Source organism: Callospermophilus lateralis, chromosome 8 (assembly GCF_048772815.1).
Source record: "Callospermophilus lateralis isolate mCalLat2 chromosome 8, mCalLat2.hap1, whole genome shotgun sequence".
Lineage (NCBI taxonomy): Eukaryota > Metazoa > Chordata > Mammalia > Rodentia > Sciuridae > Callospermophilus > Callospermophilus lateralis.
Window position 1 is genome coordinate 126,754,873 of NC_135312.1, and position 288,358 is coordinate 127,043,230.

Consider the following 288,358-nt stretch of genomic DNA (forward strand, 5'->3'; position numbering starts at 1 on the left):
CTGTGATTCTCTATGTTATGCTCTTATCTCCATCAGTGAGTTGTAATAATGTTGACAGTGACAGTGTTTCTATATGCCAGCCATTCATTCTCTTTCGGTCTCTAGCACTGTGCTTGTTCTTGTTTTCATAGTACTTATTTAATAAATACAAACCGATTTGTCTCGTGAATAGTATGCCTACCTCCCTTAGAAGGCAGTAGAAGTTTTTATATTTTGTTTGTTTGCTTTTGTCTTTTTGGAGTTGTTTCTTTAAACCAAATTTTCTATTGCCAACAAATCACATGGTTGTCACCATCTCCTCTATCAATACACTGAGTTACATTTGTTCAAGATGGTATTAGTTATGTTGATGTTAAAATATATTTGCTGGCCTAAGTTTGAGTGCATGCTACTTAAGGGAATCTGAGGTGTATAAACCAACACCTAAAGTTACCTTTTTATTGCAGAAAATGTCACCCCTGATAAAATAGATGGGAAATATTTGATTTTGACTTTGTGGTAGTTATCAACTGGCATATTCAAAACATCAGAATCTTGGAATAGTCAAACTTACACATATAAAGTACTAAAAAATAATGAAATTACCAAATCATTATCTTAAACAATTCTGAACAAAAGTATAAACTCAGCTGTATCCATCTAACTCGATTAGTATTTTCTTAAGTACCTCATTGTGTCATAAGAGATCAGGCAATTTTTAAAAATGTAATTATGGACAAACGTGATTGAGTGTCCCTTAAGACTGTCCTATCTGTCAAAGTATTAAAATGCCTCAATCTATGAGACAGATGGTATTTTAGTTTGAATATAAGCCAACTTTGAATAGTAGATCAAAGAGGGAATCTTTATAAAGTTTTTATCTGAATTACACCTTCATTATAAAAGGTCTGTAATGGCTTGCTATTTAGAAATATGGCAGGAATGCTGTTAATATTTATAACTACATCTATATAATCATTGTGATAGGGCTATAGATGTGTGTATTTTATAATAACAGTCATAACAAGGTTATAAACACATACATGTATATTTTATGGTAACTGTAATACTTGGGATTCACATGGCTATGGGGTGGAACTCCGGTTTCATATTCAGGTTCATGTTTTCTCTTTATCTTGGACATTTTCACCATGAAGTTTTAGTCACTATAATCATATGCAAGAACAATGGTGCTAATGAGCTTATTAGAAATTCCCAAAGGTAACCAGTAAGTGTTGAAAATTATGTAAATGAAATAATATTTAATTTATCTTTAAAATCACATGAATCAATTTTTTGGCTAGACTAGAATTGTATAACCCTAATGTCATAGCATTTTTATACTTTAATAATTGAGTTTCATGGATTTTATTTGTATTGCTTAAGTGAGAAAATTCACTTATCTTTGTGAACTTATGTAAGTTATGTTTAAATTCAACTGAATTTTAGCACATCATTTTGGAATGAAAATTTGGTGATGTGGAAGACCAACACATTTACATAATTAAAATCATATCATTATGATAATATGCCACTTATTTGCATCTTTATTAAATATTTTCTTATAACACAATGGCATAAATATGGTATAATTCAATATGTGTACTAAAGTACACACATATGTATTTATGTGGCTGTTAAGAATGACAAGACATATTTCATATATCTTAATATATCTTGAAAATATTGACAATGTTACTAAGAGCTCTGCCATTCAAAACAGTTTTAATTCCAAGAGCCATTGATTACTTTGTTATCATTCTCTGCAAACTGCTGTTGAAATTTACTAGTGGGATATTATTCTCTAATCTACAAAATCTATACACAGGGATCAAGTTATACATTTATGAATCAAAGTAATTGAGAAATATTTATACAGAAAATATTAGCTAAGACAAACTGAAAGGACATCACAGACAAAATCCTAAGGAAAACAACCTCCTTTCTTTACTGTGGAAAACTAAAACATAATGTGACAAAGTGCACAGCTAAAAGGTGTGGATTATGAAATGAGGTCATTGCAATCCATGCCATACCTTGGTTACAGGATTGCTAAGATTTTTTTCTAAGTCTCTTGATGTTCTTATGTAGGTTTCTGTGTGTTTTGATTGATGGGTTCACATGGCCAATTCTAAGCAAGTAGCTTGAGATTTTATAATGACAACCACAGACACTTGGCTACTTGTCAGATCACCCATAGAATAAAGACTTAAATGACAGTTGTTTTGTACCTTATAAAGCTCTGACTTTAGGACCCTCTGGTTTTAATATGATGGTTAGCAGTTTCTCAAGTTTGTAAATTGTATCACTTGTTTCCTAGGTGGAGATTCCTGTGACCTGAAAGAAAAATTTCGTAGCATTATATTTCAGAAGAACAAAACCAATTTTAAGAATTTTATTGGTCAGTCAAAATAGTTCTTAGTAATTTGAGGTACTAGTTAGATTGGGCAAAAGTTTTCATACGTAGCCTGGGCGAGTGTTTCTTAACCAAAGTAGTTCAGGGCCACTGGAGCCTTGAAACTGATTCAAAGGCATGTCGTCCAAAACCTTGCAGTTGTGGACAGAGTCCTCAGGCAGCTTATGTAATTCTGTTTAGTATTGTGTCAGTTCCTGTTGTCAGAAACATCAGGTTTGGTAGCATACAGCAAGAGTTTAGAACACTCATGTCTGAAGCCCAGTAGATATTGACGAGGCTCTGATGACACTGGTCGGGCTTGCTCACACATCCTGAGTTCAGTGGTCTTTTGCTAGTCTAGGCTAGCCTCAGATTCAGCTCCACCTGTCATTCATCTTCAGGAAGGCTAGCCTGCCCAGTGGCCATAGTGAAGGTGGAGGCACAGACCATGCAGGAAAACTCACAGTGCCTCTTGAGGCCTGGGTGTGGAACTGACACTCTAACATTTCTGCCTCAGTCCTTTATCCAAGACTAACCAAAAGCTTAGCGAAATAACCTCCCACCTTTACTGTGAAATACTGCAACATAACATGACAAAGAGCTAAAGGTAAGGATCATGAATGGAGGTTGACGTACCACAGATACCCAGATAGCTTCCACCATTGCTCCCTGGGACTCATTATGAGCAACCTTGTTTTGTTTTGATGCAATGACCTATGATTCTAGTAAACTCAAATGTGAAGTAATAATTCCCAGATAAATCTAGGTAAATTTTCAGTGTAGTCATATAATTCTGTTTTATAAGCATAGTTAGTATGAATCCACATCTGAGAGACAGATTCTACTTTTAAATGTTGAAAAAAAAAAAGTAGTTGTCTATTCCTAAGAGTCTGGAAAACAATGTTTAATGGTAAAATAAAGGTGACCATTGTGATATTGTGGGGTGCTTGGTGCTGTTGGGTAGGTGGCCTTTCATACAAGCACACCCACTCTACTCAAGCTTTTGAATGACTGGGGAATAAATTTACCATGATATTTAAATTTTTGTGGCTTATTAAAATTGTAAGATTATTCTCACTACAGAAAATTTTATGTGGAAACTTCAGCACTATCCTGTATTAGTCTTAGCTTCAAAATGACAATCACAGATTAAAAATTAAAAAAAAATATATATCAGCAATGTTGTCTGCCATTTTAGCAAGTCTTCTTTACCCATGATCTCTGGTCTGATTCATCGCTTTTTTGCTTATTAGATTGCAACAATGTGCCTTTTCTCTCACTCATGCTTATTTTTCAAATGGCTCATTAGACAGATGTTTCTAAGTGTACAGTAGCATTTTTCTAAATAAATAACATCTGTTTAGTGGAAATTCTGTATATCAAATTGAGTTTTATTACCACTAGGCCTTTTATCTATTTTTCTTTTAGAAAAAAAAACATGTACATAATATATGTCACTTAATGTCACATTTGGTCAACTCGGGATTAATTAAATGATGATAAGATATTTTAACTACAGAACTAATCATCGAGAATGGGTTTTTAAGAGCATGTGAATTTTTTCTCAAATAAAATAAAATACAAATATTGAAAAACAGTTTCCAACTTAAACCTCTTTAACTTTCAGTTCCTTAAAAAGGAATTCTTCTTGTCATATATAAATTAAACAAAAACAAAAACAATAAACAATAAATCCCTTAAGGGAAAGAACAAAAAAAAAGAAAGAAAAAACGGTTCTTTTTTTAAAATTTTGTTCCAGTACTGAGAATTCAATCCAGGGCCTTGTGGATACTAGAGAAGAGCTTATCCTCTGAGCAGGCATATGTAACCACTAAAAAATTCTTCGTAGCACCATTGATTCACTTACTAAAACACTGTATTGTGATTCCCACTCTATGCTATTTACTCCATATTCTATAATTATAGGCACACACATCTTTTTTCTTTCTTACTAGCCTCTGCATAGGCAGTTAGTCATGATTTCAGAAATGACCGACATGATTTCCTGAGTTTGTGGCCTGCAATCTTTGAATTATCTGTTTTCCTATATCAAAACTTTCTGCTCTTTTTGTTCAAAGAACATCTATGTATTTAGTTGTGTTTCTTCTTCATCTCATCAACTCATGGTGAAATGCTTGAAACATAGTCCTTAAAAAATGAATGCACCTTACCCTGTGTTTGTAAGTAAATGTTCACGTGTCAGTCTTCTTTATAAAGATGTTGACAGCAAAACTTTGTCTTTTTAAATTCTGTAAAAGTCTCCAGTTGTCAGCAAAGTACCTCACACACAATCATCATTTAATAAAAGCTTGTCGAATAACCGAATATAGGAATTTCAGAGAAGCAAGGGAGATAAAACATACTAGAGTAATTGGGGTAGAATTTCTGAATTGAAGTATATATTGTTTCAAAAAATAATAAGAGAAAAGCAAAAAGGAAATGTATTTCTTTTGGTTGAAATCCACAGCATTATATGGTTGAAATTGCAGATTCTCGAATAAAACTGCACAGAATATGAAGAGTATTTTCTTACTTTATTCATTTACATGATTTTAAAAAAATGACTGAGTTTGGCCTTGTTCATTATTTTAGGTATTAAATGCACTAACAGAAAAAAAATGAAAACGAGAATTAAAATTGTCCTCAGGAAGATTCTATTAGTTTAGAAAACAATACAATCTATGTCATATTTTTGGCTAGTATTAGTTTAATAATATATGTGAAAATACTTAGTAATTTTAGTAGTAATATTTGCTGGAAATTAAATACACCCTTGAAAGATAGGTATGATAGGTAAATTTCATAAATTCAGTAGCTGGGTTAAAAAGTAAATATTTTCACTGCAGCTTGTCTGCCACATCTGGAATTTCAAGCCTCACTAATGAGGCTTCCTTTATGTCAATTTCAGGTTGGTGGTTCTGTCCTAACCCACCTGTTATGGTATGTGCCCTTTTATGCTCTGCACTTCTTATTTAAACTTTAAGGAGTTCTGATTGGAGGAAATTTTTTTTAGGTTTTATAATCTCAGTTTTCTAAATATATGTGACTTTTCCTCCACTGATAGCAGTTCAATAATTTTCAGCACTTATTTGAGGTGTTGTCCATAAAATACTTATGGCATTGGGTTCCTGGCAGGCGTCAAGTGCTCAGGTTCTTCTCCTGCATTCCCTGGAGCACACCTCTCTGACATGCTTTGTGAGAAGCAATGGAAATAATTCTTAAAAATCAACTTTGGGCTTTTTCCCTATATGGTATTTTATTTGTCAACATATACTAGGTATTCTCTGGAAGGATATACACAATGACGTATGATATCTAGCATGGAGGAACTCTGTTGCTGGGGCCATGTCCTTGGCACCCTCACAGTCTCCCACCTCCATCTCTTTCCCTACTCTTGTTTCCCGGCTGCCATATCCTGAACAACTTTCTGCCATGGTGTTCTGCCTCACGTTGGGCCCAGAATAATACTGATAATGAACCAAACCAGGTACTTTGATCACAGTGACACAAAGCTAACAAACATATGACAAAAATACATGTATAATATGCTTTTGTGTCTAGAAGTCAACTCGTAATATTATCCCATTATTAGGATAAGTTCTTGGGATAAGAGGGTAAGAATTATCAGTAAAGTTATTGTGCAGTAAGAAAGCTATGGACAGTTGATGTCCAAGCAAGAAGAACAGGTAATGTCCATCATTACCATGAAAGTCCCCTACTTCTGATAGGAAGCTAATGAGTTGCAGATGCACTACAATTATACTGTTAGACAGAAAGGAGAACTAGAACTCATTCTAAAAGTCAGCTGAGATTAAGTTCTCAACTTCAGTGTTTATCTCAATGGTCAAGTGGAGTAAAACTATTACTCAAGAACATGCTAACAATATTCATTGATTTTATTGTTTCCCATACAAAAGCTCTAAAGCTTGGAAAATTGTGTGGAACGTTATATCAATTCCTATTTATTTCTTTTGAAAAGATAGTCATTGAGGTTAGTTAATGCCAAGATAAGTTTGTTTAGCCCTATAATTTGCAAAGATCATTCTAGAATGCTGTAATCTTTTCATATAATTGTTTCTCTATTTCTTTGGTTTTCAATGAAAGATTGATAGTGCTCTATATTTGTTAGTTTAACTTGACAAAATTCCCATTTGAGTTGCTATAACAGTCTTTCGGATAACTTTGTCTAAGTGGGAATATAATGAAAATTTACATTCTTACAAATCTAGAAAACAATTCATTATGCAATTAGAGGTGATATAGTTCAACAATATGATCAAAAAGGAAATCAAAAATAGTATTCTAATTCTTAACAAAGAACTCTTGTGATAGAAATGTCTGTGAGGGTACAATAAAGCATTGACAAGAGATATCTGGGATAACATCAAGTTAAAAATTACATACTTGCTTGTAGTGTAAATATGAGAATTACTCTGCAAGGAGATATGTTTGATTTTAATATAAATATTTCTCTAAATATTCCTAAATAGTCATTTCAAGTAATTGTAGGACAGTCAGTAAAAGAGAATCTTTAAATACATAATATTTTTTTGAACCAGATTACCCTTAATAACATCAATTCAAGTATCTAAAGACAGTAAATTTTGTCTCTCAGTTTGGGTCCTTTAGTTCTTTCCATGTACATCACAAGTTTATTCTGATGACAATTGACTGGGCAATGGCTTTATGTACTGTAAAGTTTGTTATGATTTATTCACTTTTAATGTTCTGACGGTTTAATAACTAGGTGGCATTTCTTTGTGGTTACATAATGCTGAACAATAACTATTGCTGAAAGTTTGCATTTGAGACTTGGTATTAAAAGGAAAAATATGCCTCAGGGCAATTTGTAATAATGCCACAGTCAAAGGGAGAAATCAGAAAGAAGGAATTGATCTGACACCTTTTCAAATAATGTGAAAAACTAAATATATTCATGTTACTTCAGTGATAAGGTAGATCCAATTTGGGATTAAAATACATAGCATGTTTAATGTGAATTTTCTTTTTAGTAATTGGCGTGCTTGTTGTGAAAACATGGAGAAATAACTTGTAAGAGTGTGAAAGACCTCTAGAGACAGCATTGAGTTAGGCAAGAAAACACCTCCATTCAGATTATAGATGAGTTTTGCTTTTTGTTGTTGTTGGACTTAGTTGGTGTCATGAAGCCTAAGAGTGAAGTCTCTGAGAATGATATTTTACAAATTGTTTTTTTTTTCCTAGAAAGGAATGAAAAACTCCTTCTTTCTTCCTTCCTGCATTTATTTATTTATATGAAAACACTGGCAAATCAGCATGGAGCCCTGGTGGCTATAAGTAAAAGCAAGAAAACAGAATTTCAGCCGACAGAAATTCTTGTACAACAAGCAGGAAAATATTTCCTAATTCCTGGTACACTTCCTTTCAAACTATATTTTGTATCACTTTTAGGGCTTCATTTTCCTTCCCACAAAAAGCAGAATATGTGCAGTCATTTTACATGAATTGTGCACTGTAAGTACCAAAGAACAACTGTTTTCCCTATCAATATAGTCAATTGATTTATTAAGCTTTTTATCTCCTATTAAACATTTAAGATACTTTATATGTGTTAGATACCAATTTTCAAATATTATCCCCATTTCCTGCTGCCTATATAATGTACTCTCTTTTCTGAAAAGAAAAGAAAAGAAAAGAAAACTTCAGGGAATTCCTTGGTTAATTTATTCAAGTTCTTCTCTACCATGCCAATGAGATTTGTTTTGACTCTAATTTTTCCCCTTAACCTTAAGTATTTAAAAGTTTATAATTTAAAATTTTCATGTCATTTTAAAAATTGCTATACTCACTCTGTGGCACTTTATTTTTTATTCGAAAGTGTATTGAGATAAATAATTTTGTGCAAAGAATCTATGCAGTAATCTACGTTTCATTTAATGAAAGGGGAAATAAAAAGCATTGAATATATACTATAAAAGAAATATACTCATAGAAAAGATTATCATCACCCAGTTTTGTATTATATTTAGTGTTTTGTTTTTGTTTTTCGAGTCTGGAGTAGCAATTTTGATTGCTTTATTGGCATTCCAGACTGAAGAAATCAGTGAATATAAAGTAAATAATGAAATTCAGTATCTCACTGGCAGAAAACTGTCAGAGAAAGGAGCTAGGAACAAGAAAGGAGGAAAGGCTTGAACCCTGTGGTGTCAGATGGAGATCATCAGTGTCAGTATAAATTCATGGCATCTGGTCAGTGTACCAACTGAAAAAGAGAGCTATGGGTGCACATGAGTATTTTCCAGCTACCATCCCCTTATGTCTTTACCCTGCACAGTAAGAAGGCAAGATGCAATGATACCCAAAGCTCATCTTTGCTTGCTTTATATACCTATTGCCCCATAAGGGGTAATCAGTCTCCTCAGGGGAAAAGGAGACTGCCTGTTACTGTGCTTATCCAGTTGGTTTTAATATGTCTAGGGAGAATAAAGGGCCACAGATTGACACAGATTTCTGAAAAATGGAAGTGTGTAAATATGAAGGCATTATAAATGACAGTAATTAAATCTGCAGTTAATAAAGACACAATGACACCAATTGGAAAGCCAAGAAAGAGACTACACAAGTAAATAAACTTCCAATCTATATGCACATATGTTTAGGCCTTGAGTATGTATAGACAGATGCATGATATACATGTATATATGTATATGTGCATATACATATGTATAATGTATGTATACCTGCATATCTGGTATGTATCTAGTATGGTAGACTCTCTGAGAAGGAACTAATTTAATCATTTAATCTCTTGTTAATAATATTTGTATGTTAGCTCTTCCTATATTACAGAGTTGAAAATTAACTGGAATTATATTTTAAACTATTTCTTGAATATGCATACACACCTAGGGGCACTATAATTGAAACAGTCAACGGTAAAGCTAATTTTTACTGAGGGTCAAAATTTTTACTGGGCTATGTATCGTCAAACACTTTTCTTTCAGAGTGGCATCCTATCAGAAGATGAGAGCAGATGGTTTGAGAGCAGATTTACTGAACTTTGTGAGAAAGCAACATATTTATCAGGCTCAGAATGTAGAAAGCAAAAAAATTCTAGTGACCTACTTTATCGCAAAAACTGGACTTGTGGGATGTAAAGCAAAAACACAATTGCAATTTAAAAAAATACTGTCTTTCATCTCTTCGTTCCTGCAAAAATATCAAATTCCAAAGTATTTTCATTTACTTTTGCATCTCATTTTCTAGGCTTAAAAACACGCGGGGTGATCTAACAACCTTTTCTATATGATACAAACTAGAACTTCAGATTTACTTCCCTATGTGAAAAGGTCTGCAGTGGGACTGTGGAGCCACAGAGGCAGTCCAGCGTGGGACTATTGGTTGGCTTTGGCATTTGTCTTCCTCTTTCTACCTAGTTCCCTTCCCCCTGCTCCTCCTTCTTATTCTGTGTACTTCCTCCAGCTCCTTTAAGCTTTTACCAGTGAGAGGCTAGATGGGTAGGTAGTGTGATAAAGTTGGCAAGGCCCATGTTGTTGGTGATGTCAATTCAGTTATTTCACTTTTAAGAGTTCTGCAAGGGCCTCAGGCCTCTTTTCTTTGCAGTGTCAATTTAGGGGATGCCTCTGCTCACTGGCTACTTGCAGCTCCCTTGGTGAGACCCTTGCTTCCGGAGGTCCACTCCATCCTGAGTCTCTCTGTTAGTATAACTTGACCTCTCATCCGGCCTTCTGCCCACAACTCATTTCAGAAGAAGTCAAGGTCTGTCCCTCTATGAGGCTCACATGTGGAAAGCAGGACAAACACCTTTCTCCCACCACCTCAGGGAAGCTCTCTCCTTTGCTTCTCTCTGTTCATTCCATCATCAGGGTCCATTGACGCTATTGTGTCCCTTCGAGTTTTTCACAGGAAAGTAAGACGTGATTCTTATTCCTATCCCAACAAACTCCAGGTAATACAAGATCTCTCAATATACCTCCGCTCTTTTCCCCTGGAAGCAACTGAGCCAGTCAAATAATGCAGCTCAAATAAAACTTAGCAAGAATTGAGAAATCAATCTCACCTCCCTGCAAGTATTCTCATGCCCTACATACAGTTTCTTGGAGCCAAACAGGATTAAATAGAAGTCCTACTTTCACATCATTTATACATAGGTGTTTGACAATGTTAACAACAGGAACTTGGAAGTTTTGAACAAAACAGTGATGTAATCAGAAGTTTGTTTTGAAAAACAATGTTAAGTGTCTTTAGTGTTGCCACCTACACTTTTCTTAATCAATACATTCAATCTGTTTTGACTGAAAGGTAATAGTTGTGGTCTTCTGTTGTTTGTTAGGCTGCTTTGAACCTGAAGGTATAAAAATAGCAAAAGCAGTGTAACATAGAATTCTGTGATTCCTCATCTTGCTTTCTGTAAAGCACTAAAGTATTTTATATTTAGATATGCATGTTTAAATTCTGGTTTGAGAAAAACAAATTTATTGAAATGATGTGACTTCCTACATTTTTTTCTTTTGTATAGCCATTGTAATCTGCTCATGTCCACCATCAGAGGCTAGACTCCCAACATTGAAATTATATTTGCTAAAAAATATTCGAATTCATATGAATATTATTGATTTGATTGGTTTTCAAGACATTATTAGCTTTATCTGTATTCTTGCATAAAATCCACTTGGTTCTATTCTCTAGAAGGTTTTAGAAATAATCAATAAAAGTAAGAATTATTATAGCATGAATTTTATTATAATTGAAATCGTACACCCTATCTTGGCCTAGAGAAGCCTTTGTAATTTTTTTTGTTAAGCTTTGAAAAGTGGTTTGCTTTATGTAATCAAAAAGAAAAGAAATAAAATAGACCCTTTACTTAACAATATTATTTTTTAAAGGCGCCATGAGTTATTCTATAATACATTGTTGACAAAATAAATTAATAACAATGAAAAATTCTGGTTTGAAATGACTGATTGCTCATCTTTCATTTGAATTTAAATTGAGACAAAATAGCTAAAGTACTCTTGTGGCTTAAAATTACCTTGTTCAAATCTTTCCCATTAAAGAGAATGATATTTGCAAATCAAACAGATGAGTTTGCTGCTCACATAGCTGAGTACTCTTCTTCAAAAACTTCTCATTATTATAACAAGATGATACTCTATTTAAACATAGCAATAAAATTCCACTTTTCATTCTGTTCTTTACTTGATAAGGGATATTTCACTGTTATATATGTCCTCAGACTTCAAAAATTGGTAGGAGAACTAAATCTCTCTGGGGAAAATCAGTTTGAAAGTGATATTGTTACTTCTGTTTCTGCTCTGTAGGAAACTCTGCGTCAAGTTGGATTCAAACTGGACATTGTAATTTTCACTGAGTTTTCTTTAGCTTCCCAATTAACTTTATTGTCACAATTTCTTGGAGGAACTTCTACTGTTAGGATGCAGAAGGATGCATACTTTATGTCCTAGTCAAAGGGTTGGTATTGATGGGATAAGAATGACACCTAAAATTATCACAAATTTTCACAAATACTTTCTTAGAAAAAAATTACAACTCTTCCTTTGATAAGAAAAATTTCCTTGGAAAAATTTCATTTTCAAGTTCACGCAATTTGCTCATCAACTGATACAGACTATGCCCCTATATTTGTTTTTTTAAAAAAATCTAAAGGCAATTTAATTTTAATTTGCACTAACTACCAAATGCCCATCAAACTGACTTAATGTGGTCAGATAAACTCATTTCAATATTAAAGAGTGGAGTAAGGCAATGAAGGAGAGAAGGGTTTGGCAAGAGAGAGTCAAGTTGGGTGGAACTATAGGTATGTGTAAGTTCCCTAAAATAGAAAAGGAATAACATGTCCAGAGGGCACCGAAGACATCATGATTCAGGGAAAATCATTTACATCATGGAAGTGTGGCCAGTGTAAATAGGTCAAATGGGAAAAACACTCAGAAGCCTTGAAAGTCATGACCAATATAGTAGGAATCCCAGCACCAATATCAAGGAACACATGTGAGTCTCTTCAGTAAGTCAACAATTGTAGGAAATGGAATGTGAACTAGCTCATTTGAATTTCATAACTACCTAGATAGTATGCATAGGGCTCCAGACTTAACAATGGCTTGATTTACGATTTTTCAACCTTACCATGGTGAAGAAGTGATTCAAAATCAATAGGAATCAAACGGAATTTTGATCATTTTCAGGCTATAGATATGCAGTGTGATATTCTCTAATGATACAGCTGGATACAGCTCCCAGCACAGCCAGGCCACCAGCAATGTGAACCATTGATACTCTTCAGAGCATGGCTTGCTGAGCTCTGATGTTCAGTAGCTTAGGTGTGTTGAACACATTTCAAGTTTGCAATATTCTTAATTTACCATGGGTTTATCAAGATATAGCCCCATAATAAATCAAGGGTCATCTGTATTTTTATTATTTTAGTTTTAGATATTCTGAAGGTACAATGTTAATAAATGTACTGCTGTGAAATCAAACACTTGTCTAATTGTGAGACCTAGTAGCAATACAAGAAAACATGTTTCTAGAATCTTCCTCAAGGACTTCAATGAATAATTTTCTACCCCAACAACAAAGACTTTCTTAAATTTGACAAGGTCAACAAGTCTGATTTTTTTTTTTTACTTTTCTTTTACTATAAGTATATAAATTGCATAGAAATTATATTTAATATAACATTTTAATTATATGACATAATTTAATATAGTTAATATAACTAAGTAAATTATATGTTATAATAGTATATAATTATTGTAGTAATTGTGTTAGAGTAGTACCTCCATTAAAAAAAAGTATAGTCTTTTTTATGCTGAGTACTTTATATGCATTGCTTAATTTACTGTCCAAACAATAACATTATTCTATTCTTGTTAAAATGATGCATAGGAGGATTTTAAATTCTATCTAGGGTCACATTGCTAATAAAGGAGTGAATTGAGGCCTCAAATCACATGCATTGCTTAATGGTACACAGCCATTAAGTGAATCAACTCAGTATAGTATAGAGATGAAATGCCATTCTAGGGTGGAGAGAGTGAAGAGAATGTAGATCTGGGCCCCAAATCATATATTAACTAAGCTTGAGCAAGTAGAATTATTGGGAGAATAACAACAACAATAATAAAGATCAAGGAAATAGCTCTGTGCTCATGAAATTGACAGGTTAGTTTTGGGGACAGCTTTGATTATAATAATCACACATTTAACTGTAAATTACTTCTCAAAAGCAGAAAGAAAAAACCCATGGATCACTGAAATATTGCAGTGGGGTCATACACCTAATTGGGGAGGCGAGGGAAGGAAGATTTGGTTGCTAGAGTATGATTAATTTTGAGGGAAAGAGTAAAACAAGCAAGGGGTGGGGAATCATTTGATGTTTCAAGTTTCTCTGTAGAAATGATTGGAGAATTTAAAGGATACATATCTCTGTTTTATTCCACAATGACATGTGTTGTTTTTAAAATCAAAAAAGGAAAAGAATTCAGATTATTCAAGCAATGGGTTGCCAATGGGAGTTGAAGACAAAGAGCATTTCTTCTTTCAGCATGATCTATCTTGATCTATCTGGTTTCCAGTAGAGCTCTACTGGACAGATAGAGCTTTGTCAGACTCTAGAGTCTGTGTCCTTTTACTAAAACATGTATTTTAAAATTTGTTGCCAGAAATCTTATACCTACTGTGTTAGTTGACAAAACACCTGCATTAAACAAATTATAAAGATCAAATATTTATTTTCACTCATGTTTTCAGAGATTTCAGTCCAAGGTCACTGGATTCTGTTGCGTTGGGCTTGTGGCAGCATAGTATATCCCATGTACCTCATGGCACAAGTGCATGATGGAGGAGGCCTGTTCACCTCCTAGTGCTAAGGAAGATAAAAAGAGGAAGGAGAGAGAGAGAGAGAGAGAGAGAGAGAGAGAGAGAGAGAGAGAGAGAGAGGAGGGTGGGCCAGGGACCTAACATTTCTGTTCCTTTCAAACCCACACCCCCACTTCCCTCACTTCCTTCCACTTGGCCATGCCTCCTGAGGGCTCTATCACCTTCCAATATTTCCACAGGCTATGAAACAAGCCTTCAAATTGTGTTCCCTTGAGTGACGTTAAACATTCAAACTACAACATTCGGCCCAGCTCCAAAAGGGTCATGTTCATTTCACAATCAAAAATGCATTGTCTGTTTCTAAGCATCCCCTCAAATCTTAACATTTCTACCACTGTTCACAAATCCAAGTCCAAACTCTCCTTGAGCCCCTGTGTGAATTGAAAGAACAAGTTGCGTGCTTTCAAGATAGAGTAGCACAGGGTGACCATTCCATAAAGGAGGAATAGGGGGAAAAAAGTCATAGAAAAGAAGAATCAACTCAAAGCAAGACTGATGTCCAGAAGGGCAGATATTGCATCCATGTTCAACTTGTAGGTAAGACTTGGCATGATTTGCGCTTCCAAGGGCTTGTGTAGTTCCACCCCTATGGTCTTGCTGGACACAGCCCATAAAACCACTCTTATGGACTGTCTCTGATCAAGGTCTAGAGATTCCCTCCGCAGATATTCCACATTCCTTGATATCTCTTCTTTCTGGGAGCTCCACTGCAACTTCAGTGCTTCACTCTCACAACTTCACTGTCTCTCACCCGATCAGAGGCTCTTTGCAGGACCCCTGACACTGCTATCCACTGACTGGTCTCCTTAGCTTTCCTTTGAAATTTTGGTAGAAGACCCCAAGGCCTTTCCTTCTGACATTCTGTATGCCTGCAAAACTGTCATTATGTGGATGACATCAAGGTCTGCTGCTGGTATGAGCTGTCCCTGAGCCCACATAAACCATGGCTACGCCTTCATACCCTTGAGCTTGAGATGGGTATGCTGATATCTATTACTGAAATTTCTAGAAACCACCTTTCCAATGGTAACAGTGCAAAGTACTTGCATTATTGTTTTTTGTTTGTTTGTTTGTTTTGTGTGTGTGTGTGTGTGTGTGTGTGTGTGCGCACGCTAATCTCTTTAGTACCTGCACCCTCTCTGGTAGCATTTTTAAATGCACCACGTATCTCACTAAATTCCATGTTTTCCAAAGAACTTTCTGCTCTTTTCCTCTTTGCTACTGATTCTCATGGTGAATTTGGCTAAAAGGAAACAGTTAATACCCATAATGCTTCCTGAATACGGTGTTGCCTTGAAGTTTCCTCTGCCAGATAAAATAATGTAAGTCCTATAAGAGCAACTTCATACAAAGTCTCAGAGCCTGGACAAAATATCTCCAAGTTCTTTGCCAAGAGTATAACATGGGTGGCCTCTAATCCAAATCCCAATTCAGTCCTTTCTTCATCTGATTCCTTATGACTAAAATCTTTTTTTCTAATTTTTTTTTATTCTGACTTGTTATACATGGTGGCAGAATGCAATTCATTTCATATTACACACACAGAGCACAATTTTTCAAGTCACTGATTGCACACAAAGTATTGTCACACCATTTGTGTCTTATACATGTACTTAGGGTAATGATGTCTAACTCATTCCACCATCAGTCTTACTCCCTTGCTCCCTCCTTTTCTCTCTCTCCCCTTTGCCCTATCTAAAGTTCCTCCATTCCTCCCATTCCACCCTCCCCATCACCATTATGCATCTGCATCCTCATATCAAAAAAATATTTGGCCTTTGGTGTTCTGTAGATACGCTTGCTTCACTTAACATTATATTCTCCAACTTCATCCATTTACCTGCAAATGCCATGATTTTATTATCTTTTAATGCAAAATAATGTTCCATTGTGTATATATACCAAAGTTTTCCTATCCATTCATCTAGGTTGGTTCCACAGTTTAGCTATTGTGAATTGTGCTGCTACAAACATTGATATGACTGTGTCCCTGTAGTATGCTGTTTTTAAGTCCTTTGGGTATAAATCAAGGAGGAGGTTAGCTGAGTCAAATGGCGGTTCCATTCCTAGTTTTCCAAGAAATCTCCATACTGCTTTCCAAATTGGTTGTACCAATTTGCAGTCCCACCAGCAGTGTATGAGTGTGCCTTTTCCCCCACAGCCTCGCCAACACTTACAGTTGTTTTTATTCTTAATAGATGCCATTCTGACTGAAGTGAGATGAAATCTTAGAGTGGTTTTGATTTGCATTTCTCTAATTGCTAGAGATGTTGAACATTTTTTCATATGTTTGTTGATTGATTGTATATCCTCTTCTGAGAAGTGTCTGTTCAATTCCTTGGCCCATTTATTGATTGGGTTTTTTGTGGTGTTAAGGTTTTTGAGTGCTTTATATACACCCTAGAGATTAGTGCTCTATCTGTTGTGCTTGTGGTATAGATTTGCTCCCATTATGTAGACTGTCTATTCACCTCACTGATTGTTTATTTTGCTGAAAAGACTCTTTTTAGTTTGAATCTATCCCATTTATTGATTCTTGGTTTTAATTCTTGTGCTACAGGAGTCTTATTAAGAAAGTTGGGGCCTAATCCAACATGATGGAGATTTGGGTCTACTTTTTCTTCCAGGTATAAACCTACTTTAAGAAACCATTTTTCTCATGGTTTCAATTCATAATCACTTGCCTGTATTGCCTTGAGATTCGAGCCTCTGACTATATATACAGTATATCATGACAAGACTTCAAGTTGGAGGAGCCATGTTTGCCTTATAGTTGTCAGAGTAGAAAGAAAGAAAGAACACAAGCAAAAAAGAAATGAGAGGGGCCAGAGAACCAAGATTTCGTTCAGGAATGTGCCTCCAATGACCTAGCTTCCTTCCATGAGGCCTCACCTACTAAAGGTTTCACCACAAACAATGGCACTACAGTCTCTGGTACCACCCCTGGGCCTTTGGGAAACATGCAAGATCCAAAGCATATCACCTTCCCTCAAAATTTGATATGGTCAATTCTTCAAACTAGATTTTAGTGGGCCTTTTAATATTCAGAAATTTTCAGTCAAACCTTTTAAATACTTTTTTGACAATTTATGAAAGAAATTTAATTCAACGGATTTGAGGACAACATTGTATAGTGTTTTTGATAGTATGGTCATTTTGATAATATTATATTTGTGAAAGAAGCCTCATACAAAACAACACATACTCTATGATTCCATTTCTATGAAAAGACAAAACTCTCCATTAAAAAGTGGGTTAGTTTTGGCATAGAACTGGTGTAGGGAAAATTAAAAAATGCAAATAGAAGTCTTGAGTGTTTTTATTGAAAGACCAGAAAATACTGGACAGAAAGACTGAATTCTATCTTGGGAAACCTGGTCATCTACAACTATGTTGCTCTTGGTTGCTGCAGGAATCCCATAGTTAACCAGAAATGAGCCAAAGCATCCCTGAATTACAACAGTTAAGTCACTGAAGGTTTTAATGGGAGATTGTCTTTTGCTGCTGCAGCCCTTAGATTGTGAACCACTGACTCCCATTGGCATATCCAACAAGGTGGCCCCTGGCAAAGTATTCTGTTCCTTTCTCTGTCTCTGTTAACTTAAATTAGCTGTAGCACTGATTGCCAAAATTCTCGGTGAAAACATCTATACTCCAAATTGGAAATGCTTTTAAGGAATAGAACTTACCTTTCATGATGTTATGCTTTATGCAATCCAATATTCTTTTGATAAGTCAACAACAAAGAAGATTTTATGTGACATAATGCTATTTAAAATTAGATTTGTATGCATATATTTACTCATAATGCTCTAAATTTTACTGGGCTGAACTTTTTTTTCCTGTGTTGCAATTATAGGCATCTGAAGAAATGATTGGTGCTGAAAAGGTTCAGATGGCCTCATTCACATTTCCAAAGGTTAATAGAGTCATTAGGTGGGGCTTGTAGATTGTTTTTCTTTCAATTTTTCCAGCAGATAGTCCTGGAAATTTCCTATATTATATTTGAGATTATGTGGCAATACAGCCAGGTAGGCATAGTATTTGACAGTTTATTAAAATGATAAATGCAAATTTAAAATAGTATCCAGCAACTCCATTTTAAGAATTCATCCAAAGGGAATGAAAACATATGTTCATGCTATAATGTTTATAACAGCATTATTCATTAAAACACCAAATTGGATATAATACAACCATGTAACATGGAATTAAAAATGTGGTTTATCCAAACAATATAATGCTATTAAGCAATAAGAAGAAATGAAATGCATTTCACAACACTGATGAACTTAAAAAATTATATTTGTGAAAGAAACCTCATAGGAAACAACATGTACTCTATGATTCCATTTCTAAGAAAAGGCAAAACTCTCCATTAAAAAGTGGGTTAGTTCTGGCATAGAACTGGTGTAGGGAAAATTTATAAAAAATGCAAATTGACATGAAAGAACTATTTTTGGTATTAATTGACACATAAAAATTGCACTTATTTTTGAAGTGGCATGGTATTTTAATGTATGTATATGTGGTGCCCTTTTCAAATTAGGATAAACATATATATCTTTCCAAACATTTATCATTGCATTATGGTGAATGAATTCAAAGTTTTCCATGTTTTCTGGGTTTTAAAAATGTGTGATACGTTATCATTACCTGTAGCTGCTCCACATCAGAGCTTATTTCTCTTACCTGACTATAACTTAACATGCACCCATCAACTTTGCCAGACCTGCTCCCTCTACTGTGCCCAGCCTCTGGCAATCATTGAATGTCTGAGATCAACTTGTTCAAATTACACATTTTATATTATGTGGTATTAATGTCTTTGCACCTGGCTTACTTTATTTTACAGTATGTCCCTCAGTCCCATCCATATTGTCACGAATGACAGGATTTCACTATTTTATGACTAAACATCATTTCACCGTATATTAATACAGCATTTTCTTTATCCATCCTTTAGTTGCTGAACCTTTTGTTTATTTCCACTTCTTGGTTATTGTAAAAGGTATTACAATAAATATGGGCATGTCCCTATGCCTCTTTGACATACTGATTTCATTTCTTTTGGATATATACCCAGTGATGGAATTGCTTCATTGTTCAGTAGTTTATTTTCAATTTTGTTTGAGGAACCCCCCAGACTATTTTTATTCTTAGAAAGGCTAGTTTACATTGCAAACAACAGTGTGTAAGGTTTCTAATTCTTCACCTTTTCCAGCAGAGTGTTTTGTTTTGATAGTAGCCATTCTTACTGGAAACAGTCCCTATCTCATTATGATTTTGATTTGCATTTACCTGCTGATTAGTAATGCTGAATATTTTTTTCATATCCCTGATGGGATAAGAAAGGTTCAAAAAAAAAAAATTAAAATTGGCTCATAATGATGGATGTACACCACAGTGAATTTACCAAAATTAATCAAATGACATACATTAAACAAGTGAATTTTATGAGCTATAAATTGTAGTTCAATAACACTATTTAAAAATGTGATTTTCAAGAATACTTTTACAATATCAAAGTTCATGAACAGATGTTTTATATAAATAAATAATGTATTAAATAGAATTCATTGATTTTCTTTAGTCAAGCTTATGGAAGTATAATTTGTCTTAAAATTTCAATTTTCTATAATCCAAAAGTTAAATATTTTCAATGAAAGATAATTTGGATTGTGATTATCAATATTTATTATGTAATACATATAGAAACTTAAGATACACTATTGATTTACTGAGGTATGAAGTATGAAATTAATAAATGAATTGACATTCTTTATTATGTTTATGATACTTCTTAATTCATTTTAGTTAATTTTATCACATAAAAGCATATTCAGAATAAATATCAATTTCAATGTTATTTTATCAGTAACTTCAATAATATCATGCTAGCATTAAGATCTGGTAGTATCATCTTTTTTCTCCTCTATCTTCATACACACATACGCACCCACACACGCGCGCACACACACACACACACACACACACACACACACATATATATGTATACACACTTAGTAAGTAAAATTACTCTTCTGATTTCCTAAATTTTAAGTAGAATACTTATTGCTACCATGAAATCTGATATTAAAATTAATTTTGCTATTACTTTACAAGTAAGAATAGACTTGAAACTTGGATATCAGGCAGTCCAAACTGGCACATCTCATCACATGAGGGAGCCCTGCTGCGGTGGGTGGCGGGGTGGGGGGTATATTTCTTAGGAAATGTTAAGCCTCCATGGTGCACAGGGACTTGGGAAGCCTGGCTTGGACTTAAAGCAGCTCTTCTCGCCTTCCAAGAGAGCAGCCCTCCAGGGACCAAGGTTAGCAGGTGTGAGCAGTGTCTATTCTTTGGTGGAGAATAGAAGCGATCAATAATTGAAGCCAAAGTAGATGGGTAAGATAAATGTAAAACAAGAGCCAGAAAAACAGATCTGAGCTGACTGGAACAACTTTCTTGCACTGCGTAGATTAGGGACTGCATGCACATGCTGTATGATGCCCCAAGTGGTACACACTACATGGTGCCCAACTTCACTCACTACCTGAAGCCCATACACATGATATGTGACGCCCACACCCCCACAAACGCACATGGCACCCCCAATCCGCACACTGCGTAAAGTCCATCATCCCCCACAGATGTATTTCATGACACCCATCTTCATACACAATCTACATGAGGGCCACATCCACACACACTATGTGACACCCTGCGTGTACACAAATACTTGTATGTGCATTCAAGCAAGCAAAATGTGTCAGCCTGGGAGAAAATTCCTTCCATACTTTTGTATAGCACTCATTTAGAGAAGCTCTCTCCAGTAAATATTGAGTCACTCTGTGCAACTCCAAATAACCATTGATGTATCAATGCTATTTATGAACTGTTATTACTTATAATAATGCCAATTTTTTAAAAAAGAGATTTTAGTACAATTTTGAAACCTCTTAGTATGCTGTTCTGATGGATTTTAAGCAACATGTTAATATGAATTTAGAGTTTTTCATGTTGATTTGAAACTATTGTACCTCTTGTAAGCCTCAGTTTGCTTTCTAGCAAGGGTTTCAATCTTAATATAAGTGTAATAGCATTAGCCCTAACTCCTAAGGCCTTTTAAACTGTGGCTCTTCCGGGAATGGTGGGAAACGTTATAGAATACAAGAAAAGTTTTAAATGGTAATCTGAAAGTCAGTCCATATAAGTTCTATGATACTCTCACCCTAAAAAATATAACCAACTCTAAAACAGGTGAAGTAATATATATTAAAAAATAAACTAAGAAATGATTGTTCTATTGTTACTTTATATCATTATAATTATATTAACTTAGAATGCTCCAATATTCTCTAATTTGTATAATTCAAAGAAAACATGCTCTAATATAATGTATAGATTAATTATATTTCTCTATTTTCCAAATGACCTATTTTCAAATAGTTTACTTAGTATATTTTTGTAAATTACAGACAGAATTCAGACCACTGGAAAATTTAGACTAATTTATGTAACATTTCAATTTAAGGCCAATTGTAATAATTTATGCATTGAACAAATAATAAACATGATATTCAAGAATTTCCTCCTCAAACACAAATGCAAATTTTCTGGGATAGTCAAATGTGGGGGATGAGAGAAATATTCATATCTAACTTTATTCAAAATTGAAAACTTTGAATTTAAGCTTACATTGCATAGAACTGGTAAGACCAGATGAAGACAGTGACAATGGTGATGAAATGATTAAATCAGGACACTTTATAAAAGGTGTGCAATGAAAGGAAATTGAGGACACAGGAGCAGTTGGTTTAGGTATGAGTGAAAAAGACAGTTAGTTCTATGTTTTGAGGTTTGGGGGATTCTAGTTTCTATTCCAAGTCCAAGAGGGAAGGAAATTCATACTGAAACTTGAGAGGGATAAACTTCATGATTTAAATATGTGAATTTTTCTTAAAACAAGTATATGGTGTAGAAAAACAGATACATGAATGTTATTCTTCTCATAGACTGGAAACAGGAAGAATAAGAGAAATATTTTAAGAAAATAAAGAATAGTCCAAGAGGGAACAGGGAACCAGATGGCAAAGAGGAAAAGATTTTGGGAAAGGCATGATGTATAGACTCAAATGCACCATTGAACCTGCTTTGTTGTCCTTAATAGTTTATTGTATATAAATATAAAATTATAAATAGGATAACCCATTATCCATTTGATAACAATGCCTATGATATTCTATGATTACTACTATTTTAAAACAGTATTTGAAATTAATTCTTAATTTATTTTATTCAACTTACTTTTATTTTGTTTTACCTAAGGATACACCATTACTGAGTTATAGTCCCATCTCACTTTATATTTTATTTTGAGACCGGGTCTCATTTAGTCTCTCAGTTTGACCTTGAGCTTGGAAGGTGCTGGGATTATAGTCATGTGTCACCACTCCTGGCTTACTTATTTCTTTTAAAGAAGTAAGAAATTACAAACTTAATTTGATAAATATTTCCAAGAAAGAAAACACATTCAGTGAGAGAACAAGTAAATTTACAACTTTTATACTTTCATTTCCTCTTTTTTTTAAAAAAAAAATTACTGCAAGGTATTTTAACTCTGTATTTGCAAATGTTATCAAGATTTGTGCCACTTCACCATTGCATATAAGAAACCAGTAATTCTCATATTGTACAGAAAATGATTAAATGTGAATAAATACTCAAGAAGTAGTTCATTATCTCACAAGAATTTTTTTTAAATCTAATTAACAAAGTTGCTGTCACCACTTGGAAAAAAATATCTCTGTATTTAACAGCTGGGAAAATGGAGACTCAGCAGTGGTATCAATTTTAATTGCCAAGAATAAAAAGTCTGTTTTAATTTTATCTAAGTCAATTATTAATGGCACAATATAATACAAAATAAATTTCTTTCCTCCACCCTTTTTTGGCTTGACTATAGATATGAATTACATATAAACCAAAGTGGAATTACAGCCTGAATTTCTATTTCAATAATTTTATAAACTTCTTTCAAAATAATAAACCCCATCTATGACAGAATTACTGGTTAAATGACAGCAAACCAGTGTCTAATTATGTGCAGTGTCACTGGAGTAATGAAAGCCATAACTAGCAAAAGAATTCAGTGAACGGTCTATTTCCAAAATAAGTCCAATTCTAAAAATTTACTGTTCTTTCAGTTACAAATGCAAAAGCACTTTTGAGAGTTGAAAAGTAATATTTGATTAATATATAACCTGAAAAAAAATCCATTCATTCCTTCAACAAACATTTATTAATGGGCTTTTCATAGTTTTCTATTACTGTAACACATGTGAGATAAGCAATTTTAAAAGGAACAAAAGTTTAGTTTTACTCAGATTTTCGGGTTTGAGTAAGGCCAATGGGCCAATTGGTCCTTAACTTGGGATTTGTGGTGAGCCAGTACATTGCAGTGTGAACATGTGGCAGAGGAACATGCTTACCTCATTGCAAGTCAGGAAATTAAAAAAACAATTTTTAAAAAAGGAAGAGTCTTTGATTCCAGTATAGCCTTCAGTGGCACACACCTAACTTCTTTCCACAAGGCCGCCCTTGCAGAGGATTCACCATAGGACCATAAGCTAGTGATAAAATTTTTGCCACCTATGACCAAACTTTTGGGGGACATGGACCCAACAAACCATAACAAGACTGTTATTTGCTATGAACTGCTCTTATCTTTAGAGATAAAGGCAGGGAAAAAATAAGAAGAATCAGAATCTTCCTTCTGGAGTTCAATTTATAATGTCTCTTCTCAATTTATAATGCACCTTGTGCTCAGAGACTGAAATGACCACCTGACTTCCAGCCATTGTATCTTTGTCCCTCGTAACTAAACAGAAAGAAAGGAGAAGAGGATTGTGTCTTCTTTTTAAAGAAAATTTTAAAGAAGTTTGAAGAATTGCAATGACATTTTCTCAAGTATATTTGGACAATACTTAGGCACAAGGTTTCAACACTTTCATGGAAATAGGAAAACAGTGTCCATACACAACAGAGAGACAGAGAGAGAGAGAGAGAGAGAGAGAGAGAGAGAGAGAGAGAGAGAGAGCACGTTAATGATGCATCATGTCCAGAAAATGAGAATACAGGTACTCACAGCTACATGTCTATATGAATCTATCTTTTCCCAGGCGAAATATATTGAATAATTCTATCTTCCCGAAGAACTACAATATACATTTAAATGAATAATATGCTAAAAAATAACTAATTTATGAAGAATAGAAGTGGCTCTATTCACAGTGTAGAACTTAAATCAGGTATCAGTTTTCCAAAAGCTTCTGAACATATTTCTCACCTCTCACAGCAAGCTCATAATAGATATTGAGCCATGCAAAGGCTGAACCTGAAGGGCTCCTAGAATACTGAATGATGGTATAGTAGTCATTAAGCATTTCTACAACATACTTCTTTGCTTCCAGAGGTGCTGTTTCACAGAGATGCAAGTGAAACCATTTGTCTTAAAGGGCTGCAGTGATACAGCATTATTGCCTTTTAAGATAGGCCACACTGGACACCTTGAAGCTGTTGGTGGAAACATGTGAGCATTCTGGGTGCCTTTGTTCCTTTTCCCATGTAAACAGGAGAGGTTTTTCTCATTCGCACTTGCATGTAAAACCCTTTAGACTAGTTCATAACAATTGTGAACAGGCAGGTATTTGTGAAATACTGTTGACAATATTTAAATATAATTTATCTCTTCTCACAGATGACTGCAATCCTGCTGAAGCCTTTTTATTCTTTGCTTTTTGATATAGCTTTTTATTCAATTCATTCCTCTAGCTAAACTAGGTTTCTTGAATAGTCATTTCAAATTCCATTTAGGGAATATCACCAAGGGGCATGACCAAGATGAATAAGATTTCCCTTCTGTATTCTGAACAGCTACTGTATGGATGTGACTGAGAAAGAATACATTTCCAGAAAGTTAATAAGGCACACACTTCATTTACAATGAAACTATATTATGAAGTTTAAAAGTAAAACCAAATTTTTTTTTAAATATAAAACAATTACTGTTTAATGGTCTCTTTTACTTTTAAGGGAATATGGTTCTCTCTGCAGAGTGACTGAGGACCAACCTTTTTCCTGTACAACTGGTTCTTCATATCCAAGGATTGAATAATCCTTGATCTGCCAGTTCAGTCAAACTCAAATGAAAAACACTCAAAAAACAATTTCTTCTATATTGAACATGCAAACCATTTTTTCTTGGTACCCTTCCCTAAACAATATAGGATTAAAATTATTTATATAGTATTAACTTGTATTAAATATTATAGTAATCTATTGATGATTTAAAATAAATCAGAGTGTTTGGTCCTTTGTCTTACATCTGGATGATGAGACAAGTAATGAGAATTCTGTGAGCAAAAAGTTTCATAAAACCAGCAGACTAGTTAAGTCTTCTACTTATGTTAGAGCTCATGTAAAGCAAATTATTGAAAATATAAAGAAACAAGACTTTCAACTTTTTCCAGTACTGATTTCCAATTTTGTTTAAATCTGTTAAGACTTTAGAAACATTCATTGATTTCATCATACCAATAGATTATCACTAAGTAAATTTTTAGCCTTTAAATAAAACTCATGATATATTTATGAGCTAATGAAACAATACAGAGAAAAGTGTTTTGTTTAATCTCCACATATTGCATTGTTTAATTATCTTATACCTGACTGTTAAAAACATAATTTGTATAAGAAATCATAAGCAGATAATGGAGAAGTTATTTACTGCATTATGAAATTTTGAAAAGCCAGAAGAATTAATGGGTTGGAATATTGGAGTTATTTTATTTGTATAATGTGTAAAATGTATGTATAAATGTATAAAAAATAAACAAAATAATATTTTTCTTTTTCTTTTCTTTTTATAAGACAGGATCTCCCTATATTGCCCAGGGTGAGCTTCCTTGGACTCAGAATCCTTCTGCCTCATCCTAGCAAGTTCCTTGGATCATACATGCATACAAATGTATTAAGCTAATCTTGTTCCTTATATGTAGAAATTAAATTAGAAAATTGTTTCAATGACACATAGAAATAGTGTGAAGACATTTTCAGAAATTATAATGATAAGGAATTATTATTAAGAAACTTCTAAAATTGCCTTTCCCATATCCTCCCATCCCCAATGAATAAAAATATGTGCACATACAAGCTTGATGTTAGTTTTACAGCAAATTCTACTCACACCATTATTCCAATTGAAATGGTGCTGATATCCCCACAATAGCATGGCATGCAGAGTCTTTGACAGGTGTGTCTATCCTAAGTTCCTTTCTTCAGTTCCCAATAATCCTCTCTCTGCATTTTTTTTTTTTTTTTTTTTTTGGTCTCATCTATCTCTCTACAATTTTAAAAAATTTCTAAGCATTTTCCAGTTTTTATTCCCTTGGTCTTCACCACATTCTTTCTCTTTGCTTGGGATCAGCATGGTTTTCAGTTTCATCACTCTTTTTCTACCTGGGAGGTACTTACTAGACCTGTGTATTTTTGCATTCTGTGTATTTCTTCAGCCTCATCGGTAAAAATCCTGCCACATTTGCAAGCTCTGAATTTCTGAAATCTCCTTTCTTGTAACATGTGAATTCTAGCATCTCTGTCTTGACTAATGCTCCATGGTTTTGCCAGTTATTTGGCTGCAAAATACTCCTTTTTTATTTTTATTGCCCATCAATTCCTTAACACTGAGCTTTTCCTGATCTCTCAGTCTTTTTCTTTCCATTCTTGGCTTTCTACAGTGTGTTTTAGTTATCTGTGTTTGTACCTGTTGCTCAGATGTCAGATGTCACATTCTGTAATTGTCCAAGACAAAATAAACTTCTCAGCAAAAAGTAATTGTTGAATGAAGGTTGAATGAATGAATTGGGTAGAAGTTAAAATAGATTTTTAAAAATCAGTGAAGTATTGAATGAATTCAAAATATACATATGACAAATTTACAGCTCAGTGAGTTTCCCCAAATTGAGTTAATTACTTTAATGAAGACCTAGAAAATTCCTCAGGGACTCTTCCAGAGCATAATCCCTAATGGACTTCTAACATCATTTTTTTTGGACTTTATGTAAATGAAAACAATAAGCATATTTTCTTTGTAAGTAACTGCTATTATTTATGATTATAGTTGTAATATTCACATTGTTTTATATAATTACAGCTTTTGTCATTGTGGGATTTTACCCAGGGCCTTGTGCATGCAAGGCAAGCACTCTACCAACTGAGCTATATTCCCAACCCCTTCCCATTATTTGAATATAATACAAATAATTTAACCATAATTGATTTGTTGCTAAACATTCAATATTTTCCAGATCAATGTTATTAAAAGAGTATTGAAATAAATATTCTAAAATTTTCTTTTTGTTAATATGAGTTAGATTTTAAGGAAAGATGGTGAATTAAAGTACAGGAGAATGTCTAATGCTAAGTTTTATGTATGATCTGTGAAAAGACAAGAATGCAAGGTAAGTTATTTCTGGTAATCAGGATCATAATTTTCAAGTTACATAAAACTTAGTGAAGGATTGCGTAGGAATATGAAGTTTAAATAATGAAGGCCTCAGACAATAAGCAGTCTGAAATGTTTTGTGTTGTTTCCTTAGGCAACAGTGATATAAATAGTGATTTTATCCTGATAATTATTTAAATAAACTTTTGAGAACTGTGAATACATTCAACATAAAGATAAGTTTTTGTTTATCTTAGCAGCCTTATACTAGAAGAATACAGTTTTCGAGTACATAGTCTATTTAATAGAATGATTCTTATGGCATTTATTGAATGATGAAAACCTTGGTAATAATTTCCTAAATATATCAGGTAATCTGTGTTGTAAAAGATTTTAATTTCTTCAGTTTCCACAATACTTTTATTTATATTAATTGAGCAATCTATGCCAAAAAACATAATTACAGAAAAATCATGGCATTATTTCTTATGAGAGACAAATTTTGGAGACAATGTATCAACATATTAAAAAATATATATATTTTAGTAGTTATGTAAAACTACTAGCCAGCCAATAAACCATGATAAATTACTAATTATATATGTATTTGTAGTATCTACATATAATATGGTATATAAATGAAACATAAAACAGGTGAATCACTTGATTGTGACAACTCTAAGGTTGTTAAAATATGAACATACCTAACATATATTTATACATATATGTGTGAATTATACACACATTTACTTTTGAAAACATGTTGAACACCTGATGTGTATTTCCTTAACCCTTCAGAAGGTTTTTCTTAAGAAGAATAATTTCTTATATAATCACATCATTATAAAAACAGGAACTTAACATTGATAATATTACTATGATATACTTATCTCACACACAGTTATATTTTTATAAACATTTTTTTGCAAGTTTCTAATTATGCCAGAAAACATCTGCCTATAAAATATTTTGAAAGAATGAGTGGACAACCATAGTTTTAGGATGATTTTGATTTTTTTTCTTTCACTTGTATTTTACTTTTAAAAAAATCTCCCCAAATATCATAGTAATAGCCATAAAATTTTCTTGACTGATATACTGGATGATATTTTTTTAATTTTTTTTATTGATTGTTCAAAACATTACAGAGCTCATGATATATCATCTTTCATACATTTGACTCGATTTATGAATTCCCATTTTTTCCCCAAATACAAATTGCAGAATCACATCGGTTATACACTCACATTTTTACATAATGGCATATTAGTGACTGTTGTGTTCTGCTACCATTCCTATCCCCTATTATCCCCCCTCCCCTCCCCTCCCATCTTCCCTCTCTACCTCCTCTGCTGTTGTTTAATTCTCTCCCTTTTTTCCCTCCTCCTTTCCCCTCACAACCTCTTATAATATTGTGTAACGTTGAAGGTCTCCTACTTTTTCCATATGCTTTCCCTTCTCTCTCCCTTTCTCTCCCCCCTCTCATCTTTGTTTAATGTTAGTCTTTTCCTCATGCTCATCCTTCCTGTTCTGTTCTTAGTTGCTCTCTTTATATCAAAGAAAACATTTGGCATTAGTTTTTTAAGGATTGGCTAGCTTCGCTTAGCATAATCTGCTCTAATGCCATCCATTTCCCTGCAAATTCTATGATTTTGTCATTTTTTAGTGCTGCATAATATTCCATTGTGTATAGATGCCACATTTTTTTTTTATCCATTCATCTATTGAAGGGCATCTAGGTTGGTTCCACAGTCTAGCTATTGTGAATTGTGCCGCTATAATCATTGATGTGGCAGTATCCCTATAGTACGAAGATGATTGATAGAAGGTGTTGTAAAGAACTAAAACAGGGCCAGCAAACATTCTGCCCCTATTTTTTAATGCCTCCCACCATGGTATCTGTGTACACTCAATGCATTTATCTCTGCTGTATGACTCAACCTTCCAGCCTTGATTTGATTTTAGAATATTTTCTAACACTGTCCTTCAATCATTTATTTCCACATGGCAAAGAAAATTATTTGCTATCTCAGAAGGGAAAAAAGTTTGAAAGATATTATAGAAGCAGCTAAGTAAAAAAATCATTGAAAATTTTGAAATGTCACTTATTCAAATGTTTTATATTTTTTAAAAAATCTATTCACCAAAAAAAATAAGAAATATACTGAACAACAGTTTAAAAATGACTGTTAATTATTTCTCTTCTCTTGCTAATAATATTCTTAGTTGCAAATAAAGCTGAATATTTTGGGTTTTTTTTGCTGTAAAAAAGTTTGTTTTCATTTTAACTATTGAAAAATTTCAATTAATATATTTATGATTATAGTAAAAATATTGTTCTTGACTGTTTGACAGATATAATATCAGTTTTTTATGCATAATATGATAGTACATTAACAATTTTTAGCATTAGGATAAGGATAAGCCACAATAACTGATATCAAGCTTCAGGATAAATCTTAAATAAACTAGTTATAAATAAATAGGTTTAATTTGCCTGTAAAACTCTCTCCACATACAATACACTTGCATACTCATTGTGTATAAAAAGAAAATATTTCAAATAATATAAAAATTCATACAAATTGATAGGTTCCTTTACATCTGTTTTGTTTTAATTTGTCATTCAAAAAAGTAGAATATACTTGACCTATTTGTAAGACAGTTATAATTTAATTCACGAGAAACTGAAATGCCTCTGAGAATAAAACTGATCATATAAGGTATAGAGATAAATTTATAACATTGAGTAAATATAAGTGAAGCTTTATTTTTTTCTTTTTCTTTTTCCTTTTAAAAAAGTGTTTTAAATAATCTTAGTGCCCAGGGTACTAATTTACAATTAAGGGACAAGTTCATTAATAGTATTCCATTTAAATAATAGTTTATAAATTTCCTAACGCCTAGAAGTTTCAACTTTCCTGTAGATATTTGTAAATAGATAAATAAAAAATGAGATTAGCATACTAAACTTGTTTCTATTTCAATGTCATCATGGAAACACATGTGGAAACTTCTAAGTAAGCAGAATCAGTAGATGAGCAGTCACTTTTTGTTTTTATGAGTGCATATACTAAGAAAACATAGAAACACATGAATTAGTACACAAATATGCACTAACACAGGAAAGAAAATAACAAGTATCTTTCAATGAAGAAGAATAAAGGACTTAGTGTTATCAGCATAGTGAAAACTGGATAGGTTATAGCACTTTTGAGGTCAAGGTGCCATATTTTGAGCAACATTGTGAGAACAATTACACTTTTGAGAAAAAGTTCTTATAAATCAAAATAACTCCTGGGTTTAGGTCTCTCCTCAATCGGCCACAGACTGAACTGCATTGTAATTTATTTATGTCACTTTATTTGAATTCAGGGATTAAAACTGCTGAACATACAGGGAAATGGTCCAGCGGGAGGCTTCCAAAGTAGGGCTATAGCCCAAGTCTAGTAGATGGTGCAGAAGCAATTGTATAATCTTAAAGGAGAACATCTAAAATAATTTTATAATAATAAAAAGTGCAAGTTTTTGTAAGGAGTGTTTGCATTCCCAATTGAACAACAACAGCAAGATGAGGTCACAGAATCATAACCTACACAATAGAACTCTATGTTGCTTTGTTGCCTAAATGTAAAAATATAAATAAGGAAACTACCAGGGAATGGAAAAAGGCAACTTCTTACAATCAAAGAAGCTATGTTGGATAAAAGTAAATATATAAAAAAAACTGATTGAAATATTTGACAATAAATGTATTAATGTTAATATAACTCTATTGTTTCTTCCCAAAGGTTTCAAATGAGCAAAAGGGACAATCACTTGAAAAGGGATAATATCGTTTTCAACATTAACAAAATATTTATCAATAATGGATAGCATTCCATGAAAACACACTCATAAACACTAGAAATGAAGGAGAGACCTGGAAATAGGACTAATGAACCCAAAGAACAGTGAACAGATACTTATACTAGATGACAAAATCACTAAAACAGGTAAGCAAAGATGTTAAAATTCAATAATTAATATGTTAAAATAAATGGAGGGAAAATTAACAAAAGAGAAAGGGCCTGAGATGTTCAATATTACCAAAATGTACAAAATACTTATGAAATCAGAATTTTGAATTGTGATAAGAAAGATGAACACTGCAAAAAACAAACAAACAAACAAAAAGAAAAACACTTCATCAGAAAACTGAACACAGATTAACACAACGTTTTCAATTGAAAGTATCCAAGTAACACAGTGGGTAAAATAACTGAAACATCAAGATAAGATTAAGTAATATAACTGCTAAAGGAACTAACATATATGGAGAGTAGGAAACCTAGAGGAATAAATACAGGGGAAGGAAGAATTATAGAAATAATCATATGAGCAGATAAAGAATGATAATTCTCTAAAATTACTGAATCATACTTATCAATCTACACAACCTGAAAATTCCATAAATTTCAGTAACTTAAACATAAGAAAAAATACTCGCGGGTGCATTATAATAAATCTGCACACAACCAAAGACAAAAATGAAAATTCTTCCAAATCAGAATTGGGCATATAAAATTAACCATCACAAGTCCACCCATAGTCAACTTGATACCCATAAATATCTCCTTAAATCATACTTAATCTCCAAGTAAAGACAATTAAAAAATCAGTTTTATCCAACATGAGACTATTATGTGGCATGTAACAGGGAATGCACTAAACACCTCCCAGATACATGGTTGAACTTGCATTGTAATCCGATCAGTTGTAAGATGAAGTTTTACATTTGCATTTGTGCAATTTGAACACAACCATTACAGATGATACAGATCTCCTTCAGGCCACATAGAGAAGTTATAAGGTTATTGATGTACTCCTCCAGCTAAGACTTTGCAGCCCAGAGCTTATTCTTTTCTTGAAAAACCTTTCCTAGCAACATTAGGATCTGCAATCAGTGTTATTCATTCATTCATTATTCAAAATAATTTTGAAAATGTCACAAACAGAGTTATACAGCTCTTTGTTACTTATAAACAGATGATTTGCCACATTGAAGGAAGATAATTTTCCTGTCTCTAGTACCAGATCACTCAGTAGTTGACCAGTACTCCCTTTTCTACTGGAAATAGATTTGCCTTTTTAATCTAATCAGATTAGAGAGGAAATTCCTGAAAATCTAGAACCTTAACGTACATTTCTATATAAACACTCTCAGTGCTAAAATCTGTACTAGTTAGGATTCTCCATAGAAACAGAACTAAGGGAGACTTTATATATAAAGATTTATTGTAAGGAAATGGCTCATATTTTTAGGAAGGTTGTAAAGTCCCATGACTTTCTGTATGAAAACAACTAGAAATCCAGGAAGGTAGGTGGGGTAATTCATCCAACCAGGAGAGTTGATGATAGAAACCCTCATCAGGAGGCAGAAGAAGATGAGCTGATATGGGATAGCCCAGCTCAAACAAGTAAGGCAGGAAAGAAAGGGGCAATTTTCTCCTTCTCTTCTATTTAAGCCCTCATGGGTTGTTTGATGCCAACCACCCAGGGTCTCACACATGCAGAACTCTACTGCTGAGGTCAATCTCCAGCCCCCCAAACAATGTCTAATCTGGACAACACGTGGCCCCCTAAATTGGGCCATAATAATCATCATACTTGCCTAATTATTTAAGAGTTATTTAAGAAGTATAGACTCTCTCTTTTTTCCTAATTTCAGAATGGAGACAACTTACAAACTAAGAAGCACAGGATTTTTGTTCATTTTGGAGATTCATGATTTGTGGGAATAGAAAACTTAGGAATACTTGCAGACAATCCCTGTACTAAAATGGCAAGGTTGTTCAGTAAGCACTGTTTATCAATGTAACAATCAAAATAGGAAGGCACTTTATCTCTTAATAAAAAATACGCCTGAACACAGAGTAATTAACAGCAAACATGAGACACAGGAGTGAGAGAACCTAATCATCCCTTGAAAATTACCTTGACTAATATAAAACTCTAATTGACCATCGTAGATGTTGTTTAGTTATTGAAAGAGTTAAAACTTCACTCAGCATAAGAGTCTTCAATTCCATTCATTTACCAGCAATCGCCATTTTGTCATTCTTCTTTATAGGTGAGTAATACTGTGTTGTGTACATATCCATATTGTCTTTATTCATGCACCTAGGTTTGTTCCATAGTTTGGCTACTGTGAATTGTGTTGCTATAAATATCAGTATATCTGCCTGTCTGTAATCTACTAATTTGAAATCTTTTGAGTATATAACAAGGAGTGAGGTAGCTGGGTCATACAGAAGCTAATCCAAAATGAGCGGAAGGAGGATAATAAGAAAGATAGATAAAATAAAAAAGGAGAGAGAATTTCATCAAAATAGAAGAAACATCAATAGAGAAACCAATAGATGCGGAATGAGGAGGGAGAAGAAGGGAAATGAGAAGGGAATGACCCTGAAATGAATCTGACTGAACTTTCACATGTGCATGCATGAATGTAGTATGGTGGGTCCCAACATTGGATGTATCCACAGGACAGTAATTTTTTTTTAAGAGAGCAAGAGAGAGAAAAGAGAGAGAGAGACAGAGAGAATTTTTTTTAATATTTATTTTCTAGTTTTCAGTGGATATAACATCTTTATTTTATTTTATGTGGTGCTGAGGATCAAACCCAGTGCCCTGCGCATGCCAGGTGAGCAGTTACTGCTTGAGCCACACCCCCAGCCCAAGGACGGTAATTAAAAAAAAAAAAAAAAAAGTGAACTGTAAATAGATTGAAGAGAGATCAGTGGAGTGAAGGAATTGAATTGGAATTGGGTGTGTTCCAACTTTTGTGATTATGTCAGGGTGTATTATGGTGTTGTATATAACTAAAAACAACAAATTTTTAAAAAGAGCTAAAACTATTGACAGATTATCTAATCATGTCCAGAGCAAAAAAAGAAAAAAGAAAAATCCTAGATTGAACGTCCTTAAATTGTATTACTTATAAATTTATATAAAAATCTGTCTCATTTATACTCTGAAGAGGTATTTAATAATTAAAGGGCCAATATTTGGGGCATTTTTTGTGACTATTATTATTGTTGTGTATCTGTCAATGTCTTCTAAATAACATAAAATTTTCTTGAGAATGAGCACACAATTTGAGGAGTCCTTCTATTCTTCCAATATTCTTATTATACTGTCAGTATAGCAAAGGTTTAAAATGTATGTTGAAATAAATTTATTTCATTTGATAAATTAAATTTACTAAGGTAAGTTTTTTGGAGTAAATATATTAAGGTAAATTTATTGAAGTTGTATGAATATTTTTTCAAAAGTCTGCCTTCTTATCTGTAAATAACTGTCAACTTCTTGGATTGCTATCCATTCATAGATTACTTACTTATGGTTCAAGTAATCTCAATTAACCTTTAAGACACATGTAATCAACAAAGTGAGTTAGAGATAGTATGTGATTTTTCAGCAAACTTTATCCAATAAATTTCAGAAATGTCTCATAAATAACATACAAATGTGTTTAGATGCATAGAATTAGAACTAAATACCACATTTTAGTATTAGTATAATGATGAATTTACATTTTCTAAAGCGATAGTAAAATAATTATTTTTGGTTGCAAGTGTGCAATTATGTCACCATTATCATAATAAGTCACTGTATCAGGCACACTGCCACGTCTTTGTGAATATTACAGTTCATGGTAGCTCATATTTACCTATCTGACATATCATCATAAGGTTATATTTCATACAGGAAAGAAATAAATATCAATTTATATATTTTAGAACACAATTATCTACTATGTTACCTGAACATCTGGTATTTAAACCATATGGATTATTTTAAATAAGCAACCAAAAAAATTGCATTTTGGTCATGCAGCAAAGGATTTAACTATGAATTATTTACAATTAAGACTTTCATAAACTTCACTTAAGACATAGAAAAAAATCCATAATTATTTTCCTGGTTACTTATTCTTGATATTTTCCAGTCCACATAACTAGAACAAGCTAACAGCCCTAGAGGTTTAGCTATATCCAAGATCCTGAAACAAATCCCTTTCTTAATCCTGGGAGATTTAATTTGTTCTACTTCAGATGATACACATTTTAGTATTCTGAACTTATGTTCTAATTTCTGGTGCTATATTGTTATGTAAGAAAAACAAAAATCATTTTATTTCTTTTAGAAATGCTTTGAATTGAATTGAATTAATGTTTATTTTAAGTTTTCCTGAGCTTACATTAGAGATCATATTGATTATTTTATAAAATATATTGGAAACCCTACTGTCTCCTATTATCCTTTACATTGATGTATCCTGAGGGACCTCATATAGGAATCACATAGTGTATTTTGTTGGTATTTATTCTTACAATTCTTGATGTGTTTTAACTAGTTGAGTTGTACCACCTATTTTATTAGAAAATGAAAACTACATATAATGTTTATGTCTTCCTACAAGAAAGAATTTATGTCACTGCATTCATTGATTGACTGTAAACAGTAGTTTGTGTCTTACTTGGTACCAGGAACTGTAATAGTCACTGGGAATAAAATAGTAAGAAAAAGGAAAGATGTAGACCCTTCTCTCATGAATGTTTTGGTATAGTGAGTACATAGAAAACAGTTTTACAATTTACATGAATGAAAGTACATAATGTGTGAATGCATGAAAACTAGAAATTCTTTATAGTTTTACTAGTTTGGAAAGTGCACTTTTTATTTTATTTTTTACAGTACTAGGAATTAAACCTGTTCATGCTAGACAAGTACTTTACCATTCAGTGACATCTCCAGCCTTTCAAAAAATGTATTTTGAGACAGAATCTCATTAAATTGTTGAAGCTGGTCTTGAATTTGTGGGACTCCTGGCTTAGTCTTCCTAGTAGTTGGGGTTACAGGTATGTGCTCCTGTTACTGCCAGAAAAGCTCTTAAGCAACTTACATAGAGAGAGAATCCCTCCACCAAAGAAAGATGAAAAGAGAAATAAAAAGAAAAAAGAAAGGAAAGAAAACGAGAAAATCAGTTTAGTACCAAAATGATTGCAAGTTTAAGCAGAAAATTAGAGAAGTGATGTCTTCCAAGGAGAAAAAAAAAAATAACAATAATATGTTATTTTTAGACCAGCTATAAAATGGGTCAATAGCAGACAATGGAAAAGTCTAGATCAATTCTTTAACAAGTGTGGTGACAGATGTAAGGAAGTAAAATTGATTTTAGTGGCATTTTGGAGAAAAACATGGCTTTGTAATTAGTGTGATCACCAGTATCTATCACGTTCATGAAGGTGGGTAATGGATAACTAAGCACTACATGAATAACTGAGCCAACCATTGGAGAAGACATGGTCATTTTCTGTGGCTGAAGGGTATATGGAAAAGATCCAGAGTCTGGACTGTGTTCAATTTGGATAATTTGGGGCTTTATTAAACACATAGGTTAGGTTTTACTATGTGCCAGGAAATGTTTTAGTTCTTTTTGGAATTAATAGACAGTTGGAGCTTAATGAAGAACTTTAAGTATAAATTTGAAATTCACTGACGTGTTGAGGATATATAGAAGACAGTGAAAGTGATTAACATAGATGAATTAAGATTGAGGAGAGAAGACAACACTGAATCTTGAGAAACTCCAGTGTTAAGAAACTGCTATGTATTGCATGTGTGTTGTCCCCCAAAAGTTCATGAGTGGGACAATCCAAGATCCGTAAGAGGGGAAATTACTAGATTATGAGAGTTGTGACCTAATCAGTCCGTTTATTTACTCATATGAATTAAGAAGATGATAATTATGGACAGGTAGGATGTGACTGAAGGAAGTAAATCACTGGGGGTTGGCGTCTGCCATTTATATTTTGTCCCCTGGTGCTCAGAGTTCTCTCTGCTTTATAGTATCATTTGCTGAGCTGCTTCCCTCTGCTTCATTTTGGTCCCAGAGCTGTGGAGTAGGCGGACCATGGTCTGAACCTCTAAAACTGTGAGCCCAAAGAAACTTTTTCTCCTCTAATTGTTTTTGTTGGATGTTCTGATGACAGTGATGGAAAGCTGACCAGAGAGAGAGAGAGAGAGAGAGAGAGAGAGAGAGATTTAGAACTCATGATTCAGAAAAATCAGATCAAGAAGTCAGAACACAAATAATATAATACAATAGGTGGGGCTTAGAATGCAAAATCCAAGAGAAATGTTTCAAAAAATGAATGATGCAGACAATGGCTAAGAAATTTAAAATATGCTTTTAAATTAGCATCCAGAAGGTCGTAAGTAAAGAACCTTAAAACAAGCACTGTTTTGATAATTGGAGAAGAAATCTTGAATTGAGATGAAGAGAAGAAAATGATGTGGTAGTTTATAGAGGATACATACAGTCCAATAGATTTTTTTAGACATGATATGACCCGAGCTTGCTTCATTGACTATTGTTGAAAGATTGTGCTAAATACAAGTAAATCTCAAATGAATTAGAATATATAGAACTCCTAATAAAGAAGGTGAACATGACCACCATCAAGGGTGCCAGACAGTATGAGTACTGATAATACTCTTATTTGTGAAGTAATTTTCCCCCAAGAGTATAGATAATCTCTTTAGAATTGAAAAGAGCAATTGTAATGTATTCTGCTGTCATCTATTTAAAAAATAAAATCAATTAACAAAAGAAATGGAAAGAGCATGATCAAGGGTTAGAATTTGTTTTATAAGGGCAATGAGAATGTAAAAAGGGAATGAGGTTATTAAAATAATGAACTATGGAACATGGTCATGTAGAATTATTTTAAAATTGATCTGATAGGTTGGTACCAATGAAAAATAGGGCAGATCAATATCCCACTTATAATGTGGGAAAGTGAAGAAAAAGAGAAAATCACTGGAAATGAAATTTTAAAAAAAAACAGTGCAGAGTGGAAAGTATGCTCAACTTTAGATGAAGGGCAATGAGATTGCAGAATTTTAAGATTGAAATTACAGTGTATGATAGATGGAAAGGGTAAGATAAAAGGATTTTGATTGCTGGAAAATATGATAAAAATGTTTTTAATTTTGTGCATACACATCCAGATTTTTGCAGAATATATAATCTTTAAACACAAGTAATCATCTTCTTTTCATTCTATCACTTTCTGTGACTCAAATCCTACAGATATAATACTCTTACATGTCTTACCTTATTCCTTGATGTTGACAAAATATTTACATGGTTAATAGACTCTTTTTACTTTTTTCTTTCCCCTTTTTTCTTTAGTCCACAGAGGTGTGGATAATTGATCATCGTGATGGCAATTCTTATCTACTGCCAGAAAGCCTAATTCTTCCTCTATTAATTAAAAAAAAAATGTTGACTAGTTTAGAAATACATCAGTGCTAGGGGACTACAAGGATGTTAAAGAACAGGTGGGTTCACTTGTGCATATTCATGATCATCTCTCATTACTGGAGGTTGCCCATCACTAAATTTTCAAACACATCAGCTTGAAACATTTGGTATTTGCATAAATATTGCTCATCCTCAAAGCATTAATGGTGTGTTAGAAGGTGAAATAGGTGCAATAAGTGTACTTGTTTTAATATTATCATCCTTCCACTTGTTTTAATTTCAAAACACATAAAACAGTATCTTATGCATCAGAAAAATCTGTATAAGGTTGTAATTTTAATTTTTCAGAGAGTGTTTCTACATTAATTAAAATGCACAGGTTTTTAAAATAGAGATTAAAATATGAAAGAGATCAAGCTATTTACAATCTAATTAGCTCAAAATTGGATGAGTAATACAAATGCATAATTAATCTGGTTTAACTATGACAAACTTGAAAGGGAGATTATGGAATTAGTAATGGAAGAAAAAAGTATCATTAGCAGGAAAAACTTTGTGATCAAAGCCAAAGCAAGAGAAAATTCTTCAAATATCTTTGAGGATACTCTTCTGCATCTTATTTTGTGGAAAAACCCATATTATATGTCAAGAGATAAACATGGGGTAAAACATGAAAATATTTCACTTCTTACAGAAATTCTAAAAACATACCAAAAAAAATCACACTGCAAAATACGTACAAAATAGATAAATTACAACAGACCCGATTTTCAGTTTTTACTTTCATTTGTATAAAGTTTCAACCCTATAAAAATTTAAAGAATAATACAAAAGATACTCATTAATTAACCTTTACTCATATTGAATAAAAAGCATACTCATTAACCTTTTAGCCATATTGAATTATTGCTAACATTTTAACTCAATTGATTTATCCTTCATCCTTGCTTTCTCTCTCTCATTCTCTACGTTGGACCTTGAATGTTCCCCCACAGACCCATGTGTTAGAGGTTTGATGGACGGTCTGTGACACTATTGGGAGGTATTTGAAACTTTAGGAAGTGGAGCCTAGGAAGGAGGTTTGGTCATGGGGAATCTGTCCTTGAAGGAGCTATAGAGACCTTACTTCTTCTTATCTTTCACTTTCTGGTTGTTATGAGGTGAACAGACCTCTCCACCCCACGTGTTCCCTGCCATGATGTACCATATTTCCACAAGCCCAAAAGCAACAGAGCTAACTGACAACAAATTGAAACCCCTGAAAATAAGAGCCTAAATAAACTTTTCTTCCTTTTAAATTGACTCTCTCAGATACTTGTCATAGTAATGGAAAAACAAGACATTAATTATCTTTATTTTCTGTATCTGAATTATCTAAGAACAAGTTGTTTACATCATTGCCCTGTATCCCTAAAGCCACAGTATGCATTTGCTGGTCATCGATTTATTCTTTTACATAGCCATAAGTGGAATGAATGAATGATGTCAGAAAATTTAGTTATATATATATATATATATCTATCTATAGATAGATATATATATATTGGAGTTCATATTCTAGTTTTTCAATTGACCCAATGATATGTGTAACAATTGCACTCTTCAGCAATGTGTCTAGTCTAGAATCAAGTACCTAATGAAGTTGTCAATTTTAGTCTACCTAAAAAATATTTTTTAGTTTTTCTTTACATTTTATGAATTGATGTTATTGACCATACTTCTGTTTTTGTTTTTATTCTCATTTTTATTTCAAATCAAAACTCTTTTGTGAATTTCTTTGATGCTTCTTCATGGCTAGATTCAGAAAAATTAATAAATAAATAAATGAAAGACACTGTGCTCATGGATTGAAGGAGTTAACATCATTAAGATCTTCACATGACCCAAAAGGAACAATAATTTCAACTGATTTCTATCAAAATATCATCAGAATTTTATTCATAAAAACATAAAAATTAATGTGTAATATCATATTGAGTGTCAGACATATAAAAATTCAATGGAATTTCAAAAATCCCTGAATAGCCAAAGCAATTAAAAAATGATATTGAATGATTAACTTTTCTCAAAGCATATTACAAAAATACAGTGATCACAAGAGAATGGTTCTGAAATATACAAACAAATTGAGATCTCAGAAACTGAGAGAATTCCAATAAAACGGATAATGAGATATAACCCCTCACCCATCAGGATGATTATTATAAAACAAACAAATGAACAGCAAAAACCACATAACACAACAGCAAAAACCATAGAAAGCAAGTATTGGTATAGATATGTAAAATTGGAACATCTCTGAACTATAGGAGCAAATACAGAATAGGGGGACTGCTCTGTATACCAATATTAATGTTCCTCAAAGAGTTGCCATAGAACCCAGTAGGATCAAGCAATCTCATTTATGGTATTTATTTTTAATTATTAAAAGCAAGATCTTGCTAGATCTGGTTTGCATGCTTATAATCCTAGTGACCCAGATGGCCAAGGCAGGAAGATTTTAAGTTCAGGACAACCTGGGCATATTCTTAACACACTGTCTCAAGCGAAAAATCAAAAAGGCTAGGGGTGTAGATCAGTAGTGGAAAGCCCAAATTCAATCCTGAACAGCTACAGATAAATTTTTAAAAAACAAATAAATAGAAAGGTCTTGAAGAGATATTTGTACACTTCTTCATAGCAGAAATATTCACCTGACGGTATAAAGAGTCCAAAAGTCTATCAATGGAAGAAAAAAATGATATGTGCATACAATGGCATATTATTAAGCCACAAATGAAAGAAGAAAGCACTGATGCATGCACAAACATGGGGGAATCTCAAAATCATTATGCTAAGTGAAATAAGCCAGAAAAAAAATTCACACATTCTGTGACTATATTAAATAAAATGTCCACAATTTATAGATACATAGAAATTGTCATTTCCTAGGGCTGGGGCATAGAAGAAATGGGAAGAAAATATTGTATAGGTACAGGTTTTATTTTGCAGTATATGCAATTGTCTGAAACTAGACTTAGTGGTTTTACTAAATTGTGAATGTACTAAATGCCATTGAATCATTCACAATGAAATGATTAATTTTATATCATGTAAATTTCACCACAATATATTATTTTTTAAATGGACAAGCAGTTTCCATTTAAAAATAAAGGAATTGTATGTTTATATTTTAGCATTTTCTACCAAATTATAAATAACCTGGTAAATATAAAGTTATACAAACTACTCAAGAGAGTAATTCTCAGTATATCTTGATAAGATGGTGTGACTGGTAAATGAAAGACATGAAAGGGAAAATAGATACATGTTAGGGGAATATTGTTGGAGCTCAGGCTAGTAAGAGTTATGACAACAGAAAAGTAGAGACGTCAATATATTTCATATATTTTGGACCCAGAATCAACAGGAATTGTTTACCAATGACACAAAACAGATAAAGAAAATATATTTTGAGTATATATCTCTTTGTGTATATTCTTTGGGGTGAAATTGATAACCTGCAGGGAATTGATAAAACTAAGTAAGCAACTACTAATTTCATCTTAAACTTGAGATCTGTAGTACATCGATGCTGTTATTACTGGTGCCACATATACGTTCAATATTCCCCCTAAAGCATTTATTTTTGTTGTTGTTGTTTTAAATTCAATTTCAAGCCAGAAGGCTAGGTGGGATACAAATATCCTTTATTTCCACTGGCTTCTTTTCAGTAGAAAATTAGTCATGGAAAAAAAAAATAAAGAGAACTGCTCAAAATGGAGATGAAATTAAATATTTATTTTACTGATGTTGAAATGAAATAATTTGGGAGTGTGAAATTCACTATAATCTATAGGTTTAATAGTTCTAGTTGGTATTTGATAAGCAGAAGCAGAGCAAACCCATTTGGGGGACTATATTTGTGCTTTTAGAAGAGTCTAAGTGACAGAGTTCATGCATCAGCAAACATGCCACATACAAAATAGGGTGAAAAGAGATAAAAATATGTTCATAAAAATATCAACTCAAAATAATAGTCATATGAATCAATATTGTTCAAATCAAGTTTATTTTTCAGGGATACAGTTATTCTGATTAACAAAATTATTCAGTTCTCTGTACTTGGTTGCTATAATCATCTTAATGAATACCTAAGATCTATGTTTTACCTACTGGTAATTAATTATACTGACAGCTACATGCATTCAGGAATGGTTTCCACATAGGCATTTTTTATTATAAGTTCATACATTCGTTTAACATATGTTTTCTGCTTTCTCCTTTAAAAGATTTTTAACAGTGGTCAAAATAAAAATCTTCAGTAGTTTCACTTCCCATAGGGGTTTAATAAGGTAAGTCTTTGAATTTCATCCATGCTGAAAGAGTCATTGCATTCCAACATCAAAGCCCCCTACGAGTAAGCAGGTGAAGTACTCTGGTTTATAACTTCTCTTTTAATCACTCAGAAACTGGGCAAGCCACTGAAGACAGCTGGCAGAAGCATAGCACTTCATTTTCATTGCAGGGTCTATTTTCTCTCTACTGCTCTTTGTTCTTTGATAAAAGAGCAACACAATTTTTGAGTTAAATTTCTCTCTTGTTGTCTTCATACCTCTGATATAGGGAAAAAAAACAGAGTAAACATCCATCTGTTCCTACGTTGTCTTTCTCTTCTTTTTCACTTCCCACATTCCCAGTTCAAATTGTCTATTCCTGGCTTAGAATTTATCAGAAGTAATTTGTTCTCTTTTGCACTCTCACTTTCCCTTTCTTTTTCTTTCAGAGTTCCTATTCAAGTTGCAAAAAGCTGCAATAACTAGCAACAATTAGTCTTCTACAGCAGCTGCTCCATCATTACAAAGCAGTAACTGTGCTTCTCTATGTCTGTGGGATGATCCAAATGGCCCCCTTCATTCTATCATCTATGCAAAAGCTGTTCAAGATACACTAGCCAGTTCTAAATGAACAGCAAATGTAACAACAAAATTCTTCACTGGGAAACTGATATCACTCTCCGAAGACTTAAGTGTTTCCCTTTATAACAATCTAAATCAAATTCTCCCATTTCTGGAGTAGGACAATTCAAGATTTAAAGAAAGAAATGGTATTCATTATTATTTTGAAACTTTAAAAATGTTTGGAAATTTGGAGTGGTCCTAATTTTGGCACCAGAACACTTCTTCACCCTCATTAATGATACCAAAAACAATACAATGTTTTCCAGGATGTGAATGGCTGAAAGATGTTAATTTATTCCCTAGATAGTGGCCATGTGGCAGACTCCATTGTAGGTACGAGATTTCAACACTGAACAAGATAAAGCTCAATTTTTAAAGAATGTTGCATTCTGATGCTGCTGAAATTAATGAAACTAAATAAATTAGTGCAGTTTCAATGATATGCCCTATAAAGAAAATAAATAGCACTTACTAGAAAATGAAAAAAAAAAAAGAATATCTAAAGTGTGAGGAGTATCAGGATAACTGGGAAAATCCCTTCTATACAGGTGATATTTGAATCAGGCAGCAAAAAAAAAAAAAAAAAAAAAAAAGAGTTTATTACTTCATTTTGAGAAAAGCATAAAAAAATGAAAATCAGTATTTATTCTTTAATACTCAGAGGAGTTTTGCAAGTTCAAGGGAAAGAAGGTCAATGTGGCTAAGCAACAGAGAAGAGAGAGAGCAGTGTCAAGTCAGCTTAGAAAAAGCAGGAGTCAGATATCATGGGTCCCATATTAGATGAAGGAGCTATTCTGTCGCTTCATAGTTTATGAAGGGGGTATTAGGAATAGTAAACAATTATTGTTACAGGCAATGAAACAAACAAATAACATAAATTTTTTTACCATATCATAGCCTAAACAGTATCATCTACAATCTCACGATAAATAATTCTATAAAATACATAAATTAAAACCACCAGAAAGCTACTTATTCTGTAAATAATTCTATACACATAAACAATCATGTATGTATTATACACAGGTAAACATAAAAATTAATTGAAACTGTTTTGTGTCCAGAAACAGCTTTATAACACATTTTCTATCATAGTGCATAGACACTTTGTGCCTACAAGTCTTTAGAACTTGTAAAGGCAGAATTCCAGTAGGCATCTTGCATAAATGCCTAAAACTTATAATAAGGTCAAAATCTTTTGTGTAATCATGTTTTTAAGAAGTGGTGATGGTGGGGCAGGGGTTGTGACTCAGTGGTGGAGCGCTCACCCAGTATGTGCGGGGTCCTGGGTTTGATCCATAGCACCACATAAAAATAAATAAAATAAAGCTATCCTGTCCAACTACAACTAAAAAATAAATATTAAAAAAGAAGTGCTAATGATGATACAATTTAATCTGCTATGTGTATTACTATAAGTCCATTGTTTTTATAAACAACAATAACATTTTACTTTGGTATAGCTCTGTAAGAACTAAAAGGAAAGCTGATGGATTTTTAGAGAATTCATTAAAATGATAAAAAAGGAGAAACTTCAGAATAATAAACTTTTATAAGTCAAAAAATATACAGAAGAGAATGTTAATATTTCCAGAATGAAAATAAGGAAATTTATTTATTAATTAATAAAATTATTCATACAGAGGCAAACAACAAAATATAGCACCTATAGAACACCTTAGATGTTCTTAAAATTTCAGATAAAATATGATGGTCTACTTTCAGAACTTATTGCAGTGAGAGTTTGGTCCAGAATAATGATTAGTCAAGAGAGGCTTTGTGACAGACACAAAGGTCAATTCAAAATGGATCATAGAGGTAGGAATTAGACCAGAAATTTCACAACTTCTAGAAGAAAATATAGAATCCACACTCCAAGACATTGGTTCAGGCACCAAGTTCCTGGAAGAGAACCCTAAAGCTCAAGAAATAAAATCAAGAACCAATATATGGGACAGCATCGAATTAAAATGCTTCTGCACATCAAAGGAAACAAGAGAATGACAACAGAGCTTACAGATTAAGGAAAAATTTTTGCCAACTATTACTGCAACAGGGAATTAATATAAAGAATATACAAAGCATTTTAAAACTTACACACACACACACACACACACACACTCTCAAACCAAATAACCCAATCAATAAATGGGCAAAAGAATTAAATTAAATTCTCAAAAGAAGAACTACAAATGGACAAAAAGGTATGAAAAAATGTACAATAACACTGGCAATCAGGGAAATGCAAGTCAAAACTACACCAAGAATTTATGTCATTCCACTCAGAATGACAATCATCAAAAACACAATAATGATAAATTCTGGTGAGGATTTATGGGAAATGATTCACCTGTGTATTACTGATGGGACTGCAAATTAGAATAACCACTTTGGAAAGCACTATGAAGTTTCCTCAAAAGATGAGGAATGGAGCCACCATAGGACCCACACATCCCACTCCTTGGTTTTTGTCCAAAAGAACTAAAATCAGCACATTGTTGTGATATAGGCATATCCATATTTATAATAGCCCAAATCCTATTAGTCAAGTTATGGAGCTAGCGTAGTTGCCTGTCAGCAGATAAATGGTTAAAGAAAATGTGGTATGTATACACAATGGAGTTTTGTTCAGCCCTAAAGAAGAATGAAATTTTGCCATTTGCTGGTAAATGAATGAAACTAGAGAACATCATGCTAAGTGAAATATGCCAGACTCAGAAAGTCAAAGATCAAATATTTTCTGTCATACAGAAGCTAGATGAAACTAAGAAAAATAAAGGGAAGCAGATCATGAAAACAGAAGAGAGTTTAATGGAGTAGAGAAAGAGAATAGAGGGAGAGGGAGGAGGGATGGGAAAAGGGAGGAGCTGCGGAGTTAAATTGGCAAAAGTATGCTATGTATATATATGAATATGTCACAGTGGATTTCTTTTACATCCACACACACCCACACACCCACACACACTAAATAGAGGAAAGACTGGTAGAATTGAGAAAAGGGAACAGAGGGAGAGAAACAGTAAGTACTGAGGACTGAAGTGGAACAAAGTTTATTGAATGTATGTATGATCATGCAACGTGAACCCACTGTTATGTATGAATATAATGCACTAATAAAAATATTGAAAAATAAAGACTTTGTGGGATGGGTAGCCCTCAAATTTGTCTTGCAAACCATGTAAGATGTATACGTATAAAGATTTTTTTTTTAGAAAGAAAATTTCTAGAGGGGAGAGCATGAACAACATCATGGAAACTGAAAATATTAAATCATGTACCAAGAAAATCACACGATCCAGTTCATTGGTTTATGAAATGCTTAGAAGTGTGGGTGGGAGATAAATTTAAAAAGCCATGTGAGAATCATATATTGAAGACTCTAAAAAGTAAAATTATCTATTCTTCCTTTCCACGTCCTCACCTCCTTTCTCCTTTCTTTTTTATTCCTCCTTCCACCATCTTTCTCTGATATTTTCCCACATGTTGCTTGCTTGCCGTTCTATTCACCTGTATGCATCACATTTAGTGATGTTGCTTTCCTGTAGTTAGAGGTGTTTCTTAAGTTGTGTTGTAAGCATTCTTTTACAAGCTCTTATGAATGCATATGCTAGGGTAATCAAGTATGTCTATTGGTTTATTCTGTTCTTTGGGGGAATGAGTACAGACTCCAGGCAAATTAAGGATGATCTATATTGCCAGGCACCCATTACCCAAATGTGAAATTAATCAGGAATTCCTCGTATCTGGGGAATCTAAGGCACAAGGGTTATATTTATGCTAATTTTGTTAATATGGCTGGAAGGCAACAGGGTATAGCCAAGACACAGAGCAGCATTGGTTTCCTAAGAATAGAATTCAATTCTCAGCTACACCAAAGGAAATCATTCATACTATATAATACCAAAAAAAGAAAATGATCCTTTGCCACTTAACAATATATTGAGAACATTTCCACAGGTTAGCAATTCTGTTTAAGTTGATTATTTTAATACTGCTTTGAATTTTGTTGTGTATTGGTACCAGGGTACACAAAACTTACACCATCTGTTGTGTACCCATAGATACTTTAAGTTATTTAAATATTTTACACCATTATCAATGATGTAATGACCATATGTTCATGTGCTTTTTTTTAGTAAATATCTGAATACAGGTATGTGCACATTAAAATTTTTATTGTTATTGATAAATTGTCCTAAAATAAACTGCAGCCATTTATCAACCCATCAAGAATGTGTGAAAGTGTTACCTGTTTACTCATTCAATTTTTTATTTTGTTAGTGTTCTAGAATAACATTTGAAATAAAAATTTAAAAAATCAGAAAATTGCACTGTATTGATTTTTCTGTCATTTCAATTGCTTTTCCATAATACCCTATTCAGTACCTACCTTCCATCCTCTATTTAAGAGAGGTAGATAGCAGTATAAAATAAAGTATAATTTTATCAACATATTTATCTACAAAGTAAACATATGTTCTTTTTGATATGAACATAAGTGTATACTTTGAAATTTCAGAAATAAGTGTTTCCATGTAGCATCCTATTATTTTATAATAATTTGTTAAAATATCTTAACTATAATAGGTCACCAAAGTCACATGTAAATTAATATGCTATTATCAATAAATACCTTTATCCTACATAAATTTCTCTTATCAAGAGATACTTTTATGCTAAAAATAATTATCTTACATATTTAATCTCTGGTATATATTTTATGTTTTTATAGTTCAGAATAAAACAAAATACTTCAGCATCTTTTCTTTTAAATACATATTTTCTGTATAAAGTAGAAAATATTTAAATATTTAATCCCTATCCATTTTTTTTCCAATGTTCTGTGGATGACAAAATATATTTTATTTGATCTTCACAAAAAAAAAAAAAAACTGACTATAAGGATAGAAACACTATAATTTTAAATTTTTTCACTTTTTTTTCAATTGAGGAAAATTTAGAAAACTATTTCCTGAAGGAAATAAGACCATATTACCATTCAGTAGAAAAATATGGCTCAGTATAAACAGTAGATTACCATCCGCCCATTCAATTAAGACAGAAAGATGCACTACACATTTTCTTCCTCCTTGTTTTAGCCACACTGATAATGAGCCAGGACTGACTGGTATAGCTATTGCCTATTCTGGTAGATCTGACATTCAATCTGATTGATTGGTACTTGATCTGTGTTGGCTTTTGAATACCTGAATATTATACGTGATTACATCTCACTCCCTATCAAATCAGTCTTCAGGAACTATAATTTCTACTTCATAATCCTCTCTACAATATGTCTATTTCTCAACATCATCACATAAATATTCACTGAGTATTTTAAAACAAGACAGTGTCCTCTCTTTCTGAATACTAAAATAAATTTCAAACTCCTATATCAAGACTATTGCAAAGATCCTTAAATGGTTTCAGAATTTTTAAGACAAAACACACACTCATTTGCATGATATGAAGGGTCTATGTGTTTGTGTGTGTGTGTGTGTGTGTGTGTGTGTGTGTGTGTATATATATATATATATATATATATATATATAAAACAATGAAGCAAACATATCTGGGTTAAAATTTTGGCTTCATTGTTTCTCATTTCCTTGATTTGGGAGAAAAGATTTAATGTCTCTTGGTTTGAAGTTTTCATCCATTAAATATTGTTCAATGAAACTATTTCATAGAGCGTGTAACAAGTCTAGAATATGTCAGATTTTCAATAATTATTATCTTTTCTCCATAAACACCACTACCATCATCATCAAATGTGGCCTCAACATTAAAAATATGTCCCGGCCAATTACAGCTTCATCTCTTGCTAATCTAAAAATTGAAATATAGACATTGATGCTAACATAAAACCACACAAATAATTTATTCTAGTTCTCATTTATATTGAGATTTATTTTATAATTAAAATTGTCAATACTTATATATGCACAACTTGAAATTTGATATACATATATATTCTGAAATAAATTTAAGTATTCAAATTTCAGAAGTCGTACTTTATCATAGGATGTCACTTAATGCTAAACATTCAATGTCCTTTGTCACTGTGCCACTCTCATGTAAATGTTCCTGCCTGATTTACAGAAAAGTCTGCTGTGGTAGCTGCAGGATCTTTATATGCCACTGTCTAACCTCTCCAACTTTCATAGCATGTCATAGGTGGGAGCTGGATGACTTGAACATATCATTCTCTATTTGGAAGGCTTCTACTGCAATTTATTCATCATAGTAAGATCTACACAATTTTTACCTTTGCTCTGTATCTTTCCAGTACTAGAGAGTCTATATAAACCATTGCTTGTTTCTACATGTGGCTCATTGTACACGTCACCATCTAGATGACAAATAAGCAATTATTTTCATCTGATTAATAAATGACCTTGTTTCAGAGTGTCATTCAAAATGTCTCTTTTGTGTGGTCACTCTTAAGGCCAAATACTTTGTATGGATTGAGTCAAAACATAGTGCCTGGACCAAGAATTTGAGAAGAATATTATGGAGAATAACCTCTAGGCAGAGTGAGATAATAGTATCAGTGAATCAGGGAATGAGGAAAAGCCAATTAGAGATGCATGAATGACAAAATTGGTAGAGACAATGAGGGCTTAACTAAGTTTGAACCTTGTAAACATTCCCTAGAATAATCCAATGGATGTGAAAATGGGACATTTATCCATCATTTCCATTTGGTGGTGGATGTTGGAATTGCAAATCCCAATGTTGTTGAACTGCATGGGTTTTGGGGCAGATGGGGGTGGGGAGGATGGCTCATAACTGAGGTGGGACATTGTAAATATGCAAGGAACTTTCTGTCAGTTACAAGAGAACAAGTTCATGAGGATAAAATATAGGTCCCTAAAATCTCCAAAGAAATTTATTTGTGAAATAATAATCAATATTTCAATGGAATGGTAAAAATAAGAATCTGGTTGCAATGAGTTGAAGAGAAAAGTGGGGTGAGGATATGGTGTATGATGTCTGTAAGAGTCATTCAAGAAATTTGGGTCAAAATAGGAAAAATAAGGTGATAAGAGATGGTATAATTCAATGCAAGCTACGTTTTTTTTTTTTCTCTTTCATTTTTTTAACACAAGAGATTTAAACATTACGCAAAGTATCATAACAAGGGTGATTCTGAGGAGAGAAGGATTTCAGTTGCAAAGTTCCCAGAGATGGTGTCGGGATGAGGTGCAGAGAAGAGATCAGAAATGTAATTTGTTTGAACAATTGGGGTGGGAAAGTGAAGCATTTCCTGTGGGAAGAGTTCTACAAGATGGTGTTGTTTGCATCTTTTCTCTCTTCCTTTTTCCACATTTCCTGACAACATTGCAGGTACTGGCTCTTCCAGATACTTTGGTCTTGGATTCTGTAAGAAGAGTAACGATGGTGTGGGAGCAGAGCAATCGGCACTTCTCTGATGGATATACCAGCAAGAGGAAGAAAGAAACTGTTGTGTTTAAGCCATGAAGAATATTTCTTAACTCCTATGGGACTGATCAGGAGGCATTTTTGATAAAGGCAAAAAAATTATTTGTAAATGATTATTTACATTTTCATAATAAATTAAGAGGCACAGCATCAGGCAAGTGTAGGAGAGGTTAAGTTTATTGAAGTATTGAAGATATTGAAGAGAATTGAAAGAGTTTTTAGGAAAGTGGGAAAATAAATACCCTAAGAAATAAAAATATCTTGCCTGAAGCATTGAGACATTTCTTTACCAATTTAAATGAGATTTATTAGTATTATTATCTTGAGAAACCAGTCAGAATTTCTGCACTTGCACAAAAAATGTTTTCAAAGCAATTCAAGAACCAGTGAAACTTTGTGTGTGTGTGTGTGTGTGTGTGTTTGTGTGTGTGTGTGTGTGTGTGTGTGTGTGTGTGAGAGAGAGAGAGAGAGAGAGAGAGATTTTTCAATTATTCTATGTGCTCCTTTGTAATGGGTTTAGTATTGTACCCATTTCTCTTTCTACTATACTATTTGTGATGTCGAAATATTTTACTTTTTAAGTGCACTGGTACAAAGTTAAACTGAGTTAAAATGTTCCATCTCTTGCTAATCTGACTCTAATATCATATTTTGCTAATCTAATATCAGGTTGTTGCTGGTCTAATGGGTGAGGTCACCATGACTCTTTCATGAGAAAGAAATAGAGACAGAGTGTATACACATTTTGTTTTTTTAAATAGTAAGTTAGGATTCTCCAGACTTTTAAAAGTTTACCTGATGAAATAATTGTCCAGAATTCCAAACTTCCACACATAGAGATTATTGGGAATCTTTTGCTTAAATTTTACTGCCACTGAATTTCTTTTTATCAAAATAATCACATTAGTTTAAGCTAATTAATTTTGTCTAATTTAGATATATTCATTAGTAAATTGAATAGACTTTCCTGAACAGTCATTATTTTAATTTTTAAATCATTAAGCTTTGGATCATATGGAGCAGTCTACAATATTTTGGAATTCTGATGGAAAATAATAAGATATTTTATAAGATAATGGCAAAAGTTGATAATTGTGGACACTTTCCTACAAATTTTTCATTTATCTCTATGTAAACTTAAAATTGGATAATTGTTCAAAAATATTAAATTCGATTTATTAAAATGAATCTTGTTTTTTTTTTAAATACAAAGATATCCTTTAAGAGTTTTTCCTGTGTAAAAGCTATTGACTAGACAGAGGAGCAGGAGAGTACATGAGGGTGTGATATATTTTAATACTCAGGGGTAGAACCACCAGTTTGTCTCCTTGTTCTTCCTCCACTGTACCACTGAGTCACTTAAAAAATTCTGACACAATTTACATAATGCCATCTTAGTCTTTTGTATCTTATAAAAATGCAGCATGCATATTGTCATTGCCATTACTACCAAATCTGAAAGAAATTAAAAATCTGTATATAATGGCATTAAGTAGATAACCAATTCAAACTGACAAGGAATTAATGAGGGAGACTCTTTGAAGGGGAGTTTTTGAATAAAGAGGTAAAGGAGATAGATGTCTTGCCATTATTTAAAACATTGTTAATCGATTCTATTAGGACCTTAAAATACACTTCACTAACATTGAAAGTTCTTTTTCAAATCATTATTTTAATATGCCAAAACTCTCTTTATGAACTTGTGCAGTGATCTTTGTCTCTGTGTCAGCATAAATGACAAAGTCAAGTGAAAAACATTAGGAAGACTCTATTGATTGGTATCCAGGACAGTGAGACTATTATTGGAACTTATATAAATCATCTGCTTCCAAACTAATGCATGTCTTGGAGCTATAGTCAGCTTGATGAAAGCTAATTTGGAGAAAAAATATATTTTCTATGCGTCCTTGATGGTATAACTATAGACTATGCATCCCAAATACTGGTGACAATGTTTAGAATATGTAAAAATTCATGAATAATGTATGTTGGTCTAAGCCTTTAATAGTATTTTAATAATAGTATCAGATAATTTATTTTCTGTGAAATTATTTAGGGAAATTTTCTTAAGAAATGAGAGCATCTTCTGTAGAATTCATGTATCCCATATTTTGAAGAACATTTTATTTGTTTCATATACAGTAAGAATGAGTGCTAATCTTTCATCAAAGCTATATTTTTCTTTATATTTACATTCTTTAGTTTTAATGATATAATTAATCATTATAGAGGTATTAACTTCAGCTCACAATTGAACATACCCATTTATTTTCTGATGAAATGATTAAATAGCAGGTTATTGTTTCTGAGTAGAGAAATTTCATTGGAGAAACGATGGTTCCTCAAATGTATTAAGTTTCTTGTAACAGAGACAGATGCATAACTATTATCCACTCTCGAAATCTTTTCACCTACTCATTCTGCCTATTTTCAGAAAAGTCTCCTGCTCATCCTATAGACAGACAATCCCAGCAATATATCAAAAGCAACATATATGACAGAGTGGAATGATTAAAAGAAATCACATCCTAACAATAATATTTGGCCAAATACAACATCTATATTCTGATGGCTAAACATTGAAATCCCTTGACAATCCACAATAGTGAGTATCTATTATTTCTAACTAAAATAATTCCTAACTGATACTATTTCAACTTTAGACCTGATGTCAAAGCCATAGGCAAAATATTCTTCATAATCTGACTTGATTCATAGAGATACAGGAAGTGAGATGATTTCTGACTGAACTATTCAGTTACTGAGTCACCTGCTGTCCTACAGGCATGGGAATCTGGATGGATTCCCCCAAATTGCCTGTGCACTACTCAATGAAGGGAATGAGATGAACATCATTATCCTAGGTACATGTATGACCACACATGTGGTATGACTCTACATCATGTACAACTGGAGAAATGAAAAGTTGTGCTCCATTTATGTACAATGAATTTAAATGCATTCTGCTACTATGTATAACTTATTAGAACAAATTTTAAAACTGAAAATAAATAAATAAAAATTAAAAAGAGATGGCCTTGTTAACTTAGATTAGATCAGATGGGGGTTACCTGAAATAGGAAAACTCAAGGGCTAAGAGATAGAGGGGTTGCATAGAAGGTGGAAGGAGACCCTCATTGTTATACAAAACACATATATGAAGATGTGAGGGGAAAAAAAGAATAGTGTTTCCCTAGATTAAGTAGAGAGAAGATGAGAGGGGAGGGGAGGTGAGGCATTGGGGAGATAAGAAGGAGAGTATAATGAAACATACATTATTATTACTGTGTGTATATATGTGACTGCATGACCAATGATATTCTGCAACCTGTATGTATACTCAGAAAAATGAGATATTGTATCCCATCTGATTCAAATGCTTGATATGTCAAGGTCATTGTACTGTCATGAGTAATTAAAACAAATAGAAAAAAATTAAAAAGGCAATAGAAGAACTATGAGAGAGAGAGAGAGAGAGAGAGAGAGAGAGAGTGAGAGTTGTGACTGATGCCTAAGAAAAGTCACACTGACCAGCAGGTAAAAATTATTCACCCTGTGAACAGATACATGAGTTACAGAGTCTCTGTGTTGGAGGGATTGGGTTCAAATCCATGAAGTGAACCTGAACAGAACTCCAGTGCTAATCTTGCTAACAATAGCAATCAAACAGGGTCCTTTTTGGTCCTTATTCACATTTTTGTCTACTTTAAACTTAGATGACTGACAGTAGTTAATAGTATGGATTTTCTAATGCCACCATAATAAAGTATTTACAAATTTAGACCTTTAAATGATGCAAATTTATTGTCTTATTGTTCACAGGTTGGAATTCTTAAAAGTACCTCATTGAGCTGAACTTAAGGTGTCAATAATATTACATTTCTTTCTGGTGGCTACAAAGTAGAATCCATTTCTTTTCAATTTTCAGTATCTAGATGCCCTCTTTTCTCCTGGGTTCATAACTCCCTTCTTCCAGAAAGAAGCCAGCAAGCAAGAATGCATCTCTTTGAACCTTCTTACATCTTCATCTCTTATCTTTATCTCCCACTCTCTCAGTGTGTCCTCATATTCAGAAGAGCATTTCCAGTTTTAAGACGACTATAATGGGGCTGGTATTACCCCAAATGATAAAGGCCCTGGGTTCAATCTCTGACACTGCAAAATTTTGTAAAAAATATTATTATAAGGTAATTACAAGTGAACTTCATAAAATATATATTAAGGCAAGAACTTGAACCTTAAAGGAAAAATGTGTTAAGGTAAGTATATTTTCTGAACATATAATTTCCTATTTAACTTAAATGGAAGGCTCTATGTATTTAACTCTGCCATTATTAAACGTGTTATTTAGTTACTAGTCACAGACTCAATTTTGCATGTTATTATAAGACCTACACTCATAAATAGGCTTACCTCTTGGCATAAAAATTCAGCCATTTATGCCAAAAAAATATATACTGAAGAAAAGATAGCCTCTTCAACAAATGGTGCAGTGAAAACTGGAAATCCATATACAGCAAAATGAAACTAAACCCCTATCCCTCATCATGCACAAAACTCAATTCAAAGTGGATCAAGAACTTAGGAATTAAACCTGAGACCCCGCACTTAATAGAAGGAAAAGTAGGCTCAAAATCTTCATTTGCATTTTTCTAATTGCTAGAGATGTTGACCCATGGCATGATTTCATTCTTTATCACTTCAGATTAGGCCCAACTTTCTTAATAAGACACCTATATCGAAAGAATGAAAATCAAGAATCAATAAATGGGATGGATTCAAACTCAAATGCTTCTTCTCAGAAGAAGAAACAATCAGTGAGGTGAATAGAGAGCCTACAGAATGGGAGTGAATTTTTACCACATGCACATCAGATAGAGCACTAATCTCTAGGATATACAAAGAACTCAAAAAATTTAATGCCAAAAAAACTAAATAACCCAATTAATAAATGGGTCAAGGGACTGAGCAGACACTTCTCAGAAGATGATATATAATCAACAAATATATGAAAAAAATGTTCAACATCTAGCAATTAGAGAATGCAAATCAAAACTACTCTAAGATTTTATCTTACTCCAGTCATAATGACAGCTATTACAAATACAAACAATAATAAGTGTTGGTGAGGTTGTGGGGGAAAGGGCACACTCTTACATTGATGATAGGACTGCAAATTGGTGCAGCCAATATGGAAAGCAGTATGGAGATTCCTTGGAAAACTTGAAATGGAACCATCATTTGATTCAGCTGTACCACTTCTTGATTTATATCCAAAGGACTTAAAAACAGCATACTACAGGGACACAGCCACATCAATGTTTATTGCAGCACAATTCACAATAGCTAAACTATGGAACAAACCTAGATGCCCGTCAGTAGATGAATGGATAAAGAAAATGTGGTATATATACACAATTGAATTTTACTCAGCAATAAAAGAGAATAAAAATCATGGCATTTTCAGGTAAATGGATGCAGTTGGAGAATATCATGGTAAGTGTAGAAAGCCAATCCCCCAAAACCAAATGCCAAATGTCTTCTTTGATATAAGGATGCTGATTCATAATGGGGATGGGGGGGCATGGGAGAAATAGACAAACTTTAGATATTTTGGAAAAGGAAAGGGCAGGAAAGAGAGGGGGTATGGGGGCAAGAAAGATGGTGGAATAAGATGGATATCATTGTCTAAGTACAAGTATGAAGAAACGAATGATGTGAATATACTTTGTGTTCAACCAGAGACATGAAAAATCATGCTCTACTTGTGTAATATGAATTGAATTGCATTCTGCTGCCATATGTAACTAATTAGAATAAATAAAATAAGAAAATTTAAACAAATAAAATTTAAAAAATAGGCATTTACAAAAACTTTTATTCTAATTCAATTTTTTTTAAATAAATGCCATTTAAAAGAGTACTTTAAGGATGTGGAGAAAAATGAATACTGTACACTGTACACTGCTGGTGGAAATGTAAAAAAAAATGTACACTCCATTGTGGAAAATAGTGTGGAGGTTCCTTAAAATAAACTAACTACCACATGATCCTGTTTCACACACCTGAGAATGAGGTCAGCATACAAAAGAGGTACCCACATACCTTTTTTATTGTGGCACTGTTCACTATAGGAAAGCTGGGAATCAGCCTAGATACCTGTCACAAAAGAACAGAAAAAGTAACTAAGGAAGTGGAGTGGAGGCATAGGCCTGTAATCCCAGTGAACAGCGAGGAACAGAAGATTGCAATTATGAGGCCAGCCTGGGAAATTTAGTGAAACCCTGTCTCAAAGATATAAAGGGATTGGAACATAGTTCAGAGGTAAAAAGCCTATCGTTTGCTTCCTATTACTGCAAAAAATAAATAAGTACATAAAATCCAAAATATTGCATATACACACCATGAAATATCATTCAGCTATGGAAGAATGAAATCATGCCATGCATGGATCAAAGTGAAGGTCATCATTTAAGTAAAATAAAATACTAGAAATCTAAAACAAACTAAAAGAAAATGACCTGAAATTAGGAGAGAGACTATTAGAAAAGAGGAAGGAGGAAGAGGACTTTGTTGAGAGAGTCAAGAGGGGTGAAGGGGAAAGTAAGGGAGTGCAGCAGTTGAATGTGCACAGGACTAAAATACAAAGTCTTCATGGGTGGAAATGCCTATCAATCAGTACCATTAATGTGAGTTAATATTTATAAGATCATCTGAACAATAAACTGTCAATGCTTTATGCTTATTAAGTAAGGCAACCTGGGTTTGGGATATATGGGGATTCGGAACTGTCTTCAAAATTTTTCTATAAACCTAAAACTATACTTACCATAAAAATCTCACTGACAAAAAAACTAAAAACAAATGTAATTGATGACAAAGTACTCAAATACCTTATCACAAGTGAGTTTAATAAAATATGGAGTAAAATTTTAGAGAAATTAATTTCTGATATTATATTGTGGCACATAACAAATGGATTGTAAAATCTAATTTCTGTCATCATTCAGGAAACTATGACTTGCTTTTCAGTAGAAATTGAGTTTGAATAGATTATTTCAATGCCTTCTTATAATTCTCATTGATTTCTAGTACATTTGATCATTGAACTGTTGTTCCATACACAGGTCAAATTTCAATGAGTTGGAATGGAAATATCTAGAGACAGGATAGTTATGAGTTCTTTTCCCTATTCACAAATGACTGCTATACAAATGATTCAAAACCAATGAAGAAATAAACATATAATGATTCAGAACATGGTATGAGTTTTATAAGTACAAAATTCCAAGTAAGATTTTCTTTCTGAATTGACTTTGATCCTTACAATGATTAAGTTTTTATTATTTATACGGGCACAGATTTCATTTCATGACATGATTAATTAAAATATTTATGTAGTTTTACTTTATAATTAACAATTGATTGTTAATTAATCATTGGCTATTAAACGGTACTGAATAGTGTAGCAGTTGTTTTAGGAAATTATGCACTTTAATGAAAACACATGCATTACCTGCTCTTAGAGCTTCTGATTCTGTGGGAGAAGGCAAGATTAACAAATCTACAATCAGGGAACATTGTCTCAAATTAGGTCATTAATTAGAAACTATGAATTACAGAACAATGCAATGCTACTCTGCCTGATAGAAGTGAGATGGATAAGAAATGCAATGATAGAGTAAAATTATGAAAGAGATTAATTTTTGATAAATCTCAAAAGAAAATAATATATAAAATTAGGTGGAAGTTTCATAATAAAAAGTTAGGAATAGAATGTGTCTTGGTATAAAGGTACAAACTAGGAATTATAAGGATATGTTTGGATTACAGAGGAAAATTTTCAATTAAAATTGTGATGTTATAGAGAGTAATTGTGAGAAAAAAATAATTAGGCAATATGAGACCATGAAATAGGTGGTCTTGAATTGATTCAACAAATAATGTGGCTGAAAAGAGCAACAGATTTGATTTTAAAATGTTGTCTCAGATGTGGCGATAGGTGTGGCGATAGGTTTATTGCATCAAAGTTGCAACATATTTGTGTTCACGTGGGATTCGTGAGAAAGGCGGGGAGCAGGGGAGCAGGTAATGTGAAAGATCTCTTTGGTGATGCAAGGGTGCAGGGGCGACTGGCTGCAGGTGAAGGGCAGGCAGAGTTGGAACTGCTAGGATACTTTTCTTAACAGGTAAAGAGAACTGAAACAGAACAAATAAGCACAGTACCACTCTACCCTGAGAAAACGAGGGAGCAGTCCTAGACTGAGGTTCCTGTGACAGTATCACCAATGCATCACAGGGGGCCCAAGCCATAACAAAGCCCATACCTATCTCCTATCTGATGAGATGAACTCTGTCCCCTTCAAGGGTAGAAGTCAAAATCCACATGACTGGTAAGCCATGCTTTGTGAGAAAGAAGTGAAAATCAGTAGGCTTGTCATACATAAATAGAAACTCATGGTTATTTATAATTTAATTAAAAAATGGTGCAGACAACCAAATATCTATTTGAATATTTTTTTTTTTTTTGCAATTATCACAGAACTTGGGATTAGACATTCTCACCAAAATCTTTTCACATCTTCATTTGGAGACTGTCTTTAAATAATCACTCTAGGAATTGCTAGATGATATTGACTCAGCCCAGCTAGGAGATTTTACACAGCATAGGAACAACCTGGTCATTAAGCATTTAGGAAATTTGTTCTATGTATGGTCATACCTTCCTAGATATGCCCCCAGATTAAAGATTTTATCCCCAAAGTGTGTGTATGTGTGTGTGTGTGTGTGTTTGTGTATGAAATTTTAAAAGCCCAAATTTATCAATTTTATCCTAAAGAACACTAGACTATTCTTATTTTCATAACAAACATACGCATGTTATTAAAAATTTGAAATAGTGATTTTCTAGGTTTAAGAAATGTCTGTGAGAGAAACGGTGCAATATACATTTGTAAAAGCAATTCTGTGGCATAGTTCCACTAACACATCATATTGCATGTCTGAGTTGCTCCATAGAGAAGCCCATTCAGCAAATACTACTCAGAGATTAATTGCTGAATTTTCCATCATTTGTTTACCAAGACAGTGTGACATTTATGAAGGAACTTACTATGTCCTTGATGTATCAGTTCCTTGTATTTCCTAAGGTGAGTATAACACCAAAACAAAAGGCCTGAGACAAGAGCAGGAGGTTTCCTCCTTTAATTACAATCAGTACTTAGTGGTGCTCATTTCAGAATAGGTACAATGTCTAATTTATTGGCAAGAGTGTAGGTGCTAATTTTGCTTGTAAATGAAAAGAACAAGTGTTTGCCAATTAAATCAAGCAGCTGCTTCACAGTCAGTAATACTAATAGCTACAACAAAACTCCAAGCCATTACTCTAAATTGTTTAATGAACTGTTTTTAATATGTAGTGAACTATAACTGTTATTCCTGAAAAATGCTGGGCTGGGCTTAGTTATTCAACTTTAATTGACCTCTCAGTGGCTTCCCTGCACTTATTATGGTAAGGTAGAGCTAAGCTTTAAAAACTACATTGAATAGAGATTGGCATAACAGTATGTTTAAATCCGGACATGCTTGATGTAATTTGTGATTGGCATTCATAGTTATGGGCTTTTATGTATTCAGGCATTTTCTCCTGTTGTGTTTAGAATGTTTTTAAGCTATGGGTTTTAGTTATAAAGGACACTACTAGCTTGTTCAGTTTTGTTTCTATCCATTGTTATCTACATCACAGCCTTATTTGATGAGATGATAGATGAAGACAGAAAACTGTAAGTTTAATCTCATTTTTTTTAGATAAATAACTGAACATGACATATATCGAAAACATCACAGAACTTTCCTTTAGAATTTAAAATTGTTAAATATTGAAAAGTTTTGTGTCAGCCTATATTCTGGTACTAGGGAGTTCTCATTCTTTTGGATATATGATAAAAGTCCACATATCCAGCCCATCATGATTATCAGTGTCTATCAAAATCTTGTGTCATTATCAGAACTATTAACCACCCTTTGCTTCATTACTTGCAAATATCATCAGTATGAAAATTCCATTTTCAAATAGAAACTCAGAAGCATGCTGAATTCATAGATACATAGTATAATGATAACATCTGTCATATAAAAATCATCTTTGGAAATTTATAATTGGTACTTGGAAACACCATCTTGTATGAGGTGACTGTCATAAATGTACTCTTTGTGGTATTTTGGATAAAGCAATAAATACAAAGCAAATTTAATTAACATCATCACTCTATTTAAATCGCATTTGGTAAATTAAGTATCACTAGTCATGAAACTGAATACCATCAAATTAAGTATTCTCTGTAACTCATACAGAATTATTGACAATTGTATCAGGTTAGCATAAGCATGTATTTCATAATTATTTCATAATAAGCATATAGTTTCATAATGTATAGTTAGTTTTAACTTGCTAAGGTGTTGTATGTTCAATGTTTTTCTCAGGGATGAAATTAGAAAATTTAAATACATTTCAGTTTCTGGCCACTTAAGAGTGTTATTTAAAAATTATCAAAGAAGATCAAAGCCATTATCTTACTAGCCAATCAGATCATTTGTATGTGAAAAAGATTTGGACCTTTTAAAAACACTTTTTCAAAGCTGGGGTAGAGTGCTTGCCTTGCATGCACAAGGCCCTGGGTTCAATCCCAGCACCAAAACAAAACCAAACCAAAACTTTCTTCAGTAGTTACAAATCTAAATGATTAAAGCAATGAAATATTTAAATGAACATTCAGCAATGGATATGAGGAAATTTTTACATGAGTTTGATCATTGTATGTTCACACTAAAATAGGATTCAATCAGTATATCTACAAAATATGTTAAACTATTTCATTCTTCAAAATTCCATTCTTGAATCAAGATGGAAATATTGCTTGAATATATATTGTATATACAGTAGGTGTTTCATGGGTAGAAATGTTTACAGATATGTTGTTTTTTCTGTTTCTAGTATAATAACTTACCACATATTAGCAGTTTAAAACAACAACACAAAGCATTACCTCCCAGTTCCTGTCGGTTAGAGGGCCACTGGTACCTGGCTGGGATGTGTACTCTGGGTGTTAAACACACTCCAAAGTTGGCCAGGCTGAATCATGATATGGGGATTCTTTAGAAAGCCCACTTTCAAGTTGAACTCCAAAGCAGTTGACTTCAATTCCACAATCCCATTGTGGGGCAAAGGTCTTCTTTTAGGACAATTAGCTGCGTCTCATCAGGCCTTGCAAGATACTCACATTACTTGTCACAAGACCCCTCAGTCTTTGGTCTAGAATAGATAATGTTGAATCTCTGCATTTTTCTGTCCCTGACCTCACCCTTCAGAACCAGGTCTAAAGAGTTTTTGTGATGGGGACAGGCCCACCCATACAACCTCTCTATTCTTAGGTCAACTAATTGAGGATCTTATTTGTATCTGCAAAATTACTACAAGAAAACATCAGTAACTAGATTACTATCTAATCGAATAATTCAGCAAAGGTTGTATAAGAAAACGAAAATATTGAGACCATCTTTGAATTCTCTCTATACGAAGACATCATTCCATTACTCCTGAACTAAACTCTTTCTCTGAAAAGTATTGTGGTATCAGGAAAAGGATAAAGAATAAAGAAATCTAGATGCCTATATAAAAATCCATTTTGTATATGTTAAAAGGTAGTAATTGAAGCAACAGAAGATAGCAGATGAAATGTTGTCTCTAGATTATGAATTTAGATCCTAGTTACTGTTTCGAGATATTTAAATCCCAGGATGACATTTATTTTTAATTATTTTTGTTTCCTTGAACATGACTATAGGACAAGACTGAACAATGTAGCTTCTGCATTAATTAGCTTACGAGAGTAATGAGTATGACCATTTCAAAGGGCAATTTCCACTCAACAGATTAAGTAGGAGGAAATAAATAGAGAGAACCTTGGCTGGGTTATCAGGAGTCAGTTTTCTACACATCTGACTCAAAACAATTTGTTTAGACAATTTTAAGCAAATTTCTGAAGATTATTTTGTAGACTTACTCCCAACTAGAGCTGAGGGATTTGGCTCAGTGACAGAGCACTTGTCTATCATGTGGAAAGTTTTGTGCTTAGTCCTTGACTCTTAAAAAGGAAGGAAGGAAGGAAGGAAGGAGGGAAGGAAGGAAGGAAGGAAGGAAGGAAGGAAGGAAGGAAGGAAATTTCCATCTGAAAATTTGCGATTTCATGTACTATTATTTTGCAGTTACAGTAGCCCCACCTCCCTTATCTCCTGGAGATAAATTCCAAGACCCCAATGGTGCCTGAAATCAAATGCAGTACCAAATTCTAGCCACATTGCTTTTTTCTTGACTTTTCTGAATGCCTTTCAGCCTTACCACATTGTACCAGAATTAACCTGTCCTTCCATGTTTGATGCCCTGGTGGTGACTCTTTGAATCTTTACTCTTGAACCTTGGGGGAATAATTAGAAAAAAAAAAAAAACAAGAGTTATTTGAACACACACGGTAACACCTCTACAGTCTCCCTGATAACTGAAAAGACTATGAAGTGATTAAGGGATGGCACTATATACAGCAGGATATACAGAATAAAGGGACAACTCATGCCCCCCCCACCCGAGGAATAGAGTGGGGCATATGGGATTTCACCATGCCACTCACAGTTGAAACTCATGCATTATTTATTTCTAGAATGTTCCATTTAATATTTTCAGACCTCAGTTGATCATGGGTAATTGTAACTGTGGAAAGTGACACTATGAACAAGGCAAGACTACTGATGTCTTATACATGTATATTTACCTGAGTGAGTTAAAGTGCTGTGGGGACAGTCTTCTCACCCACCGCAGGACCACATTGCATATCCACACCCAAAGGGAGAATAGCTGATTCACGAGAATAAAGAGTGAATCACAGATCTTGGTAAACTCCCACTGGATTTATATGATTGTATTACTGAGTCTTTCAGGATTTTTTTGTTTGAGAGGAAAGCATGTAGTTCAGGGTAATAGCTTCATGTTGATGCTGTATTTTAAGGTGATTTCTTCTAGGGGTGTATATCTGAAGTCATCTGGAATTAATCATTTTAAAACAACTATATTTGTAAATATCAAGAGTTCAAAAACTAAAAATCAAAACAAGATTAATCAGGTGGAGCCAGAGAAAAAAATAAAGAAGAAAAAACAAAGAAAAATGGATGAGAAACAACAGTTTCTACATTTTATATTAAACTGAGAGAAGATAAAAATATTTCTAGATATAAAAAATCATGATTTTGTCCTAAAGTCCATGAAAACTATTTTATTATTTTCAGAAAATAAACAAAAAATCCCTCCCAATAAGATATTTATAATTCAAATGTATGTAAGTATATGTGTATACACATAGTGTGTATATATATAAATGTGCATATGTGTATATAATATACATATATTTACACATAAACATGTACATAAATGTGAAAACAATGGTACTATCCATTTGTCATTGCTATGATGAAATACCCTAGCCAGGATAGCTATATAAAGTAAACAGGTTTATTCAGTTCACAGTTATATGAATTCAAGGGCATGGGAATGGCATCAGCTCAGCTCTGATTAGAATCTCATCATAGATTGTGTGAGTGTACATGAGGGAGAAATCACAACACCAGACAGGAGCCAGAAAGCAGTTCTGAAATTGGACTCACTCCTATAACAGCACACTCTCAACAGAACTTATTCCAGAAGACAATCATTTTCTCTGGCTTCTGAGGGCAACAACCTCAATGACCTAAAGACCTTCTCTAAAGCTACTCCTCCTCAGGGTTTCATACTGTCTCCCAAAAGTGCCAGGTGAGAACCAAACGTCCAACAAATGAATCTTGATGGACACATCCACACCAGAACCAAACCCTAGCAATAATGATCTATCTAGCAATATTCTATCTTTATATTTTTTATCATCAATCTATTCAATGAGATTCTAATGCATAATAGGTATTAGGAATTTTTAACATATATCAAATTATAAGAATATAGCTCTTTTCAAAGAATGGACAGATAAATTAGTCATCTAATAAAATGTTGATTTTCATCTCATAGAATATTATATCTCAGAAAATATTTTCCAGTGCTGGATAGGAATGTATTCCTGAAACTTAACTATAGGTTTGAACAAATTAATTTACTTTTAGGATTACATTTTTTTTTACTTACTATTACAGAAACTTGTAGACACTCAGTGAGCTTTTGTAATTTCTTTTTCACCTGCACATAGGTAGGTAAGCTCTGCACCACCTTCAAGCTCATCGTTAGTTTACAAAAATTATAGCCAATGAGAATTTAAAACTATTAGTCAAGGCTATGAAATTAATGTCATATATATTGCTTCTTTTCACTAAGCACTTTATTATGTAAATTTCAAATTTACAAGTGTAAACTGAATTGTATAGCTAGAATCAATTTACTTATGACCCAGACTTAATAACTACCTTTATTCTACATTCATATTTTGTCAATACCCCTGCTATCTCCTTGCTACTATTCAATGATGATGATGATGATGAAGAAGATGATGATGATAATTATAGATCTTTATTGAGGTAAAATTATAAATAATATTATGTTATAGATTATGGCTTATTGAAATGGCTAATACTATGACATGTATTATTCATTGAATATAGCTTTGGGGAGAATCTAGGCAACTTTTTTACAAAATTAAAAAATAAAGACCATATAAAAATATGAATAAACTACTAAATGTAGATACAGCTAAGAAGCAGTTTCTAATATACATGCACACACATTCTTTCCCTTCAAAGTACTAAAATTTTCCCACACATATGTTTTGCTTTGGGGTTAGTGATTTTCTTATGCTCTTTAGGAATGAAAATGAGAACTCACTTCCTAATCTCAAGAGACTATTTCTTAGAGTACATTTTTCATCCAGAAATGAATTCAATGACCTAAACTTATAAACATTGTACGGCCTTTAGTCTCTCTAGTCTGTGTCTACCTAGTTATATGTATGTCTAAACCTTGAAATAAACCTAAGTAGCCTTTTGGAAATTGCTTTTGGGCAAGTTAATATGAATTATTGGTACCAAATTACTCAGCAATCCTTTTTTTTTTTTTTTTTTGTACCAGGGATTGAATCCAGGGGGCACTTAACCAATGAGCCATATCCCCAGCCCTTTTAATTTCTTTTATTTAGAGACAGGGTCTTGCTAAGTTGCTTAGGGCCTCACCAAATTGCTCAGTCTGAAGAGCAGCTGGAATTACAAGTGTGTTCCACCTGCCCAATCATCAGTCTCCTCTAGATAGCTCAAGTCATCATTTCTCCAGTATCAAGTAAACTAGGATTGGTTTCTCTGGCCTTGCTCATATCTCAGGGTTAACTGTGTTAAAGAAAAAATACTCACATTTATTAAAATGTTAAGAAAGATGATTCAGAACTCCACTCCACTAAATAGGTGTCAAGGCTTTTTAATGGAGAAGAGTGATCAGGCAAAGAGAGCTGGATATTTACAAACAATTGATTAATCTGAATGAGGGAGTCAGTGGATGCAAAATTGGAAATAGATAGGGAAGACTGTTAGTAGACAGGAGTCTTGCTGAAGGCAGGCCAAGAGCTTAGGTGTCAAAGGTGGGGGATGAGGCTTGTGCTAAGATATTGAGGGTGATCAGATAACAAGGGCAGAAGCTTCTCCGTAAACTGAACTTGCAGGGTTTTTTCTGGGACTGCGCTAAGCAACCAGAGACAAGTTGGCACTGAATGCTTAGACATAGCTCTGAAGAGTGCTAGAGGAGCCTGGAGAACTTTAAGGGAGGCTTCTTTAGCAGTGATCAGCACGTGAATGTGTGAGAATTTCACCTCCTTCTCTTTAGGCTCCTGCCTGCCTGGGTGACCTGGCATAACAGGAGGCCCAAAGCACAGAGAATCCACTAGCTGAATCTTCTATAATTCTCTGAAACCATCACCTGGCACCCATCCAGGTTGCCTGAGAATATGGATTTAGTGTCTGGAAACTGTGTAGGTTGATAATCTTCAATGTTGTTTTGTTTTTTTTTTTTTTTTTTCTGAAGAAAATTGAAAAAGAAGGAGCTTTGCCTCTGTGACCATCTCTCTGGCTCTTGTTAACCCCCCGTGCTCATTACAGTGCCTGGTCTCTTTCTCCCAAGTCAGTGTACAGTGTGTGCTAAGGATATATCATCAACAATAAGTTGAAGGCAGATTTCAATTTGTAGACAGGACCCAGGATATCCTGTGGCAGTCTATATTTACAGAGTCATTAGAAGTCTTGCGTCCCAAAACTCTGCAAGTGACATTCCTGTGTGTTGACTGCTTTCTAGAATGTATTTTTATTCTCTTGCTATTGTGGCTTACCTTGCTGTTCAAAACAGAAAAGAAGTTTCTTTCTTTCTTTTTTCCCCAAGTTCCCTCATTATATTAAGGAAGTAGCCGCTTTCTCCCATGACTTCTCTTACTTTTATACTGAAATTTTATTGATTCAGTACTTAGAAGAATAATTCCAGATAGGGAATAAGCTTAGTCATTGCGAGTAAGTATTGGAACATATGAATTCATGGAGGAAATCGATAATTTACAAATTGAAAACTCCTTAGTCCCATGCTATAGGATCCTATTCTGTTGCTGAATGTCAAGTGCCAAGACTTTCCAGCCAGTGTTCTGTTAATCTATTGCAGTCCTAGTTGTCGTGTCACCTAGGATTCTTTCAAATACAAGAACACTAGAGCCAAATAAAAATCACAAAAGTTTTTGAGAATTGATCTTGTCACATAAAAAGAAGGCTACATATAGGGCAGTGTGACAAACTACAGAGTGGCCCCGGTGATCTCTTCCACCAGGTGCACATGCTTCTGTATGATCTCCTCCCCAGTAAGAAAGAAACCATGGCTTGTTTCTAGTCAATAGAGCACAGCAGAGACAATGGATGCATGTACTTAAGTGTACGTGATCACACAACATAAGATTATAAAGCACCCACCAGGGATATCTCCTGAATGCCTCTGAGAAGGGAAGCGTTCCTTTAGGTTAGGCCTATGTGAGAAGGAACTGAGGATGCCCTGTAGCTCATAGCAAGGAACTGAAGCCTCAGTCTGATGTCCCTCCAGGAACTTAAATATTGCCCAAACCATAGCAGTTTGAAAACAGATTCTTCCCTAGTCAAGCTGCATGAAAGACCACAGTCCTTATGAGATCCTGAAACACAGAACTACAGTTTTTATTACATAGAACCTGTAATAAACCACTAAGTCATGATTATGTTGTTATAACTAGTGTATAAAAGTGGTGTATAACTAGTGCAAGACGTTGATTGCTGGCTAATTCAGCAGTTCAGAGACAGCTTTAATTCCATATCGAGGTTATTGTTGCAAAATCAACCATCTCAAACTTAGTGGTTTAAAACAATCATTTTATTTCATTTTGCTCATGTTTGAGTCAGGAATTTTGACAAAGCTCAACCAGGTGAGTCTTTTGTTCCTCAGTGGTATTTAGCTCATGGTTGATTTAGTCTTGAAGGTCCAAAAAGATTCACTGGCAGGCCTGGTGCCTTGGCAAGGATGGTTAGAAGTCTGGAAGACTGGGGTCAGCAGAGACCCCTCCCCTCTCAATATATTCACAGGCTCCTTCCCTGTGGTCTCTCCAGTTGGATTACTCACATGGCAGACAAAGGTTACCTGAGCCAGTGATCAAGGAGAGAAAAAAGGAAATGGATCATTCTCTGGAAGGTCCGCCTACTGTCCAAAGCAATTACAGGTCCTTGTTAGATGCAAGAAGAAGATCATAGACTCTCAATGACAGGATCCTTCAAGAAATTTTGACTACCTTTATTCTACTATGGTAAGTATTTTGATTATTTTCTGAATGTTGAAAGCTGTTTTCCCAGTGCCAATATTTCTTATTTCACAGTTATGCCCAAAGGCAAAAAGGGAAGACATGTCCTCTCTCTTGTTCAAAGACCACGAGGAGTTTTCCTAGAAACCTTCTCTACCAGCTTGGGTAGTAGTCTTCGATCCATAGTAGTCATAGATATTGGCCATGCACAAGCTAATATTTCCATGTTGTACACAAGTACCACCCAACTCTCATAAGAGCTGTATTAGGGATGATTATTAAGCTGATTCTATAGACATTTTTCTCTTCCAGTACAGTATTCCATATTTAACCTCTGACAATTTTATAGTCTACCTGTTAAATGATAGGATAGTAACAAAACAGGTAAATATAAGTTACTTTCTCTCACATAACTTTCATCTTTAGAGTACGATATAAGTTAACATGGAAGTAACTAAGAAAAAATATTTTTAAATGGTGGAAACTGAAAAGTCAGGGAGCGGAACACAGTGAAGAACAGATCATGTATGTATGTTGTTGATGTTTGTCAGCACCAAAGACAAAACATAAATAAATTAATTCTTATTATTAGTTTCAGGATACTTCAATAGTGCAGATACAGCACAATCAATCGGAGCAATACACTTTAAAATATTTAAAATTACTGAATTTACTAGTCTTAAATATTTTTCAATGCTACTCATTTGATAAGTGTAAGAAATAAATTTCAAGATGACTATGTACTTATTTAGTTAAAGCAGCAAAGGATGGTGGCCACCTTTTTTTTCAAGATCAAACTCTAAAAATTGTGTAATTTGCAGTGTTCAAAATATACAACAGAAAAAGCATTGAATGCTGACATAGTCTATTAATATTCATTTACAGTGTTGTACTGAAATCATGCTGCTTTCTATGGGAGAATTTCAGCATTTTAAATGGGAGTGATGAGAAACCTTTATCATCATCAATCTTCTTCAGGAATAAGAACTTTCAGAAGCATAATAACACGCCCTACAGTCTGCCTCATAGCCACCACTGAGTTTATGACATGCCACTTGATGAGGGTTTATATAAGGATGTAAGACAAGCATGAAAAGCAATTGTTCACACTACTTCCCCATCAGCTTCATGGAAAACAATTGCTTACATCAAAGGAATTCTTTTATTACCACTTCCCATGATAGAAAATGTTGTCTCCTTTTTTTTTTTGTTTCTCTTCCTTCCCTTTCATTTCTTTGCTCCCTTCCTTCCATGTCCCTCCCTCCCTGGTATGGCTCTTTATAATAGAAAACAAACATACAAGTGTGAAAAGAAAACATGTCTCATTTTTTCATCTTTCAAATTCATGTTGTTCTTCTTTGCAGGTGTGTCTGAAATGTAAATCAACAAAAGAGACATTAAATTTTTAGAAGAATGTTATAAATATGGCTCCCAATTTTATACTAAGTGTAGTTAAGTCTTTTTTGAAAATTGTGTCTCTTTAATTTACCATGCCTCAGTCATGGAAGAGACTAGAAATGATAATTTAAAGAGGTTTTTTCCAAAGAAGGACATATTTTGAAGGGAAATAATCTTGGCACATATAAGGATTATCAGTACTTTCATTCTTCACAGGCTAAATGCAAATCTTCTTCTACAGAGTTTATAAATTTGCTTAAAGTAAAGTATGGATAACTAATAACTTTTGCTTTTACCCAGGGTAATAACACTAAAAGAGTCCAGAATTTAGTACAGGCTTATCCATAGAACAATGAAGTTTTGCTAAGTAGGGTGAACAGATTTATGGTAATTTCTTATGGATTACAAATATGAATGTTTCAGGAACTTTTGAAATCACACTAAGAATACCCAATACATTGATACTATTGACAGTGTCAGGAACAACTGCATTCCTGATGGAATTGGCATAGAGAAATACACAAATTATTAATATTTATCTTTTTATGTTAGTGTGTAATGTTTTCCAAGTAACCACATGGGAATTTATGTATCTTCTTTTTTTGTAAAGTGCATCTTTTTGTGATACTCCTTCCAATCATGCAGTAGACAAAACCAAAAAATGAATCAGTGTAAATAAGTTTTACTATTTTTGCAGATTTTTGTATTTGTAGTATCACGTTGCCTATCTAGTCTTAGATAAGACAGTAGGCATACTGACTGGTCTAAAGCAATCATATACACAGATAAATAAAGCAATATCAATCCATTAATTAATATTGACCACAATTATTATTGACTTATTACATCTCACGGAAATTGCAAAAATACTTCCCATTACTTTCTTTTTTTTTTTTTTTTTACTTTTTCAGTTGACTCTTTGGCTAACAGAAAAATAACTAAATGCAATAAATATCAATTTTATCTTATACCTTTCTTCTTTTAATTTTACATACATTGTGAAAGAGAAACTTGAAGATATTGCAGGCCTTTTTTTTTTTATTATTCCCTATATTTTGGGAAATTTGATAATTTATATCTTCCTTTAGATTAAAATTATCTAGGCAAGATTTCACTTTGATGCATTGAGATTTCCAAAATAGTAACTTTAGAGTAATTAGTCATGAATTTTATTTCTAAGGCATTATAAATTTGCATATCTCAGATATAACTCCAAATCTAGTGTTTTCAAATCAAACCTTAGAAGAATCTTCACAGGAGAACCAAGATGGTGGGCTAGAGTGAGGCTGAATTCTGTGTCGCTCCAGGACCTGGGATTCAAGTAGTGGAGATATAGTTTCTCTATGAGTTATTAGAGTACCACCAACATCTGCTCCAGTACAGGAATCTCAGCTTCTGTGACCATGCAGGTCCCCAGGCCTCAACCTCAGCACAGGACTCCCAGCCACTTGCTCACACAGTACCTCAGGCCACTGTGCCTGAATAGCACAGCACCCCTGGCACAAGCATATGCTCAGGACCCCTGGCCACCCACCTGCACTGGAATCCCGGCCACTGCTTCCACACAGGACACTCAGCCTCTGCCCATGCATAGCCGCCACTCCTGTGTGGACCCCCATCTGTCAATATGAGGCTCCCCTGGGTCACCCCCAACTTGGGAGACTGCAACCATAGCCATAGTTCACTACACACTGTAGCCTGCAACTGAGGACAGGGTCTGGAGACAGCTGGCAGCCACAGCATTGCATGGCACAGGGGTGCTTCTCTAAATATGCTGTTATGACATGTAGCTATCAGTTGTCACAAGGTGGAGTTTACTGCATGGGGAGGGCTATGGTCATGGCTGCAGTGTCCAAAAATTGAAGTGGGCTAGGCCTGGATCCCAGGTGGGACTAACCTCAGCCTGGGCTCACACAGGGGGTTGTGGAGGTGTTCCTGGGCCAAAATCTGAGCTCCAGCATTGATATACTGGTTGGGCAGGGAGGACCTCGGCCTATCCTAGGTCTGGGCTCTCATCGAGGGCAGCAGAGGTGGTCCTATGCCAGGGCCTGGGCTCCAGAGACGGTCTGCTGGTTGGTGGGACAAACCTGGGCCTTGAGTTGTATATATTTTTATCTCCTATTTTTATAATCTTTTATTTTTCTTAATTTTTATGTTTGTTTGTTTTTTTATAATCTCTCTATTGTCTTCCCAATTAACTTTTCTCCTCCAAATCACCTTCTCTCTTTTCTCCTGCTATTAGCCAACTTCTTTAGATTCCTCTTTCATGCTCCCTCATATCTAATAACTATATTCTCATCTCTGACCTCCTTAACATCTCATCCTACACCTCACCCCGGTTCTTTGTTCACCATCAGAAACTGTAGACCCTTTTGCAAACCTACTATTTTTACTGTAGATAATATTTGAACACAACATTTCTGTATATTGTGACAAAGCTGTAAATGTCTTAATAGTAGCTCTTTGGTTTAAGACTGTATATTGTTTGGGTTGGGATCTGTTAATATCATTCTCCCCCTTAAAGGAGAGGTATTGGAATCATACAGGGACCCTATAAGCCTATAGGGTAAAAACTGTAAAACCTCACATCTGCAGTGGGAGAAGGGAAGACACATGAACAACATGAAAAAACAAGGAAAGAAAGTCCCCAAACAAACCAAGATACTACATTATTAGAATCCATGGCCAGCACAGGAGAAGAAATGCACATAATTAAATATTCTGTGAATTAAAAGATAATATAAGAGTACAAATACAAGCAGCAAAATATTATTTCAATAAATAGCTACATAAGCAAATACAGGAAGCAAAAGATGACTTCAATAAGGAGATAGAAATTCTAGGGATAAAAAAACAGAAATCCTTGAAATGGAGGAAACAATAAACCAAACTTAAAACTCTATAGAAAGCACCACCAAAAGATTGGATCACTTGGAAGACAGAACCTCAGACAATGAAGAAAAAATATATAATCTTTAAAATAAAGTTGACCACACAGTGAAGATGGTAAAAAACCATGAACAGAACATTCAAGAAATATAGTATAACATTAAAAAAATTAAGAATTATTGGGATAGAGGAAGGCATGGAGTTCCAATCCAAAGGAATGAACAATCTATTCAATGAAATAGTATCAGAAAATTTTCCAAATATGAAGAATGAATTCTAATATCAGATGATATAAGACGCTTATATGATACCAAATGTACAAATTCACAACAGATCTACACAAAGACAAATTATAATGAAAATGCCTAGCATACAGAATAAGCAGAGAATTTTAAAAGCCAAAAGAGAAAGGAATCAGATTACATATAGCAGGAAATCAATTAAAATCTCTGCAGATTTTTCAACCCAGACTCTGAAATCTTGAAGATCCTTCAACAACATATATTAAAGTCTCAAAGAAAATGAATGCCAACCAAGAATCATATATGCAGAAATATTAAGCTCTAGATTCCATGACAAATAAAAACCTTTTATGAAAAAAAAACAATTTCAGAGAGATTTAAAAAGTAAAAAGAATTTATTACTAGGAAACAAATACAAAGAAGTAGAGATACTATCCTTTATTCTACCAGATCATAATGAAATAAAATAAGAAATCAAACAAAAAATAAAATATAGAAGATACTCCAACACCTGGAGAATAAATAATATGTTATTAAATGAACAATAGATTGCAAAAGAAATCAAGAGTGGCTGAGTTATGGCTCAGTGGAAAAGTGTCTGCCTAGCATGCATGGGGCACTGGGTATGATCCCAGGCACAACATGAAAAAAAATGAATAAATAAAATAAAGGCATTGTGTTCATCTACAACATATATATATATATATATATATATATATATATATATATATATATATATAAAAGATGAAAAATGCCAACAAATACATAACCTAACATTACATCTCAAAGCCCTAGAAAAAGAAGAACAAATTAACACCAAAAGCAGGAGAAGACAGCTTATAATTCAAATCAGAGCTGAAATCAATACAATTGAAACGAAAGAAACAATTAAGAAAATTGAAAAGGAAATTGATTATTTGAAAACATAAATAAAATTGACACTCCCTTAATGATGCTAATGAAAAGAAGAGAGAAAAAACTCAAAATACTGACATCCATGATGGAAAAGAAAATATTACCAGAGACACTACAGAAATACAGAAGATAATTAGAATTTATTTTGAAAATTTGTACTCTAGTGAAAAAGAAAATATTGAAGGCATTGACAAATTTCTAGTTATATGACTTGCCCAAACTAATCAGGAAGATATCCACAAGTTAAATACATCAATTACAAGCAATGAAATAGAAGACACCATCAGAAGCCTACCAACCAAGAAAAGCCCAGGACCAGATGGATACACAGCTGAGTTCTACAAGACCTTCAAAGAAAAACTAATACCACACCTGAAATTTTTCCATGAAATAGAAAAAGAGGGAACACTTCCAAACTCATGCTATGAGGCCAATATCATCCTGATTCCAAAAGCAGGCAAAGAAACATCAAAAAAAAGAAAACTTCAAACTAATATCTGTAATGAACATAGATTCAAAAATTCTGAATAACATTCTTGCAAATCAAATACAAAAACACATTAAAAAGATATCAAAAAAGGAAATAAGTAAATGTAATTAATCACATCAAGAACTAAATATAAGAATTCTATGATCATTGAAATAGATGTGGGAAAAGCATTTGAAAAAATACACCACTCCTTTATGTTCAAAGTACAAGAAAAATAGGGAAAATAGGAACATATCTCAACATGGTAAAAGCTATCTATGCTAAACCCAAGGCCAACCTCATTCTAAACAGAAAAAAAAAAATTGAAAGCACTTCCTCTAAAAACTGAAACAAGACAGGGATGCCCTTTTTCACCACTTCTATTTATCATAGCTTTGAAACTCTAGCCAGAGCAATTAGACAGACAAAAGAAAGTAAAGGGATCTGGATACGAAAATAACTCAAACTATCACTCTTTGCCGACAAAATGATTCTATACTTAGAGGATCCAAAAATTCCACAAGAAAACATGTAGAACTAATAAATGAATTCTGCAAAGTGGCAGAATATAAAACTAAAACCCATAAATCCAAGGCATTGCTGTACATCTATGAAAAATCCTCTGAAAGAGAAATTAAGATAACAATCCCAATAGACTCAAAACAACAACAACAACAACAAAAAACCCTTGAGAATCAACTTATGAAAGAGGTGAAAAACCTGCATAATGAAAACTACAGAACGCTAAAGAAACAAATTAATGATGACCTTAGAAGACAGAAAGATCTTTCATGTTCTTGGAGAGGCAGAATTAATATTGTCAAAATGACCATACTACCAAAAGCACTACATAGTTTTAATGCAATTTTAATAAAAATCCTAATGTCATTCCTCATAGTAATAGAAAAAGCAGTCAAGAAATTCATTTGGAAAACTAAGAGTGAGGTAGGTGATGTCACTATACCTGACCTTAAACTATACTACACAGCAATAGTAACACAAATGGCATGGTATTTGCACCAAAATAGACTTTTAAACCAATAGTACATAATAGAGAACACACAGATAAACCCACATGAATACAGTTATCTCATACTAGATAAAGGTGCCCAAAACATATATTGGAGAAAACATATCCTCTTCAACAACTGGTTCTGAGAGAACCATAAATCCATATGCAGCAAAATGAAAATAAACCCCTATCTCTCATGCATAAAACTTAACTGTATTGAAGACCTAGGAATTTGAGTAGAGACCATGCACCTAATAGATGAAAAAGTAGGTCCAACTCTTCATCAGCTCAGATTAGGTTCCAATTCCCTTCTCAAGACTCCTATAGCATAAGAAGTAAAATCAACAATCAATCAATGAGATGGATTCAAACTAAAAAGCTTCTTCTCAGCAAAAGAAACAATCAGTGATGTGAAGAGAAAACCTACAGAATGTGAGCAAATTTGTACCACACACATCAGATAGTAGAAGGAAACACATTATTACTTTTTGTATGTATGTGACTGTGTGACCAATGTGGTTCTACAATATGTATATGATATATAAAAATGAGAAATTATATCCCATCTATGTGTGATATATCAAAGCATATAAATGCAATCTACTGTGATGTATAATTGAGACAAACAAAAAATTAAAAAAAAAAACAAAGAGCAATAAAAATGCCTCACACTTTTGCATAGCACTTAAAAAAGAATACAAACAACAATAAGTGTTGGTGAGGCTCTGGGGGAAAGGCACACTCATACATTGCTGGTGGGACTGCAAATTGGTGTAACCAATCTGGAAAGCAGTATGGAGATTCCTTGGAAAACTTGGAATGGAGCCACCATTTGACTCAGCTGTACCACTCCTCGGTTTATACCCAAAGAACTTAAAAGCAGCCTTCTGGAATGACACAGCTACATCAATGTTTTTTGCAGCACAATTCACAATAACTTAATTGTGGAACCAACTTAGATGCCCTTCAATAGATGAATGGGTAAAGAAACTGTGGTATATATTCAGAATGGAATAATATAAAGCATTAAAAGAGAATAAAATCACGGCATTTGCAGGTAAACTAATGGAGTTGGAGAATATCATGCTAAGTGAAGTAAGGCAATCTCAGAAAACCCAAGGATGAATGTTCTCTCTGATATGAGGAGGCCGATCCACAATGCAGTCAGTGGGGGTGAGTGGGTGCGGAGAATGGGAGGAGTGCAAGAACTTTAGATAGGGATAAGGGGAGGGAGGAGTAGGGATGGGGTATCTGGGAGGAGTGATGGTGGAATGGGGTGGTCATCACACCCTAAGTACATGTGAAATAGAGAGAGAGAGAGAGAGAGAGAGAGAGAAGAGAGAGAAGGGAAGGAAGGAAAAGAAAGAATGAATCCTCACCTTTTACTTCTTCTACTTCACCCTTCATCTTCTACTTCATATAAGTCGTCAAAAAAAAAAAAAATCACGGTGGGCAGGGAGGCGATATTGAGAGGGCAGGGGGCTGTAACTTTACATTAGTTGTGATTTTGAAACCAATGTAAAAGGGGATATTATTATATTCCACCTACATGGACCCCCCACCTGGGAGGCTCTTGCTTGTCTGTGGGTGGTTAGAGTCACTCTCAGTCAGAGTCACTCACTCTCCTCCAGGATCATGACAAGTCCTTGGCTGTCTTTCTGGACTCTGGTTCATTCCCCACATAGTCATCAACTTGTTCTGGAGCTAGTCAGAAAATGTATACCCATATTTCTTGTGTTCACCATTTTATTCTCTAGTTACTAACTTTATGAATCATCCTGACTCTGATGTGATGAGCCTGACATTGTTGCGCAGCATTAATGCAAAGATGATCGTATGGGATTTCTATGCAGATCACTTAGTAATGAAGCTCATTTTCCAGTTGCAGTCATCTCTGAAGGACTAATTTATGCCTTAAAAATCTAATAGCAAATCACTCTTGCTTTTAGACAGACTCACAGACAGTGTAAACAATGTGAATTGACATTACATGCAAGGCCTCTGGTTTGTTAAAATAAAATGAGGTCCTCATTAGAATAAGTTATATTTCTTGCCTGTATAATTTTACCAAAAGGTATCCTGTTGTCATGTATAACTAAAAAGAATTAAAAAATAAAATAAACAATAAAATAGAACTTAAGATTCTGAGTGGTGTAAATCCAAGTGCTTTATATTTTGGTTTTATCATATAAGACTCTATGTGAAAGTTGTACGAACAGGTCTTCATCTATATAAAGAGATGAGTATAATGTGTGCCAATATTTTATCATGTTACAAGCAATAACCAGTACTCTTTAATGTATAAATTAAGGTACTTAGTTCATTTATTACTGTTAGAGTAACTGAGACTGGATAATTAATGAAGGAGATTTATCTCTTGTTTATTGGAGACTGGGAAGCTCAAGTTGAGGGGCCTGCATCTGGCAATGGCTTTGTTGTTAACGCATCTCATGGCAGAAGTCGGAAGGGCAAGAACAAACATGAAAGAAAGAGAAGGAAAGTGGGTCCAAGTCATTCTTCTATCAAGAATCCACTGTACAAAGGCTAACCCACTCATAATAATGGCATTTCCCCACCTGAGAACAGAGCCCTCATGACCTAATCACCTGGCAAAAGTCCCACCTTTCTACACTATTGGATTGGAGATTCAGTTTCACACACACGCACTTTCGGGGATACATTCAAACTATAATATTAGCTAATTAGAGAGCTTTATTTATAATTCAGATTGTATAATTTGAATTACTGTGTCAATTTGAAAAACCCAAAGTAGAATACTGTTTTCGAATTTAGATCAATAATATAATGCTCAGTTCAATGCCTTCTTGATGTTGACTTTTAAATCGCTGTTCGACTTCTAGTACATCAATGTTATTATATTTTGGTTGGCCAGATATCAACAATTATGTGGCTGATACATACGGTAACTAGTACATAGTATACAGACATTTCAAATGATATCGTATGTGCTTACAAACATTGCTTTAAATTCATTTCTCAAAATCAGTTGAGTGTGTGACATATACTTTAAAACAGTGTTTTCTAGAACTTCATTAATTTCTTTAAACTCTTTTTTGTCTAGAAGCCAAAATAATTATTTTCACAGCAATTCAATGACATTTTTGCCTTTGGCTATCTCGTTTTTTCACAACTGCCTCTTTTCAGATGCTACATGACATGTAATATCATAGTTCCTTCAATGAAAAAGGAGAGAAGACAATCCAGTTACTTTTAACTGAAAATTTATTTTTAAAATTTATTTTTTTAAATGTAGAGTACTTATTATTTTTCTAAATGGGATTTTTTATTGTCTAGGTTAATTTACTTTTTGATAACTATATTAACAGTATTACTTGATTAATAAACACAATTTAAACCTTTTAACTTTTCATTTTTGGTTTCATGAATATGAGACCAAAACTCCTAAGTGCAGCCAAAGTGGTTCTAAGTGGGCCGGGTAGAGCAATAAATTCATCTGTAATAAAAAATGATAAATATCAAATAAATAATCTAGCTTTTCATCTAAAAAGAAAACAGAAAATAAACTAAAGCAAAGACAGCAGAGGAAAGGCAATAATTAATATCAGAGTAAAAGTAAATGAAGATTAGAAAAGCACAAGAAAAAAAAACAATAAAGGGTTGGGTGAAACACAAAAATAAAGTTGAAAAGCCTTTAGCAAGATTAACTGAGAAGAAAAAAAGAGAAAAAAAGATGAAAGAGGAGAAATTTCACATGATATCTCAGAAATCTGAAAAAGCATTGTGAACAGTTAACCACATAACAAAAACTGGTTACTATTGAAGAAATGGACAAATTTCTGGAAACATACAAACCACCAAGATTGAGTCATGAAAAAAAAATAAAAAATGAGCAGACTAATGATAAACATGAGATTTAATCAGAAATGAAACTCTCTTCCCAAAGACAATTCCAGGACCTCATGAGTCAATTGGTGAATTCTACAAAAAGTGAAGGAAAAAATAATAATAATAATCCTTCTCAAAGACTCCCAAAATATTGATGAGAACACTTTAAATCACATTTTATAAGAGCAGCTTTATCCCAATAACAAAGTCTGATAAGGACACTATAGGAATAGAAAACTACAGGTCAATTTCACTAATGAATATACATGCAATAATTATCAACATAATACTAGTAATCTGAATTCAGTAGTCTTTTTTAATAGACCATGCACCATCACCAAATAGGCTTTATCAGTGATATAAGGATGGTTCAAAACACACACATCAAAAACTGTGAGATAGCACATGAACACAATGAAGGATAAAAATCATGATCATCTAAAAAGAGGCAAAAAAGGTACTTCAATAATTCAAAATACTTTCATGATAAAAATTCACAAATCAGTATAGAAGGTATGTGTATCAACATAACAAACACAATAAATAACAAACCCACAGCAAACAACATACCCATGGTGAAAAGCTGAAAACAGTTTCTCTAAGATCAAGAATAAGAATAGCCACCTTTGAGATTCCTATTCAATATGATAATGTATGTGCTAGCCAGAGAAATTAGGCAAGAAAAAGGAATGAAGAGACACAAATCAGAAAGAAGTTAAATTGCTCATTTTATACATGATATAGTCTTACTTTACAAAGGACATGATCTTATATACAGAAAACATTAAAGACTCCACTGAATACTATTAGAATCCATAAATAAATTTGCAAGATACAGAAATAAACATACAAAATTTAGAAGTCTCTATAGTCTAAAAATTATCCAAGACAGAGATCAAGAAACCAATATCACTTTCAAGACCAACAAAAATAATACTTAGAAATAAGTATAATAAACAATTTTATTAATCTTTCTATTATTATAGCAAAATGTCTAAAACCATATACTTTATAAAGAAAGGATGGTTCTGGGGGTTCGTTACCATGGCAACGTCATCAGTTTGGCTTTAGTGAAGACTTTGTGTTGGATGATACCAGAATGATAAAAGCCTATATGGAGAGATGGAATCCAGAGCAAAACTGTGAAGGGTTAGTAATGACCTCCAAGTACGCCTCACCTCTTAATATCCCACCACCTCTTAATAGCACTACACTAGAGACCAGTCTTCCAAAACATGACACACTCAAACCATGTCTAACCATAACAGAGGTAAAAAGTTGATATAGGGAATACAATAAAATAATTATGAAAAAAATTGAAAACACACAAATAAATGAAAATATGATCTATGTTCATGGCTTAGAAGTATTAATATTGTTAAAATATTCATAATACCCAAAGCAATCTACAGATTTAGTGGTATACCTATCAAAATTCCAATCTCATTTTTTCATAGAAATAGAAAAAGCAATTATTAAATTCATATGTAGATAAATTATGCAACCAAATAGGCAAATCAATATTACCTGATTTCAAAACATCCTTGAAGCTATAGTAATAAAACAGGATGTTATTGGCATAAAAAATAAGCAAAACAATGGAACAGAATTCAGACCACAAAATAAATTCATATTTGTACAGTCAACTGATCTTTCCCAAAATTTTCAATATCATGCAACAGAGGAAAGTCAATTCCCTTTAATAAATGCCATTTGGAAAATTGTATACCCACATGCATAAAATGAAATTGCACTAATTTCACACTATCCATAAAAATAAACTCAAGATAGATTAATGACTTAAATATAATACCTAAAAGTATAAAAATATTTGAAGAAAATAGAAAGTGTTGGGGGAAATTTTCTTGGCATTGGTGGTGTTGAATATATATATTGTATATATATTGTCTTGTGTTCTTCAAGGATAGATATATAGGTAGAGATAGAGATATAATCTCCCTGAAGTAGTCACAGCATCAAAATAAATAGATAAATGAGATACTATCAAACTAAAAATCTTCTGCACAGAAAAGGAAATACTCAACATAGTAAATAGAAAATCTTCTCAAATGAAAGTAAATGTTTGCAGACCACATATCTGATTAGGAGTTAATAATCAAAATGTATAAGGAACTCAATTATCTCGATAGCAAGAAAATAACAACAAAAATACAAATAATTGGAAAATGTCTTCTGAGACATTTTTGTAACCAAGAAGCATATGAAAAAATGTTCAACATCACTAATTATTAGGAAAACACAAATTAAACCCACAATTAAATATCACCTCACACTTTTGGAATGGTTAGTATCAAAAAGGCAAAATAAAAAGTGTTTGTGAGGATGTGGAGAATAAGGTACTCTTACGCAATAATGATTGGAACGTAAATTTGTACAGCTATTATGCACAAATATGTGTTAGGAAAACAATATGCTACTCTCTCAGAAAATTAAAAGTACAACTACCACAGATAAAGCAATCCCACTGCTGGATATATATCTAAAAGAAATGAAATCAGTACATCAAAAGGATACCTACATCCCCGTGTTTATTGCAGCATTATCCACACTAGCAAGTGATGGAAACAACCTAAGTGTTTACTGATGAATAAATGGTAAAGAAAACATCCCCTCTAGCCCCAACACACACACACACACACACACACACACACACACACACACACATGAATACTACTCTGCTATAAGAAAGAAAATTCTGTCTTGGATGAACTAGAAGGACATTATGAAGAGTGAAATAAGCTTGGCACAGCAAGACAATTACAGCATGATCACATTTACATATGGAATCTAAGAAACTCTAACTCACAAACACATAATAGAATTAAGGTTCCCAGGGCAGAGTCGAAGGAAAAGGGACTAGATAGAAGTTGGTCACGGGGTATAAAATTTCATTTAGACAGTTTGAATTTGTCTTTGATATCTATTATAGAGCATGGTGACTATAGTTAGCTATGAATACTATAGAATGAAAATTTCCAAAGGAGTTGATTTTAAATGTTCTCAACACACACAAAAATCATAACTATGTGAAGTAATGGGTATTTTAACTAGCTAAGTTTTGATAATCATTTCATAATACATAGAGGAATCAAAACATCATATTGTACACTGTAAAAAAATACAATCTTTATTTGAAAGATATACTCAAGTATAACTCAATAAAGCTGAAAAATATAATTCTAATACACATTGAGAGAGAAAAAGTGAGAAGAAAAATTCATTTTACAACTTTTTAACATATAATTTTATTGAAGTTTGTTTTAGTCTCCTTCCTTCCTTCCTTCCTTCCTTCCTTCCTTCCTTCCTTCCTTCCTTCCTTCCTTCCTTCCCTCCTTTTTTGCTGCAACCAAAAATCATAGCAAGAACATTTTAAACGAGGGAATGTTTATTTTTTTGCTCACAGTTTTGGATGTCTCAGTTCACAGAACTCTGAGTCCACAGGCAGCTGGCTCCATTCCTTGGGGCTCCAGGCGAGGCAGAATAGCATGGTGAAAGGATGTTTTGGAAAAAAGCAGTTTGGAACATGGCAACAAGAAGCAAACAGAGAGAGAGAGAGAGAGAAATTTCCACTCAACAAGGACAGGACGAAACATATACTCCAAAGGCACAACACCAGGGACCCACTATTTCAGCCATACCCTACCACCTAGTTAATCCCTATCAAGTATTACTGCACTGATTAGGTTAAGGTTCACATAACTCCATCAGTTTACCTCTGAACTCTTGTGTCGTCTCACACCTGAGCCTTTGGGGGACATTTCATACATAAATCATAGCAAAGTTCATACTTTTTTAAAATTTTGGTTACTCCAGAATTTGAAGATAAAAAAGACAAAGAGTATTTGTATATTAAGTAGTTTCCAAGACAGAAAAGAGCTTTTAATATCAAAATGTTTTAGAACACCTTATTTAGAAAGCATCCAGGAAAAGGAAGTTTTTGAGAGGGTAGTTTTCCCTCAATACATAAAATAACAACAATCACAACCCATTCTCACTTTTTTTGTGTGTGTGTTTTATTGAGGTGATTATTTCTTCTCTCTCATTGGAATTTACTTTTACATATTAAGCTTGTTTTGAGAAAATCCATTTTAAAACTTTTGCAAATATATAATTTGAGGCCCATACATTATTTTTCTTTTAGGAATACCACAAAAAGACTTGGGAAACACATGGGTTGCTGTTTCCTGGATTATTTGCAAATGGTGTAAAATCTAAGAATAGTTTCCTGTGAGTATAAGTCAGTGGTAGATTATTTGCATAGCATATGTGAGGCTCAGGGTTTGAATCCCCAACACCCCCCACCCCAGCACACACACAAGAATAGTTTGTGACAAATATTTTATAATCTGCTTCCACAAAAGCTGTCTTCATCTTAAACATGGAATTTCAGTGTTCTCCGTCATGTTAATATATCTGCTATTAAACACTTTATTTTTAAGGAAAAAAAAAAGTAGCTTTAAGTGTTTTAAAAATGCTTCCATGTAATAAATATAATGTATCACACAGAAAGAGATTTGACTAAATATTCTGGCTATATCAGTTTAATATATGGCAGAAATTCTTGCTGTTTATACATATATGTGTCATGTTACTAAAATCCTGAATTTCTTTATTTTTTGACTGACTAAAAGTAATCGGAAATTATTATATTATCAGTTTATTCTTCTGTCACTTGCCTAAGGAATTTCATATTTTCCTGGAAATTCTAAACCATAATAACATGTAACTAAGAATAATTAGTTATGAGAGATATAAGCCAAGTACTTTTGCTTTTTGCATTAATAACTTCAATTAAAATAGAATTTATGGGGTTTTTAAAGGGTTCAATACTTAAAAGTCCAAGAGAAAGAAAATTCAGCTGTGTTTATGATGATTAAATACCAAAAATACTAGGTTAGAGGACATCTGGAGTTGATAAGTGATGCATGAATTCTTGTACGTGACATCCTCCACCATTCTGGGAATTCACGACAGTATTTAATTCAAATGGGGAAAAAGCATGAAATTGCATTTATATAAACTATATTTTTATATGTTGCACTTATGTACAATAATTAACTGGCTCACAATTTGAGTTTGAACTTTATGATATAGGAATATTGCTTGAGTTAAATAATGCTGTTTAGAAAAAAATGGAATATAAGTAAATATTTTATATATAATTGTGGATTAGATAAATCTAAAAGTGAAGGTTAATATACCATAAAGTAATATTTATTAAAATCAAGCACCTTTATGTACCTATTAACATACAGATTGCACATTAAAATTATATTCTAATCATGCTATTTTTAAAGACTTGTTTGTATTCATTTTTTTTCCCCTATGTTAAGTATGTGTGATAGTTAGATTTAAGTGTTACCCTGAATGAAAAATAAGATACCCAAACATTTGGCCATCATTACTCTGTGTCTATGAGGTATGTGTGGATGAGATTAACGTTTTCATGGATAGATGGAGTAAAGTAGTTTTCCTCCTGCTGTGTGGTGGTGCTGTCCAATCTATTGAAGGTGTGAAGGAAACTATAGATTAACAAAGGCAATTCCTCCTGCCTGACTGCTTGAGCTGGAACCCTAGTCTATTTCAGCCTTTGGGTTCAGAATAAAATGTAGGCCATTCTCTGGTTCAAGCCAACAGGCTTTCAGACTGGAACTTATAACATTAGCTTTCCCTGTGTGTTTGTGCATCCATCTATCTATCTACCTATTTATCTATCTATCTATCTATCTATTTATCTATCTAAATATCTACCTATCTATCCTGCTGCATCATCATAATTATCTATCCATTCATCCTTCTACCTACCATCTATCTGAACATCCATTTGTCTTTATATCTTTCTCTTTTTCTGGAGCACTCTGACTAGCAAAATATGTAAAATGTTAAAGTGTCATAAATAGTTAAAACTTTATTATTTGACATATTCAAAAATTTTCATAACAATGTTTCATATTTGGAAAATTAATAATTTAAGAAGATTTTTTTAAATGTTCTTTTGGCTTTCCTTATTTCAGCCACATTTCCTCTACACTATCACATAAATGAAGGGATAAACAGAAAATGACAAATACAAAAAATACATCAGTTTCTATCATCTGTCTTGCTTTGTGTCTGATAATTCTCTTTCAAGTAAATCAGATTTCAGAAATTACATTTACATGTGGATCAGAAAAGAGACACAAACTTCTGACTTTACAGATGGTTGTTTTTCTTAATTATATGGATAACAGTTTAGAAATAACTAATTGGTCATGCCTGACAAGTAATAGCATTTTTTCCAAGATAAACAAATGTTCACATTTTTCATACTTAATCAGAGACTTTATGTGCAAAAATGACCAAATGTATCATCTATTCGAAGCCTCCTGTGTTGTTTTGTAATAAACGGCCATCTGTACTTTGATTTGACTGAGTTTGTCTGTGATGACCAGTGAATCTGATTACATGGCAGATGGTTTTGGGAGAAGAACTTGTCTTTTAAAAAGTAAATAGATAAGCATTTTTAAATATTTTGTCCCTGCTCTCCCCTGCCTCCCCTACTTTTTATGAAAAGGTAAGATTCAAAATATTATCATCTAGATACCATTATCTTTGTTTTTTTTTTAGATTATACAAAAAGTGAGGAGAGATAATAAGGAGCATTTTGATTGCCAGAGAAAGGTATATATATATATATATATATATATATATATATATATATATATATATATAGTTTATTATTCAACATATGAAAATATATTTCCAATTTTATTGGTTTGGTGCATAAATGCAAGACCTGTTTTTCTGAACCTCTGTTTCCAGTTCGCAGACAAAACTTTGCATTCTTAGTCACCTAAGGATTTTGTGTTGTGTGTCCTTGAAGTTGTCAGACTCTCTCCATTGTAAACTACATCAGAATCAGAATGATTTTAGTCAAATAAAATATGTATTTATTCAATGAAATAATATTGTATTGGTGCAGTATGTTGTCATTATTAAAACTGACTTTTATAATTCTTCTTTTTCCCCTCCTGATTATTCTGTATAAAACTTGTAAACTATACCACAATCTTACAAGAAACTAAATGGTTTTGAGAAATTGAGTTGCCTTTCAAAGGCCATCCATTTTTAACTAGCAGAGCTGCACCTCAAATTCAGTACTTAAAGATTATTCTTTATTGTTATGAACCCCCTCTCTACCATCTAGTCTCTTTCTTGATAAAATGCTTGGTGAGTGCCGTCTCTCTGATTGTTTCAACAAATAGCACATATTTTCCACAAATTAAATAAATAAATAAAACTGGGTGTAGTGGTTCATGCCTATAATCCCAGTGATGTGAAGGGGCTGAGATAGGAGTATCTCATAAACCAGCCTCCATGGCTTAGTGAGCTCTAAGCAATTTAGCCAGACACTGTCTTAAAATAAAAAGTAAAAAAGTCTGGGGATGTGTGTCAGTTGTTAAGTACCCTCGGGTCTAATCCTGGTAAAATAAATAAATAAATGTCCCCAATTTTATTAATTTTTAAAAGTGAAATTTTGATATCTTACAACAAAATTACATATTATACCACAAAGATTACAAAATTTTGTGTCAGTACAAAGATTTCTGGAGAATCTCCCTAGGGCAATTTTGGTCTAGTTAACTATTTTCCTTCTTGTGAGTTATATCGTAAATCTTGAGAAAATTATGCTGGCAACATGACCTAATTTATGAACATGTTTTTCAAATCAATAATCATATAGAAAAGAATGGTGTATCAATTGGATTTAATTTCAAATATTAAAAAATAATACATATAATAAATCCAGGTAATACATATTAGAATATTATAACAGTTATCCATATCTCAGATAATAGTAATTTGGGGTATGAAGACACCGTCTAGGTAGGTTACAAACATAAGTATTTTTCTGAATGTATAACATATTAAGATTCATTTAAATACTATGAAAGATTAATGATTAAGACTTCCAATGCAAAAGGTAAATTTTAAACTCTCATATTATCCTCCCTCAAAATGTGTTCTAAAACATAAATTAAGAAACATGAAAATATAAACCAATCCTTGAGATAATTATAGAGAAATAATTGTGCCAAACATGATGAGAAATTCTAAGTGAATTTGCTAGTTTTAGCTCAATTGTGACAAGATTGACAAAAAAAGAATGATTTTCCCTTAAAAACACCAAAAGTGTTTTTAAAAAAAAAAAAAAAAAAAAAAAAAACCAGCCTCCAAAAAAAGATAGCTGGAAAAAAAAGATAGCTTGGGAAAATCATACAGTACTTATAAGAGTGAGTTAAATACACAAAATATAGCCAGAACCTGTATGATGCGTTTAGAGAATGTGACTGTGTTTCTTACTTCAAACTGTTAACAGTAGTTATCTCTGTACATTAGTTTCCACCACATTAATGTCTAAAAAATGTTTTGTGTTATAAACTCCAGATAAGACTTGAGGCTGCTCACCATAATAGTCAGAAAAGAAAATATAAGTTCGAAATATGAGAGTAGAAAATTCCTATGTCATGATAACCTAATTATTCCCCTCTCAATTAAAGCCTAGTCCTACTTGAGCAGTCTATACTCAGATTGCAGAAAGAACATTAGGGCAAATCTCCATAGACAGAATGAAGCCCATCCAGAGGTAAGCAGACAATCTCAATGAACGTGGGTCGAGATTCGTGTTCTTCCTTGGCTCTGTCAAGCAAAGCATCTGTAATGTACTACAGGATAAGATTGAGAAATTGTAGAAAAAGAGAATAGAAACAAAAGAAAAAGGTAAATCATATCAAAAAGGGAAATACCTCTGAATTAAAGATATTTTCAATATCTATATCAAATAGTCCACTCACACCCAAGAAAAACTGTGATGTATAGATGCATATAAACGTTAAGTCATTTGAATATGCACATTTGTTAAAGTGACCATAAAAAATTTTAAAGGAAATTGACATTAGCAAAACTACTACATTCTAAAACACACTGACAAAAGAAATGACATCTATAACATGCATGCTCTCAAGTTCCAACATATTAATAATACCTGCTAATAGGACTCAATTTGAAGACCATTATGGTCAATTACATACTTATTAATTTTGAAATCTTGATGAAATGGACTTTGAAGGAATAAATTAAGTATGCAAAATATATTAAGCTTATCTTAGAAAAGTTATTTTGATCCCCCCATGTGTAGCAGCAAAAGCCCTTCTCCTAAACTTTTAACCCATGAACACGTCAGCCTGAAGAGTTTTTGTGAAAATTAAAGTAAAATCAAAAGTAAAATCTCCTTTACTATAAAAATCTCCAATGCAGAGTGCAAGGATAGAATTTCCTAATTTATTCTACTTTAGTATTAAATGAACAGACAGTTTATATGCAATGACAAATTGTAAGCCAATCTTGTTTACCAACATGAAAACAGCTCTAAATAACAGTGAATCATAATGAACATATTGCAATAATTCATACACTGTGATTTTATACTTAGATGATAACTGATTTTCACTATATTTTATTCCCTCTTTTAAAAGCTATATGGATCATCTTCACTGTTCTATTCCTCCTCTCACTTCTGTATAGAATACATCAATATTCACTCATTAGAATTTTTTCCTTGGCTGATCTATATTTTCTCCGGGGACTAAAAGTCTAATGTCTTTACTTCTTATATTTATCTCCAGACTTGGTATTCCTCTTCAAATCCATTCTCCAATATTTAATTTGCTCCCAGTGGCTTCCCCCCCAACAAAATCCATTCTACATATTACTAACAGATTAGTCATCCTAGAAACTTTCTTTGCCTGTGACATGTCTCTATATCAAAAGATTTTTGCATCTTTCATTTGTTTAAAAGCAAAAACAAAACCCAGACTTCTTAGCTTGGCACTCAGAATGTCAATGAAGCCTTCAGTAGCATAAGCACACTTATCTTTCCCTATTTTTTGACTTAAAAATATTTACTCATTTGATCTCATGTATTCCTATTCCTCAAATTGATGTTCTTCATCAATAGCTGTCCTGTGCTTACACCTTCCTCTTCATTGAATATCTATTGTCTTTTGCATTTTCATTGTATGACTTCAACTTCAGGATCCAGATAAAAGCTGATTCTCCCTGAAATCTTTGCAAGTCACCAACTTCTTTATTGTACTTTTTCCTTCATAATTAGTGTGCAGATAACATCTGAATCATAAAATGTTGTCTAATAAACAGGTTTTGAATGCATACATACAAGACTTTGGAGGAACAAAAGTTAACCTACATCTATTTAAAAAAAGACAGAAATAAAGAATTAAGGGAAACATTAGGCAAATGTAATGTGTAGAGATATATTTTGATTTTCATGTCAACATATACTTAGGAAGCAATGATTTACAAGATCCATCTAAGTATATCAATGGTATGCAAACATGGTAAAATGAGGATAGAACACAGTTATGAAAAATAACCACAGAATCTTTTGGAACACCTTTCATAATGTGCCTACATTGTTAATATTGCACAATGTTGAATATAATATTATAAATATGATAACAACTCTCAATTTTCCAAATATACAACAGTCACCTTTCTTTCAACCATTTAAAGAAGCTGTCTCAGTACTGCTGGCATTTCGGGTCGCAATTTGTTATTAGTAGAGGGTATTCCTCTTCACTATGGGACTCTGTGCACTATGCCTCACTTCTACCCACTGGATGTCAGTAGAATTATTTTCTTCTACACCTATGTTGGTATGACAACCAAAAATACCTCCCAATATGACTAAATTTTTCTTGGAGAAAAAAAAATTTTCTCTGTTTTAAAAGTGCAGCTTTAAAGGATCATTAAGAGTAAGATACACAAGAGGATTTCTTTCTAAAATTCCTTTGATTTGTTTGTCTAGATAATTACTCTCATGGTAACAAAAATATATTTTAGTATTTTTCACCATTTCAAAAGAATAATAGCAGAATTTTCCCTGCAAAAACATAAATTTAAAAAAAATATTTCAGTTTCTGTGAGAGTTCATGTAATGACTATAGAAATTCAAAGACTATTTTATACAAAAAAAATCCATGCTATGCCTTAGATATTGGTTATCAATGACTATTTTTGGCTTTTAAACTATTCTGTTTTAGATATAATACCCTTTGTATTTCTAGTTTTAACTCAAAACAAATTCATATTTATGTGAGTCAATTCTTGTGGCAAAAAAAGTATGTAGAGAATTAGGTTCCATACCATCTCACTGAAGAAGAAATTCAATACAAAAGTTAGGAATAACTATTGCACTAGTTGGGCTGAACAGAATAAATCTGCCCTTGACACTAAACAGAGAAGACTCTCTTTTCTCTGTTCTTATTTCCCAAGACCAAACAACCATTGCAGGAGACATCAAAAAGATATACTATTAGATAGTAGGGCTGTTTGGCCCTTTGGGCGTAATTTGGGTTAGATTAAGGTATACTGACTTCAGTTGAGAGTCCCACTTTTCCCTGTGGCAGGAAAAAAAAGAGAAAGAGAGAGATACTAAGAAGAAATCTTTAAATCTTTTATATTCATACCACAGGCTACTGAGAAGCATAATATGGAGAAAAGTCCCTGTTTTAAGATTCCATATTAATTCAATATACAGAACCTCACACTACTACCTAATCAGAGATAGCCAACCTGAGAGCTAACAGCAATGTCCTTAACTTTCATGGTATTTCAAGTCTAATTCTGTGCAAAGAATCCAGTCACTATACAGGAATTCTTCAACCCAGCAAAAAAAAAACCTGTATAAAGTTCCCCCTCATGAGCATGTATTTTTCTTTTACAATATCCTTTTACTTTTTCACTACAATTTCTATGAAAACTTCATTTTTTCCTCCTATTGAAGGAGATTTGATTTTCAAGTATGTTTTTTCAATAGCAAAACTGTCTAAAGCTTTATGCATTATGACTGACAAGCTCAAATTTCTTCTCCTTCTATTTGTTAAAAGCTCCCAAGTTTTATGCTTTCTTTTCTCAAAATACTGACAGATGACTAAATCATGAAGAAAGAAATTAGCTTAATCTGCCAATTGTTAAATGTTTTTATGGCACAAATAAGTACATGAACTCGATAAAACTTGCTTATTAATCTGCATTAGGAAACTAAGACTTAGATGAGCTATAAGACCTAAATAATATAATACAAAGAGACAAAATTTTGCACAACAAGACTTCTGTAATAGGGCCTCTAACCAAAATGCCTTATCTTTATTGACAGTGTCTGCCAAAAAACAGTTTTGTGATTTAGTAGAGCAGATGTGAAAACAATATCATATAAAAAAACATTCTGTGGGGCAAAATTGTTTGGAGTGTACAATCATCAAAATTATAACAAAATTTTCTACTTTTCTATTAGTGTTCTGAAAAGACATTTCAGACAATATACTAACCATATCTGTATCTCTATAATAATCTATATCCATATCTATTTCTATATGTAAATTTGTATCTGCATCCATATCTGACTTCAAGATGGAGGTGTAGGAGAGCTGATTCTGTACTTTCATTCCAGGTCCAAACTCTGAAGAACTGAGGTCTAGTGGAGCTGATGTTGTTCATATGAAACCCAAAGGACTCCATACCTGCAAGAGCTGATAATATAGTTCTGATTCAAAGGCAGAAAAATTAAATGTTCCAGCTTGAAGAAAGTCAAACAAAGAAATTCTCTTCATCTCCCAGAATGTTCAGCCTCTTTGTTCTATTCAGACTTTCAACTGAGTGAATGTGGCACACTCACATTGGGGAGGCAGCCAATCTCTTTTATTCAATTTACTGATTCCAATGTTGATCTAATTCAGAAAAATCTTAAAGACAAACTCAGAATAACATTGGCCAAATGTCTAGGTGTCTGAATAGCCTTGGCTCTGTTAAGTTCAAATTCAAATCACTTTCATAAATCTGTTCATTGTCATCTTGGTACACATACTCATCTGCTTAAACTATACTATCGCCAACATAAACAATAGCATGCTATATTTTTGTGCAACATGACATAACTATTTATTGTGCAATCAAAAATGTTCTAAACTCTCCCCCAGAAGAGAAAAATCCCTTGATATGTACTTTACTACTTGATAAACTGTAACTAAAATAATATTTTCTTAAAATTAACAATACTTGAATTAATTTGATGATATGAAATACAGTTCACGCTACATGATAAAGGAATGAGATAGGAAAAAAAGATATTGGCTGAATATATAAATGCACACAAACATACCCATAGCAAAATAAGGATAAAATAATCATATCAACTCAGTCTTCATTTTTGTAACTGGCCATGTGATTATAGCTGTGATTATACTTATTCCTCCTATGCATTTTGCTTTATCTTTGCCTTCTGCTAGCACCTCAACCAGTCATAATTTCTCATCTGGTTTGGTGACCCAACTCTTCATTTCTGAAGGATCTGGATCATTCATGGTCCTGCCTGGATTGGTTTGTCATGGATTTCCATTTCCTTAATTTCAGGACACAGTAATCCAAAGAGATGCCCTAGGGATCTACTGTATTCCAGACTGAATTCGTAAATGCACTGGGAATCCTTAGACAGAATCACTCAGCTCAATCAACATAGTAACTCCTTCCTTTACCTGTGGATTATAGATCTGAGAAGTCAAACTGCCAAATTGACCTTCTTAATTTCCAGAGTCATAATTTTATCTCCTTCCTTAACCATTCTTCCCTTTGGAATTAGCTCCATAATGACAGAGTATAACATTGTGTAAGTAGAGAGCAAAGGTTGTGCTAGTGGGTCATATGAATAATAGTTAGTGGTGTCACTCCCATTTCTACCCCTGGATTTCTGGACCCATGAATCCTGGCCATGGTAGAAACAGTGTCATGCATGCAGCTGATTCAAGGTATGTGAACTTTCTGGAGAACATGTTATCCAAGTTTTTACACCTGGATGACACCTTCAAAGACCATTTCATTGCTCTGTGAAGCCAACACCTTCATGATGGTGGGAAACATGGTAAGACCAGTAAACTCCATGAGCATAAGCCCTTTGTCACATTTGGTTTACTCTGAAGTGAGTTCTTAATCAGAAGCATTTCTGTATAGAATAACATGACAAGGCATAAGGCATTTCATAAGTCCAGGAATAGAAATTTTGTTGGAAACATTGCATTCATGGAAGACAAATTCATTTCCAGAATAAGGACCTATTCCACTAAAGCAGAATGTTGCCCCTATGAGAATAAAAATATTTCAATATAATCAACTGGCCAACATAGGACACCTGTGACTGATCATATGGGAGAATTGGTGTCACATAAGAGTTTCAGTGTTTGTCTTTTCTGCTGGTAGACTGAGCTCTCAGTAAAGGCAATAGTCACATCAGCCTCGATGAGTTAAAGTACATGTAACTAAGCCCACATATAACTTCCATCCCTGCCACCATACCACCTTGTTCATAAGCCCATTTGATCATTTGAGAAATTTGACCATTTCTTCTTTCAAGAAAATTAAATGATTAGGTGCACTGTTTGAAGTGCCATCAACTTGGAAAATGTCTCCCTTTACCATGTTTCTTTGGGAATTTCCCAGGAATGGTCCATTAATCTCAAGCTGTCTACTTTTCTTATGGTCACTGCATGTACTGCAGAACACCTATAAACCAGGACTGAATTTTTTCCCTTCCTTTTTCAATAGATTATGGAGAATTCCTCATGAGACTATAGACGTCAGATAAAAGCAAGGAGACAGTCTATCCTTTCTAATGCCAATAAGGTAAATAAGGAAAGTGAATCATAGTACTCCTTTTGGAACATTGCAGGAGATGTCAGATAAAGAAATTATGTTTCAACTTAGAAGGGGTATCTTTACTTATCCCACACCACTAAACTTCCAGAAATTTCACTAAGGAAAATGAAAAGAAGACAAAGAGACAAGATGCAGAGGCAGGAAAGATGGATGACAGAATGGCAGAGAGCCAAGCTGCCAAGCTTTATTTATATCAACAGGTTCCTTTAGGTCATTGTCATCATTAGTACATATTGTTCATTGTCTTATAGGGCAGGTTACAGACTTAGCAACATTATGCAGTTTATTCTTCCCTTACATACTAAGTTGCAATGTGAAATGTCAGGAGCTTTGTGTAGCTCTCAAGACAGTACACTGTATAAAGTTATTGTTATGTGGGCAGGTTTAGGCTCAGTGAAAAGTTGTGGTTATCTAACAAGAGAGTTTCTTTATTCCCAGGAGCTGTGTGCCTGAGATCAAGGTTGAGGCTGACTCCAACACGGAGCCTCCTCTTGAAGGACATTGCTACAGCAGCCAGGCATCCTGTGTCTCTGCACAGAAGTTTTCTCAGCAGCCAGGTATTCTGTGTCTTTGCACAGAAACTTCCTAGCTACCAACATGCCACAGTCATAAATCTATCAGACACCTCAATCCCAAACACAGAACCCCTACAGAGGTAGAGGTTCTCTGAGTTTCTGTCACATTTATTTCACTTCCTCTGAAATGCAAATGTCTTACCTGTAAGTTTAGAGTACTTGTCATTGCTTGCTCTTACATCCAGTAAGCATGTTTTAACCCATGTAATAGACCACTGTGACATCTTGTGTAAGGGAAAGTTGATTGAGTTCCTTGCAAACTAAACTATGACATGGGGTTGGGGTGTGGTTTACTCCTGAGGCAGGACAGTGAAAGTGCACTGCTGAAAGCAGACTGCTTCTAGACATATTTACTAGCAAATATTGATAAAAGATCATAGCTCAATAACTGTACATCAGGTAGCAGGGTATATGTTAATTTGCTCAAGAAGAGAAGCCACATCTGCTGAATTAGTTGTAACTGCAGAACCCACATAGTTAAGCTCACAATAATTCACTGTCATGGTTTACGATTCACCTGACTTCTGCATAGACCAAATAGGATACATGAATGGGGATATAGTAGGAATCATCACCCCTATGTATTTCACACCCTTGATGGTGACATTTAATTTAAAATTGTCCCAGGAATACAATTTTGCTGTGGGTTACTATTTTTTTTTTTTATGTAGACCCACTTGGCTATACCTAACATAGTAGTCCTCACTTATCAAGGAAATAACAGGAGAATTCTGTCAGCTCCTAAATATGGCTATTCCAATTCTATACTCCAGAAGTAGAGGAGTAGTAACATTATGATTTCAGGAAACTACTTGGTCCATTTAAGTGTATGTATATATATGTATGTGCATATATATATATATTTTTTAATTTGACCAAAACAAGCTCCTAAACTTGCCGGTCAACCAGGGTGATATTTTAGTTCTTCTTAAATTTGTGTCAGTTCAATACTCAGTGTTCTACTAGTCTATAGAATGTCTTATTTCCTTTTTCACATGGGCAATTGCTCTAGTAAACGACCATAGGTCCCTTTCTAAAAGGCTAGAAGAATAATTAACAGTATAAGCTTTGGCAGTGTGACGAGTTCCCTGTCAAGGAGTGCCAATTGCCTCTACATTCACGAGGGTTGGGTTAATTATGGGGATTTATCAAGAGGCCATAACTCTCTGTTTTTGTGATTATGGTTAAACTTTTGTTCACTTGAATCAGAATGTTTGTTGTTGTATATTTTAATTTATTTATTTATGCTTATACTGATCAAGAAGTCATTTTCTTTTCTAGGAATACTGTGATCAACTATCCAATGTCATAGGTCTGTTTGGGTCAGATTTTGATGATTCTTGTTCTGACTGCTATGATAACCACCTCAGCCTTACTTTGTGGTTGAGTACTGCTATATGTCTCCTACCATTTGGGATTATTTTCACCGCATTTAAATTTCTCTATTAAATAGTTTTAATGTTAGGTCTGCTCTACAGAGAATGGCAATCACATAGCTCTTCAAGGATGCTAAAACTTCCTTATAATTTATTTCCCAAAATATAAACTGAGCATCCATAATCTTAGTATGAGAAATTCAATATCTGACACATTTTGAACTTGAACATGACACCATAAGTGGGAAATCTCATATGTAACCTCATGTGGTATTTTGCAGTTAAAACTCAGACACTAAAATAAATGAAATGAATGAATAAATAAATAAATAGAGTTATAAATTTTGAAAAATCTTGAGACATTAAAAATATTACATAAAATTACTTTCAGGCTATATGTATAATTTATATATCAAACATTAATAAATTTTATGTTTTTACTTGAGTCACATCCAAAATATATTTGATTTGTGTATACAAGTATTCCAAAATCTGAAGAAAAGAAAATCTGAAATCTGAAATATTTTTTGTCCAAAGTAATTTAGATAAAGTATTCTCATTCTGCATAAGTGAAAGATTTGTGTTCTGGACTCCATTGCCTCCACCCTAGTGTGGTGACTAGGTCATAAATCACGAATCAATTCTCACATTAGAGTCTCCCTAAGCCTTCAAATACTGCTATAGGCAGCTTTCCCATCACCATGACCAAAATACCCAACAAGAACAACTTAAAGGAGGAAAATTTTATTTGGGGCTGAAAGTTTCAGAGGTCCCAGTCCATACCTGACTGACTCCATTACTCTGGGCCTAAGGTCTGGGGGGACAATTTTAAATTAAATGTCACCCTCAAGGGTATGAAATACATAGGGGCGATGATTCCTACTATATCCCCATCCATGTATCCTATTTGGTCTATACAGAAGTCAGGTGAATCGTAAGCCATGACAGTGGATTATTGTGAGCTTAACTATGTGGATTCTGCAGTTACAACTAATTCAGCACATGTGGTTTCTCTTCTTGAGCAAATTAACATATACCCTGCTACCTGATGTACAGTTATTGAGCTATGATCTTTTATGGGGGTAGAAACCAGTGGAGGAGAGCTGCTCAGCTCATGGTTGGGTCATGAAACAGAATGAGAGAAGGGAAGGGGTTGGAGGAAAGGTGTACCATTTTTAGTTCACCCCTTCTTACTCACCCCTACCTGCTACAATTATCACCTGATCATTCAAACTAGGATAGACTGATTAGCTTATAGCTCGCAGAATACAATCACTTTACCTCTGAACATTCCTACATTAACAGGAGTTTTTAAGGATACCTCATGTCCAAACCATAATTTTCTCCTCCTTTCACCAAAAAGCTCTTTCCCATCTCACAATGCAAAAGAATTTAGTCTATTTCTGAGAGCCCCGTGGTCTTAATGGTTCCCCTATAGCCCCAAAGTCCAATCCACTTCCTATATTTCTTCAAGTCTCAAGACAAACTGTTGATTGTGAGTCCCTACAAAATCAAATCCATATACATTAATAAAATATATGATGGCACAGAATAAACATTCCAATTCCCAAAGTGAAAGGGGACTAGATTAAATATATATGTCCAAAGCAAGACCAAACCAAATCAGGTAAAAAGATCTCAGAACTCGATTTGTAAATTTGTGTACAGCAGCATCTAGGATACACGTCTGTGAGTTGTTAGCTCCAAAGTGCTGGCCAATTCTGCTTTTTTGGCCTTGCCAGTTGCAGCCTACATGGATTCTCTTTTAGTTTGACTCTCTCCACATTTAGCAGCTTTTCTCAGCAGACAGTCAATATTGCTGGCATCTGTTGAATCCTGAGGTCTCTATTCTAGCTCTAGCTTCACCTTAATAGTGAAGAGCATTAGCATTTCAGGGACATCCTTCAGGGAATCTGACCCTGTTACACATTGCCCAGCCTCCCAGGTCTTTCTTTGAAATCTTGGTGGAAGCCTCCATGGTCCCTTAACTTGAGCACCATGCATTCCTGCAGAACCAGAACCATATTCATGAGGAGAATATCTGCCACAAGATAGCTCAATACATGGGTGCCCTGGAATCATGGCTCTAGTGACCTCTGAGAACCTGCAAGATGTGGTGTGGTGAAACAACTTCCTAGGTGTAAGGAGGACATGCTCATGATCTCCTCTCAAAGAAATTTTCTACTGGGGACAGTCTTGCAAATTCTTAAGAGGCTTTTGAGGCATCTTTCCTATTATTACTGTGCAAAGTACTTAGCATTTCTTTCAAGGCCGTAATCACTTCAACAAACACACCTATTTTGGCCCCAACTTTACATGCACATTTCTCGCCAAACTGCAAGTTTTCAAAATTTTTTAGCTTTGCTTCCTACTCCAGAATCTCATAGTAAACCCGACTAAAAACTGTGTGCAATATCCATGGCACTGAATGCTCTATTGCCTTGAAATTTCCTCTATCAGATTAAGTAGTCATCACTATTTAATTTTTTTTTTGTAGTTGTAGATGGAGAGAATTCCTTTATTTTTATTTGTATGTGGAGCTAAGGATTGAACCCAGTACCTCACACATGCTAGGCAAATGCTATGCTAATGAGCTACAACCTCAGCCCAGCAGTCATCACTTTTAAACTCAGTGTTACATGACATCAAAAGAAATATACAAAATGTTCCTTTAGAGAATATAGTATGAGTGGCCTCTAGCCCAATTTCCAACAGAATCCTCATTTCTCTCATGAGCACAGTCCACATTTCTATAGGTATTATGGTCTTCTGTGCTCCCATCAAAATCACCAATTAAACTCTGCTTAGGATATTCTAAAATTTTTCCATCTAGCATCTCTAAATTTTCTAAGAATTCTTCTGCAAATCACCTCCAAAATCTTCTTAATCACATGGTCATTTTAGACAATTTAACAACTGCACTCTTGATACCCATTTTGGATTTAGTACACCCTTGCATCACTGTGACTAAAATACCCAACAAGAACTACTTAGAGAAGGAAATGTTTGTCATTCACAATTTCAGTGATCTCAGTCCATAGAGAACCATAATGGGCCTAAGGTCAGGCTGCCCATCATGGGTAGAAACCAGTGGAGGAAAGCTGACTCCATTCCTCTGGGCTTAAGATGAAGCATCATGGGGGAAAAGGCCCAGTGGAGGAAATCTGTTCAGGTCCTGGTAGGGTCAGGAAGAAGAGGGGAAAATACAGGTGGGAAAAGTTCTGAAAGGAAGATGCACCCTTCCAGCACATGTTCCCAGACACCCACTTCCTCCAGCCACACCCTACCTGCCCTAGTTTCCACCAAGTCATTCACACTAGGATGGATTGATTGCTTTACTCATAGTACAACCACTGTACGTTGAACATTCCCATTAATGTGACTTTCGGAGGACACTTCATACCCAAGCTATAACAAATACCTTTCTCAACATTCAACCAAGGCATGTCAAGTATTTTCAGTTTGGGCCACTGTTTTAGTCATCCTTTTCACCATTGTGATGAAAAGACCCAACAAGAAAAATTTTAGAGAAGGAAAACTTCATTTGGAGCTAATGGTTTCAGAGATCTCAGTCTGTAGATGGCAGACTCCATCTGGGCTCTAGGTGATGCAGAACATCATGGCAGAGGAAGATAGCTCAGGACATGGGAATCAGGAAGCAGAGACAGAGTTCTTCTCATCAACAACAAAATATGCAAGGCAAAAGCCCACCTCCCAGTAGCCTATCTCTTGCAAGTTCATCCTACCTGCATACAGTTACTGCCCTGTTAATCCCTACCAGTGGTTTAATTCACTTATTAGCTTTAGGTTTTTAATCCATTCATTTCACATCTGAACTTCTTTCTGTTGTATCACACATGAACTTTTGGGGGACACCTTATATCAAAACCAAAACAGCCACTTTTTGTATTCTTCAGCCAACCAATCAAATTGTTGCAACATATTCTAATTCATTGATCATTAATATTAATTACAGAATATGTACTTAGTGAGATCATGTCAAAAAGTTTGGCCCCATCTAACTTTATGTTTATTCTATCATTATCATTCACTCTAATATTCTTTTCTATACATGTTCCCTAGATTTATGTAGTATCAATTTGAAAACTGAAATGGTTCTTTAGGATTATAGCATACCTCTTACTACATTACACTTAGTATCTTACCTTTGGGCCATACTAGGGCTTAAGTCTAGTTGTATGTTTGGAAGCAAAAAAAGTGTACACTCTTTCTAAAACTTCTCCTGGGTGTTAATTTTGCATGGCAACTGCCTCAGGGAGATCATTAGAATTTCCCCAGGCAATGAGGAGTTAATCCCTCCAGAGAGAGGTCAGATTCTTCTTCCCCTTAGAGTAGGGAGGGCTCTTTCCTTGTCAAAGAAGACTCATCAAAATGTAGGGGCTCAGTGTCTCCAGACAGCAACTACTTTTACATCTACATTTGAATTTGCAATATCCCAATATTTCTAAATCGATGCCCTCATTTTAAAAGTAGATAACTTCTGAGGTAGGGAGTACAATTTGCACTGTAATTCAGTGGATTGCAGAATAAATTTCAGTTGACTTTCCTCATTCTTGGTCCTCATAAGAACTATTTCCTTTAGTGACCACATAGAAATTTTCAGAACACATAGAAGTTACTCAGTGTGTGAGTTGGGAATTAGAATTTCTAAGATCAAACTTTTTTCCTCCACTTTGTCTAGCAATTTTAGAGCAACCAGGTAATTCAATGTGTTAGTTTGACAAAAATGTTTGCAAGTCCTCTAACTACAGTGCTATGGTTTCAATATGATTTAACGATATCTCACCACAAATGTATGCGTTTAAAATACGGTGGCTAGAAAGGTGGTGTTAGGAGGCGGTGTAGACCTTTCAAAGGTGCAGATTAGTTTGAAGTTCTTAGGTCATTTGGAGGTTGCCTTTGAAAAGAATTCATGTATTTTTCTTGGGATCCTGTCTAATTCTTGTAAAACGGTTGCTATAAAAACCCAAACCTGGCCCCAACCAGTCTCTCTAATTTCCTATTTTGAGAGGTGACCCTTCCTCATGCACCCACTCCATTATCTTCCATGGGACCCTCACCAGAGCAGGTGCTATGCTATTTGAATATTCAGCCTCCAAAATTGTGAAATAAACTTCTTTTTAAAATTAGAAGCCTGTCTCAGGTGCTAAAAAAATGAACTAATGCATATAGTTTCAACATTCTTATTTCTTATAAATTGTTGTGTAAAATTATTTAATGGTCATATTTTATAAATATTAGTTTCAAATATTACCTCAGACTATCAGTTCACCATTTAGTACTTACTAAAACATATTTATTAGCATACTTACACTTAGTCATATTAAAGATCCAATTCCAGAAACCCCAGAGCCACTTCTGCTGGGGGTCATCTATGAGCCAAGTGTGAACTGAGCATGTTGGAGCTATTAGACAGGGAACCCTGGTCTTGGGAACTCCCAGGAGGAACCTCATGGTGCAAGAATGCTCATTTCATGTTGGTGCCTTCTTCTAGCTCACAGCTCAAGTTCAAACATAGCTCCAGAGATGGGAATAAACTGCTAGAGCCAAACAGCCTCTGAGAGATGGGCACAGCTTGCCAAATGCCAATCAAACTGCTTACTGCAAGACTCCTGCCACACAGAGAAGCAAGCACAAAACAACTCTCCTCCCCCTGAACCCTTATCCCTGCCTGTTTTAGTCAGAGTTTTCACTGCTGTGACTAAAACATCTGACCAGAACAACTATAAAGGAGGAAGGCTTTATCAGAAGACTCATGGTTTCAGAGCTCTTAGTCCACAGAGTGCCAGCAATATTTCTCCAGCATGAGATGGGGCTGAACATCATGGCGGAGTATGTGGCAGAGGCAAGCAGCTCACATCACAGTGATCAACAAGTAGAGAGAGAGATTTCAATTTCCAGAAACAAATATATACACCAAAGCCACACCCCAATTTCCACCTCCACCAACCACACCCTACTTCAGTTACCACTCAGATGATCCCTATCGGGGATGAAATCACTGACTGAGTTAGATATTTACAACCCAATCATTTCGCCTCTGAACTTTCTTGTGTTGTCTCACATGTGAGCTTTGAGGGGACACCTCACATACAAACCATAACATGGCCTTTGATGTACTCCCCCTAATATAAAGAACAGGGGCCTTTTTCAGTTGTTCAGTTCCAGTTCCCGTCAGGACTGGAAGACCCTCAGCCACTCCACTGTTGAAATTTCATCTTTGGCATTTTCTGCTGTCTTAATAATTATTTCAGATATTTTATGATCCCAAGAGGCTTATACCTCCTGAGCAGAAACCTACTCTGTTGGGGGGCTGGTCACCCCATCATACAATTCAAAAAGTTTATCCTTAAAATTGCCTTCCCTTAGAATTTCTCTCAGTAACAAACTCTGTATTAGTGAAGGATCTTCAGAGAATAAGACTCAATAGGATGGCAATAAATACATATATTTATTAATTAAAATAAATTCACACAATTATTGAGGCTGAGAAGTTCCAAAATTCTCATTCATCTAATTAGAAAACCCTGAAGGCAGATGGTATACTTTTAAGAACAAGGGCTGGCAGGCTCAAGACCCAAGACGGCCAATGATTCAGTTGGAATTTCAAAACACGAAAATAAACAAATGTCCCAGCTTAGAACAGCCAGGCAAAAGGAGTTCTCCATTATTTAAATAGAAGTATACACCTTTTTTGTCATATTCAGGACTTAATTATATTTTGATTTATATATTATTATTTTTTTAAAAGGGCAGGTTTTACAGTTTTGCAAATGAGGAAAGAAGGATAGATCTTGAAGTGCTTAATAACAATAAGCTTTCAACATTTTAAAACTGTGATTTAAAATTCATTCTAGGTGAGTTAAGACTTGTTTTCCATTTTACAAATATTTTATCTGGTCCACAAAAGAGTATAAAATCAGTAGAAAAGGAAAGTTGTCTCCATATTTATTTTTTATGTGGTAGGAAAAAGGCTGACTTAATGTAGGTGATATATAGAGCATATTAAGCAACAGTGGGAATTTCAGCTGCTACAAATTGTGGTGTGCATTCTATAAGATAAAACAAAGTTTGAATTTTATTTTATATATTAATAAATAAATTTCATTAATTTAAGAATGATTAAATTTAAATAGAATATTTTTGTGAGATATGGGTGTCAAAAGAAAGATCAATTTTAGAATTATTCTAGTTGAACAAAAATGAGTAAGATCAGAGTAGGGAACCTAGTAGCTGAATGAAAATCAGGGGCATTTTTAAAGTAATTATAGCAGTGAACACTCCATAGTGTGAACGCAACTCAAGCAAATAAGGATTGTTGGAATGTTTTCCCCAGAATTCTGATCTCAGAAGATGACAGGAATTGAAAAAAAATAAAAATTTGCATCCAAATGTAGATTAAATAGAATCATAATAATTATAAAAGCATTAAGAATGAGGATTCACATCTTTTCAAGTAAAATCTTTTTTAATTTTCCCTGTGAGATTTTGTGATGTGTCAGGGACACAGAAAACTGCATTTACATTCATAAAAATAGTATTTTCTAGATATTCAAAAATTTAGGGAACTGCTTTAGCAGAAGAAGTCAATATTTCTCTGATATATAAAATTTGCCAATAAATGATGGATTGTTTAGGCTTCAAATAAATTGTATAAAATTTTTTATAGATCTCATAATTATTTCCATAACACATACTCATTGATTTATTAAAAGCAATATGTAATTAAAATTGTCAATAAGGGGAGATTAAGGTGGAAATTAATTTAAGTCTGAAAAATGAAAAAAAAACTTGTTGGCTAAAAGTTAGCATAAAAGAGGCTTATAAATATTATTTGGAATTGGTGGTGATTGCACTTGCTCTTTCATATAATTTCTAACCTACTGGAATTTACTTGAATATATTATGAGGATCTGAAGTCATATAGAGCTAAGAAAAGGTTTAGACATCATTTAGAAAATGCCTTATTTTACAATTTAAGAAAAATCTCAAAGAAATATTGGTTGTTGTGCAACAGTTATGTAATGGTCAATCTGAATCATTAACTTGATTGAATTAAGAAATGCTGAGGATTAAGAGGTTTCTGGGTGTGTCAATGATGGTTCGTCTGGGAATGACTAGAGAACCCCTAAGCATTAGCAGCGCCATCTAATAAACTGAAATTTAGATGGAATAAAAGTTGGAAGAACAAGAAAGCCACAGTAGATGTAAACTCCATTTTTCTTGAATGGGTTCTGTATTGCTACTGTGATCACCTATGGACATCAGGCTCTTCATCCTTCAGTATTTCAAAGTGGCCTCTGCCAGTGATTCTCCAGGAAGTCCACAAGACTTCAGTCTGAGAATTGGGTAGCATCATTGATCCGTCTTCTTCTGAGGTGTCAGCATCATGGACTGTGCAGCTACTGGTTCCTCCAACTCTCCAGCCTGCAGATGACCATTGTAGACCATCCAGCTTCTGGTTGTGTAAGCCAGTCTAATAAATCCTCTTTGCATAATCACACTTTCTGTTGTTTCTGTTCCTCTAGAGAACCCTAATACAGTTATGAGGATGATCAGTTTTTAATGTGTCAGATGTGTCATCCAGATTATTCAAACATTAAACTAAGTTTTGTGAAAATTTTTTGTAGATAGCATTAAAGTTCATAAGTAGTTGATATTAAGAAAAAGAGATTATCTTAAATAATCTGGTGAACATTATTCAACCAGTGGAAATAGAACTGAGGATTCACTATGGACTATATTTCACCTCTTGGCAGCTTCAGCTCATGGGGAGTTCCATTGTGTCCTTTCTGATGGTCTAGCTATGGATTATGGGCATGAATGATCAGCCACCATAATCATGCAAGTCAATTTCTTCCAATAAATCTCTTAATGTAATGTGATTCCTACCATTTCTCATTGTGTTTCTAAATTAAATGATAGATACATATTTTTTTCCAGTAGTGGTTCTAGATAAACAATCTTAAGGATAACTTTCTTGAATTGCTTCTAATTTTCAGTTTATTCTGTTATTGCATCTCTATCTTGATTATATATCAAGGAACTAATGAGACTATTTTCAGGAGTAAAGAGAACACTAGTTGTCCATGACATGATGTAATAGAGAGAGGCAAAGTATTACCATTGGATACTTCTACTCAAATGCTTTCTAAAGGTTCATGTTGACTATATGTATACTAATGAGTATAATAAGAATGACTGGTTGCTTGTATCTGTACTGGAGAAAGTGGGGAAAGAAAGCATTGAACTCAGGGTTCCAAATTCAATCCAAACTCAGAATAAATGAATTAAAAGCTTTATGTCTGCCATGAAAGAGAACCTTGTCTCCTGTAGCCAAGGGCTTAAATTTTTGAAGAGTAAACCCAGAGTCTAGTCTTTGGAGTGAACAAATTACATCAGAAATTGAGTACCCAGTCTTGTAGTATATCATTGGTTAAATACATAACTTTCTAAGGTATGGGAATCCCAAAATTGGAATGGGGACATGTGGAAAAAATTGGAAAGAAATCAGAGTTTCTGTGTTCTGCATGCTTGAGGGGTTTATTTTCTTATCTTGGTTGGTTAAGTAAAATATAGAAGAAAAAGTGGCTTCCAGTAATTGGAGATGAAATGGGGACCTGCCTTGTATTACCATAGAAGAAACTTTGCATACATTTAGAGAGTTTGAAAAGTTATACTGGGTTTATCCTGTAAAATCTGCCCATCAATCCAAAATCATCCATCATTTAGAAGGTACATCTTTCACTACAACTATAAGAAGGAAAGTTGTGAGAGGAGTCCTTGCATCATTGAAGAACTCTGTACTAATAATTCTCTATACGTCAGAAATTACAGTAAGAACTGGTAAAACTGAGCATGTATTCATAAATATAATAGGCTTACTAGCATCCCAGGGTAAGAGAGGATAAGTAGGGATAATCTCAAAGACAAGATGGTTGAGGTTATAGTAATGCACAACAGAGTCAAAGCAGCAATTAGAATGTTTTGACCCACAGAGGACTATGGTTTTGCTGCTTTGATCATTGTCTATCTTGAAACAAATAAATAAACAGTCTGTTAAATTCTTACGTGATATGTACAAATGGATTAAGGACACAGAACAGGTCAAAAACACAGATTAGGCCAAGAACACAGAAATGTTACTTGAATCTCTAAAACATACAACTCTCTCTGTTCAATACACTCCCAGATTTAATGAAGTTTACAGAACCTAAATTTCTTGAATACAGGAGAGATTGAAAACTCTTGAGGAGGGAGGAATCTGCTAAAGTTCCAAAATGTTCATAATTTAATATTTCTCCCAGTCTTCCCAAAAGGCAATTTTGGATATTTACAAAGGTGTTTGTGAAATGGGAAAAGGGAAATACTCAAGGCATTAATAAACACTAGGTGTAAATGAAAATTAATTACTGAAGATCTAAAATGTGATCCATCAGTCAGAACAGGCATTTGTGGAGACCAGGTAAGTAATGAATCTATAGCTCACATTTGTCCTATAGAAGGTCCCATAGGTGACCCACTCGTCCCCATACTCATCCTCTAGTAACTACAGCTGCTGTTCCAGATATGAGTTTATTGATTGAACAAATTAACATATCTTCTGAAATTTGGTGTAAAACTATTAATATAATGCTTTTTTGCTCAATCTATGTCAGTAATGAGCACCAGAAACTGTTTTTGGTTTTTTTTTTTTTATTTTTTTCCAGCTGGGAAGGCCAGAAATATATCAGCTTTCCAACTCTATGTCATGATCTCCTTTGCTGGGATCTTGAACATCTTTTCATTTTCCACCACAAGGTGTTATGATGATTTATTTATTTCATTGATTGTATTACAAGAACTGGAACCAATGAGCAAAATTAGCAACTATAGTTAAAATTTTTGTCTTATAGAGGTGAAAAATAAATTTCATGAAAAAACGTTCAGACCATTTAGCTTGGTAAAAATTCTTGGGCTTCAGTGGTATTCAGCACATCATGATATCCTTTCTAAGTTGAAGGATAAGTTCTTGCATCTGGCCCAACAATAACAACAACAAAATGCTACTTTTGTATAGTACTCAGGCCATTAGAAGTGTCTGTAACAGATATCCAAGTTATCAAGAAAGTTGATTGCCCTCTGGGCCCTATAATTCAGTATGTTCACTGATATTTAAAACTTCAGTGGCCAATACAATTTCTGGTTGGGCCTTTGGAAGCCTCTTAACAGGTGACTTACAATAAAGATCCTTAAAATTTCTGAGCAAAGTCCTGTTATGCCTTCTGAATAACAATTCTATTTTCATGAAATAGCTTTGGTTTGCTGTGGAGTCTGAAAGATTAACCATGGACCACCAAGTCACCGAGCAATCTGAGTTATCCATCATGAACTAGATATTTTCCAACCCAGCAAGCCAAGAAGTTTGGCGTGTTCATCAGCACTCTATCTTCATATATGGAAATAACATATATGATATCAGGCTAGAGGAAGCATATGTAAGTTGCATGAGGTTGTAGCTCAAATGTGTGTAACCCCCGCTCTCTGCATTATTAGCTTCTCTTTCTTAGCTTGCACCTGTGGCTTCCTGGGGAGATTCCTATGATCCATTGACTGAGCAACAGAAAATGTAGGCCTGGTTTATTGATGGTTTGGACAATATGCAGGGAAATATGAAAGCTGATAGCCACATTATAGATCCTTCCTGGGGAATTTCTAAGGTAGAGTTGGAAAAGAAACTGTTTTCGGTTGCCAGAAATTTAAACAGTATACTTGGTTGCACATTTGCTAAGAAGGAACAGTTGCCAGAGATATATGTTGATTCATGGACTTTGGCTAATGATTCAGTGTGATTGTTAGAGACTTGGAAAGTACCTAACTGGAAAATTGATGGTGGGGAGGGAGGTCTGTGGAAGACATGTGGATGGGCCAAGACTGTGAACTCCTGAGTCCATGTAAATGCTTAGGAAAGGGTGACCTAGCAAAGGAGGATTTTAATAATCTCCTGGATAGGACCTATGACATCATACCTATCTTCCACATTTTTTTTTTTTTTTTTTTTTTTAGTTACACTAGCCCTGACTTAATGGGTTCATGAGCAAAATGGCCATAGTGGCAAGAATGGAGGGTTTACATGAGCTTGGTAATGTGAACTTCTACTCAGCAAGGATAACTGACCACAACCAAGGCTGACTGTCCCGTCTGCCAAGAGCAGACACAACACCGAATATCTGAATGACACCATTCTCCAGGGTTACCAGTCTTGTACCTCATAGCAAGTTGATTATATCAAACCACTTCTGCCATGAAAGGGGAAACGTGTTTTTTACCTGGAAGAGAAACTTGCTCTGGAAATGGATTTGCCTTTCCTTACTGCAATGCTCCTGCCCAAGCTTCCATTTATGGGTATACAGCTTGCCGTATTCACCATCATCACAGTCCACATCACCTTGCTTTTGATCAAGAAACTCACTGTAGAGCAGAAGAAGTGTGACAACTGGTCCAAGGTCATGAAATTCATCAGCATTGCCAGGTTCTTCACCATCATGAAACAAGGACAGGAGGGACAGTGGAATCACCATTTGAATACTATTTAAGTGTTAGCTAGATGGGAATAATTTTCAGTACTGAAGAAAGGTTTTTTAGAAGGTCCTTTATGGTCTGATAACCATTCAATATATGGTGCTAGTTTTTCCCTAGCTAGAACTCACATTAATCAAGGAGTAGAAATGAGAGTGGCAACACTCACTGTTTCCAGTAGAAAAGAAAAAAATATAATTTCTGTCTTTAGAGATTTTGATCTGTGGTTTAGATGTCTTAGTTCAAAGTGTGGGAGGGTGCACTTTCAATAGGAAGCAAAACAGTAATTTCATTGAAATATAAGTTGATATGGTTATTAACCTCATGCTTCTAAATATACAAAGAAGAATGGGGACTGTACTGGCCGGGATGGATGATTCTGACTACATTGAGAAATTGGTCTGCTGTTATGCACAATGGAGACACAGAAAATTATATCTGGAATACATGTGATCCTTTAACTCATCCCCTAGTACCTCCATATCCTATGATTAAAAGCAACAGAGAAGTACAACAACCCAGTGCAGGAAGCACTACTGATGGCCCAACCCCTTCATTACTGCAGGTTCAGATCACTTCACCAGGCAATGATCTGTGACCAGCTGGTGGGGTGGGGAGGATGCAGTGAATGGAAAAAGTGGTTATGAATATCTGCAAAGATCTCATGACCAGTTTGCATCATTGAGGACAATACTTATGAGCATTTACTCCTTGTTTGTTATAAATATATAGATACCTAAATAAACGTTTTTTGTTTTCTTCTCATCCCTTTTAATCTAATGAAAAATATATTAGTAACAGTTAAACTTATGTTACAATATTAAAATTATCATACATCAAACTGATATTACAATATTACAAATAGCATACATCAAGATAAAAATAAGCATCACACAACTGTGCATCATTTTCTGAGGAAATAGTACATTTGGGGTTGTACACAAGATGAGTATGTTATGTTCGATGGAAAGTTTGACTTCATTATTGTCTTTACTTTATTTAGCTTGGTTTAAGGGGATGTATATGAATGTCAAATTGACAAGTGTTGGACTTAAATGCTCATTTTAGTGAGTCCACTTGGCTAGATCATAGTAGTCAGTTATTCCTTCAAACACTAATCTAGACGTTTCTGTAATAATCATTTATAGGTGTGATTAACGTTCACAATCAGTTGCCTTTAAATAAAGGCTATTATCCTAGATAATGTGGATGGGTTTGATCCAATCAGTGGAAGTCCTTAGAACAGTACTGAGCGTTTCCAAGAAGAAGAACAAATTTCATTGGTGGGCTGCAACTTTAACTCATGCCTGAGAATTACAATTTTCCTTTCCTGATGGCCTACCTAAATATTTGAAAGAAAACCTCCATAATTGTTTAAACTATGTCCACAACTTAAACTGACTCCTAATAGTAAATCATTAATATATAACTAGCATTTTAGGCTCTGTTTTACAGGCAGAACCATGACGTGGAAAGTTAAATATTTGGTAACACATCTAGGAACAAAATAATTACACAGAAATATCATAAAATTACTGAGAAGAAGATGTCCTGGACTAAATATTAGATTGAATTATATAGTTCTTTCTATACAACTGACAATTTAACCTCAGGCTGTGATTATTTAAACTAGGAAAAAAATAATATTTCATAGATCAAAACACAAAATAAACATGCCATATTTAATATACTTTAAAAACTTTCTAGAAATACTTCTCATAGAACCTAATTATGGCAACTGAGGAATAAGTAGAAAGGTTTATACATGTTGCATGACAGTCTTAATCCTTAGGGATCAAAAATAATGAACCACATCATTGTGACCCACACAACACAGAGAATTATAACAACATAGTACCATTTGGAGATTAAAAAAAGAGACATAGCAAAAGAATAGAAATTAGAATTTAAAAAGAAGAAGAATACAAACAACACTGAGACTGCATCGGATGTTCTTATTGACTAAAGAATGGATGGCTTGGGTAGGCATGCTCAGGAGCTCCTCCATTATTGCCCATTAGTTTCACTCAGTTAAAAGGACTTAAAACCATGAGGAGCACGAAGAAAGAAATACCAACCTCCCGATAGTCAACCTCTACATTTTTCTGAAATTTATATAGAAATCAGTAGAGGATTCTACAAAATGAATTAACTCTTCTGATTACAATTCAATATAGAAATAAAAGAGAAAAGGGCAAAGAATATAAGGAAATTGAACTGGATTAATAAATAGAAAGACGGTATCCTTTCCCAGAAACAAAAAGTACATCTCAAGAAGCAATATGGTGATTCTCTGTGAACAATGTACCTTTTTTCCCCTTAAAAACTGTGAAAGGAAAATCAAATCATTTGCTATGTGCGCCTGGCACCCGACACAATTAGTCATTTCTGAGTGTCCTTAGGAAGCGCAGCTTTTCTGGTGGATGTAAATGCTTTCAGTAAGATTCAATAAAAGCCTCTTATGTCCTGAGGCATCCCTTTTTAGTCCATGGATTTGGAACACTTAGATAAAACCCAACTTCCTATTCACAGAAAGAGATCTCAGCCCGTGTGGGCCAGGCACACAGTGCACTGGGACACTAGACATCAAGCTGAGCCTTGTGATATGCTTTGGGTTTAACAAGGACAAACGCAGGTAAGGCTTCTGGATTTCACAGACCAGTTGGTGGAGATGGAAATTCGTCAGATTCCTCTTCAACAGAGTGGGGCTGCCTTCCTTTTCAAAATCATTTTCAACTGCAGACTAGATACACTGAATTGCTAATTAAGTTATTAGCTTATGAAACACAGCAACTTCAGTTCTATGGACTATGATAAGAAAAAAAATCTTGTGAAAGCCTAGGAAAGTTTTTGCTTAGTCTTCTCTAGAAATCATGAGATTATTATTATTTTCCTGCTTTCTTATGAATTATGAAAATAGCACTCTCAAATTCATACATTAGCTCTGCATCTACCATGAACTAAGTGATTGTATGATTTACTCAGGTTCCTTGTTTTCAGCTAAACCTTGAAGTAACTTGAAATTTTGACGATTTTGATCCATGTGGCTTGTGTTTAACTAAAATTGAACACACTTCAGAGAAAAAAAGCATTCCCTGAAATCTAAGATCACATTCCAATAGAGAAATGATATTTGCTTCTTCCAAGGTTAAAGACAGGTTGAGCACCCCTTACTCCAAAATTCCTAAATTCCAAATGTTCCAAAATCCAAAACTTTTTGATCACTGTCATGATGCCCACAGTGCAAAACACTACACCTATCCTCATCAAGCAGTCAAAATGCTGGAGATTTAAAAAAAAATAATGCAAACAATTACCTTCAGGCTATGTGTATAATGTACATATAAAACAAATTAATTTTGTGTTTAGCCTTGAGCCCCAATCCCAAGATATCTCATTATGGATATACAGCTATGTGGGAAAAAAATCTAAAATTCCAAATACTTCTGTCTCTAAGCAATTCAGATAAGGACTGCTTAACCTGTATAATAGTATAATCAATAAAACGACAGGTATTTAATACCTGATTACCAGAGACAAAGTGACATGTTATGAATGTATATTTCACAAAATAAGTCTCATGACACTTTACTAATCAAAGGCAAAATAAAGGTGAGTAGAAGGTATTACCTAAAGTAGCCAAGGAAGAGAAGCAAAATGGAAAGGCAGATTGTTCAAATATTTTGAAACTCAGAAGTAATAGGACAAATCCTCCCAACTGTACTTTATAAATTCCATTAGAGTTTATACTTTATTCTTTCTCCAGCTTTCCTGAAAATGTCCTGTAGATGCATAACTGTTAACCTTGTGTTGGAGAAGAGAAATTTTCAGAAATTCTAGGGATCTCATTTTACCTCAAAAAAGGGATCCCCTTAATAACAACATTCAAAACTCATGATCTTGGAGATATATAAAGACAGAGTGTTTTTCTTAATTTATTTTTTATTCTAATTTATTATATATGACAGCAGAAAACGCATTATAATCCATATTACACATATAGAGCACAATTTTTCATATCCCTGGTTGTACACAAAGTATATTCACACCATTTGTGTCTTCATACATGTACTTAGGGTAATAATGTCCATCTCATTCCACCATCTTTTTACCCCCATGCCACCACCCTTTCCCCTCCCACCCCTTTGCTCTATCTAGAGTTAATCTAATCATTCCCTGCTGCCACTCCCAACCCCACCATGAATCATCCTCCTTATTTCAGAGAAAACTTTCGGCATTTGGTTTTATTTAAAAGCTCTGAGAATTCCTGTGTTATAAATATATAGCGCAAAACATCAACAAACCCCATTTTAGTTTGTTTAGTCAGTCAAGCTAAAAATTGACTGACTAAATATTCCAAATTGGTTTTAAAAAATCATTGTTTTTAAAATGAGGATTAAAAAACATTGTCATGATTGGATGGAGATTGCATCAAGCCTAAGACAACTTTCACTAATGTCTGCGTCTGAATTTTTCTCCCTAGTGACCCAGGTTGGTCTCCATGGAAGTTCACATGTCCAAGGTAAAATTGCTTGCCACCTTTTTTAAGAATCCTTTACACTTTCTCCTTTCTCTTTTTTCCTCTCTCCTCTTTCTCAATGCTGGTTAATTTGATTCTCCTTTCACCAACAAAATGGAAGAAATAAAAATAGACCTGCCTCATCTTCCACTAACAAATCATTCTATGTGTGCTCAAATATCCTGCTTTCCCACAGATTGTAATTGTATCTACAGATATGTTTCCAAATTAAAACAAACTCCAGAACACATTTTATCAGTTTATATTTGATATCTTTCCTTCTAAATATGTATTAGGCATATAAAACTTAACATATTCAAATTTGATTTTCTGGCCCAAATGTCTGCTGTTCTAATACTTCCTGTATCATCAGGAAAATTTCAATGCTCCAATATTTACCCATGCTTTCTCATTCCCTAAAATTATGTGTAATTGATCAATAGTTTGGTTACTCAACCATCTATAAGCCAATTATTCACTACTAGTAGGCACAACCATAAGTTTTCAAATACAACTACTAAGTTCTTCTGCTGTAGTTTGTTCTAACCATAATCATCTTCTTTCCAAATTACTTATATAGCCTGTTCACAAATCAGTCTCCCAGATTCCACATGATTTATTATCTATAGACATAGACTATGAAACAATCTCTTGGAAGCGTAAATCAAATCATACCTCTATCCTTTACAAAGCCCCAGTAGCTTCCTATCACAGAATAAAATCAAAATTATGTAATTTGTGGGGTTCTACAAAATATGACCCCTGCCTAAATCTCTGATCCTATCTGCTACTTTTGGTTTCTCTATTTGTTTTGATTCAATCCTTCTGGCTTTACTACCCTTGATCCTACTAAGGCTATTGCTGGACACTGGTCTTTAGAACTGTTATTCTTTTTCTTGGAAATATCTTTCCACAGATCTCTATTTAGTTTGCTTCTTTATATTACTCATGTCTCTCCTCATTTGTCATCAGCTCAGAACAGCAACACCCTCCCCAGCTGTGGAGTCTCTTTCTCCCTGTACTTTTTATCCTTCCATCCTGATTTAATTCAGTGTATGCCATTTATCAGCACTTGAAGTTACAACTTACCTATAAGTATACATTTTTTTTAATTTTCTATATCTAACAGTAGAATGTGGACTATAAAGAGTAAGATACCAATCTGCCAGTTTCTTTCTTTTTCCTTATCTTTGGACTATAGCTGTCACCAAAAGATTCTCAAAATATATTTGTTGACATATATTGAAATAAAGTATGGAATGCTTAATGTGCTGCATGTATTGTGCTATATGCTTATAAGTGAAAAAACAATATGGATCCTTAGGGAGCTCACAGTGTAGCAAGTGCTTCTGATATGAAACGATTAATTGTGCAATTTCCTAATGTTATTGCTTTTTATTTGTGGTGCTGGGGATGGAACTCAGGATCTTGTGCATGCTAGACAGATGGTCTTCACTGAGCAACATCCTCATGCCCTCTTTAGCTCTGAAAATTTTAGCCTAGGAAAGCACAGTCAAGTTGTTTTCATTTTTGTTATGAATTTTTAAAAGCTCATTTGATAAATAATGAATTATGAGATCAAATAGGATTAGAATAATTACCAAGAAACATAACTTACTTGGTTATAACAATCTAATTATAATTAGTTTAAATTTACTTTTTCAATATTCATAATTTGAGATCAATCTGTGTGTCAAGACCTGTGCTTTATGATGTTAAAAAAGCATAAGAAAGATACTCTTAAGGTTTTGTGAAGAAAACATCAATTTAAAATGTTTGCCCAAAGTGATAAATTCTGTAATACAGTTTTGGTAAAATGTAATATAAAATAAGGAAGCAAATCATAATGCAGTTCTGCCAATGGAAATGAAATTGAGATTCATGGAGCAGAAAATGGAACATGGAGGGACAGTGAGAGTGGTTTGGGCAGAATTCACACTTTCTGACTGGTTATTAGGTAATTCTCATACATCACTTACTTACAGGAAACAGAGAAATATATCCCAATACTTGGCTATGACACTCATGATGCATTTGTGTAGGCCTGGGCTTCTCAAAATCAAATAGGTCCAGAGAGACACTATTAAATTCTGGATTCAAATATTGCTATTTACAGCATATGTTGACTCCCTTGGTGATCTCATCCAGCCACGATGTAAACTTAAATGCAATTTGATGTGTTCATTTCTTTATCTTTATCCCCAGCATAGATCTCTCCCTTGCAGTCCCCAGTTTGAGTTTCAGCGGCTTAGATGTGCTCTTCCTTTTGCTGTGTAAAAGAATGTGTAATTAAAAGCCACTCCAAATTCTGCATTAGCCCCTGTCTCCTTGATCTGAAGCATGGCTATTCTTTTCGAGTTGTAGCTGTTCCCTGGAAAGCTATGATGTCTACCTTCTCTCTTTCTCTCATACCTAGTATATCATTTTTTTTTCAGGAAATACTATTGGCTGGCTCTACAAAAATGTGCAGAATCCCATCACTTCTCAACAGGTCCACCCTTCTTTCCGTAGGCCAAGGCACTATCACCTCTTCCTGGAATTTTTGGAAAATTCTCTATCATGTTTTCTTCTCCTTCTAGTTTGCTAAGAGGATAACTCGTCTTTTTTCTCCTTAAAGTTAGACTTGACTATGCGCTTGGCTTGGCTAATAAAATGTAAACAGCAGTGACATTAGAAACTCTGCATGGAAACTTTGAGAGCTGGTGCTTGTTTCCTCACATTCCCCTTCCCTTCTTACAATTTGAAGAAGCCACCAAGACAGAAATTCAGCCATTTTTAACTACTTAATGTCCATAACACTTGAAAACCTGTGTTGGACCTGTGTATATGTGTCAGGGATGAAACTTGTTGGGGTAACTTGCGGAGGTTATGGGTTTATTTGGTATCTCAGTATGCCCTAAACTATTATTGTCTCTTGTATGCACTCCCCCGAATGGGGTCATGCCTCTATCCAGTTTGTTCTAAAAAGAACATCCAGAGCAATTCTGATGTAATGGAAGCCACTTCTGTGCTTGAGGCTCACCTTGACTATCCATTTATCTCTAGTAAAGAACAAATTTCTTAGTATGACTCAAAAAGATTCCTAGGTAATCTGACCCCTGTTACTTTCTGATCATATCTCCTTCCACTCTCCTTCTAGCACACTCAACTCCAGCTACAGTCACCTCCCTTACTTGTTATAAAATAGCAGGGTGCCCAGCTTCTGGGCCTTTGCTCTGGTGCTACCGTGACCCTTAAGAGCTCGTCTAAGACATACCTGATGGCTCCCTCCCACTGCTTCTTCAAACTTTTTCTTAAATGTCAATTTTCTCAAGGAGAATTTTTCTATTCGTTGTTTTCAAGTTATAAATTCTCCCTAGAACTCACCATTCCCCTAAATCTGTCGTATTTTCCTGACACTACAACTTTCTTCATATAATTTGATAATTTATTTTACTTATAGTTTCTGATAGTCTCCAGGAAAATGTGAACCTCAGAAGGACAAGGATTTTGCTGGGTTTGTCTCAGTGTATATCACCAGGGCTACAATATGACTTGATGCTATTGAACATTTACTCAATTAAAAAGGAATGAATATAATTATCTGATAATTTATTTTAGATCATTTTATTTTACATACTCCACTAAATATATCCTTAAGTAAATATTGTTGGGGCATTGATAAAACTTTGATTCTCCTATAGGAAAAACAACAGAAGCATGTGTATGTGAGTGAATTTATGCTTATTAAGTAGGATATAGATAGAAAGAAAGACCTCTGTTCATATGGAGTGACACTAAATCCACAGCATCATTTTTGAGGGGGTGAACATTGTGACTCATCCTTTGAAAAATACTGGTGTTTCAAAGATGAGGTAAAGAGAAAAGATAATGCAAATAAGGACTAAACATTGTCTATCTTACTATGACTCCATATGATCAATCAATATTGTGCTTAGTCAAAAATTAATCTAGAGCTGGGGATGTGGCCCAAGCGGAAGCGCACTAACCTGGCATGCGCGGGGTGCTGGGTTCGATCCTCAGCATCACATAAAAATAAAATAAAGATGTTGTGTCCAAAGAAAACTAAAAAATATTAAAAAATCTATCTTTAAAAAAATTAATCTAAATCTACTTATCTACTTAGCTGATATATTTTTTTCCAAATTCTTTGTTTTTACTAGCATCACCCTTCAACTCTACCCTGCTAACTCTGTCTATACAGTTCAACCCTTGTTATAGCATTGTAGAAAATTTTAAATATTTATTGATGCTTCATCATAATTCTTATCTTCAGCTTCCTCCTTCCTTTAAGAGATACATTTCAGTAGCTGCAAAAATAACAGTTGACAAACACATCAGATGGTAAGTGGAAATAATCGTCCTTCCTAGGTGGAACATGTTATTCAACTCTTATGTGTTTCTAAGTTTTTATCAGAAAAAGGACAGTGTAAAGAGCATAACAACAGGTATATTCCCCCCTTTGCCTTCAGAAACATTAACAAACTCTTGCATTTTAAAAAAATAGATCTCCCGTGCTTTCTTTGACTATATATATAAAATTTCATTACAAAAGAACTACTTGAAACCCCATTGTTTTGTCCATGGTTGTGACACTAAATATTAGTAGCACAGTTATAAACAGGATCCAAGTTTATGGACTGCTACAGGAAAATTTGCCATGACATACAGGCTCTTAAAATTTATTAGGTAAAAATACAATGTGGTTTTATATGGAATGCCTTATTTTTTTTACTTACTATTTATAGACATCTTTTAAAAATCAAATTAACTGCTATGTAATATAATTTTATAGCTGGATGTGATTTTTTTGAAAGCATCAAGATAATTTGCATAACCACTTAAATCACTAACCATCACACAATGGAAATGGAAAAAAAAAACTTATTTTCAATCCCAATCTGATGGAATCTCTTCAATAAACCTTCAAGAAAATAAAGATGTTGTAGAGCAGTTTCCACAAATAGAACAATTGCTTAAAATTAGGATTGGAGTTGAAAGCAGTTTTATTTTTTTAAAATTTATTTTGATTTTGACTTACTTTCATTTCTTTCTCTTTTTCTCTCTTTCTTTCCTCTCCTACTTTCCTTCCTCCCCCACCCCCTTTCTCTCTCCTTATTTTCTTGTTTTTGTACCACCTTTCAAAAGTCCTCATCTCCCAACATTGTTTCACTGATAATTAAATTTCCAACACATAGATTTTGGGGAACACATTGAGATCATACAATCTGGAAATTTTAAATTTTTTTTAAATATTGAGATTTTCTATATTTTAATGTATTGAATTTCCAAAATTCTATTGGATTTGCCGTTATATTTGTGCTTATGTACAGCGAGTGTGACAGTTGTCTGGAAATACACCCAGAAAATATATTTGTCTCATGAGGCCAGAAGGCCAGTATAACAGAACATATTTCCCCAAATCTTATGGTTATCAGACATAAGGGGAATGAGATAGACAAAAAATTCAGACAGAGTCTTCCCATTCATTTACTTCCATCGCTGAAGTGGAAAAGAGATTCTATGAAATAGGAAAAAATGTTGATTTCCATGTACACCAAAATCATTGATCTCTGCCTTGATGCTCATCGAGCCTTTTCTACTTATCTGTTTCAGTCACCAAAATTCATACATTCCTAGCTTAGCAACTAGTCCACCCAGTTTAATTCTTTCTGTGTGTGAGCACTTTGTTCTCTGCAATCCATCGCAAATCCCTGAACCTCTTCATGGTGTTCCCTTTAACTGTTCAACATGGAGGTGTTTGATGCATGCTGGCAGTAGGCAATAGTAGCTTAGAACTTTTAAGAGATTACAAATTGTTCTTATTATCACTGACATTTCCTCTACATCCCCTTCTTCTAAACACAAACCTGCCTTCTCTTTTGGAAAATCTTCATGTATTTGTTTAATGGATACCTGGGTTCTGTATCTTAATTCACTATAATCGAATCCTCTACGTTTTACAAATGTGATTGGATCACTTATTTACCACAAATAGAGCTACAACAGTCTTGTGGCTCATGTTCCAAAGATTGATAAAATCTATGTCCCTTTGATTTGACTTTTGTTTTGCCATGGTGGATGGCAAAATACAGAAATGGTGAATGACAATCTATGTTGTGTGTTGTAGGGAAAGATTAGACTTCAAGCTTCTTCATCTGTCTTTTGTTTGAAGTTCTAAATAGTGCCAACAGCCCTCTCGGTTCTGGTTCTAATGATTTTTTTCCTTAGCACAGTCTTTCTTTAAAGCACTGGGTCCTCACGATGGATAATATTTCAGGATGCTGCCTCATTTTTGTTGCATTGACATTTCCTTGATTGACAACTCTTTCTTGGTTGGTGGGACTCTTGGGAAATTCCCTCCACTCAGCTTCAAAAGAACCTATGAACCTGCAGTTATAACTTTTATTTATTAGCTATCATCTCATTTGAAGTGCTTTTAAGATTTTCATCAAAAAACCCAAAAGAGGATTTTTTGCTATTGTTCTTTGGCTGAGCTGAAAGTTTAACATATTAAAAACAAAAAATATCACACACACACACGCACACACACACACACACACACACACACACACCATCATGGAAGTGGTAAGTGGATTATATCAATTATTCTTAGAGCAGATGGTTTTACTTTGAGCTGCCTCTGCCTACTCCTAGTCCTGCAAGTACTGATCTAATTTTTACATCCAAGTAGCTATGGTCACAGTTTTCTTAGTGGGGGTTTCCTACTGACATGCATACATTTATTGGTGAGTATTTATGAAATAAATCATTACTTCCCTCTTACTTTCCATTTGAAAAAATAAGACTAGAAACCAATTTAACAACATTTCTCATTTAGCACTGAGCATTCTGGCAGGCTTACCAAGGGGTCTCCCACTTGGATTTCTCTGGTACAAAGGAGGGCCTACATATAGGCCTACAATCCCTTCACTGATTGAAATCCTTTCATTGAATTGCAACCTCTTACCTTGCAATGCACATCACTTAGAACTGTGTGCCCCAGCCCAATTAGTCACTGGTGTATAGTAGATGAATGAATGTTCAACATACATGAAGATTTGTTTCAAGTGTGATGGGAAATCATTTTCCCAAGGGCATATCCTAGTAATCAGATCTTCTTGAAATAGAGTACTTTCCTTGCCTTTAATGCTAATAACATTACAGACCATGACAATTAATACAAAACACCTGGAAGCATTATTTTTTAAGATTGTCTCAACAATCTACTTCAAAATATAATAGATTTAGAGAGTACTAGAAAATTCTGACACTTAATATGAGTAGCTTTTCTTAAATGCTACACTATAAATTATTAATGACCAATTTAAGTCATTAAGAATGGGAGTCATATTTAGGGCAGAAAAGTAAGTGAATTATCTGTATAGTTTAACCAATGTAAAGCAATATGAAATTTGGCAGTAGAGAATATAGCTCAGGATCATAGTTATGTTCTAATTCTGAGTGAAATTATGCCAACTATCAGAAGCATATTACCCATTAACTAAAATCTTAAATTCTCCCTAGATTAAATGTAAATAATTGAATAATTGGGGTATCAAAATTTAACTATGATTTTTAATTATAAATATATGTTTTAACCTGCCTCCAGTTTTTAAATTTTTTATGGTTTTTCTTCTTTTTATTGAATACATAATAATTGTATTTTTTAATTAGTTGAAATTATTTAATAAGAAGAGTTTTTTAAAAAAATTCAGTTTAAACTAATTGTAAAGCTCAAAAATATTTTTTTCTGATTTCTATATATGTCAAAAGAATCAAAATGAACTATAGTATTTTTAGTATATTTAATACTTCCTTAAGAAGTATTTTTTTGCAAAAAAATAAATTCCTGATATGTGTCATATAGTTACTTTTTGTTTATAGACATTATTATTATTATTATTATTATTATTGGTACCAGGGCTTGAAGTTGGTGCCACTTAACCACCGAACTATACCCCGTGCCCTTTATTGTATTTTGTTCAGAGACAGGGTCTCCTGAGTTGCTTAGAGCCTTCTTACTAAGTTGATAAGGCTGGCTTTGAACTCATGATCCTTCTGCCTCAGCCTCCTAAGTCTCTGGGATCACAGGCATGCAATTTCATTTAGACTAAGATAAAATTTCATATTTATAATATCAATCAGAAATTGAGATTTAAAGCTGAGAGGAAAGATGGCTTTTAATAAAATCTTATAATACGGTTTAAAAAATAAACTTGCATTTATTTCATTTTTCTCCTCAAAGTGTGAGTAAACAAAGTGTAATACAGTAAAGGAACTGGAAAAATTCCAAGAATATTTAAAGTAAACATATTCCAGGGCTGGGTTGCAATTAGCAAAAACATTAAAGAATTCCTTCTAACAGCATTTTGCATAACTTAAGAATTTTTCTCTTAAAGCATATTCATGCCTGCAGGCAGAGATCTGCCTATAGGTGTTTATCTGCTTGTCTTCAGTACAAATGAAAGAAAATTAAGGCATTTTTTTTTCTTCTAACAGCATATATTAACCTTCTGTCGCCTGAAAGAAAGAAGTCTGAAAGCATATGTACCTGCAGATGGAAATGCATTGGTAGGATTTTTCTATTGAAGTCCAATACAAGTTAAATAGTCTCTTTGTATTGGTCTCTTTGTATTTAAGTTGGACTAATCAGGGAAAATAGAAACAAATAATGATACCAAGTATAAATTAATAAGATGCATAGCATAAAAGGATGTTTTATTGTTTGCTTGATTATTTATTTTGTTTTGTCTTGATCTTCTCTTTAGCATTAAGGTTTGTATTTTAATGTGTTCTGCCTGATTAGTTATTTTTCTTTCCAAAGTAAAAAAAAAAAAAAAAAAAGTGTGTGAATTCTCTAAAACAGACTTCTTCCTAAGAAGTTAATGTGTATATGTGGAATGGAAATACAAAAAAAATACAATATAGAAAATGTTCTGTCAATGGTGTTCTTTAGGGTAGCAACACTTCTGCCCATTTGTTTCATAAAAGACTGCTGGAAAAAAGTAGGCAACCTTATTCACCATGACAAATTTAATAATACCAGGTAGGCTTCTTCAAACCACTTATATCCTATTATATCTTAATGTCATCTCATTTTAGCTGGTATATATTATTTTCAACTGAATTATTTAAATTTATATTTCTCCTGATGACTTACTAAATAATGACTAAAAATTTTAGGTTGTCACTATGATTTTGATCTAGAAGTGTCCCATGAAAAGTTCGTATTTTGGAAGTATGGTCCCCAACACAGCAAGGTTCAGAGATGTGGATCTTAGCAGTGATGAAAGTAGAGACCTAGTTAGTAAATTGATCCATTTGATGGATTAATAATTAGAATGGATTGTTGGTTGGTAACTAGGCAAGCAGTACGTAATTGTATGAAAGAGGTCGCCAGAGATGTGCCTGGTGCCTGGAACATTCTCTCTGTGTTTCTGCTTCCTGGCTGCAAAGAGCTAAGCAGCTTCCCTCTGCCATGCCCTTCCACCATTGATGTCCTCTCACTCAGTCCCAGAGAAACCGAGCCTGCCCACCATGAACTGAACCCAAAATGAACTTTTCCACCTGTAAACTGTTCTTGTCAGGTACTTTGATCACAGGAATGAAACAGCAATTAACACAGTTATCCAGAACTATCTATATGTATTTCTGGGCTCATATATTTTATCTACTATTACAATGGGTATGTCTACAAATTATCAAAATCAGTGGTTAAAACCTCATCCTCATCCTTCATTATGCTCATGTGTTCCATATGCTTACATATAATCTACCATATCCCCCCCTCCATGTAGCACCTGAAGATACTGTAATTGCATATTAAGACACTGCTCTAAGATTTCACTATGGAGACATGAGTATACATCAGTAAAAATCATCAGGATATAATGAACTGGTAACAGTTAACTGACAATAGATATGACCCAACAGATGAGAGGCAGGTGAAAATTGGTAAGCAAGAATGAGAGCAGTACAATGATCTTGACATTTCATACATTTGAATCAGATGGAATATAATTTCTCATTTTTTCTGAGTGTACAGGTTGCAGAATTACACTGGCCATGCAGTCATGTATATACCCACAGCAATAATAATGTCAAGATCATTGTACTGTCATGTGTAACTAATTAAAACAAATAAAAAAATTAAACAAAAGAACAAAAGCAGGTTTTCTATTTACCATGATGATAAGAACTTTTTCATTATTTACACGTGTTACTACCCTAGATCTAAACCTTCAACGTCTGCTGCCTCTGAATTTAGAGAAAACTGAAACTACCACATAAGATGGTCTATAGTAGTTTGCCCCTTTCCCCTCCTCAAAATGCATCTACCTGCATTGATGGCATTCATTTTCGTATGGACCTGTTTTTATGTCTTCTCTGCTCTGTCAGTAATTCGATTTTAAGCTTTTCATTCAATTTAATTATAAGAAAAATAGAGATATTGACAAAAATATATGTAAAAATTGACAATAAGCACAAATGGAACACTATGTGATCTCTAGGAGCTGCATTAAAACTGCTAGCAGACCAGATCTGCTCCCAATTAGCCATAAATAGTTCCCGAAAGACATCTGCTGTCCTAAATCCTATCACTGTGCAGTTTCACCTGTTGCTGACTTTTGAAAGAGCAGATAATGCTCTTTCATTACACTTATTTTTCTTTACATTTTGGGCTTTTAGGTTTGTCCCACTCACTATTTTCTTCCCTACCTCCCTGTGATGAAGGCATCTTGCTCTGCCATCTTTGTTTTATTTTGTAGTCCACCCACCTGACATTGCTTTTCCTGTAGGATGTGAAATAGAAGTTAATTCTAAAGGTGGAACTGAAATTTTTTGTAGAATGCATAAGCATAGACTGAGAAAAAGGACGTGGCCACTTTAGAAAGAAATGCAGAACATGAGAAGGCAAGCTTTTATTTAGATCCCGGCTCTACAGGAAATAGAAACCAATAACAAGAAATGACCCACAGACCAGTGATAGTGGGAAGCCCTTACTCCTGGTTTTGCCTAGCAGGGAGAAGGAGCAGTATTATTAATCATTGACGGTATTTGCTTTTGTGTGGAAAGGGCCTCCCAAAAGGAAATATGCCAATGAGCAGGACACACCTGTGCCCAAAGAGTAGCAGACAGGGCAAGGGCGGTGAACACCAGGACTACTCCAGGCTGCCAACGGGTCCCCTCTGGTGCTTCCTTTTACCTAGGGACAAGATGTGCCACTTGAAGCCACTATACAGATTGGGTTTCTAGGCACATAGTATTACAAAGATGATCTTAGAACAAACCTTAAGGACAGATTGACCAGGACAAGTTGTAAAGACAAAAAAAAAAAATTGAAAATATAGGACATCTTACCCTTGGGACAATTGAATGAATTATATATCTTGCATGAATGTCAAATGGAATGGATTGATTGAAATGGCTGATCTGTTACGCAAAACCAATTCATCATTGATTGGGAGCAGCACATGTATTTTTTTATCTATATCTAGATATAGATAAAAATATAGATATAGATATAGATAAGTTTAAAATCTAATTACAAAACCAATGAGGGAAAAGTGTGAGGTATCCAGATGATAAAAGAAAACTACAGAAGAGTTTAAATGTCAAAAATTCAGATATGTTTCATACGTTAAAAAGTGCAACTTTTAGTGATGTTTTTATACATTGGATTTGAGAATCCAATGGTGAATTAATACCAGAAACAGGAGCAGTAGCAGAAACGCTGTAAAGAATTGTGATGTGATCATCCAGCAATGAGAAGGTTATTAACTGCTAAGGAGAATGACGACAGAAATTAAGAAATCATGGAGGATAAAAGTGCTTGACATATTTAAGGTTTTAATGTGGTGGGTGAGGAAACAAACAGATACTATGGAGTGAAAATGATGAGTTCACTTTTCTGGATAAGTCAGATAGAAGTGTACATGAAATCATGACAAGAGGACATCCCGGCTAGAGGCAGATTTTGGAATCTTCTCTTAATAGGTGTTCAGTCAGAGTGCACAAACTCTCTGAGGGACTTATTATAAATAAATCAATGAAGGGCCCAAAACCGAACCTACTTGGATCTCCACAAAGTCTGGAGATCCTTAAAAACACTCAGATGACAATCAATATTACCAAATAATAATGGGAGGAGAAAAAAATATTGCTGGAAAAATATAGTTTCACCAAAGTAGAACAATTGGTAATTCATGTAATAATATTTATTAACATATTCATAAATTAAAATATCATTAACTAATTTTCAGCTGAAAGGATTTTTTTTTACTACTTTAGCTTCTGCTTTCATGAGGCACTTGAATCACATAATGGTGGGACACTAGGTATGTAGGTATGTAAACAAATATTCTGAAATATTAGAGTAAGAATCTCAACTGTGCTTAGTATTAATCTTAATAAATTACTGATGCACCCCAAAACTTATTTTCTTTAAAAAAAAAAAAAAAAAAAACATCTGTAGGGCTGGAATTTAGCTCAGTTGTCCAGTGCCTGCCTAGGATTCCTTAGATATTAGGTTAATTCTTACTACTATAAAAAAATAAACAAATAAAAGAATCTATATGATTTTATTATACATTATTTGAACATTTACCATTTACAATCATTATTCTTGTGTTTATTCTAGTTGTTTTTAATATAAGGATAAGACTTTCATACTTATAATTGACTTGCATACTCAGGAATATTTTTTTTCAATTTTTAGTGTCTGAATGTAATTTAAATATAATCTTAATATTCACTAAAGAGAGATTAAGTCACAGAAAATTGTTACAAAATAAAGAAAATAAGGGCTGGGGTTGTGGCTCAGTGGTAGAGCACGTGTGAGGCACTGCATGTGTGAGGCACTGGGTTCAATCCTCAGCACTGCATATGAATAAATAAATATATATCATCAAATAATAAAAAATATTTTTAAAATGTTTTAAATTTAAAGAAAATAACACAATTTAAATCACTGAGAGATTTTTTTTTTTACCCATAAATTGCTCTTGTCTCAAGCATTATTATTTAAAATACATGAATAAAACTCACCAAGAGACAGCAGTTATTTAACCCAAGTGATTTCACAACTTATCTGAGTCCATTAATATGTTCATTTATTGTCCAGCTATTTGATTTTAGCCTAGTCAGAGTTATTTTTTTAAAAAATTTCTTTCCAGGTTGTTGTTTCATTTAAGAATAAACTAAAATTCACACATATTTATTCAATATATTTATTAAAATATATTTATTAAATATATTTAATAAAGTATGATTTTAATTTAAAATGTCTCCATATTAAAAAATTGTGCGTTATTATGGAATGATGATAAATAAGGAAATCTTGTTACAAACTATGGAAGCAATAAAATTAAAATGTCATGTGCGTAAATATTATTTTCTTGGAAAGTAAAACACTGGTTGTGTTACACTGTAGCCAAATTTACTCTTCTTTAAATACCACTTGCTTTTAAAACCACATGATTAGGAGGATTGCTTCTTACATAATAGCCATGTATGTTAAAAGTTTTGTTAGGGATTAATTTTTTGGTCTTACTTCCATTACAAATCTCAAAATTCTTAGAAACATATAAAGTTGCATCTTATTTTTCATCAGGACTTTAAGAGGAAGAATAATTAAAAATAACACAGGTGAAGCACTTTTCAGTTATTTCATAGCACAGATATAGATATATGAATAGGCTTCATAAATTTATTTATTTTCATAAACAAAGATTACAAATAATGAAATTGTGGTTACTTTGCTTTTAAGTTTTTGTTTTTTTTTTTTTAATTTGTCACAAAAATTAGTTGCCTACTTGCTTTTGCTTTCTTAGGTCCAAAGCATATGTTGTTGCCCTGTTATTTGGAGCATAGCTAATTATGATTGTTACGCCTTGTTGATGTATGATTCCTTTACACAGGGAAATGATCTTCTCTCTCCCTCTGACTATCTTTGGATTGAAGTCCATTTCATCTGATATGAGGATGGACCCCCTACTTGTTTACATGGTCCATGTGAGTGGGTTTTTTTATCCCATCCTTTTACCTTCAGTCTGTGGATGTCTTTTCCTATGAGGTGAGTCTCTTGAAGGCAGCATATTGTTGGTTCTTTTTTTCAAATCCATTTTGCCAGTCTATGTCTTTTAATTGGTGAGTTTGATCCATTAACATTCAGGGTTATTATTGAAATATGGCTTGTTATCCAGGTCATTTTGGCTCATTTTTGGTTTTCAACTTGACTTGGTTTCTCCTTTGATAGAGCTTTGCTATAGTGTAGTTCCTCCATTTGCTGATTTTCATGTTGTTTTTAATTTTCACCTCATGGAATATTTTGCTGAAAATGTTCTGTTGTGTAGACTTTCTCATTGCAAATTCTTTTGACTTTTATCATGGGAAGTTTTTATTTCAACATCAAATCTGAAGCTCAGTTTTGCTGGATATAAGATTCTTGGTTGCAATTAGTTTTCTTTTAGAATGTTGTTTCAGGATCTTCTGGTTTTGAGGGTGCAGGTTGAGAAATATGCTGAGTTCTGAATTAGTTTTCCCCTGTATATAATTTAAAACTTTTCTCTTGTGGCTTTTAAATTTTAATTTTTATTCTCTATGTTAGGTATTTTCATAATGAGCCTTGGTATGCAACTATTGTAGTTTTGTCCATTTGGTTTCTGTAAGCCTCCTGTATTTTATTTTCCAATTCATTCTTTATGTTTGGGGAATTTTCTGATATTATTTCATTGAAGAGATTGTACATTCCTTTGGTTTGAAACTCTGTGTCTTCACCTATCACAATAATTCTTAGATTTGGCCTTTTCATTGTAAGGGTCCGGCGAAGCGTCGGAGGAAGAGACCACCAAGAGACTGACTTTATGCAATAAGCAAGAGGGAGTTTATTTAGGATCCGGTTTCAGCGCGCTGAAGCTCTAGGCAGGCTCACTCACAAAGGGAGAGCAGCCCAGAGCCCAGAGCAGAGGTCAAGCAGTGCTTAAGTACACTTTTTGGAGGGGGTGGGGGCTTTGCATACATCAGAACAAATCATCAAGAGGCGCGGGAAAATTGAACAACAACTCTGAGACCTGATTAGTACATTCATTGGCGGGAACAGTCTGGGCAGGGGTGATTGGTCACTTCTAAGCGGGGTACACATTCAAACTGATTGCTTTTGGGGCCTGGATGCCTACGTGCTGGGCTACTCAGAGCCCCAAGTTACTACACAACCAAGGAGTCAATGAAGATATTTACTGGGCAGTTTGGGTATTGTCTTAACAGATACAGGGATTACAGGTCTTGGGGGTAGCAGGGGAACTTAACAATACTTGGTCTTTTACTTTTTAACCCAAGCCTCAAAGCTTTACAATGCCCGGTCTTTTACACTTTAACTCAGACTTTGCGGCTTAGAATCAGCTTAGAAATTTTACCTTTACATCATGTTATGCCATAATTCTTGGATGTTCTGTTCATGGTTTCTTATCATGTTCATTGTGTGGTCAACTTTATTCTCTAGATCATATATTTTGTCTTCATTATCTGAGGTTCTGTGTTCCAAGTGATCTAGTCTGTTGGTGAAGCTTTCTATTAAAATTTTCACATGGTTTCCTTCATTTCCAGGATTTCTTTTTTTTTTTTTTTTCGTCTAGAGTCTCTATCTCTTTCTTGAAGTAATCTTTTTAATCTTTTGTCACCTGTATTGCTCACTAATCTCTTTGTTGGAGTGATCCATTGTTGCCTTTAATTGATCTCTTGTATTATCCTTTGCTTTGCAGATCATGTTAGTTATGTAGGTTCTAAACTCCTTCTCTGACATTTCATCTGCTGTGATGTCAATGAATTCTATTATTGTAGCATCTTGGTTTATTTTGGGCATTTTTTTCCCTTTTTTTTTTTCCATGTTGCCTATTTGTCTTTCTCTCTAGCAGTATGGATCTGAGGTATTAGAGTTTCTAACCTGTAATCTTGTACAGACCCAGAAAGCTAGCAATACCTCACCTCTGGTGTAAGCAGCCCTTAGGGGACCTTGTTATGGTCTTCCCAGTCTTAGCCGTTGTCTCTAGGTGGAAGTGGGCTGGGACAGCAATGCTTGGGAGACGGGGGTCACAGCGCTGCCACCTCCTCTTCACCTGCATGGTTGGTCTCCTCCTCAGTGAGTAGGGCCGGGGTCGATCTCCTTTGTTTCCTCTGTTTGTAGGGCTGGGGTTGGTCCAAATTATCTTGTTCTTTTGGTGTGTTAGGATTTATTTTTATTACTGATTTGGATCAATTAGTTTATGATACAATGTAATGTGTTTTGATATCATTTTCTTTCTGTTTATTGTGTTTCATATTGTGAATATGCTTAGATCCATGATTTATAATTTTAGTAAAATTTAGAAACCTATAAACTTTGTATTATTTCATGTTTTTCCCTTCTCTCTCTCTTTTTTTTTTTTGTCTCAATCCTACCAGGTGTTTTACTGTTAGTAAGCTATAGGACATGATTTTTATCACTTTCTAACTTTTGTCAAATTGAACTAAAATGGTAAGGAAAAAAAAGAAACAGTGATAGTAACAACAAAATCTTATCAGAGCTACTTTGAGAGAGCACTCATGGTGGATGATGTTGATGTAGCAAATGTATGTGTGTCGGGGGACAATTCCAGCATCTTCCAAGGAGAGTTTGGCAGGGACAGCCACAGCTAAAGCTTTGTGCTTGGAGCTGGAGTTGACACCAGACAGTTAGAGGGCCGGCCAGGAATCCTGAGCTCTGGTCAACAAGTCAAAGGCATGAAGATCCAGTCCCTGGAGGAAATCTGTCTCATCTCCATTCCCATTAAGCAATCTGGATCATTGCTGGGGCATCCTTCAAGGATGAACTTTGGAACATAATGCCAGTGCATTGTCTTCAGCAGACCTGGAAAAAGGCATTTTTGCCCCCAGGGACTATGGTGATCACACCAGTATGGATAAGTGCTCCAAGCAGGGAACCATGCCCATCCAAGGGCCATCATCCTTTGTAGACTCTCCATTGTCTCCATGGAGAGAGCTTACTGTGAAGAGAAGATTGGAAGGTCTGAAACTGTCCCTTGCAAGATGACATCCAACTGTGGCTCTTTATTGGTGTCTTGTCTCTGCACCTATGAACCCTGGGATTTACTTGACTCTTGTGCTTCCAAAGTTGGGGATGGCCCATACTGAGAGCTGTTACACCTCAGTCCAGGGTTGTACTTCCCCTGGACATCTTTGCAAAGACAAACTTGGATGTCATCTTCAAGACTACAGCTGTAATCCCCAACCTCTGTAAAGAAATCGTGTTGACCAAATTTCTTTAGAAGGAATTAATTAGCCATCCCCTGAAGAACAATATCAGAGGTTCCATGCAAGAGACCCTGACCCAAGCTATGACTATAATAGAGGTTTTATACAAAATAATGTAATTAAGTCAAATGAATTAGATCTTATAAAACACTTACCTAAGTTTTTAAATTTAAAATCCAATCATAAAACTTTTCACATACCAACTTGTTGAAACAACTCTTATTTTTATATATGTCCAACTTTTTTAAAAATGTTATTTAACAGAGATATATTTTTACTTCTGTATCATGATCTTAATAGAAAAAAATGTTAAATGTTAGATGGAAGCATGATGAAGAATAACTTCAGAAGCAATGTGAATTTTTCTCTATCTTGCAAAGCAAACAACTCAAGCAGAAATAAACCCTGAAATGACATAATATAATAAATCATAAAAATTAGTCTGATCAAAAAATGAAAAACTAGTATTTATAAAGAGTAAACAAAATACATGAGATCTCTTCTTATACCCAGATTTTATAGAAAAGCACTACTAAAATAGCAAAACTTTTTTTCTTGAACATAAGTAGGTAATATAACAGGTGAAAGGAGTGAATAATAAAGTATATATAGAAAAAGCTAATATTCTGAAACAAGTGAATTTGAACAGCTTTTCAATATCTTGGTAATATATTCAACACAAATTATTCAACTCACCAGCCTACTTAATATCAGTCTGTGGCTTTAAATATCACTTATAGTAGGCGAATGTCTGGAGCTGTGTTATCTGTTGAGAATCAGGTTCAAGAATGATCATATGGAACTTTGTTCCAATTAACCTCATCAGTTAATCCACTGGTGAAGCTATGTATTCTTTTAAGGGAATATGGTTTAAGTTTGGGTAAAGTAATATAGTGGGAAAAAAGGAAAATTAAATTCTAAGTTATATAACAATATGAAAAGTTTTTGCTATGGATAAGTAAATAATTTCCTATTAGAGAACTGCTAGTATGTGAATTTATTTCAGATCATTAGAGAAAATTGATGAGATAACAAATGTGTTCAATAAACAAAACTAGGAAAATATATTGTTGTATTTCTCTGTTTCTGATGAACTGAAATATGAAATATGTTTGTGGCTCTACCAAGCAGTTATTTTTGACTCTAATTCAACTAAATGTATTTAGGAAAATATATTCCCCAGAGTTGCGTGCATGTGTCTTTCCTGGTAGTGTGGTACCCTCATTACTAGAAGAAAGGGCCCTGTAAGAGGAAGGCATTGGCGTTAGAGGAAGGACACAGGTAGAGGAGAGAAGAATGAGGCTCACCATTTCATCACTGGAGAAATTGAGTCCATTTAAACTAAACCATATCAAAAGCAAATGTGTTTCTTACCTTAGGCATTAATCACTTTAGCCAAAAATATCATAGGATGTGTCAAAAGAAAACTGACCTCTAGTGCTTTCTTGTAGGTGCCCTGGACACACATGGACTCTAATGTCCTCCTCTTTTTTTAAAGATCTATGTTGTTTATAAGTTTATACAGTGAGCTGGTGTGTGAGGTGTATGTGTATGTTTATATCCTGGGAGAACTTCTTTATACCTTATAATTGCAATAGTTTAAAAAAGTAGGTCTGAAATACCTTGTTTTACTACAATTTTCTTCTTAGTAAACATGCTCTTAAAATTATTCTCCTTCTCAATGGAGTTGTATTTAAAAAAAATCTTATGAATCTTATAAAAAAGTGTATTTTTTCCTTGACCTAGAAAGACTTTTTGTCATAAAAACAAAATGAAGATAATTATTAGGGGCAACAATAAAAGAATGAACTAAGAAATACCCTTTTTTATGTAATCTCATTTTAAGTAAGTGCTAGAATCAGAATAAAGAACATAAGTAGAAAAATATGGTGTTTACTAGTGACTGTGCTTTTGTCAACAATTTACAATAATTTTGATATTAGAATATGAATCTCTCTGATGGATGCTACCAATTGAGCTGTAACAAAGATGCTAAAATAAAATATAGTGTTAATTGCATCATTTCCTAATTATAACTCAATTCTTTGGGGATAAATAGTTTCCATCCTAAATGGAACACAGTGGCAGAAGATAGTACTAAAAAAAATAGAAATAGAAAAGAGACAAATGTGTTTAAGGAATATGTTTTACAGATATATATGTTGCCAAACATGCTATTTTTCCTGAAAAGAAGGTCTTTCAAGTAGAAGTATAAGGAAATGTCATTGTTATCAGAATAATATGCTGTGGATTAATAAATGACCACATGCCTAAGAGAAGCACTATGTGAACAAAGGAAACAGCATATGTTCAGTATTTTGGTAGTAACAGAGAACATTAACCCCTCTGAATGGAAGCCTACAGCTATTAAGGTCATTCTATTGGTGAGTATAAAATGAATGGTTGGGATTGACGGAATACCCTTGAATGGTGTTACACATTGTAGGTCAATGCCCTAAGGAATTGGCAAGGCATTCCAAAATGGCATGTGAGAAGAGAACAATGGTTCATAAACTGTCAGGAGACTAACCAAGGACTCCTATGTAATGTGGTTTAGATGTGTGGGGATTAAAAGGCATGAGTTTTATAAAGATTTCATGGATGTTTTATCTTTAAAGTACCACTTGAAATGAGTCATTGCCTTTGATGTTACATATAAAGTACATTTGTGCTATGCAAATTAATGAATATTAATTTGATCTCTAGTATTTTAGTTTGATAAATCTAATTCAGTTGACAATCATAAAGGAGCAGTATTTTTAATTGTCAACAACATATAGAATGAATCAAATTCTTTTTTCTCTCCTTCCCTCCTATTCTTACTTTATTCAGTAAATATTTACTGAATGTTTTACCCAAGCTAGGCATTGGGTATTAAAAAACAATAAAGCATAGCTAGTGGCACTGAGAAGTTTTTTTTTTTAACTTACTTTTTAAAAAATATTATTTAGTTATATATGGACACATATATTTATTTATTTATTTTATGTGGTTCTGAGGATCCAACCTAGTGCCTTGTGAGGAAAGAACGCTTCACCACAGAGCTACAGCCCAAGTCCACTGGGAGTTTTTGACCTAATAATGGAAGCAGGTAAACAAATAGTTGTGCAAAAGTGTGCCATATTTTCTGAAGAAAATAAATTATCATGCAGTATTTTTATGATCTGATTGCAACACAGAATTACTGGAAAGTTTCTTCTGTAAAAATTCAACTACATCTCTTTTATGAAATTGAACACTAGTAAACAGTATTATATATTTATATATTTACATATATATATATATATATATATACACACACACACACACACACATATATATATACATATATAAACACACTATTATATATATATACACACTGAATTATTAAGTTATAATTTATAAATTATATAAAATATATATAATTGTTATTTTATATATATATATATATATATATATATATATATATATATATATAAAATCAGAAAGTGTGGGATAATATTTACTGAACTCTTGGAGCAATAAAAACAGTAAACTTGTGTGTGATACCTGGAAAGCAATAAGTGTTATTTAATGGGAGTATTAGACATTTTGGTAAATAACCGGGTAGGTACTATATTCTTATAAAGGAAAAAGTTTTGTGGGGAAATCAATATTCATTTTCAATAAGAGGCATTACCATGTGAGTGAGGAAATTTGTATTAATATTTTACAAATATCAGATCACTTGGCTGTTTTTTTGAAATAAATATTATTAAGACAGGATAACAGAGACTGATAAAAAATATATAAAATATCTAAAGATTTTCTTCCATTTGGTTGTACATGGGTCAGTGTTTTTCTTCTTATTAAAATATAAAATCTGTCCTAAAACTTGTGTATTTGGGTTTGTCCAATGGTATTATATGGAACTATGCTAATAATATTGATTAATGCAAGATTTGAAATTTATTGTAATTTTTATTTCTGCTCTCTGTTGATAGGTCATTTTGGATAATTTAAGGGTAAATGGGCAAAATATTTGATAAACTTTCTGTTAAAGTGTCAATTATGTCTTAACTGAAATTATTATTTTAGAAATTATTATATAGCTATGGTAATTTACATTATGCATTTTGGCATAGAAATGAATATATAAATAGTCCAAAATAGAGAACTCAGAAAAAGACCTACTCACATATGTTGTCAGAGAAACTGGATATCCAGAAGCAAATAAATGGAACTTGCTTCTGAGTCTCATTCTATAAAATTTAATTCAGACCAAATCATGGAATTATATGAAAGATTAAAAATTCTGAAATTCTAAAAATCATTAAGAAAATAAAATGAAAAAATTTGGACCTAGGAATTGAAAAACATTTTAGACATGACATCAGACTCATGCCATTAAAACTTTGTTCCACAAAACACACTATCTAGAAAATGAAAGCCTTGTATAGTTTGAGTAAAAATATTTTAAAACACACATCTAACAAGGGACTAAGTTCTAGAATTATAAAATTTGTTAAGAGAGGGGTCATTGTAGCTCAGTGGTAGAACATTTTTGCTTAGCATGTGTGAGGTACTGGTTCAATCCTCAGTACCACATTAAAAAAAAAAAAAAGGAACAAAGAAAGAAGTGGACAAATTGTGATACTTTATATGAAACACTGACAGTACAATAAAAGTATTGTGTTCATTTTTTAAAATTAAAAATTATTAAAAGTAAAAGCTCAAAAGTAATAAACAAAAAATTCAGTTGAAAGACAATAGACAGAGATATTTTGCCTTTAATGGTTGGCAATGAAGATATGAAATGATGCTCACCATCACTACCCACTAAGGAAAAACAAATTAAAACCAAAAGGAGAAGGCAGGGACATGGCATAGTGGTAGAGGATGTGCTTAGAATGCTGTGTTCAATCTCTATCACTAAAATAAACACTGATATACATACATACATTCATACATAAACAAAGAGAGATCCTTATGTACCTATCAGAAGAGCTTAAAAACCAACAACAAAAAAGTAGCAAGGATACTAAATGCTGTCAATAATGCAGAGAAAAAGGATCTCATCAACACTAGTGGTGGGAAATTTCAATTGATACATTGTCACTCTGATATATAAATGTGATTGCTTTGACATTTGCTGGATATTTTGTGTCTGTTTCACAATCAGAAAAACCATGAATCTGGGATTGATTATAGGGAGAATTTGGTTGTCATGTAATAGGTATAAGCTGGAGTAACTGTTTTGATAATTGGGTTTTCTCTGTGCTGAATTGGGAAATATGGATAAGAAAGAAAGAAAAAAATGTGATTGAAAATACTGTGCATCTCAGTTGCTAGTGCTGTCAGAGTTCAGTGAAGACTGTGTTATTTTGTTTATGAATATTTGATACTTTATATGAAACACTGACAGCACATTGAGGCTTGCAGAACAGAGGAAATGTGAAGCTGGCAGAGAGTGAAAAAAGGAAAAGCTAAACTCATTGAGGAATCCAAACTAAGCACACAAATTTCACATAATATGATATTTCTTCCAGATTCCTTCTATTCTTCCCTTATGATATTTAGGTACAAATGAATTATAATAAGCATATATTTTGGAATGGACATGAAAAAATGATTTTATAATGCCCCAAATAAAATATTTAAATGCTAAATCATATTAGAAAATATGTGAGTCAGAGTAGGGTTTAAGAACTGAAGATATCTTTCCTATATTTGTGATACATAAAAATGGATGACACCGGGATTATAATCTAAAGCGGACTGACGTGATGTATCCAGGGCTGCAGTGTTCATCTTGGTCAGAACGATAAAATGAGAACAATGGATAGAATCAAAAGAAGAAGGACAAGCAGGAAACATCAAGGAGTTCAGACTAAAAACAGGGCTAAAGAGACGTTTGTTTTAGGAAAATTCCAGAGAGAATTTGCTTTTGACACATCTCTGTGAGAAGGTGCTTTGGGTGGAGGAACCTAGCTGATGACATTTCCAGGATGGGCTGAGCAGGTGCAGTTCAGCTTCCATTGGATTTCTGAGCTAGCTTGTGCTAGGAACAGATATTCTTCCCTTTGTCTTCCAATCAAAATCCTCAGCAGAACTTTTCTGGAAGTTGACAAACTGATTGTAAAACATATGTAGTAATGATGGCTAAAATACTTTTGAACATTATTATAGTTGAAGGATTTTGCGACATTTTCTAAATTTACTGTTGTTCTACTATCTGCTAATTGTGAAAAGATTGACAAATATATAATTTATATATATAAATATATAATGCCTTCTTCAGAAGAAGGCATCCAGAGTGAACTCACACTGCCAACTAATTTCTAATGATGTGCTAACATCATTTCATAGAAAAAGTATAGACTTTACATAAAATGTTGATAGGCAAACTGAACAAATATTGTGTTTTAAACAATGATTCTGGACCAAGATCTCAGGACATTGCCAAAAATTAAGTTCAGAAGAGAAGAAATCACAGGCAATATCCTAAGAAAGAATGAGGATAATAAAAATAACACAAAGCAAAAAGAATGCCTTGGAACTTGTATTAACCTATTTTTGGTTATTATATTGAAATAAATGTGACTTACAAAATTTATATATAAATAAAAAAAGGTTTTGTTTAGCTCATAATTCTGGTGGCGTGCCAGTAGTTGTTCAGCTCTGGTGAGGTCTACCATAGGTGGCATCCCCAAGTCAGGAGTGTGCGTGAGACAAGAGATCACAGGACCGGACAAAAATCAGAAGAGTGATTTGGGTCAGGAACACTCTTTTATAACCATCCTCTCTTAAGAACTACCCAGGTTCCCACAAGTACTGCTCCCAGCTCTGTCACACCAGGATGGAGCTTCTGACACATGAACATTTGGAGGACACATTTCAAGTCTCAGCAGACCCCATTACTACTAAAGCTCTTTTCTTCAAAAGACACTGTTAATGAAAACAGAAATTGTGCACTAAGGTACAATAAGTCAATATTTACAATATAAATATCTGATTGAAGACTTATGCCCACCCAAGTAATATACTCATATACTATATGAAGATGATCTATACATAAAATAAATTAAATGAAAAATAATACCATAAAAAGATAGAATATAAAAGATTTGGAAAAAGACAATATATAAATGTCTAATGAAGGACAGTTGTCATTGGTCCCCAGAGAAATAGAAATAAAGCCACAAAGCAATACAACTTCAGACCCCCAGGAACAGCCACATTGTTAAAACTAGTACCAAATATCTCAGAGGAGATGAGAAGGTGAAACAGTGAAACACTGGAAGATAGACTGACCTTTCCTTAAAAAGTTGAGTAGACGTCTAAGCAGTCACCTGGAAACTGCATTCTTAAGTATTCATCTGAATGAACTGAAAGCGCATACAAAGATAATTGTAGCAGCTTTAATCAGAATGATAAAATATTGAACGAAGAAATTACTGTCCATCTTTAGGTGAATGAATACATTTACAAATGGAATATCATTTGTTGGCTGTTAAAAAGAGTCAACTACTGATTTTTTTTTTTCTAAAAGCATGAACAAATAATACTATTTGGCTGAGTAAAAGAAACCTGGCCCCAAAATAGAAACTGCCCTCAATATTCCTAGTTAATATTGAGTTCTGAAAAGGCAAACTAAGATTGGATGGTAAGTACTAAGCCCGCAGTTGCTTGGAACTGAGGAGCATATGGACAGCGACGGGAACATAAGAAACTGGTGGAGATGACAGGAGAGTTCTGTGCCTTTTTTGGTATTTAAATATAGACATATATTTGGTGATAAACATACCCATTAATCTGTATACTTCTGAAAGTGAAGATGGTCCTGAATAAATGATACTAAAAATAGTTTTTTGAAAGAAACTTTGTGAGTTACAGGCCTAGAATTTTTTTATCAATTATCCCAATAAGACCTTGCAAAATTTAAACAAATGAGGAAGATTGAGAACAACACACTTCAGTTTATAAAAACTTTAAACTTTGCTTCAATATTTTAATCTACACAGGAGATTTAGAAGTTTGCACATGTAGGATACAGAATGACATCAATGGTAGAGGGTTAGAAAGTGCCAATGGGTGAAAAAGGAAAATGAACTCATTAGTGGGGTGTATTATTCTTTGCTTAACACATCAGTATGGATTTTAAATGGTACAGTAATAATATTAAACAGTGACTGGATTTTTTGAGTATTAAGACAAAGCTGGATAACATTTTTATGTCAAAATGTGTCATGCTTGAGCAAGAATAAGCGAACTCTGTATCAAAGAGATCAAGTTTAGCTAGAAATTATGACCCTGTGACAATTATGAATTTTATAAAATATCTTCTCACAGATATATAAATATTCTCTTGTTCTTTCTCACTCCTCCTTCCTACCCAAACTCTCTTTCTCTTTTTCCATCAGTTACATAAATTCTTATCAACAAATCAATGCTTTTAATATCTAATTTATATTTAAAACATGCTCTTATTTTTAAGTAATAATAATCCACTCTTTTAAATGATAGCCTTGATTTTCTTGGATCCCTGGAAATTCGTTTCTGTTGCTGAGGATGCTGGCTAATTCTCTGTACCCTGATGCAAGGTACAAATACTGTAAGCAAATATCTTGAGAAAAGTCCTGCCATTAGGCAGTGTTTCAGGCAGCAATGCCCTGTGTGCAGTTAATGGACCATATCATAAAGACACATATTGCTAGAGAATGAAAACTGATGGATACATAAATGTTTTCAGTATTAAGGTAGAGCTTGGGTCAGGAGCATTTTGACCCTGGCCATCTCAGTACAACTCATAAATATGTATATAGCTCATTTTGAATACATATTTTGTCTTTGTGATGATTGGTAGAATGTTTTGCAGCAGGAAAGGTATTCAACAGTACACAGTTTGCTTCCCTTAAGCACTGCCAATAAAATTTGCATTTAAGTTGCTTATGTGCAGTCTTGAGCAAGATATTCTAAAAGCTACAAAATTTTGATTGAAATTGAAAATAGCTTTAATGTTATTTTGGTACTCTTGTGTGTGTGTGTGTGTGTGTGTGTGTGTGTGTGCATGTATATGATTTTAAAGTGTCACATTCTACCTAAGAATAACTTCCTATTTTTATATGAACAATTTGAGGTTAAAGCTATTGTGAAACAGACTGATGATTACATAACAACTGCAAGTGTGTTTTCTGTAACAAAATGAACACACATTATGCAATGTTCTAAAGTTATGGCATAAACAAACAATATGCTCTCTTCTTCCATGATATGAGGGGTGTGTTTTTTTTTTTTTTGGCTGCCACTTCTGAATTTCATTGAATCCAAGTGAAACAAAACTTGAGAAAAGATATTCACTCTCTTAGTGTCTGTTCAAAAGCTTCACCTTCCATCACTTTAAACAAAACTGTCACTTTGCAAAATTAGATTATTAATTTCCACAAGCCATGAATCTTAACCTTTGTGGTACTTTTTCAATATAATCATTAAGAGAAAGTTCATGAATACTTAATGATAAAGAGACATTTGCATCATATAAATACCTTCCATCTCCTGTTCTGTATGCAGTGGTTGCACTACCATCTGGCAAAGGTTTCAGTTGACTGAAACTGAAGCAATAAATTAATACAGTAAAAGATGCTATCAACAGTTTTAAACCAATTAAAATGCTTGAAGCAGACTCAATGCATGTTAAAATGTTATGTCTGCCTCTGCCAACAGCTATGTACGAAAGCAATATAATGAGCCAACCATGGTTGAAGAGAAATTACCAGGAGTCAAGGGTGCTCTCCTTGCCATACTACTAACAAAGGCTTACGCAATTAAAAAATAAACACGAGTACAGGCCAATCCCTCCTACCATGGCAGCCCCACCTCTAAGACAAAGGGTGAAACTGTTTCTACTTACGAAAACTATAGATGCTACTGTATGTCAAAGGACAAAGCTTGGATATTCATTTCTCTTTGAGAAATCAGTACTTATTGAGATCTGTTAGTGGAAAACTAACATTTAATAAAAAACTAACAGATTTCTTATAATTTAAATTTTCTACAGGATGAAAGCTAAGATATATGTTGACCTGAATCTGTAGCCTAGTGGTTGAGTGCTTACCCCACATATGCAAGGCTCTTCCATCCACAGTAATGCACTAAATAAATAAATAAAAATAATTAAAATGATAGAAAAAAGGGATCTCAACCTAAAATGACTTTGAAAAACTTTTCTCTAATTTACTTACTTATTTTAGTTTTGCTTTGTCTTAAAGTCTGTGTTTATTTAAATGCAGATTGTTGAGAAGAAAGCAAGTGAAATTTTAGAGGACTCTTTCAATATGTTGATGATTCTCATAAGTCTTTTAAGATATTCAGTTATTCAGTTATATCTATTTTGAAGTCACACAATAAAGTAAAATGAAATGTTAGAAATGACTCATTTTCAAAAAAATCATTCTAGTAGTGCCTATTTAAGACATTAGTGTCTATAATTAATTGACAAATTACAATAATATAAAGTATATATGTCTCATCCCAAGAAAATTAAAATATTTCCCAGAAACAAAACAGAGTATCTAACTACCTATCATCAATTGCTAAATCAATAGCACTGATATGAATAATTAATGGAAAAAGTCATAAACAAGTTTCAAGTAACTTGAAAAATACTAAACAAATCCAGATTTAGTTTTTTTTTTATTATGGTGCCTATAACATGTAGTAAGATTTCAATAAATATTTTCATTATTATCAGGACTATTATTCTCCTAGAAAAATCTCTACCTCAACTATAAATAAGTGCATTTCATCTGTAACTAATTCTAGGTCTATTCCAAACAAGTATGATTGACTCTTCTGTTTGTTTAACTCATTCTTTAGCAGTCAGAATGCATGTCTGATGATGATTCTTAAAAATGTTACTATTTTTATAAAATCATTATGCAAAGTATATAAAGTGCACTGATAATAATAACTTCATAAGGGTGCTTTCATTATAATTAATCTACAAATCAGAATTGCTTTAAAGACAGCCTTTTAGTGATAAATCTTGAAGCATGGCAAGCTCACAATACAGTTTTCTATGCTCATCGAATATGAATTGAGCAAATTATTATGATGGTAGTTTTAAAATATAGTACACCTGTGTGAAACATTATTATAATAGTCTATATCCAATTAACATAATGTCAATCACTTAGCATTCAATGGAAAATCTTTATTTTAAATTAAAATAATGTTTTTCTAACTTCAAATAAGTAAGAGTATGATTAAACTTGCATTTTCAAACTATAAAGCTTTTTATTCTTTTAAAATTCACTTATGCTCCTAATTACCTCACATATTAATGCTGGTAATATGCTCATAATTGAAGTCTTTTAATTGAAATATAGGTAGATGCAGTGTTATATTTCATCTAAGAAGTTATAAAATCATGACAAGTTAAAAATGAAACTAATAATAGGCTTCTTCTGCCAATTTAATATTCAAATATCAACAATGTCCAGCTTACGTATTATTGTTCTGTAGTGGAGATCCCACAACTTAGATCATCTTAATATTTTTCCATTTAAATTCTGCTGAATCTTTCCCTTGTTGGCCATAGGCTATTTACACATGAACATAGACTTACAAGTTAGAATCCATAGAATTAAAGAAGATAAGATAGTAGGGGCCAAAAGTAGCTCAAATCATCAAAACATTATTGCTAAATTCAAAGAAATGTTTGAATTTTAATATAATGTCTACTATTTGAGATGAAGATACTAATTCCTAAGCAAATTTAGAAGGTAGGCCCCGTAGGCTGGCTTGGACTTCTTAACATGGCACTCAGGTTCCAAGATAATCTTCATACATAAGCATTTAGAAATCTCCACTGAAGTCATATGGACTGATATTCCAGTGTTCAGTGTAAGCCACATTATAACCTCATAGTCATTGTAGCAGGGAAGGACCCAAGCTCATAGCTATTGGGATTGTAGGAACAATTTATATAACTATGTACCAGATCAGCTATTTAACTCCAGAATTTTGATTATAGATCATAGATAGTCGTCAAAGATTCTTTTTTTATTTTAAAGAGTTTTCTTTTCTTTATTTAAATATTTTATTAGTTGTTGATGGACCTTTATTTATTTATATGTGGTGCTGAGAATCAAACCTAGTGCCTCACACATGCTAGGCAAGCACTCTACCACTGAGCCACAACCTCAGCCCCTGTCAAAGATTCTTATAAAAGAACTTATCTCTTCACTATAGCCATACAAGTGTAAATAAGCCAGGAAAATTTGAGGGGGGGGGATTGAACAACAGTTCCTTCCAAATTAAAGTTGTTTGTGACATATTGTTATGCATCACTTAATGACAGGGACATACTTGCAGAAATGCAATCTTAGGCACTTTCGTTCTTATGTGAACATCATAGTGTGCAGCCACACAAACTCAGGTGGTATAGCCTAGTACAGCTTAGGCTATATTTTAGTTTTAAGGGACCACTTTGGCATTTGCGGTCCCTTTTTGACCAAACTTTGTTATGCTGTGCATGACTGTATGTAAAAAGCCATTGAAAAATAAATGAACATTAATGAATATTATAATACAGGCAGGTTACAATGAAACAAACTATAATTTCTTAGGTCTGAAATCCAGAGGGAGTTCTAACTCCACATTTGTTATTTTCTCTCTGTATTTCAAATCATCCTCTCTCCCACAGAGCACGGTACTCTTCTCAATCTTGTTGAAGCTAAATATTTCACAGTCGATAACGATTTTCAGGGAATTCAAAGGTGTCTTTCAAACAATCTTTCAGCTCTTTTAAATTATAAAGAGTATGTAGCTTATTAAGCAGTAAGATTTCATGCATAGTCAAAATGAAGGGTCAGCTTCAAGGGACTTTTTTAGGATTTATCCATCCTTTTGAAGTCTGGCTAGCCTTTGATAATGTCTTTCAGTATTAACAACAAAATCTTAACCTACATCTAAAATAATAAGCATAATAAAAACACAACCAGCAAAAAATGATTAATTTATTTCTATCTTTTGGTGAATTTGGTAGAAGGAAAGAGTGTTGCATGGATGAACAAAGACTAAAAATGTAAGAATCAGTTGAATCAGATTTAGAATTCATCCAGACACTGCAAATCATGAAGAGTTTTAAACATATTTAAATACAATTAGATTTTTTTTTAAGGAAGATCAATCTCTGAACAAATAATGAAGCTTTGTTAAAAAAAAGAAATAGTAGTAGAAGAAGAAGAAATGGAGACCATTTTCTATCAATAGGATAAACTGCAAATAGAACATAAACTATAGAGAAAGAATTGTGGGTGAAGATCCATCATAGTGCTAAATGATAGGCATTTAGTAAGACGGATGGATGGGATATACTGAATTTGAATATAAAAGCAGGGAGTAAGCAAAAGTCGAAGAGACCTTCTAGTCTTCTGAAGTACACTGATACTCTTGCAATAGATTTGTTTCTTGTCAATTTAGCTAAAATGGATATACTTCTCAAAGCTTCCTCCCCTGACAACTTCCATATTTGCATGAAGTATGACAGACATTTTGCACAGAATTTTTTTTTCTAAGAGAGAGGAGAGAGAATTTTTTAATATTTATTTTTCTGTTTTCGGTGAACACATCTTTTATTTTTATGTGGTGCTGAGGATCGAACCCAGCACCCTGTACATGCCAGAGGAGCGCATTCCACTTAAGCCACATCCCCAGCCCGTTGCAGAGAATTTTAAAGAATAAATGAAGCAAGTTTGCAGTGGGGTTGGCTTGTTGTGACAGTTCACACACATGGATGTTTATCTTCTGGCTCACATGGTTGCTTAGGCTGGGCCCTCAGCACTCCAGCAGCTGCTGTAACTCCTATGGTGTGTTCCATGAAGAACAATGGTTTCTCAATCAGACTCCCTCTACTCAAATTGTAGACACATAGAACACAAAATTTGTTCCAGTTCATTCTCCTGGTTTTCATCTCAGACTCACAGATCTTTGCTGGTGTTTGTCTACTTCACTGTTTCTATGTCTCCCTTTCCTGATAGCTGACCTTCAGGCATTGGTATTCTGCACCAGAAACTGAAACCATAGATGGTCTCACACCGAATGTGTAAGGGGCTCCCACAGTTGGGTAAAGTAAAATTCTTGTAATAAATATAAGTAAAAAATACACAAATATAGATATAGGTATGGAAATATGGAGATATAATATATAAATATGTAAAGAGAAGAAATACTTAATTTTTGTGTGTATGCACAATACACATTAACTCGATAAAAATCCAAAAGCAGAATTGGATAATAGACAATTATTAGTATTGTTCGTAATATGCTGTTTTTCAGCTGCTTGGAATATATCCAGGGAAAGATAAAAAAGTAGATCTGAATCTTGGAATAAAAGTTTGGACTGTGGAAGCCTTGGATATAAATGGAGTTTGAGAAAAGCTGAGTGCAATGAACTGTTAGTAAAAGCTAAGTTAAGAAGAAAAAAGAGAGAAGCCCTTAAAAGAGTCACAAAGAAAGCAGAGTATGATTTCCCAGTAGTCAAAGAAAGAAAAAGACCAGAGAAGGAAATTATAAGCATCACAGAAGTATCAAGTGAATTTAAAGTCATCCATGATTTGAGAAATTTAAGAGACTTCTGATTTTAGCAAAAATTGTTAGAGGGAAATTATGAGGCAAAAGTCCCCAGTGTATTCAACTTAAAAATAAATGGTAAAATAGATTTGGAAATATGCTAATTCTACCCCAAATCCTTGGAAATATGCATTTTTCCTTTGCCATATATATATATATATATATATATATATATATATATATATTTTTTTTTTTTTTTTCCTTTCTTTTTCCTTAGCTAAAGTTCATTTTGGGGGCAGAGTTAGTTTTATTTGTTTTTGTTCAAGATGAATTGGCATTAAAGGTATAGTCCAAGGGGATGGAAGATGAGGTGAAAAGTTGAAACTGGTTTTCAGACAATTTCAACAGAGATCCAAATGGTCTGATGAAACTTGTATCAGAAAACTTATACATTTCTGAGTTCTTTGAACTGTTTAAGAAATTGAGGACAGCTGTGTTCTTGATAGGTTTGTACTCTTTAAAAGACTTCCTCTCTGCAGTGGGTTGAGTAGTGTCCCCAAAAACAATATGCCCAAATTCATGTGTTATCTGTCATGAGACCTTATTTGGAAATAGAGTTTTTGCAGATAGAGTATTAAGATAAAGATTTCTAAATGAGATTATCCTGGATTTGAATGGGCCTTAAATTTAAATTCAAAGCTGTTCTTATAAGAGGAGACAAAGAGGTTCAGAGACAAAGGACAGAGGCCATAGGAAGTGGGGTGTAGGATCTCAGGTACACAGCTGTGAACCAACTAATGTCAGCAGGAGCTGAGAGAGAGGCATGGAAAGCATTGTTTCCCAGCTTCTCCAGTAAGACCCACCCCTGCCAACACCTTGGTTTACAATAACATCTTGCTTTTAGAATGGTAAGAGGAAAAAAAATACAGCTTTCTGCTTATTTTTTATTGAAAGACATGTGAATCCAGTACCAGTTGCCTGCATAGTGCTCTGTGGGCACCAAGAGGAAGGCTGGGCCAGGGGAGGAAGATTTGTGCTGCCTGAGACTCAAAGAAAGGGAACTAAACACTGAGCAATTCATAGTCATTAATTACTCATGCTTCACCTATATTCCTTCACATAGCACCTTTTATTATGACTTTTTAATTCATGAATTTTGATATATCCTAATCTGTATGTATTATTCAGTACCTGCTACTATAACAAAATTCCTTAGGGTAATTTCTAAACAATTAAAATTGATTTCTCATAATTCGGGAAGCCCCTTCTCTTAATACTATCACATTCAGATTTAAGCTTCAACATATGAATTTTTGATGGACACTTATATTCAAATCATAGAACTCAATTAAGCTTTCTGTAAAGGAAAACAAATACACTTAACATTTTTCTATTTTTGATCTTGCTCGGGGGATAAGATTATCCATAACAAGAACTTAGATATTTTTGATAAATTGCTATAATTTGCAAAAAGAATAGTTTAATTAAAAAAGTATGAGCTACTTTACTACTTGCAGATAATTATACAAAATAGTAAATATTTTCCATTATTTAATAACATAGTAATTTATGAAACATTTACAGGTTAAAAACTGCTACCATAAAATAATTATCAAAATCTAGTTTCTTAGCTTACAAATATACTTGGTTTTTCACTTTTATAGCTATTTATTTATTAACCCTATAACTATAGGGCCACATACGATGATGAGCTGCAAGAGAGACTGATAATTTTTCACAATTAAACTTTCACTCTTTCTTTAAAATTGGGAAGAAAGCTATGATGTTAGAGTCTCTATTTCTGGGTCTTTTATAGTTTTTCGAGGCATGCTTCTTGTTATAGCAAATAAAATGAGAATGGCAGTGATGTATGTACTCTCAGAACACATGTTTGTGTGGCAATTGCTTGCTTTCTACTTCCTCTCTCTCCTTTGCTGCAGCTGAGACAAGGACTTGAAGTGGGAGCAAAGTCATACATGCACCCAAGCCCGAGCCCATACCTTCCACTATGGCTGAAGAGCCAGTGAGATGAAACAGTCTGAGTTCTTACATGACTCATGATTTTGAACCATCTACCTTGACCAACAACCACTGTGGACTGCCTTATAAGAGACAAACACACTTCTGCTGTATTTGCACCATTTCATTGTAAGATAATTTTAGAAACAGTAACATAATAGCTCAAAAATAATGAGCTGTGTAAGCATGAGTTGAATTTTGTCGCTATAAAATATGTGAAAAAATGATTTCAGATTTCTTGAAAATTAAGAAGCTTATGTTTACTTTGGTGTTATGGTTTACCTATTAGGTGTCCTCCAAAAGCTCATTTGTGAGATATTGGAAGAACATTCAGAGGTTAAATGATTGGGTTATCACAGCCTTAATCCAATCAGTGAATTAATACCCTAGTGTGGATTAACTGAGTGGTAACTAAAGGCAGGTTGTGTGTGGCTGCAGGAAGTGAGTCATGGTGGTTGTGCCTTTGGAGTATAATTTTGTGTCTGGTGAGTGGAGTGCTCTCATTCATTCATTCATTCTCTCTCTCTCTCTCTCTCTCTCTCTCTCTCTCTCTCTCTCTCTCTCCTCTTCCTTATCATCCATCACAGGAGCCTCTTTCCTCCTTCACACTCTTCTGCCATGATGTTCTGCCTCAACTTCAGCCCTGAGGAATGGAGCTGGCTGTCTAGAGACTGAGACCTCTGAAACTATGAGCCCCCAAATAAACTTTTTCTACTCTAAAATTGTTCTTGTCAGGTCTTTTAGATGCAACAGCAAAAAGGTTGCATAAAACAATTGAAAATGATGTCTAGCCCAACTTATCATTCTGGGTTTCATGTTAAGTAACAGAAACAGAAAATTTAAAGACTGGTGGTCACAAACCTGCTGAAAAGTTAATGTGGATCACTCCTTTAAACAGTTTCTTAAACAGAAAGATATGGTTTCAAATTAGAGAGTAGAAGGATTTTAAAAGAGAGGAATCAGAGAAAGACAAGAGGTGGTAATGAATTAAATGGAAGGTGGTGGTATACTGCTGCTGTGAAAGGGTCGATGTTATTCTAAAGTGCACCTAAGGAGTACTTTCTTGTAAAGCAGGGCAGTTAATATTCGAGAAAACAGCCTTGTTCCAAGGACAACTAAAGCTCTGTATGATACGTTATTGTTCTGTTTAAGCAAACAGAAGCAATCAAAATAACCCTCAGAAAAGGAAAGCAATTCTAAGGACTAAGAAAACATACCTGCAAGATATGGATCATTATATAGTTTTCACATTAAATTCATCAAGTCTTTCTCTATCTTTAAAGTAATCCTATTTTACTGTTCATATAAATATCAATATTCAGAGTAGCATTATGAATTTTAAACAAAAATTAATACTTCCTTTATTGCAACATCATTTGTTTTCTTTACAAGATGCTCAGTCAAATTTAAGTGATCAAATATCTGAATTAAGTTAAGAATGAAAAAACAATTTTAATGTTTCACATTATACTTAAGAAAACTACTAGCATTACATGGAAATTGTTCAAAGTGTTATACATAATCAAGCATGAATACTCTTAGAGGAATTGGAATTGAAACCTACCTTAGGGCTTTGATTTCAGGGGAACTTTTATGAAGAGACTTGAGTGAACAAGTTGAAGAGGAAGACAATTATCTAATAATTTAAAAGATAACTACTCTGCCCTACCAACTCTTCTTACCTCCTCCCTCTTATCCATGCCACAGAGAAAAAGAGTACTTTTCCTATATCTATTAAGTTTGTCTTTCACAATTTTTCCGTGTGAAATAAATAATCTTTGATATTAATTATGCACAAGCACAGGCAAGAACAATGTAATCTCTCTGTTCCTTCATCCTGCTGAGAATCTGAACAGGACAGCTATCCACCAAGTATATCAGGATAGATGCTTTGTTAAAATATGTGTTTTCTCAGCTGGAGGACTTTAGAGTTACACTTCTTATTTGTTACAGACAACGAATTCTCTATACTATTATAATAGTCTCTTCCTTATTCAGTGGATATCTGAAACTGGATGATACTGAATATTCTTTCTCTCTCTCTCTTTCTCTCTTTGTGTGTGTATATATATATATATATATATATATATATATATATATATATATATATATATATACACACAATTATATTTATATAAATATATATATTTCCTATAAGGTTTATCTATGATAGTTGATTTACAAATTAGGCATAAAAAGAAATTAATAACAGTATTAATAAAATACAGAAATTATAACAATATGCCGCCATAAAAGTTATGTTGAAGTGATTTTTCTTAGAAAAGTCAAGATAAATATTATTATTTTGGAAAAGAGTTGTCACCAGTACATTGAAACTGCAAGAAGGTGAACAGAAGATTGGGGGACTAGCATAGAGGAAAGAGTGCTCTCCAGGCCAGGTATCTGTCCTGCAAAAGAGTGAGAAGGTGGCAGAAGCACATGGGATGGGCAGCATTAATCCCAGCATGCACTTGACTCAATATTCTGCTCCCTTTTATTTATTTATTTGGGGGTACCAGGATGGAACTCAGGGCACTCAACCACTAAGCCACATACCAAGCCCTTTTCTTGTATTTTAGTGAGGGATAGGGTCTCCCTTAGTTGCTTAGAGCCTCACTGTTGCTGAGGCTGGCTTTCAACCCATGATTCTCCTGCCTCAGCCATCCAAGAGGCTGGAATTACAGGCATGTGCCTTCGTACCCGGACTGCTCCCTTTTAGATGGTCCAGTCCTTGTGCTCAGTCATAGACTCCTCGACATGAATGGTGGAGACATATATAATGTTCTTCTGCCTTTACCTGCAAAACAGACTATCATGATTTACTATAGTTTTAATTATTATTTCTCTAACTCTGTGGAGGTTTGGAAGTGTGCATGCAATAAACCATTCTCTTCAGAATAGAATTCACTAAGTACATGAGATTTTCATACTGTTATCATGAACTAGGCTTTGCATTAGATTATTTGTCTCTGAGAAGTTTTTAGGTAAGACAGGCTAGCTTTTATCCTGTGAAGGTTAGGTGCATTAAATGTATTTTTGATTTGTGATATTTTTCAAGTTACAATAGTTTTATTAGGACATAATCCATTGTATGTCCAGGAAAAGCTGTAGTATACTCCACAGAACTACAAAATGATATTGTCTTTGTGTTCACAGGTATAGCATGAACTGGTCATATCTGGAATTAATATTGGCAAAACATAAGCATTAAGCTGCTATTGCATGGGGAAGGCAGAGGGTAGGAATATCAGAGAATACTGGGGAATTTCTGTCCTCCAGCATTTACTTGAAGTTAAATTTATCACATTATATAGTGGTTGGAGTTGAAGAGAGAACATAGAATAAGGTTTAGCACATCCTAAGTGCTTACCCTGGAAAGACCCCAAAGCTGGAAAATAGATACATTTTTAAACACCTGAGTGGGGGAAAAAAAAGCTTTAATAATACTTCCACCCTGTTCTTCTATCCTAAAAATTCTTGAACAAAGTACTTCTGGGGTTTGTACTGTTGTTTGTGTTAAATACATGCTCTGCATAGCTTGTATTTCTGGAAAGGACCTTAGAGGACAAAAATATCAACCTTTACATCAAACTTTCCTGGCAGTCATTCTTCTGTGCTATGATTTTCTTCATACGATTCAGCTTCACCTTCATTTTTTCCTTTTTCGGATGCCCCATGCATATGCTCCCAGATTCAGCACAGAAGCCAATGATATTGCAAACTTGCAAACTCATATTGCTCCCATGCTGGATTAGACACTCCTTCACTCCTTCCACCACACGCTGTGTGAATCTCGGTCATAACACTTGTTACCCCTGATTTTCCCTTATATGATTGTGGCTTTCCTTCATTTTTCTAATCTCAGGAAGCTAGCATAAATATATGGCGCCTCTGTGTCCTCAACAAATGTTCTAGAGTGATTTCATCACCTCTTAGTTTACCCATATTCAATTCTGGCTCCTATTGATCAAGGGGCTCATGGTTCTTAAATTACTTTGCACCAGCCTCTTAGTCCAATGTTCTTGTCGTTTCAGATTACATGCACACTAAAGCAGCTATTTTCTCTTTCTAGTCTCTTGGTGCTATATCAACATCTATTTATAACTCTGATTATTTTCAATAAGGAAAATGCTAGCTGAGAAAATTTGGTGTCTGAAGAACAACTGCTTAGGAAAACATTTACCTTTTGTTTTCTCTCTCTCCAGCACCTGTTTTATTCTCTGCCCTCATTTGCTCTGTCACATCTGTAGGAATCTGTAGGAAAGAAAAAAATGTGCAAAACATGGTTCTGTTTGGTGAGCAGCAGTCAGGAGACAGAGCTGTGGTGTGTTCTGACTGTCATGGGGAGAAGCCAGGGAACCGTCCTGAGAGAATTACTGGTGCAGAGGTCTCAAAGAATTCAACATCTGCAGGTTTCTTACTCTTCTTCTTTCTGATTTTTAAGAAGATTATAAAACTTTAAAAGTCTGCTTTCTTATCCTGATTCTCTTTCTCAAGGTGAATCGATGGGTATTTATTTTTAAATGCAACCACATATCAACTTTTTCAAATGAAGCAATTATCTTCAGTATAGAAAAAAATTTAGGAGAGAAATAAACCAAAACAAAATAGAATAATCCTGTCTTTTAAACACACAGCATTTGAATATCAGAGGAAGTAAGCAATGTGTACACGATTATACTGCCAATTAGGGGCTAAAATAATTCTAGGTTTCTGTTTTTTCAAAAATTTAAATTTTCTTTCACTTCCTTCAAAGTTTTATGAACATAAAATTGTCAAACTCCTTAATAAATTTACTTTGGAAAATATGAAACTTAGTTAATGTGCTCATATGCATCATGAAAATTAGAAATATGAAAACTACACATTTGTGGTTCTAAGTTAGAAATAGATAAATTACACATTCTTGATATTTTCTACAATTGTCAGAAATAAAATAGGTGAAATTTAATGTTATTTTAATCTTTGTGATAATTTGTATTTTTGTCATGCAATCAATTATGATGAATATACAACTTAATTTGTAATTTTCAAATTTTATCAATTCTGCCCAACACACCAAATTAAGTTTTATTTTGTTAACTATTCATTATAGAACATTCTTCTAAGTAAATTGGAAAATACTCCTCCTTTTCTTAGATAAGAAAATCTTTTCATAGTAGTTTTAATGTCTTGATGATAATTCAGAGTCTCTTGGTGAGGTTTAACCTAAAAAAATACTACTTAGAATTTTATTACAAAATATTTACTAAACTTTGTACAATTTAGGCAGTGAATTTGTTTTCTAGGGCAATTGTAACAAAATAATATAAATTGTGTGGCTTAAACAACAAATTTTTATTTTCTCAATGATTTGGAAGCCAAAATTCCAAACCAAGTTTGGCCTCTTCCAAGCCCCCTTCCTAAGATTCTAGGTGCCCACATACCACTATCTTCACATGGTTACTCTTGTGTGTGCAGGCGCGCTGAGGTTTCTCCAATTGTCCAAATTTTCTCCTCAAAAAGACATCAGTGAGATTGCATTAGGGCCCACCCAAAGGTCTCACATTAACTTAATCACCTCTTTCAAAGTCTTATTTTCAAGAACAGTCACATTCTGAGGTATTTGAGGTTTAGCTTCAACATGTACATTTTGAGGTGGACAGAAATCAGCCTGTAAGAGACAGCATGTATTTTAAAGATATTAAAACATAAATTACTGTAGCATTAATGGGCAACAATATCTTGGGACCCTATCTGGCTTAAGAGTGAATAGTTCTGAGTACTAGACCCCTCTTTCTAACACTCAACCCTTGAACAAATCTAAAAAAAAAAAATCTTTCTAGGCTTTAATAATCTCAATAATGAAATGAAAAGTGGGCTGAAATATTTTTCAATTCCTTCTCACTGAATTTCAATGACCCATGAAAATTTTAAGTATGTAAAAATTCATTTTGATTACATACTATTTCTGATACTTTTTTATAATATGAAATAATGAAGTTCCAATTTTTCAAGGTTCCTAGGCTATCTTTTAAAGTAAGAATATAACTCTTTCCACTTTGTTGCCTTCAAAGTTTTGCTATCAGGACTGTGTAAAAAATGCAAAATGAATTTTTAACAGAGCATTGACACTTGCATTGTTAATGTGCCTCCAGGCATGTAATTAGCTGAGAAGTTTAATCTTTTATATTCCAAAGTTTGATCAGAATGCATAAGCTCAGAAAAGCTATAAAGTATTGACCAGCATTGTTGATAAAAGGAAAATAAAAAGAAGTTTTAAGTAGCACTTTCTCTAAATGCAAATGCCCCTCATTTCTTCTCAATGACTATATTAAATATAATAAAATGATTTTTTTTTCTTTCAGAATATCAAAGAGCAGCAGTGGCCAGTATCTTTCTTACTTTAGATTTTTGAGAGATTTATTTTGCTTAAGAAGACTTGAAAAGAGTCATGTGTATCTCTCTGATAAATGAATGATTTATTCTGTGAATGATTCATTTTCAACAAATTCTGTCACACATTAAGGGGAAAATAAAGGTCTGCTAGATGAATATGTAAAATTGAATTATAATGTAGCCTATTTAAGTAAATTAATGTGCTTCTTGATTATCTATATTGGGTAAATACTAACAAACCTGTACTTCTGTAATATTCAGCCTTTGGGAGAACATGAGAAAACTGTTACTCCACAGATGAAATTAGAAGGTGGTAGGATTGCATTGGATGCTTATGATTTGAGTTATAACAGCAATGTGAGGAAGAACCATAAAACAATCCTCATGTATTAATTAGAACCATATCCAAGTAGGAGAGAGTTATGGATACTTACCACATCAGTCTGGTGGTAAATTTATTTCATTTGGAGATACTATGCCCATGCTCAAAGGTTCTCTCTACTATTTCTATAAACAGTTCTAAAAGTCTTTGTTCAATAAAGAGTAGATGGTAAGTAAACCTTGTTGGTTAGAAGTTGCTTGCACTTAAGAGGAAAATCAAAGAGTGTTTTGATGTCTCTGCTTTAGAAGAAATGAGGAGATGAGTTCTGGTCTGGTTACAGAATATTCAGCTAGGAATACTTAAAGTTTGAAAGTAAGAGTACTGCAGACACTTATCCTGTGAGACAGAATGTAGCCACAAACTAATAAGCATGCGTAGTACAGGAAGCATGAGAAACAACTCTGGCAGGAAAAGCCCAGTCCTGCAGCAGAGCTCGATTTTGGCATCAGAAATAAAACTGTAACTGCAGTTAATTTGAACTAAATGCCCTCCCAGTATCTGTGGTTGATGAGAGAAGTCTTCTGGACCTTTTTGGGAACAGAAATGGAAATATCAATGAGCAGAAGTGATTTGCTATTTTTGTGCTCCCACAGTGTTGTATGAAAATAATTAAGATGGCGGAGTATGTAACGGGGGCTATATCATATTTTCATATGAGTACAATAATTTCCTTCACTATTTCTAAGCTCTTTAACATATGGCTTCATCTAAGGTGTATCTGTACTACTCACAATGCCATTCATTTTGTCATCAAGTATTTATTGAGCTTTTACTATGTGTCAGTTATAGTGCTATATATGAGATAAATGGAAGTTTGTATTAGCATCAGTGAACATTGTTCTCTGTGGTTCATGGAAACACACACACACACACACACACACACACCTGTACCTGTATTTGATGGACATACAAAGAATAGGGGAATTGGGAAAGTGAAGCTGCATATGGGAACTCAGCACTAGAGAGTGCTTCCTATGAGATCAGAAAGAAAGATAGACAGGCAGGGCATGGTGGCCCACAACTGTGATCCCCAGAGCTCTGGAGGCTGAGTCAGGAGATGGCAATTTCAAAACCAGCCTCAGCAACTTAGTGAGGTCTTAAGCTACTTGATAAAATCTTGTCTCAAAATAAAATAAATAAATAAATAAGATGTGGCTCTGTAGTTTAGTGGCTCTATAGTTTAGTGACCCTGGATTTAATCCTTGCTACAAAAGAAAAAATAAAGATGGACAGGAGTTAGTGTTCTACTCAATAGTTTTTAAACATTCACAAAGCATAGTATTTGTGAGAAAATACTATGTTTTGGCATTTTAGAAAATTTGTTGTTGTAGGAGTTTCAAGTGTGAGTATAAGGGTGGAGATTTCCAGAAAGGATAAATTATAAAAGGTAGAATAAAAGAAAAAGAGGGATAAAGAGATTAATAAAAAAGGAAAGATGTAGGAGATGAGATTGATCAGTAGAAAAGGAGACAGATCTTATAAAGATCTTGTGTCATGAAAGAAGTTTCATTGTATACATTCTAATAAAAAGACTCATTGCAGAAGTTTTGCAGTAAAAATTATATGCCAATGAGAATACATGGAAGAAAATAGATTCTCACAAAATATTAAATTGAGAAAGTAAAACATTTAAAAACTACAGGACTTATTTTGGGAATATTTGAAAAATCAGTATTGTAATTATTTAAAAATAAGCCAAAACATAAGTTATCTAAGATTGTCTGTTAAATCATACCTATTCTAAAGTTCAACCAAACTTTTAGATTAAATTAACTGGGAATGCATCTGAATTCTACATTTTAGCACACACTTGCAGGTTGTATATGGGAAACGGTTTCCTTCTTTTTTAAGTGAGGACAGTCAGACTCACAGAAGTTAGGTGAATCACACCAAGTCCAATGTAGAGTTAAGAGCAGAGTTCATGCGAAATCTATGTTCACATTCATGACTCCATGCTTCAGTTTAATTCCTTCTCTGCCTCCCTATAGTGGATAGCCAGTTTATAGGACCTCAGATGAATTCCTTTTAATTTCAGATTCTCAAAAGGAAAAATAAATGATCATATCAAACCAGTGATTAAGTAGGGATGATTTTGCTCCTCAGGGGACACCTGGCAGTGTGTTTGGTTATCACAAATTCAGGAGCAAGAGCACTACTAACACATACAAACAGAGGCCAGGAATGTCACCGAACAGTGCATGGAAGAGCCCCAGCAACAAAAGTCCATGGACCAAGATATCAACAGTGCTGGGTTGAAAAACCCTAGTTCAAATTAAGCACATAGTATGCTTTATTCCAGCTCTAAAATGTTATGAGTATCAAATTGCTTATTCATTTAATGCAGCAAAAAGGATGAATTTGAGCAAATGTCATTGCTAGGTATTGAATATCTCTTTTGTTTAATTGCTCTTGATGGTTCATGGTCTCCTAATTTTTTTTATCCTGATATCATTTAGAGTTAATTATCATTATTATTTTAACATTTTGGTCACTAATTTCTGTGAAAAAATATAGAAGGCATTAAGAGTTACTTATTTTTAACTATATATTAGGAAATTAATGTGTGTGTGTGTTTGATGTTTGAAGCAGTATTTTAATATAGTTATTTTTATTCCTGCTGCCCTTCTTTTAGAAAGACCGTACAAAAATATTAGTGTTGGAAATAATGGTTTGGCTTTACTTGGCAAAGAAATAAGTTGGTTATGCATTCCCACATGTCTTTTTAATAGATAGGTCTAGTTAAATTATCTCACCCCCAACACGAACTCATGCAAAGCAGCATCTTCTCCATGATGCTGAAGTGAGACCATAAGGAAAAAGGCGGATCAGCATATGTTTCACAGGACTCAGCACGAATTTCACAGAGAAGCAGAGAAAGCTAAAGTTCTTGGCACTTTTATGAGACACTATCAGTAACAAGAAAAGGAATTGTCTGCAAGTAAGAGAAATCTATAGACTCAATTTAAAAGACCAAGTATTTACACAACTCCAAGCTTGTCACCAATTACATATGTGATTTTGAGACACTCACTAACTTTTGTCCTCATTTTCTTCAACAGTAACCTGTTATGTTTGAGCAGAAAAATGCTAGCATACTTTCAAACTTTACTTACTTATTTATTCATTTATTGGTACTGGGGAATTGAACCCAGGGTTGCTTTACCACTTTAACTACATTCCCAGTCCTGAAGCTGGCCTCAAAATAGAAGTCCATCTGCCTCAGCTTCCCAAATTGCTTGGAGGTTCACAGGAGTGCAACTCCCTGACAACCTTTCTAACTTTATAAAACAATATAAACTTTGGTAATTCACTCATTTGGAATTCACTTGAAGAACATACCATCATTTATTTTTGGCAATTACTCTCATAGAAATATAGAAGAAAGCCTGTGTGTGTGTGCCTGTGTGTGTGTGTGTGTGTGTGTGTGTGTGTGTTCATTTTAATTTCCTACAAGGAGTGAGGGGATTGGTTTATCATTTTAAAAATGGAAATTCTGGTTTAAAATATACATTGCATTTTTCAATCTCAGTGAAAGAATTTTGAAATATCATATTATTAACTTTAAGTATTTTTTTAAGTAGGCTAGAGATAAAAGTTCATGTCAAAAAGAAAAACAAAAGATGTTGACTTGGAATAGAGAAATACTTAAACATGACCATTTATTATAATGATGAATCTCATAGTACTTAAAAATAACCCCTTTAAGAAGGGATCAAGTGGGCTGGGGCTGTAGCTCAGTGGTAGAGTGCCTGACTTGCACCTGTGAGGCACTGAGTTCAATACTCAGCACCACATAAAAATAATAATGATATTGTGTCCAACCACAACAACAACAAAACAATATTTTTTTAAAAAAAGAGATCAAGTACAAAAACACCATGAATTTTCAATCTTTATTGTCGCTCCATTCACAGGATTGCTGGTCTCTGCTCAAGCAGTTGTCATAAAGGTTATAATGTATGTTAAATTAAAATTAAAAAAAAAAAAAAGAAACGAAACTGGAAGGTTGCATTTCTTATGAAAAATCCAATAGCTTTTAACTTGATTTGTTACTGGTGACATTGTGATGGAATTATAGTGGGCTGAATTGGTATAGTGAAGTATAATGAATTGGTGCCCCCACCATTTATGTTTACCTAAAACCTCAAAATGTGATTTTATTTGGAATCTGTATCTTTGTGGATGTAACTAATTAAATATCTGGGGATGGTATCATACTAAATTTAGAATTGGAGTTATATTGCCACATTTAAAGAAAAACCTAGGACCAACAGAGATTAGAAGAAGTAAAGAAAAATTGTTCCTAAGAGACTTGAGAGGAAACATTGTATTGGTCATATATAGATTTGTCAATTCTATCCTATAGAAGTATGAGAGAAGAAATTATTCTCAATTGAATTCATCTGGCATGTGGATACTCTGTTATGGTAGATGCAGAAAGCTAATACTGATATTGTTACTGGGAAGTGAAGTCCTTCTGTGTAAAATATTTTGATTTTTTTTTTAATTTAGTAATGGTTAGAAACTGCCAGAATTGAATTCTAGGTTTCTTTGAAGAGAATATTCATAGAAATATTTTAAAAATATATCTGTTGGTATTTGAGATGGAAGGATGAAGTGTGTTATTGGATACTAGAGGGAAAAAATGATTTGTGTTTTAAAGGGGGAAACATTTGGGAGAATCGTGTTTTCTATTTGGTAGAAAAATAACTCATAAATGAACTTGAGTATTTAACTGAGGAGATTCCCAAGCACATTGGTGAAGCAGTAGCCTTGTTATTACCTTGCTGCCTATAGTAAAATATGAGGGAAGATTCGCCGGGGAAGAAATTGGTAAGAAAAAGGGAACATAACTTGATAATTTGGAAAAAGCTTACTTGTGTCTCAAAAGGTAACAATGAATACCGTGGAGAGAATGCCAAGATGAGGCTGGAGAAACTGTAGCTGGAGACATTACATATGTGATTTAAGGGCCCAATACATTACCTCAGCTGAAGCCAGAAATAAAGTTGAAGTATTCCAGAAACAGCTATGGGGAACCTTTGTGCCAAGTGCCACAGATCCCTTTAGCATACATGGGCAATCGTGAAGTTCTGCAGCATTGTGTAACAGCAGGGTCAGTGTGACTATATCATACAGAGTCTCATCCAAAACTGATTTAGAAGATGTGATATGGAATTTTGAGTTGTTAATAGTTAGATGAGATTTTAGTCCTAAATTTAGTCATTTGGGAATGTTGAGGTGGATGGGGGCATGTATTTTTTCTTTGGAATAAATGTGTATTTTATGGGAACAAAGTATGGGAAATACTTTGGGTCAGATAGTGACTCCCTTGAAATTTATGTTCAGTCACACAGTTTGTGATTTTTTTTTTATGGTATGAGCTGATCAAAGCACACAGAAAATTAACTCAGAAAAAAAAATTAATTTATAGATCTTGGTATCCCACATTATTCACATTTTTAAAATAAAATTCCCATTCCCCACTATGAAACTTGGTGGCATTCCTTTCAACAAAACTATAATTCAGATTAACTTTTGGGCTAATTTATTGTAAAAATCTACATAAACGAATTTTATGCACAATGCTTACTTGTAGGAGGTCAAAACCGAATACTGCTCCAAGGCTGTACAGATTAACAGCATCTGGGATGCACTCAGAAAACAATGTTATCCAGGATCAAATTCAACCTGTTGATTTAGGTCTTAAAGACTCATGGTGAAGACAAGACCCACAAAGCTTATAGTTTATGGCACCTTATATGTAAAAATATATTTGTATTTTTTAATTTTCTGTATCATTTATTCACTAAGTAAATTAATATATTTCTAAATTTCTAATTTAAAATAAACATAATGCTATGTCCATGTATGAGTAAACCACAATGAATTCCACATATATGTATATATAATTATCATGCACTAATTAAAGCAATACTGATAATGGTAGAAGAAGCGTCAGTAGAGTAAAGCAAATGGGAGGGTGGGGGAAAAACTGCTCAATGATATTGGTCAAATTATGTGCATGTTTGAATCGTGCATAATATATCCCACTATCATGTATAATTATAATTCACTAATAGAAAAAAGATGATGATGATACTGATGATGATCACCCTGGAGACATGGGCCATGTCTTCTTGACTGTACTGTGGAGACCCTCCTGGTTTTAAAAAGGGCTGGGTACAGTGTAGTGCATGTCATACTCCTTGCATGATACTGAAAAACAAAATCGCCTATGACTGCCAACTCAAAGCAAATAGGTGATTTGTTTGTTTGTTTGTTTAGAGGTATTTAAAACAAGTTGTATGTTTGTTTATCCTTCAAAATTGCCTTTTTACCACTTTTCCAGTTAGTCAAGGGAGGTTTGAAATTAATTCTCTCTTAGGTCATACAGAACTATTATAGGCTGTTCTGGAACAGAAAACAAATAGTGAAATAGATGTGTGGAAATAAAAGAGTTCCAAAGCACAGAAAGAGCTAATATAGCAAAGACCATATAAAAGCAGAGTGTGTTGTGTAACCTGTACTATGAATAATGACCTTGGGCACTCTTGAGAGTGGAATACATTTCACCATTCCTTCAAGAAGCACCGATTCACTAATACCAGAGATCCTTAGGCTTGCTCTATGAATGGCTTCAATTAAGAGTGAAATGCAAGATGACTTACTGACATGATAGCTCTGTATTGTGCTTCAACTTGACATTAAAGAACAGTTATTTTGGCACAGCAATGAATAATGAATAAATAAATTACAGTATCTTATTTTATTTTGGTTCATTGCTTGAATTAAATTGTATGCAAATATACAAAATATTATGTATAGAAGCAAAATATAAAGTAATTAATGAATGATATGTATGTTTAGAACATCATTCAAGACTGCATCTTAATCAAAATTCTTTGCCTCTATCCTCTTAATCCAAGCCTCATTTATTGTAAGTATTTTAATTACCTACTTTATGGTGGATAGAGGTTGAGGAAACAAGTTTGTTCTTTCAGATTTATATCTTTTTCTGAGTGTCTCAGGAACATCCATGATTTAAGTAAAATTTATTCCACTAATTATTCTTCTTTTTGGTATGAGAGAGAAAGAATAAGAGAAAGGAGTATTTATACATTGAAGGTCTAAGCACAGAAAAGTCACATTTGGTACTGGTTAACATAACTATATTTGAAAATAAACATGGAGAACTTTTCTGACTTCATGATTCTTTTTCCTCCTCAAAATTTTTTTGTCAATTAGCTTTATTTTTTTTTGAAAATGTATTCGTAAAAAGTATTCTTGTTCTATACTATGTTGGTATTTGCATTAATATCTGGAAGTCTTTTGTAATAGTAATAAATGTTAAGTGTCTTTCTAAGATTAGTAACACATTGCTTTTCAGGATTTTTGTTCTTAAAGCAATGTCATGTATTAATTGGTTGACTTGATATTTTAATTGTACATAATGAGGTAGACACAGGAGATATTTGAAATTTCTAATCAAGATAATTTAGTACAAACATGAAGATTATTTGGAGATTTCATAATTGTATAAATAAGAAATATGTGTGTGTATACACATACATGTATACATACATTTATATCATTAGGGTGCAAGCATAAATCTCAAGTAGATACTAAAGACGTGTGATTGAGTTGATGAGGAAGTTTATAAAATTGGAGTACATTTCTGTTAATGCATTTTATGTCATTTTGCACGATTCATATATCCTCAGCTTTTCATTGCTGTGATGAAATACTTGAGATAAATCAACTTAAAGGAGAATAAATTTATTTTGGCTTACCATTTCAGCCCATGGCATTTGGTCACATCACCTTGGGCCTATGATGAGGCAGATTATTAAGGAGAGGAACATGTGGTGAAGCAAATCTGGTCACCAAATGCTGGCTGGGAAACAGAGAGAGCACAGAGTCAGGTTTTCAACATCTTCTTCAAGAGCACTTGTTCAATTACCTAATTTTTTCCCCACTAGGTTCCCTCTTCTGAAGCTTCTACCGTCTTTTAATATTTTTACAATATGGCAATCAAATTTAGCATATAGAATTTGGGGGATATTTACTATCTAAGCTGTAATACCAGATTACTTAACCTTAAATGAGAGACTTTTGAGAATTCTGGTATTAGATTGCTGAAGGTCTTTATAAGTGGTATTTCTCTCATTACTTTTATTAATGTTGGTATAGCAATTTAGATATATACCTTGATAATCATTGCATCCTCTTAGTTTATTGTGCCACACTGGGATATTCTGTGACTTAACAATAATACATGCCTCTTTTTGAACCTGATCCTGGGCATAGGTTATTATCAAAATACCTCATGACTTTAAAAGAGTTTTGTCATACTCCACCTCTTAACATAAAAACATTTCAAAGTATGTACAAAACTGTCATTAATTCATGTGAATGGTTATAAATGCATAAAATGACATATGTGAATGACCTAGTCCTAAATCCTATTCCTGTAACCATTTGATTATCACTCAATTACATAGTATTTATACAAAAGTAGCATGAGGCAGCATTTGAACCAGCAGAAATATTCCACATTGAGCCTCTGATAAAATGTCGGTTTCATCAAATCATGATTTGAAGAAACAATTTTTCTGTAATTTTTAACAAAAGGAAATTATACATAACACATGGACTGGAAGTTCAACTTTGGTTTAATTACAATAGGAAAATATCTACCACTATCAAATAAAACAAAATAAGGTTTACATGCTAGACAACTATATATTAGAAAATTTGACATAGAAATCAGTAACTTAAATCCATTTAGACTGGATAGATAAAAGTAAATACTTGTGTATATGTATGCACATGGGTATGAAAATTTTTGAGCCATTTTCTCTTTCAGAGTTTTTTTTTTTCCTTTCATTTTTTGGCCTAATGAGAAATCCCACCACTTAAAATTACAGCCAAACTCTGATTTGCAAATATCTACAACTGTGAAAGTAGATTTCACTCATGAAACACCTTAAGCATTGATATCGATATAACTTTCCCATGTAAGAAAAAGGTATATGAATTCCTGATGATGAAGTTCATCAAAGGAAAAACATATGCACACACAATTTTTAATCAACTTAAAGTCTCAACATAGCAATAGACAACTTTATTTATTACAAATAATCTTGAACAATGTACATAGATTAAGCAAAGACATCTGAGTGTCTGAAGGATAATTGGAATCATTTCTATGTAAGCATCTTTCATTTATTTAGTATCATAGTATATGATAATGAGTCTATGTTATATTCTGTTATATATCAGTTTTATGAGTTAAAATTATTCATTTTATATAGTAGAGTATTTTCAGGAAACTGATGTTTGAATCTTCAAAATAATCAGACAAAAAATAAGAGTTTTGATTTGGAGTTAATAAGCATTAGGATTTACTATCTAAATAGAGTATAGACAAATCTTCATTATTCATACACTGATTATATATTTAGGCTATAGATATTTTATTCCTTTGCTTCTCCTTATGCCTACTCTTTTAATTTGTCTATTTCTTATTTCACCATTGCTTTTAGACCCATTACACAGTAGAAGGTGGAAATACTATATTATAGTGAATTATTATAATTTTATGTTAATTTTGAATACAAGTTTAGCTTTTTCACACCAGAAACAGGGCTTAGTTGCCCTTGACAGTTTCCCATCTTACATCACCCAGGTGGCTTAAACTCGACACCAGAAACTGACTGCTCCTCTCCTGTCCAGAAGACTGGTCTTCCTGAGTGTCCTGCTTTTTCCCTTGTGTCGACTATTCAGAAATTGCTCAAAAACTTAAGCGGACCCACAGTCTATTCCGTTATATATACTAACTGCCACATCAGTGTGCGTGCTCTCTCTGCCCCCTGCCCCCGCCTGATTCTTTATTCCTGCCTCACTTTACCTGATGCCCAAGGACTGCCTTCCTGATTAATTGTATCCTCTTTGCCCAGAATCCATGACTGAAAATCTTTAAACTTGTTTCCTCCCCTGGTGGTGTACTGAATCTACACCTTCCATCTGAAGAACTAGGGACTAACCAGGCCAGTTTTCCCTGGCACTCTGGAAAGAACACAAGATCGGCGCCCAGGGCCAGAGCCATGGTCAGGAAGGCATGAACTAGAAATCCATCAGGGTCACCACAGCCTCTGCCAGCGTGAACAAGTCTCCCATGTGATTGTGGGTTGGACAGTAAGACGTTAGTCTATCAAAGATGAAAACTGAAAACTGTGGTGGCCCTACACACACAATCAAGGGAAGGTTGTTAGCTCCTCTGGTACTGAAGCCTTATTTTAGGCCGGGGGGAGGTCTCAAGCGTAGTGTCTGTAATAACTGTGAATGTCAATTCACACAGTGGAGCGCGCACTGATGCTCTCTGAATGTTGAGGACTGCTTGTCACTGCTATGCTTCATATGTTTCTAAGGTTGAATCTATTCTTTCACTAAAAATCATAGACTCACTATAATCCTAAACTGTTGCTAAAATGAAAGACTCATAATTCAAATTAAGAACTTTAAGAATTCCCTAGCTGATGCTTCCAGATAGATCTTGTACCACTGTCTGTTCTTCCTAAAGAGAGCCGTGCTGCTATAGTTTGGGTCATCAGTGTTCTCAAAGGGCAGTGTGTTCAAGGCTTGGTTTCTAACCCAGGGAACTATTGTGAGGTGGTGGAACCTTTCAGAAGTGGCACTTACTGGAGGGAAGTCAGGTCATTGGGGAAGTGGCCTCGCAGGGATATTGAGACCTCAGCCCTTCCTCTTGCGCTTTCTCTGTTTCCCAACTGCCAGGAAAGGAACAGTTTATTCCACCATGTGTTTCCGCCATGATGTGCTGCCCTGTCACAGGCCCCAAAACAACAGGCCCATTCACCATGGACTGAATTTTCCAAAACCATGAGCCCCAAATTTAAAGTTGATTTTCCTAGATATTTTGTTACAGTAATGGAAAGTTGACTCACATACACACCCTTATGATTATTCCATCATCTTTTGTTTACATATATTATAGTTTAGCTATCTATTTTGTGTCTGTTTTATTTTTCTTTATTTTTTTTTCTCTTTCTTTTTTGGTTGTTTTAATCAAATTTTATTTTCAATGGATCTTAAAGTCCATATATTTATATTTTATTGGAAAATTAGACTAATGTTAACCTTGAAAAATTAATGTAAACCTATCAACTAACAACATCTCCTAAATTTACATGCTTAAATCCATTAACATTTTGAGGAAAAAAGATTGGGTGGAAATTAATCTCCTACCTTTATGATAATGGATGCTTAACAATAAAAGATAAATATACCTCCAAATAAGCATATGAATGTTATTTTTGGTTTTGTGCTACACTGCTATTCCAAAAGCAATTAAGTATTAGAAATAATACATTTAAACCACTTTAAAAATGTTTATGAAAAGGGAGATGGAAATAATTTAATATATTGTTTTCACAGAATAATTAACATCCTATTGTTTTTTAAAGTACTATCTGCAGTGAACTTAGCAGTAACTAGAATAGAGTTACTAACATATTTACTACTAAGAAGCATGGTCCTATGTGCAGGTAGAAAAACCTAAAAGTTTTCAGCATTACACTGAAAATAATATAGATATATTATTGAAAATTTAAGCAAAGATAGATGTGAATATGCGATATTCTAGCCAATAGGTTGTTTGGTCAGAATCTGGTATTAATCAAACTGCACATGCTGAAAATGTTTTGCCCTTAGGTTAACAGGATACATTATTGTGTTCTATGCCCATAACTCAGCAAGAGTCTAATACAAATAGGCTTTTACAGGAACTGATTGTGGTCCAAGTCTCTAGAGAATAAAGTGGTGGTGGTTTCTGGAGAAAATGAATAAAATGTGTGTGTGAGAAAAATTTTAGATCCCAGTGGGGGTCATCTAAACTGCATAAACAATGTGTGACTGGCAGACATGGGTAGCTGTTTTCACAAGTGTAGAGGACAATGGATGTATAATGAAAATGAAATGTTTCTCCTCCTTTCTCTCTCTATTAAGAAAATCTGCCTCTGAATTTGGCCTTGAGATGGGTTATGCACAGCACTATGTATAAGAATTAGCAAGGTATTTATTTTTTCAGAACAAAATCCCTAAGCAGAAACCACCAAACCATTGCTAGAAAATTTTTCAGCTAAGCAAAAGGCTAGGCAGTTCAAGTTAAATTTGTTTGAACTCTTAGCTTATTATTCCCCCCAGTGAACTGATTACTTGCATAGGAATTACAGAAATAGATATGCTGCCACTTCCTTTCTAAGATGAATGCTAATGTATTCTGCCTGCTGGAGCAACTTTCAAAACAACCCACAAAATGAGCTATCAACCCATTTTAAAAACAGTTAGAAACCTACTCTGAATATTTTTCTACAAAATATAAATGCTAAACCTTATGGCTGCCAGGAACTTCCAAAGGTCATCTAACATTCCCTTTTTCGTATTTTCTGAATCAGGATGATCTTATTCCATTCTTCATTAGTTTTTTTTTTCAACAGTATTTGGTGAATGCCTGCTATGTACCAAGCATTGTGTAAAGTTTCTGGGTAAGAATGAAGCCAACTGGGAATCAAAGAGTTGATTAACCATCTTTAAACGTTTTTATTTAATATGACAGATGCCAATTTCAAAATTACTACAAAGTTGCAGAAGGCTGCTTTGGAAGAGAACCAATTGGTACCTGAAATTGGAATGAGTTTCAGAAATATTTTAGCTAGACCTTGGCAGATGTTGGCATTTATTGGGAAAAGGAAAACTTTCCAAAAATTGAAACAGAAATAGTTATAATCCTGTTTTATTTCTATCTGTCAGTGATGCCATGAATTATTCCATCCCAGCCTCCAAAATATGGCATTTTGATGATAATAAGAGTGTTCTGATACTTGCCTGGGATACTTGTTCTATGGCTCTACTGGAAGGCACACACCTAGTCCATTAACCCCTTCACTCCCTTGGGGGGTCCAGGTAATTATTTCACATTTCTTCTCTATCATGCCTCTTCTTCCTTTGGCACTTCCTCCACAGTCCACACTCTAAGTCCCACCCGTAGTTCCTACATCATGAAGAAAATGGAAGCAGTGTGATGGCTTATTTTGTACCACTATGTGAAACTACTTCATACTTCTCCTCCCATGTACCCTACATTTGCTTCTTTTCCAAATGTACTGCTCCTCTATGTGGCTAGCTGAGGCCAATTCTAGCCTCCATTCACAAAGTTTTCTTCCCGCTTTGTGCTCAAGGACCTTTCTCAAGGTGCTCCGTTGTCTCTCTCACTCTCTTACATCATAATTTTATCTTTTACAGAATCATTTCAGATCTTCAGAATATGAGAATCATTTCACCATCTTATAAATAAATGCTCTTATTTTTCTCCCATTTAAAAATGAATCAACCTCATGATCTCATTTATTCATAAACCATCTGATTTTTCTCTTTTCTATGGAAAATGCACTGGAAAGAATTTGCTACAATTGTTCTTCCAATTTCCTTCTTCACTGTCTCTCTGTAATTCACTCTAATTAGATTTTGACGCCCACCAGTCCACTAAAACTGTACTTCTCAAGGTCACTAAAGCCCATTGCTAAAAACCCTGGTCATTTCTCTATCTTTATTTGGCTTTACATTTTTGGCAACATTTAATCTTTTCATCTCTTTGAAATGCTTCCTCTTGTGGATTCTAAATACTACATTCATCTGGTTTTACCACATTTCTGGCCAGTTTATCTTAATCTTTTTTGCTGGCTCATTAATATTTCCCCCAAATTTAAATATTGGAGTACCTTAGGTAGGATAGAGGCTACTGATGCAAATGGTGAACTCATTTTAGGTCTAAAATGTAAGGTACTACCAAGAAGCCGAGTAACCAATGTAAAAAAAAAAAAAAAAAAAAAAAAGTTTCAACTTTTTTTAAAGCAAATTTCATGAAAATCTATTATAATCAGAATAACAAATTATAAATAAAAATGGAATCAGTATTAACAACACAGTGATAATGCCAGGGCCCAGTTCCCTCTGACTTCTATTTTCTACATGTATGCATTCCCTGTGTAATCCTGTGTAGTTTCATTGTTTTCTAAAACCACCTACATGGCTGATTCTTGAGGCTACATTCCCCAGTTGGAACGGTTTCCACAAACTATACCATATTGGTTGTATGTGTGATGTCATGTGAACGCTGAATGCATGTTAAACAGTAGTGAACACGCACTGTCATACTATTTATTATTATTCTTTACACGGCTTATTTTTGTGTTATTTTGTTATGTTTTTAATGCACTCAATTTGTGACTGGCTAATAAAATGAACTGTAATTTCAGATGCAGGAAAGGCAAGACAGCAGAGACTTGGTCTGAAAGCTAAGTGAAGGGGTCACTGTGACTCTCCTGCATCCCTCTCTCTTACTGGTCTCCTCTCTACCATTAACTCAGACAAATTGCCTCCTTGTTTTTTGTTACAATTTTCATTGCTATGTTTTTTTTTAAACAATTTTTTTCTACGTTTATTTGCTCTTTGGTTCTATTTAAGTTTGATCTTATATTCTCAAGAAGTTTTGTTTCGTTGTTTCTGATCATTTGTTGAATTTTATGACTTCTATTTTGTATGATCTTTGCTCCAATTTTCTCATTTATAAGTTTTATAATCAATTCTAACTTATTTTGTTTATCCCAATCTTGTATATATTCCATAACATATTTATAGATATTTTAAAATATTTTGTACATTTTGTCTCTAATTTGGAACATGGCTTTCTTGAACATCATCATTGTTAGGGGGGTTAAATTTTGCTTCTATTAACTTTTAATCATCTGGAAGATTTGTAGAGAATGTAATTGCAATCATGTTGTGTGGCCCATTTTTCAATTCAAGATTTTTCTCATACTTCTGGAGAAAATGTCAATTAGAAAAGTGAAGAATCATGACTCAGGAGCTCTTGTGTTTACAAAGTGACCTTTTGACCTTTCCCTGAGTTTATGTGAGTGTACTCTTCCCTTCCCTGTGCTGTGCCTACTCCACTTAATTTGGATTTTGCCTCAAACAATTTTCTAGCAGAATGACTGGAAAGAAGTTTCCCAATCTTGGAGGGCATGTGTCTGAAATGCTCAGACACCCTAACCTTGTGCATTATTACACTCTTGACTGACTTGAAACTTGGGCTCAACACAACAGATGCTATTTTCAGGGTGGCCCAGTGCACTTGGGATTTTACTATCAGCAGTGATATTTCAAATGTGTAGCCTTCTTATGTTTCATCTTTCTGTTGTTACATCACACATCATGAAGGCTGTCAAAGATTTTGAGCTCATCCGCATGATTTTCTGACTAATTTTGTTGTAGAAGTTGAATATATATTTTTAGCTTAATTACCCTTATTTATTTGGACTTTAGGGGAAAGTCAGGGAAATTTATAAGGCGATCAACATCAACTACTTTAGGAACAGCTGTATTATGAGCAAGATGAATAAATCTGAGTTTAGTCTGGGGTGATTCTGAAATCATGAAATAGGTTAATATAATATATCACAATAGCACATCTATCAGAGAAATATGCTTTACATCATCTAATTAGGTTTGAAAAAGGTAAAACTCAACATCTATACTGAAACTTACAAAATGAGAGCTAAAAGCAAAGTGCTTTAATTGGATGAATTATCAAATCATATAGTGTTGAAATGTTGGAAATTTCTCTTTGGAGGGTGGGATATGAAATTGTCTACTAATCAGGGTTTCATTTTTATTTCTTTTTCAATGCTGAGAATCAATCCCAGGGCCTTGAAAATAGTAGAAAAACACCTTACCCCAGAGCTTGGTCCCCAGTGAGTCCAATATCACCACTAAATCAGCACTGAATTACAGACTTAGACAAACCAATAAGTTAAGAAAAGGAATTAGCAAACAATTAGATCGAAATAATAAGAGGTTTTTCATTTCGCAAACTATTTGAAGTGTAAAAATTGGAAGGGACATCAAAGAACCAATATCTAGACAATATTGACAAGGAATGAGTTTGGGGTAAGAAGAACTTGCCCAACATACTAAAACAAAACAAAAAGCAAAGAACTCTTAATTCCAATGTGATATTAGTTTATTCATTAATGGATAAATTATAGATCAATAAGTGATAAAAATAGCTTAGAAATAAATAGAGACACAGTTTCTGTCAAACAGACATTTCAGTTCAGTGGGAAACAGGACAGTTATCAAATGAATAATGGAGAAATGATTGCTAAACTTTGTGGTAATCAAAAAAATAAGGTGTTTCATAACTGACTCATGTATTTTAAAATAATTCAAATTATTTAGATATTCCATAATGAAGAAAAAACATGGCAAATTTAAAAGACAAACACAAAATTACTTTTTAAACCTATTGTAAGACAGAATTTTTTTAAACAACATAAAAAATTTTAGAGAAAATTTGACCAATTTGACTTGAGCAAATTGAGCAAATCAAATAAATTCAGGCCAAAAACATGAAATAAAATATTCAAACTGAATACTTTTAACACATATTTAATTTAATATATGCAAAGAATTACTAAAAATAAATGAAGAAAACAAATAACTACATAAAATATCAAGTTAACAATAGTGAGAATTTCTTGGTGCTGGGTTAATCAATATATGACTATAATTTCTGACAGTTGATGAAATTTTAGTGTCCATTTACAATTAATTAACAGAATAACTAATTTTCTCATTAAGGACAAATTTCCCAATCCAAATTTATCACCATGTTAATTTTATTAAAGTAAAACATTTTATATTTCATAATTTTTAAATAGAAAATAATTATCTTTGCAATTCACAATGCTATGTAATAATATAGCAGTATGATTGTGAGAATTCTATATTCAAATTTTACGTTTCCTATAAAGGATAGACTAATGTATCAATAGGTAATTCCTCTAAATTTTGCATGTAGCTTTCAGGAAGAAATTGTGTGGTATAGTATAAAATTAGTTGATGATACACGTCTACAGTATATGCCTAGTTGTATATTCTTTTTAATTAATTTTCCCTATTCTTTCTCCTTTGAAAAGGAAAAAAAAGTAGGTTCTGAAAGTGTTAAATACACCTTACTGCACTTCAAATATTATATGCAAAATCAGGAATTTGACAAACCATCTGCACAGAATCTATTGAAGCCATAATAGAGATCTCAGAGTGAAACAACAACAACAACAAAAAGCTAGACATTTTATAAATTGACCAAGGATAATTTTTGATGAGCAAAAACTAATTGACCTTGTGAAACTAATTGAGGACATCGTAGATAATTCACTTTGATAAATAAGAATATTAAATATGGATCTAGAGGTGAAAAATACTAATTTTGCCATATGGTTATAATTACCCTGAATATTCTAAATGTTTTCAAGTGCATAATGAACTTAAAAACATATTGAATAATAGCTGGACTCCTCCATTAGTACTATTAATAGATTAAATAGAATATCATTTGGATTATAACTTTGACCTCCTGTGTGTCAATATCATATAAAAAATGTTCAGCAACGTGGTGTTGGAGACAGAACACTGGAGGAACTGCGGACTGCCAGCACAGGGTCCTCTTCATGGAGGGGAGTGAAACTTTAAGTGAAGGATGGTAATGAACCTCTTTCGAATTGCAGCAGCACTTGCCAAGGCTGATGATGAAATTAAATGATTGCACATCTCATTCACTGATGCTACTCAGTCTTGTCTTAAATCTCCTCAAAATATTCTACCCTAAATAAGCATCAATTCTCTAAACTTTAGCCTTCTGTGGAAGATGACTATAACTTGTCATTTGGCTTCGTGCACAGACTATCATAAATTGGATGACTTAAACAAGAAACTTCCTTTTCATTGTTCCAGAGATGAGGAAGTCAAGAGTGAATACCATCTATGTGGCTTATGGGAAGGTATCTCCTTGTATGTTCATATCATATCGATAGAGCTTTCATGTCCTCCATCTATAAGAAAATTCAGCTCATGGTAAGTGCCCTGCATCAGAGTTTGTACTCACCTTATGTAAAGGTCCATCTCCAAACACCATCACATTGGGCATTACGGTTTCAATTTAGTATGAATATGGAGGATACAAATGTCCAGTCCATTGTACTATTCTTTTTATTCATACCAGTAACTATTTCTTTAACTACATTTTTTCTCTTGCTTTTGCCCTTAAAAATATAAAATACAGGCTATTTGGTATGTCTTAAAATTCACTGCATGTTATCTACATGGGGTTTCCTCTAGCAAGATTTTCTGGTTCCACCAAACAGTACTATTTAGTACTATTTTTGATAGTTTCTTTGGTTCATCCTCAAACCGTTTTACAACTTTTCCATGCTTTCTAGGGGTAGAGCACTTGCCTAGCATCTTGAAGTCAAGACATCATATGGTTCAGCCTAAATATGTACAATTTTAATTTGATAATCATATGTAAATAAAGCTGCAAAAACATTATAATACTTTGTCCTAGCAATCTTGGTGATCATTCACTGTTGTCCAAACTTGAATGTTATGCTTGACTTTTTAGCATAGATGAAATTCAGCACTTGGGGTGACATTCATTGTTTGCCCATTGGTATGACACTGGTGATGGTATATCTATCCACTTTTACTTTCATAACCTGTGGCCACATTAATTTAAATGATGCTCATATCTTTCCTAGACGTCTGCATTATTCTGTGATTAGTCCACTGTTAACCTGGCCAGTTTACAATCCTCTTTATTCAGTGGTCATATCAATCTTGCAGAAACATACAATGAAACTATTAGAATGCTATTTAACTGTTCTGTCTTATATAGCACCCTCTTTTCTTTTTTGCATTTTGTGCAATTAATTTCATTGGTACATATATGACTTATTATGTTCTCTACATTTGCAAGCTCTACAAAGCCAACATCCTTGTATATATCTGCTCTATCCTCAGCAAACAACACATAGCAGTTGCTCAATAAATACAATTAAATGAACATACAGGACAAATTATTCTTCGTTTCTTTTGCCAGCAAAGTTTCAACACAAAATTCTCAACAACTTTGGGTAAACAAAATAAATCCATATATTGAAGCATATTAAGAATATTCAACTGGGGTTGTGGCTCAGTTGGTGAAAGTTTAAAGTGTTATAAGACAATTTGCAATTCTGCTCTATTTCTCTCTCTCTAAGGCCAATTCCTTGAAAAATACACACAGTAACAATGATCAGCACCAAAAATTGGTGGCACTGTGTGTGCTGCAGGCCTCCCTATTGCCTTCAGACAGATTTCTCAGGTCCCTCGAGCAGGGCTAATCTGGTAGAAAGAGATGATCCAAGATATTGCAACCCCAATCCATACCAAGGCTTCAGTACCTGTTGTGAAAAATTGAAGTTATTTCTCACTGCTTTATTATTTTTTGACTCCCACACCACAAAAAAAAAGTCTGCAGCAAAGTGGAGATACCTATGCACATTTATAGTTGACAATGGATAACTAACTCTAGTGATTTTGCTTTCCACAAAAAAGCAACATCTGCAATTTACCACTTAATATTTGTTTTCAAAGGTCAAAATTAACCATATATTTAGAAGGAAACAATTTTAAAGTTTTTAATATAGTAAGTGTCCATCAACCTTATGAATAAGATTAATATTTGAAAATTTTCGAAAGAGATTCTATCTTAAACCAAGTTAAAATGCAGCATACACACTTTGCGGGGGCGGGGGAGATGTTAATTGGGGCTGTTGACTGTTGACTTAATGCTGTTGACATAAATGAAATACTTTAAAAAATCAGAATATTGTCCTTTTAAAATTGTCTAGGATTTTCAATGATAATATTAAATTATTTCTTTTGGATGGAAAGGTCTATTTGGTTTCAAGGATATTAATTTGATTGTAATGTGGACTATACTTTGTGTACTTGTACAATTCTTAATATAAATCAACCATCAGATTGTTCTTATTTTTTCTGTGGGTGAAGTATATTTTGTCTCTTTTCTTATAGTTCTTATATTGCATGACATAGGAAGGAATGTGCTTTAGAAAGTGAGGGTTATTCATTATATTTGTATTGTGAAGCTCTGTGACCCATTCCTAAGTCTTTTCTTACTAGTACTAGTCAGATGTCAAACCTAACTCTTCAAGCATTCTAGCCTCCATCCCTATAATCTCTTTTTTCCTTCTGAATACCTTCATAAAAAAATAGGCCTAGTAGTCAGGGAGCTGTGGTTCAAACCAAGGCTGTGTGTGTTCAATACTACCTTGGAAAACTGTATGTTCTTTTGATTTCTCTTTAATATTTGGGTATATTGAGATCTATCAAGGGAGTTGTGAAATTTAGATGGCAATACCTATAAATCAACTAATGTAAAATCTCTTGCATGTAAAGTAGTTAAAGTATAGTAATTATTTTTGATCTCACTTTTCTAAAAGTGAAAATTTTTGGAACTCCCAACCATATGAAGTTTATATAATAAGCTCATATGAAGTCCAAGTGAGGACTTCACTTAGGTTTCACTGCTAATTACTTTTGGTCTTCCACAACAGCTCAGTGACTAGCTTACCCTGGGTTCTGCTGCTCTGTCCATTCAGTTACCTCCATCTTTAAGACAGTAGCATTGAGCAGCTCTGGAGGTTGAACCAAGGGTGTTGTGAGTTCAAAGCCAGGCTCAGCAATTTAGTGAAGACCTAAGAAACTTAGCAAGACCCCGTCTCAAAAGAAAACATAAAAAAGGGATGCAGGTGCTGCTCAGTGGTTAAGCACCCTGGATTGCATCTCTTATGCCATGAAATAAATAAATAAATAAATAAATATAATTTTTTAAAAAAACAGTAGCATTGCTTTCCCTTTAAAACCTTTGAAGTTTTCATCATTCCTTTCTTTAGAGTTAATAGGCTACATGTACCAAATAATAGCTTCTACAATCAAGGTGACTTTTGGCAAGCAATATGGGATGCCACGAAATCATAATTTGCTTTTCACATAGATACTGTGAATTATTCATTTTAAATTCAAACACAAATAAGGAGACTTATTAATTATCTCAAAATAGGAGGAAAATGTACTTTTATTCACAGTACAATTATGCTTTTTCCAGGCAACCGAGAAAAAGGATAAAATAAAAGGAATCAGACACAAAGTTTTAAAAAAAATTGGTTGTAATAGTACTTGGCTTTTAAATCTAGGGAAATAATAATGAAGAATCACAGTAATCAAATTTGGCCTGAATAGAGCTCTGTGTAATTAGTACATTACATATAATGATAATGATCCTGTATTTTATTTAATTTTATTTATTTATTTATAAATGACTGCCATATTGCACCTGGATACTTTGCAATGATTACAATAATTTTAAAAATATAAAATGGGTCTTAAATTAAAAAGCTTCACCAATTTCCCCAGACTTGTAAAATAAATTCAACTAATTAAAGCCAAAACTCTTATCTTCATCTATTTGGTTATCAGGAATATTTTGGCATATTTCTGTATTCTAAAGTTAGAGTATTATCCAGATACTTTAGGGATTTCATTAATATTCTATTTATGAAGCAAAGATTTAAAATGGAAGCATATTTTCTTTGTGAAAATGTGATCATAGAAAAATATTATAGAAAAAAATTATTATAGAGCTATATCCCTGAGAGGTTGTTTAATAATTTCATTAATCAAATATATATTGATTGTCTATTATTTGTAAGGAAATAATCTCTGGAATGTAGGACTGTTTTTCATTAGGCATGTCTTTCTATTCTCAGTCCACTTAAACTATTGAAGAAAGAAAAGTACATTACAATATTGTGTACCAGAATATTGCAAATGGTATTAGAAAAACTGTCAGAGTAATAAAAAGACAACATATTTAGAAAATTGAAATACTAAATTTGGTTGGATATAAAATCTAAAAGGTTTTTTTTAGTTATATTGATGGAAATTTTAAACAGTAGCTAGTACATCAATTATTATATGCACTGCATAAAATGAGGGTTTAGAAGGGCTAGAATGGATATATTACAACACATACTGGGTTAATATATGAACTCAGGTAACTTATGTCTAGATAATAATATACTATGTTAGGTATTCAACTAGAAAAATACAAGAACTGATTTTAAAATGATGGAGCCATTTATTAGAATCTTTTTGTTTTCATGTATTCTAGGTCTTATTTCTCATGTCCTAGTAGAGAGAAACAATCCAACCCAATGCACATTCCTGACATCAGTGATCCCTAGATAAAGTTACAGGTGTTTTCCAAACTGGGTGATAAGGTGATTGTTGTTTATTCTGTTTTGTCTGCAGTGCTGGTATATGAACCTGGGGCCCTGTCACCTGAACTACATCCCCAGTGCTTTGAAATTTTATTTTGAGACGGAGTCTGGCTAAGTTACCCAGGTTGGCCTTAAACTTGTGATCCTCCTGTCTTAGTCTCCCCAGTATTTTGGATTACAGGTGTGCACCTCTGCACCTGGCCACAATAAGGATTTATAAAAAAAAAAAAAAAAAAAAAAAAAATCTGTGATGAAGGAACCTTGCATCCGTGAAGGATCTTGGAACAGAAACAACATTGAAAACACTGGGAAAAAAAGAACTTCTATGCTTTATTAAATGGCCAAATACCCCAAGTATGAAAAGGAACTCAAAACATTCATTGTAGAAATAATTTCCTTCTTCTCAAATCTCTTTTAATGACAGTTAAATTTTATATTCTAGATTAATATGAATTTCACATTTGTCATTTTTCAAAAGCATGGTTGACTTAATGAAATTAAACCACCTGGAAATATCTTCCCTCTTCCCCTAATTTTTGACTCTTGCCAATTTTGATCCCTGTTCATCATGTAAAAATTGCAAGCAAATGCAGAGGCACTTACAATGATTTTGAAAAAAAAAATCTTTAGTGAAATTCTGCACGTGTAGTAAAAATTATAATGAACATTCTCACAGTTTTTGTAGTCTTGTGATTTTATCATCATACCAGAACTGAGACCCTGAGAAGATTCAGACATTTGACATGTGGTCCCGAAGGGATATAGTTTTGTGTCATTAAAACTATCACCTTCTGTAGAATAACTCTATTAGTAGAAACCCAGGGCCTCGGTTTGTAGAAGATGTAATATTTAAGAAAACTGAGGTGTCGATTGCCTGTGTAGTTTCTCATATTAGTGGAAATCTATAGAAATTAAGAATTTGTTCCCACTTTGTCTATATGATTTCACAGAATCAGAGTAATAAGTCTTCAATATATACTGTAAATTTTTTAATACAAGAGCATATACAAAGGTAAAACATGTGTGCCATTTACAAAAGAGCCAAGGTGTCTCCTCAAGAAGTGCTAAAAATGGAACAATTTAAGAATTGCATAAATTATTTCAGGACAATAAAAAATTATTTGTTTGTAATATGATTTTTAAATTGCATTTAATATGAGAGAGTACCCCTTCTGGGAGACCCTAGTCTCTTTCCTGGATTGATTACGAAGTTCTAAAAAGGCAATCAAGGTAGTGTATACCTGCAATCCCAGGTACTCTGGAGGATAAGGCAAGAGGATTACAAGTTTGTGGTCATCCCAGCAACTTGGCGAGTCCCCAGAAATTTAGGTAGGTTCTTTCTCAAAATAAAAAGGGCTGGGGATGTGGCTTCAGTGGTAAGGTGCCTCTGGGTTTAATCCTTGTGGGGGTGAAAAACAAAGGTCAACAAAGTGGTTCTCTTTGTTTTTGACTATGTCCCTCTTCTCACCATTAACAAAAAAATAAAAAATAACAAGAAAAGTAAAAATGTGTTATGCTGATCAGACCATGGTGTTATCTGGCTCAGATCCTCCAGTGGCTACTCTTTTGCTCCTAACAAAAGACTGTGTGTAACATGAGCTCTTAACTGGAGGAACTTCCTCTAGTGCAGCTTGGCTTCTGTGTCCTCAGTTCTAGCAGTAGTCCAACTTGCACACTACACTGCTCTTACCTTAGGATCTCCAAACTCACTCAGCACAACACTGCTTCAGAGCTTTCTTATCCCTCTGACTTGATTCATTTCGACACAGATATCCACAGATATCCACCAGATATCTACATAGCTATTCCTTTTTGTCCTCTAGTCCTCATTTCAAATGTTACCTTCAAAATACTAATGTAATTTTTCAAAGGAGTAAGAAAAGAAAAAACAAAAAAAAAAAAAAAGAAGAGACCTAAAATTAATTTGAAAGAATAAAAGAACCAGAATAGACAAAGCAATTCTAAGCAACAAGAGTGATGTTGGAGGCACCTCAATACTAAATCTCAAATTACACTACAGATCTATAGTAACAAAAACAGCATGGCAATGGCATCAAAGTGGACATGAAGACCAATGAAATAGAATAGAAGACACAGAGACTAGCCCACAGATACAGTCATCTAATACTTGACAAAAGTGTCAAAGTGTGAAACGGAGAAAATATAAGTGTTTTAACAAATGGTGATGGAAAAAAAAGGCATATCCATATGTAGAAAAATGAAAATAGAATGTTGCAAAAAATTCAATTCAGAGTATATCAAAGCCTAGGAATTAGACCAGAAACTGCAACTGTTAGAAGAACACAGGCTCAATACTCTAACATATTGGCACAGGAAATTATTTCCTTAGCATGACCCCTAAAGTGCAAGGAATAAAACAAGAATCAATAACTGGGACAATATTAAATTCAAAACGTTTCTGTATGGCATAGGAAACAAGAGCATTGAGAGATAACCCACATAATGTGAGATCTTTTCCAGCTCTACTCTCACAGAAGGTCAATATTCAGAATATATAAAGAGCTCAAAAAAACAACAGCAAAAAAAGAAAAGAAACTCAATTATTAAATATGCAAAAGAACTAAACAGACATTTCTCAGATAAAAAATACAAATGGCAACAATTGTATGAAGAGAGTTCTAGATCCCTAGAAATCAGGGAAATGCAAATGAAGACTACATTAAGATTCCATTACACTACAGTTAGAATGGCAATCATGGAAAATACAAATAATAATAAATACTGGCTGGAAAAAAATATGGAGAAAGGTACACTCATACGTTTTGATGCATTTGCAAATTAGTATAACCACTCTGAAAGGTAGTATAGAGATTTCTCAGTAAACTAGGAATGGAACCACATATTACCCAGCTCTCCCACTCCATAGTATTTTTACCAAAAACTAAGATCAGAACACTCTAATGACATAAGCACATCGACTCTTGTAGCTGTTCAGTTCACAATAGCCAAGTTATGGAACCAGCCAAGATACCCATCAGAAGATGAATAGATAAAGATATGTAATAGATACAGAATGAAGTTTATCTCAGCCATAAAAAATATGAAATTATGGCATTTTTTGTTAGATGGATGGAAACAGAGAATATCTTGCTAAGTAAATCAGTGAGACCCAGCAAGCCAAGCATCAAATGTTTTATATGTGGAAACTACAACAAAATAAGGAAAAGAAATGTGTGTGGAGGTCAGAGGAGTAGAGTCAGTGGATAGAATGGGAGGGAGGAAGAATGGGAAAAGAGAGAACAGTGGAATGGAATTGTTCAAATTCTGCTATGTAGATGTATGAATGTGCCACAGTGAATGTCACCTTTACGTATACCAATTTTTATAAATAAAAATAATAAATAAACAGAAGGAAGACCAGTAGAGAAGAGGAAAAGAAACAAGGAGAGGAATGAGGGGAGGGAAAGAGGAGCCCTGGGGACTAAAGGAGAGCAAATTGTATTCCATGCATGTATGATTATGTCAAATGGACCCAAACCTCAAGTACAATTACCATGCCCTAGCAAAACCTACCAAAAAGTTACCTTCTCAGTGAAAACAATTTATGATGGCTTTTTAAAAATTTATATTCCTTTCATTCCCATCCTATGCAATAAACACCCTGATGTTATCCCCCTCAGCAGTTAATATTATCAGACACACTAATGATTTTATTTATTGTGGGGGACACTACAATTGTTCCAAAATATCTGCTTCTCACCTGAGGAAAGATTACACTTTCCATTCTGTTCACATTCATTTTAGCCACATGACTGTTCAGAGTAGCACAAAATAATCAGAATTAACACGTCAATCTAGACAGAAGCTTTAGGAATCATGTATATTTTACTTTTGTAACTCTGAAGAATAATGTTCAGATGGAGTGGCTATGTAGTCCTGATGTTTCTTTTAGAGAGCTGTGAAGCCATACTACAGATGACCCTGACTCACCATACATAAGGAACAGGAGGAAGAAATAAACATTTGCTATTTTAAGCCACTGAGGGTTTAAGAGAGCACCAACAGGGTCTCATCTCAATGGTCTCATCTCAATGGTCTACACAGGGAAATGTCAGTGTTAAGAATTATTTAAAGGGATTGCAGTGATGGCATATGGTTCTTGGGAATTTAAAATAATTCTAAAGTATGTTTTTCTTATTAAACCACATTAAGTTTCAGTATTCTTATAAAAATAAATATCACATTTGTATCCCAAATGTGTAATATGTAATGGTACATGTAATGACTGCAAAAAGTTTTTGAGAGGATTTTAAAAAAGATAATTGTTCCACATTATAATTTAATGGTGGTGGCAAAAACATAGAGGAGAGACACTGATACTTCTAATGACACAGGATAGTTATCTCATCATAGAACCAATAAATAAGAATTTCCCACTTTACACTATTCATTTATCTGATTTCTTTAAGAGAAAAAAAAACAGAAACAAAGCTTTTATTATCATTAACTCAAAATATGGGATATTTGAACTTTTATTTCTGTAATTATTTCATAGTTTACTTTGTGACTAACAGTCAAGAGTGACACATGCAGAAACAAAACACATTGGTAATATCTACAAGTTATTTTGAATACAGAATGTAAGAAAATGGAGAACTTATTTATTAGGTTCCTTGGTATCTTCATACCCTTTTTTAATGTAATCTTAAAATTTTTGTTCTATCCTAGATAAGGGAATCAAACTGAATTTAACAAGTAACTCTTTAGGAATAACACACAATAATTATAAAGAGTACAATGCATATCCATTCCTTCTGTAGAAAATTATATGTATATGAAATGTATTAGAAATATTTATAAAAATATAACCAAGCAGAAAAATTTCCTAATCTTGGAATTAACTAGTTGATATATTTTTTTCTAATCTTAGATCTAGTGTATGTTAGCTATAAGAATTTGAAATATGGAGCAATTTATTTCTATAAAACTTAATTTCTTCTGTATTAGATCTGGAATTATAGCATGTTTTGTGAAATTTAATATGCATAAAAATAAAAGTGTAATACACTTGTTAACAGTTTTATTATATTTATTATTATATACCACACAATTTACTCATTTAAAATGTGAATTTCATGTGGTTCTAATATATTCACAGATATGTTCAAACATCCACCATTCATCATGGTATATAATTATCTTTACATATTGTTGGATTATGTCTGCTAGTATTTCATTGAGTCCTTTTGTGGCCATACTCATATGTTTTAGACTGCAGTCTGTTTCATATAATGTTTTAGTTTAGTTTGGTTATCAATAATCTTACTGTCATGAAATGAGTTGGAAAATCCCCTTCCTATTTTAGGTTTGGATAAACTTATGAATATTTAGTTTTAATTCTTGAAAAATTGGTAAAATTTAACAACAAAAACCACTGTATCTAGGAATTTTATTGTGAATAGTTTTTAAATTAGTAGAGAAATCACTTAACTTGTCTAGTATTTATTCTTGTTTTATTTTTCCTTGAGTCATATGTGGCAAATATATTCTTCTAGAAAAATTTCCATTATGTCTCTGTTATCTCGTTTAAGGCACACTAGTCCTAGAATTTCTTTATACTTGGTATTGGTTTGAACTTTATAATATCAGTGAGAATGACCCTCTTTCATTTCTGATCATGGTTATTTGAGTCTTCACCATTTTTTTCTTTGTTAGAAACAAGTTTTGTTTCTTTGTTATCTAAAACTTTGTAACTATTGATATTTTCAAAGTGGTAACTTTTAGTTTAGTTCATCTTCTCAGTTGGTACTCTGTTCTATTCTCTGTTTAAGTTTCTACATTAATTTTAATATTATTTTATATCTGTTTATTTTATCCTTAGTTTCATTTTTCCAGTTTCTTAGATTATTAAATGTATGTATTTATTTTTAAGAAAACAAAGGTATTTATGAGTAGAAGTTCTAGTCTAATGGTGGGTTAAACTGCATCCCACAAATTAAATGTATTATGTCATCATTTTAATTCATCTAAAATTATTTATTAACTTAATTTTTCAATTTTTTTCACTAATAAGTGATTTAGGAATGTGTTCGGTAGCTTCTGGGTATTTTTTAGCATCCCAATTTTCTTTTATTTTAGACATCTTAGCTTATTCTGTTGTGACTAGAGATGAAACTTACATTTTTAATTTTTTAAAATTTATTGAAGTTTATTTTATGCAAGTATATATTCTATCCTGGAGAATGCTCAGAACTGAGAAGAATGTATTATTCTGCTACAGTATGGAGGAATGTTTTGTATATGTCTGATAGGTTCTGTTTATGATATTGTGCAATTCTTTACTTCCTTGATGGCATCTTCTGCTTAGTATCTCTATTATTGAAAATGGGAGTCTTGATGTTTATAATTATTATTGTTGATTTGTCTATTTTGCTCTTCATTTGCTTTATTTTTTATTTTGGTGCTCTGTTATTAGGTGCATACATGTTTGTAACTATTCCATCTTTTGTATGGAATGACCCTTTAATTATTATAAAATGTTACTCTTTATCTCTAGTAACATTTTTATTGTTTGTTTACTATGGCTACTTTAGCTTTCTTATAGTTGTCATTTACTAATGTGATTATGTGATACATATATTTTCCCTTCTTATATTTTTAATCACCTTGAATCTATGTTTGGTAAGTATAAAGAGTGTCTCCCATGGACAGTATAGTTAGTTGATCTTTTTTTTTTTTCATGCAGTCTGACAATATCTTTTTATTTTATACATTTTCTGTGTGTTTTTCTCTTCATTTTTTTTTTTTTTTTGTATTTTTCACTTCAACCAATATGTTGGGGTAGGAATGCTATAGTCCCTCTGATTCCTCTAGAGGAGGACCCTTTCTTTCCTCCTCTATCTTTTGGTAGTTTCTGGAAATCCTTGGATCCTTGATGTGTGGACACCTCCTAACCCATCTCTGCCTCCAGCTTCCAATGCCCTTGCTGTGTCTATGTCTGTGATTATGATGCACTGATAACATTTACTATAACAGTCCTATAGAGAGAGCTAAAAGTCTTCTGCTTTATTTTTGCTTTCCCTAATATCTTACCATATTTGTTCTTCTATTCATTCTTTCCTACTATCTTTTTATGAAGTGAATATTTTCTAACATGCCATTTACTTAATGATTTTCTTACTATATTTTTGAGATTATTTAATTAGCAGTTGCTATGGGTTTACAAAAGAATTGTGTGATAAATTAATGTATTGTCATCAGCTTCAAGTTTACAATATCTTACTTAATTCTAATGAGAAACAAAAATGCAATCCCCATGTATTTTATCCTCTTTCCCTCATTTTTTGTGGCCTTATTATTATACAAATTACCTCCATATTTGTTATATTAATCTTCCTCCTTATTTTTTCTAGTACTCTACATGTGTTTATTTGAATTCAAGTTAATATCTCAAGTCATTTCTTAATCAATATAGCTTTCTCCCACCCACCTCTTTTGTACTGTTACTGGCAAATAATTTTACACTTCTTTTATAGGGCCATTATATTTGGGCCTATAATGTGATTTCTATTGAAGACAGTTGAAAGAAAAAATGAAGAACTATATGCAATTACATAATTTTCTTGACCAAAGATCTTATTTTCTGTATATAGATTCAAATTATTGCCTGGAATTATTTGCAAACAGCCTGAAGAAATTCCTTTAGTGCTTCTTATGATTGAGTCCACTGGTCATGAATTTTGCTTTTATTTATCTGGGACTGTTTTTATATGAGCTTAATTTTTAAAAGATAGTTATGCTGGACTTCCATTCCTGGTTGTATTTTTTTTCTATTATACCTCAAATATGTTTTTCTTTTACTGTTTTTGTTAAGAGATCAGCTATTGATTTTATTGGGAGATTTTACTGTGATAGTCAAGTCAAAGTGACTCCATTTCGTTTAGTAACTCCATTTTGTAAAACAGCCATGCCAAATAGAAAGGTCATGACTGGGGCAAGTTGTTCTTTTCCTGTTGTTATAGAAACCTAAAGAACACAGAACTACCTAATGGGGCTTTGTTTCTGTAACTAGGGTAACTGGGCTCTGTTTCTGTAACTGGGGTGACTGGGCTAATTGTGATTGGCTAAGGTTCCTGCCTCCTGACTGCACTCTCCTGCTTCTGTAACTTGGCTCACTTGCATTGGCTAAGCCCCCAAACGTCCCTTTTGTAGTTTTCAGGCTTAAATGTAGTGCCCTTACAATTGTTCAGGGCTGATCTGGAACAGACTTTATGTTCCCAGTCAGTTGCCTCGGGTGTGCTTCAATAAAGACTTGATTTGATTATAGGTGAGTGGTCTGGAAGCCAATTTTTGAAACCCCAGGACTTTGCTTTAACTTTAACATTATAATGAGAATTTGTTTCTCTTTATTGATGAAAAGATTTCTTCTTTTCTTTGGCTTTCAGCAATTTTATGATAATGTATCTCTGAGTATCTCTGTTTTTAATGTGTTTAGAATTTACAGAATTTTCTGTATGTATAGATTATTGTTTTTCAAAAGATTCGGAAAGTTTTCAGCCATTATTTCTTGGATTGGTCTTTCTTTCATTTTCTCTTCCCCTAGTGGTACTCCGCCATATATGTGTTGATATCCTAAATGCTGTTTTATATTTCTTTCAGATTCTGTTCATTATTTTTGGCATTTGTTTTTTTTCTCATTCTTGTTCTAGTTAACTAGTGTTTATCAATGTATCCTAAAATTTACTACTTCCATGAGCCAGTTCATATCTATCATAGAATATCCTTAGCATTTTTTTGTCATTTTTAAGTTGAGAATTTTAATTTATTTCAATTTCATTAATTTATCTCTTTATTGATTCATTTTAACATGGAATTGTCCTCATACTCCCTTTCTCCTCTTCTTTCATAGTTTCCTTTCGCTATTTGAATACATTTATAGTGGTTACTCTGAAACCTTTTTGTGTTAACTCTGAGAATTGGTTTCTGGTATAGACAGGTCTCTTTTGTACATTTTTTTCCCAGGTGTATAAATCCTTTTCTGATGTTTTTCATATCTCAAACTTTTTGGAGGATATTTTTGATAATCTATCATTGTAACTCTGGGCATTATGCCTTTGGGGGCTTATTATTGTTATTTGCTACACATAAGTCAGTGCCTAGTTGAATTATTTTAGTGTGTGGTTTAGTCAGCTTTTTCTCAACTCTGACTGAAAGACCTGAGCAGCACAATTGTAGAGAAGGAACAGTTTTTGTTTGGGGGCTCACTGTTTCAGAGGTCTCAGCCCACAAGCAACTGGCTCCATTTCTCCCAGCTCAAGGTGAGGCAGGACATTATGGCTGAACCAAGTGGTGGAAGGAAGCAGCTCACATTATGATCAAAAAGTAGAGAGAGATACTCTACTTGCTAGATCCAAAGCCTCGCCCCCAATGCTCTCCCTCCTCCAGCCACATCTCACCCATCTCTAATTACCAGTCAATTAATCTCCCTCAGGGGATTGATTCACTGATTGGATTAAGGCTCTAATAAACCAATCATTTCCCCCTCTAAACCTTTTTGCATTGTTTCAGACATAAGCATTTTGGGGACACCTCACATCCAAGCCATATCAATGAGGTCTATCTACATGCTCATCCTTCTGTAGTGTTATGCCTCCCATGTTGTTCCTGAGAGAGAAGCCATTGATATGCTCACAGTCACCCTGAGTGATAGTGTTTTGGGCAGGGCTTACTGTGTTCCTTTTTTCCACCATAACTAATTGTTCAACTTCACAAATGGCTGGCTAATTGCTCTATTGCTCTCAACAATTTGTGTGACACAACATTTTATGCAAACAAATCCAAAATTAAATTTGGACTTCTTTGAAAGAATATTTTTTTAAAAAAATAAACATTTCTCTTTTAAATTTGTTCTTCTTAGTTATACATGACAGTAGAGTATATTTTGTCATATTTATGCAAGCATGGAGAATATCTTATTCTAATTAGGATCCCGGTGTTGTGGTTGTAGCTATTATTGAGATTCACTGTGGTGTCTTTATATATGTACATAGAAAAGTCATTGCAGATCATTCCACTGTCTTTCCTATCCCTATCTCCCTCCCTCTCTTTCGTTCCCCTTTGTCTAATCCACTGACCTGCTATTTTCCCCATCACTCACCTCCTGCCTTGTTGTTTATTTGCACCAACATATCAGAGAGGACATTCAACTTTTTTTTTCTTTTTTGGATTTGCTTATTTCACTTCATATGTGCTAAATGGAAGAAAATGAAAACCATAACATAAAAACTGGGACAAGACAGGGATGCCCCTCTTACTGCTTCTTTTCAACATAGTCCTGGAAGGAGTAGTTTTGGGGGTCAGTGTTTGAAATTTGTTCTTAACCTCAATCAGGCTACATCTACCAATCTCTTTCCCCATCTAATCTTGTACAAAGTAACCAAGCAACACTTTAGCCTCTATTATCAATACTAGTTAATTTCCATGTCTTTGACCACAAACTCCACTATTTTTGAGCCAACTCTAGGGTTTTAAATTCTCTACAGTCAATTGTAAATTAACTTTGGGAACACTTTTTGTTTTATGTCCTTCTTCTTTTCTTGGCAAAATCTCTGAACCTTGGCTCACAAACCAGGGCAGTGTGTTATGTTATGCCTCCTGGGAGTGATAGCTCCCCTTTAAGAGCTAAGTGTTAGGTGGGCAGAGGGAACCAGTAACCTTAGATCTTCGCATCCTGCTAGTAATGCCATGAGAACACTGCCTTCCAAGTCAAGTGACGGACACTGTATCTCAGTTGTACTGTATCAGTATAGAACTACCACTCCTCCAGTGGGAATTGCAAAACAGAGACCCCATTTCTTGATTATTTTATCTCATAGCTCTAACTCAGCAACAGGTGGCTAGGGAGAGAATGATAAGGGCTGGTGTCCTTACCATGTCTGGAAGATATCATTAGAATAGAAGCCACAGGAAATGGGATCCATGCGTTCTTGACTGCGTCAGTAAAGTTTCCTTCACATTGAGCAGAGAGGAAGAATGGGAGGAACAGCTTTGTTTCAAAACCATACAGTCTTGATGTTCATAATGAATTTTCTTAAATATGGGTTTCTTAATTTGATCCTTGAAATATTCCCAGATACGTCAAGGGGTTTCTTTCTCACAATTTTATCTGGTTTCTCTATGCAGCATATCTATGGAGCTCCTTACTGTCATGCCAAAAATCCTAGTAACTTATCTTTAAGTTAGAGATGTATAAAGAAAAGGTTATTTACAAAAATATTTAGTCAAGAAAACATATTTTTAGCATCTATTTCCCATATATACAGTGATTTTGTACATAGTAAACAATCATTGTTTCAAGTTTAAAAGAATAGAACTATTATAGTTTTTTTTCCAAATAAGTTAGAAGTAGAAAGGAAACTATGTGTTTTAATTTGCATAATTTGAATGGTATTACATCAATAAATACTTTCACTTCCATGTAAAAGTTAAAAATTTAGCATTGAGAACATTGATATTAAAGAGTAATATCAATGTAATATGGGTATGTGAAGTATAAAGTTAGAACAAGTGAAAATATATTCTTCAGTTGTGCATAAGGTTGTAATATCTACTTATAGTCACTAACATATATATAATGTTTTATTACTTTAACAAGCGTAGTGTGAATTTTTTCTTGTCTTCTTTGTATTTTATAAAGATGCATGGTTACCATATCTTTATATAGATTGGGACACTAAGATTGAAATTGTTTGATTTATTTCCTGTAATCAGTAAATGTCAGAGCCAGAATTCAAACTAAAACCACTGATTTCCTAAGCCATTTATGCTTTTAAATAAAATGTGTTGCTTTTAGACAATTCTTAAAAGACTTCAACCAATTTGCAGAATTAACAACATTATCTATTTTATTTAAAGCTTTCAAAGATAAGTCTTTGCCTGTGAATTAAAAGCTGGACAACACCACACTATTCAAACAGATTAAGGTACAGAACAAATGACCTCTAAATCTCTACTAGTTCTAACATTCCAAAATCGGGTTGAATGCCAAACTCTAGAAATTGCAGCACTTTTCCATTTTGAAGAATTCATAAATATTTGACAGTGAAAATACGCAAATAATATCAGTATGGCTTTGGGAATGAAGGCAAATTCTCCTGTATATAGTCTCCATTTATAATGTTTCACACTACAGATTTTAGCTTGATTGGATTTTAGCTTGATTATGGATTCCTTATGCATTTGCAAATTATATGAAGCTTTGTACAATAAAGAATTTATCATTGAAATTATTAGCAAAACATTGATCTTTGGTGTGCATGAGCCATTAAGATGTAGATACACAAAATAATGTTGGAAGTCATCTGACTTATCACCAACTGAAGTTCTAGAATACTTACATATGTATTTGAAAAATGAAGTATATTACCTCAAGAAAGAGAACATTTGGAATAAGTTTATAGAAATTAATCTCAAATGCTCTTCTCATGCCTTTCCATCTACATTCATATACATACCTTTGACAACCAATGGAATATAAACAAGAGAACTAAAAATGATTTTAACTCTTATGTCTGCGCTAAAAATGTTTTTTTAGCCTCATCCTCAGCATCAATGCACACAGACAAGTTGACAAAATACCAAATGCATTTTATGAGTTTCAAGGCTAAAAAAAAAAGTGCATCTTTATTTGTTATTTATCTGTATTCTGAGAAAAAAAATCTGCAAGAGCCAATGTGGTATATCAGAAACCAATCCATGATATCCACAAGGAAATTTAATTCCAATCAGTAGGTAGAATAAAAATGAAACAATGGATTTGAGGATGGTAACAATTTAAATATTGGCTAGTTAAAAGTAAAAAAATCACTATTTAGATACACATAAGGAGAGAAACTATTTTTGTTTTATGAATTAATATTTGGTGGTGAGTCATTTGCTGATTCTTAATGGAAGTTATGTTCTGAAAAGCAATTTTATAAGATACCTAAAGTAAGAATATACTGAAGCCATGGGAAAAATCTTTGAAATAGAATACAATCAATCATGATGTGAGCAACAGATATGTGTGTATCTCTGGAAATGGGACATAAACTAATCCATAATTAATGGCCAAAACTTTGACACAGTGCCAATTTGTGTGCATGTCAGAATCCATCATTTGGATGTCCTGCTCTGTTCATTTTTCTTGAGGAATGAATTTGGAAGCTACTGATGGGGAAAGAGTTCCTGGAGAGGCTCTTTCCCTCTTCTCTTTTTTCCTGCTCTATTTTTCTTCTTTTCCAGAGAATAGTCTAGGCATAAAACCCAACCCTCGAGAACAGTTGAATGAAGTCTGAAGAACATTTTTCTGGGACAAGTTGAGTAATGATCGATTATAATAAATATTTTTATATTTTTATTTTACTTTTTAATAGTTTTATTAGTGCATTAGAATTATACATGTTTGCATGTGGTTCATTCTGACATGATCATATGCATAGAATACTTCTTGCTCCATATCAATACCAAGTATTTCCTCTTTATCTTTCCTCCTCCCACCCCTTGTGTTCCTTCCCTATTCTACTGTTCTTCCTTCTATTTACTTACTGTTTTTAAATTGTTGATTTACAGATAGACCTGAAAGTGAAATTCTCTCTGGTATATTCATATATATATATCAAATATATATAGAGTAACTTGACCAATTTTATTCCCCAGATCCTTCCTTTTTCTATCCCTCCTCTCTCCCTATTTCCTTACTCGATTTCATTTACTTTATCAAACTCCCCTCTATTTTCATAGATTCTCCTACCATTCCCTCTTTTTTTCTTATTTTGCTCTAACTTCTTCAAATGAGAGAAAACATTCAAACTTTACTTTTAGTATCTGGCTTATTTCACTTAGTATGGATATTCTCCAGATTTATCAGAAGATGCCATTATTTTCTTCTTTTTGACTTAGTAAGACTTCATTGTATTTGTGTATGAGTGTGTGTGTGTGTGTGTGTAATCATTATGTCATTATATATCATTATGTTATTATATATCATTATGTTATATAAATATATTACATTTTATTTAGCCAGTCATCTGTTGATGAGGGCACCTGGACTGGTTTCATAATTTGGCTTTGTGAAGTGTGCTGCCATAAAGCATTAATGTGCCTATGTCTCTAGTGTATGCTGATTCTAGTTCTTTTGGACAAATATTTGAGTGGGATAGCTGGGTCATATCATGGTTCCAATCCTAGTTTTTCAAGAAATCTTCATATTGTTGTCCTAAGCAGTTGTATTAATTTGCAGTTCCATCAACAATGTATGAGTGTGTCTTTCTCTCCACATCCTTGCCAGGATTTATTAATATTTGTATTTTTGCTTGACATTCTAATTAGAGTGAGATGGAATGTCAATATACTTTCAATTTGCCTTTCCCTGATTGCTAGGGATGTTGAACACTTTTTCATACAGTTGTTGGCCATTTGTGTTTCTTCGAGAAATATCTGTTTCTATTTTTTGGTGTTGTTTTTAGATTTTTTTTATATATTCTATATATTAATCTCTTCTCAGAAGAGCATCTGGCAAAGATCTTTTCCCTTTCTGGAGGTTCTTTCTTTATGGTCTTAATTTTTTCCTTTGCTGAGAAGAAAATTATTTAAATTTGATACTGTCATATTAATTTCTTGAGCTTTTGAAGTCTTCTTAAAGAAGTCATTGCCTGCTCCAACATATTGGAATGATGAGCATGTTTTCTTCTAGCAGTTGCAGTTGCAGGTCTAAGCCTTTGATTTACTTTGACTTAATTTTGTGCTAGGTAAAAGATAGGGATCTATTTTTCATTCTTTTTATATGGATATAAAGTTTTCCAACACCATTTGTGAAAAAAGACTACCTTTTCTCCAACTTTTGTTTTTGACATTTATGTTGACTATCAAATGATTGCATCTATATGAGTTGTTTCTGTCTTCTTTCTATTGCTTGGTCTTCATGTCTGTTTTGATGACAATCATGCTGGTTTTATTACTATAGCTCTGCAGCATAATTTGAGATTCAGTATCATAATACTAGAATTGCTTTTATTGTTCAGAATTGTTTTCATTATTTTGGATATTTTTTACTTCCAAAAAATTTTTGGACTTCTTTTTCATTATCTGAAGAATGTCATTTGTATTTTGGTGGGGATTGTATTGAATCTGTATAATTATTTTGATAATATAACCATTGTGAAAATATTAATATCCAAGAACTTGAGAGATCTTTTCATATTTCAAAGGTCTTCTTCAAATTCTTTCTTCAATGTTTTATAATTTTTATTGCAATTGTCAATAATAATAATAATAATAATAATAATAATAATAATAATACCTTTTGGCATATAGGAAAGCAATTAGTTTTGGTGTATAGATCTCATAATAATACTAAAACATGACTAAATTTATCAACTTTACAAGTTCTCTGGTAGAGTTTTTGTGCCTTCTAGATATAGAATCAGATCATCAGCAAGAGATAATTGCACTTCTTTTCCTTGTAGCTTTTTAATTTCCTTGCCTATTTGTTCTGACTAAAGTTACAAGAAGAATATTGAATAAGAGTAGTGAGAGAAGACATTCTTGTCTTATTTTTATTTTTGTAGAAATGTTTTAGTTCTTCTCCACTCAGCATAATGTTTGCTTCCTGTTTGTTATATATAACATTTAGAATATTGAGTAAGTTCCTTTTAACACTCATTTCTTCAGCATTTTTAATATATGTAGATGCTGGATTTTGTTAAAGGCTTTTTCTGAATCTATTGAGATTATCAGATGATTGAGATTATTATTATGATTGATAATCTCTATTGAGATTATCAGATTCTTGTCTTTAATTCTATTTATGAAGTGCATTACAATTATTGATTTTTTTGTGTTAAAACAATCTTGTGTTACTGGGGTAAAACTCACTTCATCTATGTGTATTATCTTTCTCATGTATTTTGAATGCTGTTTGCTAATATTTTATTGAGGATTTTTAGATCTAGTTTCATCAGGGATATTAGTGTAGGTTTTTGTTATGTTTTGCTTTGTTTTTTTCTTGATTTGTCTTTGTCTAGGTATGATATCAGTGTGACACCTTCAAAGAATGAATTTGGGAATTTTTCCTCAATTTTTATTTCAATGAATAATTTGAGAAGGATTAAAATTATGTCTTCTTTAAAAGTCTGGTAGAGCTCAGCTGAAAATCCATCTGGTCCTGGGCTTTTCTTTGTTTAAAGACCTTTAATTGCTTCCTCAATTTGATTGCTTTGGTCTATTTAGGATTTCTACATCCTCATGGTTCAATTTGGCTAGATTATATATATCTAGAAATTTGTCAATATATTTTAGATTTTCCAGTTTACAGTAATTGTAATTTTTCAAAATAGTTTTTAATGATCCTTTGGATTTTAGAAGTGTTTGAGTTGATATCACCTTTTTCTCCACTTCTATTAATTTAGGTTTTCTCTTGTCTTTTTGGTGAGTTTGGCTAAAGGTTTGTCCACCTTGTTTATCTTTTTGAAGAACCGTCTCCTTGCTGCATTGATTAATTGTATTTTTATTTTCTCAATTTACTTTTGTCTCTGATCTATGAAATTTGTTCTTCCTTTTCTAGGGCCTTGAGGTATAACATGAAGTTGTTTGAGACCCTTCTGCATTTTTTTAATGTCAACACTCAATTCTATAAACTTTCTTCTCAGAACTGCCTTCATACTGTCTCAGAGATTTTGATGTGTTGTATCTCTGTTTTCATTGTTTCTAAAAATTATTGTTTTCTCCACTATTTTCCTCTCTGACCATTCTTCATTAAAATGTGCATTATTTAGTCTTTAGGTAGTAAACTGTTTTTTTTAAACTTCTTGTTGTTTTCTAATGTTATTCAATTATAATTGAACAATATGCAACAAATTATTCTTTTTTCTTATATTTGCTAATACTTGCAAATATATTTGTGTATTTTAGAGAAGGTTCCATGTGCATCTGAGAAGAATGTGAATTTGGTTGTTGGTGGATTATAAATTCTATAGATGTCTGTTAGGTCCAATTGAATAATACTTATTTAATTCTGAAGAGTATTTAATTAATTTATGTCCAGATGAACTACTTACTGGTGAGAAAGGTGTGCTGAAATCATCCAGTATTCTTGTATTGGAGATTATGTGGCTCCTTATATTGTCAGCATTCATTTAGTTTTCATTTCAGTGTCTTTTTGTATAGGACTTGTTTTTACATACATATATGCACATTCAAAACATAAATATTTGCAAAGATTATTATATTTAATTGTCAAATTATTTCCTTCACCGTATAGAGTGACCTTCTTTCTCTCCTCTGATTAAAACTGTCTGTATGTCTACTTTGTCAGATATGAAGGTAACTACTTCTGATTCCTTTTAATCTCAATGCTATATCTTTGTCTGTAAGGCACATGTCTTACAAAAATCATATGATTGGGCCTTGTTTTTAGTCTATTCTGCCATTCTATGTCCTTCAATATAAGAGTTTAGAGATGATTTTTATTTATTGCCAGTTTGGTTTATTTCTCATGCTTCAATTCAGACTTAAATTCTTAGAAGAATTAACTATTCTTCTAGTGAGATTAAGCCATACACCTACTCTGATGCTTTAAATTTCTTCTGTGTAAAGTATTTCATTGAATGTGTTTTGTGTTGTTGGCTTTGTGGTTATAAATTCTTCTGTTCTGCTTACCATGGAAGTTTTTATTTCATCTTCATTTCCACAGAAGAGTTTTGCTAGATATCACAATGTTGGCTGACAACTCTTATTTTTTTAGGGTTTTGTATGTATTATTCCAAACCCTCCTGTCTGTTAAGGTTTAGGCTGAGAGAGAAGTAGAGTCTAAATGGCTTATTTCTAAATATAAAGTGCCATTTTTTTTCCTGCAGATTTTAAAATTCTATAAAATTCTATCCATATATTTTATATTAGGCATTTTAATCATAACATGCCTTGGAGAGGATTTTTTTGGATTTTAACTATTTGGGGTTCTGAATGCCTCATGTATTTGAATTTTAATGTAATTTATAAGGTTTTATATTTTTCTGATATCATTTCATTAAAAACTGAGCATTCATTTAGTTTTTATTTCAGTGTCTTTTTGTATGCCAATTATTCTTTGATTTGGTCTCTTAATGTTATCCCATCTTTCTAGTTGATTTCTTAACATCTTTTCTTTATTGTCAACATTATTTTTCAAGGTTATATATTTCATGTTTGAGGATGTGTCTTCTTTTTTAGAGGGTATCAAGAATTGAACTCAGGGGCACTGTGCTGACCACTGAGCCACATCCCAAACCCCATTTTGTATTTTATTTAGAGACAGGGTCTCAATGAGTTGCTTAGCGCCTTGTTTTTTTGCTTAGGCTGGCTTTGAACTCATGATTCTCCTGCCTCAGCCTCATGCCCCTGTGATTACAGGTATTCGCCAGAATACCCAACTGAGAATGTGTCTCCTACTCCTATGTGGTCAATCTATTACTGATGATTTCCACTAAAATTTTAATTAAATTTATTGAGCTTTTTCATCTACAAAATTTCTGCTTGGTTCTTTTTCAGAATCTCTATCGCTTTACTAAAATGATCTTTAAATTCCTATATTTTATCTTACTCCTTTCCATTCTTATCAAAATATGTAAATAGAAAGAATGATCCCATTTGACACTGTAAAGCATTAGAAGAAATACTATCAATTATGTTAAGGTCTGCAGTATCCTTTTTTATCATTGAGTATTTTAACTACGAACTTTTTAAATTCTTTATCCAACATTTCCTCCACTGTGGTACCAGTGGGTCCATTGTTAAAGTGTTTTGGACTGTTTAAAATGACTTGTTTCCTTTTTTTTTTAATGTTGTTTTTATGTCTACTCATCTATCTGCTGGACTGGTTATATCTTCTACTTTTATGCAAGTGACTGTTTTTTTCTCTTACATGCTCCATTATTGGTGAATAACCAAGTTTTGATACTCCCACAAAATGTGTATCTTCCGCTATGTTTGAGGTCAGAACTACTTTGAGAGAAGACACTAAAGCCGATTAACTATATTCACTCCAAAGCAAAGCCAAGTACTAATAAATTTTCATTAAAAAAGTCATAAAAATTTTTCACATTTCTTATAATCAAAATATAATATTCTAGTAATTTTTTGAATAGGCTGAAAAAATTGCTTATGAAAGATAGTAAAATTACTTTTACATAATATAGAGGTTGAAAAAGGAAGAAGAGAAAAAATGGGCAAAGGAAAAAGAAAGAGAAGAGAGAAAAATAATACAAGTTAAAATAAAAAGACAGGATTTTGGATTTGAAGCAGGAGCAGGTAATGCAGGGAGGAAAAGAGAGAATAAGAACACAAGTATAAACCTTTTAAGGAAGCAAAAATAGAAAGACCCCGTGTAGCACCTTAAAACATTAGAAGAAATACAATCAATTAGGTTGAGGGCTGCATTATCCAATATTAAGGGATCATCTATTGACTCAATACAAAAACTAATTTGTTGAAGATCAAAATTGACATTTGAGCCATTTATAATATCACATGCTGAGATGGGACGACTGAGTCTTCCTGATTTGTATTTTATCCGTATATGAAACCTTTAGAAGACGCCCACCACTCTTCAACTTTACCTCTAAGTTATCCTAAAGCATATGAAAATGTGATCATTTTGAAGGAGGCCCCTTCTCATCTCTGGTGTGTCCATGTACTCAAGATCTTTCTGTGGGGTCAGAGGAGATGGTTCCTAATCATACGTGACTTAGCGGTCAGGTTACTCCCTGTTAGGGTTGTGATTTTGTGTGCCCTCCTGAAGAAAAGCTCTGTGTATCTAGCACTGTCCAATCCATTGTTTATATCCGACGCCCCTGTATATTTCAGAGTTTTCTGGGTGTGGCAGTCTATATTAGAGGTATTATAGTTTGCTTTGTGTGGTGCTAGGTAGTCTATGGGGGAGTACAGGACTACCCACATTCTTTCTGGTTTTCCCCATTCAGTATGATAGTGGCTTTGGGATTATTGTAAATATCCTTTCTTTATCCTGGCTACTGCTGATCACCAGGGTTTTGCCTGTCACAGTGACAGGTATAGGTGTCTGTTGACCCATCTTCACCTGAGCTCCTAGAGAAGCTGTAGGGTTGAGGTTAGCACTCCCTGGGAATGATTAACTCTGTAGTAAGATCCGCCCCATCACTTGTGTGTGGAGAAGAGGAGGGATTTCAGTGAGTTTTAGCTGGATCCCTCTACAATTTGTGTTAATGAGACAATGAGGGAGATGCAGAAGGATGCAGACAGCCAGGACAAGGTGATGAATGAGGAGGCCAGGGGCAGGGCCGGAACAAAGGATCATGGAGAAGGTCTTCTGATGAGGTCAACCTCCTGCTTGACAAAAGTGCTGGTGAACACAGTGGGGGACCTATTCAAGCTGACACTTCCAATACTCCCTGCTTCTAAGGAGGGTATCCAATAGAAAACTAAACTAGACCCCAGGACAGAGGAGGCACCCATCAATAATAGTGAGGAACATGTGGACAGGGGAAGGGATAAGGAAAGGAGGGAACTCCAGAGATGATAAAAAGAATGGTCCAAATCCCCCACCAACTCTGGGGCTCCTTCTCTTCAGAGAAGTCTCTCTCTGTCACATTTGCAATAGACCTGCTGCTTGCTGCCACCTCTGTGCCCTGTTCTTCAATTCTTTGCTGAATGGAGACAAGGAACCCAGAACTCCTTTTAGTAACAACAACCTATTTCATAGACATTCCCTCTGGTTTTATTTGTTATTATCCGCAGGTAGAAAGATGCTTTCTTGATTTAATTTATTCATGAAAGGCTGGTCAGCTGTGAAGTCTACAAAATGGCTGCCCTGCCTGACAAAGCTTTAGCCCACAATTTGGGTTAGATGGTGTGATCTCCATTGCTGTCTGAGGTGCTCCTGTCCTGTTTGATCTTGGTGTGCTTTTCTTTCCCACTGTTGTTGAGGGAATCATCTTGCAGGCTTTTCCTGTCCCTAATTCTCCTTTGTTACTGTTCTCCTTGACTCCACCCTGATCAGAATTCATACTCAGGTAATTCCAGCCTTATTTCTGAGCCTGCGACCAAATTCCAAGTCCTTCAAACTCTCAAGCTGTCCAATATTGATTTTTAGAGTCTTTACTCTCAATCACCTCTCTGGTCAGTTTTTTTTGTTTTGTTTTGTTTTCTTTTCTTTTTTCATTGCTCCATTTTTGGGTTGTGGAGAAGTTGAGGATGCTGCCTAGATCTGCTCTGCCATCTTCTGAGTGTAAATAAATGTTTTTTTTTTCATAAAATACAGGGACTGTAATTAACTCTTCCTCTGGATGTCAGAAAATGCTTCATTAAAGAGGTTAAATCAATAGCAGTCATAATACATTACATGCCTGCTCCATTGTGGTTTTCTAACTTCTATTTACATATTGTATTAATGAAATCATCCCAAGAGCAAATAAGGGAGTTAAGGTAAAAAAACAAAGTTAAATGGCTTGTTGAAGAACACATGCACAATGGATAATGGGGCCAGACCTCCTTACCAGGTTTCCTCACTGGTAGTTCACCAACTATATATCCCAGTGCAGAAGGTGGCTTATCACAAAGATTTATTATCTGCACTACTCAACTTCAAGTAAAAGTTTTCAACAGGAACAATCAGGGTTATTTAGGTAATACAAATTTTTAAACATAGTGAAAATATGTGGATAGAACTGATATGAATCTGAGCTCATTGTATTTTCCATTTCACAGGGTGCTTTTCTTATATGTAGGTGATATTTGTTTATTAGTAGAAGCTGCACTCCTAGTGAGCAAGATGTCAGAAAATCATTATCCTAGCAGTTGGAAATTCACTTAAATTGGAGTTTGTCCAGAGAAAATAGTGTTTTCCACACAAATGCAAGCATTTCCATGAAAATGTAGTATAATTGCATGGCAAAAAGATTATTTTGTATATTATGATTAAGGAAAAAATATGAATTCTATCACTGCAATGAATTAACTTATCTGTGTAGTGCTTTTGTTTTGATTTTTAGAGATAAAGATGGTGATGTTTATCATTTCTTTTTTTATTAGTAGTAAATGTGATTCCTAATTTATAAGTAAAATCTCCTTTATATTAAACTGAAACAAGTTTAAGAGAGCTCAGATGACACAGCAGTTATGTTAGTAATACTGAACACTGATCATAATCCCCAAAGACATTCCTGAATGCCATGATTCTGAATGTTGAATTTACAAAAGATCAAAGTCTCTAAAGTCAAAAATTCTAAAAATCACAATCCTGAATATTAAAATCGTGAATGTTGAAAGTCAAAGTTCCAAGCACTTCAATTCCCATTGGAAGAAAAAAATAAAGAACAAAGTGACAGAAGGGTAGAAAGTCATACACAGGAGAGGGAATTAGTGGCTTTTTTTTTTTTTTTTTTTTTTGGTCCCAGGATTGAAGCCTCATACAGATTAACAAATACCCAGAAATCCATTCAACCACTATTATGGGTGTGTCTGTAATGTGTTTCTACAGTAGATTACAGTGTGAGTTTGAGTAGACTGACTAAAGAAGTTCTACCAGGTGGAAAACAATGGTGAACCATTCTTCCAGGAAAACCAAGATCTAAAGGGGGAAAAGCAGCTATTCCTCATATTACAAGATTTCAAAATACAAATAACAATGGTGAAGGTCAGCCAGATCTCATGAACTACCTCCATGCAATTGCCCAAAATCTTTCCCTGAAATGCATTTTTTACATATCATTTTTTTAGACCTATTTCTTTAAGCTTGTTACTTATTTTCCCCTATGATTGCAATTTCTTAGCATTTTTTTTCCAATTTGCTATACTATATGTTTCATGTTTTCATCACTTCTAATACTGGAAGTAGAAATTCTGTAAAGACTTTTAGAAAGCTCTAATTTGTTTTATTGTTTGCAAGTTTGACCCCAGAAGAGTGCATTATCACTATGTTGAACTTATGTGTCAGCATTGTGCACATGTGTAAAAACATTGAAATTTCATCAGTAAATGAAAAGCTTTGTTTTTGTTTGGTTTTGTACACTTACATTTATGAGAGGTAAAATTTCTCAAGGTTTCAGCTCTTTGGGTGACCAACTACATGCTGGTCACCAATTGCAATTTTTAGTGAATCTCCTCAAAGTACATAGGTTACCCTTTGCAGTATTTCAGATGAACACAGATATACAGCTGTACACACAAACTCCAATCATGGTGATATGCATTAATACCTTTTTCCATTTGACTTGTTTATGAATACTATTTGCTTGCTCATAATTGTTATACTTGTGCTATTATTGTTAGTATATCAGAATCTTTATGCTTTCAAAACTATTAACATTATTATTGCATATTTTATTGCTTAAAGTGGTGTATGAACTTTGCTTTCATTTTTTTATGTTTCTCAAATACCCCATGAAATGTGAATAAATAAATGACTTTAAAATAATTTATAATTTTTTCTTCATGAATTAAATTCAGGGATTCTGCTCTTTAGGAACTGTAGACTGTAGAGATTTTGATCTTTCCAGATTTCAGCACTTGGGATTATGACATTTGGAATTGTGTCTTTCAGGATTATAGCTCCAGTACTAAAATATAAAATAAATTCAATATGATTTTTATATAGGCTAATGGGAAGATCTGTTATATGCTGTTGTATGCTTAATTATCCAGAATGACAAAATATTAGCAGTGATAACCTTCATCATTACCAAAGCATTGTCCAATAGTCTACATCATTGAAAGTTTTTAATTACCTGACACAATATTTAGTACATTCATTAATATTAAACATCACATAAGAATATGGATCTCAAAATAAACTGATGGTATTCTGTGAATTTAGTATATATTGTGAAATATTTCCTAAGAACAGTAAAATTTAAAGAGATTAAACATTCTTAATTTTAATTTTGTCTCATTGTATTTTAATAGATTCAGTCTTATGTTTATTTTACAGTACATAGTAGGATTTCAGTTTTAGAGGAAATATTTCCCAAAGCCAGAAAAACCTATTTTCTTTCAATTATTTTACTCTGCCACCTTCGAAATATCTTCATTTCTAGTATTCATTACTTTGGTTTGAACTGGATATTTGGAGATGCCTATTTATGGTCTCAGTGAATCTCTGATGTCAGTTGCTCAAGGCCTTCAATCCTAGACAAACCAGGACCTGAGATCTGCTTTGTAGTGTCTTCTGCAGTAATAGAAACTCATCTCTGACTTGGAACTGGCTTTGGTAAAATAAACTGCACACTGTGGGTACACTTCAGTACCTCATCCATGGCCGTGGGCACTGCATGGTAACTATTGCAAGTATCTGTTCCCTAGGTCTCCACCAAACACCATATCCTTGGTGATAAGAAACTTTTGTGGATTAAACAGTGTAAAAGTTCTGAAGGCTGGTAGTCCGAGGAACCAATGTGGTCAGGTAAGGGGAGAGCTGTCTTCTTGGCTTGCAGGCGGTCACCTTCTCACAGTGTCCTTGTAAGGAAGAGAGAACGATAACAAGCTGTCTCTTGTCTCTTCTTCCAAGGGTGTATTTCCACCAGAACAAGTTCCTATGCCCTTTGCCTTCTCTAACACAAGTACCTCCCCAAAGCCCCACCTCCAAATCCCATCATACTGAAGGTTAGTGATTCAGCACATGAATTTTGGAAGGATAGGATTCAGCCCATGACAGATGTTTCCAGTCCTGCTTGTGGACCCAGACAAAGCTTTTGACTGTGTGTGAGTACTGGTTAATGTTGTCTTTCATCCTCCTGCATGGTCATTTCTTCAAACTCCAGGTGTCTGTCACAAGTGAATTGACCGATATTCTATGGGATATTGGAGGGGACTATCTCTGAATCTCAGGTTGTGTCTCCTCATCTCTCCTCTCCAGTTCTCTCTTCTGGGAACACTAAATAGTTTGGTCTCCCACACTCTGGGCTTCATCTCCTCAGCTAAGAAATCTGATCAGGCTTCCTTTGGTCATTCGTTCTGCATCCTACAAACTCATAAATCAGGGATCTTGGTCAATGACTGATCTCACCTTGTAATTTTTCCAACCTGTCAGGGATGACTATTGTCAACTGTACTCTGATATGTTAAAACACTAATATATGTTATTTCTGACAGAGGTTAATTTCATACCTAATACTCTACTTCATCTATAAGCAGTGCTACAATTATTTACCTAATTAAAAAACTTGTGAATAATAAAATATTCTCTTATCACTCAGGAAACCCAAAAGATTTTATGAATCAGGAACCATGGACTAAGATCAAGTATGTAATGGTTGTTATACCACAACCCCCCATTCACGCACCACTTTAAGCATGTGTGCATGTACACACACATATACATTAACATAATACTACTTATGTGGGGTTTTCATTCAGTTTTGATTTATAGAAATAGAATTCCTGTATTATACTTGTCTCTCACAAAAATATAAATAAACATCTTCAAATATGATTTAATTAATTTAAAAAAAATTAATTTATTTTAACATTTAATATATGGAGCATGATTATACAGTTATCATTTAATTACTTTTTTCTAATTGGTGGATATGCATCATCTTCCCATTGTTGGTCCAAAATAAATCTGCAGTAGTAATCAGTTTTCAAATAGTCTTTCAAGGGATATTAATTAAACATATCAGAGAAACAACTGTGGGCCAGACTTTTTATTAAGCTATTTTAAGTATTTGTTTTTTTTAATTTTGAAGAAAATGAAACACTATCGGAAGGAAATCTATAAATTCTTGCACTCTGATTAAGATTTTTAAAAGTAAAAGTTCACTGAGAAAATTATAATATCCTACATTTCAGTGACAAGTCTAGAAAAGTCACACTGAAATCAATAGTTAAACAAAATTTAGGTACTATTAATAGCATTAAGATAAGACCCAAAATTACTACTATTCCATGAATATCATATTTCAAAAGCAAAACTAAAAACAGTACACTTATAGATGAAAAACCATTTCGTTTAGGAAAAGAAAATACAGGGTTATGAACTATTTGGAAATTCTGGTATACTTAGGCAGTCAAACTTTGTTGGAGTAAGGTGATGAAAATATGACAGGTGAAGCTTTAGGCTTAAGAGTGCCCTAAGGAACCAAGTTTGAAATTATCACTTGACAAGTGTCAGTTCTGCAATATGTCAATAAATTAGAAGGGGCAGTGATTTCTTAGAGTTTGAGCCCAAACTGGATTCTTACCTCCTATTACTTGGTCCATCTGACAAAGTTGAGGACACTAAATGTATCTGGGGTCTTAAATGTTGTAGGCAGGGCCTGGGGTATAGCTCAGTGGTAGAGTGCTCGCCTAACACATGTGAGGTACTTACTGAGTTTGATCCTCAGCACCACATAAAAATAAATAAAATAAAGTTATTGTGTCCAACTACAAAAAAAAAAAAAAAAAAAAAAGAAGAAGAAGATGATGATGTTGTAGGCAGTTTTCAATGATGTGGCGGCATTGTCAGTATAGTTGGGCTTCCTACAATACTGTGCATGGCCAATCCTAAAGCTTTCAATTATCCATTCGGGGCCACAGCCTAGGTTCCCACAGTGGTTCAGGGATCAAAACACTTTTATTTATGCAGGAACAGCATGTTAAGTGTTGTAATGTTAGGAGCATCATATTTCTTGTTAAATTTTTTGACAACCAAAACATAGTTTTTAAATCCCCTCCCCCAAATTAAAAAAAAAAAATCTTGAAGTGGTGGCAGGACTATTATATTAGAAAGTGTTATATTTAGGAAACTTTCAAGAAAAAAGAAAGCCTTGCAATTTACTACTAGAAGGCTATCTGACAGTGAGGCTGCTCTGGTATTATTGCTGTCCAACAAATTACCTCAAATTTTAATATATAGACAATCATTTTATATTGTTCATGACTTGGGAGGTCAGGAAAGGGCTAAGAAGGGCCTCTGGTCCTGGGAAGGTTGAAAAAGCATTGGATTGCCCATGTGGTTTAGTCTCAGGCCAGAAAGATGACAGTGGTTGCCAGGGACTGTAGGCAGCACATCCAGCATGAGGATTTCAGTGAAGTCAGGTTGCTCCTGTGGCAGCTCCCACACAGAAGCAGCTGTGACCTTCTCTGACTCGCCTGGGTGGTCCCATACTACCACTTCTACTGTCCAGTTGATTAGAGAAACACAAAGTCCGGCACTGTGAAGAAACTGGAGATCAACTTTTGATGTAGATGAAGGTAAGGAATGGAAGATTTTTTAAAAAGTACTTGAAATGAAAGATGATCCATGGCTATCTTTATCATGGAAGCTAGCTAGTTTTATAATTCCTATACCAAGAATGACAGAAATTATTCTTTATTAGAGTATTGATCCTGCTATAGTGTCCCTTAGAAAGCTTTCACAGAAGATAGCAATGTTTTAAATACACCTTCCTTTGCTTCCTGCATGTATAGAATACATTTTCATGTGTGAAAGAAAACAGATATCAGGATTAATTAGGAGCTGGTCCTTCAGACTAAAGTTATTAATACACAATACAATAAAAGTGATATAAATAAACTTGATATTTATATCTAAAGCATGCCATAAGCAAACATTGCTAATTCAAATGAGCAATTTAAAACTTTTTACATATATACCAACCTGAAACATAGCTTGCAAACATTCATAGCCTCTCAGTTTAGAATAAAAGAATTTGTGAAAACTACTGATGGTTTCAAACCCCTTAACTCTCTGAACCCAGGCAGATCTCAATTGAAATCTGAAAGCATCCATTGTAGAAGAGGTGATGAGGGGAATATTATAGTCTATTTGTGGATTGTCTGCTGGGATCCAGTCCTAATAAGGGAACATTTTTCAAGGTTTGCCTAATGAGAAAATATATTAAGAATTTAAAATACCTGAACCTCTCTTTATCATCTCAACTGATTTAAAAGAAATTTGAACATGATGGGCATTATGTCAGAAGTACAGACAGCAAAAGAACAAGTCCTGGGCTTCCCATGCCTTACATGGAATTTTCTAGACACTGGTCTGTCTTTACTGCCTATCTCACAACAACTCTTTTATGGGAAATAACCAGTGAGAAGATTATATAATCCTTTGCAGGAATTAATTTAAAAAAATCATGGTGATACCTAATTATTTAATCTAGGTCAGGATTTAACTAAGAATTTTAAAAATATATTCTTATCCAATTCTCAAATTAAGCTGATGAGTAGGTACCATTCTCACTTTTTTCCAAATGAGAATAGTATAAGCTCAGAGAGATGCATTAGCTTCCGCTAACGGGGATTTTTATCCATTGCATAAAAATAAGCAGTTTGTCTACAGAATGTCCAAATAATTCAACTCCAGTGGCCTCTGCAGTCCACCTCCATTCCCTTCTCTTAAAAGCTCCCTACCTACATAAAACTCAGCTTTATCTAGTCTCTGCTGTCATGGAAGTAATGGGGTGTTGCTCCCTGGGATTTTTATACCACATCTATTGTAGAGCTTAGTCTTGGTATATGTCCTAGTGCTTTTACAGTAATGTCAGATCCTCTAGTCTATACCTAGAGCAGATATAAGAAGATCCTACACCTTCTTATAGTTCTATAGATGCCAGAAGTACACTCAAACACTGGAGAGGCATAAATTCCTGTCTTTCTAATCTTAGGGAGTGTCTCAGGTGAGGTTCACCTGGGAGTAAATTCTAAGCCTTGGAATTCAGAATGTTGGTTAGGAAGTGTTCTTTGCATCAACATCTGTGGACAGGAAGAAACGGATGCAGGGTGGGTGAGAGAAAAGTGTGACTGTGTGTCATTGAAGGCTGCAAATTACCTCCCATAGAGCTCTTGAACCAGAAAAGATCCTCGAGGTTGTCTCAAGTTGAGGAAGGTAGTGAGACCTTTAAAACTACATTCACTTTTTAATTCTTTGAAATCCACTGGTCAGTGAATTGGACTGTCCCTGGAAGGAAACATGAATTTCAGTCAAGCCAAGCACAAAGCAGGATGGTAACTGGATACAGTCTTCTGGTAGCATCCAATCGTTCATCCTTGGATGAAGAGCTGGGCAGATGATCACGGAGTGAAGAACAATGGTTAGGAAAGCAAGAAATGTCTGGAGACAGACCATTTGATAAGGGACAATCTGAGGCACAGACTAGTAGCACAGAACAACTTCACATCTCATAGCCTAGGGACCAACCTTTCTTCAAAGGGCACAGGAAACCTGAAAGAACAATAGAGAAAAACTGTGTGATCCAGAAACTAGAAGTCCCAACCACAGACTTATAAGGCAGGACAATAAAGCAGTATTGATCCTTCTGGAACTTGGCAGTTCTGACTCTGTGTTACTGAGATGGAGAGACACTGAGCAGAGTAATGGACACTGCTTGAGCAATGTCAAATTAGACGGAGCTATAGGTACTTTTCTGGGTTATTTTGGGTCATTCTCTCAGAAAGCATGAAGCAGACAAGGATCAGCTAGATGACATTTGTCATCGTCCAATTTGACACTGGCTTTAGCAAAGCAGGAAAAGGAACAGATGACCGGTCTTAAGTTTTCCTAGTGTCTGTAGACTGGACAGATCACAAACACTACTGGTCTTCTTGATCTTTTACCTATTTTTAAAAACACATATGATTACTGGGACAAATAAGTTATGTTATTTTAAAACTATTGTATCAAATATTTAGGTATACATTATTAATCAAGAAAATAGAGCATAACACCAAATTCAGATTTTCTGTCTGAAGTTGGTCAAAGAATAATATTTAGATATACTTCCTGTAATTCAAAGTCACATGAGTTTATTTTATCATAAAAATGATGCTTTGATCAAATGGGGGGAAGTATTAGTTAATCTTTTGTTTTTACATGAATGTATGAACTTTTCCAACTGGAGAACTTTTGATTAAGTGGACAAAATAGAAAACGGTCTGAATCGAACATGAAATATTTAAAAGAAAAATTAAATCTTTTTCCTTATAATGAAGTTACACTGCTTCTTATATTCTTATTTAACTTAGAGGAATATTTCATTATGTTTTCAGATTAGAAGGTATTGGGATTCTGGTTTTACATGAATGGAAATACACTGTGTCACCAGATTGAAAGTGAAGACAGCTTCCGGTCTGTGGAAACTTAACAATACCAAATATGGAATTTTTAACTCATTCTTTTTTATAAATAGCATTTCAATAATGTGAATCTCTCAGTTAATAACATTAAGAGTTCCTAGATAATTTTTTGTACTTATCTTTCACTTCTTTAAATATTTCATTCTGCCCATTCAATGAATAACTTCTGTAAGATAAAAGTCGGAACATTGCTCCATCTCTAATATAGTCTAGGAAGAAATTAATTATTTCTCGTGCTACATCAAGGGTGTGCAAGAGATTTCTCTATTGATTTAAATAATTATATCATCAAATAATGATATCTATATTCATGGCTATCCTGATCTTTTTTTATGAAAATAAATGTTAGGAGGAAAAAGAAAACAGGAGTTTGGTGTAAATTATTTTTATAATGAGTAATGGGAAATCTCAAAGCACAGTTTAATTTTAATATGAAATTTTTATAATATTTGATATTTAAAGCTTAGGTATTTAAAGGTGACAATTTGAATAGCATCTGTGTCTGAAAGCAATATGATTGCATTGACCAATATGGAGTGGGCATTCTTTCTGTATTTTCTCTTTAACGGAAGAAATTATGTGATTAATTTAATTGATTTTTATGTTTCTCTTGTTTTTTTAAGTATCAAATGATATATTGAAATTTTTTATACTTTCCAAATGCCTAGGGTTATGGTTGATATTCATATGCAAGGATATTACTCTTACCTAGTTCAGTGGAAAAAATGGGGAACCAGAAGTCTCATAATTCTGACTATATCATTAATTACCTATAAGTACACAGGTATAAAGGCAGGGTAGACATTAGATAAGTGGCTTTGTGGAGTTTCAAGTAGTGGGTCTATTATTCTAGGAATGCATTAGGAATCCAGTTGGCAATAGAATAGGCTTCCAACTCTATCCCCCTTCAAACAAACAAAAAAATTCTATATATTTTTAATAACATCAGTTTCTGCATGCAAATACATTTGGAAAAAATTCTCAAGTGTTGGCAAGAAAAAGCAAACTAATTAATTTGAATGGTATTTAGAAAAATATAGACTATTTAAGACATGTTAGTAGATAAGAGAATCTTTAGTGATCACAGTCATTTCCAAACATGAATGATCATCAGACATAATAGAAAATTATCAGGATAGAAGATGTGCTCTTAGAAATTATGCTTAGTACATCTGGGTTTGGGACTTAGAAATTGGACTTTTAAAAAGTTTTCTTGATTTAATTTGGCCAGTCACATTAGGAACAATTAATCCAGTATTATCTGTAAGATTAAAGTTGTGAAAATTAACATTTGTTAAGAGGAAAAGTAGGTGAATTTTTCCTGCATCCAAGTTCAATGTTGCATGCTACAGAATGTCTGTCTCTATATTTGATGATGTACCATTAAAGAAACATATTAATTTGTCAGAAATTATATAGAAGCTTCAATCTCACAGATAGAGATTCTGCAGATGAGTTTTATGGTAAGTATTCCTGATAAGCATGAAAAAGGTGAAGAGCACTTATCAGTCATATATGATACAGACAAGCACCACCCCAACTCTGAGGACTTCCAGAGAGTAGTGTCTTTCCTCTTTCTCTTATTAATGTGTTAGTATTGACTTTCATAAGACAGTATAAAAGTTAGAGAAACAGGTGCAGCTATCTAAAATATCAGCTCACACAAACTTAAAGCTATCTGTCATCTGCTCTTCATTTTTTTTTTTCAAATTTCCAAATGTATTTACACTTGAAGTAGCATTTTTTCCAGGGCAACTGTATGCAGTACATTGGTCCTAATCTAAGGTGCAGAATACAAAATGGTCTGCATATTTCTTCTGAAAAGATCATGTGGTTCTCACAGATAGAACACTGTAAAAAGATCAGAAGTTGCAGCTTTGTGGTCTGAAAGGAGGATTTTCCAAAAATCACTGGAAGCCTATGCTGACTTGCCTGCATAATGAATCAGAGACTTCTTATTTCTCCTTAGAAACATACCACACCTAAACTTTCACAGGTTTGAAAACTGCACATTCATAGCATGTGGACTGGTATCCAAAGGATGGATACCTTGTTTTCAGAAACCTTTTCCATACAGCTGAAATCCCTGGTACCCAAGCACTCTCGATTTTCCTCTTACTGGCATTCTTCTCATATATGTCTTACATGAAGCAAGAGCAGGAGAGTTACTCCATGCACAGGAGTGGAAAAGCCACACTATGTCCAACAGTTTTCCTATATATTTCTGTTTTAGTCAGTTTTTTTTTTTTTACTGCTGTGCCCAAAGGACCTGACAAGAACAGCATAGAAGAAGAAACATTTATTTTATGGCTCACGGTTTCAGAGGTCTCAGACTATAGACAGCCTGCTCCATTCTTTGGGGAACAAGGTGAGGCATAACATCAAGAATGTGGTGGAGGAAAATGGCTCAAGACATCACACCAGGAAGCTGAGAAAGCAGGAGGTTCTTTCAACAAAGATAAAATATAAATCCCAAAGGCACGTTGTCCCCAGGTACCCACCTCCTCCAGCCACACCCTACAAGCCTTCATTTATATTTCAGTTAATCTCTATCATGGATTGGATTAAAGCTCTCATAAATCAATCATTTCACCTCTAAACTCTCATGAGTTATTTTCAAACATGAGCTTTTGGGGGACACCTAATATCTAAATCATAAAAATTAACATGCCACTCATGGGATATAAAAGACCTGGGCACCATGTGCCTTTGTTATTGCTTTCTCTTTGAGGTTAACTACCCCTGTTAATCCAACTCCAATTATATGGTTTATTTCATTCACAAAGCCTATTGTCAGACAGATGCTTCCACAAAAGAATTATCTTCCCCAGAGAAACATATTTAACTTCCTCATTTTTTTGTTCTGTAGCATGTAAAAAAGTCTTGAAGACTTAGACTTTCTAGAGAAAAATCACCTCACATGGAAACCTCTCTTTCCCGAACATGGTTCCCAATACCACATTTCTTCTTATGAAACAACCTATTTCAAATCTTACTGTCAGATTTTCCCTTCTCATTCTCTTTGTAAACCTGAAATTTTTCAAAAGGAAAAAAAAAACATATTATGCCTTCCTGTACCAGTAAACTGTGGCATCTCAGATTTCAGTTATTATCTCCTTTGTGAAAGTTCTATTGACTTGGACAGAACTGGGGTCATGAATGGTACTATAGACCAAGGAATATGTGTGTGTGAGATAGCTTTTCATTACTATAACAAAATACATGAGATAACCACATTGTTGTGTATTACCCCACATCCTCACTTCTCAGTACCAATTTTCTATATCAGTAAGCTTTCTATTACTATGACACAATACTTCAGATATTCCATTTAGAAAGAGGCAAGTTTCATTTTGTATCATAATTTTGGAGGTGTCAGTTCAAGTGGATTGTCCTATTGCTTTTCTGGCCTATGGCAAAGAGTACCTTTTGGTGTGAATGTGTGGCAGAGTAAATCTGCTCATCTCATGATGGCTTGAAATCAAAAGAAAGAGAAAAAGAGTAGAGTCACAGAGTTTCCTTCAAGGGAACATGCAATGACTTAGGACATCCTACTAGGCATAAACTCTTAAGGGTTTCCCAGGATTTCTAGCAGCACCAAGTTGAGGACCAAGCCTTTAACACATCAGCTTTTGTGGAACATTCTAGATCCAAACTATACCAGGGTGTGAGGTTGGATGTTTTCTCTCTAATTGTTTTCCAAATGTGGTCATAGCAACTTCTTCACTTAATGATTTCCTTGAAACAATCAAGATCACCTTATTCAAATGGTTGCTATTGTTTTCCCACAGTTAATTAAAAAAAACTATTTTTTTCTGAATTAACATATTGGTTTGGAATTCCACAGTTTTAGTATGTGACTTTCATTGCTAATTGCAAGTATTGAAAATAAATACCCATACCTATTTTTAAACACATGAGACTATTGGACTTTTTGAGACTTTTGTAAATAAGCAGGTGTTAGAAAACCTTCCATTTTTACTCTGTGAGTCCTCCTGGAATAGCTTTGCAAACAATGACCTCTATTCCCATATCCATCACTGGTCTCACGTCAAGGAGAAACAGATTTCCCTCAAACATATGAACATGAAAGGTATGTGAGTTTGTTGGTTTCTAGGCTTCTACATTTCTTAGGATCATGAGACTCTCCAAGATCCATACACCTATAGACAGTGTGGTTCCTCTTAGAGGTGTTTTTCTTAAATGTCTCCTACCAGTCTCTTTAGATGGTTAAGAAAACTTGCCTCCATTCTACAATTAAATTTGACAGGTCTTCTCCACTGATCTCACTGAATACCCTTAAAGAATAACGTGAATCCTCTCGAAATCTTGAAATGATTCAGGTCCTCTGGCTTTTCTCTAAAATTCAGAAACTATATCACATTTCGATTGTGTTGAATTCTCAAACAAATAAAGCCATGTAACATTAATGTTAGCATTGGAACATTAGTTTACTATGTAATCTTACTGATTAGTTAAATTTGACTGGTAAAATTACTCAAGTGTCTGTAAAAATGAGAGAATTGTATATTATTACCAACCAAAAGTGTACTGCAGGTCTAATATTTTTACTAAAGCCCAGTACAAACCTAATATTATTATTCTTAACAACCCATCAACTATATCACAGATTCTATCCATCCATCTTTCCCTCCTATAATTCTTGCAATATCTTAATGGTCATCTGCTCTTTTTTTCTTGTTTCAACCCATTATTCACAGTTAGGTTAGAAATATTTCTATGAAGCAATTCTGATCATGTCATTTTTTTTCTCTATAAATATTTATGTTATCAGTATAAATTTCAACCTACAGAAGTAAAAAAAAAATCCCCAAATTTCTGATCCATTAATATTCACCTATACAACCCTACCTGGTGTTCAGTCACTTCCTAAATCACACACAAATACTGAATTTCTTTGGGTTGCTCATTCTTACATATTGCCCCTTGCTCAACCTTTAAAAGAGGCTCTCCTCACCTTCAGCCTGCTTTTGGCTTTCATCTTGTTTGCCTGATTCTTACACTTCTTTAAGGGTTCAGCTCAATGATTACATCCTGTTGGGAACAGCAAATTTCTCTAAATCCCTCCTCACAAGTGCAAGCTTAGCTATCTTGTTATGCATTCACATCCTTCTTTCAACTAACCTCTGTCAAAATATTTGTCAACTGTATTGAGATTTTTCAGTTACTATCTACTCTATGAAAATGAATTTTTTAAAGCTAGATATTGACTCTTATTTACTTCTACTCACATAGTTTAACATGATTGTAGACTAAGTGCACACATCACATAAATAATTATTGAATAAACTCTCAGTGAATCTTTTAACAGTATTGACTACTTCCGAGTTACCTAATTTGCATAATAATTTTATCTCTCATAACTATGGAAACCACTTATTGTCTATTTTGGTGTTGAGTGATTTTACATAAAGACATAAAGAATCAAAAGCTTCCAACAATTCTTGGAGAATTACTTTATTGATGTACTAATTTCATAGAAGAAAATATATATTTATACATGCATGAGAAATCCATTTAAATTGGCAGGGCTAAGAAAATTTGTAATAATTTCTGTAATTTGTAAATGGGAGATCGCAATTTCTAAACTTAAGTAAAAACTTAAACAGTGTGTATTCTCACATATAATGACATACTCAGCAATCTGATTGATTGGCTTATAAAGTAAAAATAATAAAGTAATAATACAGAACTTTGTTATTTGTTGAACAGGTCAAATCTATCAATAGCCAAATTCAAAATTCTTTCTTGGAATAACTCACTGTTTATCTAAGAGCACATAGATAAGTTAGGGCAATTTAAGATTGTTTTTAAATATTAATTTGTATCAGTAATCAACTGCTGAATATGCAGTAATAGCTATTTCCTTACTCCACTGGGTGACATATTGAAGAATAAAGTGTAAATACCAATACCTGTAACACTGAAATCCACACAACATGATTGACATATTAGTCAATTTTAAGGTTAGAAAAATTTAAGAAATTTCTTATTTTCAACAAAATACACTAATTTGTACTTACATGATTAGTATCTACATGTAGATTTTCTTTAAGGATATTTTCAGTAACACATTTTATTTACAAGTTCCACTTTAATAATCATTCTGAATGGTTGTAAGCACAAGCAAGCAAAAGTGACTTTACTCCGTTAGATACAAAATTAAAAATGGCCATATGTGTTAAAATTCTACCATTTAAATTATTTGACATAAGTGGCCAGACTTTTTAAAATTCTAACTTTTAAATTCTTTGACATCAGACTTATTTTGCTAGAAATCTGATGAGTTATTTTGGTACTCTGATTCTTCAGCCACTGCTGTGGTTTAGTTGGAAGATTTGAGTTCACATAGCCATGACTTCAACTGTTTCTTCCACATACCATTTGTGCAATCTTGGTCAAATTACATTTATTCTGAGTCTTCATTTCAGTCTTGGAAAAGTAATATTTAATGTAATTAATATTATTAAAATAGGGAATGTGTGAATAGACCTCAACCATTTAAATGTTAGCCTATTACCAGTAAATTCACATTGGATTGGAATCTTTAAATTAACCCAATTCAATCTCTTCAATTTGTATATATTGACTTTAGATGAACAAGTTATTTTAGATAGAGATAACTCAAACTAAAATATAAAGTATAATAATGAAAATTGAAGATTCTGAAATCACTGTCCTTAGGAAGAATGATTGGAGAAAAGTCAAAACATGGTGATTCAAGAGTTTATTTTCATAATGTTGTGAAATCATTAGAATATGCTAGAATATGATGAGGAGTTTTGTGTTTTTAGAATTCTACCTATACCTAGTAATAATAATTTTTGTAATAATAATTTTATAATTTGCTTCTATTTTCTCCTATTTTATATTAACATTATGTTTTTAAAGTCCAGTCTATTGTAAATATTAATTTTCTCACTCCAATTTTTGTTCTTTACCATGACTGTATGATAATATATTTTAATGTAAATTATATAGATAAATATGAATAAAGAGTCAATATATAAATTTTTGCTTAATGATTCATTTAAATTTAATTTAAATAATGGCAAAATGATAAAAGACCATGCAAAAATACTCTCATTTGCCTGATTTACATCATCATTTAAAAGTACTTAATTGACACTTAAAACCTGAGCTTTGATTTCACTTGAGAAAAATTATTGTTGAATATCTTTCTAGGCTAGAACCTCATTCTTATCTTTACCCATCATTATTGGTATACTTCTCACATTATTATAAAGGTCAGCAGAACCCACAGAGTAAAAAGGAAATTAATGGATTTTGAGTCAGGAAATAAAAAGAAGAACTGAACTTTACTCAGAATTCTATAGTGGCCCTTTTCAGTAGTGTTTCAGGGAAGAACTTGCCAGTGAAATTTGCAGAAGAACTTATGTAAATAGGGTAAAGCACTTTTATGAAGTGGGTTTTAAACATTAGCCTTCTCTCTAATTCAGTATATTGAGATGATAGTTGTTAACTCTCTTTCTCTCTCTCCAAGCACATTCTCATTCATTCATTCTTTCATCCACATATAGTTATGTACAGATATGCAGACATACAAATACGATGCATACATAATGTAAAATGTGTATATAATGCATAAAATATATGAATATATATTTTTATATGTGATTTTCTCTTGTTAGAAAAACTGACATTTTTCATTCATGCAGCACATCATGTTCAGTGAAAAGCATATTTCAAACTATTGCTGTTATTTTGGGAAAGAACTATAAATTAGAAAATACTGATAAGTTCTTAATTATCCTTTGGAATTTGGCTAGTTTGACTCTCTTTTAGTAATTTTAGTTATATTATGTATAATTTGCTTCTATTTTCTCCTATTTTATATTAGCATTATGTTTTTAAAGTCCTGTATATTTTCAATATTAATTTTCTCACTCCAATTTTTGTTCTTTACCATGACCATATTTCTGTAAGAAACACATTTATAGAAAAATGTAATTTTAAATGTTCATATGTCCTTTTTATTCTTTTACATAATAATTTCCTGTTTATAAAACATGAAAAATTACCTATTTCTATTAATAAACATGGATTTTAATGTTGATTCCATACACTTCTTAATAAAAATACAATTTAACAGCAGATATCAGTTAGAATCATCTTGATCTTATTTTAAATAAATGGGCCCAAAAATTCACCTGTTCTGCTTGAGTAGATAACTATTTCTATAATAAAGATGAAAAAGACTCATTGAATATTCCAAGACATAAAAGCTGAACTTCATTTATTGTCACTTACTTATTTTTAAAAAATGGAACGTATGAACTCCATGGATCTAATTACAAAGAGAAGACAAATATACTCCCAAGGCTCTTTTTAAAATTTTTTTCTATGATTATGCTAACTCAAAATTATTATTGCAATATTAGTTTCTCCATAATTAACATTTAATATATCCATAATGTTGATCTGTGATATGGCTGAAAGTTTTTTTCTTTAAAAAGTTACTTATGTTCTAAGTTACAATGACTGTGGAGACACTGATAAATGTAGATAGAATCTTGATATATTAAATGAGAAGAAAGGATCCATGCTTTTATCATGAAAATATTTGAGAATTCCTTAATGGCTTCTATGCCTGATGTATATATATTAATTTACATAAGTTCTTCTGCAAATTTCTTTAAAAAATAATGAAAAAAAGTCACCATCAGGATTTGTGTTTATGGCCCAAGACCAAAAAAATAATTAATTCTAATAATTTCTGATTTCCTTTAAATCTCAAACTAAATTCACCTAATGTTGCTTTGCTACTAATATTTGCAACTCTAGAATCTGTTTTCTTCATCAAATTGCAGTTTCCAAAACAGGCTGAGCAATTTTACGGCTGTGTTGTTCTTGGGTAATCATGAAAGCTTCTGATTTGCTTACAATACTTCAGCTGAATTATACAATTTAGGGATAAATTGACATGGTGGCCTCCTCATTAGCTGTTGCTAAGTGATGTGATTCCTCAGCCTTAGTCTTCATGTCAGCATCCATTACTCTATTTTTCATGATTAGTTGCAATTCATTTATGCCTACAAGTTGGCATGGCTATCAGTTTGGAATGGGAAAGAGCTTTCAAACAGAGCCTAAAATATAGGCATGCTGCATATATTTTAGTTTTATGCATCAATATTAATTTCACCATCCTTACCATTGCATTAAAAGAAACAGGACACTGCAATTAAATTACCCACATTCACAAATAGTTACCTCAATCTATTTTAGTGTTTTTATTTTAGTTAGCTTACTTTACTGGCATTATATTTCCTTTCAAGAAGTCTAATTTCTTTGAGTCTCTTAAATTTATGAGATCTGATAGACATCCTATAGAATATTAGTATTTTAGAATAGCTAAGATCAAAAAAATTAATCATTTCATTCCTTTGTGCTTTAGAGATGTTCAAATTTCAAATTGGATATTTTTCTTTTGTCCTCAATATGTCTCTCAAGAAATAAAATCCTAGCTATTTATAGTTCAATATTGTATCTAGCAGAATCTACAATTTGTATTATGATTCTAATGTGTGTTCACTAATACATAAATCAATCATTTCACTTAAACAAAATAGCAAAGAATAATGAGATGCTAACATTATTATAAATTTTCAATTTCTAAGCAATCTAAATTAAATAGGCACTGAGTTTTTGTATAGCTTCATACTGATTTTGTATTCTCCACCTCAGTTCTGCTCCCATTGTGCATACAGTTTTAATAATAAATGTAAACATAATTAATTATTTGTTTTTAAATTGCTGTGGATACTAAAGTTATATTACATATGTTAATTTCTAAAATATAGAATGTACATTATTTTAATATATCAAGGTGTAAATTAACATTAAAAGTTATTTGGATGAAATATTTCTAATGAAAAATTATAAAATTAGTAAAAATACGAAAATTGTCTTCTGGAAGAAATTGAATTGCTAAGATCAGTTATAAGAAAACAAGAATGTAGTGATGGGAAAAATAATAGAACAAATATAAAAGAAAAAGTATGATTAGAGAGTAAGGACTATCATTCAGAGCCACTCTAACTGTTGGAAGCTCAGAAGGGATGATTCATACATTTAGTTGGTAAGGTGGACTCTTATGGGGCGATGAGGACACTGTCACAGGAATGAAACAGTGTTATCTTAGATCTCTAATGTTATATACCACTGATTATACTAAAATCCATAACTTAAAAAAATTAATTACACATGAAAATGAAATAACATAATTATTAAATAAGACAAAGTAGACAATAGAACTAAGTCCAAATGATGCTCAGGTAATGGTATTATCAGTTACTGGGTTTTCTATGCTTACAATACTTGAGGTGAAATAAAAGATTGAAAACTTCATACAAAACTATAAACATAAAAGAAAACCAGTGGAATTTTAAAATGTAGTAAATAAAAAGTTTAAAGGATATTTTGACAATAGATTGAACAGTTGAGAATGAATTATTTTACATATAAATCAGAAGAAAATATACATAAGGAAACAGGAGTGAAAAAAAGATGTAAAGATACAAAAGAAAGTAAGAAAAGACAGTTACATATAGATGTCTTAATTCTATATAGTAGAGGAGATAAGAAGGAAGCAGAAGCAATAGTGGATAAATGTCTAAGTTTAAAATTTCTAAGTTTAGAAATAGTAGAAATTGGCAGTACAACGCAGATTATTTTTTTTTATTTTTCCTTTTTTTTTTTTTTTTTTTGATATCAGGGACAGAACCCAGAGGTACTTAACCACTGAGCCACATCACCAGCCCTTTTATTTATTTATTTATTTTTTTAAATTTAAAGATAATGTCTCACCAAATTAATTGCTCAGGGTCTCAGTAATTTGCTGAGGCTCTCTTTGAACTTGTAATCCTCCTACCTCAGCCTCCCAAATCTCTGGGATTACAGGTATGTGCCATGGATTTAAGAACCCTTACAAACATTAAACAAATAAAAAATGGAAACTCGTAACTAGGAGCCATAGTTAAACTCAAATTTGAATACAACAAGTAAATTAAAATATTATTGCTTAATAAGAAAATGACAGACACTCAAATGAAAGAAAATAAGGCCAGTTCATAAACACACTGCAATAAGAATTTTCTTTGAAATGAAAATGGGAACCAAAAAGATTCTCAGGTTAGTTCTTGAACTTTTCACAAATAAAAATCAAACAACACACACACAAAAGTGCTCACTGGGCTAAAGAAAAATTTTCCAGTTGAAATCTTGAAGATACAGGAAGAAAAAAATAGCTATGAAAATGTGAAATCTTGACTGAATTTAATTTTTACTGTGTTAAAATAAAATATTATGTTCTCAGTTTAAAATAAACAATAAACATGGAGTTAAAATTCATCAGAGAACCCATTATGAAGTCAAGAGGAGGATAAATGACTATAAATTCAAAACCTAAAGTTTAGATTTTGATAAGGTAAAGGTGGATGTAATATTATTTTGATATTTGTTTAAAGAGTAGGACAATGATATATGGTTACCAGTCTCAGCAACTTAGCAAGACCCTGTCTCACAATAAAATAAGTAAATAAATCAAAAGGACTTGGAGTTGTTGTTCAGTGGTTAATACCAGGTATTCCTGGTACCAAAAAGGAAAATAAAACAACAACAAACAGAAACTGGGGACTGCAGATACAGCTCAGTTGGTAGAGTATCTTCCTCTCCTGCATGAGGACCTGGGTTCCCAGCACCACAAGATTAAAAAAAAAAAAAAAAAAAAAAAGCAAAGACTGTATGGTAATTAAGTCAGAAACAGGGAAAATTGTGCAACAATTACTAAATAAATAAAATAAGTAAAAAAAAAATGGATGATAAAATAAAAGTACAGTAAGTATGAGAAAAGTAGAGATCAGATTTTAAGGCAACATTTGAAAAACCTAAGTATCAATTTTACATTAAATGTAAATGGAGTATAGATCGCATTAGAATACTAGGATTAGCTTATTGTTTTACAATTACTAACAAAATTTGTTTCAGTTCCAGAAGATAGGACAAAGTGTAACAGCATAGAATAAACAAGCAAGTAGGTAAGGGGAATGGGATGGAGGAGAGGAAGTCTGTAGGCACTGGGTGAAGGTATTGCAGGTTAACTTTCTTTGTCCCCTATGGTAGTGTTTTTCCTTTTCATGAGGCAAAGATGTATGAGAACTCTTGGAAAAAGATGTCTTTTCCCACTATCTTACTTCATCTTCCCTGTAGATTCACAGAATGGAATGTCACAGGAACCAAAGTGTGTTCTGAGAGTGTCTGAATAAGCATAGTAGGTAAATTCAGCTTGGAGTTTTCTGGAAGCAACTTACAAAGTGTAACAACAAAGGAATCCAATGCTGAGACTCAAAGCAAGAACAATAAATGCTTCTGAGATTGTAGGTTGTGTCACAGCCCTTACCTATGACCTTCCCATCCGAAATATCAGACAGAAACATAATGTTTCTGGCTTAAACATGAAAATAAAGACATTTCTCAAATGGGTGCTGATGTCATTGTAGAGCTTATAGAGTGAATGTTAGCAGAAATTTATTTACGAAATCTTAATTAGGCTTTCAAATAAATCTGGGAGGACTGCTAGATTGAAATATAAGGCATAAGAGAGGTATAGTACAAAAAGCTTAGACAATGAGGACATTGTAATGCAGAAAGAATACTTCTAATGCCCAAGTACATACTCATCACATAATCAAAGCTGTCAAATGACAATAAATTCCCATCACTTCCAGATCCATGAATAGTATCTGCTTTATTGACAAAGTTGCAACTTCTATAAATGCTTAACTGTGTTGATTCTAATTATTTCAAACACAATATACATCTTTTTTATTTTTAGTTATATACTATATACATTAAGTTGACAGATTTTGAAGGATCCCACTTTCAATACTTCAAACAATGCATATGAATAAAGACATTGACATGGGGGTAAAAAAACCCAAAATGTGAATGCTTGTTAATTAGCACATCTGTGTGAACTATTTCATTGATTCCTTTGCTCTCATTGAAGCTAATACAGAGCCCCAAGGAGGAAATGGATCAAATTTAAGTTGTGTATATAGAAATTAGTGAGTGGGAATTTGGGGATAGCGTGGATATATGCGAAAATGAGATTGCCTACAAGAGTTGAATGTATGAACTTTTCCCTAAATTAGCTACTGAAACTGAGCATAAGTGCAAAAGAGATAAGGGAAGATATGAAATATATGATAAAAGGGAAGATATAAAATATATGATAAAAGCAAAACAAAATAGAAAACTGGACAATTACGTCAAGACATCACCTTGATCACCCAAAGCTGTGATCTTTTCTTCTTTTGAACCATATTTTAATATAGAATATGTTGAATATACTGTATCATTAGACATCATTCAGTTAAGAGATCACAGTCTTAAAAAAAAAAAAAGTATTCCTGTGTTTTAGGAGTGAACTATATTTGCACTGGATGACTAATTTTTTAAATGGAGTATTATTTTTAAACATCACTGCATTTTTAAGACTAATGTGACCAAAAGAGACAAGGCACTACATCCCAACAGTATAAATGATAGACTATATAGCAAAAGAATAAAATAAGATAATTTTAAAAAGTAAAATAAGGACTGCAAATAATATTGAAAACAATTCCAACCATACTGCTCTTATCTCAACAGGATTGCAGGGAGCCAGTTTCTTCTACACTAGTTAAGGACAGACCAAATTAGAAATGCAAAACTTTTTGTTTGATAAGTTAGATCAAGAAAATGATACTTCAGATCTATGATAAGCACATTTCCAGATAATGGCATTTTGATGTTAGTTCCCTGAGAAAGGTCAGATTAGTTCTGTGGACAAGGTAACAAAAGCATTTGCTATCAATGAGTTAATCTCAGAAGAGAAACTGTCTTCCCCCTGGATCTATCATTCTGTTCACTGCTTGTCAATTTACCTGTGAAAAGGGGAATAGGGTGGGGATGGGCTCCTGTATCTCAACATATATCATGGAAATAGTGGGAGAAGTTGAATGCAGAGAGAAAACTGGAACAAAACCATCAATCTTATTTGCAATGTAGATTAATGAAGATGGCACTTTATCATATCTAGATGAAGAGAGTTGCAGGTGGCCTTCAGAGAAGCAGTGTTAGGAAAGAAAAATAGAAGTTCAAACCAAGGATCTGAGTAACAGGAAGAAAAACTGACTGCTAGTAGACTACTAATGATTTATGCTTTTCCATTTTCTGACAATTAAGAAGACAGGAATTTGAACCAATACATGTTGAATACCAAATTAATAAGGTACTTCATTACTAATGCCATGCGCATATTTCTAGTTCATGATATACAAAATTACATAATTATCTTGTGATTTTAAAAAATTATTTCCCACACATATATTCATTATGTTTAAACCAATTTGATGCATTTTGTTAATATAAATGAATGTTTTTTGCTTAAAACAAAATATATACTTCCCTATTGAATAGAAACAATAATTGATTCAGTATTTTATTCTACATAAAGAATAATACATATTGGATATTGTAGCATTCTAAATTCTAAATGTTATCAGAAGTTGCCCCTCAAAATCTGATTAACTATTTTTTTTTAATCTAAGAAAGCCAATAGCTATTGTACAAAATCTCTAGTTCCTTTTTATTCTGAATAAATATGTAATTTATTATCATTCACTTGATATTTCATTCAACACTAATTCACTAAATCATCTTTTCTTGGTTATAAGAGTAATATTTTAACTGTTACTAATTTTGATTGTGAAGCAAAATGACTACAGGTTAGGACAAGAATAATTTATTCTTCCAAAGCTGTAGTGTAAAGTTATCATGTGACATAGTGGTATAATAGTGATGATAATATTCATATTATTTTACTTTAAGTTTATTAATGGGTCTCTTTCAGTTTCTATTTGTGCACTCTATTGCCATGGTCTTAGCAACTGAAATAATACGTAAGTTTTTCCTTAATTTTTGTAGCCACATACATCAAATGTTGCCTCCATATGTATACCCCTTACTAAAAGGAACTAAACTGTTTAATGTGATCACCACTTGCTTGTGAAGAGCTGTGATAAGTATTTCACTTGTCAATATTCCTCTATATCAATAAATTAAGTAGAAGCATAATGTCAATTAGAGAAAACTTAAGAAAAAAATATTAGTATTAATATGCACATATTCCTGATTACACAGAGGCACTTACACAGACTCAAGCAAAGACTCATGGACTCATATCCACTAAGATAAATATTCAGCATAAAAGAAGAAATTATATTAAGCACATGAAAATCCTACTTCATAAAGTAATCAAGTGTACCAAATTTTAGGAGTTATCTACTAGTTCCTGTCAAATACTGTGTTTGTAACAAAAAATGAAAAAACAAAAACAACAAACGTTAAATTTAAAAAAAAAATGAGACCTAATAATTACAATACTTACTGGGGCCACTAGAATTGTCTTTAGTATTGTACAATAGCTGACATATTTAAAGACAGAAAAAAAAAGTAATAAAATGTCATATCCATGGAGTAATTATTGTGTTCTAGGCAATGGCACATGGCATCCAACTTACATATATTAACTCGTTTACTAATTACCATAATCCTGTGGTGGATGTGTAATATTATCATTATTTATTTTTATTGAACAAGTAAGGAAACTGAATTACCAAGAAATCAAAATATTTACTCAAGATAACATAGCAAATAAAGTGAAAGCATTCAATTGGACCTCACAAACTCAGTTTCTAAAGACCATGGTTTTATAAGGGCATCATAATGATATTACAGTGGGATACATGAAAACTTTATTAGAAAATTTTAGGTTGACCTATAAATTACATATTTATAGCAAGAAAGGAGAACAATGGATTAAAATATAAATCTGTTTTTATACATTAACATTCTGGCCAAAGTTATCAAAAACATTCAGCTCTAAATAAGGATAAGTGAATTAAATAAGTAATAAAATAGACCTTACCACAATTTTAATAGAAAGAAAAAGTGCTACATTTATCTAGTTGAGAAAATATTTCAAAAGTTGTCTGTTATTGTTTTTTCTTTTTTTAAATAAAGGTAACTCACTAGGTTAGGAATTAGAATTGGAGATCACAACCTCTAAAAAAGTCAAATCCAAGGAAAGGAAAATGAAAGCCTAGAGAAGAGACTACAATTTTAGAGTTTACGATTTTAACTGTTTATTATGCATATTTGTACAGGCATTTGTAGTATATCAAATATTATATATACATATATATATGACTATTAGCTCTGCACATGCAGAATATATGTATAACATTTATATTTTTAATTTATATACATAGCATATATATGTGATTGTAAGTAGAGAATTATTTACTCTCTATAACCTGCCAGACCTCATAGCTTAGTAAGGTAGTGCACTGTAGAATATCAGGTTTTACTCAGCAAGTTGTGCCTCTCTGCCACTGTCTAGCCTCACAAGAAAGTTTCTTATAGTGATCAATTGTTAGAGTCTGTAAACAAGTCAGGATGGCGCCTGGCAAATGTTAGAGTCTGTAAACAAGTCTGGATGGCGCCTGGGATTTTGCCAGGGGGAGTGGTTTATGAAGTGGAGCCAGCGAGCCATTAAGTGTGGAAATTTCTTATTGGTTGACTGCTGTATCTAGTTTATGCTAATTAAGATAAGCTGTGCAGAATGTATAAATACCTCTGTTGTCTTACAATAAACGGCTCCTACTCCTGCTATATCAAAGTACACAAGTTGCTTGTCACCCCCCCGGTTATTTTGCTGCAGCCGAACTGCAGCAATCCATTACCCTCATTTTTCTTCAAATCTCTTGAATTCCCTAGCCATTTCTCATTTATCATTCTTGTATTTCTTGGCCAGTCTTTTTGGATCTTATTTGACAAAATGACTCTCCAATGCATAATTAATTGCTGATTCTTATCTTCATTTTCTTTAACTATATTATTGAAGGCTTATTTAGCCACCAAAAACCTTAATTTTTGTCACACATCAGTATAATCTTCTTTAACCCTTTCTTTTAATATTAACACCATCACTGCAATGATTTCTGTGACAATTATGAGTCAAGACTCTTACCCAGCTGGCATGGTAAGCACATACTTGTATTTTCAGGACTCAGGAGGCTGAGGCAGGAGGATTGCCAGTTTAAAGCCAGCCTCAGGTGTGGGGAACCACAGGATGCCCTTGGGCTGAGCTTACCCCACCCCCCACTCCACTGTGCCACAGCTTTGAGTACTGGGGATACCCTCTGGCACACATGTGAAAGCTGCCTGAGGAAAGTGGCTTTTACCTTAGCTTACAATGGGAGACCATGTCAAGCCCTACCTGTGTGGTTACCTAATGGGAATAGGCAACACCCTGAAACCTGATTCCCCTGCCTAATTTGTGTATAACATTCTATCAAACCTCTGTCCCCCCTATAAAAATAAAGAGAATCCGGGTGCTCGCTCTCTTGCTCCTTCCAGCGCTGGAGCTGATCCTTTTGGTCATTGAGCTGAAGCATCCTGCCTTAGAAACTTATGTTCCTGTGCTACTTGGTTCCTTTGCGGTGTTCTTAGTTATTGATAAAGCCAGCTCCTTTGAACCCAGTTCCTACTGCCAGCCTAGCCAGCTGGTGTTACTTAGAAACTTAGTGAGACTCTGTTTCAAAAGAAAAAAGTTAAAGGGCTACCTAGGAACTTGGTTCAGTGGTACACTACCCCTGAGTTCAGTCCCTGCTACCAAAAGACAAACAAACAAACAAACAAACAAAAAAACCCAAAAACAAAAACTAAAACCAAACACCACCCCCAAAAATAACTCTTTACCCAAATACTCAAAATAAATTTCAAAATAAAAGGTCACAGGAATGTCAGCAGACAAGATTATAGAACATGCAACTCGGAGGGAATAAAAACTCTATAACCAATATGTAAACAATTCAATCATATCATATAATGGCAGATTCAAGAATAACTTCAGCAAGTTGGTAGGAGTAGAATCAGAAATGATTAAAGATAGGAGAGAGGTTGGGGAGTGGTTTTCCATTACATGCTCAGAGTAGGGCCTTGCACCTTTGATTAGATGAAGTAAAAGTAGTTCTTTATAATCAGAAAAATGACCACAAATTCTGTTTGAAACCATTCTGTGTAAGAGATGCATTGGGCCTTCAGGCAGAGATGTTAATTTGATATTTGAACAGAGATATCTAGTATGTAAGACAGGGGTCAGAATTTAAAATAAATGAATATGTACATTTCATTCAGTAGTCAATTAAACATAGCTACACATTTCAGCTATAGGTAACCTATGATGTGCTTCCGATAGTGATTGGCAGCGCCTTATCTACCAGGAGCTCTTAGAAGGCTTCTGCTCTAGGGCAGCCTGAATGTGCCTATTGCCACACGGGGCTTCAGCCCTCCAAGGTGCCCATACCCTACTAAGGAAGAATAGCTGTTCTGAAGGTTTGTTTTACTGAAATGAAACCAACATTTTTCTTAAAAATATTCAGTTTCTGGAACTTGAGGAATTAGGAAGATGCATTTCTTTTTTTCTGAAAATAAGTAATTTAAGCTTTTCTTATGTGAATTATAGGTTCTAATATTTTGTAAGATCGACTTTGCTATAACTGTGTCTCCCTAATGTTTTCCCATTTAAAATTAAAAAGAAAAAGGTTGTGAGCACTCTCAATGTTTAAGAATGCTGCTTCTAGACAGAATCTTAACCAAAAAGTGATTACTGGTATTGACCAATATTATTGTGCTAGCCAGCTTTCCATGACCTTAACAAATATCTAAAATGATCAACTTTAAAAGAGAAAATATTTATTTTGACTCACCCTGTGGAGGTCTCAGTCCATACTTGTTTGGGCCCCTGGTAAGGGAGCACATCATGGTGGGGAGCATTTGGTTGAGCAAATCTGTTGGCCTAGCTGCCAGAATGTGAAGGAGAGAAAGACAAGGGACAGGGTCTCATTATCCCCTTTGAGGACACACCCTCCAAAGGCCTAACCCCCTCCCACTAGGTGCTACTTTAAGTTTCCATCAACTGCCAATTGCCTCAAGCTGAGGATCAGTTCTCTAACACACGTCTTTGAGAGGACCATCCAGATTCAAATTATAAGTAACATTGAAGTTATGCCGTGTTTTATTGCTTACACTTCACAGGTGCAGCACTTCAGTATTTTGCATGTGATTACTTTACAAAATAAAATGTGGATTCTCTTCTTTACAAATCCAGGAAAAACAAGTCTCAGCAGTAGTTCAGCAAATCCACCTGGTGATGGTTACCTTGTGGAATTCATTTACCCTTAAGATTTGATCATAGTTCAAAGTTAAGATAGCTGGTTCTAATTCCAGGTACTGAAAGATGCAATTCTAAAAAAAAAAAAAAACGTTCTCGAGAAGTTAAGATAGTTTTAATTTGTTCTTTAGTGAAAAAAAAAATGTGTTTTTTATAGCTTCCTGAAAAAATAATCAGTGATTTATCTTTATCCACTCCTTATCAGTTGAAATTCTTCTTAGTTTTATGTAAAAAATTGAAAAGGTAGACCTAATTAGGAAACACACAACACACACACACACACACACACACACACACACACACACTTTAAATTTTGCAGACACACATTTGTAGATGCCATCAGATGCACAGGAGTATTAATCAGAATAAAACAGCAACAGATAAAGATAAATCTTATTTCCTTAAAAATCAAGAGAGTTGTAGCCAAAATATGCTGTTTGAAAAACTGATTCAGAATTACAAATATGGTGTATTTGTCAAATAAAATTAAGAGAATCATATATGATGTTCTGCACTTGCACTTACTCTAACGGGGTTATCATTGTGGTTTTAATTTGTTTTTTTTCTTGATGATTAATGTTAAGCAATTTTGCAAATATGTCTTGGCCTATCATATGTCTTCTTTTGAGAAATGTCTATTCAGATCCTTGCCCATTTCTGAATCTGATTATTTATTATCTTACTATTGAATTACTTGCTTCCCTTGCATGTTTTCTCTTTTCTTTGTTGATTATTTTCTTTTCTGTGATGCTTTTTAGTTTGATGTAATTTTTAGTTGCCTGCACCTTTTACCTTTTAGTTATATCAAAAAAGAAAGAAAAAAACAAAACAACAACAACAAAAACAAAAATAATTGCCCAGTTCATCATGGAAAATTGTTACTATGTTTTCTTCTAGTAGTTTTATAGTTACAAGTCTTACATTTAAGTCTTCAAATCATTTCAGAATGGCTACAATATTTTTAAAAATATTTTTATTCTAATTTGCTATATATGACAGCATGACAATTCATATAAAACATATAGAGCACAATTTTTCATATCTCTGAATGTATACAAAGTATAATCACGCCATTGATGTCTTCATGCATGTACTTAGAGTAATTATGTCCATCTCATTCCACCATCTTTTTTACACCCCTTGCCTCCTCCTTTTACCTACCTCCCCTTTGTCATATCTACAGTCCATCTACTCTCCTCATGCTCCCCCTCCCAAGCCCACTGTGAATCAGCCTCCTTATATCATAGAAAACATTTGGCATTTTGGTTAACTTCACTTAGCATTATATTCTCCAACTCCATCCGTTTACATGCAAATGTCATGATTTTATTCTCTTTTATTGTTGAGTAATATTTTCTCTCTCTCTCTCTCTCTCTCTCTCTCTCTATATATATATATATATATATATATATATATATATATATATATAATTTGTTTTTAAAAAGCACATTTTGGTGAGGATGATGGAGAAAAGGAAAACCCTTGTATATTGTTGGTGAGAAAGCAACAGTATGGAGTTTCCTGAAAAAATTAAAAATGGAACTGCCATATGATTCAGCAATCCTATTACTGTATTTAAGTCCAAAGGAAATGATACCAATAGTCAAGCGGATATGTGTACTATCTTGTTCTTTCATCAGTACTCACAAGAGTCAAAATATGGAATCAAACAAGGCACCTATCATTATGTATGAATAATAAATGTGGCCTAACAGTTTATTATACTCAGACTTAAAAGAAATCTTGTTACTTTGATAACATAGATGAACAACACAAACATTTATATTAAAATAAATAAGACAGGTACAGAAAGGTGAAATGTGCACAACCTCACTTATATGTGAAATATTAAAATTTAAACTCAAGAAACAGAGAATAGAATGGTGGTTACTAGGTCCTGGGGGTGGGGAAGTTGTGAAGATTTTAGTCAAAGAATGTGAAATTGCAGCTAGGTTGAGAATAATTTCAAGAGATCTAATATTATATGTCATAATGACTATGGTTGAAAACATACTGTATACTTGAGATATGGGCAGTAATTAATTTCAAATGTTCTCACACAAAATAAAGGACAGTAATTAATATCAAATGTTCTCTCACAAAATAAAATAAAAATATGTCAGGTTTTGCACTGTTGATATCCCAATTTAGCCATTCCACAAGGTATACATATATAAAAACACTATGTTGTACAACATAAATACAGATATGTACCACATAATATTTCCATTAATGATGACTGACATATACAATTCTGCTTTCATGCGATTATATCATCCAAAAACATCATAGCTATCTTAGTTTAATGTATTTCTCAGAATATATCCCTATTATTGCGATGCATAACTTACATACACTGTCAATCAAGAAAATACTTTAAATATACATGAATATAAACACTGTTGATTAGAGGTTCCTATCATTTATTTTAAATTAAATAATTAAGAGTCAAATAGTTTATTCAGTTTACCATATTGCCATTTTTATACTTAAATGTTACAGTGGGACAATGAGAATCATTAGTGGTTATGTGTTTGAATAAAAATTAAAATATTTTTATAAATTCAAATATAATAGAAACTAAAGCTGGGATATTTCTGCATGTTTGGATAAAGCAGACACATTTCTCTCTTCCACTTATTTTGAAAGGTTTCTTTAGAATGTAAATTTTTTTTACAGTATCTTGATGTATTTTTTCAGATTCTGAATAGCGAGTCATTGTAACATTCTGTTGAAAATGAGAGACTTTCAAATTCCCAGACTACATTGATGACAAGAAAGATAACCTTTCTTCCCTCTTAAACTATTACTCACAATTATTTGATATCATTTATCTGCATTCTTCAGAGTTCTGACAGTTCTGGCATTCTGCCATGTTCATGTCACTTTGGGCAAAGACGATGTGTTAGAGGAAAACACGACATAGGATTTTTCAAACTTTGCTTGATTAAAAGAAATAGGGAGCAGGGTGTGGAGGCTCATGCCTGTAATCCCAGTGGCTGGGGAGGCTGAGATAGGAGGATAACAAGTTCAAAGCTAGCCTCATCACCAGAGAAGTGCTAAGAAACTCAGTGAGACCGTCTCTAAATAAAATACAAAATAGCACTGAAGATGTGGCTCAGTGGCCAAGTGCCCCTAAGTTCAATCCCTGGCACCCCAAAATAAATAAAAAAATAAATAGAGAAAACTATCACAAATACATTTGTTTTTTAGAAAATATGGCTTAAATTATTTTGAGGGACACATTTAGAGTAAAACAATAAAAAATTAGAAATGGTTAATAATATAATGAATTATATTTTTAAGGAGATAATATCTAGTAGTGTTTTAAAAATTACTTTATCAAAAATGTCAAGTTAATATTCTTTTATGAAAGTTAAAAAGCAGATTTTAATTACATTTCATATATATATATAATTGGTTATGAAAACAATTTGAAATGTAAATAAATGTTTTAGAATGCAATTGTTTGTCTCCACACACTTTGCAAAAGTATGAGAATATTTTTATTTAATTATTGTAAGGATATTTAATAAATGAGTTAGTAAACTGTTCTTCCTAACTCCCCAAACATTATTCCTGTGTATTATGTTTATTAATCATTATAGACCTGATGACTTTAAAAAATTATTTTTGAAAAAGTGTCAAATATTTTTTATGGTTACAAAAACCATTTTCATTAACAGATGCTGAATTTTGAAGCTTTCAGTAGAGAAGCTCAGGAAAAGAGGAACCCTAGCATCCAAGTGACCAGAATCTAATCAGGGGAGTGTAGAGCCACGTGGAGGGCCACGTAATTATAGAAAAATGGTATGCTGGAAGGTTTCTAAAAGCTCTAAAGAAATATTGTTATTTATATTATTGAAACCAACATAAGGTTATATTTATAAAATGAAAAGATCGACTTCGGGGAAGGTCTAAAACATTTTCATATCACAGTAATAATAGATGTGTTAATATATTTGAAGATAAATTTCATTTTGGTAAGTGTGTTAGAAAAAAATTATAGAGTGGCCCCAATGGCTTTGTCCCATGCAACTTGATACTTTGTTGTGACAATTAGATAATCATTTCACCAAGGTCTTTGTGCTAATGTAAGGATCACCTGCATTACGAATCATACACAGATGTCAGGAACTCTGCTTCAAGAGCCAGACTTGGGACTCTAGTCATTTATGCCCTGGAAAACATTCCAAGAAGTGTGCCGTTTGCTGATTTCATCATTGTACAAACATCTGGAGTGTACTCACAAAGGTGAGATGTTATAGCGCTTAGGCTATGTGCTATAGCTCTTAGTCCCTAGTCTGTATACATTTCATTGTACTTAATACTATAAGCAGTTGTAATTCAATGATCTTTGTGTACCTAAACATAGAAAAAGTACAATGAAAGTAATAGGTGATAAGAACCTATCAGCTCCATTGTAATCTTATAGGACAACATCTTATAAGTGGTTCACCATTGACCAAAATATCATTACATGGCTGTACTATGTATACCTACACAACTACACATCTTGCAACACTGAAGGATTTAAATTAAAGGTGACTGATTGGAAAGTTGTTTTGTTTGTTTGTTTGTTTGTTTTTTGTTTTTTTTGTCGTAGGGACTGAATCCTGGGGTGCTTTAGCATTGAGCTACATCTCCACTAGGATTACATATGTGTGCTACAGTGCTCAGTACTGTTTGGCAGAATTCTAGGATGATGCCCAAATGATCCTGTCTGGACTTCCTATAGTCAACTCTTTTTTGACTGTCTTTGAACCTGAGCTGTCACTCTTGTGATTATGTTACATTATGATTTTAAGAAAAGGAGATTATCTGGGTGGACCTAACAGCACAATCATGAGTTCCTTAAAATTGCAGTGTTTACCAGTTAAATGCTGGCAATATTGTGTTAATTATTATATTTTGCATATAAGACATTTTGAAGTCACAGTTGAGTTCACATTCTATAACTATTATAATTTTATCTATATAGAGTAATCTATTATTTGGAGCATATGGTCACAGTACTATAGCTCCAAAATGGTAATGATATCTAATTTGCCTTCCTGTGAAGACTTAGTTTAAAAAAACCAACAAAAATAATGAATGATTGTAAGATATCTGCATGATTTTTATACTATTTTATGAACATCAAGCTATTATGAAAGAAATATAATAAATCAATATTACCAAAGTGAATATTCATAAACAACTTGGATTAATTCCTAGAGAACAATATGGATATCAATATTTTAATTAAGATAAGTTTAAATTATTTAATATTACTTACTTATTATGTAATAAAGTCTAAATTTAAAATAAAATGATAAAGGCATTTGTGGGTAAAAGTGTACATATGTCTATGTATATTAAGTTCAGAAATATGTATGTGTATAACTGAATTTGCCAACTTTTCTGTCTATAATTTCCTACTGGGAATTTATGACCCTGTTCCTCACTAAATACTGCCAGTATGACAGCCACCTATTCTGCTGCCTTTCTGTTGATATGATATACAGCAGCATTCAGGGGTTCTTACTTACAAGATTGATGATATTGTTATTCAGGATTTGTTAGAAGCTTTTAGGATATAAGCTAGATGGGATGGACAAATCTACCCAGTCTATTACCTCAGTACATGCTTCCAGAATTATAAAAGTTGTCATATTCTCCAAAAGACCATGTTCTTTTATGGAGACTGATTTGACAAGGTACAGATAATTTTCCACTGTGCTTAAGTTCTTTACCATAAGCATTGAGGAGGACTTTTAATATATATATTTTTTCTAATCCTTATTATGGACAAGACCAATCTAATTTTAAAATGCTTTTATTTGATGAGGTTTATTTCACTCTCAACATTTCTTACTTAGGGAGATGAGAAATTCTTACTATTTTACATATGTCTGTGCGTATGTGTTTGTGTGTGTGTATACATCAGAGTTTATAACTTTATATTAATTTTTCTTTTCTTCCTAATAAAACTTGAACTGATATTGATATTAATATTGCAATAGTGGGCACAATGTTCCTGGAGTTATTAGTTTACATGTGTGTTTTGTTGTACATTTAGAAAGATGGTTAATATTTTGAAATACCACATTAGAATCTACAGGAAAATCTATTTTTTTATGAATTTGTTGAATAAAATTTTCATTTGTATATAGGGTATAAAAAAGAGGTTGGTAGGGGCGAAATGTATATCACAGAATAACTGTTTGATAAATCAAGTCCAAGTAGGATTTTAAGTATAAGAATGTGATAATTAACGAACATATCACTTTTTTTATGTGCTACTCTACTTCTTCCACAAAATATCTGTTTGATCAATCAAGACCAAGTAGGATTTTAAGTATAAAAATGTGATAATTAACCAACACATCACTTCTTTTTTATTTTCTACTCTACTTCTTCCACTGTATATCTCTTCCCTCAGATTCCTGACATTCCTGACATTCATTGCAAACTTCAAGTTTTCCACATCTTTTGGTTTTCGTTTACTTTCTTTAGTGCATCATTTTCTGAATTAGATGGTATATTTTTATCTTCCTTTCTTATCCCATTCTCTAACAATACAATTAATTTGAATCATGTTCTAGTTATATCAGTCACAGTTCCCAAACTCTCAAATGTCGTTTCTTGTATTCATCATCTGATTACTGAATATCATTTCAAAAATCTTTGCTTGAGATGGCATCAGTACAGAATAAGAGCTAACTTTATTACCATTATCACTTGATATCTGGAGTTCTGTCCTTTATAACTTAACCTTCCTTACCTATGTGAACTATTTTCTTCCTTTAGGTATTGGACAAGAAACTCTTCTAGTCAGGCTATTTTATACATGTTGAAACATTTCATTTCTTGGTATTTCCTGGACTGATAAAGCCAACATGTCTCACTAATGGTTCTCAGTCTTTCCGTGCACTTTACCCGTCTTAACACACCCAGAAAGGCAGCATATAGACATCACAAGTGATAGTGCATCTTTTTTGTAATTGTGTAATTGCTTTCTCCAAATTATCTGCCTTCTACTTTCTGAAATCAGTTGGTAGGTCATCACATATTTATACTTAAAATACTGTTTGGACTTGATTGATCAAACAGTTATTCTGTGATATACATTTTGTCCCTACCAGCCTCTTTGTTATACCCCATCAATATGCTTGGTCTTGTGAATATCATCTATACTTTCTGTGTGTGCACTCTTCTATTATCAGTATAAAGCAAGCAGCAAATCTATTCATTCTAAATTTAATATTTTACCTATCTTCTCATTAATAAATGGTGACTTTCTTTCTTGACATACTCTACTGATATTCCTAATTTTTTCAATTGAGCACTTTCCCAATCTTTAACCTGAAATTTAGAATAAAGTTGTGTGGTATATTCCATACTAGAAAAAAAAAAGTCCTTTTTAGTTTTTATTTTGAGACAGTGTATGAGTTGTTGAGGGTCTCACTAAGTTGCTGAGGATGGCTTTGATCTGGGAATATAGGCATGAGCCACCACACGTCACCAAAGTCATTTTAATATCTTAGAGATGTTCATAAATATTCAAAATCATATGAAACCTATATGATAGTGAAATTGCAAAATAATTAAAAATAAATAACATTGGCCTCTGGATGACTATTCATCTAAATCCGAATAAAATTTCACAGTTAAAACTAATTTTGAAAAATTTGAGGATGAATGAGAACACTTCTTAAGGATGTTTTCTCTGATTCCAAATCTTCAGTTAAAAACATGATTATGATTTTTTACATAAACAATCATGAAAATAAATAGTTGTCAGAAAAGATATACTATATTCTGAAACTTAATACAGTGTTTTCATTTAAAGATTGTAGCTCAAAGAAATTAAGCATTGATTTGAGTTCTGGGGAAGGTTTTTCACATTTTACTTTGTTATTATTACAATTTGAAGCATAAGTGATTGACATAGTAGTTTTACGACAAAAATATTATTATTTAGCTTGATAATCTGGTTGTTTCCCTGGGATGTGAAAGATCATTTGCAGGGAAACAAATGCTTTGGCTTAGTCTGGTCATGGTAAAGATATGCTAAGTCTTGATGAACCTTTGGCTGTGTTGTCAAGTACAATATCTCCATCCATATCCATTAAGTTTAGTTGTGATTTGAAAATATAAAAATCATATTTATTGGGAAAAACAAAGATAAAAATACAGAAAAAGTTAATTTGGTCTGAGCATGTAAATAGCTCCACTTTAGGAAGGATGATATAAAGTATCTAGATCTATTAAATTTCAGAATATTAATTGGTCATAAATGCTCATGAATTTATGTGTCACATAAATGGACTTATTTTAACATGCAGAAATTATTCAGTATTCAAGTCCCTGTAATTATGCCATGGATATTTCTTTCTATACTACTGCACATTATGTAAACTAGCCAATTTCCATCCTTGTCATTGATTCAAAATTCAGCATTTAAATATCAGGCAAGTAGCAACTCCAATAATTGTAATTCAGCATTTACTTTCTTCCAAAGACAAGAAGAATGGAAGATGTATTAGAAGATGTGTGTATAATCAGAAATAAATATGAATCTATTTAAATTTTTTCTGTATGTATAAAAATTGTTTAAAATTTGTTTTCTTACTCATCTAATTATATTTATATGGGTATTATAAATGTTTAAAGGTCAGATTTTTGGAAATCATGTTAATTTAAATATACAAATAAAACCAATACATTTAACTAATAATTAATGTATTTTCACTAAGTATTTTGCATTGATGTATGCCAAAATTATTTCAAAATTATCATCCTTTTAAAAAACCTTATATGTATCTTTAAATGTTTCAATAAAAAAAAGCTTTGAGATGAATAAAAATAAACATATGACGTGTTTTGCTTGCTTTTATCTTTCATTCACATATAATAGTTACTATAAACAAAAGTAATGACAGTGGTTATTCCTATCTATGGAATTATTATAATAAGTGCATTATTTCTAATCTACACAATGCCTGAAAGGGTTTTTTACTTTTATTTTATTTTTTTTGTGATCAAGTAGTATTGTTTATATACATTTTTAAAGAAAATCAGTCCTTAGAAGTCTGAAAATTAAATAATTTGGTAATCATACAAAGAAAAGACCAATCTCATAACCCCTGCTCAAAGAGCCCTGCTGAAGAGAATAGTACTGTTCTATAACATTAAATTATGGCCTCAAGCTCAGAAAGTTTTGATTCTGTATGGTTGGCTACCATAATTTCTAAAGAATTTATTTGATTGGTCTATTTTTTTTTCTTTTAGTCTCCTGCTTTCTGTATCTCTGGAAATACAGGCCTAGAGACTCCTGGTCATCAAATAAAGCAAATGTCTGTCATCAAGGTAATTATCTGACTCATTTTACTGCTCTGTTATAAAAACGTTAAATAATAAAAAGCCATGCAGTTTTATTTCTGAACCAATTATGCATGACATGGATCTTATTTTTCATTGATAATTAATACAGTTTGTATAAGAGATATTCCCTAAAAGTCCATGTATGAGACAATGCAGAAATGTTCACAGGTGAAAGGATTAGGTTATGAGACCCATGACTTAATTGGTGGATTAATAATTTGAAAAGACTGCAGCACTAGGTGATAAATGTAGGCAGGAAGACTGTGGCTGGAGAAAGTAGATCACTGGGGACATGTCTTGGGGTTTATATTTGTCCCGGGTGCCTGTACTCTATTTCCTATTTCCCATAATTGAGCTGCTGAATATAGACTAGTCTTCATTAGAGAAGAGATTGATTTCTCTTCAATTGAAGGGGTTTGGTAATGTAAACAGGCTTGCATCTGGAACAGATTAATGAACCATAAATCCATTCAAAATCAATTTTCATTGAATATCTGCTGATCTGGTTTAGAATTTTCCCACCAATATATTTAAAAATATTTAATAAATTGCATAATATCTACCCAAATACTAATTTTCTCTTGGTTTGTTGTGGTAGCAAATCCACACTACTTTTGAGAATTAAGCATCAACACCAAGTTTGGTTGTATCATAATCCCACTAAGACAGGAGAACCCCTTTCCCTATCAGCATCTCCTGCCATAATCTCCTGCCTACAAAAGGTAGCCAGCACAGAGCCTTTCAAACATAATCAACCACCTAATAATGCTTTCTGTTGAAAGAAGTGTCCATATGTATCACTCAAAGTGATGGGTAAGCAGTGACTGAAGTGTTTGAAACTTCTCCATGACTCTTTCTGAATTTCTGCACTCCTTCCTTTGCATTATTTGAAGGAAATACTGGCATTTTGACCTTGTAGATGGTTGTCAATTTTGACTCCAAGCTTTATAACCAAAGTTGCAGAACTTCAGCACTACTCCAAGGTGCTCAAGAAAGCACACCAATATTAATTTTGAGTTAATAAGTCTACAAAACAGTGGTTTGTGTCCTGAATAACAAACTATACAAACTCAGTAGTTTAAAAAATACACATTTGCTATCTCAAGATTTCTAAATTCAGGCATGGTTCATTTATATCATCTGGATCCCAGGTTCTTATAGGCAGATTCTCAGATTCCAGAGGTAGGTCCCCATTATCAAACCTGTGTCCTTCTCCTTCTCTTGGGTAATTCACAATGTGACATTTTTTTTTTCTTTCAAGTCAGTAAGGACAATTATTCTCTGGCTCCAGTATGCTAATGTGGAGTTGTGTGTAACAGAGTCTTACCAAGACAGTGAACTTACATCTCTTCTGCCATGTTATTCCATGTTTGTATAAATATATCGAAATAGATCCTATTTTCATGTATAACTGGAAAGAACAACAACAACAGCAACAAAGAAATGGACCCATTCACTCCACATACATTCAAGGGGAGGGGATTTTATAAGTCTGTTTTACTAGAGTATGATCACATTAAAGAGGGAACTTAATTTGTTGAGAAAATAAATGAATTCAGGAAAAAATGATAGCCATTTTACATATTGTATTACATGTATATATAAAGTATATTTGTATGTTTTATACCCATCTGAAAATTAAAAATTGTAATTGTGTGAACAAATTCTAGAAAAATCAGAATGTCTAATTTTATGGGATAATAATCTAGTGGAGTTTTACTTTTTCCTTTTTTGTGTATGTATAATATATAAAATATTAGAAGAAAAAATAAAAATTTGACCAGCTACTGGCTTTGTCATATTTTCTTCAGCATGAAGTCCAACAGTCTATTTCTCTCTGGCTCCTGACATTTACTTTATTTCAATCTTAAAACATCACACATTTTAGCTGGAGTTTAAAATAGTTATCTTCCAGTTAGGATGCAAGCAGTGATGGATGCAAGTTGGTTCCCTGGGGACCTTGTTAGAGAAAATCACTCATATGTTCAGCGAGCATTTGAACAAATGGACCTGCTGTTCTACCTAATGCTAGTATAATTCCTTGATATATGGTCACTGTGTGTGACAACTGATACTGTCAGTTCATAAGCATAACATTTCTAAACTTAAGCTATTTCTAAACTTAAGCTGCATATTAATGCTTCTCAAAAGGATTATTTTAAACAGGACAAACAAGTAAAAAAAATGTGGTTCAGAAAAATAGTCAAATAAAAAAATACATGTCCATATATAGAAAAATTAAGACAATGTTAATATATATAATTATATATAACACCTTAATTATAATATACCACATTATATACAATAGAGAGTCTATATGCACATTTCAAATCAGGAAAACCTAATTGAGCAAAGCATTCTATTTTCAATCCACAGGTGGTGTATGAAAGCTTTGCTGTTATGGGTAGGTCAGTCCAATCAGGGAAGAGGATGAATCTATTTTTGGCTTGCACAAATTTGCTAGAGACAACTTTAATCAGAACTTCACGTCCTAAAACTGAACTGTTGAACTTAATTTCCATAAATGAAATGATACTGAATACACCAGAATTCATTTTCATGGTTTAGCCCTAGTAATTGGTTAATTGTTTAAAACAACATCTAAAGATAAATATCAAAAAAAGTTAATAACAATAGATGTCTTGTTTAAATGGAATAAAAGAAAAGTTAATCTGATTTCCAAAAAATGACTTTGTAAAATGTACTTCAAAGATATTATAGAGATACTTAATACTAGTTTTAATGTCAAAATATGAAATCATAAAAATAATTCATTTCACCAACACTAATAATAAGAAACAGCCATTAAGTAAACTGGAATTTTAAATTATACAAAAGCAAACCATGGTTTACATTAAAACTTGATTTCTTTATTTAATTTAAATAAATATTTCTGAAATTCTAGAAATTGATCATTTTAAAGTAGATTGAAATATTAGACTAGTAAAGAATTTGCCTCTGTATTAAGTAATCAATTGTTTTTTCTTCCAAAAATAAAATCAACTTAATATTATGGTATTTTCACAGACATATAGAATTCAGAGGGTTCACCCTTATTTTAAAAATATTCTTTATTAAATGTTGGGAAATTGAATGTACTCATCCAGTAGATTTTAGGAAACTGCCATATGCTTATGTAATAAATGTATGTGTAAAATATAAAATAATCAAGGGAAATATACAAATAAGTCTAATTCCATAATTCATAATATTAAACATACTTTTTAAAACTGAATATTAATGATTCCAAATCTCTTAAAGTAAATAAGCATAAATATATAATGATAAAGTTAAATAAATGTTATTTAAATATATCAGATAAATATATATTTCTGAGGTATATATTTAATTATGAATAAGAACATATAATTATGGAAATGTGTATATAGATTACATATGCATTTTAAATATATTAAAATGATCTGAGTAGCATCTTGTAATTTCAACAGCATTTTGTTTATATCATTGTCTCTACAGAGTTCTTCCCAATTCTGACATGGATTATAATTCTTGACATTGTTAAGTGAAGCCCAAACCATGTATACTTAATTTATTATATTCCTTCTTTCTGTCTTATTTAACATGCATACATGTATATTCTTAATATGTATTTTTTACAGCTTGATGCAGTAGCAAAAACATCCCAGGCATAGATCACAGGTCTTATTAGTGGTTGATTTTCAATAAAAAAGTTGTAACACCTCAGGTATACTGCAGATGGTTTAATTTGAGAAAAAATAAATTGCCTAAAAAATTGATAGGAATTTTGAAGTTAACAACTGAATGCTCTGGAAGATGAGATAAAGGGCAGGGTTCTGGTGAGAGAAGAATAGATCCAACAATATGGTGGATGACTAAGGAGAAAAAGAAACAAAATCATTAATGGAAGAAAAACCCAAGAAGTTTTCAAGGAAAACAGGTTGAGCACAAGGTTTAGCAAAACTTTTTATGATTCACAGAAGATTATGTTCATTTCAATTAAGTACATAGCAAGGAAAAGGACTGGTCTGGATGTTCTTATTTAAAACCATAAATTATATAACATATGCAAGTTAGGAAATAATGCAAGACATAAAAACTAGAGTGTGATGTTCTAACCCCATCCAAATCTTATCTAACTCTTCTGAAATAAACAATATTAAAACCATGGTGAATATACATTTACTTATCAATTTTCATACCCATATGTATAAATATATTTGAAAAAGATCTTATTTTATTTTATCCTGAGGGAATCTCTGGTCCACAATCACATTTATGAAAACCTTGGAACTGGATATGTTTAAGGATTAAGAATGGTACTTACACTTTAGAGGGGTGATGGGTTATAAGCAACTGAGCAGGATTTCTGCAGGCTCCTTTTAAAACATGTCAGTATGTCTGCAGTCAAGCATATGAAAATTCATGCCACATGAAGTAAACAAATATCATGAAGAAACTGACATCAGTTGAAAGTAGGTTTATTACCACATGAGTTCAAAACAAATTGTGTATTTTGGGAAAAATAAATTTTCAGAACTTTCCTAGAAGGGGTTCTTAAATACAAGTACAGTATTGTGAGCCCATAGATGTGTTACTCTGCAACTTACTTCTCTCACTTAATAGTTTTATGGAAAGTTTATTGAATGAAAATGCAACTCATTTTAGAAATTCTTTGTCTAGAATTATGTAGTTTAATTAAATCTTGGTGTGTTTAGCTCAACTCTATTGATGCACTTCTAAGGTGTTTCTTGTTCTTTGCTATTATCAACAAAGAGAAAATATTAATTTAATTTTAAAATAGTGTTTTGAATATATTGATCATCAAAAGAAAAAATTGAATGATTTGGTATTTTAGAAAACAAAATAGAAAAGAATGAATATACTTTCAGACCAATTCAAGGAAATAAAGTGACTTGAAACTTGTTCCCTCTGAGAACAGGTCTATTTCTAAGACAACTTTCAGCATCTGGTAAGGATTTCGGGGCCTGCAGCCACCATCCTGTGATGTTTTCCAAGGATATCCTGTTTAAAAGGCCTGCATCATAACTTTGGCCTTCTAGACCTATGAAGGGAACTTCTGAGAAGCTAATAATGTCTGCTTGCAAATGTTTCCAGTTGCAAAATTGATGTTGATATTTAAATAACTTATTCAAATAAGCATTTGTGTATTTATCTTCTTTTTTTGAGTTGTGTAATATACAAAAAGGCTTAAAAATCATTAACTAGTACAAATTATTAACTCTAGCTGTATCTAAGAAGATTATAATTCTAAAAATTTTCAGTTTTGTTTAATTATATTTGTGCAATGAATTATTTAAATGATTTAATGAAAGTATTAGATTAGTATTCATTCTCTTTCATTTTCATGGTTTTTAAATTGCATTATGGTAAGTAAACAAAACTTGACAGTATTTTTACTTAGTACTCTTACATTAAAATTAATACAGCAAACCAATGTAGTGATGCAGAAATTAATTTTTACATAATGTCTATATCCCATCATATACATAAAACAGTGAAAAACATAAGATTAACAAAAATAGTTTTATATGTGAATCTGTTTCAAACATTTTTGAGAAATTATGTCTGGGAAGTATGATCCTAATTTTATGTTACTGTTCAGTATTTTTTGAGGAAAAACCCTCTTAAAGAGAAATTAAAGCTAAATGTAAAATTTTTCAATAAAACATTTTAGAGAATGTAAATGTTTCACAGGAATATATTTAAGTGGAACTTACATTGTTAGTGCTTCTGAATTTACATTGTACAGACATTTTGAATGCTGTTATTGGACAGCATATGTGAAAAAACATTTATTTTTTCTTCAATTTCATTTCTTTAAGTAGTTTTTAAATATCAGGTATCAAACACCATGGTTTCATTTTTTTACATGTTAATGATTACTTATAAGAGCATGCTTTTGCCACTTTATATTGATGCTTTAGATGTTTCAGAAGGCATTATACATACATAATAACAAATAAAAATTTTTACAGTATTTTTCTTCAAAGTAAAGCACAGATATAGAAACACTGTAGCTCATGAACAAATGACTTTTCAAACTTTGGCAAGTATCTCTGTTCAAGTATTGGGAATTTCAAAAAACACAATTATTTTAGTAATTCTTAATAAATTATTTAGTTTAAAGATATTCCTTGGACTTTCATTAACTTTTTTTACAAAATGGTTTTTAATTTCCTTAATAAACGGTTAATAATTTTTAGAAGCTTCAACTCAAAAAACTTAGCAAGATGAAACAAACTGTATTCTTGCTCATCTGAGTCATTTTCAGAGGTAATTGGAAGTTGATGGTAAATGCAAATGTACAATATAATGGTAATTTCTAGGACACAAAGGATATAAATTTAAAAAATTTCAATATTTCATTAACATAACTGGAATATCATCTAAGTGATTCTGAACTATCTGGCAACCTTGTAATTCAAAACTGTTGAATCAAGGATGTTATTTCCTCAAATTGAGAAAAATCCCAAATGATATAATTTGAAAGTCAAGGGAGTAGGAAAAGATGCCTGTTTCCTCTTTTAAGACTTTGGGACATCAAAGTACAGTGTTTGATAGATCAAAATTATAAGGAAGAATCAGAATAAAATTTACGATTTATCAGTTAAAGGACTAGACAGAGCATCTCATGTCTCAGGTAGATCCATTGCAGGAAAAAAAAATGAAAATTATCATAATTTCTCAGTGGTTTCCCAGTCATAGATTCAGAATATCAGTGAAAGTTAAGTAGCAATGAGCCTGAGGCTGACATGATGGCACACACCTGTAATTCCAGTGACTCAGGAGGCTGAGGCATGAGGATAGCAAGGTCTAGGCCAGTCTCAACAACTTAGCAAGACTCTCAGCAACTTAGTGATACTGCATTTCAAAACAAAAAATAAAAAGGCCTGAGGATGTGGCTCAGTGATTAAGCACCCCTGGTTCAATCCCAAGTTCACAAAAGGAAAAAAAATAAAAAGAGAGAGAGAGAGAGGGAGGGAAGAGAGAGGGGGGGAGAGAGAGAGAGAGAGAGAGAGAGAGGAAAAAAGAGAGAAAGATATTTACATACAAATATCCTTGGGATAGGGGTTTAGTCTCCCTAAGAAAGAAAAAGGAAGAGATGAGAGAGAGAGAGAGAGAGAGAGAGAGAGAGAGAGAGAGAGAGAGAGAAAACCTGTTATGAGTTTTCTGTAATAGGGTGATGGTGATTGTACAGAACAGATGGTGAGATCCATAGGAAACATGGAGATCAAATGCAGGATATGACTAAAATTGAGAGAGTTGATAGGATATTCACTCTAGGTCATGTCAGATGGAAGCAACTATCAGGCCTGATAGTGTTTTACAGTGTTTAAAACATTATGAATTACACTAGGCTCAGATCTTATTTAACAGTCAACGAGGAAAAAAAAGACTGCTGCCCACTAACCAAGGGAAATGTGTAGAACATAATTGGAGCACATTTTGTAACACACACATATAATAGTATCCTCTTAAGCACATATGTACTTATCACTCAAATGTAGTTTGAAAATTTATCTTTTTCACTATTTATTTTTATAGTTTATAAGTATCACCATGTATATTTTACTCATGTGTTTTCAGTAAATAGTAATTATTTAATCATTCCTTGAAAAATATACTCTATAATATGCACATATGGGTGTATCATTGATTTCACAGCTTGTGTCTAACTGAATGAAAATGAGTCTCGTGGCAGATTTATATCATTAATGGAGATGATACAATATTAGACAGCTTTGCTCTAAACAATCCTTCTTGCAATATGCCAAAAATTATTATGAACAAGCTAGTCTTTCAAATATGTAAAGTGCCAATCCCTTTGCCTTTTAGTAGCATATGTATTTACGGGAATTCTGCAAATACGCTAAACTATATAGACAATATGTAAGTCAATTTTTATAAGTGTCATTAAATATACCAAGTGACTCACTTCTTTCTTCCTTCATTTGTATAACCTTCAAAGACAAGATTGTCAATGCTGGGAGATAATTCTCACTGGGTCTGTCTCATTTCTGAACATCTTGCAATCATGTGCAATGACAAGTTTTATCATTTCAAGGATGTTTGTGTAACTAGCTCCGGGTGTTGTGAAGGTACATTTATCCAGTATGAGAACATAGATACTCGCTTTCCATACAAATATCCTTGGGATAGGGGTATAGTCTCCCTAAAACTTAGAGAGCAAATTTGCTTATGTCTCATATAGTAAGCAAAATGTCTGTTGGAAACAAAAATTGGGAAGGTGCGGCTTGATTAAAATACTGTAGTTTTCTGTGCTTGAAATTCCTTAGATAGCACATGAAGCCACTATGTAGATAGAATCTTTCTATGCCATCCAACATCATCCCTATGATAATCCTAAGGAAAATTAAGGGAAAAAAAATCTCAGGTAGATTGCAGTACCATAAGTTATTTGTTTCCTTCCGTATTCTCACATCTTTTGCCTGTACCCATGAAATGTGGCTGGTGATCCTGTTAGCATCCCAATAAGGCTATGTATTTGAATGTACAAAGGATTGATTTTATGATAGGGAGTTTTTCTGGATTTACCTTTGATACAAGAGAAATTGATTGCTTTTTGTTGAAAGGAAAATGTGAGTCTTAATTTACCATATTACTTACATTGTCATTAACTCATACCTGATAAACTTGTAACAACTCTCAGGGTAAAGGTATATTTTTAAAAGCATAGTATAATTGTCTTTAGATTTTCTTTCTGACCTCAAGTGCATAACTGGAAGGTTTTATGTACTTTAATTTTTTTAACATTTCTGGAAAAAAAGGAAGTATCCATTGTTAAATTAGAAACTGTGAGAAATCTCTGAATGTTAAAAGGCAGAAATAATTTAATTAGCAAAGAAATCAATAGGTTGAACATGAACTACTGTTAAATTTGAAGTATCTCAGGCAGTGGTATAACTTGGGAAAAAATGGTGTGTGTTAATTAGGCAGCTATACAGACTCTGGTTGGGCAGGAGCAATGAACTTGGAAGGCGACTTAACATTGCAAAGCAAGACCTCCAGTTGGCATGAATGAGAGCACCCCATGAATTAAGAAAACTAGAACACTGTCCCAAAGGTCATTAAAATGGATAAAGACTTTAAGAAACAAATAACTAATCTAGGCAATATTGATATCTACAATAACCTGAGTAAACAATTACTCTATCACAAATAAGACCATTACCAGTGACTTTTTCTAACTCATCACACTGTTAATTAAATTCACATATAACAAAAAAAATCCTATTGTTAATTCAATTGCAAACTTGTTTTGTCTAGTATAACTACTCCCTCTTCAATTATAGTGTATCCACAGGAAAGAGAAACAATTCTTCATGACTGTCACCAGTGTTATATGTTTGGCACAGAAATAAACCAATATCTACTACTAATTCAATGGCTACATACTTGACTGAATGCAAATACAAATAGAGGAAACACGTAAATATTAGAAATTTAAAGTCAATGAGCAAAATGAGAAAGAGGAACCCTTCCCCCCGAGCCACACACAAATGAACAGATTTGGTACAGGAGAAGTACTGTTCATTCATTTGCAACAGTATATCAGTGAAAACTACCTTTCTGGCCCCCTCAGACACCAGGAGAGTGTCTTCTTAAAATCCATTTCAAGGTGTTGGAAATGAGGACTTGAAGGAGAGTCTAGCTACTATGTCAACTTCAGATCTCTAAGTCTAGGATTTATGGCTACTCTTGGAGAGAAGAGAAAATAAAGTGCTTATCATCAAAGGTAAGATCTCATGTTTAAGCTCATCTGAGCCTTAATATGTAAAAGGGACTAGAGAAGTGTGAAATCTGCTCAAGGTGACATTAAGGATTTTAAATGGAAACTATTACAAAATATTTAAGCTAATAATGGAACAAAAAACACAGTATTTACAATTTGTCTCCAGTGGATTCATGTTGCTAGATAAATTTCCTTTTATATTTAATGTTCTAAACTTTTTATTATATGTAATATAATACTAATATGCATATACTAAATTTTTATATATTATTTTCTTTGTTTTCAGTTTTTAAGATTTTAAAACAGTTGAAATATTTATAAATTTGTTCATTTCTTCTAAGTTATCTAACATATTGTCATGATTCTGCTAATACTTCTTTATCTTTTAATTTATATAGAATCAATAGTGATGGTTTCTCTTTCATTCTTGATTTTGTCAATCAGTGACTTCTCAGGGATTTCCTTTTTGTCTGTATATGGTTTATTAACTGTGTTCCTCTATTCAAAAAAAGCAATCTTTTGTTTGCTTTAGTTTCCTCTATTAACTGTCTGGTTTTTTTCCTGTTGATTTTTGATATTTATATTTTCTAATTTATGGCTGCTCTTTGTTTGCTCTTGTCATCTTGAAAAACTTAGGTTATTGATTTGAAACACTTCTTTCTTTTTTTTTTTTCTTTTTTTTTTTATACCCTAGTAATTTTAAACTGTAAGTTTCCCTGCAGGAATTGTTTAACACTATCAAAAAGTTTATGTGATGTTATCATTTTTATTCAATTAATTTTTTAAAATGTACCTTTTGATTTCCTTTTTAATCCACAGAGCTATGATTTAGATAAATGCATCCTGAGGTCTACAGGTTCACAGTTCAGTCGCCATGGTAGTTTACCGGGAGGTAGTGGACCTATGAAAGGAAAGGTCTGGTGGTATTTTTTTTTTTCATGTCATTGTAGGTATGTCCTTGAAGGGCATTATTGGTCTTGGATGCTTTTTTCTCTGTCCAAGAGGTGACCATGAATTCCCCATGAATTCTCTACAATTGCCATCTTTCACATTCAACAGAGAACCAAGATTTACCCAAACTTGGGATGGAATTCCCAAAACTGTGAGCCAAAATAAATCTCTTGGCCTTATTACATTATTACCTTGGTTATTGTGTTATATCAATGGAAAGCTGACTAATACCCATGAGTTATCTAAAAAAATTATCATTTAACTTTTTAAAAACTGTTCTCTGAATAAGATTTGCATTTTGTTTTAGATTATATTTATTTTTCTTTCTGATCATATTTTGATGTGGTCAAATGATATATTTTGTGTGATTTAAATTCAAATTTATGTAAGTTATTTTGTGATATAGTTTATTGAATATCATGAAGTATGTCACATGTTCATCTGAAATGAACATTTTTTCTCTGTGTGTGTGTGTGTGTGTGTGTGTGTGTGTGTTTCTGGTGGTTAAAACCCGAGGCCTTAGGTGTTTTGAGTAAGTATTCTATCACTGAGCTATAACTCCAGCTGCAATGCTTATTTTTATATATTGGTAGAGAGTTGTACAAATAGGTGTAAAGACAAGTTGATTGAAAAACCTATTCAAGTCTTCTTTATACTTGCTAATTTTATTTCTTGTTATTCTATCAATTCTCATTTAATGTAATGGAAGTATCTTTCTGATGTATTAGCAGTTTTATTATTGTGAAATTTGTATCTTCTTACTATCCAATATTTATTTTCTTGGAACCTATTTTTTCTCATCTTAATATATCCTCTCATATAGTTATTTTTCATTGTTTTCCCATTGATTTATTTTCACTCATTTATGTCATTGAATGTGAAATGCAACACTCGAAGACAATAGTAAGTATACTAGTACTTAATCTAACTTTTCATGATTTTGGATATACTATTTCTTCAGCTAAACATCCAAATTCATAACTTATAAACTCTACTTTCCATATAACTATGGGACACATTTAGCTAAGCTCTTCTCCACTAAATAACAAAAGTCTTCAGGTTTTATAACATGCTTTCCATTTCTTTCAGAGCCTTCTCCAGTAGCAAATTTTACATTCATGTTTTTTTATGAACAGTACATTAAGAGAATGTTATTATTCTCTGATAACAATGTATGTTTCTTTCCATGTTTTTCACTTTAAGTTCTCACTAGGAGAACCATGAATTTATGCATTTACAACATTATTGAGGTAATCCAGAGTTTTTAGATCATATTGTTTCAAATTTAACTTATGCTCATTCCTTATTATAAATCTACTCCCAAATATTTAGGTATTTGTTATGGCAGAGCTCTGTTTCCAGATTTCAAAATCAGTCTAATTCCCTATTGTTGCTGTTTTTATTTGGCTATGAGGTGTCCTGTGAAAAGCTCATGGTACAGAAATAGTCAGGGGTGACATGATAGATTATTAAAGCCATTACCTAATTAATATATGTATTTGGTGGATTAGTGGATGGTAACTGAAGGCAAGAGCGTGTGGCTGGAGGAAACAGGTCACTGAGGTGGTGCCATTGGGGTTTATATTTTGTCCCTGGCTCCTTTGTCTCCCTCTGCTTCCAGCTAAGTGCTATAAGTCAAATTCAGAAAATGAAGGGTCACACGTTTTCTCTCATATGTGGAAGTTAGGCAGGAAAGAGGAAAAAAAATGGTTGCAGAGGATTTCATGAAAATCAAAGGGAAACCCCTTAGAGTAGAGGAATAGGACAGGGAGAGGGAGGAAAAGAAAAAAACGGAAAATTCTAGGGAATGACATGGATCAAATTGTATTTTTATATTATGTGAGTATATAACAAATAATTCCATATAATTCTATAGTTAAAATGACCAATAAGAAGTGGCTGGGGTGAAACTTAGACATTTCATCATTCACCAAACATGAGGACAATTAAAAATTTCTCAAAATAAGGGGTGAGAAGATGGGCATAAATTGGTTTCTACACATTTAATGTCTTGTTTTTAAATTTATGGGTTTAGGGATATAGATCAGAAAACATGCTTGTTCATGGCTATAAATTCATAAGTATTTTACATATGAAAGATAAAAGTAAGTCATTGTGTATTGAGTTGGAGTGGAACCCACCCTGTATATTTAACTGAACCTTGAATGCTTAATGATCAGAGGATAACCTTTTAAAGGAGATTGAAAACGAATAGCATGAGACCTTAAATACAAACAAGGGAGCTACATGTGAAGGGTGGAATCACACGTGGTCCCCTGATATCTGTCATTCCTATGGTTATTTTCTATGGTGGAAGTGATAGATGGCATCCCCTTGTTCAGATTGCCTCATGTACCAAAGAGAAGAGATTTGTCAGATGGAAAAGAGGCTCCTAGTCAATTAACTCTTTGCTAGTCAAAAAGTAAATGATGCTTAGTGATCTTCTTAATCAGATGAAGGTTTTTAACAGCAACTAAAGTTCCAAAGAAGCAAGCAGCTCTATAGTGGATTTCTATGAAAGGGATTGTCTTCTACGACAGAAGGGCTTTGACCTCAAGGAAGTGTACTTGGTGCACAACTCTTAATGTTTCTTTGAGCACCACTAGGTCCTGAAATCCAGATGACCAGGCATTACACCCTATTACTTGCTTGACTGCAGTTTTTAAGATGCTCAGCAGAGAATTTCATATAACCCTCCCAATGTGGAAAATTTGAGATAATAAACAGATTTTGTTTTAAGCTGCTATATTTTATATTTTTTAATACAGCATAGAAAAACTGTATTATACTTTTTTATCCCAAAAGCTAAGTGATATTTTTATAAAAACATGCCTAATACTAAGATACAGAGATGGGTGAGATTGACAAAGAATATTCAATTAATGAGGTCAAGATACTTATTCTAACTAAATTGAGGTAACTTTAATAAGAGTTGGCCTGGTGGATTTAGGAATGCACTGTATGTTGAAGTAGGGTGGAGCAGGAGTGGAAAAGAATTAAAACCTGTGTGAAAAGTTCAGATGTGCATAAGAAGGGGCATGTAAAAGATTGCCAGAGAGAGATCTGGAAGACGTTTACTTTTAGGGTTTTTGATATAATCATATTTGAAATAAGAGACTTGGAAAATGTAAAAATATCTTTAACAATTTAAAAGAATGCCTAAAATCTGAAAGTGATCCCTCCAATAGCTTCACTTTCTTATTAAATGTTTTGTATAAGATTTAATATTGTCTACAATTATTTATTTATCTATAAGCCTCAGAGGACAAAATTTAAAAATATAAAATGCTTTTATTTTTCTTGTAGAAAAATATATTATACAGTTATGCTGTTTGTGTATAAGAGCAGGATTTTATTCAAATGACTATCTGGATGAGTTTACATTTTAATATTTATGTGTAGTTGTTAACAATTGACAGTAACAAAAAATGTTGTATTGCCTTTTATGCAGAAATACTTGAAATGTTCTTTCAGAAATTCAAATATTTTAATTAACATACAGCATAGATAGATAGATAGATAGAGATAGAGATATGTATGTAAGGCTCCTTAACTTACTTGAATCAACAACATTACTTATCTTTCAAAATAGAAATATATATAACTATAATTCCTAAGAAATTTATTACTATTTTCAATAACAAGTACATAAGTAATATGACAAAGTAGTTACTGAGATGTTAAGGGTAGTTTAGGGGTTTAGAAGATTGGAATGCATTTTTTTACACTGAAACCACAACCTTAATTATATTCACATATCTGGTATTGAGAAATATACATTGAGCCTTCAAGCATATATTTTGCTGTATAATTATTTCTGTAAAAATGGTTGCTTCCATGTATCTTGAAATCATGGGTGATTTGTAGCAATTTAGACCCTGTGGTAGTCATAAGGATAAAATATCTGGTATTTTCATTATTAAAAATGCCTACATAAAAATTAAAGTTAAAATTTGAAAGAAAGATCATCTGTACCATTATTCTGTCAGGAAAGAAATAGATAAAATAATACAGATGATCTTACAAATATGTTCTACTACAAATGTGCACTAAACAATTATAGAGAAATTCATGAAATAAACTGCTATTCAAAAGTTGAAACAAATATGGAGTAATATACACTTGATATGCAAGTTTAAATGGTACTGGGATTAAATGGACAATGACTGTTGCTTTAAAGTCTTTTTTATCAAAATTTTAAGCTTCAGGTAATGTCACAAGAAATCTGACATGTTCTTTCTGCCTAATTAATCGTTGCATGTCATGTATCTTGCTTATTAAGATTTTCAGAGTTTTCTACATCAGCACAATGTGAAAACAGTTATGCTTCACTGCACAATTTAATGTTATGTGCCAGGAACTATGAAAAGATAGTTAAAATATACCTTTGTCATGATATTTGTTGAAACAGGAAATGCTGTGAAATCAGTCTCAGGAAGGGACATGTCACAGTTTGATGTCATTAATATTCAGACAAATGTAAGCAGGAATGTTCTTGGAGCTGACTGAGATGTTCACTCTACACAGATGGCATGGCTCATCCAGCATTTGGTGCTTCCAAAGGCAGGTTCCTAAGTTTTTAAGTATTCTTTAAAAATAAAATGAATGCTGAAGGATACCTCAAGGTCTGTGATATCCAGAACCAGATTGACATACTTGTGATTGTCAAAACTTCTCTAGCACAAACACATACACTCACATTTCAGTTGTTCAAGTTGACTTCTGCAGAATTATGTCCAAGCTTTTGGCTCTAGTACAAAGATCAAATCCCATTTACAGTGACTTCTTAAAATACAGAATATTTAAAATCCCAAGAAATTATCATCCATGAGTGAGAACAGACCTTACACTAGAAAAAAATAAATTTAAAAAATCAGAACCATTTAGGACAAAACTATAACTATTAGGAGTAAAATGAGACAATGTTATGAATACATTTGCTAATTGACTTGGAGAATTTATCTTTTATCTGTTAATATCAATTCTAGATGCTCTCCTTTGTCTAGTTTAGATATTAACTTTCAGTGTGTTTGAAGTACAAAAATTAAGAATTTTTACCTATTACAGCTTAATGGAGAAGGGTGTGAACCAGACACGATGCCGGGTTGAGTCCCAGCTCCCACCAGTTATGACATTGAATGAGAGATTCAAATTCCCAATGCCTTATTTCCTCTTGCTAAATTGGAGATAATACTAGCATTTTCTTCATAGGTTGTTGTGAGGACTGCAGATGTGCTAAGAAGTGTGCTTGGCAGATATTAAGTGCTTTGTAAATGTTTGGTCTAATGGAGACATTTAGATCCTGCTGTCTTAGCCTGTTTGTGCTGTAATAACAAAATACCATAGGCTATTATTATAATAGCAAAAAATGTATTTTCTTACATTTCTAGAGGCTGAGAGGTTTAAGAATAGGTCTAGCATCAGGAAAGGGCCTTCTCATTGCAGCATCCCATGGAGGAGTTTATGCATCCATCCCACCCAGGAAGGTGGAGCCTGAGGTGAAATTAAGGATTCTGCTGATAGGTATGTGAACATTCTAAGAGCTAAACACTTCTTCTAGGTCAAAGTTGGGGCAGGAGGATCACAAGTCCAAAACCAGCCTCAGTAATTTAGCAAAGCCCTAAGCAACTCAGTGAGACCCTGTCTGTAAATAAAATATAAAAAGGGGCTGGGAATGTTGCTCAGTGGTTAGGTGCCCCTGGGTTCAATCCCTGGTACAAAAAGAAAAAAAAAAATGTTGATAGTTATTTTCACTCTCCCATTTTCTGGAGTAAGTTTTATAAATTTGAAATCTAACTGTTTTTGTAAATTTTTGCTAAAATGCTTTGGTGAAGTTAGTGCCTGTAACTTTTGAGGGCAGGAAGGGTTTTGCTTAAGATTTTAAATTCTTGAAGAATTATATAAATGAACAGATTTTTTGTTTATTTTCCTAATAATTGGTCTATGAAACCCAGATGTATTCTTAGCATTCTTTTTATACTACTTTTATTTATGGCCTTTTTAATCTGTAGAATCATGTTGACTTATTATTTCTATTAATGATTAGTGTAGCTTTAGTTTAAATTGTTGGTAGTATTACCAAAAAGATAAAATTTTAGTGTCATTGTAGAAAACTAATTTTGCCTTTGATATATCATTTTATGCTTACATTTTTATTTCATTAATTTCACTTTTTTTTGCTTAGTATTTTCTTTTTTCTCTTTGTGGATTTAATATGCTCTTAGTTCTCTAATTTCTTGCATTATACCCCTAATTTTTTGTCCTTCTGCTTTGCTTCTTTTATAATGTATTCATGGCAATACATTTCTGTTGAAAATGTCATTATTACTTAATACTTGTAGCATTTTCGTGAACAACTAAGTCGAGATATATTTTAATTTTCAGGTTTTTTTTCTTTACTGGCCAATGAGATAGTGTATTACATATCATTACTTATATTAGATATATATTTGTTATACTGTTTTATAAATGTGAGGCTTTGTAGCTTTATTTCATTGTGAGGCAGTTCTGTTTTTGCTTTACCTATTAATTATAATTGGAAGTATACATATTTAGAATTTGTATATATTCTTGTGAACAGATTTTGTTATGATTTTAGCTTGTCTCTATCTCCAGTAATACTCTTTGGCTGAAAGCCTTCCTTAGTGGTTATTAACATAATCATACTAGTTGCATTGCTCTTCACTCCATGATTAATCATTTATTTCTGCATAAAAATTTTTTTTCAGGTCCTTGTCCCATTTATTGATTGAGTTATTGTTTTTTTTTTTTTTGGTGTTTAGCTTTTTGAGTTATTTATATACCCTAGAGATTAGAGCTCTATCTGATGTGTGAGGGGTAAAAATTTTCTCCCAAGATGTAGGCTCTCTATTCACTTCATAGATGGTTTCTTTTGTAGACACTTCTCAGAAGATGACATACAAACAATCAACAAATATGTGAAAAAATCTTCATCATCACTAGAACTATAAAAATGCAAATCAAAAGTACTCTAAGATCTCACTCTAGTCAGAATGGCAGCTATTATGAATACAAACAATGATAAAGTTGGCAAGGATGTGGGGAAAAAGGTACAGTCATACATTGATGGTGAAACTGCAAATTGGTGCAACCAATATGGAAAGCATATGGAGATTTCTTGGAAAATTGAGAATGGAATCACCATTTCACCCAGCTATTCCTCTCCTCAGTCCATACCCAAAGGACTTAAAAACAGCATACTACAGGGACACAGCCATGTCAATGTTTATAGCAGCATAATTCAAAATAAACTGTGGAACCAACCTAGATGCTCATTCAGTAGATGAATGGATTAAAAAATGTGGCATATATATACAATGAAATATTACTCATCAATAAAGGAGAATCAAATCATGGCATTTGCAGGTAAATGAATGGAATTAGAGAAGGAAATGTTAATTGAAATTAGCCAATCCCCAAAAAACCAAATGCCAAATGTTTTCTCAATTATATAAGGAGGCTAATTCACAGTGAGGAGGGAGGTGGAGCATCGGGGGAATAGACAAACTCTAGATAGGGCAGAGGGGTGGGAGGGGAAGAGAGGGGGCATGGGGTTAGAAATGATGGTGGAATGTGATGGACATTATTATCCAAGTACATGTATGAAGACACAAATTGGTGTGAATATACTTGGTATATAACCAGAGATATGGAAAATTTGTGCTGTATATGTGTAATATGAATTGTAATGCATTTTTCTGTCATGTCATATATAAATATAAATAAATAAAAACTCACAAACTCAATAGTTTAAAACAACAGTAATAATTTATTATTTTTATTATAATCCATGCAACAAACCAACTTAGCTGGACATTCATTTCTGCCCTGAATGCTTTCAAGAGGTTTGGTCAAGTTATTAACTGGGGCTCCAGTTGTCTGAGATTTGACTGTGACTGCAGCACATGTTTCAGAGATGCCTGTCAACCTTGCACAGAGATGTGTGCTGGCCCTGTAAGTGAGGCCTGAGTTCCTGTTGCCTCTGTACAGGTGGCTTGGGTATTCATGATGCAAGCATTACCTTCCTCCAGAAAAGTCAATCCAATAGGAAGCATTGTAGAAACCACATTGTATTTTATAATCTAGACCAGGACACAGTGACAATGTCTTAGAATCCCACCAGTAACACAGGTCAACTCTACTCCATGTAATGTTGAGTATTGCACTGCACAGCTCTCAGGAAATGGGAAGCCTTGTGAGCATCTCAGGTTGTCTACCATGTGTGGCATATCTGAGACTACCACTTCTACTTTCAAACACGCTCTGTCTCTACATTTGATAGCAGTTACTTATGAGCAGCATATAGTTTTTAATCCAAATATCAATGACTTTTTCTTGAATTTGAGCAGTTAATTTACATATAGTCTGATTTACAGTCTACATTTGTTTAATTCTGCTAACTTACTATAAGGTAACTTACCTATTCCATGTTTTTCTTTTTCTTTCCCTTTCTTATGCATTGATATGTTTTATGATTCTCTACTACTCTTCTTGGTGGGGTGTATATTTTCACCTTTTTTCATTTTTTAATGTTAATTTACAAATTGCAGAGTGCCTGTTCGGCTAAGAAAATTTACTACATTTTATTCTTTTACTCTCCTCTTAGATAACACAATTTTAAAATTTGTTACTTAATATGCATCCCAAATTACACATATTTATTTGGGGGATTTTTCACAAATCCTCCCTTATTTTATGTAGTTAACATTCTGTTGGGTTAGACCACGTATTTTACCTTTTCAAGGTGTCCACTCCTTTCTGCATTTCTGTATTACCTAGAGATTTACATTATTCTCTTTTTCATTAAACACTATATTATTATTTATTTATGTATGTTATTTTATTTTATTTCTTGTGCCACAAATTGAACCTAGGGCTATGCATGCTAAGTACCCACTTGCTCTACACTGAACTGCACCCTTGCCTTCTTAGTATTTCCTTTTCTTTGTTCCTAATGGTGACGAATTCTCTAAAGTTTGTGTGTTTCTGAACCTGACTTTAATTCACTTGTCTTAGCATAGAATATTTTTGTTTTTATAAAAAATCAAACTTGGCAATTTTATTCCTTAAGCCTTTGAAGGCACCATTCCACTCTGTCTTCATATTTTTTTCTATTTTATTATTTGTGTGGCACCTGGAAGCCCAATTATTGACCCTACAAAAGGAACAGGTCTTAATTCCTAGTTACTAATGATATTTTCTCAATATTTTTACTTCTTACCAACTGTGCTTTGATATGTCTGGTCATGAAACTTTTATTGCTTATGGTGATTTGTAGGTTTTTTTTTTTTTTAATTTTGGGTCTGAACATTCATTTTCACAAGCTCTACATATTTGTTTCCATTGCTACTTTTAAATCTTGATTTACGTCTTTGGACATGTGCTCAGTTCTACCTGAAAGAGTGAATGAAACTATATATAAGAAAATATGAGAAGCTTAGAGTGATGCATTTCTCTCAGGATTCATCTTAATTTCAACTTCAGAAATTAAAAGAAGTGAAAGTCAAACTTAGCTTCTTCACGCCCAGCACTGGCTGATTTCTATGTGTAGCCCCTGAGGATCCCAGTCGGCTCACAAGGACCCACTTTCCATGGCCTGTGTTTTGTGATCCCAAGCTCACAGCCACTCTGAAGGCACTATCATAAAGGACATCTCTTTGTCTCTTTGAAAACTGGCAGACTGACTGAAGGGATGCAAACCTCCACAATGCCTGTTAAACTGTCACCTTCCTATTTTCTGCTGAATCTTTGTTTCATATATAAAAACTATATATATGTGGCTTATTCACTATTTTATACCTAAAAATATAGTGGTGGTGCGTACCTGTAATCCCCGCTACTCTAGAGGCTGAGGCAGCAAGATAGGGAGTTCAAAGCCAGTTTAGTAACTTAGCAAGGCCCTGAGCAACTCAGTGAGACCCTGTGTCTAAATAAAATACGAAAAAGGGCTGGGGATGTGGCTCGGTGTAACGGTAAGTGCCCCTGGATTTACCCCCAGAATCAAAAAAAAAAAAAAAAGAAAGAAAGAAAATAGAATATATATGGATATATATATTCTTTATATATGTAAATATATTTATATTCAAATATATATGTGTGTGTGTGTATATATATATGTGTGTATGTGTGTGTGTGTGTGTGTGTGTGTGTATACACACACATATATTCATGAAAATACGTATTTTTTTTCAAGACATTCGCCTTGGCATTAGTGGGTGGTAGTCAGAATGACCTATTCCAGGATCACTCTACCTAATTCTAATAAAGAAATAATTACATGGTTCATCTAGGTTTATTAGATATTATCATTAAATCATCTTTCAAATAATTGTGCTTACTTCTTCCCATTTAATACATATATGTTAAAATATTGTCAAATTAAGTATGTTTCTTAATATTTCCTAAAGTTTAGAAATATAAGTTAGAAAGTTTTAGATTCTAAATCAGACTGTTTATATATTAAAAATACATATTTGGACTTAATTAATTTCACTAATTGTTTTTGTAATTCAGAAAGAAGATTACAGATATCTGGAAAATTTTTAACCAACAATTTACATGGCTATATTGGGACATTCTGAGGCATTTGATATTATTCAACAATAATATTATTATTAAAGTTAAAAATTCTATCTCTTCATAGTTTAAAGAGCATGCTGTTAACTACCATAAAATATCTAACACCTTTCAAATTGAATAAACAACAAATAAAAATAATCATTACTTAATAAAGATAATTGAGACAATATCTGAGTGGTATAGGAAAAAAAATATGATTACCCCAAATTAACTATTTTCACATAGATTTTGGCCACAACATAATTATTAAAGATGTGTCCCATATATACCAGAAAAAATATTATAGGTATTAATTCATCTACATATTGAAGTATGTTTAGTTACTATTCCATTTACCAGGACACTGTCTAATTAATGTTGTATAACAATCTCTAATTAATGTTGAATAAAAATTGTAGCCTTAGCCTGAAATAGTATTTAGTAGAATTTATGTTTTTTTTTTCTTTGAAGACACTAGCGAGGTTTATTTCCCCTCTTTTAATTCCCTTTATAAAAATAACTTGTGGACATGTAAGAATAACTTGCTAACTGATTATTACACACACATCAAAGTATTTTTAATTCCTAATTAATCTAATCTAATCCAAATAGAATGCTGACCAAAAGCAATTGATAAAAACAAAAAAGAAAAATAAATATCTCCTTGCATTAGTCAGAAATATTTTTCTTCTTTTATTCAAGCATTAAATGGCTGAGGCAGAAGAAGCAGTTAAATAATAATAGGTGAATAAAACTGAATGGAGAATCCTGTGCAAAACTGAACATCTGAGATACACTATGGAACTTTTATTATTTGATTTGTTTCTTTTTTATTAGTTGTTCATGACAATACAATGATCTTGATATATCATACATTTGAATCAAATGGGGTATAATTTCTCATTTTTCCAAGTGTACATGTTGCAGAATCACATTGGTTATATGGCCATGTATATACATACAGCAATACTAGTGTCTATTTTATTAATTTTTATTTTTTTTTTTTGAAAATACATAGCAGTTCCTTAGAGATATCATGACTTCAATTCTAGACCATTGCAGTGAAGCCAATACCAGCAGGAAATAAATCACACTTGATTTGAAAATTTTGGTTTCCCACTGTATTAAAAAAAATAGTTATGCGTACACCACATTGAAGTCTAGTAAGTTTGGAACAGCGTATGTCTAAACAAAGAACACATCTTAATTTAAAATAATTTATTGATAAAAGTGCTAATGGTCATCTGAGATTTCGCCAAGTCATATCTTGTTGCTGGTGGAGGGTCTTGCCTGGATGTTGATGGCTACTGGCCCATCAATGTGTGATCTCTGAAACTTGGGGTGGCTCTGGCCAATTCTCAAAGAAGAAAACAGTGAAGTTTGCCCCATAGATCAATTGTTCCTTTCGTTAATGATTTGTCTGTAACATGCAGTGCTGCTTGATAGAAAGTCCATTGTTTGAAGAAGCCACCTTCATGGATGATCATGGCTGGGTCTTCAGGTTGACCTACAATAGCTTCTCCCTCAGCACCTGCTGCTTCACCTTGCTCATCTGTGTTATAGAGATGGCTTCTTTTCTGAAACATCATGCACCAACTGTGCCAGCATTAACGTCTTCTGCAGTTTCCTCACCTCTCTCAGCCTTCATGAACTAAAAGAGGGTTAGGGTTTTTGTTTTTCTGGATTGACTAATTTGTGACTAGTTTGATCTCCATATTATCAGTATATCTGCTTGCTTTCTTATCAACAGTATGCTCACTGGAATATCTATTTTAATTACCTTCAAGAACTTTTCCTTTGTATCCACAAGCTGGCTCACCATTCAGCACCAGAGGCCTCACTTTAGGTCCGTCTCAGCTTTCTGCATGCCTTCCTCACTGAGCTTAACTATTTCTAGCTTGAGAATTAAACTGGCAGATGTGCAACTCTTCCTGTGATTTGCACCCTGAAAGGCCATTGATGGGTTATTTCTTTATCTAATTTTAATATTATTGAGTAAATTGGAATGAAGGAGGCCTACGAATAGGAGAGAAAGGGGGAAATGACCAGCTGATGGAGTAGTGAGATCCAACATTTAGGGATAATTTGCTTTCTCATATGGACACATTTTCTATGCCCCAAACAATTCGAACAATTGTAACAGTAGCATTGAAGACCACTGACCACAGGTAATCACAAAAGATAAAATATTAATGAAAATATTTGAAAGATGAGAAGTCCCAAGATTTGTCATAGACACATGAATTGAGCTCATGGTGTTTCAAAAATGGAGCTAATAGATTTGTTTGCCATAGAGTTGGCACAAATCTTCAATTTGCAAAAATCATGCCATAAAGCAAAGCACAGAAAAAGAGATATAACTGTATTATTTACAATGTTATTCTTAATTACCTGATTATCATTCTGTTTCACAGTACATGTGGTAGGTGTAAGATACTGTCACTATGAACATTCACATATGGTATCCCTGTCAGAACTCGCTAAAAGGAGGAAAGGTCAATAGAATGAAATTGCCGCACCATGAATCTAACATCCCTCTTAATATGGAGATATATGACTAATAAAATGTTTTTTATCACTCTGCCTATATTTACTTTATTGTGATTAAGTTATTATAAAAACATGAATTTTATAACATGAAAAACAGAATGAATTGATCAATTAAATCCAGGAGTTTGTCACTGTGTATTCAATCCTCATTTCAGAGCAAAGACTCCAATTCATACATGATAACAGTATAATAATATCTTGAAGCAAAGAGCTATTTTCATAGCACATTACATAATAGACTAGGTGTGAAATTAGTTTTATGGTGAATGGATACCCTGAAGGTTGTTAGTTTTCTATTATGTACAACTTTTTGTACACCAAGGCATTAACATTTCTTCTTACAGATAAAATTAATATGCCTAAATTAATGACTAACTCTTAAAGTGCACTCAACATTTCCTATGTATCCAAATATTTATTCCACTTTTATCTTGCAATAGTAATGTAAAGAGTTTTGCTTTACGTTTCAGCAATACATTTATTTTGCATAATTTAAGGGAAGAAATGAAAATAAGAAAGGTCACGTTTTCCAAGGGAAATATTGTGAGAAAAACAATTTAGCATTTATAAAATTACAAAGTTACAAACATTTTATTGCTTGGGTATAGTTCAATTTACAAAGAATTTAATGGTAAAGTTAAAATTTTGTATAATCAAATCTAAATTAGAATGACAAAAAATTTAACCAGATACATTTGCTTAAATTAATTTAGTAGCAAACAACTGAAGGTCAATTGATTTTTTTTTTCTTTTGAAATTGAGCTGCTAGTGTAGCACTTACTAACCAAAACAAAACAGTGGGTTCAGAAAATGCACTTCTATTACTCATAGATACTTTTGGATACATGTATTGTAATGGGTTTGGTTTTTTTACTTAAAAGTGACAACAGGAACTTGTAAAATATCAGATTTGATTGTTTGCAATTGTTTTCATGCCAAAAAAATTAACAAATTGTGTTTAAAATTGTTAAAAATAAGTATTTTAATGTTTTCTATGTATGTATTTTGTAAACATTTAGCACACAGGTTTAACAATTGGATATTTTCAGTTGTATGATTATCCTTACATTATTCTAGGCAATGTTATTATTTGTAAAATTATCTTTAAAGCAATTCATTTATAAAGGAATAAAACTGATATGAAAGGAAGGGATTTGTAAGAAGATTACTTACGCATGTGCTATATGCTGCTAAAAATATGGCATTAGAGTGAAATTGGTTTTTATTTATTCTGAAGATCATTTTCTGTAAATGTGTTACATATTAGGTTAGGAATAATATTTTAAGCAGTTTTTCCAAGGTAAAGATAATCTCTACTATCTTTCCAATCATTTCACAGAATGATTTTTAAAAGTTCTAGGCACTGCAAATGTTAAACCCATGTGCTAAATGTTTACAAAAATAGATAAATAGAAAACATTAAAATAGTTATTTCACCCCAGATAAACAGAAAATTATTCCAATCCTCTCCCAGATATCTCTGTTTTTATTTATTGTGAAACATTACTTATTATATCAATTGACATTAACCAAACTGTCCTCATAGGAGGAATAACTAAGTTTTATTGAATTCTTAATTTGTCTCCATTGCTAACTAAGCACATTAAGTAATTTATCTAATTTTTTCATGAAAAATTAGAAAAACTTACTGTTAGTATATTTGTTTTATATACAAAAAACTGTAGACTTCATATGAATTATTAATTATATCAGTTGATTTGATTTGCTTGCTAGCTACAGAAATCAGCTTTTGCCCATTGAAACAAAAGGAGATTAAGTGGAAATACATGGGAAACAGCTTAAGAATACGACAGGCTCTAGTAAAGGTCCATTCATCTTAGCATTAAGAGCTCAGCAAATGCCTACTATGAATGCATCTGATTGAACTGATGAGCTGAGGTTGGGGGAATGTCAAACCCCTGGCACTCAAGAAGAGATGTTTCATCAATGTAAGTCAGGGTAATATTAAGAAAGGAAAGGCTAGCATATGCATTGCATGCATATAAGCTGGACAATAAACCTATTAATCTAATAATAGATATTTATTTTCAAAAGATATTTTATACTGACCACTACCAGGTAGACTGCTATGAAACATTCCTTGTTCATTATACATTTAACAAGAAGAAAACAATTTAAAAATGAATAGTTACACAAAATCTAAAAATATCAGTTAAAGTGTATAAACATTAATTAAGTATATCGGATATTTTATATATATATATATATATATATATATATATATATAATGTATTTAATTAAAGGGAATTCTAGTACATGCTACTTTTAATAATGTCTAATCACAAATAGGTTTTTCAATACATTGAGCATCAGAGTTCTGAAATTTTGTATCTGAAGATAAAAAAAGGCTGAGATCTAATTGTTTTATGTGAATTGACTATCACATATTTCATTATCATAACTATGAAAACACATTGGAAGTAGACTGAATTTTTTCTTCTTATCCATGGGTTTTTCATACACAGATTCAAACAACAGAGGATGGAAGATATTTGAAAAAGTATTGAGTCTCTACTTAACATGTACAGATTTTATTTTCTTGTCATTATTCTCTTAATGATAGATTATATAAATTATTCATATAGAATTTACATTGTATAGACACAATAAGCAATCTAGAGATGACTTAGGGTATATGATCAGATGCAAATAAGTTATATGTAAATATCACTGTACTTTATATTAGTCATTTGAACATAGAAGGATTCTGGTATCCTTGGAGGTTCCTGAAACCAATAGCCCATGGATACTGAGGGATGACTGTATTCAATTAACTTACTAATAACAGAGAATGCATTCAATTTGCATGACATATTTAAGGAATATGTCATATATTATAATTTATATGAAAAATCAAAGATATGTTTATCTTAAGCTATATCCTTACTAATATAAAATAAGCATACCACTAAACATTATTCAAATGAATTTTTGTAGTATATTAAAAGTTACAAAACATGTATGTCCCAATTACTGTTTTACATTATGTCTAGAAAATAGCTATTTAAAGTATCAGTTATCTGGCATATTTCCTTAGAGACCTATTGTTTGAGAAAAAAAAACTAAATTAGAAATTATTCATTATTTCCAGTAGGTCTTAACAGTAGCATAAATTGTTGAACATAAAGTATATTTCAAAAACACAGAAATGGTTAATACTTTCATGGAAGTTACCATCCCTGGGATGAAATATTTTAAATAATGGGAAATTTAGTTTTTTATTTATTGTCCATAATGTTAATTCCATACCTTATCCCGCTTGCATTTTGACAAGACAGTGAACAAAACACAAAGGTTTGATGATGAAACAGAACAAACAAATATCAACGTTCTTTTATTAATTTTAGAATATTTATTTGAAATTACTACCATAATTCTTCTTCATTTACCTGGCAGCATTGGTGAATGAGCTATTTCACAAATATGCATTATCTAAATGATTGAAATTCTCTCAGCAACTAACTGAAACTTTCATTTTTAACTGTTCTGTTAGAAATCTTCAATAACTTATGACACACTTTTCTGACTCATTTTATAGTAGAGTGAATGTAATTTTGCCTTTCCTTGTTGATTCAATCAATCATTCTAAATGATATTCATTTATTCATCAAACATTTCTTGAATGCCCACTCTTTTTGAAAATCTGCAAAGCACTTAAACTTAACTTTGAGATATTGGATCTCAAATATGAATTGTCTATTGATAGCCTTCGGGTTAGTAGGAAGCTAAAAGGTTTTGTTTTCCTCTCGTAGATGACTCTCCTACAAGGAGAGGTTTTCAATTTTCTTCGGATTCTTTCGAGGGTCTGGTAAATTGTCCCTAAATCTTAGCATGAACAAAAGCAGTACCTTGTGAAATCTATGTTGCAATACATTTCTCTTATGAATGAAACCCTGCCTGGACCCCAAATCCAAAATTCTTCTGCAGTTTCCATGACCACCTGATTATGGAAACATAATTATTTTATAAAAGTTGTCAATGAAATGTAAATATAATGGATCAGTATGACCTCTAATCTGTTTTACCATTTCTCAAATTTCTCATTAAATTTTAATTCAGTGATTTTGCATTTTAAGGGATTTTTCTCTCATACAGCTTAGAGGGGCCATTATTCTTTATATCCTACCAAATCATCTAACCCAAATACATTTTATGCAGCACATTTGATGAGGTAATCAGGCACTTGGCAATCTTTAGTTATATTCCCTCATGAGCATTTCTATAATTGAAAGACCTAAGAACTCCCTGACTCCCTGCTATTCTTCTCTTGAAATCCACAACACACTGGTAGTAACTCACAAATGCTCACCTCAGAGGTACTTTCACTAACTTATACAACGGTTTTGCTAATAATAAATTCTCTTTTGTTTAAAACATATTCCAGATATTCATTTCCTGTTGACATTCACAAAATATCAGATCTTTTTAGAAATATGATTAAGGTAAGCACATAATAGAGGCAGTAGATGTTTTATGGAAATTAGTTTCCAATTAACCCAGTGGATTTATTTTTCTTTATTTATAGATTTGTAATTTTTTACCATGATTCATTACTGTATTGCATATGGAAAAATAACAAGAATTGTGACTTTAAATGACTAGACACCGAAATTAAAAGAAACCTTTGGGGGAAGATATTATCCTTGGCAAGAGATAGTATGTTTGGGCACATGCAGGTACAAGAGATAAGGAAGTGGACTTTTGAAATGCAGAGAAGGAAATTTCAGAGTAAGTATCAATTTACTGGCTCATGTCCTGTTCTGCCTAGAAACTTGGAAAATTCATCCTAGTAAAAAGGTTAAAGTGAATCCAGTCTTGACAATCAGGATCCTGTCCTATTCTCACAGTGTTGAAGATTAAACACCTGAGAAATGCAGAGGCAAGAGAAGAAAGTTTTATCTAAAGAATGAGAGAGAGAGAGAGAGAGAGAGAGAGAGAGAGAGAGAGAGAGACTCCTCCAGAGAGGAGGGTGTCCAGAGCTGGTACCCAGGGAGGGTGCTGTCCTAACCCTTTTATAGATTTTAGGTTGCCTTTTTTCTCCTCTCCCTTCCTCTCACCCTACCTGCCTACCTGTGTGGTTACCAAAAGGGCAGAAACAGAGCTCTTTTTGTATTAACTAAAAAAAAATGAATGACTCCTTTATGAGAGGAACAATTCCCTAGAGGCAGATGAACTTGGCAGCAGATTGGAAGAGGGGTACTGCTCTGGAGGTACTAACATTTTGTTTATTTTTGAATCAGTCCCCATCTTCCTAACCCAATAATTCATTATTTTCACTGACTATTCTTTTGCCCAGGTCTCAAGAAAAAATTCATGAACACAGGGAGCCAAGAACCCCCCAAAGATGAGAAAAGAACTTTAATGAGGAAAAAAAAAAAGAGTACACTGCATTGATTAAAGATTAGGTTTGAAGTGCATATGGATTGGAGCCATGCTTCAAAGTTTGCATAGGTTTTGTTATTTTTCTTGTAAAATAGAAATAAATAAATAAATGGTGCTTTGTGCCCTACTGAAACTTGACCAAAGTTGGTATCAATTACCTGTGTGCTGAGTGTACCTACAGGAGCAACCATTAAAACCTGATTCCATACAAAAATTGTAGTCGCTAAAAAAATTAATTACAATCATATTATACTCATTAAACCTGTGGTAAATGTCCATGGCATTTAAATAGTCCAAAATTTAGAGGAAAAATTGTTTTCTAACTGAACAGAGATCCTAAATTATCTCACTGGAGGTGGAGGATACTGGAAAAATGTAATGACTCATGGAGCCTTCAGGCCTCTTCTTCAGAACTGTTCACCTTTAAATTTATTATTATTGTTGTTGTTGTTGTTGTTGTTGTTGTTGTTTTGGTACTAAGGATTGAACCCAGGTGTGATTAACTTCATATTCCCAGCACACCCCTGCACATACACACACTGCCGCAAATAACTCACTTGTAGGTCAGCACGAACAAGGAATAACAAGCAGCAGAAGCCGAAGAAGCAGAAGAAAAAAAAGCCCCTTTATTGTATACAGTAGTCTTTTTATGGTATTGTGAACAAAGAAAGCAGCCTTCCAACAGCAATAAATCAGGTCTTTAGGCTAAACATAGTATACAGAAGTAACTTTCTAATCAGAAGTGACCTGCTTCTCATGGCTTAATCTAGTCTTGGGCCGGAGCATTCTGAGCTCTGCTGTTTGTTCAGAACAGATAAAAATTTTCTCAGTGCCCTCCTAGCCCACTTGGCAGAACATCCCGTTTTTGGGAAAGCCCTACCAAGGACAGCAAACATCTCTTTTGCGAGCATGTTGGCTGTTACCTTATCTAAACCTTGAAGGAACATCCCATTTGCGGGCAAGCTCCATCCAAGACAGCAAACATCTCATGTGCAAGTATGCTTGCCATCACCTTGTCACCTTATCTAGACCTTGACAGAACATCCCATTTGCAGGCAAGTTCCATCAAGGACAGTAAGCATTACGTTTTCAAGCTCGCAGTCACATCTGATTCTCTACAATACACATTTTTTTTTTTTTTGAGACAGTGTCTCACTAAGTTGCTTAAGGTCTCCATAAATTTTTGAGACTGGCTTTGTACTTGAGATCCTCCTTAATCAGCCTCTCTGTCTGCTGGGATTACAGGCCACATCCCCACATCCCACTATGCTCAGCCCATCTTGAACTTTGAAGGCTAAACCATCATATTCTAGAATATGTATGGATTTTGTTTGTTTGCTTTAGTTTAAGTTTCTGAAAAGAAACTTTAAAAATAGTGGAAAGCAATAGTCAGATTAACCTGAGACCTTTTGTTCTTCTTTATTATGCATTTATACTACCAACAATAAAACATAGGCAAATGAAGTATGTGGTGGAAAATGTAAATATACAGACACGTAGCTAAATGTAGCTAAATTTACATCTGTTCCACTGTTCAGTTTCATATCAAATAATCCCCTGTTTAATTCATTTTAGCTTTTTGCTAACTGGAGTTCAATATACAGGTCTTCAGTTAATAAATTTGTATTTCAATATTCTTGTCAGAGACCCTACTCTTGCCAATTTCTTTCCATAATACTTTCAATTAAATTGCACAAATGAGGAAATGCTCTATATAATTCATTCTTTGGGAATAATATCTAGTATGAGACTGAACTCTATTCTATGGTTTGCACTGATTCATTGCTTTTGCTTTTAATTCTTCTAAGTATCATTTTACTGGGACAGAGTCGTGGTTTGAATTCAGGAAAATAACATTGAAAATGTATGCCTGGAAATAAAAGCAGAGTTTAATTAAACTCATGGATTAGGGATGAGGACAAGGTTATTAAACAAATGTGAATGTGTTCCTGAATGTCTCTTTGAATTTGGCTCAATCAGTGAGCTTATTTTCTAAGATGTTTTACTGTAATTGGTGATAGTGTCTTGGAGGAAACTGTGTTAAAGGAGAGATATAAATGAGAAGTAATCCAAAGACTCAGAAGCCAATAGCTGATACTGCAGTTCAGAATGGAAGAAAAAAAAAACAGTAAATGTCTATTGAAAATTAAATTTGAAAGAGCGGACTTTGCCTGTGCAGGTAAATGAATGTTTCCATTTTGCCCAAAGTTACATATTCGAATGCAAAGTAGTAGAGGGATAGCTTCATCAATGTCTTGGGATTTAAGCACAGATGAGGTGTAGATATTTGGAGAATTGCCAAAATTAAAGCAGTATAAAAAGCTGTACATTTAAGCAGATATTCAGCTGTGAACTACTACTGATTTTCATACAGTGGTAAGAGACAGTGGAAGATATAGGACGATCTAGACTAGTTGCAGAGGAGGAAAACACAATACATTAGCCTATGCAATTATTTTTGTGTATGTTATTAAATAATTTGAAATATACTTCTCCTATGGAAAAGCATTTACAAAATGCTTTTATAAATATGTTGTCCTAAGAACTTCAATTATAAAATAATATTAAAAATCAAATTCTATATCTGTGAAAATTCTACTTACAAAGGATCAACATTTCCACATGTGCCACACTTTTATCCAAAAATTTCTTAATGTGATAAAACTTTATCAATTGTATTTCAGCAGAGACTATCAGGATTCATTTTCAAAATAACCAACCAGCTTTGGGAAACTGTACAAATTATTTTCTTTATTTGTCCTAGAGGTGCAGATACTTTGAATTCCCTTATAATTTATATATTGATACTATCACCTTTGAGACTAATTTAGAACGTGTGAAAATACAACTGAAATTTAGTGCTATATACACTAAGATGTAAATGTTCACTCTGGGAACATCTAGAGTCTTTAATCTGGATATCTATTAGGTTGTTGGTCTACAAGTACCTTTGATCATCCTAAATGTCCATTGAATGAAGATTGCAGGGCGTTAATTCAAATTAAAGAAAAATTCACTGGAATTGATCACATGGGAATACTGACCAGGCTCAAGTCACCATTTTATTTTAAAAGTCAATATTATTTTATCTATTCACTTAAAGTCTTTCAAATAAAATCAGATTTTCTAGAAAATCTTTTGTATATACCCCTAAGAAAAATGTGGTGAATTTCCTTATATCCATCTATATTCAGTAGGTTGGCTTATCATCATTTCAATAGTCAGGGAGAATAAAAGTCCCTTCAGTCATTTAAACATGTATGGGAAATATTTACTGATATGAACTTATTAATAATTAAATGGACCACTGAAGTAAATGTACATTTGTACACCTTTCTAACATTTAAAAGGAAGAAAAAGGCTGCCAATTGATAAATTGTACACATTTTCTGATATACTTTATGCTGTAGTATATTCTCTCAATGAAAATTCCTATGTAGCAAATGTTTGAAACAGGATATAGAAGTCCATTCTTTATTATCAAATAAATTAAGAGGAGTGTGTGTGTGTGTGTGTGTGTGTGTGTGTGTTTGTGTTGTGTGTTCACAAGTCATATATAATCACATGGTTCTTCTGTGCTAACCACCTTTTCTTTCATGGGGCCTTATCCTTCTGTAAAAATGGCAGATAAGTAGGCATTTCTATGTGAATAAGATCAAAACTCTAATGGGGTGAAATAAAAATTATTAGAAAGAGCATAAGCAGGAAATTTTGACAGTAATAGCTATGTTGAACACTCTAGTATAAGTATAATGGGTGAAGGTTATAGAAAGGGATGGTAGAGTAGCAATAGCTTTTAAAAAATCTTTACAAAGCATATTTTTTAATAAAGATGGCAGCTTTGTTCAATAAAAAGTAAAGAAAAAAATGCAGTTTTAATATGCCAGTAAGCTATTAATTATCCATAGCTTTATTTTCCCTTTGTATTCATTATTGATTTTTTTCCTTTTTAGTGTCTACCAACAGCATGCTGGAGTATTTAATTTCCTTGCTGTGTTTAGCAAAGCAATTTCAAGCTTTGCTTTATGATTTTTAGCTTTGGCTCATCAACACAAGAACAGGAACCGAATCATTCTGAAAGCCATATTTTTCGTATGCTTCTTTCATACAGTTGGGTCAAATAATAACTAGAATCAAGCTTCAATATAGTCACTACTTTGTAAATGTCATTATTAAAATATGTCATTCATTTAGTTTGAGTTATATTCCCCATTGCTGTATAGTGTTTTACATTGTGTCCTCTGGTGTGAGAACTTTTAAAATTTTTTATTTGTTTTTGTTTTACACACATTTATCTTTGCACAAAACTAAGAGGACTTTATAGTTTTTCATTTAAACCAGCACTCTTTGGTGGGGGAGAAAACAGTATTAATAATTAGGCTCTGATGAATGTCCTAAGCAAAACTACACCATGGTACTTTCCAACTGTAATCAAAATTCTGCTTGAAATATGTACTCTCATCTTGTAGCATGTTTAGTACATCTCTAAAAGACCAGATAATTAGAGTGTTAGAATATCCAATGGCTAATTTCCAAATTCCTAGTGTTCAAATTATATTTTATTTTTACACCTATAAAGGGTACTCTGATGTCAGCAAGGTAGATTTGTATGAATACTAAATCACAGTCGTCTACTAATATGAGCATAGCAAGGTTAACACTGTGGCTGTTTATTTGACCTTCACAGAATAAGTTTTGTACTCAGCCTGGTATTTGAATCCACCACTGCTTTGCAGTATGCCCTTGAGAAAGTGCTGAAATTATTTGACACTAACCTTCATTCATAAGACAAGGGTATCAAACTCTGCATGGTAAATTTCTGTGAAGTTTAAATAAAACATTGTGAAATATAAAACAAATCCCATGGTACTTTACACACTGTGGATGCTCAGTAAATATTTCTTTCTTTTCAATCATAAATATTAAGTTGACAACAGATTTCAAGTCCACCATACTGATAAGTTGTATGTGATCATTTGTTTTATATTTTTACAATATTTTCATTTTGAAATGTTATATATTTTTTATAAAGTAATATTATCTACTTCCATATGTTTGAAAGACACCTGATATTATTTCTTACTTATGCTGCCTTTCAATTCTGTTTTTGAACTCCATGTTCAAATATTTTCTTACTTTCATTTCTCAAATTATGTGGACTATTTTTATAAATGCTTATTTATTTATTTTTTTGCTTCTACCTTTTCATTTGTAGATATTATTTTGATCATGTATTGACTTCTTTGCAGAAGTAGAAAAATAAAAATCCATATTTAGCTAAAGAAAATATGAGATTAAAAATTAGTCCTTTGTTGTAAAAAGAAATCAGAATTTCCTTTGGGGAAAATTTGGCTAATGAGGTGAAAGAGTAAGTTATATACAATCCTAAATGAAGCTGTATTTAACTTCCTGCCAAAAGTAACAAAACAAAAACAGAAAGAAACAAACAAGGAAAAAACCTATTATTGCATACTCAATACAAAAAGATAAGGTTTATTGTCAAATATTTTTAAAACATTTGTTATATTTGTCCACATGATATGCAAACTTTATTTTTATAAGTCAAAGTTTTGTCCAGTAAGTCTTAAAAGAATTTGAAATTCATAACATTTGGCAACTACAGCAAAGAGTGATCATTCACAAATATACATATATATATGCAAATAAAACATATGTGTGTATATGTATATATGTATATATACATGCATATATTTTTACACACACACACATATACACACACGTACACACACTGTAGGGTTTCCCTTTCCTTAAAATCATCTGTTTGGCAGGGCTAGACAGAATTTCCTAGAAACCAGACATCAGTTCTACAGTTAGTTCTTATTTTTGATTAGGAGAAGTTGAGGTGATTTGTGAAGTATGGTGGACTGTGGATGAGAAGATGGTAACAGTTTTGATTCATGACAATGCTTAAATGTAAGGAGGAAAATTAATCTGGTAGGGAGGAAGTTTGGTTTTCCAGTAAAATTGAAGTGTGAATAAGATTATGCAGCTCATCAAAGTTTTCACATGTTCACTACCATTCATGAAAACAGATTTGGCAGAAACTCCATGGAATCCTGCCATTCTCTATGTGTACACAGGAACCCAGGCATAACATATCAGGTCCCTCAATTTAGGCCAATATTCTTGTATACAGATTTGGAATTAAACACTGACACACCCACTCTGATGGTTAAGGAGTCCTGCACACAGGACCAGTTTCATGAGTGTGCAACCTATGGTCGCATGGGACCCAAATCTGATAAAGAGAGCTGAATTTCAGCTATGATGCTACCATCTTGAATTCTAAATAATTTATCTTTGATCTTATATTCTCTAAGTAAATTTCAGTAAGATATGGAACATATTTCTTGCCAGTCCAGTTACATATAGGTTTGTCCAATGAGCCCCATGAATTCATATTTCCTATGGACACTTAGGATGTGGCCATTAAAGCAAGGGTCAAAGTGAGTTTAAAATATGCTATGTCTGTGGTTGGGTAATTGGGCCAATGACTGCTCTGGAGATGACATTATTCATTTGACTGAAAATTTCTTTGAACTGAGAAAGAAGACAATACAGTTCTCTCAACCAAGAAATCTTACTATTTACTCTTTTAACTATGTAACTTCCTTCTATTAGTCAACATCTTACGCTAAAAATAAAGAAGTAAAATGGAATGATAAAACTACCTATAGTTTCTTTCACTTTCATTCATTCCCATTCTTCAGTGGCAGAATGTAGAGAGCACAATTAGAATGTCCATAAGTCAACTAGTTAAATATAAACTACTTAATTAGTTACATTATATGTTTCTTCTCTCTCTTGAGAAAAAATACATATGCATGTACTGACAATTTCAATAATTCCACAAGTTAAGTGCTATTTTATTTGCAGTTAAATATTATTTTGTTATGTAAACATGAATGATAAAATTAATGATGAAAATTTAAATTTTAATTTCTCTTTGAATATTAAATAACAAATTATAATAGAAAAAGTAAACACCATGACAAGTCATAAGACAGAGGGTGGGAAATGGAAACATATATTTATAATACAGTATCTTAATAGTATAGTAAGTATCTTGCTTTTTGCACAATGTGCTCCACATTTTCATTTGCACTAGGTCCAGAAAATTATATAGCATTGCCTTCCTGGACAATAAGCATATCAAGAACAACACTAAAATTAGTACACTAAAAACAAAGGGCTCCTTCTTTCAGATTCAGGTACATGTGAATTCCCCATAGCCAACACAAGACACTGGAGTGGGAAGGGATTAACATTGCTTGCTGGAATTTAATTTCCTTCTAAGTAGGTGTGACTGGATCTTAAGGCAGACTTCATTTAATGTTGTAGGGAAATATTTGTTCCAAGCACCTGTGGTTTTATGTACTTTCCCCAGCAGCTCTTAAGCTCCTTGAATGCTAAAATTATTAAACAATATTTCAAACTACATTGGTGTCCCAGTCATATTCCCTTGGAGCTCTTTTCTGTTTATGCTGAACCTATCTCCCAGTGGTTTTTTTTTTTTTGTTGTTGTTGTTTTTATTTTTTTATTCCCAACAGTCAGCTAAAGGGTGCTTTGTCTGTGCTTGTGAAAAAAATGGAATGCCAGGAGTGTACCTCCCCCTTCTATAGATAGAATTTGCCAGAATAATGGGGGGTGGGTATAGATACTCTACCTCGTTTGCAACTATTGAGACATTTACAGGTATTACTTAAATTCTCTTTGGACATCCCCTGTGCAATTGGGTTAAAATGATTCCTTTTGTGATGTTGTCTGACCTCCCACTCATGGTAGGCTGTTTCATTTTTCCTGCCCCAGTTTCTAATCACTCTTTAGATTGCTTATACAAAGCATCTTAATAAAATCCTTTTGCATCAAACTACACCTCAGAGTTTGTTGAAGAGGAAACCTCACATAGATACAGACAAAGGTAAAAATATTTGATGATAATAATAGTTAACTCAAAAATATTAATTGAATTCATCTGAGAATGCTGTGGGTATGGATAGAATTTTTATATATTTTGGTAGTCTATTACTGTAAGATTTTTTATAAATACTTTCCAACAGCATGAAATCTAAGCATTTAACTGTCTCATTTTTGTATCAAGGTTCATTGTGACCCCACTGGCTAAGTTAAAATGCATATCATTTCTACTTATCTCAGATATCATGCATATGACCTTATTTTTGATGTTATGAATAAGTTCTTTGTACAACACTGACTCAAATAGACTATATTGTCATATTTATATATTACTCACATGTAGTCATAAATCAAAAAATTCATATTCTTATTCCATTTTTAAGTGGATTTTTTTCTGTCTTATAATGTCCATTCTGTCTAGTATAAGTTTATGATATCTTTGAAGAAAACAAGTAAGTACTGAGATTAGTATGTTTGTAAATATTATATGTCAGAAAATATGTTTGGATATAAATAAGGAAATATACAGAATCAATTAAAACTACTTTTAAAGTCATTACAAAAATATTAGGGTCTAAGGACATACTTGGGAAGCAAACCAACCATTTGGAGCAGTTCCATTTTGAGAAAAGTTAGCAGTTGACCACTGAATCTTCAGTCACATAATCAAGATATTTCTCAGAAATCCAGTTATGAACACCTAAGTGATATATATTCAGTTTCAATTATATTATTATTGTTACCAAAAATTATTTTGGAATCATAAAGTGAAAAGTGAGATGCGTTGCCATCTTAACAAGACAGCTACATTCTTACTATTTTTCACCTTCTGAGTGATTGTCATTTGTTGAGTGCTTTTTTATGAATAGATGCATGTATTTGTGAGAGGTAGGAATGTGAAGAATTGATTGAGAACACACAGGGCATAGTTTTGAAAAAAAAATACCAAGCATCTATATTTTTGTAGCCAAGTTTCTGCATATTTTCTCAACTCAGAGAAGACAGAAAAATTCTAATAATTTTGTCACATAAACACTTCTCATAAACACTTCAGGATAAAATATTTTCAGATTTTAAAATCAATATTGTGCTTATGTGTTTTCTAATATAGCTTTCTTTTAGCAACATGAGGTCATAAATGATGCTTACTTTTTTCTATGTTAATCTCTTAGAGGTTAAGCCTGAATCAATAGCATCAGTTTGCATAATGAATTAAGAACTATATGTCTTGTTTAGCTTTTGGAGTTATTCTAGTGAATAATGTTTGGGCAAGGTAATAACTAATATTTTTACTTCCTTACCTATTCAACACACTTTTATTAAATATCAAATATGTTCCAGGAAGTGTTCTAATTAATAATGAATAATTCTTCTGGATAATGAGAAGTAAAAAGAAGAGGTGGCACAAATGGTATGAGTGGTGGAAGGCTATACAATTCTCCTAATCCCTGAAGTTTTCCCCTAATTTGTAATGGAACCTAATTAAATTTTATCCCCTTGGCTTGAAGTCTTAGAAATTTTTAAGATTAGTTACTAAATTTTATCCCCTTGGCTCTAGTGTAACCAATTTTTAAGAGTAGTTACTATATTACAAATCCTTTAAAAGATAAAATTTGAAGTTTTCTTCAGTTAATGTAACTGCCATGAATTTATAATTGGAAAGTGAGATTAAAAGGGTGGCAATAGATATCATAGGTAAACTTTGCATGATTTGCCATTTGGCCTTAGGACATTCCTTCCTCAGGGTGATGAGTTGTGTGTGTGTCCATGTGTAGGGAAGATAACTGTTCAATTTTAAATGAACATAACTTTTAAGCAAATAAAATTGTCGTTGATGCTAGACTTTATATGATCATATACTAATATGAAATTTATAAAAATAATAAATAAACAAAAACTTTTATTTTTCATATAGACCCTGATGTTTTTACCATTTTATACAGCATACATTATAGTTCTCTGATGACTAATATGGATAATAAACAAGTAAAACTATATGAAAAGGTGACCTTTATGAGCTTTCTACAGCTTTAATTTAGTGGCAGTACAATTTATTTAACCTTTTAGAAAGTACGTATTTTTGACATTGACTTTACTTTTCAAAGTTATACAATCATATGTTAGAAAATGTAGTTTATACTTATTCATAAGCTTACCTATATGGTACATTTTTCCAAGTAGCATAATTTAAATTTCGATAATAAATTATACTTTATATTAGAACTTTCATTTAAATTATATACATATTGATATTTATTCCTTATTATTATATTTATTATATATTTAGCATATTTTATAATTTTGTTTATATGTGGAATATTATGGACATATATACATATACATGTGTATATGTATATATCTATATCTATCTATGTATCTCTCTCTCTCTCTCTCTCTCTCTCTCTCAGGCTTTGAACTCCTCATGATCAAGGACATATTAGCTTAGTTTGAATTAGGAACATTGCAATTTTTACAGAATGAGTAAAATTTAAAATATGTCATTTCAATTGTTTTATATAAAGAGTTATCAGAGCAGAAATTTGAAGTGGTTTAGATGAGAATAATAAATGTATAAAAATATTCAGTTAAAATCTCTCTCTCTGTCATGTGTGTGTGTGTGTATGTGTGTATATACACACACATACACAATCTCATGCTTTTTCAAATAAGGGTCTCATGTCTATAAAGGATATGATTTAATTATATAAGTAACAATTTGATATCTATTTTTTTTAAAATTTTGATAATACTTAAAAGTCATTTGAGATATTATTTAAATTAGTGTAGATGTATTATATGTGAATTTCAAAATTACTTTGATGTGATTTTGTTTCCAATACACATTTTTTTCAATACTTAATAAAATTTCTTAAAAAATTAAAAAATATGATAAACATGGCATAGATATCCTCTTTTGAACTCTCTCATAATTACAATATACATCTTAAATTATTTTGACCTAAAATAAATATGCTCATTAAAATTATTATGTTTTGCTTGTTGTTTTGTTTTATAAGAGTAAACATCATTGACTTTTAATGTTACTTTTTCCCTAGATTATACTGTAAGGTTATTATTAGTTATGTTTGAATATCTTCACTGTTTGGAAATTTTGGCTATTGATTTTTATTTTCACTGAAGAAAATTATTTCATGGAGGAGAAAGGAAAACATGGATCTATATTCAGAGTTTAACAACCCCAGATGCCCTATAGTTATTGCACTGATCACAAGATAATTAAAATCAAGTATTTAAAACACTATGCAGTATATAATCTCTACTTAGAAAAATCAATAGTTTTCTATATATCAATAATGCATCTTCTAAAAAAGAAATTATGAAAAAAAATCTGTGGCTAAATCTAAACAAGAAAGTGAAAGAGATCTCTAAAATAAAACTATAGAACACAGCAGAAAAAAATCAAAGGAGACATGAGAAGAAGATATGAATTTCCATGTTGATGAACTTGAATAATTAATATTGTTTAAATGGCCATAATAACAAAAATAACATATAGATTCAATACAATCTCCATCAAATTACCAATGACATTCTTCACAGAACTGGAGAAAATGGTCCAAGAACTCACTTGGAAGAATAACAGATCCAGAAGAGCCAAAACAATTCTAAACAAACAAACAAAAATTTCAGTGCTGGAGGTATCACAATACTGATCTCAAGTTAGATTACAGATCTATAGTTAAAAAAAGCACAGTAGTTGCATAAAAGTAAAAAAAGCAGACATATACACCAATAAGACAGAAAAAAAGATAGAAATATAGATACAGTCCTCTGATGTTTGAGAAAGGCAACAAAGGCATACATTGGAGAAAAGGCAGCCTTTTTTAACAAATTCTGCTGAGGAAATTGGATATACATATGTAGAAGAATAAAACTAGATCTCTATCTCATTCCCTGCACAAATGTAAACTTGGGTACAGTGTGGTGGTACAAGCCTATAGTCCCAGTGGCTCTGGAGCCTGGGGTAGTAGGATTAGAGTTCAAAGCAAGCCTCAGAAAAAGTGAGGTGCTAAGCAATTTAGTGAGACCTTGTTTTAAATAAAATACGATAGTGCTGGGGCTATGGATCAGTAGTCAGGTGCCCCTGATTTCAATCCCTGGTACAAAAAAAAAAAAAAAAAAGAATCACCTTGAATGCATCAAAACCCCAGGAATTAAACCAGAAACATTACAATTCGTAGAAGAAAATGTAGGCCAACTCTCCAACATATATTATAGACAAGTACTTCCTCAATAGGATTTTTTAAAGCTCAGGAAATAATACCAAGGATTAATAATTGGATGGCATCAAATTAGAAAGCTTTTGTACAGCAAAAATAAAATAATAATAATAATAATAATAATAATAATAAGAAGAAGAAGAAGAAGAAGAAGAAGAAGAATGAGTAAAAAGAACCCACAGAATGGGAGAAAATCTTTGCTAGCTACTTTTCTGACCAAAGATTAATATCCAGAATATACAAGGAACTCAAAAATGTACCATCAAAAATATAACAAAAGAAATATCTTGATATACAAAGGAGTAAATGAAACTCAAGGGACATTTATCAAAAGAAGAAATGTAAATGGACAACAAATACATGACAAAATGTTCAACAGCTTGGGGAAATGTAAGTCAAGCTACAGTGAGAATTGGGGCCAGAAAGTAAGAACAGCTTTTTTTATTATGAGCCTATTAGAATTACTTGGTTTTTAAAATTCTTTAGAAATTGTCGGGGACCACGCTGCACACAAGCTAAGCATACCCCCTCAGCCTTGAGTAATGAGGGAATTGAACTGGCATTGCATGCTGGGTGAACAGGTGGGCATTAAGGCAGCTCTGGGTTTAGGCATCACCCAGTGGGATTGGGCTACCCTCCTTTTTCTTGCAACACTACCCCTTGCCTTATTGGGGTGGAATATTCTATTGAATGTCTTTTCCCTAATAAATAGAGGGGTTTCGAGTGCCCTTTCTTGCTCCTTCCCATGCTATCCAGCATGGAGCTTACTCTTGGGGTCACAGAGTTGTCCCATCCTCAAAATTCATGTTTCTGTGTTGCTTGTTTATTTACTGTTAGTTTGTTGTTGCAGCTAGCTCCATTGAACCCAGCTCACCTCATCAGCCTGGCTAGCTGGCACCAAGATATATAAATTATTGTTTTAAATAACAAGAAAAAACAACTATACTGAGATTTTATTTAACTCCAGTCAAAATGGCAGCCAACAAGAATAGAAATAATGATAAGTGCTGGAAAGGATGTGGGGAAAGTGGAACACTTTTATTCTGTTGATGGTAATTCAAATGAGTACAACCACTACGGAAATAAGTTGGAGTTTCCTCAGAAGACTACGAATGTAACGACCACATGACTCAGATCTACCACCCCTTGGTATTTATCCTAAAAATGTTAAGTCTTTATATTATAGTGATACCTGCATACCTATGTTTATTTGCAGCACAGTTTAGAAGAGCCAAATTATGAAAGCAGCCTATGTATCCAGCAATGCATGAATGGATGAAGAAAACATGATATATATAAACAACAGAGTTTTATGGAGCCACATAGAAGAATGTAATTATATAATTTGTAGGAAAGTGGATGGGACTTGAGAACATTTTGTGACATAAGCCAAACTCAAAAAATCAAGAGTCTTACATTTTCTCTCATAGGTGGAAGCCAGAGAGGAAAAAGGGAATAAAGTGGGAAAATCTCACAAAAATCAAAGGGAGACCAATAGAATAGAGGAAAGGAACCAAAGAAAGGAAGAAAAGGACTGAAAGCAGTGATACTGAGGAACAATATTAATCAAATTAAATTGCTATATCACATTCACATATGAATATTCAAGAATAAATCCCACAATTGTGTATAATTATAATGCACCAATAAAAATGTAGAAAAAATAATATGGTTAAAAAAATCCACTGTGGTTTATTCCTTCTTTATTAACCTGATGAAAATGTTTGTTCAGAAAGCACAAGTATCATTAAATTTTAAGATTATTCTATAATGTATGAAACAAATACTATAACTAATATAATTCTTGCTATTCAAAATAGTATTATAACTATCAATGGAATATGCTTGTTGCTGTACTTGCTATATTTCTAATATATATAAATACAAACATAATTTTAGAAAAATCAGCTTTGAAATTAGTGGTGAATGCCGTAGGGAAGAAATAAAAACATTTTTAAAATGCAGATAGTGTATACTTACCTGTATCACTCCCTTAACCTCTCTTCCTCCATACTTGACAGGTGGAATACTATAATTTAACCTTTTCTCCATCATCACTCACCTGGTCATTGAGGTAATAACCGGTCTCAAGTAGAATGAGTTATTAGCTTCCTAGACTTCAAATAATTAAAATGAAGTCCATTTATGTTTGTGCTTTGTCCAAATAAGATTATGTTGTGTAAGGTTTTGCTTAACCCTTGCTAAGTTTCGTGTCCAAAATTTCATCAATTATCTTAGAGAGTAATCACCATTATATCTGAAAATCAATTTAATACTCAGTTATATTGTCTCCATTATTATACAATTTACAAGGGCATTATAAAATACTGAAAAAAGAAACATTGTTAGATCTCGCCTCTTCTCATAAGGTCTCTCTATTTCTCTGGCTTTCGTAAGGATGAACCTGTATATATTAAAGAAGCAGACACTGAAAATGCATCTTCCTAAGCAATGACAGATGAAAAATTAAGTGGACCAAGTTTTTGAAAGAGCCAAATTAAATCCACTCAGAATTAATCCTTTCAGAATATATTAATGGTAGTGTCTGTGGTCTTGGGTTCATTCTTTCTATTTAGCAAAGAACTGAAGAATAGGACATAGAGATAGCAAGCAAGCAACAGTTTTTTGCAAAAGTGATAGAGCGAAACTTTTCCCAAGAGAAGGGGCCCCAGAGCTGGATATCCTGTGGGGAAGTTTTGATTTGTTCTTTGTGTGGTCTGTGGATTTTCCTCCTTTCTTTATCTTTTACCCTGTCTACACTCTTCCCGCTATTACTGATTGGTGCCCTCTGTCTCTATATGTGTTTTAGTTTTTCTTTTGGATCCCAAATGTAGGACTATAAGTACGGAAGTGTCTCTCTGATTGAGTCCCCTGCTTGTGTTTCACAAGCACTTTCATCAAGGAAGATGACCTCATCAGAAGACCCTATTCAACCTCACACTATATTGGAAAGTTCACAAGCTGGTTATATATGAAGATATGTTTTCAGGTAGAATTGTCAACAGAAAATCAGGGGCCCAAATCTAGCAATGTTAACATAGAAGTTTGTTTATTTTAAAGCATAACTGTATGATTATCATAAAAATTACATCATGTTCATTTTCTGAATAGAAAATTACTCATTAAACTATGATTTGATGAGAAATCTATAGTGATCATCAGTGAATATGAAAATTAAGCTATTTCTGTTGATATTTTGTTAACCATCATTTACATAATTATATTGTTCACATTAAGTAATTATTGATTGAGAATCTATTATGTACCAAGAAGCATGTGACAAATGCAGGGTTTACAATGACCAAAAACTTGACAGTATATGTGCATATCTTTTCTTATAAGAAAATGTTTAGGTACATATGCATACACATACAGAAAGAGACACGTGTGTTAAACAAAATATGCAATACACACATATACACTTAGGTGTGTATACATGAATGTGGATGGAATTTATTTGGGAATTCAAGAAAGGCTATTTTGAAGAATTGATACTTAACCTGACAACCAAGGAAGCAGTCGAACTCATGTGGCAGCTGGCGAGAGAGCTCCTCCTCTTGTTATCTCAGCAAAACTATAAAATTATAATACGAGTTTCAAGAGTTGGAAACCATTCCAAGCAACTATACTAATCTCTTTCCAAAAGTACAAAGATATTATTAAAGAAAGTAGTGCTCGTAAATGCTGCTAGAATAATATTAGAAATCATAACTTTATGTCAAGTATAAATCAATCCTTTCAACACTTACATCTTCCAAAAATCTCCAAGGCAACAAAAATCCATCAAAAGTAATAGCGCTGTGCATGCCTGGAGGGCAGCCATCTTATTTTGTAGTTCCAAAGAGGAAACTGCAAGTATGCAGGAGAAGTCTGACTTACACATCAGTGACAGAAAGAGACCCATAAAAGTTGTGCATCTTCATGCTCTATTTCAGTCTATTTCAGATGACTAGACGTCTCTGGCTTCGTCTCTGAGTAGCGTTAGCCAGATGTGGCACTGCTCTCATCGCCTGCTGTTTCTGGCAGACCTTTTATTGCTGCTCCAGATGTTCAGCTTTGCTGCCTTTGTCCATCAGACACATCACGTGTGGAAACTCAGAACTATTCCAGAGTAAGGAGGGGATCTCTCCGTTCATTTGACTCTCAAGCAGTTAACTCATTGGCTTAAATAGCATCTAAACTTTGTCCATAAATAAAAGGGAGTTTTAGGAAACCAAAGAGACATATCAACGCATCATAAAAAAATAAATGTTAGTCCACAATTGTGGCAAATTGCTGTGGAAGAAAATTCAGAGATTTTTCTAACGGAAGCAAATTCTTTAGACATATGCATTTCACGTGAGATTAAGCAAAATGTTAGTACAAACATGATTAAACCCAGGTTTCCTTAGTGGCAGTTTTGAGGAATCTGCACCATATTATAACAACTGTCTTATTGGGGTGGTGACAACCTATAGCTGGGATCAGCCTGTCACCTACCTGAATTCGTGCTCATGGTTTCATTCCTATTTATTGCCATTCCTATTTACTGCCATTCCTCCATCTATTTTCCATAGACACTTTGTAGTAACAGTGTGGGCAGTGGTGACAGAGCCTATAGGTCTGCAGAACTTCAAATATTTACTAACAGTCGCCTTACAGATAAGCTTGCTCAATCCTTTGTTCAAATCATGATTTACAGTATTTATAATTGTGTTCAATTTTAGTTTCTCAAAGGTAGTTTGAAATATGTTGTGGTCATAATAATTGTTTTGGATTTTGATGATTATCATAAAATCACAAACTGTTATGGTTGGAAAGGGCTGTATGGGACATTTACTTCAACTCCCTCTCAATGAAAAATGTCTTTTATTCTGTCTCTGACAGATGCTCATTAAGGTTTTGCTTGAATAACTCCACTGAAGGGAATTAGTGTATCTCCTGACACAATGTGTTGCATGGATGGATACCACTATTAGTTGAAAAAATAAAAATAAAAACAAGCAAACATCAAAAACTTCTCTGTTTTGAACCAGATCTGTTATTTATGAATTTTATTGATTATATTTTAATCTGAAAAAATACACATCCTCTGCATGCTAGTCCTTCAGATGATTGAGCATGGAAACATGACAAATCACACGAATCCTCCTGCTCCCTGCGTTAACACAGTCCAGTCACTCTGCCAGACCATGAAACATCATCTTCATCATACCCTGGATGCTCTCTTAATTTTTGAGATTTGTGCATTATGGCTAACTCTCAGAATTGCCCAGATTCCAGTGCTATACCATATATACACTTTCCATAACACTTGACCAACTACGTGTCCTCTCTAACAGCAACACATGGCAGAATTTTACAAGTAAAATGAGTTATTAGTTTAATCAAATGAGTTAGCACCTTGTGTGAAATCACAGAAACTTAGCAGGTATTCAGTAGATCCTAATTTTTCCACAGCCTTCCTTTTTAGAAATTCATCTGCTTATGAACAAATACTAATATGCCTGGCTCTAATATAGCTCATCCTCTATTAGGCAAGATTGCTTTCTAACTCAATTACAAAGCAACAAATTAAGTTTCTACTATAAGGTCCTAGTTAACATAGAAAATAAGTTTTGAATATATGAAGAACTCAGAGATTTATGGAATGGTTTAATTTTAATAATTTATGATTTTTTAAATCCCCAAACCAGGTAGCTTAACGATTCATTTGTAAAATATTTCATTTAAAAATCAGTCTTTGAATGCCATGTTCAATAAATATTTGGCTGCCTCTGGGGCCTAATGAAAATTATGTTCTATAATCGCTTGTTTGATGACAGTGTACACGCAGGCTGAAGACACAGAATGGCTTTTTGATGTGGCTTCCAGCAGTTTGTGAGCTCATTCTTACAATAATTAAATACCTTTTAAAGTGATTAGAGCTCTTTCAGATTATAGTTATTCTTCAGACAAGTAGAAATATTTGCTTAGTATCCAGTATCTTCAAAAAGCTAATGAAATTTTCAAATATAATAAAAATATTCTAAGAGTTATGTTCTATGGTGGAAAAAATTGCCCCACTAGCAAATCGTTTTATCATTCTTTGACTTAGCTTAGAGCTTTCCTTTCCTGTACACTTTCAACATTTTGCATAATTAAAATCCATTCTAGAGACTATATTGGTATGTTGAAACAAATCTATTAAATAATTTTAAAATATGCTAGAGACAACATTGGTTATCTAATCTATTGACAAAGACATACACAAGGTTAACTGAGAGCTTTTATTTATAACAACTGTGTCCAGTGAATGAAAGAAAGTACATAGAAGGATACAGATCATAGATGGTAGGTGGACATTTCCAATTTGATTTCAGAACATTATTGATTATATTTAATAATACATTATCCAATCACTGAAACATAAATTTACTTTTAGAATTTTTGGCATAAAAACTTTGCGAATTCAAATAATAATATTGCTTGATGTTCAGCAAAATCAAAAGAAACCCTGTAAGTTATTGATGTGTCATAAAGTAAGCAGAAACAGTCAAAAATCAATTTTAATTTTTTTTTGTTTCACTGAAAAAAAAGTTTCTCTTATTCTAAGAATTACATGGAGTTTTGTATGATTCTATGAAACAGATTAAAATGGAAAGTTAAGAAAAAGATATTACGGGGATCCAAGATGGCAGGCCAGAGGGATGCAGCATTCTGTGTCTCTCCGTGACCTAGGACTCAACTAATGGGAATTCTGCTTTGCTGAGAGTGATAGAGGACCCCCTCCACAGCTGATCCAGCATGAGAATCACAGCCTCTAATACTCGGGGCTGTGTCCCAGCTTCAGAACAGGTCTCCTAACTACTTACCCACTCAGGTCTTGCCAGTGTCTTAGCGGGACCACCAGCATCAGCACCAGTGCAGAATTCCCAGATGCCACTCCAAGGAGGACAATTCTTAAGAGGTAAATGAGAACATTGATACAACATTTCAAAATCTCTGGGACACTATCAAGGCAGTACTAAGAAGAATGTTCATTAGATGGGGTTCATTCCTTAAAAGAAGAAAAAGTCAAGAAAAAAATGGCCTAACACTACATCTCAAAGCTCTAGAAAAAGAAGAACAAATCAACACTAAAGGCAGTAAAAGACAGGAAATAATTAAGTTCAGAGCTGAAATCAATGAATTTGAAACAATTGAAAAATTGACAAAACAAAATGTTGTTTCTTAAAATAAATAAATAAGATTGATGAACCCTTAGCCAGGCTAACAAAGAGAAGGAGAGAGAAAACTCAAATCACTAACAAAGGTGATAAAAAAGGAAATATCACAACAGACACTATAGAAATATAGAAAATAATTAGAAATTATTTTTGAAAACTTGTACTCAAATAAAAGAGAATATTGAAGGCATTGACAAATTTCTAGAGGCATATGAGTTGCCCAAGTCAAATTAGGATGATATATATAATTTAAAAAAATCAAGGAAATAGAAGACACCATCAGTAGCCTACCAAACAAGAAAATCACAGGACCAAATAGATACCCAGTTAAGTTCTACAAGACCTATAAAGAAAAATACTCTACAAATTATTCTGTGACACAGAAAAAGAGGGAGAACTTCCAGAATCGTTCTATGAGGCCAATATCACCCTGATTCCAAAACCAGGCAAAGACACATCAAAGGAAGAAAACTTCAGAACAATATCACCAATGAACAATGATGTAAAAATTCTCAATAAAATTCTGGCAAATCGAGCACAAAAACATTTCAAAAGGATCATCCATCATGATCAATTGGGGTTCATCCCAGGGATGCAAGGTTGTTTCAATATATGAAAATCAATGAACTTAATTCATCATATCAATAAACTTAAAGATAAGAATTATATGTCATTTCAATTGATGAAGAAAAAGCATTTGATGAAATACAGCATGCATTGATGTTCACTAGAAAACCTAGGGATAACAGGAATGTGCCTCAACTTTGTAAAAAGCCATCTATGCTAAGCCCCTGGGACAACATCATTCTAAATGGAGAACAATTGAAAGCATTTCCCTCTAAAAACTGTAAAAAGACAAGGATACTCTATTTTACCACTTCTATTTATATAGTTTTTGAAGTACTGGCCAGAGCAAATAGAAGAAAAACAATGAAGGGATATGAATAGGAAAAGTAGAACTCAAATTAGCACTATTTGCCAATGATATGATACTATACCTAAAAGACCCAAAAAAATTCACCAGAAAACTTCTGGAACAAGTAAATGAATTTACAAAAGTAGGAGGATACAAAATCAATACCCATAAATCAAAGGCATTTATGTATACCTGTGACTAATCCTCTGAAAGGAAAAAAAAAACTACCCTATTTATAACAGTTAAAAAAAAAAGAAGTAAAATACTTGGAAATCAACCTAATGAAAGAGGTGAAAGTCCTCTACAATGAAAACCACAGAACACTAAGGACAGAAATTAAGAAGACCTTAGAAGCTGGAAAGATCTCCTTTCTTCTTGGATAGGCAAAATTAATATTGTCAAAATGACCATACTACCAAAAGCACTATACAGATTTAATGCAATCCCAATCAAAATTCCAATGGTATTCCTCATATAAATAGAAAAAGCATTCATGAAATTCATCTGGAAAAATAAAGAGACCCAGAATAGCTAAAGCAATCTTTAGCAAGAAGAGTGAAGCAGGTGACATCACTATACCAAACTTCATACTACAGAGAAGAGTAACAAAAGCAGCATGCTATTGGCATTAAAACAGACTGGTAGACCAATGGTACAGAATAGAGGACACAGAGACTAACCCACGTAATTACAGTTATCTTATATTAAACAAAGTTGTCAAAACACACATTGGTGAAAAGATAGCCTCTTCAACAAATGGTGTTGAGAAAACTGGAAATCCATATGCAACAAAATGAAATAGACCACTATCTCTCACCATGCACAAAACTCAACTCAAGGTGAATCACAAACCTAGGAATTAAACCAGAGACACTATGCCTATTAGAAGAAAAAGTAGACCCAAGTCTGCTTCATGTTGGATTAGACCCCAGCTTTCTCAATAAGACTCCTATAGCACAAGAATTAAAATCAAGAATCAGTAAAAAGGGTGGGTTCAAACTCAAAAGCTTCTTCTCGGCAAAAGAAACAATCTGTGAGGTGAAGAGAGAGTCTACAGAATTTGGGAGCAAATTTTTTTTACCACATACACATCAGATAAAGCTCTAATCTCTAGGATATATAAACAATTAAAAAAAAAAAACAACTTAACACCAAGAAAACAAATAACCCAATCAATAAGTGGGCCAAAGAACTGAACATACAATGCTCAGAAGATAATGTAAAATCAATAAACAAATAGATGAAAAAATGTTCATTATTGCTAGCAATTAGAGAAATGCAAATTAAAACTACTCTAAGATTTCATCTCAATTCAGACAGAATGGCAGCTATTCAGAACACAAACAACAATAAATGATGGCGAGGATGTGGAGAAAAATGCACACTCACACATTGCTGGTGGGGCTGCAAATTGGTGCAGCCAATATGAAAAGCAGAATGGAGATTCCTTGGAAAACTGCAAGGAACCACCCTTGGACCCAGCTATTCCACTCCTAGGTCTAAACATAAAGGACTTAAAACAGCATACTACAGGAACACAGCCACATTAATACTTATAGCAGCACAATTCACAATAGCAAAACTGTGGAACAAAACTAGGTGCCCTTCAGTAGATGAATGGATAAAAAAGTATGGTATATATACACAATGGAATACTATTCAGCATTAAAAAATAATAGAATCACGGCATTTGCAGATAAATGGATGCAGTTGCAGAATATAATGCTACATGATGTTAGCCAGTCCACAAAAAACAAATCCCAAATGTTTTCTCTGATATAAGGAGGTTGATTCATAGTGGGGTTGGGAGGGGGAGCATGGGAGAATTAGAAGAACTGCATATAAGTCAAAACGGTGGGAGGGAAAGGAAGAGGTAATGGAGGTTAAAAAATATGGTGGAATGTGATGAACATCGTTACCCTAAGTACATGTATGAAAACACAAATAGTGTGACTCTACTTTGTATTCAAACATATACATGAAATATTGTGCTCTCTACGTGTGATATGAATTGTAATACATTCTGCTGCCATATGTAACAAGTTAGAAAAATAAATAAATTAAAAAAGAAGGCGATATTAGGTAGTAGTTTCTTCAAGGAGTCAAAACTTGTGCTTCTCAATATACAGGGTATACAAAATAAAGAGAACTGTAACTATCTGGGAGGAGGACCTTGAGCATCGGATTTATCTTAAAAGGAAGAAATATAAGACAATTGTCACTATTTGTTCTCCTTTTAGCAATGCATTTAGTTAAGGAGGCAGGTTTATTTTAAGGAACATCTACTATTATGTGGCCTCTAGATGGCCAGCAGGCATACCCAAATTAGTGTCTTTGAATACGTATCTGAGTTTTAAAATTTATATTCTCACTAGAAATCATATTTTTTATTATTATTTCATTCTGTTTTATTGTGAGAAAATTTTCCTTGCAACATTTGTTCTGGAATCTCAGAGGGGAAAAAGATGACAATTTTGACCTGTGTTGTTTCCAACACAGAAAAAAATATAGCTGTTTTAAGAGCTGAAAACAGAGGATTTTAAGGCCTTTGGAAGTATGTGTGTGGTTTACTAAAATGATGAACTATTTATTAGTATTTACGCCAGTCCTATGTGTGCTCCCTTGGGACCTGGAGGAACCACAGGAGACAACCACATAGGATCCAAGTCATTCTTACAATAGACATGATGGGGATTTTGATCTTTTAGTTTAGGTAAGGGGGATAGTAGTCATTTAATTTTGCAAATTTTTCTTTTTTATAGGTTATGCATAAACATTAGGAAAGTCTGGAAAAATCATCAAGAAAATATGAATCAATGAATGAATGATTATAGAGACATATATATATCAATGAATCCATATTCAGTAAATAAATCCACCCTTCACTTTTCTCTCTGAGAAAAAGTTTCAGTAAAATAATAGAAATGAAAAAGGTATGTTTGTATTGAGAAGTGTTAATATATATTTTCAAGAACCATTTTGTGTGTGTGCGTTATGACTACTGAGTCATATCTCTAGCCCTATATATATTTTTTGTATTTTTTTTTATTTAGAGATAGGATCTCACTGTGTTGCTTATCACTGGTGTTTTGCTGAGGCTGGCTTTGAACTCAAAATCTGCCTGCCTCAGCCTCCCTGAGCCACTGGGATTTAGGCCTTCACCACCAGGCCTAGCTCAAGAACCATTTTTTGAATATAAAATTGAACTGGAAAAGCTGAAGATGTATCTTTACTG